This window comes from Aotus nancymaae, unplaced genomic scaffold (genome assembly GCF_030222135.1).
Source record: "Aotus nancymaae isolate 86718 unplaced genomic scaffold, 86718_ANA_hifiasm-v0.15.2.pri h1tg000067l, whole genome shotgun sequence".
NCBI classification, from domain to species: domain Eukaryota; kingdom Metazoa; phylum Chordata; class Mammalia; order Primates; family Aotidae; genus Aotus; species Aotus nancymaae.
Window position 1 is genome coordinate 11,141,208 of NW_026988482.1, and position 288,358 is coordinate 11,429,565.

Genomic DNA, 288,358 nt, shown 5'->3' on the forward strand with positions numbered 1-288,358 from the left:
GGAGAAATGCCAGTTATGGGTGAAGGGGAGGAAGGCAGCAAATCACACTGCCACGTATGCACCTAAGCAACAACCTTGCATGTTTTTCACATGTACCCCAAAACCTAAAATGCAATAAAAAAAAAAAAAAAAAGAGAAAAAAAAAAAAAAAAAAAAATAGGACTGAATCAAATTGAATAATACAACCCGCATTCAATATATCGCAGAAGAGAGAAGAGGAAGTATGCCACCATACCTCCCTCAGCAGGAAAATAGAAGAGGAGAAAAAGTTTTCTTGATTTTGTAAAATCAAACTTTTAAATTCACATTAATTTATTATTTTATATTTAATATGCCTAGGAGCATGGCGGGGGGAGCAAAAACCCTGGTGCTCTTTTCTCCCTTCTGACCCAAATGACTGCTTCTGGCTCAGACCTGGACACTCTGAGCCGAGTGACCTCAGGTAATCACCTCACTCCACTGCTCTCCATATCCTCATCTGCAAAATGGACATCACAATCCACACCCAGAATACCTCCTGGGTTTCCCAGTGTGAGAACATGTTTTGTGTCATAAGCATTCAAAACAATAATATAGGTGAAAATAAAAGTTTGCAAAGTTTTCATACAAGGGAAGGATAACCACCGAGACCAGTGGTAATTCCTCAAATAACACAGATGAGAAGTACTATTCATTCACATTGGACTGCTCAGCCTAGGCTGACTCAAGCACATTGAGCACTTTGTGAGTATTAGGAAAGACACCCTTTCTGGAAAGATACAGCCCTGCACGTCCATAGATTGGTAAGCAAGTACCATCTCTGGGCAAATAGAATAAGGGATCCCTTCCTCCAGGTGGACAAAGCCCTGTGGCAGGGTTCCAGCCCCCATGTACACTCCCACAGGCATTCCTGCATAACCAAGTTCAACAGACCTGGTTTTAGCTCTGGCTCTGTTCCTCAAATTCTATAACCATGGGATCATCTTTACCATCTCTAAGCCTCAGTTTCTACCCAAAAAGAATGACGAAATTGAATTGTGATTTCTATGCCCTCCTTCAGCTGTAAAAGCAACAAAAATCCTAATGTGCTCTTCTATCCTTCTACACAAGGGATTATGTACCATACAAACTGCAATTTCTAACCTTAACTTTTTTTTTAAGTCATCTGATGACACTCCCTAAATATTTGAATGAAATTATGTATAGTTTGATGTGGAGCAGATTAAAAAGTAAACGCTTTAGTATATACATGATGGTTCAGGTGTAAAGCAACATGGTTAACCTGCAAAACAGGAATAACTACCCATCTATTGAGGCCTTCACCCACTTTCTGTGGCCTGAATATAAGAATCAGTGATGAAGTCCCTGCTTCTCCCCTAGTGCCCATTGCACCCAGGAAGTGGGAACTTTAAGGAGCCAAACAAAGACTGTTTCTTTGTTGATATCTTGTTGCCAGAAAACAGAAATCAGATCCTCACCCAGATCCTCCAATCAGCAAATCCGAGTGCCAATAAGCTCTTCACAGTGGGAGGACAAACAAATAGCAATCTACCTTTACAAAGCTCAAGAACTTTTAGTCCTAAATTTGGGTTTAAGGCTTTAAAAATCAGGTACACACATAAAAAACCCATTAACGACTCTCAAAATGTTAGCAGAAATAAATTTGGCTGTACTGGTCACTATTTCGAACATTAGTTTTGGTTTCTCTTCTTCTTTTTTGTTTTCCTTGCCTTGTATTTTGAGCAGGAGGGATTATCTGTTATAACCAGTTATATCATTTTTCAGAGAAGGAAAGTAAAGTCCAGAAAGGGAAAGAGAGTAGCTCCATGTCACACAGCAGAGCATATTGATATGGCCAGGGGTACAATCCAATGCTCTTTCTACTGTCCCATGATTAAGATGTAACCAGAATGTTCAGTGAAAAAAAAAGATGCCACATACATCACTAAGTCAAATTTTCAATTTCAAAGGATGAATGTTCTTACCACTAACCAAGATTGTCAATGGCAGAAAGTAAATCTTCCCTCCACCGCTGCCCAGCATCAAGACAGGTGACCTCCCACAGGTTAATGGCAAAGCCTCCCCTAGGTTAGAAGAACCTCAGCCCCCATGAGCTATGTCGTTGTAGTGCCTTCCTGAGAACTGGGACCAGAACAAGCATTCTCTGGATCAACGCCCTGTTTTGTCACCATCTCTGTTCTTCAAGAGCAATGCCGCCACTGTTCCTGAGGCCACTGCACCAGCCACACTAGTCATGTCCCAGCGTTGCCCCTAGGTGGTCCCAAAAGCCCCTGTGTAATTACAAAACCATTCTGTGAAGATAAACCAAACATTTGGGAGAAGAAAAATAGATGCCACATATTAAAATAAGGCTCCCTTTATTAAACAAATCAGACACAAGCATGAAACTGTGTGCCAGATAGCAGCAATGAGGAGGGGCCCCCAAATATATGCAGATGACAATTAAAACCAATCAGAAGTTTATTTTTCTTACCTAAGTACAAAACACTTCTTCTCATCAGTGGACACCACTCCCAGGCAACCTGGCAATGGTGGTGGATCCAGGTGGTATTCAAGATTTTCTTCCAAAGTCACTGGGGTGAAAAGCCATTCTACTTCAACCTCTACGTGACCTTCTAAAATGTACAGTTTATAGGGTAGTCCTTTGTGGAGTACTGTGGAGGGTCAATCGAAGCTTCCAGTGTAAGTTTAGTGTCTGGTGAAGACACCAGAGCCAAAAATTCCACCAAGGCCCTGGAAAGACTGGAGGCCCCTCTGTCTCATACAGTGATTACTGTATCATCCATGAAATCTTCTCCTGGACCCTAGGTGATCATTACTCCCGAGATACCTGAGGCAGCGCAGACTCTGCCACAGGCTCCTCAGACCCAAAGCAGAGCTTACTTGGGAGAGTCAGAGCTCATGGCCATTAGCTTCTAAGAGGATGTGGCTGAAAGGCGCAGAGCAAGAAACGGCTTCAGAGACTAAGCACATGTTAATTTTAGAACTGGAGCACACATGACAGTTGTAGTTTCACCAACAAGTTTATTCTCTCTGACCTTTTGGATTTGCAGCAAATTAATTGTGTGTGTGTGTGTGTGTGAGTGTGTGTGTGTGTGTGTGTGTGTTGGGGAGGAGGTGAACTGGGCTTTGATGGATAGATGAAATGATGAAAAACCAGGAAAGAGAGCTGGGCGTGGTGACACGTGCCTGTGGTCCCAGCTCTTTGGGAGGCTTGGAGGATCACTTGAGCCCAAGAGTTTGATTGAGGATGCAGTGTGCTATGATCACACCTGTGAACAGCCACTGCCCTCCATCCTAGACAACATGGTAAAACCATGTGTCGAAGAAAAGAGAGAGAGGGAGAGAGAGACAGAGAGAAAACCCCAAAACTGGAAAGAAAGATCACTAGATTGAGCGATGCAACACAAGCATCCTTAGGAACAGAAGGGAAATCTGACGACTCATATTAACCTGTTAATTTATACCACGGCTCTGTACAAAAATAAAAAAAGGTTCTCATAAGATTAACAATTTAAATAAATATTTGATAGAACATTCTTTCTCATTTTTATAGCTCATCCTTAGGGTTGATATTCAGTTCATGCTTTCCTTGCTGTTCTTCATCCAGGATTGCAATCACTTCATCAGCCTGTATTCGCTCCTGTAAAAAAGGCAATTTACACATTTCTGTTACAAGCATAATAATCAGTCTCATCAGCAGACGCTTCCCAAACACTTCCTAACATCCATCTGGACATGGGTTGATGCTAAATCCAGTTAAGCACTGAACATCTCCTCTTCAACCCCACACTGATGCCTTCTCCTAACATTCCTAGGTCCGAAGCAGTTACTTTCTAAGACTTCTCTCCTGCAAAGAACTACTGTATGTTCAATTGCTTTCCGCCCTTTCTATTTCATGGCCCCATAGACATCTCCAACTCAGTTCAGTGTTGAAGCTGAATTCTCCGTTTTCTCCCCAAGAACCTGCTCTGCTCTTCACATAGGCTCTCTCTCAGTAGAGACCAACACTGCTCACCCATTTGCCTTAAAAGTCTGACCATGGTTTCTTGCATGTGATAAGTCACCTATTCTGTTCTCTCTGCTATCTCTGCTCTTTCTCTTCAATGCACTATTGTCGCCGTAGTTTAGGTCAGGATTTCTCAATTTTGGACTGATTGACATTTTTAGACTGGACAATTCATTGTTGGCAGGGTGGGAGGGTGAGGCTGCCCTGTGCATTGCTGGATGCTCAGTGACATCCCTGGCCTCTCTACCTACTACAAGGAGTCAACAATAACCTCCCGCATCAAGCCCCAGATATTGCCAAAGTCCACTAAAGGGCAAAATTGCTCCTTTTTTTTTGAAACAGAGTCTTACTCTGTCGCCAGGCTGGAGTGCAGTGGCGTGATCTCAGCTCACTGCAGTCTCTGCCTCCCAGGTTCAAGAAATTCTCTTGCCTCAGCCTCCTGAGTAGCTGGGACTACAGGCCTGCGCCACCACATCCAGCTAATTTTCGTACTTTTTGTAGAGATGGGGTTTCACCATGTTGACAAGGATGGTCTTGATCTCTTGACCTCGTGATCTGCCTGCCTTGGCCTTCCAAAGTGCTGGAATTACAGGCATGAGCCACTGCGCCCAGCCTTTTTTTTTTTTTTTTTGAGACGGAGTTTCACTCTTGTTGCCCAGGCTGGAGTGCAGTGGCGCGATCTCGGCTCACTGCAACCCTCGCCTCCCAGGTTCAGGCGATTCTCCTGCCTCAGCCTCCTGCGTAGCTGAGATTCCAAGAACCTGCCACCATGCCCGGCTAATTTTTTTTTGCATTTTTAGTAGAGACGGGTTTTCACCATGTTAACCAGTTTTGTTCTTGAACTCCCGACCTCCGGTGATCCACTCGTCTCGGCCTCCCAAAGTGCTGGGATTACAGAGCCACTGCGCCGGACCAATTGCTCGCTCTTGAGAGCCACTGTTGTAAGCCCTCATCATCTGTTCGTTACTGCTGCAGCCTCCGAATTGCTCTCCCGGATTCACTGCTCACCCTCACATGCTTCTGATGAATCCTACTGGCTTAAATCTGACTATATCTCCTTCCTCCTCACAACTCTTTAATGGGTCGCTACTGCTTGAAGTTTCAGGTCTACTTTTCTTGCTGTACTTACAAGGAGCTGCCTTATACCTTTCTTTCTTCTTATTCATACCTTTCTCTCTTCTTCAGGCTTATTTTGCTTCTCTCCTCACCTTACAGTCCAACTTCTTAACTTACCTCAAGTTCCCTGAATGTAACACTTTGAAAAGAATTCCCTAATCTGATTCTGAAATAAGTGTTTCTCTAGATGTCCCCAGTAGCATGTACATTTTCTTTTATTCCTCATATTAATCCATCAGCAGGTCCAGCTGGTCTACCTCCAAATTGTATCTCAAACCTTCCACATCTTTTCACCTTCTCTGTTACTACTCCAGTCTAAGCCTACATGTTTGCTAATCTTCTGTATCCTGTACCTCTCCAGGATTGGAGGAGGTGTGCGTGTGTTGGAGTAGGGGGACCACAATGACTTCCCACCAGTTACAATAAAATTCACATTTCCTGGCTGGGCACAGTGGTTCATGCCTATAATCCCAGCGCTTTGGGAGGTCGAGACAGGAGGATCAAAAGGTCAGGAGTTTGAGACCAGCCTGGCCAACATGGTGAAACCCCCTCTCTATTAAAAATACAAAAATTAGCTGGGCATGGTGGCGCATGCCTATAGTTCCAGCTACTTGGAAGGCTGAGGCAGGAGAATCCCTTGAACCCAGGATGTGGAGGCTGCAGTGAGCCAAGATCATGCTACTGCACTCCAGCCTGGGCGACAGAGAGAGTCTGAAAAAAACAAAATATTCACATTTCCTAATCGGCCTGTGGGATCTGGCCCCTGGCTCCTCCGTGTCCTCCTGTTACGCTACTCTCCCTCCTGTCTGACATATTCCAGATGCTCCGGCTTTCACTGTTTCTTGGCAAAGACTCCAAACATCTTACCGTCTCTGCCTGGAATACTCTCTTCCAGACATTTACCTTGGTGGATGTCTCATTTTTCAGGTTTCAGCTCTCATGCCATTTGTTTGGAGAAGGCTCACACTTTGCCGCTCCTACCCCTTCACTCTGAAATCAGTTATCTTGTTCCATTTTCCACACATCATCGGTCACTATCTGAAAGTCTCTCAATTATTTAATTTTTTTTGGCAGGGTGGCCTGTTTCTTTCCACTAGAATGTAAGCTCCAGAAGAGCAGGGTGTCTTATCTTCCTGATTACTGCTGTATTTTCAGTGCTCTGAAAAGCCACTGACATTTGGTAAGAGTTCTATTTTCTTTGATGAGTAAATATATAAAGGATGAATCCTTTCTCCGTCTAAAATGCCTCTCCCTAAAGAAATCTTACTGATCTTTTAAAGCTTTTTTCAAATGTCATCTCAAAGAAGTCTTTTCGGAGGATTGCTTTTTTATATCCCTCAAACCATGCATTTGCTTATAAGATACTTAACGAACCACATTTGCCTTGTGGTTTAATTAGTTGGGCCCTTGTATTACCTCTCCAATGTGACTTCAAGCTCCTTGAAAATAGGAATCATATCTTATTAGTGTGCATTCCCCATAGGCAGTCTTTAACACAGCGCCTGGGCACAGTACGTTAAATAAACAATTATTTTATGACTTGAAAACAAAGTCCCTTTCATGCAAGAGCTTGTAATGAAAAATGTTGACAAAAAGACAATGAGGCCGGCCTCAGTAGCTCACACCTGTAATCCCATCACTTTGGGAGGCCCAGGTAGGCCGATCATGAGGTCAGGAGATTGAGACCATCCTGACTAACATGGTGAAACCCCATTTCTACTAAAAATACAAAAATTAGCTGGGCATGATGGTGCATACCCATAGTCCCAGCTACTCGGGAGGCTGAGGCAGGGAAATTGCTTGAACCTGGGAGGCAGAGGTTGCAGTGAGCTGAGATTGTGCCACTGCACTCCAGCCTGGCAACAGAGTGAGACTCCATGTAAAAAAAAAAAAAAAAAAAAGGCAAGTAAAAGGCCAAATATACTAAATAACAGAAAACTAAATTGCTGCCACATCTAAATAAAAAGCCCAATTACTACTTTACAAATATGAAGAAAACAATCTTTTTTTCTTTTTTGAGACAGAGTCTTACTCTGTCACCCAGGTTGGAGTACAGTGGTATGATCTCGGCTCACAGCAACTTCCGCCTCCTGGGTTCAAGCAGTTTTCCTGCCTCAGCTTCCCCAGTAGCTGGGATTACAGGCATGCACCACCATGCTTAGCTAATTTTTATATTTTTAGTAAAGAAGGGGTTTCGCCACGTTGGCCAGGCTGGTCTTGAAACCCTGATCTCAGGCAATCTGCCCACCTCAGCCTCCCCAAGTGCTAGGCCCAGCCGAGGAAAACAATCTTTATGCTTAACAAATTAACACATACAAGCTTTCACATCTATTGACCACAAGAAATTATCGTAATCCTGTCTCTCATAAAGGGAAAGAAATTCAAGAGCTGGAACCAATATATATGAAGCTTCAAACATCCTTGCATCCTTAAGAGAATGTTGCTAAGTACTCCTTGATAACTGAGAACCTTTTTTTTTTTTTTTTTTTTTTTTTTTTGAGACGGAGTTTCACTCGTTACCCAGGCTGGAGTGCAATGGCGCGATCTCGGCTCACCGCAACCTCCGCCTCCTGGGTTCAGGCAATTCTCCTGCCTCAGCCTCCTGAGTAGCTGGGACTACAGGCACGCGCCACCATGCCCAGCTTATTTTTTGTATTAGTAGAGACGGGGTTTCACCATGTTGACCAGGATGGTCTCGATCTCTTGACCTCGTGATCCACCCGCCTCGGCCTCCCAAAGTGCTGGGATTACAGGAACTGAGAACCTTTAAAGTAATTCATAATAAGCATAAGAATCTGCCAGCTCTAATGACTTGCTCATAGGTAGGCATTTTCTGTTCAGGGATTCAATCTGAGAAAAGATGTCTAAGCCAGGGACTCCCAAACTCTGCTGCTGCACATTAGAATCACCTGGAGAGCTTTTAAAACTCATGAAACCCAGATATTAGTAGTTTGTAAAGATCACCAGATGATTGCCACGTGAAGCAAAGAATGTGAATCACAGCCTGGGCTAATTTAGAGGAAGAGGTTCTGGTCATTTCCCACTGTGGCCACTAGATGCCGCTACCTCCTGAAGAGTGGAGAGTTTCTCGTACTTTTCCGTCAGAGGAATGGACATTGGCATTGATGTTTCCTGATTAGAAAGGAGCAAAGAGGGCGGGGCGCGGTGACTCACGCCTGTAATTCCAGCACTTTGGGAGGCCGAGGAGGGTGGATCACGAGGTTAGGGGTTCAAGACCAGCGTAGCCAAGATGGTGAAATCCCGTCTCTACAAAAAATACTAAAATTAGCCGGATGTGGTAGTGGGAGTGTATAATCCGGAGCCTGTAACCCCAGATACTCGGAAGCCTGAGGCAGGAGAATCTCCTGAACTCAGGAGGCGGAGGTTACAGTGAGCTGAGATCGAGCCACTGCACTCTAGCCTGGGCGACAGAATGAGAATCCGTCTGAAAAAAAAAAAAAAAAAAAAAGAAGAGCAAAGAGAACTTACTTAGTGTGAGCTTAACTTTGAGAGAACAATACCTTGGAAGAGAACGTTTGGATTGTGAATGATGAAATAGATTAAATGTCTGCTGAATTGAGTATTAAAATAGTGATGTAATTTTTCAATAATTTATCTTCACTGTCTACCCATTTATGTAGGTTTCTTAGTTTAAAAAAAAAAAAAAAAAAGGTGCTTTGATGGAATGCTGGCATTTTGGAGACGGAAAATACAAAGACATAAAATAATGATCCGGGAAGGCAATTGTTCATTCCCCTCTGAAGTTTTCAGGACTCTGTCTCTGGTCCTTTTGTCAGGGCCAGCCTGCCGGCCGGCCTTCCTTCCTTCCTTTCTTCTTTCTCTCTCTTTTTCTTTCTTCCTTTCTTTCCTTTTCTTTCTTTTCTTTTTCTTGTTTTTTTTTTGAGACAGAGTCTTGCTCTTGTCACTGAGGCTGGAGTACAGTGGCACGATCTCGGCTCACTGCAACCTCCACCTCCTGGGTTCAAGTGATTCTCCTGTCTCAGCCTCCCGAGTAGCTGGGATTACAGGCTCCTGCCACCACGCCTGGCTAATTTTTGTATTTTTAGTAGACACGGGGTTTCACCATGTTGGCCAGGCTGGTCTCAAACTCCTGACCTCAGGTGATCCACCCGCCTCGGCCTCCCAAACTGCTGTGATTATAGGTGGAAGCCACCTCTCCCAGGCAGGGCCATTCTTTCCATGCCTGGTTATCCTCTTCTTTTATAGGTCTGAGCTTATAGAAGTCTTCCTTGATTCCCCACTACAAAACGTACACTGCTGTCTTCTCACGGCCTATTTACTAGTTGATCTGTCCAAGCGCCTTGTAGTCTGAGACCTTGTTCTGTTTACCCTTCTACCCCTAGGGCCTACCCGGCAGAGTTTCCCAGGCAGATAATAACAGGTCTTCTGTACAATAAAAGGTCATAAGAGGTATTTCGTAAAATATATGAAACAATGGCTTAGGGAATGTGGGCAAACACTTTGTGAGTTGGGTTTGATGGTGAAAAGTAGATGAGAAAAAGGCATTATTTTAAAATAGTTTCTGATGAAATTGCATTCAATTTAGGAACCTAAGAAAGAAAACTGGATAGAATGCCATTTGTAAGAATAGGATTTCATAGCTTCATCAATACTTGGGGCGGGAGAAGACTTGGAAGTCACCCAGTGCAGCCTCTGCTACGATGTTTCAGATTCCGTTTCAGCGTTCCATGCCAAGCAGTTGCCTGGGCTTTGACTGGAGCCATCCAATCAGCACTTCCGAGGCAGACAATGCGGCCAAACTCTGGTGACTATTTGAAAGATATTCCTGTGTTGAGCCCAGATTTTCCCTCCAGGGCCTCTAGCCATTGGTCGTAATTCATGCCTCTGCAACTTTGCAAGTAGAGACTATGACATCTGCCCGTGAGCTTCCAAAAGGCTGAGATCATGCTCTCCTCCTAAGTGTCCTCAGCTACTTTGCAAATAACAATATTATTTAAATATTTAATGTACTAATATTAATAATCTTTCAGGTTTCCTTACCCTCTTCTAAATATTTTTCATAAATGATTCAAAACTATTTGCTATGATTTGTAAGGAAACAAATCAGTCTTCTGGGTGACCAATAAAAAGTGATTCCTCGTTGATGCCACAGGGGTTTTTTTGTTTTGTTTTTGAGACAGAGTCTTGCTCTGTTGCCCACGCTGAAGTGCGGTGGTGTGATCTCGGCTCACTGCAAATTACAAGTCCCAGGTTCGAGCGATTGTCCTGCCTCAGCTTCCAGAGTAACTGGGATTACAGGTGCATGCCACCACACCCAGCTAATTTTGTATTTTTAGTAGAGATGGGGTTTTACCATGTTAGTTAGGCTGGTCTTGATCTCCTGACCTCAAGTGATTCACCCACTTCGGCCTCCCAAAATTCTGGGATTACAGGCATGAGCCACTGTGCCCGGCCTCAGAACTTGTTAATAAGCTCAAGACATGTTAGTGGCTATCAGTTATCACTGATGTGGCTATTTCTACAAACAGCTTCACTTATTAGAACATATCTGATTACGAACTGCCTTTATAGCCCCTCTTTTCCCCAGATGAAGCAGTTTAAAGGACTTCTCAGATAAAGCAGTTCATGAAGCAAGCCTAATTGGCTTTCTTGATGGGTGAGAAACTCACCAATTCTCTATAAAGTGGGTCCAGGGTGAACCACAGAGCCACTGCACACCTCTGGCCCTTCGTGACTGCCTTCACCCCATGAGGGTTCTCTCCTCCAGATGAGAAGCTGATCATGCGCCCACATTTTGGTTTTATAGAGGCCTGAGAAAGAAGGCAAAGATTAGACTTTCAATTGCTGTATCGTAAACATTTCCACAAGTCCTATTCCTCTGGCCTATGAGATTATTTCAGTTAAGGACTGAACCGAAGAAGAAAAGGAATCCTGGGATTGAAGATGATGTAAACTGTCTCAATTTTCTCAGCTGTAAAACAAAGTTAAGCTCAAAATAATATATACCTCAGAAAATAAAAAAGTTTTTTCAAGTAAAATGGGCGGTAAAGTCCACATACATAGCAATCGTTCAATACATGCTATGACGATAGTCTGCAAATTCAAAGAAGGTGAAGTTTTTCTCTCATCATTCATTTCCTTAGCACTATCAAAGCATCTGGATACGAGGTAGATGTCCATTCCATACTTGTGGAATTAAAAAAAAAAAAAAAAAGAACAGAATATTTGCAGTGCTGGAAAAGTTCTGTTATTGATCTAGGTAGTGGTTACATGAGTGCATGTTCCTTCTAATTTTTAAATTGTACATTCATAGTGTATGTACTCTTCACAATACAAACATTTTTAAAACTCGAAAGTCATAATTCTGCATGATATTTCATTTCCTTTACACTCTTCTTTCCCAGGGGTTATTTAGGCATTGCTTGAACACCTCTAGTGGTGAGAACCCAACCCCCACTGGAGTGGCCTGTTCGCCATGGCCTTTAAGTGTGTTTAAGATTGGCACGCTCCTTCCAAGCTTGTGCACTGCTCAGGTGGAGCTGTCCACAGTGTTTAGGGAGAAGAGAGCAGTGAGAGAAAAAGGGCAGAAGATCAAACCAGCTGCCTCTTCAAGTTGAGAGAGCTTAAGCAACTGAATAGTAGAGGCTTTGCTTCTGTGTTTAAAGAAGTGTCTCATGTGAGTAGAGTCCATTTTTCTTCCTTGGGAAATACAGAAACTTTATTCATTCCTCAGTATAGCTCAGAAAAGTAAAGTAAAACCAAAAAACAGTGCACTAGCCATTTTACTAGATAAGCACATGGGCTGGTTCTAACTAGCCATTTTCTGAATTGACTTGAGTTGACATATGCCTGTAAATTGTTGGTATCCTTCCGCATAAAATGAGCTTGCTGGTTTTTAATGCTAGCTACAGGAAGAATATTTTAAAATTTCCTAAAGTCCTTGACTGCTACATAACATCGGTACTCCCGGACTGTGTGACTACGTATGGAAAGTCAGAGGTAGTTGGAGGAGTCAGAAAGCCAGAGAGCCAGGTGGGTGCATGTGTGTTTATGTGTGTGTGTGTGTGTGTGTGTGCATTTGTGTCTATGGGAGTCTGCATGTGTTTGTTTATGTGATTTGTGTGCAACTGTTAAGAATAGCAGAAAACAGCAGTCTGTTTCTTGTTACTCTCCTATTCACAATAACTGAAGAGTGATTTGTCTCTGCTGGAACTGCTTTTCCTAAACAACTTTACCAAGGCAGATTTTCTGGTGTACATCTAGATGGCTTACTAGTCAGTGGTATCATCAGTGTCAATCAGATTCTGTTTTTCTGGAGAAGGAATTTGTACATTTCCACATAGAAACAGCAACATAAATGAAATGTAAAATTTATGAAGTAGGATAGAGAAGCCTTCTGATTAAATTGCCTTGGGATGCTGGAGTTTCAGGTTTTCTGGGCTGCCCTTTCCCTGGTGCTGGTCAGGACTCACTCAAACACACGTTTACCAATGCTTCTAAGTGATTACCAGGTCTTGATAACATTTTATAAGACTAAAAAAAGAGTATGGTGACAATTTAGTATTTTCTTTCTTGTGGAATTGAAAGTACCATTAAACATGAATAGCTCTGGGAATGTTTAGGAAAAGAAGCTGTGAAGTGCATGAGGCAGTTGGAATTGATTATAGGTGTGGGTTCACAAGGATCTCTAATCTCATCACATAGGGTATATCATCTGATACATGTCAGGTATTTGGAGGAATAAACAAACTTTAGTGAAACTGTTTCCATGTGTGACATTGTTTCTATAGGAAAAATATGTTATGAAGTTTAGATAAATGATTATAAACACACTTTCGTAACACAGCCCTGTTTATACTGAATTTAATTTTTCATAAACAAATGGAACTCATTAAATTTTATCTTTTTTGAACTTGCACAGAGAAACCAACATCCCTGAATTCCCAAGTCTCACAAATAAATGCTGTATTGAAAATAACCCATATATCTTCCAAGCATACTAAGCATAATTTAAAATATTCCTTTTGCTTTCCGTCTAACTGATGATCGAGTTAGAAAAGCATTTGTGCTGTGATTGTCTTTAATAAAAGTAAAATTTCAGTCACCTTTCAGATAAATATCCAACTTCCAGATTTTTCCAAAGTAAGGGACTCAGAAGACTTTACTCCCTGTGTGGCCTTAAGCTATGCCATCTCTCTGCTCCATTCGTTCCTCCACAGTCAAAGGGAAACTTAAACTAACGTATACCAATTTTTTTGGTTGTTGTTACTGGTACTAGAATAAACCTCCTGTGGGAAAGGGATAAAAACTGGTTTATCTAAAATTTTAGTTATCTACATTATTCCCTAAAAGGTCATTGTATGCATTAATATGAAGTGTAAGTAATTTGAGAAAAATAAATGTTCTCAAATAGGAGCTTTTGGATTAAAAAATTGTTTATCACTCATAAGTGAGTGTTGAACAATGAGAACACATGGACACAGGGAAGGGAGCATCACACACTGGGGCCTGGGGGATTGGGGGCTAAGGGAGGAATAGCAGGAGGTAGGGGGACTGGGGAGGGATAGCATTAGGAGAAATATCTAATGTAGATGACGGGGCAATAGATGCAGCAAGCCACCACCATGGCACATGTATACTTGTGTAAGAAACCTGCACGATCTGCACATGTACCCCAGAACTTAAGGTATAATGATAATATAACATAAAAACAATTGTTTAAATTGGTTTTACTTTTTTCAGGGGAGGTTAGATTCAGTGTTTTTAAAAATAATCATAGATTCTAATTAAAATTGTAGCACTCTCAAAGGAGAATATTATCTGCTTTCACGTCTTTAAAAAGCAGAATTCCAGTTAACTTGACAGTCAGCAGTTAATGAAATAGGCATACCCTGCTTTAAGCATCGAGCATTTCCAAATATGGCCACTAGATGGAGGAGAAGCAAAGAAATATTTTCAACCGCCTGACTTTCAAACTGTGAAGTGCCAGTATTTTCGTACCTCAGTTTCAGAGTTAGCAGAGATCAGAAATCAAATGCTTCCTACACACAAGCTTTCCCAGAGGTGGAAAAAAAAATTCTGGATTATAAATTCCAGACTGTCAATCTTGATTTAATATATCAGATTATGGAGCATTAAACTACTCCCATATTAGTATTTAAGCTTTTTACAAAAAAGTGAGGCATCGTGACCTTTTTAACATACATTATTGTATAAAGTTGCATGAAATTTTTGTTTAGTTATAACAATTTTTCTAGACAATTTTAACCAGAATCCTCATAGGAATCACCTTTAAACCCAGTGATACATACTTTTTGATGTCATCTGCTTATACCACAGTACTGTGTCATGAATGACATACGTGTGCCATGAATGACATCTATGTTTCACTAATAAGAAAAGCATGTAAGCTATGAGGGGGAAAGCATAAAATTCAAGAAAAGTTTTAGAGATAGCTTCTATAATGCCAAAACTTTGAAGTTTATCACATACACGTCCCAACTATTTACATTTTGTATGGTGGAAAGAGATACCTGATAAACTATAATCTAATTACCTTCTCAACTGTAAAATATGTTTCCCTACCATTGTATATGCTCTTTGGCTTAAAGACCAAAGGATGCTAACTATATAGTCTTTAAGTATTAAGTAGGCTTGTTTTCCAAAGGCACAGGTTTGCTTAGGAAGATGATGGTTGAATTGAGCTTTTGATTTACTATTTATTTACATATATTTGTGTGTGTGTGTGTGTGTGTGTGTGTGTGTTTATCAATTTTCAGGTATAGGTTTATTACATACAATCACAATCGTATGTATTTCTATGCACATATATGTATGTGTATACCTACAGGTATATACACACACATGTGTACATACACACATATATGATAATTTTGGAAACTAGATATTTGAAGGCCAATGTTCAGTCCGGGTGTGTAGAACATTTTCAACCAGGTTACTTGAAAGACACCTTGTAGAATCATTTGACTTATTCTATAGAGACTTGTGTGACTTGGAACTGATGTTCTTATGTTTCCATCAAACTACTTGACAAAGAATTACAAGACCTAGGTTTTGGTTCCAAATCTAACACTAACTAGCTAAATGATCATGATGAATGCTTAATATCTAAATTCTTTAATTCATCCATCTCTACAACATACTAGAAGATTTTTATGGATGCCTCTAACAGTTTATGATCCATACATTTACTGGGACTCCCTTAACCTCCTGAAATCTTGAGCTCAGAAGTATTTGAAATCCAACAGTCTTGAAGTCCTTAGAAAAATGGCAATACTGAGCTAAAAAATACTAATAAGAATGCAAGAATAGATTTACTTACAGTCACAGTCTTAGCATCCATCTCAGTGAATATGAACTCTCCTCCTTCAAAGTCATCATTCATATATAGGAGAGCACTATAAGAAGGAAGAAAAAAACCATCGTACTATTATATGCTTACAATAGCGTGGTCATAGAATACCGAAGACTGGTGATGTACTGTCCAGCCTCCGTTCATAAATTGCCTTTGAACTAGTCATTGAAATAATTGGCCCTCCAAACGCTTAAACAGAAGATCATATGGAGTTTGGGTTATACCTCTGAAAAGTTCACTTATTCCACCTTCATTAAAATTGTAATCATATTTCAAAGCTTGTGTCTCATTTCACTTCCTCCCCAAAAAACCTAACTAGTTTTAATTTAGTCTAACCCTCTGAACCTGCGCACCTTATTTACAACTCTCTTCTTCCCTTATATAATAGTAACTCTAAAGGATGTTTGTTTGTTTGTTTTTTCCTCCTTAACTGCCTGGAGAGTTCCCTGTGGCCTAGTCACGCCTTTCAGATAGAGGGTGCTTAACCAATGTTTTGGAATCATGATCACAGCATAGTAACAATGAACACATGCTGACTCTAACTCCTGATTCTTTACACACTGAAATATCTTTCAATAGGTTAGGACATTCTTTTCTCGTGAGTTTCTAGTGTCTTATTTATAAAATGCAGACATCATTCTCCATGGGTGTGAATAAGAGATAAGTGACGTGATAAAGTCCTTATGGGTGCCAAGACCCCATGCCCTTGTATTCTGACTGAAATACACATACCACAAGCAATATGTTCCAGGAGAAACAGGAATTTTTTTTGAAAAACATAAAATTTACTTTTTATATTAAAACAAAATGGACATTTTGTTGAATGGGATGCAAAACATGCATAATCTTTAAGATAAAAGTGAGATGATAATGTCACTTCTTGGTTATGGCAGCTGCATCAGAAGATTACTTGAGAATTTCTGCCTCAGAGAGATGAAAACGATATCAAGCAAAATAGAGCACCTTTCCAGCTTTCACTTTGAAAACTGTTAGGTAAAAGCTTTGTTTTGGCACGGTGGCTCACGCCTGTAATCCCAGCACTTTGGGAGGCCAAGGTGGGTGGATCATGAGGTCAAGAGATCGAGACCATCCTGGTCAACATAGTGAAACCCCGTCTCTACTAAATATACAAAAAAAAAAAAAAATAGCTGGGCATGGTGGCACGTGCCTGTAATCCCAGCTACTCAGGAGGCTGAGGCAGGAGAATTGCCTGAACCCAGGAGGCAGAGGTTGCGGTGAGCCGAGATCATGCCATTGCACTCCAGCCTGGGTAACAAGAGCAAAACTCCGTCTCAAAAAAAAAAAAAAAAAAAAAAAAAAAGCTTTGTTTTGAAGCGAGTTCTAGCTCTACCTGTAGTCTCGAAATGTGTAAGCAGGAGGCTCCTTCCAGCATTCATTGGCCTCTGGATCCAACAGACAGTTGTCAGCATGGATGGGATGACTGAGGTCATTTCTTCTGTCCTGCTGACCTGCCAGAAAAGGGAATAGGGAAGAAGGAGGAATGAAGTGCGGCAACTTCCATCAAAGTAACTGACAAACTGACTGTCTTCTCCCACTCCTGGTGTTCTCTGCAAATGCAGGGATGTGAACAACAGGAAAGAATAGATGAAAGAACCGTGGACAAGTAGTTGAGTCTCTGGTCTGGTTTTGGCATGAACCGGATGTGAAATCTCAAGCAAGTCACACCCGTCTCTTCAGCTGTAAAAGTTCTTTCTGATATAAACATACGTGAAAAAAGTCCATGCATTTCATGGGTTGTATTTCATATGGGGCAGCAAAACACTGAGGATGAAATGAAAATGTAAGAAAAAAAAAAAAAGATTTAATTCAGCTAAAACTTCCCAAGTATAAAAGTCTACTCCTGTGACATCATTCTATTCATCATTCTAGTCTATGCCCTCCCTTATTCAGGCGGCGTAAGAGAAGACATAGAGAAGAAATCAGGATGAGCAGGGACTGAGGTGGTCTCTGTCTTTTTAAGAGCATTTATTTCAATCATCTCTTCATCTTCTATGCTTCCACTTAATGCTGGTAGACATCATGGTGACTATAATTTCCATGTTCCTAATTCCTCAAAATGGAAAACCTGCAGCAGAAAAGCTTTTTTTTTTTTTTTTCCGAGACTTCAGTAATTAGGGAAAATTGATTTGGAAGGGAAAATGTTCAGAATGAGGTCTGGAACTTAAGAAAACCAAAATGAAGAAAAAGAGAGAAAGAGAATAGGAGTTCCTAAGCTCTAGAAATCTAGAGCTCATCTAAAATATGAACTATCATGCTACAGAGCTTTGTTTTGCATTGTTTTATTTCCCATTGTATTGCTGGTAAAAGGGAACCGTTTCAGATTGGAATCTCACCAGACAGGGCTGTTCGGCAGACCATGTGTGTATAGGAAAAATACAGAGTTGAGTTCAGCATAAAATAAGATTCTACAATCTTTCGAGCCTTTTCACTGATGTCATAAAACAGACGGGCGCTCTTCAGTGGGACTCGACCTTCATAACCAGACTGAAAAAAAAGCACATTAGAAACAAATGGCTTCATTGGAGGATGTAAGAAAAACAGGCACTAGATTGCGTTGAGCTAATATAGGATTATCATGTCTGTATTGACTAGTGGGAAGGCTACATGTCTGTGGATTTCATTTAGGACATTGTGCCATTGGAGTAAACTCTTCCCAGTAACAGATGGAAAGCCAAAAGCTGCTTGGTTCGTCTTTTCTTCTATCATAATATGTTCTACCAACCTCTCTAACAACCCTTTCTGCAGTAGAGAATAATTACTTGTTTGAATATGTTTTCACTGTTAGATCATGATCTCTGTAAAAAGAGGGATTGCATCTTTTTAGTCAGGATATGCAAAGTTTGATAAGTTGATGGCTGAATGGAGGAATGACGAAATACAAGGAAGGTTCCATTTCACACTTGCTTCCTTCAACTGTCCTCATAGGTACATATTCTAAACCTTTTTCTTTCCTATATCTGCCACTTACAGAAGTCTTAGGCTGGCACTAAGGAACTCAAAAGAAGTTAAGACTTTACTTTGAGTGCCTTCAGGACAGTTGCGCCTTCAAACTTTTCATTGGGCGTATGGGGTGAAGTTTTTCCTCTGTATCCATCACCAACAATCATGATTCCCTGGAAGCAAATACAAGAAGATACTTCATCAATGATAACCGTGTGTGTAGAGGAAAAATACGGAGTTGAGTTGATTTCATTGGGTCTCTTTTTCTGCTTTGGCTGCCAGAATGCTGAGAACTGTAGTCAACGCTAAGAACTATCCCCATTTTACTGCAGGATGCTGGTATATTTCTTTTAATTAAAAGAGATATCTTTATTTAATCTTCATTCTATATTTTTATTATAAAATACTATCACTTTTTATGGAAATGAAAAGAATGTTAATTATTGATATATTGGTTAATTATTAATTAAAATGAAAGGATTTTTCCAGCAACTTTATATGATAGGCAGGGACCTTGCTAGATAGCTGTTGGTCTAGGAAATATGCCAGTAGTTATTCCAGATCCTACCTGGGAAAACTAAAATAATCCCAACCCAAAGGCTGTGAAAGCTCTTCAGAAATAATTTATGTCTTTCTCCTAAAGAAAGCGCTATCTCAGGTCTTGTTTCCTGGCTCCAGATGAGACCAGGACTAAAGCAGTTCCAGCTTCTTGGTAGGCCAGTGCAGTGAGCGCCCCTCCTTCTCCCCGTCCTCACAGTGGCCACGCTGTAGAGCTCCCGGCACTGCTCTTCCGACAGGACGTTATCCAGGAGAACCCGCTGAGTCCCATTCAGCTGCTCCGAGTTGTAGACGAATGTGATGTTCTCATACAGCAGAGGACCACCTGAAGGGACAGAGCACATTGTCTTCCCTGTTACCTCTGTCCCCGAAAAGGAAGCACAGAACACCAAACAGCTTTCAATGTGCAGTGCAAGTGAGTCAGTTTCCTCATGAATATTTAGAAATGCAAAGACACCCTCCAAATTAGAAAGCTTGATAAACACAGTATAGATTCAGAAGAAAGAGAGATGTTTGACTATCAGGTTTCCTGACAATGTCATAAAAATATGACATTTGTACATTATTTTGGGAGAGACAGAACTATTTTTGCATTTGTTTTTAATGCTGATCCTGAAAAGTTGACTGGGCATCTCATAGGACTCTCTTCTGAGAAAACCCACCCTTCTTCATAGCCCCTCATTCATACCTCTGTCACAACACCACAGATTGCATGTTTGGGCCCCCAGACATGACATCCACACCTCAGTTTCACTGGTGTCTAGAGAATACCTTCACCAGGTAATTCAGGTAGTCACACCCAATTCACTTGACTCCTCCTCAGTCTTCTTCCTATCATGTAACTGACCCTAGGATGTCTTGCTTTTGGAATATTTTTCCTCTGTTCTCTACAGCCAAAATCTTCACATTTCTATTTCCATGTAGGAGGGTTTCCTTTGGGCACTAACTCTCTTCCCAAAGAGAGACTGTAACTTTATACAATTCACCCCATATAGGCTCTTCAGAGGGTGACACTTTTGGGACACATTTTAGGTTGTGAAATTACAAAATCAAGACCTGACAGAATCCTTTTCTCAAAGAGTAGGACTGAAGGACAAAGCCTCTGATAGAGAGGAAATCTTCTGATGTAGCATAGTGCAAACATCTTGAACCAGAAAATCGAACAGAAAAGAAAACACTGCTTCCTACTCTTTATAATACTCCTAAGGGGCCTGATGTGTGCTTGTCCATAGCAACAGGTCAACATAAGAACAGCAGGGGTGGGGGAGACACAACCCCTTGCCACCCCGGGACTAGCGAAGGTCACCAACACATTGGTCTAAAACACCCCTGTTGAAGAAAGAAGAGACAATTGAAATTGATGTCTACTTTATCTCTATAAAACAGATTAGTCAGCTAGGGAAGAACACTCTCTAAATGTTTATTAGTCTAGGTAGGATAAAAGACTCACCACAGCTCATGATTAATGGAATATTAAAAGAATGCAGCAGTGTTTCTCAATCTAGAGTGATGTTCGGTTATCTGTTAAACCAAAAGTTTCCTAAGGAGCTCCAGTGCTGGCAAATTATTTTTACTCTAATTTTACTTCTATATATGCAATCATGAAACTATCTATCCATTAATTATTTTAATAGTTTCACACAGTGCCAAAACCTATTTATAAGACTAAATAAAAGCATAAAACGAACTAAATTCCGATTAACAAATGAAATGGTTAATGTTATTTTTCTGAAAATAAAAAGCTACTTTCCGTATGAATAGTCTACTTACTGATCTAGTCTGCTTTCTTTTGAGTCAGGGTTCCTTATGGTACTGTTGGTGTGTAATTACTATTCCACCACAACTTTTCTCTATTTAAACTACTACACAATCTTATTGTACCATGATTAATTTTGGCCTTTGCATCAGTCCATTTTCATGCTGCTAATAAAGACATACCCAACACTGGGTAATTATAAAGAAAAAGAGGTTTAATGGACTCACAGTTCCACATCTGGGGAGGCCTCACAATCACGGCAGAAGGCAAAGGAGGAGAAAGGCATGTCTTACATGGTGGCAGGCAAGAGAGTTGTGCAGGGGAACTCCCATTTATAAAACCATCAGATCTTGTGAGACTTATACACTACCAGGAGAACAAACCGCCCCCATGATTTAATTATCTCCACCTGGCCCTGCCCTTGACACATGGGATTAGTACAATTCAAGGTGAGATTTGGGTGGGGACACAGCCAAACCACATTAGCTTTCATCTGGTCCTAATACATTATTTATAAGTTCATTGTATTTCATTTATTTCTAGTCTCTAACCATTGAAGTATTATGAATTGGTGTCAATATGACCATAACTGTATCCATTTAACTATGGAATCCCATGACAGCATTTGGTTAGAAGTTGGTCCCTTAGATAACCCCTAATTGCTTCTCTTAATTTTTAAAAATTGTAATCAAAATTTATAAATACGGAATTTTTGGATCCCAAGAATATATCCATAATCCCCCTATTTTGGTATCACATCTTTTAGTTGATTAGAAAAATACGCTTTTCTACAATTCACTATTTCTCAAATTTTGTTGCATTGAAAGTCCTGGGGAAGTACTGGGTTACATAAAATATAAGAGGACATCTCATAACTTTTAATAAATAAACAGGCCTTATTAATGTACTAAGTAGTAATATAATATGCAGCAGTTTTTGGCCTTAATTGAATACAATTATCTCCCTCCCCACGCCACCCCCCAACTTCCTTCTGCACAGAGACTTTACGAAGGGCTGCAATGATCACTGCCTCATGACATTCATACCCCTGCGTAATCTGCTTCCCACAAGTGTGAGTGGAATCTGGAACTTGCTTCTAAGCAGCAGAATATTGTGATAAGATGGCATTTCTGTGACTACGTTACATAAAATTGCAACTTCTGTCTTGCTAATAGACTCAGTCTATTGTCTTCTCTGCTGGCATGCTGTGATGATATACGTGGTGACACTGAAGAAGATCACACGGCAAGGAACTGAGGGTGTCCTCCAGCCAACGATCAACTAGGAACTGAGAGACCATATTCCAACAGTTTTTTAGGAATTGAATTCTGCTATCTAACTTGGAGGAAGATCCTTCCCAGTCAAGCCACGGAAGAGACCTCAGCCCTGGTCAACAACTTGACTGAAACCTGTGAGAGATCCTGAAGCCAAGGACACAGTTATGTTCTCGTCAGACTCTTTCCCCACAGAAACTGTGAGATAATAAACGGATATTTTCATAAGCTACTATTTTTTTGGTTTTTGCAGCAATAAAAAAGCTTTTAAAAAATGTATTTGGTAAGGTCTCACTGTCACTCAGGCTGGAGTGCAATGGTGCCATCAACATGGCTCACTGCAGCCTTGACCTCCTGTGCTCAAGCAATCCTCCCACCTCAGCCTCCCAAGTAGCTGGGACTACAGGCACATGCTACCATGTTTAGCTTTTTTTTGTTTTTTCAGGGTCTTGTTATGTTGCCCAGGCTGGTCTCCAACTACTGGGCTCAAGCCATCCTCCCTCCTTAGCCTCCCAAAGTGCTGGGATTGGAGGCATGAGCCCTCATATCAAGCCAAGTAGTCTTTTAAAAATCCCCCCCAAAATCTTAGCATAGAACACAATTTGGAAAAGGCTGCTCTAATCTGTGTAGCTGATTAAGATTCGTAGTCAAATTGAGATAGGACTTCCCTCAAATATTTGGAAAAGTAAACTGCATATTACATTTCAATTTAGAAGTATAAAAAGAAATGTTCCTTCAACAAGAAAGATAAGATAGATACTTGTATATTCACTAAAAAGCATTTGCTAATATAAAACTCAAACAGAAATAAAAGACAGATGAGGGATTTAGTGAATTAAGTTGGTCTATACTTTGCCAAGTTTTTCTCTTTTTCTATATTGAGGGTGTATTATTTTAAACATAATTAGCTTATTTTCAAAATATGATTTTGAAAGTTAGCAAAACTAAAATATTTAGAAAAATGCCTACCATTCTTAAGCTCTGTTATAAGTATATATTATTATTACTATCATTATTATTGAATTAATAAGCTACACGTGGAATACTGTGTTAAGTTCTGACTAAGACAACTTAATAAACATATAGCATTAAGAGAAGGCTACTGGGATATTGATAATTCTCCTAGCATTCCACAAGTAACATGCAAAGATCAAGTGAAGGGCGTGTGAGACACGGAGTCTTTTGTTTGCTTGTTTTGTTTTGCTTTTTTTTTTTTGAGACAGAATCTCGCCCTGTTGCCCAGCCTGGAGTTCAGTGGTGCGATCTTGGCTCACTGTGATCTCTGCTTCCCAGTTCAAGTGATTCCCCTGCATCAGCCTCCTGAGTAGCTGGGATTACGGGTGCGTGCCACCATTCCTGGCTAATTTTTTGTATTTTAGTAGAGATGGGGTTTCACCATGTTGGCCAGGATGGTCTCGATCTCCTGACCTCATGGTCTGCCCACCTTGGCCTCCCAAAATACTGGGATTATAGGTATGAGCCACTGCATCCGGCCTAGAGTCCTAAATATCTGAATCTTGGGTTCCGGGAGAATCTTCATTAGAAATTGACCTTTCCTGTAGCTAACATCATTATTAATATTACTAAGTATAAAATTTTACAGATATTTCCTACACGTACATTTAACAAAAACAACCAATTACCCATCCACTAACCAAAAGGAAAAAAAAGATAAAAGAAACTCCACCATTCAACAGGCAAGTCAACCAGTCTACACATGACTAGTAGCACACCAGACAGGGGAAAACATTAAAATAAAAATAAAAATCTAGTCCAATAAATTGTGGTTTCTGGGGCCTGATTTGATGGCTTCAGCCAATTCTTAACCACAGCCCAAGAAGATTTAGTCAAACAACTTAATTCTTCTCTCATTCATAAAGTATGTGCCTGGCTCTGATTCTCTGGTTGCAACAAGAAAGGCTCACCTAAGAAAGTACTCCTTTGTACTCACTGTCTGACTCATGGCAAGAAAAATCACTTTATCAGAAATCCGATAATGTCATACAAAGCATGATGGGATGGGCAGGCTAACAAGCCCTTATATGAGTACAGCCTTTTACAAAAAAAAAAAAAAAAAAAAAAAAGGCCGGGCGTGTTGGCTCACACCTGTAATCCTAGCACTTTGGGAGGCGGAGGTAGGCGGATTGCCTGAGCTCAGGAGTTCGAGACCAGCCTGGACAACACGGTGAAATCTCATCTCTACTAAAATTCAAAAAAATTGGCTGAGTGTGGTGGTGTGTGCCTGTAGTCCTAGCTACTCGTGAGGATGAGGCAGGAGAACTGCTTGAAGCCAGCAGGCAGAGGTTGCAGTGAGCAGAGATAGCGCCACTGCATTCTAGCCTGGGCAACAGAGTGAGTGAGACTCTGTCTCTTAAAAAAAAAACGCTTTTCATGTTCACTATCTTAAAACAGTTACTATCCTTTTACAGATAAAAAACACAGGGCCCAGAGAAATTGAGTCACTAGATCTTCATCACTGGAGCACATCAGACTAAGATAATTCCAGAAACTAAGCCTCCTGATTCCAATTTTATTAAACATTGTTTCTACTATCCCTTTACTGACTCTGGAATCATGTCCAGCATCACATTTAAAAATCTGGTGGGTTGGCTGAGCACAGTGGCTCATGCCTGCAATTCCAGCACTTTGGGAGCCCAAAGCGGGTGGATCACCTGAGGTCAGTAGTTCGAGACCAGCCTGACCAACATAGTGAAACCCTATCTCTGCTTTAAAAAAAAAATACAAAAATTAGCCAGGCATGGTGGCATGCACCTGTAATCCCAGCTACTTGGGAGGCTGAGATAGGAGAGTCACTTGAACCCAGGAGGCGGAGGTTGCAGTGAGCTGAGATTGCACCATTGCACTCCAGCCTGGGTGACAGAGTAAGATTCTGTCTTAAATAAAAATATCTGGTGGGTGAAAGGAGAACAAACAAGTGACAAAAATGTTTTTAAGTAAGTTGCCATATTATGCATGTTTCATGGACTGAAGCCACTGTGAGATGTAAGTAGCTCTGGGTCACCCCATCTTAATGCTTAGGAGCTGTCCAGTAGGACTACTACTAAATACTAAATACTGTCAGGCATTCAGAGTAGATGACAATCTCTTTGGGGAAGATGAGAAGAGCTGAAGTATACTTTATTCTGCAACGCATGCCCCCTGACATCACCCTTTAGTCAGATTAAGATAGGAAAGTGTTTTCTGGTTGAGAACTTTGTCTCTATCTCCCACTGTTCTTAATTTATATCCTAATTAGGTATTCGATGACTGGACAATAGGCTTTTTCGTTGTTATATAATAAGAAATATATTGGTATTTATCCCTTGTTTCTGGCATAGAGCTTCTAAACCCCTTGGAATTTCCCAAGGGATAAGAGTGTCCTCTTATGTACAATGAGACCCTTTTAATCACTGTTAAGTTTATGCTGAAGAGGTGACTTAGGGTAGGGCCCCTACAAAGACTCAGAATGGGGCTGGTCACCAGAAAGACCAAGTGATTAGGGAAATTAAACTTTTAGCTCCACCCACAGACCTCTGGGAAAGGAGTCTGGGGCCTGCAGATTAAGCTCTATAAAAACTCTTGAACAACAAGATTTGATGAGCTTCTAGGTGGCTGAGCACGTGGAGATGCTGGGAGGGTGGTAGGGTGGTTTGCCCACGGACGTTATGGAAGCTCCTCCTCCCATCCTCCCATACCTCGCCCTATGTACCTCTTCATCTCGCTGTTCATCTGTATCCTTTATAATAAACCAGTAAACACGACTGTTTCCCTGAGTTCTGCAAGATGCTCTAGCAAGTTAACCTAACCCAAAGTCAGGATCATGAGAACACTGGTTTATAGCTGGTCCATGAGGGGTTGGCCAGAAGTAACAACTTATACTTGCAGTTGGCATCTGAAATGGGGGCAGTCTTGTGGGCTGAGCCCTTAACCTGTGGGATCTGACACTATTTCCAGAGAGACAGTGTCAGAACTGAATTGGATTATTTGACACTCAGTTGCTATCCACTGGAGAATTACTGGTGTGTGTAAGAAAAAGCTCACACACATCTGGCCACAGAAGTATTCTGTATTGAATATGAGAGTACAGTATGTAAACATGTTTTTTTTTTTCCTTCAGACCAGTAGGTTCCCAGAAAACATTCCATCCTAAAATCCACTAGCCACTTCAACCTAGACAATTTCGCAGAAATGGTCGATTTGGGTAGCGCAATCAGTCATGATCATTCTCCATCACATGTAGTTTTCTGTTCTGCTCTTCTATTAACCTTCTAATCAGTTGCTGGACACCAGATTCCCTGGTAGCCAGGAAAAGAAAAATGCTTTGAAATTTGGCAACCGTCCTGGAGTTTCCCAAGCATTTACAGCAATGTGCTGGCTTATTGGCATGAACTTCCTGGGTGATTTCTCAGCTTAAAAAGCAACATGAACTCTGGCTGACCATGAAGCTCTCTGGCATTTGTAAAACAGCTTGGCCTTTGTGGCTACAAACTGAGGTCCAGGTCAGATTAGATGAGCATATTATCCTGTTTACTGCTTCAAACTGACTTGGAAGCTAAGGAAGGAAAGGGATGGGAAATGCGAGAGCTGTAGAGAGCCAGAATTTCTCAAAGCAGAAGAATGTGCTGACGAGGTCTCCTGGGGAAAAAGTACTGTACTTCTTCCCAAAGCAGCATTTTGAAAGCCTCTTCTTATCGTGCAATTACTCAATCAATAGGTGATACATTTTTGGTATCTACACTATTCTATGTTTCATGCAGCAGATGAAGAAATGGGATTTGGGTCAAATGCGTGGGTTCAAATGCCTTTTCAACCTGTTCTGGGCTATGAGACTTTAAAGAAGTCACTAAATCTACCCACATGAGATGCTGTTAGTATTAAAACAGTGTGCAAAAAATAAATTGTGTGCAAATTTCCTGGGAAATCATAAAACATATAGAGATAATAATTGTTAGGAATTACTCCTGCTGTTAGTATTATTATTGCTAATAGTTTTTATTAATATAACAATGGCTCTACTTCGAAACTATTTTTTGGCAACATTCCACCCATGTCTCCACTAATTTTGATCTTACCTAAGTAGGTATATAATGTTCTGCTTGCTTCATCTCTGTGCCTTTGCTCCATTTTTTTAAACCACTAGAATGGTTCCCCCTACATTCATGCATCCTACTAAATTCCGCTTTCTCTAAAGGCCCTGCTCAGATCTATGTGCTTCGAGCATCTCAGATTAACTAACCTAATATACCATGGGGCCTGCCTCCTCTCCAAGTTCCTCTGAACCCACACTACCTAGCACTCACTGACGCTGTAACAGAAGTACGCCATAGGAAATTGCTAAGCCTCTGGTATTCTGAGAATGGTGATGATCATGCAAGATTCCTATGGGAAACAGACAAGGGAGTGAATTTGGAGGCATTTTTTTAAAAACCTATCGTAATAATATAAAAATCTAACACATTCTTGTATTTAAGTCTTGCTTTCAGGCTATTACGCAGTATAATAGCTTAGTCCTTTCATTATTTTCTAGAGGAAGTGGGTTCTTCCTTGAGCTGGATAAGAACTGGTCAAGCCCCAAATTCCCCTTCCCCTCCTTTATAGAGTAAAAGTGTACAGCTACTTACCTTCTCTTAGGTCTCGATCTATCTTGGGTGATAACTTTTTTCCCATTGACAATCCGTGAACTTCTGCTCCCTCTATGTTCACTCCTGAAGGGACCCTGCCCAATCAAAAAATTTTAAATGGAAATTCGTTATTGAATAGCGACATTCAAAGGCAAAGAATACTTTACCCAGGTAGTCTATGATTTTATATTGTATATTTTGTTGTACACAAGTTCACCTGTCTTTTAAAGTCAAATTAAATGTCCCTGCCTCTTTGAAGTTCTCTATTTCCTCAGTGAGTTTGCTTTATTTCACGCCTCTAATTCTTCTTAGCAACCTTAATTACAATTAATTGTATTCATAACTTAATCTCCTTCAGATTAGACTCTAATCTCAACAGAGTAGGAAAATCATTATCATGTGCATCTTTATAATGCTCAGAGTGTCCAATGGGGCCTGGAACATGGAGTGCATTATTGAACAATTGTTGAATTGAAATGAATTATGTCATAATGCAGAAGTTCAAATGTAGTCAAAATAATGACTGTTTTGAGAAAGAAAACACAGGTTTGTCATTTCCAAACACACAAATGATAGCAGGCCGTCCTTTATAAATGTAAAAATTAAACAAATCCAAATGTGTATATACATTCTGGGATCTTTTGCAATAATGTTACGCCACCGAAGGGTTGAGTCCTTGAAGTCTAGTGAAAGATTTCAAGATTGTAAATGAGATCTGGATCTGCCCTTCCCTTGTGATGAGACTCTAAGCAAGTTGCTTGCCTTGTCAGGGGCTGAGTTTCCCAATTTGAAAATGAATAAGCTGGACCATGTGATCTCAAGCAGGTATTTCTAACCTTCTGAGATTCAGTTCTTTAAAAGATGTAAATCGACTTTCGTCATTTTAAACAATGAGCTTTCTTGATTTCTGATTCAGTTAGTGACACTTAATATTTTAGCTTGCAGTATAACATGCTGAACTTCATCATTCCAAGTAAATACAGTAAGGGAATTCATCCGCAAAAAAAAATTACATAGTTATTTCTGTTAATAAATCAAAAGTAGCCAACCTTCTCAGATTTGGAATAATGCCCTTTTTTCTTTTTTTCTGGGAAAAAACATGAGACCCAGAAAACAGAAGATATATTACCTGAGGTTACACAAAAGTGTCAAGAAGAGCTGGAATCTGGATGCAGAGCTCCTAATTCACAGCTTAGAATTATTTTATTATATCTTTTTGCCTATTTCAGAGAGCTACATTTCTCTATGATAGGTTATGACACTAAGTATTTCTCTTCATACAAAGCCCAGTTTGCGTTCTGAATGGACTTACCGATTCTCACCCTGTCGTCCTCCATATCTGATCCAATAATTCTGTTTTGAATTGAGTAAAAAAAATGCAGTAATTTTGTCATTAAAACATTACTTACAGAATTAAGGTAAATAAAATGTGTACAAAACATTCAAAAGACCTATAATTTAGGAAACTTGCACATTATGTAAAGATACAATATATTTTTATTTCAAAGACTAATGATAAGGAAGGCTAAAGTTAGTGGAGATTTGGCAAGGACAACATGAATTACAAATAGATTTTTAAAATAGTACGGAATTAGCCTGGATATACATCCTTTTGTCCAAGAAAGTGACTTAAAATTTGGTGTCAGAAAAACATTTGAAAAATCATTCAGTTCAACTTCTTTAAGTCTTCTGAATAAAACAAACAAACAAAATCCAGCTTAAATAATCATCTGTGTAGGATCATGAAATTAGTAAATAACATATACGAAGGTCTCTTGGGTACCGTAAGTTTTAAAGAATAAGTAAGACCAGATATAAATATTAATATATTAGAAGGTGTTATATTGGAAGTAGTACATTAAAATTAACCCATTTTTTAAAACATGCCTATAAAAACATGATATAATTAAGAAAGAAAGGAAAAAAGCTTGCAAATTGGATATATTAGAAATAATTTTAAAAACATACTAACTTGTATATCATTTGAAGAGCTTACATAGCAACCAATGGATAAATGAATAAAACCCATGCCCAAGTAATTAAAACAAGAGGAAAAATAGTTAATATGTTAAAGGTTTGTTCTTGCTGCTCATCAAAGAATTGCAAGTTAAAACAAAATTATGTATTATTTTACATATATGAATAAAAAAAGTAAATTTAAAATGTTATTTCTTATTGTTGATAAGTTTGTGGTAAAATGGCACTTTTATTCATTACTAGGATTCAAATGCCTGTTTTTTTTTTGTTTTTTTTTTTTTTTGAGACGGAGTCTCGCTCTTGTTACCCAGGCTGGAGTGCAATGGCGCGATCTTGGCTCACCGCAACCTCTGCCTCCTGGGTTCAGGCAATTCTCCTGCCTCAGCCTCCTGAGTAGCTGGGATTACAGGCACGCGCCACCGTGTCCAGCTAATTTTTTTGTATTAGTAGAGACAGGGTTTCACAATGTTGACCAGGATGGTCTCGATCTCTCGACCTCGTGATCCACCCGCCTCGGCCTCCCAAAGTGCTGGGATTACAGGCTTGAGCCACCGCTCCCGGCCTCAAATGCCTGTTTAACCTGTTATGAACTATGAGATTTTAGAGTAGTCGCTAAATCTTCCCACATGACATGCTGTTAATATTAAAATAGTATGCAAATAAAATATTCCAAGGTAATTATTTATTCTCTTAAAATTAATAATAAATAAATGATATCTAAGATAATTCTCTTAGAAAAGCAATTTAGTTTCAAGAAATTTAAAATAATTAGCAGAATAATTCCACTCTTAGGAATTTATTTTAAGGGCATAGTTCAATAGAGAAAAAAATGCTAATGCATTACATATAATTTTAAAATTAGAGATAATTCAAATGTTCAGCAGAAGAGTTCATTTATTTATTGTAAATCAATCTAAAATTCTAAATTCTACCTACTTTTTAGATACTGAAATGTATCTAAAAATACTTTTTAAAGCTACACAAATGTAGAAATTTCTTATGATATCTTCTTAAATACAAATCTCTTTATACCACAGTATATGTTTCTGCAAAAGGTATGTGTTCATTTAAACAATGATTAGAAGACAACATAGAAAAGTGGAGTGAAGTCAGTGGATGGTAGGATTGTGACTGATGATGTTCTTTGTGAAGTCTCGTTAATGTTTAGGTAATATACAAGCATTAAAAGAAAAAATAAAAATACCACATCCACAATTTAGGAAAATAAAACACTCCCAGGGGAAAATGAGTCAAACACAAAATGCTTCTACCCAATAGATTTGCTTTCAACTTTGGACCTCATTCATGTGGAATGACTGATGTGGAAATCTACTAGTCTTTTAAAGTTCATCACGTATATTGAGTAAACATCCCCCATCTCCAATTTTTACCTCAAGGAAAGCATTAGAATCTTAGCTTTTTGAGGTAAATGGCATATATGGGGGTGGGTAATAAAAACATAAAACAAATTCCAAGGAATCATTATTTTAATAAACATTTCCTCTTTCCTCTTACCGGTTCAGCGTATGAAAATCCCAGACCTTCTGCAGCTGATTTTATCAGCTCAGATTCCAGCTTATGACGTTTCACAAACATTGTTAAATCCTAGAGAAAAAGAGGTAAAGAAAGACATTTTTTATTTAAATAATAGATAAGAGATTAAATGTTCAGATGGACATATTTTCATTAAATAGTCACAAATGAGCTGACAGAAATATTCAGAGCTGCAAAACATGTCCCCATCTCAACATGCTTTCACACACTAGCATGTATGAGAAAAAATGTGCTTCTGGCATAAGTGTGAAAGAACTGAGTTCTAGAACCTTTGCTAAATTGTTAGATATCTTTAAGACCAGTGTTATATTTTTATCACCTCCCCTCAGAACACGTGCAGAATCAAGAGTTTCTTCTCAAAACATTGGTCTTACCTCCCTGGCCTCAATGGATACAGGGTCAATGCTATCATCCAACAGACTCTCATAGTAGTCCACATTGTCTAGGACATCCTCATCATCTGGGTGGCACAGAAGGTAGGCTTTGGCACACTCCAGGGCTTTGACATATTCACCAACTGAAAGACAAAGGAGCTACAGCATTAGCGTCAGCCTAGGTCTGTCCAAAGAATTTTAAAGGGAGATCATCAACATGTCTACAGAGGTCAGCATTAAACAGTAATAAGAGGGAAGATAAATTGAGGCTGAGCAGAGAAAGGAGAAGCAGTCACAGATAAAAGGAAGGACATGATTTCAGGTATTCAAAAGTTACTACCTTTGCTCTGCTTTGGTGCTAGTTGTTTTGTGCAAATTACCAAAATTCTACCTGAAGATGTTGACAACTTTTATTATTCAACACAGATTAACAGCAGAATTGTATGAGTTAATTCTGATTTTTGTACTGAGTTTGGGTTAAGTAAACATCCTGAAGATGACCTTTGCAACAGTAATGTACCATTTTGTACATAATGCGTGAGTAATATAAGTGCTTTTCAAATGTTATTTTTCATTGCTGCAGTTTGTGGTAAACTGGTAGTTTAATGCAAAGTTCTTCATAAAGTCCCAGATGCTCTGAAGGAAGCCCCTCAAATCCCTCCCTATACAATTATGGTAAATCCAACAGTAGCAAACTACTAAAAGGAACTAACAAGGATGTTTCCAATATAAACTTTTCATTATAGAAATATTCAGTTATTACAAGAGAAATTTTAAAAGTCTGTATGCTTTGTTTTCAAATAAGTCACAACATTGGACTTCTAATGGAGATTTACAATACATGTATGTGTGTATGTATATATATATGTGTGCATGTATGTATGTGTGTACAAATACATATACATACATATTATATATACTCTGAGATGACTCTGATTTTTAAAACGAATGATAAAAATTAAGCAACTCTTTCATCTCCTTTGATTCACTGTTTATGACTTGAGCACGTGATTCATTCTGTGCCATCAACACCAGGTTAATAAATAATGTTTTGTTTTGGGGAACGAGATTTTGCAAAGTACCTTTTAAACTGAGTTTAAAAATTAAATCTAAAAAAATCATGCAAGATGTCAATCTAGTATAACTTTGAGTAAATTATCAAAGCATTAAATTTTGTACTTTGCCCATTGGTGGTTTCCCCTTCTGCTCTTCTTGTTCTGCAGCTCAGGAGAGAAGAAATGCATAAATTCCCATTGCTTTGATAATAAACTGAAGAAGGCAGAGTACTAAATTACAAAAATGTGATGACTGTAATGACGACCCACAACCCCCCAAGAAGTATTCATGGATGACCCACGCTTTACCTCGATAGTAGGCAAACTGTAGGTAATCATAGTGCAGAGGAAGAAAGTTCTCAATGGGTGAGAGGCGGCCAGGGCGGGTGGCAAGCTCCCTCACACATTCATGCTGACAAACAAGCACCTGCATGTAGTGATCTGGAAGACAAGAGCCAACACATGTGTTCCTCCAGGCTACTGAGTGTCCAAACGTCAACGTCACAGCCACAGTGACACAGAGCATTCCTCACCTCACCACACTCTGAGGGCAAAATCATTCTAATCCTCACTTCCTAACTGTAGAACCTTTCTACAAAGAAAGCAGGTGATTGCCAAGGTATCCTGGTCGGCGATCACTAGAACGACGGGAGATTCCAAATCCTCTAGCTCACAATCTGTTCTCTACGCCTCACTCTTCCCTTCCCATATGCACTTTTAATACCCCACAGTCCACTTGACCCCACCTACACCCAGCTGAATGTCAGTTTCATATTTAACAACTTTGGGGCCTCTCTTTGGATAGCTTAGATGGCTTGAAGTGCCCTGGAATCAGGAATGGAAGTTCAGATGCTAGTAAATGTTAAGGAACAGTTAAGAAAAAGAAACCACGATGGACGTGAAAAACTCAGACTGAGAAGTGAAGCAAAAATGCTCTTTTTCTTTGTTAACATTTTCAAGCCAAACTGTCCTAAAGGACAAATAAAAACTCTTTTTTTTACACCTATTGGTCAGGAACCTATTCTGCCCAGTTATAAATTAGTCTATCGCCTAGACATTGTATATTCTAATACTAGGAACATTGTATATTCTTTACCAGAGACTGGTAAAACAGGAAGAAGGATGAAAACTAAAGAAATTTAAATGAGCCTTTTATTTCCTCTTTCTCTTTTATCTCCTTTTTATTGTTCCTGTTCTTCTTGCTTGAGAGTCCTGAAGTGTTGGGGTTTTCATGCCCCCTTTGGCTCTGGACTCTATCTTATCAAAACCTGAGATGAGGAAACACAAGTGGTGAATGTCCCCAGAAGAAAATGCCTCCCCAGAAGAAAACGTTTTACCTCGACTGATTTTTACGAAGAAGACGATGTACTTTTCCAGGAAGAATGGTTCATTCATGCTGTGCTGAGTGGGTTCTTTTGAGGATGATAATAAAATCATTTGATCTCATAGCTGCACAATTTAATTTACCACAACTGCGTTTTTTTTTTTTTTTCAAAAGGTTCTCTATTTAGTCTGAGTTTGGCTTGGATCTTGATGATTTTGCAGAGAGACCCCAGAACACAACAGGAAGGAAATGTGCATTTTCTGGTGTGGGGGAAAATGTGCCAGTTTCGCATAACTTAACTAACTGAATCATTTACAGCACAGTTAACAGAATCCCTAAAGCCCATTGGTTATTAACCCCAGTCAGGGCATGTGAAGGAAGAATGAGTTCTATTTATTTGATTGGCATGTTAGAAATAAATAACTAGCTGTTTTGTTTCTTAAGAAAACAAAAACAAACAACCTTCAACAGTTTTCTCCTACTCAACTTACCATTTGCATTTCTATTTACCTTCTAATACAGACTCCATTTAATCCCAAGTGACAAGCAAAAGGTAAAGGCAAAAGACACCCATAGAGAACTCAAAATCTGAATGAAAAAATATTTTTCAAAGTGAATATAAATAGCAGCAAAATAGGAGTGACAGAAAGATAGCCTTTAGGGTTTCATAGCAGGGCTACTAATAAAAAAACTGCATTCGGAAGCCATTTGTATTTTTCCCCAACTGTTAATGTCTAACTCTAAAATTCAAATATTCTGACATTCTAATACATTTGCTATTTAAAAAGCCAGTTTTATTCCTAATTTAGGACAATTTTGAACCGGACAATAATTTACATAGTGAGAGCTGTCATATTACCTTTATTAGGTGTATCCCTTGCCTCCTTTCTATCTTAAAAGACATTGTGCAATTAATATGTTTTTAGTAAGTTTGAGTCTTAAAAATTAAAGAACCTGGATTATGAGATCTCTACTCTTTTCCAGCATCCAACATGCTGTGGTGACCTTCAACAAATCACTAAATGCTCATCTGTGGGAAATTGTCAATTTTCCTAAACCAGATCTAGGACATGGGTCAAAATTGTTCAGTGGCCATTGGTGGAAGCAGGTGTAGAGGCCAATGTGGGGGTGAAGTAGGATGCATACCTGCCCCCCACAACCACAACATAGTTAGCTATAATGAAGGAAGAATCTGGCGTTCTCAAATAAAAGATCAAGTGTAGGGAAACAGCAGTTAAAATGTGAACCACACATAAAACTGACATTCCAAAAATTTAGGCAACTGGATCTTGCAGGGATCCAAAAAACTAAAACTTTCAAGAAAATATCCTCTATAATTGAGATTGTTGTATTGAATTTAGATGAACTGAGTCGATTTTGGGTAACTGTGTATGTCACAAATCGGTCATTTGACATATTAATTTTCAGTCTGCTTCCTAGTCTACATTTTGATAGCTATACCCCAATTGTCTCTATAAGAAACCTTAACAATTTATGACCTTCATTCTCATAAACATGGAGTATTTAACCCTTTTAATCACTGCTATGCTATTGATGAACATGTCATCTCATTCATTCATCCATCAACCCATTCATTTAACCAGTATTTACTAAGTATCTACTATTTGCCAGTCACTCTTCTTAGGCCCTGAAGATTGAGCACTAAACAGGACAAAGCTTTAGCCAAGAGATAGTAGAAAACAATGTTTTGAAAATCTGCAAGTGGAAATACACATGGCATATTTAAGGAATCAAAAAGAGAGAGTATGACAGGGAGAGAATGAAATAAATGAAATGGATGAAAACATACACAAGGGCCCAATCATGAACGTTCTTATTAAATAATTAGGTTTTATTCCAAATGGAATGTAAGCCATTGGGGTGTTTAAACCAGGTCTGTGAGCAGAATTTTGTTTTTTAGAGACTGTTTGGTCTGCAACCAGAGCAAAACCAGAACAAGATATGAAGGGCTGCAAGGAGGTAATCACAGTTGCCTTGAGCCAGGGTCATAGCAAAAGGGTTGGAGAGAGTTAGGAAGTGTTAAGTGCTATTAGGAGACAGCATCTATCCACATTTGGTAACGAATCATATGGGAATAGGAACGAAGGAAGATGTTGGATTGAAAGATAACTTCTTGGAATTTGGTTTGAGTTATTAGGTGAGTAGTGCTTTTTCGGAAAACCAAAAGCATTGGAAGTTGAAGAGAGCAAACTGATTTAATTAACTGTCATTTTAGTAAGTAAATGAAGTTGAACATTGCTTTTCATATATGGGTAACTCAGAAAAAAGAAATGTGTCCTCAAAAACTATTTGTGAACAATTTATTATTGAATAAATATCCTTTGCCTACTTTTCAATTATGTAGATTTTAAAAGCATAGATTCTAGAGTCAGAAAAGTCCAAATATGAGTTCCAGCTTCACTCTAATCACATCACTAATCTTTTTCAGATAAAAATTTCTCATTTACAAAAGGGTGAGGAGAGTAAGTAAGAGTTGCTTAAAGCACTAAAAAGAGATAAAAATATGTGAAGTGCTTTGTATGTTACAATTGCTACATATGTATTGGTTATTATTACTACTGATAATAAGTAAATCCTATGAACAATAATAATTTACTTTTTTTGAATTACGAATTCAAATTCTTTGAATTTTTTTGATGAATTGAAAAATTCATTTTGATGAATTCACTCTCTTTAAATATGAAAGATATTAACACTTTGCTTATAAAATATTTTGCAATACTTTCTATGTGTGATTTGTAGATCAGTTTGGTTTATTGTACAAATTTATATTTATAAATCTTAAAGTTTACTTTGTTCTTTATTTTTCTTGTCTTTTGTCATGCTTAGAAGAGCTTTTCTTCTCCTAATATTATAGAAATATTTTCCTTCACTTTCTTATAACAGTTTTATATTTTACACTAATATTGTTGTTACAAACTTATTTTTGTGTAAGGTATACAGCAGAGAACCCTCTTTCCCCTCATAAGCAGTTAACTAGCCAATCTCCCAAATTATTCTATAATGTGTATTACCTACTATTTTAAGTGCCACTTTGTACTATATTAAATTCTTATTAAATAATAAAATATTTTTAAGTAGTTGAAGACAATACAGAAGTGTTCACGCTACATTGTTTATAATAATGAAAAATTTCAATCTCTTTAATACTCGTCAGTAAAGGACTAGTCAATTAAATTATGATGTATTTATATTAAACAGCATTATCCAGCCATTAAATACAATAAGGTGGATCTACATACTTACGTGAGAAGAAGTCCACAACATATTGTTAAGCATAAAATAAAACAACAAAAGTTGAAAAGCAATATATATATATAGTCTTGTCCTATTTTATAAAATGTGAAATAATAACTATAAATAAATACATAAATATATAAGCATCTGAAAAAGTTTGGAAGAGAATCACTAAAATTTTAATTACATAAATTTCTCTACAGGAGATAAGATGGGATAGATACATGAGAGTCTTTTATTTTTTACAATATATTCTTCTATATTGCCGGAATAGTTTTTCACAAATTGCAAGTAGCATTTTTATAATCAAGAAACAAATAAAATGAAAACCTAAGCTTTACCTGCAATAGCTTCATACAGACCAGCCTTATACCCTAAATACTCATACTCTTCAAATCTCTGAGGCCCCTCACATAGGGTTCGGCATTCTGTATCTTCAATGAAATATTCTCTTAAGGCTTGTTCAAAGTGCTTGATAGCCATCTCAAAGTCATCAGCCTCATAATGTTTAACTCCTGCATTGTAACTCTCCTGCAATGAAATAGACAACAAAACAAAAACGCTTACTTTCAAATACAAGGGTCTAGGCTGACTGAGGATCATTTAGGTAGGTGGAGGTACTGGATGCTTGTGCTGCGGAGGGTTTATCTTTATCAAAGGGTTGCCCTGGGAGATAAAGAACAACATTCCTGGTTTCAAATACTTGTAAGTGAGAGGGATCTTACTGAGCAAATAGACTGCTATGGGATCAATTTCATTTTCTTTCTTAGTACATGCAAGACTGTATTTTTGAATTCGTTTGCCTATAGGTAGGACCATGTAATAAGTTCAGGTAAACAGATGTGAGTAGAAGTGTCATCCACTTTTAGAGGAGTTGCCTCTGTGTGTGTGTGTGTGTGTGTGTGTGTGTGTGTTTTAATAGTCTCTAAAATCTTCCCTTATTTTTTTCTGCAACAATAATTTTGGAACCGACATGTTGAGAATGGCGATATCAAAAATTGAAGGAAAATTAAAAAGGCTTTTAACACGTGATTTCAAGTAATGTTTAGTTTACACAAAGAATTATATCACTTTATAAAACCCCAGTTTGAAAAGTATAGGTACAATGGGCAAACCACTGGACTGGGAGCTGGAAAATCATAGTGTAATCCTGAACAATTCACACTGGCCTCACCTCTAGGTATAAAATAAAAGTACTGGAAAGGTTCAGAGAGGATTATAGATAATTATATGAAGGTTCTGGTTTTTATCATATTAGACTGATTTTCTAAGTTGATTTTTATTTTCTCTTAATTTTTAAGAGAAAAAAATTTTAATGTTTTAGTTTTTTTAATTTCAACTTTTAAAATTTTAATGAAAACAAAAAAAAATCTCAATTGTTTCAGGCCTGATCATTGTATCCTGAGAACTTGGAAAGTCTAAAAATGTTACTAAAATTTGAGATATTCATCCATATAAATTTGCTTTGACGCAAATGAAACTTAGGAGCACTTAGCTCCCTGTGGTGAGGGCAGGGGTCCACAGAGCTTACCATGTGTAGTCTGGCTTCTCTGTCCACCAATTGCAATGCTTCAACACCAGCCATTGCTCTGTAATTCTCAATATTCTGCTGCATTTCCATGTGCTCAGGGTTAGCCACGAAAAATGTGTGAGCTGCTTCCACTGCTTTTTCGAGCTGGTTAAGCTAAAGAGAAAAAAAATGACCAAATGAAGGCAAATATTTCTAAATCACACTCAGAGAAATACAACGATCAATCCAAAATCTCTCACAGTTTAAGAGTGAAACCAGCAGCCTAGGTTTTTTTTTTCTCTTTTTCTTTTTTTATTAGACAGGCAATAAAAACAAAAATAGACAAATGATATTATATCAAATTAAAAAACTTCTGCACAGCAAAGAAAGCAATCAGCTGGTGAAGATACAACCTATGGAATGGGAGAAAATACTTGTAAACTATATAGACATATCCAAAGGGGGTTGATATCTAGGATATATAAGATATATAAGAAGCTCAAAAAACTCAATAGTAAGAAAAAAAGATTTAAAAATGGGCACAAGATCTGAAATGACATTCCTCAAAAGAAGATATACAATTTGCCAACAGGTATGTGAAAAAATGCTCCACATCACTAATCACCAGGGAAATGCAAGTAAAACCCACAATGACATACAACTTCATTCCAGTTAGAATGGTTATTAACTAAAAGACAAGGGAGCAGAGAAAAGGGGACTCTTACACATTGTCGGTAGGCATGTAAATTAGCAAGACCATTATGAACAACAGTATGGAGTTTCCTCAAAAAATTAAAAATAGAACTACCACATGGGCCAGCAATCTCACTGCTAGGTATATATCCAAAGGAAATGAAGTCAGTATGTTGAAGCTATATCTGTACTTCCACGTTTATCGTAGCACTATTCACAATAGCCACGACATGAAATCAAGCTAAGTGCCCACCAACAGATGAATGGATAAAGAAAATGTGGTACATATACACAATGGAAATATTATTCATCCATAAAAATTAATAAAATCCCATCATTTGTAGCAACATGGACGAACCTGGAGGATATTATGTTAAGTGAAATAAGCCAGATATTATGTTAAGTGAGATAAGCCAGAAGGACAAATACCACATGATCTCACTCTTACATGGAATCTGAAGCAGTTGATCTCATAGAAGTAGAGAGTAGAATGGTGATTACCAAGGCTGGGAAACATAGAAAAGGGAGAGAGGGGAAGAGGTTGGTCAAAGAGTACAAAGTTACAGTTAAATAAGAAGAATAGTTTCTGATGTTCTATTGCAGAGTAGGATGACAATAGTTAACAATTATATATTGTATATTTCAGAATAGCTAGAAGAAAGTATTTTTAATGATTTCACTGAAATAAATGATAAATGTTATAGGAGGCAGATTTGCTGATTATCCTGATTTAATAATCATACAATAAATACAGGTATGGAAACATCACACTGTACCCATAATTATGTAGACTTACGTGTCAATTAAAAAAGACAAAACTTAAAAAAATTAAAATGATAAATTATTTCAATGCATAAAAGATGCTAAGTACACACATAAAATGCTCTACCACACAGCTTTGAGATATTTAATTCCAAACTTACAATTTTGATTCTCATTAATATTTGATTCTCATTAATAAAAAGGAATTTTTAACAACCACTACACAGACACTGCAAACTGTTTCCTAAACCACCTAATACAATGATCTTCATATAACAATCAATGATACATTTTTAATAAAATGGAATTAATTTACCCCTTTTAACACTTTTTTTTTTGAGATGGAGTCTCTCTCTGTCACCCAGGCTGGAGTGCTATGTTATGATCTCGGTTCACTGCAATCTCTGCCTCCTGGGTTCAAGCCACTCTGCTGCCTCAGCCTCCCGAGTAGCTGGGATTACAGGTGCACACCACCACGCCTGGCTAATTTCTGTATTTTTAGTAGAGATGGGGTTTCACCATGTTGGCCAGAATGGTATTGATCTCCTGACCTCGTGATCCGCCCACCTCACATATTTACATATGATTTAGTATGGGGAATTTCAATAGACAGATCCATTTACATCACATCAGAAAAATAAAACTTCACATTAGTTGTCTTCTTCATGGTGGAATCTAAAATATGCTCAATCCATTTTAAAGTTTGAAGAAATGAAAATTAATCGTACTGAACAATGTAAAATCACAGAATAGCATATAAGATTCAGCTGCATCTGCCTTTGACAATTTTGCCACTCATTAATAACAAGTAAACGTAGTAGACTCACAAGTCCCCAGTCACTGCAGTCTTGTGAAATATAAAGAATCAACTCTTAGCACGAAACATAAACTGCCCTGTTTTAAGACCTGACATTCTTAACTTCATCCAGTAATAGTAAAGCCTTCCCTTTTTAAATGTAATTTGCATATTCTCAGCTACTGACTTTCCCTTCCATTATACCTTGCTTGAAATGAGCTCTTCCTTCCACTTTTACCTTTGTTCTCAATTCCGTGCACCCAGAATTATTTTGATTGTCAAAATCACTAAGTTTGGATTTCATCTTTCTCAATTTTAATTTTCTCAACTTCTTACACATCGATATAGATAAATATAAGTTGCATGCATCTACATAGTAATAACTATATAGGGATAAAAAAAGGTTTGAAATTGTGTGTGAGTTTGCATTTATTGGCCATGTAAACCTGGAAAAAGTTGTTCAAACATTGGTGCTTTAACGTTCCCTAAAGAAAAAATGCTCAGAACATCTACATACCATCATTTACTATGTAAGATTTTGGAAGGATTCAACTATGAAATATACATGAATGTGTTCAGCAATCAGTAGAGCACTAGAAAAAAAATAGCATACAATTTATAAATGCTTTGTTTCAAGGACGTGAATATGCTCCCATTAACAAACAGTAGAGTTTATAGCTCTCATGAACACATAATTTAAGAGGATAATTTAAACAGGTTAGTACTAACATACTCTGATTCTATAGCACTAGACGTTAAATTTGACAGAACACAAATAAATATTTATGTTCTTAATTTTCCTACTTTTATGTTTTGGCTCAAGGTATTCCACTGACTTAGAGAACCTTTGTCCCTCTGTCTTTTCTTACTGAAATATGTCATGTCCTATAAGGCCAAGCTTAAATCCTGCCTTCTCTAAGAGACCCTTACCCATCCAGGTAGCCATAGTTAGGCACCACGGGATAATCTCAACCCTGTTCCTCTATTGGTGCTTATCATTCTGCACTTTATATATGCATTAGTATATTCGCTTCCCCATTAGAGCTTTCTGTGATTATGGATCATATGATTTATTAATCTTTTTATTTTCTACCTACTTTACATATAGATTATATCTAAGATATGTCTTAGAAATGAGGGAAAAAAATTTGTAAGAAGTAAACCTTTTATACATAAGTTAGGTCTATTACATGTGAGTATGTATCATAAATTATAAGGTAGTGGTCCCCAACCTTTTTGGCATCATGGTCCAGTTTGGTGGAAGACAATTTTTCTATGGATGGGGCGCCGGGATAGTTTCAGGATTAAAGTGTTCCACCTCAGATCATCAGGCAAGATTCTCATAAGGAGCACACAACCTAGATCCTTCACATGCACACTTCAAAATAGGTTTGGCGCTCCTATGAGAACCTAAGATCTCCACTAATCTGACAGGAGGTGGAGCTCAGGTGGTAAGGCTCACCTCCTGCTGTGCAGACCCGTTCCTAACAGGCCTGGTACTGGTCCATCCATGGCCCAGGGATTGTGGACCCCTGCTACAAGATACTAAAACTTTGTATGTTTAATAAAAACTCTGAAATCATCATTCATATTGAGAGCTTCCAATGTGGTTATCACAATGAATGTGATTCAGTAGCTCTTGAAAACAGTTAATGTTGACAAACTGGGTCCTTTTCTCAAATTTGATGTTTTGCTTATTTGGTGCCTTCCTCCTTTATAGTCCAGACTTGAACACACTACAATCTATAAAAAAGATTCCATGACTTAAGGCTGAACCATAAAACTTCATGAACTGGCCCTGGCTTTTAAATTATTGTGAACCAGTTTAGGAAACTAGAATTTGCTGCCAGGGTCTATAAAATAAACCACTGTTTTAACAGGAAGCTTGATATCTCTGTCTTCCATTTTAGAAATTAAATACACACATCCAAAGTGGTAAGAAAAGTCCACATAAACATGTGCATGGTATATATAATGTCATATGATTGGATAGAGGTTATTACAAGGCTTTGTCAGTAGTAGGCTTCAGCTAAGGAAGGACCTACCCACTCCTCCAATGAAACAAACCAAGAACACACAGCATTTAAAGGCTCTAAACTGGACTTCCTTTAAGACCTAATTAAAACAAACCACAGGAGCAAGTAACTCTAATATGAGGGCAACTATGCATTAGAAAAATAAATTGCGAAATAAAGAACAATTGAGGAAAGGGGAATAGTCTGACATGAAGATGGCATTGACTTTTTAAGGGAGGCCACTGAAATGTGAGAGATACTGGTAAAAATGTCTTCAAGAAGCCTTGGGTCATTTCATCTCAAGCTATCAAGAACTAAGGCAAACATTTCCTTTTGCCAGCCCAGAAGCATGACTACGTGTCAGCCATGCTGTATGGAAAAAGAAATGAACATTGACTAAATCAACATGCTGACATTCAGAAGTTACACTGTCCTTGAACCTGTGAGTGAATGAGGCTCTTCTGACACAGAAGGAGTTTTCCATAACTGGTAGTAAAGGAGGCATTGCTAAAGCACATATCGACTACTGAAAAATCTCCAGTAGCTATCCATTGACCAGAAAAGAGATTTCAGACACTCCACACCATGACATTCCAGAAACAGAACTCCAGGATTTGGCTCTTATTTTTCTAGCATCAGTTCTTCCTCTCTGCCATTATACAAACGTTTTCCAGAGAAACGGAACTTCTGTAAATTTTATAACTTACCATCCATCTATTGAGGAACACACACACAGGTCCAATTCTCCAGTCATGCCCCAGTTCATTAGTTCACCCATTTACTTATTCAGCAAATACTTATTTAGCACCAACTCTGTATCAGGCACTAATGAGAATACCTACATGGTCAAGATAGACAAAGTTTTGCTTTCTATAATAAATGTTGACATTCTCATAGAAGGGGACAAATCCCAAGTAAATAAATAAGTAATGAAAGTAATTTCAGATTGTGTTAAGCATTATGAAGAAATAATCAACAAAGTTGTGAGCACTGGCTGGAACTGGGGTGGAAGGAGAACTCCTTTAGATAAATTCATCATAGAAGATCTCTGCAATGTAATTTTTGAGCCAAGACCTCAAAGTTGAGAAGCCAGGCATGAACTGAACAAGAGGAAGTGCATTCTAGGCCAAAGAAAGTCAAGTGAAAGGTCCCTGAAGTGGAAAAAGCCTTGATGTGTTTTAAAAGCAACACAGAGATCAAGGAGGAAGATTTTAGAAGTTGGAGAAGGGCAGATCATTTGTATAGGCTATACAAATATCATTTGTATAGGCTAGAGTTTAAATGTAATTCTAAAAGTGCACAAGAAAACAGTGAAGAACTTTAAGGAAGGATATAATAAGATCTGATACACATTTGAAAATGATAATTCAGACTTCTTTGTGGAAGATAGATCTTCCTAGCAGGCAGAAGAGCTCTGCAGTAATCAGGTCACAGATAATGCTTTACTTTGCAAAATAAAGTAGCACAGCTAAGTCAGTTGCCTCTTTTTACTTCCCTTCCCTGGTCCCACTCCCTCCTCTTCCTCTCCATGTTGCTCATCCTTGCTATAACAATGTTTCTCAATTCAGAAGGCAAACATATAGCGCAAAAGGAGACATTTTTAAAATTTCCAAACATTTTATATGAAAAATATACAAGTTCCCTATTTTCTGAGTTAGGATACATAGCTCAAATATTTTGAATATGAAACTAAGAACAGCTTGTAAGGCACATGCAACAAAGAAAAGGGGCTAATATTTCTAAAACACATTAAAACATGGAAAGACCACTGTGTACTTTAAAATAGAATGTTTGGCATCACTTTTTACTCTTCTGAAAGTTTTTTTGTACAATCAGAGTAAAACATCCAGCCTAAAATAACTAATAAAATAACTAATTTACAATTGTTCTCAAACATCAACAATTTTCAATAAATAAATGAATTCTCTTTCTACTTTCATCACCCTAACTTTGGGAATTTATCCATTACATTTTAATGAAGTGCAATAGTTTTTGCCTTGGCTTTTTTACTTAAGTTTCACAACATAGTAACTTTAGAGATTTTTAACTCCCAAGTGACAAGCATGTAAGCTGACACTGAAGGCATCCTATTTCTAAGCCACGGTACCCGTTTTTAGCTCTACCTAGCAGCATAAGCACAACAGCTAAAGAGAAAGGAATTCATCAAATTACAGCATGTATATCATACTAAACAACAAAAGTTCATCCTTTGATGAACCTGCAAGATGTGTGTGTGTCTGTATGTATTCATATACATATATCTATAGATGTCACAAGGCACTTTTGTAGACATATCATTACTTGCTAAAAGTCTCCAAATGTATACGAATTTTTGCCAACTTGAGTTAATTTTTCTTCATAGACCCAAATAAATAAATAAATTTCTTACAATATGAACAACATATAAAAGTAATATTCTTAAAATTTACGAGACATCAAATTTTGAAATAAAATTTGGAAGCAGTTTGTTCAATCTACAGAATTAAACTAAATCCTGTAAATTACAGTCTTTAAATGTAAAGAATCGGCTGTTGAATGAGAATTCAGTCTTATTTTAGGAAATTCCTAAACATTTCTATATAACAGAGTCAGATTTTTGGAGTAAAATAATAGCCATATAGAAAATAACTTTGCATTTTATTTCACAATTACTACTGATATTAACACATCAATGTAACTTGTAAAAAGATCCGTATTTGAAATTATTTTCATAATTCAGTTATAATAAGTTTGTTTCTCTTGACAAATTTATAAAATTAATTTTTGCATCCATTGAGAACTACCTGACATATTGTGTTGCACCTTTTGCCTTGACTACTGGGAAGCTCAGAACTATATTCACTGTCACTTGCAGTAACAATATTATGTTGGGTTACTAATATGTCATACTAAAGCTGACATATATCACTTTTTTCTTTGAGTGTTTCTGTTTCCATTTAAAAAATCTAACTACACAAATAGTTGCTTTAGCAAGGAAATTCAGGGACATAGAAAAGGTACAATCTATTTAAAGTATATACTCCCATAATAAGAGAAATTTTTAGACACTATATCCCTTTTCTACATCTCAAGGCAGAACATTTTAAAATTTCTGGCTTTAAAGAACACATGTTAATTCATAAGTTAGGTGGTCATGCTAATGTAGCAAATGAACTTATCTTTGCATTTATGGAATGTTATTCCAAAATGTAGTTGGTTATAAGTAAATATTTACAGTTTTCAAACTGCAATTTGGTAAGGATTAAATGGGAAATGACATTTCTAAAGAGTAACATTTCCTCTGTGGAGTAAGTTGGAAAGAAAGAATATGCTTTTTCAAAGGGCTTTCTTTTGCCAAACTGCTCATGCTCTTTCCCTCAATTACTTATGGTCCTGATTCTGATTAATAGACTCCTGCTCCTTCTAAACACTCTAGTGAAGTTTTAATCTGATGTTTACATTTTAGTGCTAAACAATGATGGTGAACAGCCACTGCCAAATGAGGATACTCTTATGCGCTCAGTGAAACAACAGATTCCATCAGCTCGCTAGAAGATTTCTTATCTAAATAGAAACCATCTCTCTGGGTAAGGAAAACACGAAAGTGAAGAAACAGAACTTTTAAACATACTATTTCCGATTAGAGACTCTTTAAAATGAAATGCCCTTGATGTTAAAAAAAAAAAAACTCTCTAAGTACTAGCTAAAAATAAGTGTGTGCTTTTAATTGGACAGAATCCCTCAAATAATCTGTGTATTGTCTAACTTCCTACCAAGGGGACAGCCAAAACTTGCATGGCTGCTGGGTAAGAAGGAGAGCACTTTATCTTACTGATGGAACGTAGACAAGTCATCTGTGCCTCGGGTCGAATGAAGTTAGTGTGCGTTTATTGGTACGTTACCGTTGTTTTTGGTTCTAAATGCTAGGACAGGGTAAGACTGAGTAACTGGGCAGGGATCTTAACCTCTGCGGTGTTTATCCAGCACTCTCCCTTGAGGTGTCAGATGATGACTAATGGTTACGGAAAAGCGGTGTTGGCCAAGACCTTGCTGACATTTGCTTCCTGCTACTGTTTTTGGAATCAGCTTAAATCCTCTTCAAAATTTATTCTGAAGGTAGTTGTCATTAATTGCATACTCTAGTTCTGCCAGCATCCCATGACTACTGTGGTAGTCATTACTTTAACATCTAAGGAATCTAGTTCATGTCAGATTTTGAAAAATAAAAAGAGAAATCCAGTGTCTCTCTATGTGAGTACAGAACTCTACACCCCTTATACATGACCCCTGTATTGGTGAGCACAATGTAACTTGTGAGGTTGCTAATGATAAACATGGCATTTGTCATATAATTTGCTTGTTTTATGTAGTTTGCAAAGCATTTTATCATATTAGTAACAAAAATAAGAGAAATAAAAATGGCCATTTATTGTCTGCCCAAGAGGACAGCTTCTAAAAGCTAGATGAGCCGTTACCTCTACTTCAGGACCAGTGCAGAAAGTGGCTGATAATTATTGACAAGGGTACACTATGATACAAACAATAATTTATAGTGCCAAGTCAAAACTCGTCCAGGGACAGAGTTGACCTTAATAAACTTTATGGTACAAAAAAAAAAAATTTTGTTGTGATAACACTTGACTTATATTTTGCCTGGTTTTCATTATGATAAATGGAGAAAAATGTTGTCTTTCCCTAACGACTCAATGAAAAAAAAGTTTTCACTGGCCATCAATTCACTATAGCCAAAAGCCAGCTTTCTAACTGTTCACTACCACAGTTATGACTCTGCAGTCATTAGCAGCCAGATCACATTTTTTCTTCAAACTGTATGTCACAATCATTTGAATTTGTCAATTATGATAGCACAGTGGCAATTAACTATGGGTTTTTGTTTCTAAAAAACCTTTTTGAAAATCAGCAGTGAAATAGCTTAATATAGACCTGGAAATGATTCTTCTGATCTTGAAAATACAAAAAAAAAAAAATTCAAAAATTGGTTGGTGTGTCTGCAACATTGCTTTGTGAAATGACAAAGCATCAGACACAAAATGCTTGTCATAAGTGACTGGGAATCAAAGTATGGGTTTATTTAGTGTTTCTTCTGTAAGTCCTCTGTTTCCTGAGTGGACTGAATGGAGGCATATAGATCAGAGAAAAGAAGTAATCATTTGGGCCCTGGCCTGTTGAAAATTGTAACAATGCTAGGGTAACACTGAAAATAGCTTGGCAAATTTGATGATTTGAGGAGGGTTTTAGGGTTTAGTGAATGTACAGATAAATTCTGTCATTACAATTTCTAACACGTTTGGTCTCCCTTTCATTTTGTGTTTATGAAACAAACTTAACATTCCACTCAAATCACTTTACTGTGAGCAATGCAAGAAAAGCAAACAGGCAAATCTTTTGAATTCCACGTGTACCTTTTTGGTATAAATATGCCATGTTCTTCTGTGAAATATAAACTCTTGCTTTTATAGGGTTGGGAAGATTTACTTCAAAAATTATTTCCAAACACTCATTTCAGCTCATGCAAAGGAATGCATCGTGGCTGCAAGCCAAGGGGAATTTTATTCCAAAGACCCCTCCTGGAGGAATCTTTAAGAAGAGACTAAGGTCTCTGCAGGTACGTAACCCATCAAGCTGAATAATGAGTACTCCCAACCTGGCGGGCCACATGCTCTTACTAAAGAGATGGTTTTGATGATAGAGTTCTTTCATTTCAACGTTTCATAAATTCCTCTGGCATCACACCTGCACTTCTAAAAGTACCCAGCCACAGCCATAACCTTCAGGGTGTACGGTGTATGAAATATCCCTGCTATATATACAGGTTAAATATAAACTCAAACATTTTCTTTGTACCTCAGCCAAAAGACTATATTAGAAAGTTCGTTCTAGTCCACGTCAATTCTAGAGAAAGCTAAAGTTTGGGAGAGATCTACCCGCTGACTAAACATATCGAGTGGCATCAATTCTGTTGCTTTAATGACACTTGCACTGATCTTATAAATACTAACTGCAATTAACTATAGAAGACTAGGGCTGGATAGGCCATTTGTACCATATAGTCCCACTGCCTCATTTTACAGGTGGATAAAGAACCTGCCTAGAATATTAGCAGCAGAAGTAAAGTTAGAAGCTACCTCTTTGATTAAAACGAACGTTCACAAATATACACTTGGGATTTTAGTCACTACTATTTCAACGTAGAGGTGAGTTTGTGCATGTCTTGTTTATGTAACAAGTTTGCTGGTCACTTCTGTCATAGAAAGAACTGTGACAGATGACAAGTGTCTGAGGATACAAAATAAATGTGACGGGATCCTGACCTTGTATTAAATACAGCCCAGATAGGACAAGAAGACATACACAGACTATTAATATCAAAAACTGGGAATTTACAAGCTTATAGGGCAGCCTGAGTAGGTTGCAGACAACACAATGCTGTAAAAATGGAGAGAAATGTGAAGTCGCAGTAACCTGGAAGGTTCAGGAAAGGCCTCATTGAGAAAGGAGGACTGAGGGTCTTGAAAAACAGAAAACGTATAGATGTGTCAGCTGTAGAGTAGTATGATCATGGGGCAGTAGGAATGTCTCAGATATGTTTATGAGATAGTGTTTTGGATAACCTGGCCCATATGGAAGGTTTTGATTCTGGAGTAATGGGAAACAAGGTGGAATAGGATTGGATTATGGGGATCTTTGATACTATGCTGAGGTGTTTTGATTTTTATTCCTCAAAAAGGGGCAACAGATATATATATGTATTATCTATATGTGCATGTTTGCAAATGTAGTCCTGAAAACATCTCTCTCTCATTCCAAAAAGGACTGTGAAAAATAAAAACTAAAATATGATTTAAATTTTATATGTGATGTAAAATTTCACTTATTGGCAGGGAGAACTTCCTTATTGGCAGGGAGAAGAGTGTAAGACTGGAGGCCTGTGAGAAACTTGATTATATCCTTTTAGTTGTGGAAACATTAGCCTCGTTGTTGTAGGACTAACTGGGAGTAAAGAGATACTGGAGAAGAGGTAAAATTTGGGGGAAACCATTGTAATTCTCCTTCTCACATAACAGAGAAGAAGTAAGTTGGTCAAAGGGAAACCCAAAGTTGAATGCATGCTTAAAACTCCAAAACTAAGGCCAGGCATGGTGGCTTATGCTTGTAATCCCAGTACTTTGGGAGGTCGGGGCAGGCAGATCACGAGGTCAGGAGTTCGAGACCAGCCTGACCAACCTGGAGAAACCCCGTCTCTACTAAAAACACAAAAATTAGCCAGGAGTGGTGGTGTGCACCTGTAATCCCAGCTACTCAGGAGGCTGAGGCAAAAGAATTGCTTGAACCCAGGAGGCAGAGGTTGCAGTGAGCTGAGATCGTGCCATTGCACTCCAGCCTGGGTAACAGAGCAAGACTCCCTCTCAAACAAAACAAAACAATAACAACAACAAATATTTCAAAACTAGTTAACTTGGAACATGGTGGTAATTGCAATGGGAATAGTACTATTAGGTGGCTACAAATTTTGGTTGTGGGTTGCAGAAATTTTTCATTTCACTTTGAGCAAGTTTGTGTTTAATGAAAAGGAATCCAAATAAGTACATCTTCTTAGCAGTCAGGAACCTTGACAAGAGATCTGATTGACCAAATATTGAGCAAAGTCTTCACTGAAGACACGCTTGAGGTCTTTTCTCAGAGAGAAAGCCAGAAAGAAGTGTTTCCTAAATGAAGGCAATCAATTATTATAAATAAGTAAGAGCAACCAAGAAGGACAGAAGAAAAATGTTTAGTTTGATATTTACTCAGCCTTTACCTTGCTAAGAACTGTATTGCCCTGGACGTTCATAAGACTGATAAAAACGCTTTCGTAATTAACAAAGAAAGTGGGAGATGAACTATAGTAAGAATTAAACATATTTCTTTAAGATACAGCTTTCAGATTTTTTAATGTACTATTGTAACAGTTAATCTCTGTAAATAGGACATTGTATTTCACACTTTTCAATGTATTTCACATTTTTCAAACTCTTCAAACTAAAGACCTTCTACTCTGCTTCAGAGTGGCTCAAAAACTAAACGGTTTTCTGAGATTCTACTTTGTTGATATATATATATGTATATATATAAATATGAAAATATATATGATACCATATATATGGTAAACTTCAGTAACGTTGATGAAAGAATGACTTTAATTGTAAAATAATGACCTAAGTGATCTGTGAGTCCTGAATGCAGATATTGAAATAGCTCTTCATCTGCTGTGACATCTTCTTCCTTAATATACTTACATGAATAAGATACGTATAGAGAGAAAATGTTCTTCTCAGGGTCACATGGGTCCTGACAGAAGAGCGAAGCCTATTACCTGGTCTTCGAATTCTAAAGTTAATTAATTTTTTTAGTATAGTTCACTATGCCTAAGACTAAGTGGACAATCTCCCTTCTTTAACAGGAAAATTAAATCTACCATTTTTAGTAAGTGCATATAAAAAAATTAGACCCAAAACGTATCCCTCCACAAGTCAGTGGCAGACGTAAGTTTCTCCATGCCACCTGAAATAACGCAAATTAAAGTTGCAAAGTGACTGCTAGTAAGTATAGAACTATAGGATTTTGTTTAAATGAAGAGACTGGCTTGAATTGAACCACGGCCTAGAAAAATCATTTCAAATAGACCGTGAAATCATATTCGGTGGTTAAAAAAACTGAGGGTGTCTGATTTCAGTTTTGCATATCCTGTGGGTTTACATTGGCTCCCTTCGCCTTGAAATGTTCTAGTGCAGCAGAGTGTAGCAGCTGCGTGTTTGGTCTATGCTAAGAAAAGACCGCCACTATGCACTTCCACATATGGAGTCCTGCTTTGTTTGAAGAGCGGACTACAAGCATTATATTTCTAAACGTTCTGAAACTCAGGTTGCTCTACTTCATCTTTCCATTCCACCTGAGCAGTATTTAATGAGGGGCCTGTGCTGAGCACTGCGTAGGTGGAAACAGTGGGGAGAAATCTGAGATACTTCCTGCTTTTTGGTAGTGACTTGCGGGGGGTGGGGGGAGGGTTGGGAAATCAGGCAAAGATCTATAATTCAGGGTTAAGTAACGGCCCTTAAGAGAACTAAAAATACATTCTATAAGGATTCAAAGTAGGAGAAAGAACTTCTGAATAGATGGATCTGGAAAGTCTTCATAGAGATCTTACTACAAATACGGCATCTGTAACAGACCCTGATGGATAGATGAGATTTCAACGGGCAGAGGTGCTGGGAAGGGCATTTCACCATGAGTAAGACACAGAGGAAAAGCATCATCCTTATTTGGGAGTTAGTTTATTGGGAGTACAAGTGTTGTGAGTGGGGTTTGAAATTGCAGAAAATACTAAAATGGTAGTCTGAGGCCAAAGTGGGGTGGGGTTTGAAAGTTAAGCACATATTAGGTTTTATTTTCAGGAGCACATGAGAATTTCAAAGCAATTGAGTGATTTGTAGCTCTTAAAATTTCCTTCCAGAAACATCTCTATCTGAGAGAAGAGAAAGTCTAGGTTGCTCATTTGTTCCAGTTGCGTAGGATGGTCCATGAGAGAGCTGGATTAGATCAGTCTTACTCAGCAACACCTGCCAGCTTACCCTACTCCTTCCAACCAGGTCTCCACCTGGCCCTGAATGCTGAGTGTTATCGAATCGACCCGCATACTCACACTCTAAAAGTTCAGTTGGTAGGGCATCCCAATAAGGTACCACACTTCCACGTTTCACATTTCTGGAAGACTCACTTTCTGTTCATTTAAAATGTTTCATATTTTGAAGACCCCATAGCAAGCCCAATTTTAAGCCAGAGAGAAATTTTAGCCAAATCATTAAAATGAACATAGCCTTCCATCTGACAGTTGCCATCTCTCCTCTTTCTATCCAGAAAACCATGTGGTTTTGTTATGAAATAATATAAGCAGCTTTTGTTCTTTTTCATTTGGAAACACTCCCATGAAGCACTAGAGGAAATCTCATTTGCCTCTACTTGGAGACGGTGAGGCAGAGAGATTCTGTTCCACTTTCATTAATCATTGCTCCTTGCCCCATATGAGTAGAGGAAGTACTGTGGGAAAGGATATATGAGTTGAAACTTATTAAATTTGTGTGTTTAGGAATGGAGGATGCTGAGACCCTACAAAAATAAAGGGAAGATGACTAGGAGCCTAAGTCCCACCCTCCCAACTTCCTGCTTTAACGTAAAAAGAAGCAAATAGCAAATGCCTGGATGCAATTTGCATATTCTCAAAGAGAAGATAGTTGAGTATATGTGCATATACCTAAAATACACAAAAGGCTTCTACTATTTAATTTACAAAGAACATTAACATAAATAATCTTAAGTCATCATCTTGTATAGACTGGGCAGATATTAATATCCCAATTTTGCAAATGAGAAGAATGAAGTTCAGAGAGGCCAATAATAGGAGTTGCTACTATTATTTAACATTTACTATGCCAGAGACCTGAAATAAATGTATTACATATTACCCATGGGTTTTGGGCTAAACAATGTCTCCAAAAATTCATATGTACTAACAACCAGTATTTTAGAATGTGACTGTATTTGGAGACCAAACCTCTAAAAAACAAACTGAGTTAAAATGAGGCCACAAGGGTGGGCCCTAATCCAATCTGGTGGTTTTCTGGTTTGTTGTTTGTTTGTTTTTGAGAAGAGGAGATTAGGACACAGAGACAGACACCAGGGGAATGAGCTCACACAGAGGAAACACAACATAAAGACACAGTAAGAAGGCAACAATTCTGCAAGCCAAGGAGAGAGGCCACAGGAAAAACCCAACCTGACTCCTTGACTTTGGACTTCTAGCTTTCAGAACAGTCAGAAGATAAATGTCTGTTGTTTAAGTTACCCAGTTTGTGGTTTTTGTGATGGCTGCCCTGGCAAACTAACAAATGCTGAAAATAACGAGTTTAACATCAACAAATTCATTTACAATTGAGAAATCTAAAAATAGTAAGTAATTTAATCTGACTTTAAATTCATTTCTATCTTACACCAGGTATCAGGCCCTTAGCTCCATTATATCCTCCCATTACGATCAATGACAGTGCTAGCAACTAAAGTATTTTAACTTTGAATGCAGTGTTCTTTCCACAAAGGTATCAAAAAGTGACCTTGGTAGACTCATTATGACATTAAAACAGAATGGAAAACAAAGTTAAGAAACAACAGAGTTCCTTGGGAAGCTGAGGCGGGCAGATCATGAGGTCAAGAGATTGAGACCATCTTGGCCAACATGGTGAAACCCCATCTCTACCAAAAATATTTAAAAATAGCTGGGAGTGGTGGTGTGCGCCTGTAGTCCCAGCTACCTGGGAGGTTGAGGAAGGAGAATCCCTTGAAGCCGGGAGGTGGAGATTGCAGTGAGCCGAGATCACATCACTGCACTCCAACCTGGTGACTCTGACTCAAAAAAAAAAAAAAAAAAAAAAAAAAAAAGAAAAGAAAAAAAATTTAAAATGCCTGATTTTCTTTATACTTTCTCAGAATAAGACTAAAAAATTCAAGGTAAAGGATTTCTGTAGGCATTCTGGAGTGATACATTTGTTTTTATTTATGGTCCTTAAACCTTCCATTTTGGTTTATCCTAAAAAATAAGTTTGATGAAGACCCTCTTCCTTTAGACATCTCCGTTTATTTTATTGTGAGTAAACAGTTTTCCTAATGCAGAAAACTTCCCAAGTGGAAGATACTTTTCTAATATGGTTTTGATTAGCTGGTAAAGTTGCTGAAAAGTGCTGAAAACCCCAAATACTAGAGCACCAGACAGAAAGAGCTACCTAGGAAATATCATCTTAATTTTGTGAAACAGAATTTTTAAGACTCCAGATAAACTCTGGTCTGACTAAATTGAAAGCAAAATTTCTAACCGGCATAGACTAACTTATAACACCATCCTATGGTAGAATATTTTATGCCCACTGAGAATAATTAGAATGCAAACATGCTCTTGCGACATATCCTCAAATAAAAATAGATTTTCATAATCTGTATTGTATGTATAATATGATTCTACTCATGTAATAATAAATTCGTTAGAAAAATTTTATACACCAGATGTTAATGGTCATAGTATCCAAGTGGAGAAATAAGACTTCATAATTGACAATTTTTCATTTTTCTTGTTTTCTAATTTTAAAAGCAAACATATGTATGGCATATGAAGAAACAGGAATGGAGGTAGAATGAGAAAGTAAGCAAAAGTAGTGCTTAATCATGATTTTCTAAATAAATAAATATCTCAAGCATGAAAGGGCTTCATCTTGAAATAAGGTCAAATTATGCCACTTGTTAATTTAATTTATACAGTTTATATAAGACAAGAGAAATTTCAAAAAGGTGTGTGCTTGTGTGTAGGTAGAGGTATGTGTGTGGGACAGTGGGCATATTTAAACGTACAAAGCAAAACAGCTATAGGAAATTTTCTCGTGAACTCCTGCTCTCCGTAATCTATTTACCACACTGCATCCAGAGCGATATTTCTAAAATGCAAATCTGATCTTATCCCTCTCTGATTTAAGACTTTCAAAGGCTCCCCACTGGTCTAAGGATCGAGTTCAAATTCCTAAACATGACTCACCAGCTCTTGCCTGACTGCTCCTGGTTTACCTGCCCAGACTTAAATCTCATTATTCTCTGCTGTTTTCTAAAATTTGGTCCTGATGAATTTTGTCTCAGTTCCACACAGTCTCCCTTCTGAATCTGCAGTGTTCCTCTTCTCGGAAAATTCTCCTTCCAAATCTTTGCCTGATTATTTCTCACTCATCTCTAGTGGCTAGCTTAAACATCATTTCCTCTGCTATGTGTTCCATGAACAACTAAATCCCATATGATCCCGCCCACCTCTGAACTTCCGCTCATGGTGCCTCTCTTGTAGTGTTATAATCATCCGCTGTTATGTCTGTGTTTCCCCCAGTGGCTCTCTAGGGGCAGAGTTCTGAAGACACTGTTAACCGGTATAAGGAAGATGAAGAGATTTTGTAAGTTAAAATGAAAACTCATTTGTTTAAAAACTGGAACTACTTTCTCTCTTTAAATCTGAAAGTCTGCTCAGCTCATAAAAAGCTGTGCCTCTGATTAATTATCATAGTCCCAGTGACTAAGTCTTCCTGGCACACCTTGGGCTCTCAATAAGAACTGTAAGAAAAGCTGTTCATATAGTTGTTCACTCATCAAACACTGATTGAGAACCCTGGATGGGCTACTATGGGCTAATTACCAATTATGCATGATAGGCACATAGGGAATGGGTGTGTTCTTCAATATATATCGATATTAATATAATAAGAGATTATAGCATTGGGAGGGCCATAGCAAGTAAATAAACATGACAATTATCAGGTAGTGAATCAAGTGCAAAGGAGAATGGTGTGAGAACACATAGAAAGGACACCTAACTCACCACGGGTAGCATTTATGATATCACCAAGTTTTAAAAATTATGGCAGCTGGTGAAAAACTATAGTAGTCTCCTGATAGCTGTTTTTCAAAAGTTTAAACTGGAACTCATAAGTTATTCTTAAGAATTTGTTAATAATGGAAATAAACTAATGATACAGTTGAAGAGCTCTTAGCAAACTTCGATGAACTGAAAGGCATTTACTAAAAAGGCATAAAATTCTGTCAGCTACTGGACGATGATGGGCACATCTGTGGAAGGACAAGTGGATCTGTCTTCCTGCCACATGGGACAGGGCAAGGGTGAGACATGTAAGAAGAGAAAAATAGACAAATAAAAATCTGTAAATTCCGAAGAGAAAACAGATTTTCCTTGTAAATATTTTCCCTTAGGACTTCTAACATCCTTTAGGGAAATGGTGATTTTAACAACCCTGGCTTTGCCTGCTGCTCAGTTTTCAAATATCTTTTCCAGGTCCAGAGGATAAGTGGAATGGCCCTGGCTGCCAAATCCTAAGAGCTTGAAAATCCTCCACGAGAGAAGAAAACCAATTAAAATGTAATTAAATCATCACTTCATCATTTCTGCATATGAAATATTACACTGAGATCAAGAATTTGGTGTGAGTAGAGTATCAGTAAATCTCTACTTTGATATTTTTTTCTTAAATAGGAAGAAAGTATGTGTTATGTTTTCTTGATATTTTTCCAGAGGAAAATTACTCTCTGGGCATTTGACGTCTACTAGGGAGAAAAAAAAACTTTCGGTGGCAAAATATGGACAATAAATAGTTGATTTATGAGAAGTATTTATTGCTTACAGGTGAGGAATTAGGGAATGATTCATGAAGAATGTAGCAGTTGTGCTGATGGTGGAGGAAAAGATGTGATTTGAATATGAGCAGTAGGGCTCAGCCCAGGCTTGTTAAACTAAAAGATTGAATAAAGGAATCAATAACTATTTCGAGTCTTTGTAAAGTTACAGGATTTCTTGTCATTGAAATTTATTTCTCCTATTTTTATGCAAATAATTTTGCCCCTTCTAAGAAAAAAGTAGACAGAAGATCAACAGGTATGGCTACATGAGAAACAGATCATTTAGGAGAGAGAAGTAAGACTCCATGTAAAGGAGCAGACACTTAGGATCAACAGATGGATAGGGTTTGGCAGCTTAAGGTGAAAAGGTTATATTCTAGGTAAAACAATCGTAACTGATGAAAGCAGGTTGCCCAGAAAGTGCAGGCTATGTACTGAGAAAGAAGCTCCAACTGGCTGCATCTGTGGGGAGAAATGGGACATCAGGAAGAGAGATTTCATATTGTGGTTGTATTTGAATGAACGTAGACACTGATCTTGAGCCCACATCATCTATGGCTTCAGTCATAACGAAAAGCTCACTGTCTTCTTTGCCACTCTTGGTGGCCTCGTGGCTTCTCTAATTTCTTGCCCTTATAGAAGCCTCATTATCATTCTGCTCTATCTGACTCTTTCCATGGTCCCCAGCTGGTGTCTTAAGAGCCACAGAAACTTCCTCACTAGACTTGTGAGGAAGGAGGCAGCCTTGTTACAGGGAATGTGTAAGACCAGAAGTCAAGAGAAAGGAATTCTAGTTTTGGCTCTGCTGGCAACCTGCCCATCTGTAAAATGAAGGGTTGGGCCAAATAATTTTATTTTATTATTATTTTTTAATGTTTAGAGACAGAGTCTCACTCTGCCACCGAGGGTGAAGTGCAGTGGCTGGTCATAGCTCACTGCAACCTACAACTCCTGGGTTCAAGTGCTCTCACCTCAGACTCCTGAGTAGCTGGGACTACAGGTGTGCACCATCATGCTTGGCTAATTTTTAAAAATTATTTGCTGACACAGAGCCTCACTATGTTGCCTATGTTTCTGAGATTACAGGCACGAGCCACCGCATCCAGCCCAGGCCACATAATTTTTTTTTTTTTTTGAGACGGAGTTTCGCTTTTATTGCCCAGGCTGGAGTGCAATGGCACAATCTTGGCTCGCCAAAAACTCCGCCTCCCAGGTTCAGACAATTCTCCTGCCTCAGCCTCCCAAGTAGCTGGGATTACAGGCATGTGCCACCATGCCTGGCAAATTTTGTATTTTCAGTAGAGATGGGTTCTCTCCATGTTGGTCAGGCTGGTCTCAAACTCCCGACCTCAGGTGATTCAGCTGCATTGACCTCCCAAAGTGCTGGGATTACAGGTGTGAGCCACTGTGCCTGGCTGGCCGCATGACTTCCAGTTTGCTACGTTTACCTATTTAGTTTCTATACATTCTAGGAATTAAAGGCTTAAATTGTATAATTTCCTTAATCCACTTTAGAAACTAAATTGTGAAAAATGGAAAAGCATGCTTCAGTGTATAACAAGCCTTACTCTGAGCCCCTCTGGTTCTATTTATTCACTGAAGAATAACTGATTCCCAATCCAGGGTTTTCCCTTCATGTCAGTATCAGAGTTCTATGGTGGAAATAGTACTGACCCAGGAGTCTGGCATGAACTGTTTTTGTCTCTCTCAATCATCTTCTTTTGACAAACCTTGACTACTCCTCAAGATAAAATATCTCAAGAGTGGGGCCAGCATTTCTGATTTTCCCAAGCTGATATTGGGAGACTGTGATTTATCTCAGCATCATTGCACTCAGCCTGGAACTGTCTTACAGAGGGCAGAGATTATTTCAATCTTTTGGTTATTCCTTGACTAAGCTAAGGTTGAACCCGTGCCCTTGGAGAGCTGCTTGAGACAAGATCATAACTGCTACACTCTGCCTGGACTGAAGCTCTGTCCAAGGATAGGACTGGAGATAAATGGTCCACTGGAAGCACGCAGTTAGGGGACATTTTGGTGGAGCAATTTGTGTGTATGCATACGTGCTTGTGCATGTGTGTGTGTGCATGTGCATTGCGTGCATGTGTGTGTGAGTTGGAGGCTAGGGGTGCTTACATTCTACTGCCTGCCTATTTCCCTTAAAGTTCTGGCATGAAGGTAGACCTCTGTCAAACGTCATTGCCCTTTAGCTTGCTGTTTTGCCTCTTTATTATCTATGGCTTCCTTATCCTGGAAGGAGAAAAAATCCATAACAAATATCATTGATGGGATTTTCTATTCTTCTGCTTGTTTTGGTACGTGATAGACCCTAATTTATCTTAATTGCCTCATGTATATAATGGGAATAATAATAATTCCTAGTTTTTATTTTATTATTTTTTAATCTGGCATGTGATTTGTGGAAAGAATGTCAATTGTGATCTAAACTGGTTAGAGGAAAAAAAAGAAAATAATGCCAAGTTTGCAAATTAAATATCCAACATATGTTTAACATAGTCTCATTGCTTTTTCCCATTGAATCTGAGACTGAAACCTTCTTAAGAATCATCTGGCCAAAACTCTCTCTTGTGATATTTGGATCTCCTGCAAAGTTCTGTCAGTTGTCCTGTGACTCCTTCTTGCATGAACCCAGCAAGAGGAGATTCACTGCCTTCCAAAACAGCCCATTCCAGCTTTGAACAGCTTTGGCCATTCCAAAGTCCTATACTATGCCTTCTTAGAATTTCTATCAAATTTTCCTCAATCTATTGGTCACAGCCATTCCAAATAGGTCTAAGATCGCCATTCAAGTGTGAGTACACTGAATCAATGTGGTTAATTCAGTGGAAAATGTTGTTCTTCTAAGAAGGTTTTTATCATGAGCTGCCAACATCTCAAATCTAAAGCCAGATAAGCACATGCATATATGCATTGTGGGAGCTACTGCATCGTCTCTGTGTTTCCTTGCATTTGTTCTTGAGTCCCTTTCCAGCTGTCCTGCCAGTCAGGAGAGGTCTCTCTATAGCCTGAAGAATTTTGTTCAGAGAACCAGAGATACACGATACATAAAGCAATGTCATTCCTTTGTTCTTCATAAATCAGCCGTGACTGGGGCAGTGAAATTTTATTTAGCAGTACAAATTTAAGCCACCTCAGCTGCTCTCTCAGGGAAAAAAAAAATACTGTTACTTCTTCAGTTACAAAAGTTTGGGAATCATCCCAAAAAATATTTCAAAAAGAGGTATTATTTTCAGAAGCTAAATAGCATACACATGGATGCAAAAGAACTGTTGACGATATGGAGCCAGTAACAGCATGGTAAATATATTTGACTCCTGACAATAACCAAAACAAGTCCTGAAGACAGCTTGTATAATGGGACATGGATTTAAAAAGAAATTCTCCTCTGGATTTCTCTTTAGCACTTTCACCACCAGCAGTACAGCTATGTGTTTGCCATTGAGCCACACCCCTAAGCCACAATGTATTATGCATGTGCTGAGATGCTGAGTATGGCTGATGTTGCAGCCCTCATTTGTTAGTCTTGGAGAAGGAGGGAAACTTGTTTGTGGATTCACAAGAAAATCTCTACAATCTATTTCCTGAAAGGTTTTTCTCTTTGACTTGAATGATCCTGACTATCCGATTAAAGCGAAATTACTCAGGATATCGGAATGGTGAAAATTGGCCCCAAGAGGGCAGAAAAGTGCTTCAATGGCAGAGAAAGCTTGCTAATGCCATAGACACATACGTCTCAAACACGTAACTGTATACACAGAAATACTAGCCCAAGTACAACAGATCGAGCACATCAATGGAAAAAAAGTGTTTAGATTACCCTTCTCATGAATTGTCAGGTGACTGAAGTCACAGTGACTGATTCTGTCTTTCCTTATGAATTCATCCTCTCATTAGAAAAGGTTTTACAAGCAGTTGGTCAAGAATTATATGAAACTTTGTAAGGAAGTGTTGTTCAACTTGAAAAGATCACTGCTATTTTAACATCTATTTTAACTTATTTTACCCATCATTGTGGTCTACCTTGATAAACTAGTTATTCACATTTGCCACTAGTTCAATCTCCCTTGCATCTGGATGCATATTTTAATAAAATAATAATAAAATCATGGTTATCATGTATTGTGCCACCTTGCTAAGCATTTAAAATTCCTATATTGTGTTTAACCTTTTTAACATAATTATAAAGCATGCATTAATAGTCCTATTTTTACAAATGAGAAAATCATGACTTAGATAAGTAGGCCAGGTATAGTGGCTCCTTCCTGTAATCCCAACACTTTGGGAGGCTGAGGTGGGAGGATCACTTGAGGCCAGCAGTTCAAGACCAGCCTGGGCAACATAGCAACACAACTGTCTCTATAAAAAAATTAAAAATTAGCGGGGCAGGGTGGCATGCACCTGTAATCTTAGCTACTTGGAAGGCTGAGGTCAGAAGATTCCTTGAGCCAGGAATTTGAGGCTGCAATGAGCTATGACTGTGCCACTGTACCTCAGCCTGTGCAACACAGCAAGACCCTGACTCAAAAAAGAAAAAAAAAAAGCTAAGTACGTTTGTAACTCCACTACTTAATGCTGCAGTTAAAGTTAGATATAGGCATAAGAGGGAATGAACCATAAGTGGTTGTTGTTATATTTATGCATGCATCAGTTAATACTATTGTACTCCTTTCTAAATTATTCACTATTTTAGGGCAGAACAAATATTTCTATCTTTCCTTATAATAGAGTCATCAGCAAACTTCTTACACAGTAATGGTCCAAGGTATTACGGAAATACCTGCAGAAATCTGTGTGTCCCTGTGACAGGTATAGGAAGAAGTGACTGGATCCTACACCACTTATCCTTCTCCAAAACACATATGAACATGGTTTGACCAAGGCCTCCCTTGAGAAAGCCAAGAAAATTGCCACTTATTTCAATAACTGGGAGGATTCAGTGCAGTCACTTTTTTGACTTGGCATTTAAGGAAGGGCTAGTTAGACAAACAGAAGTGAGGAAAACCCAAAGGAGTGCAGCCCTCCCAGTTTCTGTGAACACAGACTCCTCTCAGGCAATGGAGATTAATGATGCTGATGTTATTTTTAACCACATTTCCCCTGGAGTGAATGCCATTTTTTATGCCAAAAAATAAGGTATTTCTTTCCATTCCAAAAGTACAGCGTGAAAACATTATATTCAGAATACCTGAGAAAGTTTAAACTTAGTTTTCAGAACCAAAAAATTGTCAAAATATTCAATAGCATTTGTTCAGTGACATTTATTTATTCTTACATGAGACTGTCCCTTTATCTCTATATCCATCGATATCTGAGTGCTCACTATCATTTCTATTACCATCGATTTTTTCACTTTTTAATAGTAAGATGACTGATAACTTGGGTCTGTCTTTCATTTTTGAAACTTCAGCAAGCCATTCCATTGCCCTCCTTCTTTCAAAAACCTCATTCATAAAATAGCTATGATGATCCCTGCTTGGGTTGTCTCAAGAAATTGCTGTGAGGAGCAAAAGGAAAAAATCCATGTGACATTACTTAGAAATTAAAAAACAAAACATATACTCACAAATCCACAATTGATGTTTCTGTAATTATTTCTATTTAAGTATGTCTTGTCTCCATGCTGATGACAAGGAACTGCCATATGCTTCATGTTATCTCAAGAGCTTGACAGGCAGTCAGAGGATATAAATGACAATGATGAGAATGAAATTTAATATACCTTGCCCCATGAACACAATTCTGCCAGTAGTCATGATCGTTGCCAGCAGGAGGGGGCACAAGCCTGAAGACTTTGATTAGGAAGGTTCATTGTTGGTCTACTTCTGAAATACGGTGAAGAGCTATCAAATTAGTTCAAAGTTTCTTCCACTATGTGTGGTGGCTGCCACCTTCAGAAAGACTAAAGCCTCCAACACCAGGTTTCTGGTAAAACAGAGTTTGTGTTTCAGGAAACCTACATCAGATATCTGAACAACACTGGATATGAAATCAGGAATAAGTCTTAGCACACAAATGTGTGATCTTGGTAATGTAAAAGTCAAAGGATTTAGAAAAAAGGAAAATAAATTAGAATTTTGCTTTTGGGAAAGAGTGGAAGAATTGTCGTAACAGCCAAGATCGCCTTCTCTTTTCCATCTTAAACCAAATATGTTTTTCTTTTTTTTAAAAAAGTTAACCAGCTTGCTGGATTCCCAAATATAGTATTAATATCAGTGGCAACTTCAAAGAAGCCACGATGAGTGCTTTAAGGACTTTTCCTCATAGCACCTTTTTTTGGCTCAATAGGTCTGACCTCCAGGTCTCATCTTGAAAGTCAGAGCTTTCCCCTTTCATGAAAGCCTCTTATGTCTCATCAGTGCCAGATACACAGCAAAGTTAAATAGGGTCACCGTTTAGTGTGGGTCTCTAGAGTGAAGCCCATCCAGGGGTGTGGCGATTTTTCCTGTGCATGGTCTGGCTGGGCGGCTACTAAACACACGTTGATTACTTTAAGCCTGTTGAAGTGCTTGGAGCCTAACTGGCCTTTTTGAAAGGATTCCTAAGGAGTCATTTTCCAAGAAGGAGTGGACTCTGTCAAAAATGTGAAACAAAAAGAAAGCAATGTCTACAAACTCCCTGTTAAAATACTGGGGTAAAAAACTAAATGGTTATGAAGCTGCAGAAACTTTTAAGCATACTTTAGTCCAAATCCTTCAGTTTTGTAAAAGGAGAAACTGAGACTCAAAAAGGCAAAATAATGTTTTCAAAGTCCCTTGGAAAATCTCAGACCCCGGGACCCTAAGTAACCATCTTTGCCTTACACCAGGCTAGAGTCCTCCAGACGTTTATTCTAAATAACGCCCAACTACAGCCATTTGGAAACGAATATTTACACAATAGCTACTATGAATTGTTTGCAATAATCAGAGATTTGGTTTGAAAAATTAATAACAAAAAGTACTTGAGAGGTTCCAGAGATTTCACAGCCTTTATGCAGATGTTTTACTCTGGTGGAGAAAGAAGCACCATCGGGAAGAACATATGTGGTTCCCTTTCTTATACATCAATGTAGCTCATTAAAATAATAATTAACCCTTGTCTCTGCTTATTTTTTGTCATTTCCTTAAGTCTGAAAAAGTAAAATTCAATTATTAAAACTATTTCCATTTGTTTTTAAAGTCTTTGTTTTTTTTCTTTTATAACAAATAGATTTTCAACAATGTTATAATGTATAAATTTTAGCCAAATATAATTTTTCTTTTATAATTTCCTTTTGTAAAAAAGTAACTTTCTGTTCTTTCCAAATATTTCATCTCCAAATTATGTAAACTATTTCACATTCAGTTTTAAAATATAAAATCCATACTTCTGGCTTAAATTGGACATATTTGTAATATTCATACCAACAGATGCCTATCCAGCTGGCTGTACATCTGCCTACCCATCCATCATTCATCCATCCATCCATCCATCCTTTCATCCTTTCATCCATCCATCCATCTTCCCAATTATTCATTTTTTTTCAATAAATCTTTAGTAAGTGCCTTTCATATGCCAGGCAGAGTGCTAGGTACTGGTGACCTATGTGTGTAAAATATAAGCATCTCTGACCTTGGGGATCTACTCCAGTGTACTAGATTTGTAAATCCTGGATTTTGTTAGACAAATAACTATGTACAATATTATATGATAGTGTGTTCCTATAATGTAACTGACATTACAGGACAGTTCTTAAAAGCTGTAAATGATACTTCATTGCCTATTCATTCAACAAATATTTACTAAATATATATCATGTGCCAATCACTATTTTAGGAACACATTGATAAAAATAATGTTCTTCTAGTAATGCACAATGACATTAGCCTCTAAAGGGTATTGAGGGTATCTTCGTTACAAATGTCTGTCTAACCAGACTTCTCCCAATAACTGAGACACAAATTTTACCATAGGTTTCTTTTGCTCATAAAAAACATTAAATAGCATCTCCCAACTAACATTCCATATAATAAACAGTAAATACTTAAAATTTACATAGGCAACATTTGTGATTTTAGCTCTCTGGGAATGAGGAAAAGCTTTTAAAAAGTAGTAGATTTGTAGTTTAACTAAGGCACAAATGAGCCCCTTAGGGGTGGGGTGTGCATTCAAGAAAATAAATCCAGCCAGGGGACCAAAATGCTCAGCTCAAAGTGGCTTTGCTTTTCTAAACTCATGGTAACTAATGCATTGTTTCTTTATGAACTATTAATAAGGAAGTGAAAGTCTCCTTTAGGTAGTTTATACAGAATAAACTTGAATATACATTTTTATTTAACATATTATCCTCGAAAAAGCATTATTTGTTAGCCAAATGCACATATACAAACTTCTCTATTTGCAAGTTGGCAATTTAGAAGGTCTCTAAATAGATCAAAACCCCAAATGCCTTTAGAGGCCAGGCAGATAATATCAGTAATCAAGTGGGTACTTTATAAAACCATTAGGCAGTGGTTATCAAACTTTGTTATGCCTCAGAATCACCTAGGGGTCGTAATAAAACATATTGCTGGTCCCTTCCTCTGAAGTTTCTGATCACGTCTGATATCAGGAAGAAATAAAATATTTCTAACAAGTTCCCAGTTGAAGCTGGTTCTGCTGATCCCAGGACTACACTAGAAGTCCACTATAAGAAATGGTGGAACTCATGACAAATTAAATAGCCTTACTCAATTGCCATTTTGGGCAGGTGTTTTGATTTGTATAGAGATGATGAGTGTATTTATAAAGGAAAGAGGCTGAATTGACTCAGAGTTTAGCATGGCTGCAGAAGCCTCAGTATTACAAAGGCAACATGATGTCCAGAGAGCTCTGTCACCAATACCACTTCTTTTTATGTATCCACTACACATTGCTGGTGAGATACAAAGTGAATTATTCAACTGTTATGGTCCCATTTCATCATCAGTAAAATATAAACATATTTGCTTTAGAGGAGAGATTACAACATTAAACAAAATAAGGACATGATGCATGGTGTCCCTGCAGTTTTTTTTAATGCAGGGGCCCTGCTTGGTATAATATAAACTAAGTGTATAAATAATTATTCCTAAATTTTAATATCTTTCATAGTATACATGGTGCACATAGTATACAGACAATATATAAATGTTAGAAAATAATGTAATATGTAAGTCTTATTCTTTAAAACAGATGGATTGGCCAGGTGCAGCAGCTCACACCTGTAATCCTAGCACTTTGGGAGATTGAGGCAGGTAGATCATGAGGTCAGGAGTTCAAGACCAGCCTGTCCAACATGGTGAAACCCTGTCTTTACTATTAGTGAAAATACAAATATTAGCTGGGCATGGTGGTGCAGCTTGTAATCCCAGCTACTTGTGTGGCTGAGACAGGAAAATCACTTGAACCAGGGAGGCAGAGGTTGCAGTAAGCCAAGATCCTGCTACTGGGTAGCAGAGTGAGGCTCTGCCTCAAAAAAAAAAGAGAAAAAAAAATGTGTTTTTTAAATAGCTGGATTCCAACAGTCTGACTTGACTTTCCTCTTTCATATGCATTGATAGAGCTCTCGGTAAATGTGACCGATGCCTTCTGTCTGCTTTGGGTAGCTCTATGAGTTGTTACACCTGCAATGTTGTGAACATGTAGCAGAAGAAAACTCTATTTTCCCAAATATAAAAGAAAGACTGAGAAGATAAAAAGAGGATTTCAAGCAAATAATGTGAGAGAAAACACACAGAATTCTATTTTTCTTAAAGACAATGTTAATATTGGAGTCATTTCAATTTACACATGGTCATAAATGGAAACCCTTCTCCACCCTAACAGTAACATAAATATGGCAAGTGTTTCTGTCCTTGATACCCAGAGGAAAATCCAGTCAAAAACAGACTGACTTATCAAAAGACAAAAACAAAACAAAACAAAAAAACCCTTTAAAAAGAATCTTAAAGGAACCATACAATTGGCATTCTAACAAGTCCTTGATATATGGTGTCATATTTAGCTCTTAAAATAGACCTATAAATATGTAAAGCCTACAAAATGCAGGCTTCCTGCCTTAATGAATCATTTCCTCATCTTTCATTTCACCCACAGTCACTACTAGAACTTTGTTTTTTCTTTTTGCCTCTAACATGATGTTTCTCCAGGAATAATTTCCCTCAGAGACCATTGCTTTTCATCCTTTGTAAGCCAAAAGTCCATAAAGTTTGTATCTTTTATTTTTCTCTTCTGTAGGCTAAAAAACAAAACTGCTTTATCCCTCAATTTTTTCACATTCTTAATATTTTAGTCATTAATAAGTAGCATGGTGAGTTAGTCAAGACTGTATAGGCTAAAACTACACTGGCTGGATTTTAATTCTAACCTGGTAATTTACTAGCTTTGTTTTCTTGGACCACTAATTAACCTCTCTGTGCCTCATTTTCCCCAAGTATAAAGAAGAGATAATAATGATGTTCACCTGTGAGGGTTATGATGAGGATGATGTAAATTGTAATTGTCTTTTGCATATAAGTGTTTGGTAAAGCAATTATCATTATGTCTCATTTACATCTTCTTCTCTTTATATTACAGCTCCAAAATAGAGGAAAGTCAAATAGAAGTATGGAAAAAATAATAAAATGAATTCAAGAGATATTTGTGGAAACTGATTCATTTACAAATGGACTAACACATAATAAATCTCATTTGGGAATCTTAGCAGTAACCAACAATTCTTCCAACAAGAATCAAAATTATCTGTAAATTAAGAGCAGAATCCCAACCATGTATCAAAAAATTTTTTTCTGAAAAGCTAATTCTAGAAATTCACTACTGAATTTGTAGTACACTTTTTAAGGCGAAAATAATACGTATTTGTCTTTAGTAAGGGAAAGTACCTTTTAGAGTTGCTAGCTTTATTTTGATTTGATTTTTTGTTTTTATTAACCATTATTTCTCAGGCTCCTGAAAACATTTTCTTTCATCTGGGGAGGTTCTGCCAGCCAGTTTACAAAACTTGCAGCATTTCATTTTTTTAAATGAAATTTAACAGAATTTTGTTTCAGCTTTTACATGATATGTATGAACTTGAATAAATTCATCCCTTTCTTTTAGCCTCTTTACTTAAAAGTCAAATTTTGGGGAATTCCTGGAATTTCTCACAGTATTGTGTCAGAGGTGTTTGAACCAGAGCAACTCCATTTGAGTAGTGGTTGGGTAAAATGAGCCTGAGACGCACTGGGCTGCATTCCAAGTCACAGGATGAGACAGGAAATTAGCACAAGATACAGGTCATAAAGACCTTGCTGACAAAACAGTTTGCAGTTAAAAAAGTCAGCTAAAACCCACCAAATCCAAGATGGCGATGAGAATGACCTCTGTTCATCCTGGCTGCTACACTCCCAGCAGCGCCATGACAGTTTACAAATGCCGTGGCAACATCAGGGGAACATGAATAATCCATCCCTTGTTTAGTATATCATCAAGAAATAACCATAAAAATGGGCAACCAGCAGCAGTCAGGCTACTCTGTCTGTGGAGTAGCTATTCTTTTAATCCTTCACTTTCCTAATAACTTTGCTTTCACTTTGCTCTACGCACTCACTTTGAATTCTTTCTTCTCAGAGACCTAAGAACCCTCTTCTGGGGTCTGGATCCAGACCTCTTTCTGGTAATATAAAGATTCAAATCAATAAGAAGGGTTTCATAAACTGAACATATCATACAGGTATTAGTTGTTCTAATATCCAGATCTGGTTTCTCAATCCATGAAATGTGTAATGTTTATAAAAACTCAATGAATATTTGCTGGGTATTTGAAGCTATAAAATGAAAAAGGATAAGCTAGGAGAAAATACTTACATTTTATTTAAAACATAAGTGCCTTCTATGATACAAACCAAGCACTGTTTTAGGTGATTTAGAAACAGTCACTCATTTAATACACATAACAATTTTATAAGGTAAGTACTACTATCATTCTCATTTACATCTGACAAAACTGAGTCAGTGAGAAGTACCACTAACTTCCCCACACAAACAGGTGGAAATAACAGACAATGTAATGCAAACACAGGCAGTTGGCTCTGAGGCCTGTGATTTCAAACTGTGAAACCTAACTAAATCTCCACCACTTAGCTAGGGAGAGAGAAACCACCAAACAGATAATGCTATACTATGAAGCAAAGACGATGTAAACACGTCTTGTGGCATTTTGTCTCTGTGTTCTATCTATAAGGGCAAGAAAAGGGTTTCATAGCCAGCTAATTCCATCACCATGGAAAATACAGTAACCCATTCTTAACCCATGTGAGGGAGAGTGGTTGGGTACCTGAAAAGTACTGGAATAAAATAATTAACTCTGAGGAAGTATGACCTTATAATGAAACATCAGGATATAGACAAAGGGGTCATTAATTAAAATATAAAAGCACTTGTACGTATTTGTTGTATTTTTACTAAAATAGATATTTAGATATAGGTTGATGCAAAAGTAATTGTGGTTTTTAACCCTTTTTTTTTTTATCTTCTATTTCATATAACATGGGATTTTGCTGGAACCTTTTTTTTTTTTATTAAGTAATGGCAAAAACTGCAATTACTTTTGTACCAACCTATAGATCTGTAACCTATAGATACATTTAGTGTTTAGTGACTCTTAAGTGGGTAATGAATTCATAAAATATTATTTTCCATCATCATTGCCTGCTCAGGATTTCCCTCCGCTGCTCTTCCCACCCAGTGCTGGTACATGTGTTTTGCACACAGGAGATCCCTCTGTGTTGGGTCTGAGCATTCACTTCCTCTCTGGCTTCATGGAATACATTTTAAGACCAGGCTGCCACTACCTCCTCTGCTCATACTATTCCTTGAGCCCTCTGCACTCTATTCCTTGGCCTTTTAAGGTGCTTTCCTATTCCTGTCAGTTAGTTCCCTCTATTTCCACACATTTCCAGAAGAATGATAATTCTCACAATTGCCATGATATAGAAGCAAAATTTCACAGTACTATGCCAATAAGAGACACATAATAAATATGACTCTCATATTGAAAGGGAAAAATTACCATATTTAGCAAGAGAAATAGCAAAGCCATTCTCAACTGGGGAATAATTTTTTGGCTGGCTTCTCCCCCAGCATAGTGAAGAGAAAATACACATTACTGATATTCCCCTCAAGCCTTACTCTTGCAGAGCACACAGGTTTAGAGGCTTAGTGAATGTTGGGACTGGGAGAAACAGAGAAACATGTGTTTGAAGAGGTATTCCAGCCAAACCCTGGAGACCAGACATCCTCCATCTTTTCTGTTGACACACAATTAGAGAGGAAGTTGCCAGATATTTCCATGCCTGAGGGGCTCTCTCAGTGCCACAGATCAGAAGCCACAACTTAAACCAACGATCCTTTTGATCACAAGTGCCATGGTTTAATCTTCATAGAGCCCTGCATAGGATTTGGCATTCATCGAATGCTGTCAAAATTAATTAAAATTCTGTGCTTCTTAGAAGGGAGACACTCTATGTTATATAATGATTTTATTATTTTAATAATTGTTTGACCTTTCTCTTAGTCTCCTCAGAAAGTTCATTACAAATCATACCTCTGCTGAATGATAAAGGAAAAGAATGATATGTTTGTACTTGGGCTACACAGTCCAGGGAGAGAGGTGTGAAGGAAGCCAGGAGGAATTTCCAGGAAGCTGAGGTAGAGATAGAAAGCCTGAACTTACTACTAACTCAAAAACTCATTTACATAACTTAAAAAAATTTTTTTCTCTGATTATTGCCAAATTCTAGTGTTCCAGCCTGAGTTTCTTAAGACAATATTTGATTATCTCTTCAGAGTTAGAGTGGGAGTGGTTAGTATTTATTAAATGTCCATTGTGAGTTTGGAGTTCTCAATACCTGAATAGAAGCTGATTATCCAAGCAGCTTAGAACCACTGATTCAATCCACCATGAAGTACTTACATCAAAGGTGAAATTCTTATTTAATCTCAGTCTCCTATTGGTAATTACAATGCAGATTTTAGGAAATCAGAGAAATCTGGGCATTTTTAAAAGTAACCAAACTGTTACCCATATCTATTCTTAAATATTGTCGTCTTGACAATTTCATTTGGTGACAACTGTTTATTCACATGCCAAGTTTTGGTCTGTCACAACTGATTATCCTCTAGAAATGTCAATAGGCAATAGCAAATTGGTGACTTTCCTTTTTTTTTTTTTTCCTTTTTTAATTAAAGTATCTGACCAATGCATTTGATGTAATTTCTGACTCAAAAAACATACTTTATAATTAAATATTAGAGACATCTTTATCCATATTGTTATTTAACCCTGTTCTGGAAATTCTGACCAATAAACAAGATGTCCAAAAGCTACAGAAAAGTAGAAGACAAAATATGTTATTATTTGAGGAAACAAAGATAATTTGCTGGCCAGGCATGTTGGCTCACTCTTGTAATCCCAGCACTTTGGGAGGCCAAGGCAGGTGGATCACCTGAGGTCAGGAGTTTGAGACCAGCCTGGCCAACATAGTGAAACCCAATCTCTATTAAAACTACAAAAAATTAGAAGGGCATTGTGGTGGGCACCTGTAATATCAGCTACTCTGATGGCTGAGGCAGGAGAATCGCTTGAACCTGGGAGGGAGAGGTTGCAGTGAGCCGAGATCGGGCCACTGTACTCCAGCCTGGGCAACAAGAGCTAAACTCCATCTCAATAAAAAAAAAAAAAAGAAAAAGAAAAAGAAAAAATGAAAAAGAAAAAGAGATAATTTGCTGAACTATTAGACTTAGTAAGAGTTTAAATAGCTGTATAAAAATATATAATTACACACAGTTTAGTTTTTCTATATTCCTTTAAAAATAAATTTAAATATATAATGAGAAAAGATAACATCTGTATATTCCATACACAAAACCTGAACACATGATCTTTATAAGCAATGTGTTGTAGCTACATGAAAAAAAACCCATAAAATTTCACAGAGATACGAAAGATTAAAATATTAGAAAAACACAATGAGATTTTGGCTGGGATGGTGGTGCATATCTGTAATCCCAGCAGTTTGGGAGGTTAAGGTTAGTGGCTTGAGCCCAGGAGTTCAAGATGAGCCTGGGCAACATGGAGAAACCTATCAAAAAAAAAAAAAGCAAAAATTAGCTTGGTGTGGTGGCATGCACCTGTAGCCCCAGCTCATCTGGAGGCTGAGGTGGGAGACCTCTCACCTGAGCCCAGGGAGATCAAGGCTGCAGTGAGCTGTAATTGTGCCACTTCACTCCAGCCTGATCAACAGAGTGAGACCCTGTCTCAAATAAATGAGTGAGTAAATAAATAAATAAATAAATAATAAAAACAATGAGATTTTACTGGAAGTTGGTAAAATGATTCTGATGTTTGAATGGAAAAATAAAAAGACAAGAAGAGGTAAATTTTTGAAAATTAAAAGTAATGAAAGTAAACATGCTATGATAAATTACAATAATTAAAATAATCTGTTAGAGAAAATTGGAGAAAATAATCAGTGGAACAAATTAGCCCTCAAAGAGATCTTAGACTATAAAGGAACTCAATATAGGAAAAATTGAGGCAATGTCAATTAATGAGAATAATATATAAAATCAATAAATGATGTTAGAAAAATTGGTTAATCATTTGGGAAATATCGCTTTGATCTTAGCCTCATACCTTGCTAAAAATAAACTATAGATGTATTAAGAGTATGTACTATAATTCTTAGTGAATGCTTTTTCAAGTTATATATATATTTTTAAAGACTAAGGTAATATACATGTGAGTATTTCTGACACTTTGTTAAGGATGGATTTCCTATATTGAGAAGTGATGGAAGACAGCACAATAAAATAAACTGCAAGTGAATTACAATACTAAATGCTCTAAAACGACAAACAACATGACTAAAATAGATGAAGATAGTTCCAATTTATAGATGAAGGAATTTCTCATATTTAAAAGTGATGGATGATATAACCAAAAAATATCATCCAACATGCATATACATAAAGTGAAGAAAAACTGAAACCAAAATAAACTCTTGTGTACATCAAATGACATTATCATGTTAGAAAAAATATTTTTAAAGAAATGTAGTTCAGGCATGGTGGCTCACGCCTGTAATCCCAGCACTTTGGGAGGCTAAGACAGGCAGATCACCTAAGGTCAGGAGTCCGAGGCCAGTCTGGACAACATGGTGAAACTCTGTCTCTACTAAAAATACAAAACCTAGCCGGGCATGGTGTCAAACGCCTGTAATCCCAGCTACTGAGGAGGCTGAGGCAGGAGAATCACTTGAATCCAGGAGGCAGAGGTTGTGGTGAGCCAAGATCACATCACTGCACTCCAGCTTCAGCAACAGAGCAGGACTCTGTGTCCAAAAAAAAAAAAAAAAAAAGTAATTTATGTTAATATCTTAATATACAGATCTTTTCTAACTTCTAAGGAAAATCACCAGAAGTCGAAGAGATGCACTCAGATAAACTTACCAAAAAAAAATGCAGATTGGTAAAAAAAATTGAAAATGTAAGCTAAGATTTGTGACACACATATTTCAAATGACTCAGCTAGAAATAATTGATCAGAATTCAATGTACCAAAGTCAGGTCAGACAAGTATAGACCAAAAAACTGTCACAGAGTAGAGGAGACTAACAAGACAACAATGAAGGACAATGTGGGATCCAGGGTGAACTTTATCATTTTTGAGTTTATTTCATAACATTCAATAAGTGCCTACTAAGTGCTAGACCTAGTGCTATACCTCATAAAGCAAGAATGAGTGAGACAAGATCCCTGTCTTATCAGAGTAACAAGGCATTTAACTGGCATGAGCTGAAACTCCAAAAATGCATGTTCAATATGATGGAGGATATGCTTCCTTCCACATCCTATTCTGATGTAGTTTTTATAAATTATGTGTTACCTCTACAATTCTAGAAATGTTTATTGTAGTACTGCCTGGTCTACATTGTTTATTTTCAACAGAGAAATATATATTTTTTTCAAATCACTATATTTCTGTAAGTGTGTTGTCAAAATGCTGATTCATTCACTCAAGCATAAAATTTACTATATGGATTGCCTTAAGGGCCTGAGTATTTTCTAAATTCCATGTCCTAAATCAACATGTGAAGATTTCAGATGCACAGTTTCTGTGATTTAGGAAATTCAGAGTAAAAAAATCCGTGTTAAAGTTTTGATAACATCACAAAAAGAAGGAGGGAGAGAAGAATGAGGAAGAGGAAAAGGACAGAAAGAAGAAAAGAAGAAACATAGGCAAGCAGGTTGGCTCACAACACATGAAAGTAAACTTTGGACAAAGACTCAAAAGCCATGAGAACATTTACAGGTACATTTAGAGCTTTAGATTTTTGTAAGATTCGAATTTGAAGCTTTATTCTTTCCTCTGATCCTCCTAGAAAATTTGTCTCCAATAAAATTAAACTGTCACCCTATGATGGAATCACCAAGATAGAGTGTCTAAGTTTTGGCTTTTTTGTAGGTGTGATTTAACTCAGCAGTCTCCAAACTTTTGGGGGTTAGGGACTGGTTTCGTGGAAGACAATTTTTCCATGCACCACAGTGGGGATTGTGAGTGGGTAGGGTAGAGAAGTGGTTTTGGGATGATTCTTGTGCATTATATTTATCTTGTACTTTATTTCTATTAATATTACATTGCAATATATAATGAAATAATTATGCAACTCACCATAATGTAGAATTAGTGGGAGCCCTGAGCTTGTTTTTGAAACTAGACAGTCCCATATGGGGATGACGGGAGACAGTGACAGATCCTCAGGCATTACAGTCCCTAAGGAGCAAGCAACCTAGATCCTCCACACGCAAAGTTCACAATAGGACTCGCACTCCTATGAAAATCTAATGACGCTGCTGATCTGACAGAAGGCAGAGCTTAGGCAGTAATGCAAGCAACGGAGAGCAGCTGTAAATACAGTCGCTTCTTACCTGCCACTCTCCTCCAGCGGTACAACCCAGTTCCTAATGGGCCACGAACTTGTACTGGTCCGTGGCCTGGGGGCTGGGGACTCTTGATTTAACTGAGTTATTAATATTGTGGTGTATTCTCTTTTCAAAATAACCAGAATATAAATCTTTATTAAAATTAACATTGGAAATTTAGAAAAATGTAGAGAGAAGTCTGTGAAAGAAAATAAAATATCTAGAACCAATTGGGTACTTTTCTTATACTCCTTGAGAGCAAATTATCTATTATTTTAAACATTTTTGTCATTTATAACTGCAAAAAGAAAACATGATTTTTTCGTTTCACTAGTTAATCTCACGTTTAGTACATGTCTATTGCTTTATGAGCTCAGCATCCATTCTGTATTGTTTGGCAGTAGCATTTCAAACTTCATGTGCAAACCATACCTCCTTCAGTCCATTTGGATGTGGCTGGTCCTATAAACTTGGCTGTAAAGGTCCTCTCCTCCCCCACACAAAAAATCTATTCTTATCAAGTTATCTGTACCTGGTTTTGCTGCCCTTTAATCCTGTGATTTAAGCTATTTGCAAGAGACTGCTGAAGACTTTCTGGTCTAAAATCCCAGGTTATTGTTTATTTTTCCCACCAAAAGTGAATCATATTCATATCCTATTGTCCAGGGTGAAGATGTTCTCTTTTCAACAATTTTGTTATTTTATCGCCAAGTATTTAATAAACAGAAATTTGCATACAATGGTTTTCTTGACAACTAGGGAAGCTTATATTTTCTGCTTTTAGATATATACTTTCCTAACATGGGTTTTGCTACAATTTCAAGCTCATGTTACAGAATACTTTCTTAAACAGAACACAATTCAGTCAGAACACAATGTTATAAATAAAGATTTAATGTACTACCCTATTGTGGCAAGATAAGACTCAACAGGATATAAAAAATCTAAGAATATGTATAGACCTCTTTTATAAATAATCCTGTCCAAAGGGCTGGATAAAGGGATAGTTGAAATACTTCATCACGTATCAATAATTATGCCTCATAAACTCAGTCGAAAGTCAGATTTAGTAATGGGAGAGACACTTAAAAAAGATGACAGCTGGACATGCACTTTTGGTGGCAGGACTTTCTGTAGGCATATTCGGTATAATCTTTAAGTGGTAGAATTTGAACCATTATTTGTCTCAGAATTTGGACTTTGAGTTTCACAGAATAATTCAGAAGTTTCTACAGTATTGCACAATTTCAGACATGTAAAAAACATGGGAAAGTAATCACATACTCTCCATGTGATTTTGGCAACCCATATAAAATATTTGAAAACAGTGTGCGGTTCACATAGGAGACCACCAAGCAGGCTTTGTGTGAGCAATGAGGCCGTTTTATTTTGCAGCTGGGTGCAAGTGGGCCAAGTCAGAAAAAGGAGTTAGGCAAGGTGAGTAGGAAAGGGGACTGGTTATACAGATTGGGGCAAACATTTAGTTCAAGAGGGTAATCTATTTTAGGAAGGGGAAGCGTGTCACTGGATGCATGGTCACAAGGGTAGGGGTCAATTATTACAAACAGGCATGATCATAAGGGTGAGGGTTATTGGTTGTAAGCAGAGGGGAGGGTGACGGAAATTACCTAGTTGCCAGGGCAGGGGTCTTGAGAAACCTAATGTCTGAGGGGGAAATTTTTGCAAGGCTGAGCAGAACAATGATTGAAGGTTACAGGGGGATTGCAATCAGTTGAGGCAGGAACTAGTGGTGTCACTTCTGTTTGTGGCCATCTGGTTACTTCAGCTTTCTGGCTCCTGGAGACCATCGGGAGGGTCACCAAGGCTATAATGGCCAGGCTTGAACTTGGAGGCCTGACATTCCCATCTTCTTATATACGTATAAAGAATAACATTAGAGACAGGAGTAGGGGTGATGTTTCTCAAGGCTTCTTTGAGTGTGACAGGGGGCTGCGTGGAAATCTAAAAGAAAAGTCTGTGATTTTTCGAAGTTTAGTAAGTGTTTGGTTAAGTCCTTGGTTTAGGGTGCCACTTTGTGTATTCAACAGGGTGCCAGTTTGCATATTTTTGATATTGAAATTGTCCTAATAGGATGAATTTTCTAAAAATAGCCTTTAAACATAATAGCTTTAATGTGGGTGGTGATGAAGCCTTGGGCCAAGGTTGGAGGGGAGTGGTCCCAGAAGACTTGGATTGAAAGGGATATGCATGGGTTCCAGAGAGGTGTCACGCTGCATCTTGACGTTAGCCCGGCATTGCTTGGAATTCATTAGCGATGGGTTGGTGTTTCTGGTTGATTCTAGAAGGGTGAAGGCTGTGAAACAGGACTGGGGATAAGACAGGCAAATGAATGGGGAGGGTTGGCAAGGTGTCTTGTCTTAGCCTTGGTGACCCTCACTGAGTGGCTGAGATTACAGGCATGGACCACAACACCTGGATAATTTTTGTATTTTTTATGAGAGACAAGGTTTCACCATATTCGTCTGGCTGGTCTTGTACCCCTGAGTTCAAGTGATCGGCTCGCCTAGTCATCCCACAGTGCTGGAATTACAGGTGTGAGCCACCATGCCTGCCCTCAAATGTCTATTTTTTTAATTTCAACTTTTTTTTTGTTTTAATTGCTTCCTTGGCGACTAGGAATAGTTCATAAAACAAAAGATTTTATATCAGAAGACCAGTGTCTAAATGTTGGCTCCCATATTATTTGCTGCATAACTTTATGAAAATATTTTAACTTCTATGATCCATTCTATTTAATAAGTATTAGAGGATACTTGATACCCAAGCTGCCTCAATGTATTTGAGAATTGAGTTAGTCTATATAAAATCCTATTCAAATGTTGTGTGAATATATAGCTTATTAAAGAGATATTTAAAAGTTTCAAATTCTTAAAGATTAAACAGTCTTAAATCCGTAACTTTTTCTTCTCTTATAAACCCTTGATTCAATTTCTCAGGGCATCCTCTTTGTCACTCTCTTGTAATCTACCAACTATGATGTATATAGCAATTCTCTGTCACCCATGAATAATCTTATGAGCTTTATTTTTTACTTTTGCTGTTTTATTGATACTGTTATCATGCCCTTTGCCTTAATTTACACTAAAAGACAGCAGGATGGGAGTATTGCACTCAAAATTATTTAGTAACTCAAAATTATCCGCATTTAAACAAAAGGCAAAAGGCTAAATACCTTCTGTTGGTCTGTAGGCCACCTGGGGGATTTGAAGCAAACCCAGATCTTATATTACAATGTCTTTTTAGAGTTTTTCCTTCAACATGTGCTTCTAATTAGCAGTAATATTTGGAGTGGGGGCAGGGGACAAAGGGTACACACAGGTTATGTTCTCAGTTCTTAAGTTACTTCGTTTAAATTCTATGCAGTAAGCTGTAGCAGTGTCCCTGGAAACTACTCATTAGTTGGTTTAATATTTCCTACCAGTTATTTTATTCAATTGCAAGCATTGTCTCTACTTCTGCATTATTTGGCTTCCCATTTTTCCATATTCAGAATGAAATTTTCTTCTAAAAGTCCCAGTTGCCAACACCATCTCCTTCCCACTTCTGTTCTCTAAAATGAAGTCACAGTTTGTCTCTTTTTTTAGTAACCACGTGACTCTTCCTTTTCTTTCAGACTTTCTCATTTTTCAGTTAGACTCTAATTTCTCATTTGAGAATTTTGCTCTTAACTAATGATGCATTCCACACATTTCTTGTGTCTCCAAAGGAACAGTAAATCATACATACAGACTACATACTTGTTTGAATAAATACAACAGTATTAAAAGCCCATCAAAAGGAAGTACAAGGGAGTGATCAAATTATTTTACACCTTGGAATTTTGTGCAAATGACCATGCCGTAACAATTGATAAATCTAAACTGGTATATCACTTTATAGTTGACTAGCTTCATCCCACAGATATGATAATTTCATGCTTAACATAATCTTGTGAGATCATTCTTTTACATCTCCATTTTAAAAACAATTAACATTGAATCTTAAAGGAATTGTGACTTGCTTAAGATTGCATGATGGCAAGACAGAAATTAAAACTCATAATCTAATGCCAAATCACATTCATTTCCACTTTTCTATTTCTTCCTCAATCTCACTCACTCAGTCTACCTTTGGCTTTAATTCAAAGGAAACAGAATTAGTTCCCCCAAGTTTCCTCTGTAGGATCTGACAAAGACCAAGGACACCCTTTGCTCTGCTCCTGAGCAATGATCCCTCCTCCTCCACTGTGATGTAAACCAGGCAGCAGCCATGGTATGTTAGATACTTACAATGATTCATTTAACAACAAAGGCCTCTAAAGGCATGGAAAAACTGAATCATCATTCTTTGAGAAACTATGTTGGCAATGTTGGAAAGATTTTTAAAAATATATTTACGTAGTAATAGAATAAAATTTTCAGCTAACACAAAAAAAGTATCATGGATTGGCAGATGCAGAAGCTCAAATAATAGTAATAATTTTTATGTCTGCAAATATTTTATGGCTTATTCTGGCCAATCATGTAGCCCATCTCATTTGACACATAGGAGTGAAGGGAGTATCTGCCCATTTCATATATAGAAACATTGTGGTTGGATAACTTGAGATCATACAGCTGGAAAGGAGAGCATTAAGGTGTATAATTTATGCCTTTTCAACTTAATTCTAGAGTTGAAAGCAAATTATAAGTAAAAATATATATTAATGATTCTTAACATCACTGTATCATTACTTTTAGAATCTAGTATAAGCTCTAGATTTCTCCCCAGAAAGATGTGCCACATCCACACAATTTTATGGGCTTCATAGACCCCTAGGCTTCAAGAAAAATATGGACCCTAGGGAAGAATCACTGCTTTGGATAGAGTCTGCAGAAAAAATTAAGATACTGTGGCTCAGATTTCAGCAAATAGTTTGACTTCGTTACCTGTATCAATTCTTCTTCCTTGATGTCAGCACCTCAATCTGTCACATCTATTCCCCTGATTAGCATGATTCAGTTTTCTTTATACAATTACTGATCAGCATGATTTTAAAGGTCATTTTAAATTACTGACACATATTAGTAATTTGAGATATGAATGTTGATGATTATATGGCAAGACATTTCAATAAAGTCAATTTATAAGCAATTTAACTAAGGATATTGTGTCTAAAATATTTTTTGCATCTCTGTGTCATATATTGCAGACAGTCAATATTTGTTAAGTAAAAATAGTTTCTTTAAAATGAAACAATGGAATATTTCTATAGCAATGGAAGTACCACAGATGTGTTCATATAATAATATTGATAAGCCATTACCAACATTTATTTTTGTAATAAAGCCACTCTCCTGACTAAGTTGAAACTTCTCCACTGATCTCAAAGATCTCCAAGATCTAATGACAAGCTAATCCACACTGGTGATGAAAACTATCTCTTTAGAAAATCAGCAAAAATAAAACTGAATTAGAAGTTGGTATTGAGATATAGCTAAATCCAAGAGAAAATTAGATCAAACTGCTTTTGATTCTCACTCATACTGTTTCACAAAATGCTCATCTACTGTCCCTAACAACACTGGAAGTCAAGAACTGTCAGGAGCCGAGACTGCACCACTGCACTCCAGCCTGGGCGACAGACGAGACTATTCCAAAAAGAAAAAGAAAAATTCTGTCACAAACAAGGAAACCTGATTGGCTGCAAGCTTCCTGGAGGCTGTGAGTGAGCAACGTGATGAGATGAACAGCACTTTTGGCACTAGAACTGCTGTGGCCTGTCAGCCTCCTGAGCATATATTCTACCTCCAAACATCAGATACAGCCCTACATTATCTCGGTCACCCCAGGTGTCCTCCTAGATATCAACAAGAAAAACTAACTGCAGAATGAAAAAACAAAAAGTGAAAACCCAACCAGGAGTAGGAAAAAAGTCACGTAAAATAAAAGCTGATGACTTTTCAGTTCCCTTTCTGTCTAAAGCTCCAGGGATGAAATAAGGATAGAAACTGGCATTATAGCTAAAAGAAAGTTGGTCCTCTAGGATGCATTAATCACTGAAGCCAGAGATGGAAACGACTGCATAGACCATTTATTTCGTCCTCAAGACAAGCCAGAAATATACCTTATAGTTTCCTTCCTGAAGTACATACAGTATTTATCATACGCTGAATGAAACCATATGCCACAGTAATTCACATTTATGGACAAGATAGAGGTTAAAAGTTTTCAACAATAAACTGGAGTTAGTATGCTTCATGAAATCCTATTCTTACATTTTGTGTTTAAGAATTGAGCACTATAAGGAAGGAAAAGTTTAGGGGCCATATGGTTGTTGAGTTCTCCACTAATAGTAGCATCCCACAGAATCCCCCAAACATAACTACCAGCCATAGTTAAACAGCAGTTCATGTTTAAATGAAAGCACGTATTCAATTTTAATAAGAATGGGTCTCTACCTTGGTACAATGCTTAGCTTCTCAGTTTGCAAAATTTAATGCATCTAATTCTGATATGATAACTTCATGAGATACAGTATGTTGTCTTTGCAGATGAGAAAGCAGGCCCCAGAGATACTAAATTACGAGCTAAGAGTTTTATATATTGTTAATGGCAAAACCATTGACCCTTTTATTTAAAAATATGCGTTAAGCACATAGCATGGGGTAACAAGTACACTGATAACCAGGGATATAAAGGTAGGGAAAACAAGCTTGCCTTCCCGGCATTCAACGTCTAACAGGGAGCATGAAAGAAATACCCATAAACTCTAAAGTAATATGGACTATGATAAATCCCTCCAAAGGCTTCCACAATGGCATAAGGACTCACAGGAGGGAGAAATCAATATGAGATTATTTGGGTTGATTTTCTACTAATCAGGAGATCAGTAAGGGTAGAAAATGGGACTTATTGATTCTTGTTTCCCCAGTGAGCCTAGAACACTCTGTAGGTGTTCAGAGTATTGATGGAAAAGAATGAATAATGAATGCATTAAGCTTTCTGTTCCCTGTGTTTACTTTGTATGATATTCATTCCTAAAATGATCACTTTGCACTCTTAAGAATAAGGAACAGAACAAAAACTCACAGGAATATGAAGAAATGAGAGCAGCGACTATAGTTGTATTAGATATTTCTTAAATAGATATTTATCCTTTCAATCCTTTTATAGGTAGTTATTCAAGATGTGTGTCTTCATGTGCTTAGTAATTGGCACCACACACACAAAAACCCTGTCTTACACTTTATCAAATTGATATCCAGGAGACCATCAGTTACAGAACAAATACACATTTGGCTGCATAGATTTCAGGGAAGATTTGAAAAATCTGGGATGAAGATATTTGTAAAGCACTACCAGACATTTAAACAGTTTTTATTGGGTCTATAAAACATTGTGTGTTACTCATTTAGTCCATCAACTTGGTGTGTACACAGGGGTTACCTGAGGTTTGTAAGGGAGAATGCCAACTAATGGTTACTGAATCCACCACCTGCAGAATAACTTTGGAAAATCGGCTTGTGCCACCAGAGTCAAGACTCAAGAATATCATCTTTTCATAAGACATGGAATCTGATCTAACTGGTCATCTAAGGGCACCAGATATATGACTAAAAAAGTTCATATTCATCACCTAATGAAGGCAATGCTTTTATGTTCACTACCACAAACGTAGACAGTAGTGTTTTTCCAGGAATGACGAGAATACTGCTTGAAGTCATTTACATGTTTTGATTTGTTGGCTTCACACAAAGTATCCCTGACTTAAGACAAACTGCATTATTGCCTGTGGAAAGTTACTGGACTAGTAGACAGATTGGATACATTTCTGTTATTAACTCTATGCAAAAAATGAGCTGATTAAATGCAATCCATTCAACAAATATTTAATTTATGAATATGACGTATCAGCTACTACAAAGCTAGTACACATAGTACCAGTTAATTTCCATATGATGATGTGTGTGACCTTCAAGAAGGCACTAAAGGCCTGGTGCAGTGGTACACAGCTGTAAACACAACACTTTGGGAAGGTGAGGCACGCAGATCACTTGAGCTCAGGAGTTAAAGATCAACCTGGGCAACATGGTGAAATCCTGTGTCTACGAAAACAAAAACAAACAAACTAATATATATATATATATATATAAACAAACAAACTAATATGTGTATATATATATTAGCTAGCCATGGTGGCACACACATGTAGTCCCAGCTACTCAGGAGGCTGAGGTAGGGGGATCATTTGAGCCCAGGAGCCAAGATCATGCCATTGCACTCCATCCTGGGCAACAAAGTGAGACTCTGTCAAAAACAAAAAAAAAGGCACTAAAATTTGTGTTTACGTAAGTTCTTCATTTTTTATTTTCATATCCTGTTTCTTTTTAGCATATTAAGAGCACATTGTTGAAAGGAGGGTGGCAGTGAAGAGAAGAAAACTTTACTGCCTACTCAGCAAAATGTTTAAATTCTTAGTCCAATAAGGAGAGCCTGAGAGGTTCACAGCTGGCTCTGCTTACTGCAATTACAGAATGCAAAGTAGTACTTCAGTCGGAGCCTGCTTAAAAGTTTCCATGCCTGACCTGCAAATGCTTACGGAGAATAATAGCTACTTTACAACTGGAAAGGTCTCAAAGACCTAGATCAATAGCACAGCTGGTCTAGTCATTGTTGCCTCTCTACTAACATGTTAAAACCTAAATTGGCTAATTTCTCCCAATTACTTTTATATAGTTTTTTATGTTCCCAAGTACCAGGAGAGAGACACTCTGCTTTTCAACTTTTTACACAAGAACAATTTTTAATTTTTAAGTGAAAAACGATGCTGTAAATAGAGCTTGAAAATTCATGGTCATGGGAAGTTCAATTTTTAAAAATTTTTCAACATATAGAAAAGCAGATAAAGAAAGTGAAAAGGAAGTAGTCACTTAACCCATTTTGTTTATTTTTCTTACCTAGTTTGTTTTCAGTTTAGAACAGCATGTGCATACAAAAAACACATTCCCCAGGCAGCAATTCTTTATTCTTAATTATTAAAGTCTGTAAGTGCCTAAAGCAATGCCTTTTGGTAATTAGCGACTTTAAAACTGGCCTCTATTGTCTGAATGCAGTGGTGGAGGAGTGGAAGAGGGGTAGAAGAAAATTATTTGTCTTGGTTAAGACCTATCCTGAGTAGGATCTTCTGATGTATAACTAACCTAATAGACATGAATAGGAAGTAGAGATTCTGAACTGTATTAGGGGCTGAGGGTTCTAGCCATATTTGATGTTTTTTGTTTAACTTATCCAGTCCACAAAGTTTGTAGCAAGTAACCATGAAATTGACAGCAGAAAGTGTATAGTATTAGGAATCTGAGGACATGGTTCCGAAAATTTTTACTTGTTTACTCTGTGTGTCCTTGGTGTCAAGATATCCTAAGAATTTCATTGTTTTTGTAAGATTGTGCGTGTGTGTGTGTGTGTGTGTGTGTGTGTGTATACGTATGTATGTATGTACACAGAATTTGGTCATCTATCTCACAGGCATATTGTGGAATATGTCAAAGTATATCAGAATATACTTTGAACTTTAAAGCTGTATAGCAATGTAAGATGTTATTATATTTTTAATAAAAGATTTTCAAAATCAATGTAGAATCTTCCTTCAGAACAACCTTATGAATAAGAATACAGTATGTTCTACTTTGCATCATTTCCAGTCCCTAAAGTAAACCTTTTGGCCTGAATTCAAAGGAATGGTTCCTATTTTAAATTGGCATAGTTACTATTCCCTTTTAGGGGTAAGTGGGATTCCAGCATCCTGATCGTTCTTAGAAACAAGAGGCAGGAGAAGGCAGTGAAAATTTATCCCCAGAGCACCACAATTTGGAGAAAACTGTTGAGACCTTAACATTTGTTTTTTCACTCATAAAATAATACTTAGGTAGAAAGCCAGACTAGAAACAAAGGCTAGTCAATTTTAATGCTGAAAATGAAGGCAGATAGAAGGCAGATTTTTTTTTTCATTTGAAATGTAATCATTAGAGATCGACATTAATTTTTCCTCCTAAAATAACCTCCAGTAGTAGAACAGGGTACCATACATGGCCTATGAGCAAAGGGTTCTGAGAGAGTAAGTATAGGGAAGTGCTTGACAATGTAAGAAATGAAACAATTCCAAAATCACTTTTATAATTATCAACAAATAATAGAAGTGTGTGTGTTCATGTGCACATGCTAAGATGGAACATTATATACATTTATCTTATTTCTAATTATACTAAGATCTCATATAAGGCTTATTATGTGCCTTTATGAAAATTCAGATATTTTTCATCCTCTAAGAGCCAAAGCAACAAATCAAAATTAAGGAACTAGAGTTGCTAACCTCCAGGAAGCCATGTAGAGCCTACTGATGAATGGAGATGATGAGGCTGCAGAGTGATGAGTAGAAAGAGTGCTGGCTTCCTATGGGTAATTCACAACAATCAGCTTCTTATTCTCCTTAAACTTGTACTTTACGCAGGTGGAAACAAGAACAGCAGAGTGAAGGTCACCCGTGAGGACTTGGTACAATTTCATTACATGGTAATTTCCTATTCATCTTTATCCCCCCCCTAGCTTTATTGAGGTATAACTGATAAACAAGAATTGTATACAGTTAAGGTATACAATTTAATGTTTAAAAATAGGTATATAATAAAATAGTCACTACACTCAAACTAACACATCCATCACTTTATTTCATAGTTACCTTTATCCAACCCTTATATTGTTGCTGATATCAACCAAGTCTTTAGATATCATAATTAGGAACAATAATGAGAGTAGGAATTATGAACACTGAGCCAACATGTTCCACAAGTCCACAGCTGTGTCTCCCAGAGTCAGATGGAGGATTCTCAGGGCAGCAGACTCTGACAGTGCAGCTCAGGAGGATTTTTCTAGCAAATCTGCCTTAAGATCATGCTTTTGTTACTGAAATAGGAGTTTTATAGTCTTATTTGGATGAATTCCAGGGAGACGTAAAAAAAAAAAAAAAAAAAAAAAAACAGAATTGTATTGCTTTCTTAAACTTCCAAGGTAGTCATAAACACTTTACAAATAAGTATAAAATAGAAGAGAGATTTTTATATTTTACTTCACTTTTAGTTAGCATATCACACATCTCTTAAAATATATGCAGGGTCAAACAAGTATTTCTCTAAAATAAAAACAAAACGAAAGCACAAATAAGAGAATGAATAGGCGCCCAACTCCATCTCCAGGATATTTTGAAAATCATTAGCCAATACTTTAGCACTTGTTAGGAGCAGATGTTATTTCCCAGATGCCCACTGCCTTCTCACCACTTTGCATAATCCTAACACATGACACATTAGTTTCAGATAAGCCAGATGCCAAATGAGAGGTATTTTACAGTACAGAGAAATCAGAACGGTGGAGTAATACAGAAACTTTTAGCCAAGGCACATTCTCTGGACTCTCAATCCTTTGCAGCTGCCACACCTCTTGCTAGAATGCAGTTCACACAGAAAACAGTTCTGACATCTGCCTCCCTTGTGGTCCCAATAAGAATTCTCAACATTGATATATGTTGTTCCGCTCAGGACTGGAGCATGAGAATCCTCGCCAGGGACACTTGATTAATTCTGTAAAAGCATATATTTATCAATAGACTATATAATAACAACTTCCAAAGATAAGAGTGTAAGGAAACTTGCAATAAAAATGTATATAGCCAGAAAAGATAATGGTACAAGCTAGGACAAAAACTATCACATATGAAGGAGTGACTGATTGTACCTGGAAAGTGAATTGGGATGACTCTATTTATTCCATGAGTATGAGGTAAACCCTGACTAAATGTCAGGTAAGGCTACTGTCACCATGATTTAGCAGAGGGGATAAAAAGAGTATCCGTTCTCAACAATAGGAATAAAGGGAAGATATGCAATAACTAAAAAAAGCCTGTTAAATCACTAAGATTAATATAGATACAACTTTTCACTAAAAGTTAAAACTGGGTGGTAGGATACAGCAATTTGGGGAGGAGGAGAATCCTTTAGCTAGGGTAGCAAGAAAGATCTCTGAATAAATACTTAATAACAATTGAGCTATGAACTCAATGAAATGTCCAAGAGAAAATACTTTGAGGAAGATGTTTAAGGCAAAGAGAAAAGCAAGTGCAAAAGCTCTATAAGGAAGACCTTTGGCATCTCGGAGGAAAAGAAAAACATGCTAGATTTTATGGGACCTAATAAAATTAGGGAAGGCTTAACAAGCAGGTAAGGCCCAGATAATCTAAGGCATTGTAGGCCAATGTGAAAAGCTTGGATTTATTTTGAAATGATGAGAAAATTAATGCAATGGGGTGTACACTTAGACATAAGCTTCATGGGAGTTAAGATCTCTAAACTTTCTTTTCCCTCAAGAAGAATAAATAGGGCTCTTCATAGGAGGTTGGTCAGGGTGATGGGAAAAATTGTAGGAAAGAGTCAAACCTTCTTGGAAAGCCAGAAGGTTTTGCAAAAGCTCTGGGAAAGGGTGATGGCTGAAGGCAGTCTAATCCTCTTACCTTGAGCTAACAGCAAAGAACAGTTAACAAGGGAATGTGGAGGAGTTTATCTAAATAGCTTGTTTACTTATGGTATCCTAAAACTGACCTTTAATCATTTGGATTTGGGTGTAGGACTGCTCTCTACTTGGGGGGTTGACAATGTTTATTACCCACAAATTATATTTGCTCCAAGCCTGTGTCATTAAATCTGTACTAAATAAATCTGGGTGTCTCCAGCTTATTGGGGCTGCAGCTGCACTCTCATCAATGGTGCTAAGCCATGAGTTCCCTAGCCACACTAACAAGGCAAGCATGTGCCTGCATAATTTTCTCATTCATCGCTCAGCCAGAGTCTGTGGGACAGACTCAGCAGCTCTTGTTATAAGAAGACACATCGAAAAAAATTCCAATTTTCTTCTTTCCATTAATCTGCATTCCTGTTTGCTGCCTTTTATTCCTTTTTCCTTCCCCCTGAACAAATCCTTCATATATCCTAGTTCTAAGTATACTAGAAAGAGAGAGAGACATAGACAGAGAGAGAGAGAGAGAACAAGAACCAGCTACAGAACTGTGATGTGTCAATTTAACTAGACTACAGTCCTCAAACACTAAATATAAGTGTTCCTGTGGAGATATTTTTATAAATATGAGTAAAGTCCATAACGAGTTGACTTTAAGTAAGACAGAGTATTTTAGATAATCTTGGTGGGCCTGATTCAATCAGTTTAAAGGCCTTAATAATAGATTTGAAACATCTTAGGAAAATAATTTCTTTTTTCCCGAAAAAAAGAGAAATTCCTCCTGTAGCAGAAGCCTCAGCTCATGGTTAAGAGTTCAAACCTGTCCTTCCTGATGCCTGCCCTAAGGATTTCAGGCTTGCCAAGCCAGCCTCTGCAATTATGTATGCTGTTTCCTTGTAGTCTATCTCTTATGATGTATCTGGTTCTATTTTTCTGGTTGAATCCTAACTAAACAAGATATCACACCTCTTTTGAATAAATATCTTAACACTAACTTATGCCAAACACCAAAGGGGTAAAGATAAAAATAATTCTTTTATTTCTGTGATCCATACAATATGGATTCAATTATGTGGAAGATGAAAGGAATAACAGTCTACTCAGGCATAACACTGCCAAATTCCATTGTTCTGGCCAAATGAAGTAATGGTAGGTGATGACGAAGAGAGGAGCAGAGTTAGAGAGCCCTCATCCATTTTGGATGTGTGGGCTACTGTAGCCTTGGATGGTCTTGCGAGAATAGCTTGTCATAGTGGCCAGTAACGTAAAAAATAAACAATTCAACACTATAACCTCACAGGTAAGAATTTACCTTTAAGAAACAATCAGATATGAATTCAAAAACTGATGTAAATGGATTTTTCTCAATAAAATTTGTAATTGAATCACAGAGAATTAAACTAACTAAATGCCCAACATCAATGTGAATTAAAGAAATTTACAGTAATTTATGTAATTAAACCCTATAAGCCATTCTACTTGGTTTGTAGAAGACCTCAAATACTCAGATAACCAAGACAAAAATTGACAAATAGAATTACATTAAGCTACAAAGCTTCTGCATAGCAAAGGAGACAATCAACAAAACAAAAAGATAACCTACAAAATGGGAGAAATATTTTCAAACTATTTATCCATGAGGAATTAATAACCAGAATAGATAAGAAACTCAACTCAATAGCAAAAAAGAAAAATAATCTGATCTAAAAATGGGCAAAAGATCGGAATAGACATTTCTCAAAAGAAGACATTAAAATTGCTAACATGTAAATGAAAAGATACTCAACATCACTAATCATCAGAGAAATGCAAATCAAAACCCCAGTGAGATATCATTTCATCCCAGTTAAAATGGTTATTATCCAGAAGACTGAAAATAGCAAATGCTGACCTGACAATGATGTTGGTGGAGATATAAATTAGTGCAAGTGCAGCCACTATGGAAACCAATATGCAAACAGTATGGAGTGTCCTCAAAAAGACAGAAATAGAACTACCATAAGATCTAGCATGAACTACCATCAGTTCTAGCTGAGTATATACCCAAGAGAATGGAAATTAGTGTACTAAAGAGATATCTGTGCTCTCATGTTTATTGTAGGAGTATTCATGATAGCTAAGATATGAAATCAACCTAAGTGACCATCAATGAACATGAGAGTACAGATATCTAAACACAAGAATTGCTGTAAATGACGGGGTTGTATTCTTTCTTATGGCTGAATAATATTCCTTTGTGTATACAAACCATGTTTTCTGTGAAGAAACATTTGCAGCAACATGGGTGGAACTGGAGGGCAAATAAACCAGGCACCAAAAGACAAATATTGCATGTTCTCACTCTTATGTAGGTGCTAAAAAGTTGATCTTCTGGAGGTAGTGAATACTCTCTGGTGGCTACCAGAGGTTTGAAAGGGTAGCGGGAGAGGTGAGAATGAAGAGGCACTGGTTAAGGGGTATAAAAATACAGTTACATAGAAAAAAATAAGTGCCACTATTCAATAGCACAGTAGGGAGACTACAGTTAACAATAATTTATTTATTTATTGCAAAAATAGCTAGAAGGTAAGATTTGGAAAGTTCTCAACACAAAGAAATGCTTTCACCCTTGTTTTATCCTTTTTTATGTATACAGGTCTGTCTTCTAATTTCCCGTATTTAAGAGCAGTGCTTGTCACAATGATTACCTGGAGGTACCTCAGAGGTGCCTCTAGGACTGCTGAATACAGAAAAGGAGCAGAATCATCAACATAAATATCTTCATTTCTTGTTATTTTTTCTTCTCTTTTTCATTCAAGATATTTCATTTTAAAAATAGCTTCTGCTAACTTAAAAATGGTTTGAGCCAAGCATGGTGGCTGACACTTGTAATCTCAGCACTTTGGGAGGCTGAGGCGGGCAGATGACTTGAGGTCAGGTGTTCTAGACCAGCCTGGCCAAAACAGTGAAACCCTGTCTCTACTAAAAATACAAAAATTAGCTGGACGTGGTGGCAGGTGCTTGTAATCCCAGCTACTTAGAAGGCTGAGGCAGGAGAATCACTTGAACCCAGGAGGCAGAGGTTGCAGAGAGCTAAGATCACACCGCAGCACTCCAGCCTAGGTAACAGAGTGAGACCATCTAAAAAAAAAAAAAAGTTTTAAAAATAACTACACTAGATTTTGCTTTATTTTACTAGACAATTTTTGTACCTGGTAGGCTATTGATGGACTATGACATTAATAATTAAGTATATTAAAAAACAAAAACATAAAGCTAAAATGTGAGCTTAATATCATTGGCTATAAAAATTAAGCTTGCTCTCTTTGTCCTCTTTCAAAGCTATTACTTTCCATGACTTTGCATAACTGCATTGACATATATAATATTTACATATCTACAATATTCTCCTGGAGAAGATGATCGGAATTGAAGCCTTTTAACTTTTGGGTGGACTACAGGGACAAGAGCAGGAGATCAGCTACATACCCTGGAAGCAATGTTTCTTCTAGGTCAGTATCATATCATTTACCAGTTAAAAAAAATAAAAACTAAAAATAAATAAAAGTTCTATAACAGAGACAGGAAAAGAACTCTCCTTGCTGTCTCCTGTCCACATGTCCTTTTAGCCTTAACACCTTCCAGAGGAAGGAGAAAAATAGCTTTGCAGGTGTGTGTAAATGTGTGTAGTTAGCATTTCAAGAACAAAAACCGGCTGCCTGTCACAGCTGTGTTGGAATTTGCTTCAGATTCTGCCTTAAATTACAGAAGATGTGAGTAAGGGCACGTCCATGACTCAGTCCTCAACCCTTGCCAAAGTAGTAGTTTTCTAGATATAAAACCACAGGGAAAGAAAAATAGAAAGTCAGAAAAGAGAAGAGGAAGAAAAACTGCACGTTCATAAATCTTGCACAAACCTGAATCTCGAAGGTGTGATAAAAAGATCAGAACCGAGGAGTGTTTAGGAAAGAGAAACACACATAAGTGAGGCAGTACCTAACATTTCAATGGACACATTTTTTTTCAGTCATATTAATTAAGTTCTGTGCATGGTGCTTGCACATAAATAAGACCAGATGCTTACATTGTAGCTCAATCATTACCCTGTATTTGCTCACATCCCCTCTTGTACCACTTTCAGTAAATTGGCTTTTTGCCTAAATGGCAAAGGAGGAAAGGGAAAAGAAGAAGAAAGAGAAAAAGAAAAGTTCTGGGGCTTTAGCCTTATTCTCCTGTTGATGAGTCGTTGTTGATATGTGACAAATAAATTTTGCTCTCATGACATCTCTATGGAAAGTTAAGAACTGTAGTTTTCTTGAGGCAGTTGAAATTCTTAAAGGAATTTTATTCATCATACTATTAATTTATCAGCCCTCACTCTTACAAAATTGTCACCTATATATAAATAAGACTTAAAACCCACCCTCTGCCACATAGACACACACAAACACACACACACAGATGTATGTGTGTGAATTTCTAAAAAAATGTTTTAATACATATGGAGAAAATAGTTTCATGGAATCGAAGTCATCTGGTTTACCTCCTTTAAGTGCATTTCCCAATGTGTGTTCTGAAGTATACTTGTTCCATTATATGTGAAAAATTGGAGAGTTTAAATAAGTTGGGAAATGCTGGGTTACACAAAGGTAAACAGATTTCTTTAGTGTGAAACTTTCAGAGTCTCTAACATGCTCATACACAATGTAAATATTCAAGAATTCAACATACTCTATAACATCTCTCAAAGCTAGTTGACCCAGAAACTTGGAAAATATCTTATGAGGGTAGTAATTTGCAGGCCATGCAGTGAAAAATGCTAATATAAATCAGTCCAAAGTGTTCATCCAGTCTTTGGTTAACTTTTCCCTATGTGAACAAAATTGGTACTTTCCAAAAGAATTCATTCTGTCCTACAAAAGATCTAAGTCAAAAAGTCAAAACGAGATTTCTTTATTACACTGAACCATAATCTATTTCTCTGTAACTTCCACTATTTCAGTATTTCTCTTTTTTTTTTTTTTAGTGCAATGGCACAATCTCTGTTCACTGTAACTTCCACCTCCCAAGTTCAAGTCATTTTCCTGCTTTGGTCTCCTGAGTAGCTGGGATTACAGGCACCAACACACCCAGCTAATATTTGTATTGTTAGTAGAGACGGGGTTTCACCATGTTGCTCAGGTTGGTCTTGAACTCCTGACTTCGTGATCCACCCTCCTTGGCCTCCCAAAGTGCTAGGATTATAGGCATGAGCCACTGCCTGGCCCCACTATTGCTCTTGATTTTGCACTTTGGAAGAACAAAAACAAGAGTAATGCAATTCCTTTCCTCTGCTATACCTTTTTAGATATTTGAAAGCAACAATCATATTCTCACAAACTCTTTCATTTTGCAAGAAAACATATCTCTAGTTCTTAAATGAGTATGTCAGATTAATTCTCTCTACTTGTCAACATTGTATTTAAGATGTGGGGCTTCAAAATGATCACAGAAATGTAGAACTCTAGAAGCATCTGTGCTTCTATAGATGTAGATTTAGATGTCAGGTTTTGGTTCTTTTTTTTGAAGGCATGTCTCATCATTGATTCCAATTAATTTACTAAAACCTTTGAGTCCTCATAAAAATTGTGGCTAAGTCAATTCTTTACAGTTCCATATCTATATGATTGTTTGTGTATATATGAGTGTTTTGAGGAATACTAGGAAAACACTAGTCCATTAGATTTCATTTACCCTTCATGACAGAGACTGCGCCTTATGATAAAATTGGTCATCTTTTCTCAGTTACCTTCTCTTATGAAGTTATCATATCTCAGCTTCATGCAAAATTTATTACATTAAGAGAATGAAGAGTATTAGCCTGAAACTTACTACCAGTACTAGTGACTCCTTCCAGCTTAACACCAATTCATTACTGATACCAGGTAAATTATTTTACAAACCCGCATAATACCAACAATAACACATTTATCTTGCTGGTCATGCATATCATAATATAAATGTTATTGTCAAATGCCTTCTGAAATTAGGATATTAATCTGTAGCAATTTCCTAATCTGTAAAATCAAGCAGCCCAGTCATAGCTATAGGTAGCACAGTTCTTGTTAATTCACCATCTGTGGCATCAATCATAGTATCATCAGGTAATTTAATATGTTAGAATAAATAATGTGGAAACAGGACAATGCTAATGCCATCTGGCGTGGGTACAGCTTAGGATTTGAAGGAAGTAGGCTATTAATAGCTGGGAGATTACTTTGGATGAGGAGAGAGTGAGGAGGCAACTGAAGAAAAATTCACTATTGTCAAGATGGTGGACAACCAGTACAAAACATTTTTTTCTTCTCTATAAAAAATGGAAACAGAAAAAAATGACAGAATTTTATGATATTAAGATAACGTCATTTAATCTTTGGTCAAACAATGCAATTTAATATGAGAGGGGTAAAAATTTGCTCAACTTTTCATAATACCAGATGCCACAGTTGAAAAACATACAGAGACAGATCCTGGGCATTTAGTAGCTGTAATAAGAAGATCTTGCTTAAAGAATAGCCGATTTTTTATAAAATAAGCTATAGCTTATTTTCTTTTAAAAATTAAAAAGAGAAAAGGAAATTTGCCATTTGGCAAATTCAAGTGTCTTATAACCAATCTTCAAAATCCCCAACAATTTAATTGGAACACACACAAAAAAAAATAGAAACCTGAAATACTTGTTTATCATCTTTAAGAACAAACATTACTTTCAAATCACTTTCCCTCTCCAACATCTAATCTGCCAGGTTTCAGCCCACAGTGAATTCTTGCAGCTGGATTAGGATCCCCCAAGAAAGGGCGTTCAAAACAAAAATGCTGAGGGAGGCCTTTCAGCCAAGGGAGGCATCTCAGCTGTGGAGGAGGATGGAAAATTTCTAAGCACAAGGACTTCCCCTCTCAGGCCTGGAAATGCCATTTGAAAGGCTTCTTCACCCATCTGTTCTATTCACAGTTGCCGAGGAGTCAGACCTTCTAAAAACAACAAAACTACATTCTACAAAATAGTCCTTGAGGAAACACAGTGTATCTTTCCCAGTGACAAATATCCTCAAAAACAAAGAAAAAAATGGAGAGATAGAATAAACAAATCAATTTTTAACAAAATTTTACTTTAAGTTTTGGGATACATGCAGAATGTGCAGGTTTGTTACATAGGTATGCATGTGCCATGGTGGTTTGTTGCACCTATCAACCTGTCATCCAGGTTTTAAGCCCCACATGAATTAGGTATTTGTCCTAATGCTCTCCCTCTCCTTGTCCCCCACCCACCAACAGGCCTTGTTGTGTGATGTTCCCCTCCCTGTGTCCATGTGTTCTCATTGTTCAGCGCCCACTTATGTGTGACAACATGTGGTGTTTAGTTTTCTGTTCCCGTGTTAGTTTGTTGAGAATGATGGCTTCCAGTTTCACCTGTGTCCCCTTGCAAAGGACATGGACACTTATTTTAAAATACATTTTAAATACATTTTAAAAGAAATGAACTACACTACAGAGTAATAATTTTAGCTCACGTTAATTGAGACCTTTCTCCATGCTTAGCACTGTTCCCTATGAATTAAGTAATATTATATCCCTAATTTATACAAATGTGAATTGAGGATAGAAAGGTTACTACCTTGTCTAAGAACATATTGCTGTGTGTTTATGTGTATATAAGTATATATATGTGTGTGTGTATACATGTGTATATATATATACACATACATATATATCTCCATATATATATATCTATATATGTATCTTTACTGAGGTTTAATTGATGACCAATAAACTGTACACATAAAATAATATAGTTTGATGAATTTTGTCATATGCCTTTCCCTATGAACACACACAACAATCAAGATAATAAATATATCCAATGTTCCTAAAAGTTTCCGTGTGCTACTTTCTAAGTCATCTTTCTTCCTTAGTTCATACTGAGACAACCGTTGATCTGCTTTCTATCCTATAGGTTAGCTTAAATCTTTATAAAACTTCATATGAAAATAAAAATACAGTATATACTTTTTTATCTGGCTTCTTTCACTCAGCAAAACTACTTCAAGATTCCATCATGTTGTGGCACATATCAATGGCTGAGTCCTTTGAACTGTTGAGGAGTATTCCATTTTAGGACAATATCACAATTTGTTTTGTTGTATTTTGTTGAGCGCCATTTGTTCCCAGTTTTTAGCTATTACAAATGAATTTGCTAAAAACATTAAGATACAAGTCTTTAATTTCTCTAATGATATTAAGCATTTTTAATGTATTTATTTATTATCCACATATCATGTTTGGTAAAGTGTCTATTTAAATATTTTTGGTTGTAAAATTGAATTTTCTTATTTAATTTTAAGAATTATTTAAATATTCTAGATACATGTCTTTTGTTAGGTATACATTTTACAAATATTTTCTCTCAGTCTATGACTGCCTTTTTATTTTTTTTTAAGTGCCTTTTTGTTTTTTTGTTTTTTTTTTTGAGACAGAGTTCTGTTATTGTCACCCAGGTTGGAGTACAATGGTGTGATCTCAGGTCACTGCAACCTCCGCCTCCTGGGTTCAAGTGATTCTCCTGCCTCAGCCTCCTGAGTAGCTGGGATTACAGGTGCCCACCACCATGACTGGTTAATTTTTGTATTTTTAATAGAGATGGGGTTTCACCAGGTCAGCCAGGCTGGTCTCAAACTCCTGAACTAAGGTGATCCACCTCGTCTAGGTCTCCCAAAGTGCTGAAATTACAGGCATGAGCCACTGTGCCTGGCCAAAAGTGTCTTTTGAAGAATAACCACATTTAATTTTTATGGGGCCCAATTTGTTGATCTATTTATCTTATTGTTCATGTATTTCATTTTCTATTTAAGACATATTGTTCAAATCCAAAGTTACTAAGATTTCCCAGTTTTCTAAAAGAAATTTCAAAATTGTAGCTTCTATACATAGGTCTACAATCTATTGAGTTTGGTTTTTTTTTTTTCATATCAATGTTTCCATCACCATTTACTGAAAAATTCTTTCTCCATTAAACTTCCTTAGTTCCTCAGTTGACCATATATGCAGGGACTTTATCTGGACTGTATTCTAATGTTCTAAGCAACAATACTGCATTATACTCTAAGGCCACTAGTGCAACAGTGAGGTTACTGAATTAACAGTTAATCAGAGCCCTCCACCCCCGCCTATAGTTTAGTTTCTAAATGCCTTATTTATCATCCCTGATCAATTTAGGAAATGAAAGATTCTGCCTTATATAACTATGGTATTCAAAAGAAGATCACAGTCTGAGAAAATTGCGTCTTGAATAATTTGCAAGTAAGCTAGCCTTGTCTCCGAGGATCTGGTGAAGCCATCACTCATGACACAGACTGATAAGAGAGCCGACACCAGTAGGGACATCCAGCATTGTTGTATCTTTGGAATATGGTGGGGGGAAAAAAGATCATAGAATCTCAGCATTGGGAGAGATACTACTGGGCCTGTAGTTCAGCTGTTTGATACTAGGATTGTTTTTTATCATGGAAAATACCTTTGCTCAGTCATCAAGCTTTGATTGGACCTCTTCAGAGAGGCCAATATCACTCCCTCCACTACCCCAGGCAGCTCATTTATCTATGGAGAGTCCTAACTGCTTTAAAGATTGTTCTCACATTGTGCAATTTCTAAGATTCTGAATCTTTCACGCATTCATCCACATATTGTATCCCTTCATGGATTCCAGCTACCTGGGTATCAGGCATGTAAAAATACTCTTAGGCACTGTCCCAATCTTCCCATCTCACTCCACTCAGTATCATGAGTAGAAACTAAGGGAACTAAGCTTACTACCTGCCTCTTCCTTACATTATAGAATTGTATGCCCCCTACCATCTCATCTTGTTCTCCATCTTTAAAAACTCTCTTTTTTCAATATCCCTCTTAAATGGATAGGCCCCAAATAGACACAATTCTCCAAGAATCTATCATCTATGAGAAGCACATTGTGAAAGTCAAATTCCACGTTCATTAGGCCTCCCAATTCCTTTTCCTTCCTTCAGTAGTTGAAGTGGGCTGCCCATCTTTCTTGTTCTCTGAGCAACAGGTCTCTCTCAAAGAGAAGACTCCCCCATCTTTCCAAATAGAAACAGGGAAGTGTGGCCAGGTGCAGTGGCTCACGCCTGTAATCCCAGCACTTTGGAAGGTCGAGGCAGGTGGATCACTAGGTCAGGAGTTCAAGACCAGCCCGGCCAAGATACTGAAACCCTGTCTCTACTCAAAATACAAAAATTAGCTGGGCATGGTGGTGGGTGCCTATAATCCCAGCTACCAGAGGCTGAGGCAGGGAATTGCTTGAACCCAGGAGGCGGAGGTTGTAGTGAGCTGAGATCGCACCACAGCACTTCACCCTGGACAACAGAATGAGACTCTGTCTCAAGAAAAAAAAAAAAAAAGAGAGAAAGGAAAGTGTAACATGGGCATCAGATATTAAGGAGACCACTGACCCCTGTGCCCACAATCAACTTTTAATAGGCCATTTTGCAGTTGGGAATAATTACAAGGTGCACATAATATAGAGTCTCACATTCAGTAGTCTCCTTATTACTTATCCAAGTCGGTTTCCATTTGGATAAAAACTTCTTTTTTTTCTTTTTTTTTTTGAGATGGAGTCTCACTATATCGCCAGGTTGGAGTACAGTGGTGAGATCTCAGCTCACTGCAACCTCGCCTCCCAGGTTCAAGCAATTCTCCTGTCTCAACCTCCAGAATAGCTGGGACTACAGGTGCCCACTACCATGTCCAGCAAATCTCTTGTATTTTTAGTAGAGACATGGTTTCACGATGTTGACCAGTATGGTCTCTATCTCTTGACCTTGTGATCCAACCACCTCAGCCTCCCAGAGTGCTGAGATCAAGTCGTGAGCCACCACACCCAGGCTGGATAAAAACTTCTAAAAATTTCCCACATTGATTTTTTTCTACCAAAAGGTGACATTATATTTAATTTTAAAACTCAGTTTGAAAAATTGAAATTCATATTAGTGCATTCTCAATTTTACCCCTTTTACTTAAAAAATAATCAGCATAACAAAAAACTTCTAAAGCCATTATAACAAGAATCTTTAACTATATTAAACAAAATGTGAAAAAATAATTTGGAATGAAACTCTATGCAGAGTGCTATTTTTTTTCCTTTCTCTAGTTTTGCTGAATACCAGAAAGTCCAGTACTTAGAAATGTAAGGTATCTAGTAATTACATTTCAAGAGTCAGGCAATGGACATAGTTACATTTTACAAAACGATCATATTCTCTTGAAGGAAGTCAAAGATTATTATGTCAGCCTTGAGGCAAGAACAAACAAAATAGATTCAGGATCCCAAAAAAGAATACGGAATACAATATCATTCTCAATTTTACTCTCCTGGCTCTTCTGATTTATATTTTTAGTGGATAATAAAAGTAAGCATTTATAGCAATTCCATGGAATGCAGCTCTAAAGAGAGCCTCTTTTTCCTTCTTGGCACGTACTATGCTTTATAATTGGGATTTACTTGTGTGTTTACTTGTACTATGGACTGTTTGTGTGCACCCAAAATTCATATGTTGAAGCCCTAACTTCAATGTGGCTGTATTAGGAGACAGGGATGCTAAGGAAGTACTTAAGGTCAAATGAGGTCATTAGGGTGGGGTCTTTTAGGATGGGGCTGTGATATGATAGGATTAGTAGTATCCTTATAGGAAGAGACGCTTCTCTGTCTCTCTTTGCCTGTTACGGAAAGTCCATGTGAGAGACATAGTGAGAAGATGGCCATCTTTAAGGCAGGAAGATAGCCTCACCAGAAACTAAATTAGCTGGAACCTTGATTCCAGACTTTTAACTTCTAGAACTGTGAAAAACATAAATGTCTGTTGTTTACGTCACCCAGACTGTGGTATTTGTCCTGGCAGCTCAAGCTAATACAACTTGTTCAGTGGCTGTCCCCCTGATTGAGCCCATAGGCCGTTCCCCTGAGGGCAGTTACTGCCTTCATTTGGTTCACCATTATATTCCCAAGTACTCAACACAGGGTTCACATAACAAGGGCTCAGTAAACATTCAAGGAAACATATGTAGTTTTAAACTAGATTGTTCTCAAATGAATTTTGGAAACCCTTTAAATATTTTCAGTGCATTCAGAATGTTTGATACTTGGACTCTTTCTGAAAAGCCAACTTTACAGGGAACATAATTTCAAGAAGTCATGACGATAATCTGAATTGATCCATTCATCACCAGTCAAACTACGATTAAGCTTCTGGGAACCTGGATAGCTCAGTCAGAAATGATGGAGACTTTTTCTCAGCTGCAGGTGACTGGAATGTCTTTAACATGCCAGTAGTCTATTTCTATAAATGCAAAGAACTGGACTAGAAAAGCACACGCAGCTGCTCTGGGCCTCCCCACATCCTCTGCCAAGGGAATGTCCTCAAATCCACACTCTACCCAGACTCTGCTGTGTTTTACAAAGGATACACTTCCCAAGCCTCAACTGTTCAAACAGACCCTCCCCCTTCACCATAGACTAGAAACATGCTTTTGGAAAATGTGACCTCATTCCAGGGTAACTTGGGTTCATTTATAGCAGAGAGGACCAACGAAACGGCTGCCAACCTTTCAGACATGGGAGGAGGGGAAGGGGGAACTGGAGCAGAAGGAGATGGACTTGCAAAGGGGATGTCTGTACTACCTACAAATCAACTTGAAAAATGTAGCAGGCCTAACGTTAAGTATCTTCTTACCCGGGTGCTTTTTACATAATGATGGATAGTTTAGAGTCTTGCTACTTAAAACTGTGACTCTTAGACCAGAAGCAAAAAGAACTTGTGAGAAATGCGAATCTCAAACTAGATCAGACCTACTGAATTAAAACTGCATTTTCACAAAATCCCCAGCTGATTTGTATGGACAGGAAAGTCTGAGAAGCACAGCTTTTCATTGTTAGGAGTAAGAACCATGGAAGACTAAGTTCCAGGGGTATATCTGAACCCTACTGGTTCTGATTCCTAATCACGTCTGGAATGAATTTCTGTGCTCCTTCTCATAACTGTTTTCTATGGTCTACCTTCCACCAGAGATATTCCTTTCCCTGGATCCCTGGCAACCCACATCACTCCTCCATCTCAAGCAAGAAATCCTTTGAGAGTTTCCTATAGATTTCTATTTGGGATAATGGTGTGGACGCTGAGGGGAAAGGAAAACAGGATCCTCCTGCAGAAAGAAGGGTAGGGCAAACACATGATGTGGTTAGACCTTTGTTTTAGACAGCTTTGCATTCATCTATATTTCAATAAAAGCCCAAATTTCAGCTACTAAGAGCATTTTTTCATCGAAACATGTGAGTGAAAGGAAAGAGGAGGGAATAGGTAATGTCTTCAGCAGAAGGAATCTATTTTCAGAGTGTAAGGAAGATGAGTGAGGGTTTCTTCTTGAGTTTCTCTTCTTTCTTCCCCCTCTTTTTCAGTCACTCCCAAAACTAAGTGCATAGTTGACCTTCAACTTGAAGAAGCCATTAATAAGAAAAAAATTCTGGTTCTATTTGTGGAAGATGGAAATATTAGAGACAGAGAAACAACTGGGGCAGATCAAAAACAGGATTGAAAGGACCTTTTCCGCACCGAAAAAAAGAGTGTAAGGAAGAGCATGGAAAATTTCAATATCCCCTCAGTCATATTCCTCAACATATATCCCTCAGGGGCTAGCAAAATGCTTGTACATAGATTTTAATCCATATCTATTAATTGGCTTGTTGAATTCCTAGTTCTTTTTCAATAAGATGGGCGAAAACTACCCTCTCTTGTGTAAGCAGAATTTATCAAGTTTCCTAGAGATCAGTTTATTCACCTCACAGTGAAGATGCCAGGTACTGATGGCACCCATCCCTGCCCCCAAGGAATAAAAGTATGCCCTAAAACAAGGCAAAAACTATGGGAGCCATAGGAACTACGATGGGTTAAACTCCTGAAGTTTCAAACGTGGGTCAAAGTTATAAAATGGAATGGGGAGTAAATGGTCCCAGGAATGCCAGAAGCAACTTGGTAACAGAGTGGGAGTGAGGACACGTCCGGGAATGGAAAGGGTGAAATGTTATATCGACTTAAAAGGGTAAAAAGACATAATTGCCTTGACAGCTTCAACATTACTGGCAGCTGTGGGTAGCTTTGCTGATGCAGACAGCAAGTTATAGGGAGGATGTAAAACAGTCAGCAAAATTTAACCGTCGCTTGAGCTACTGCTGTTATTTTAACCCTGTACAAAAGGTTGCAGTGTTCTGTCCCTGATAATAAAAGGATGCTGGGAAAAGACCAGAGAAGGCGCACACACAAAGGAAACTCACTAAACAAAGGCCAGATTTAGTTCAGGGAAAAACAACTCATTTTTGCTGAAGAGACTTTACAGTGACACACAATGGTTTCCTTCTTGCCCTGCTATCCTTTTATCTTAGTGGATTGGGGAGGGAGGGTATTCTTATTAGCTACCAATATTGCACAATTAAAGCTCTGCTTTGATAATGCCCTTTCTCGATCATTTTCTGATACCCAGGACTTCATTAGGACAAAGACTGGGCTACACAGAGGATGCAGGCTCAGACAGGCAGTCCCTGCTTCATGGAAATTTGCAAGGCTGCAGTAGCTTCCTACCCAACACTTCTATAACCCTGTGGCCATTCCCCTATTTACCCCAACCTGTGCCATAATAACTGTAATGATCTATCTTCATGTCTGTCTCTTCTCTACTGATGGTGAGTTCCTTGAGTAGCAGGTCTATGTTTTAATAGCTGATCGAGAATGTAGGTGCTCAGGATGTGTTTGGCAACTGTATTCCAGAAAGATAGTCTCATGAGTAGGAAACTCCCAGCACAGCTGCACCAAGATGTATCAAAAGCACAAAATCGTCGTACAACACTGGAGCGTGGAAAATTGGAAAGGTCACTGGTTTTAGTCATGGGGATCCTTTTCCTTCCTGCATCTCCAGCCATAGTGTCATGCTGAAAGAAGCAAAGACCAAGGGAATGAGAAAGCCCTGAACTACCAGAATTGGAAAAAGTGACATTTTCCTATTTGTCATTATCCTTACTTCACTGCTCTCCTCCACCTCCAGCATCATTCACCTTCACTGCCTCTGCCACCCACCCCTCCAACACTTGCCACCAGTTCCCACTAATGTTGGCCTCCTCATCCTGGTAGCATCTTTAGGATAAGAAAGAAACACTGAATGCTGGCTGGGGACAAAAACAAACATATTCTTGACCTTTTTTTTAGCCTCCTGCAAGAACCCTAACCACTCTCCACAGTGTCTTCTTGTTCACAAGTCTAACTAACTTCTTGTTTTTTACACTTTGGAAATGAGATTCTTGCTCATAATCTGAGATTCTGCAAAGTCACAGGGCGTCATATGAATGAAGTAAGTTACACTGGGAAACTCTAATGGGTATAGTTCCAGTTTTAGGAGAAGAGATAGGAAATTTTCCCAGGTATTTCACTTTCACCAACATGAATAACTTTTTTCTAAAAATGGCTTTATCTAAGAAACTTAATTAAGAATTTAGAACATTTTAATGAGAACATTTTTCTTAAGACTAATCCAATGCCTGGAAAATACCCAGGTTTTCTAACAAATAGCTGAAAACATTTGTCCTGAAGCAGATGAAGCACCCAATTTGTTGAAATTCACTGCTTTGGAGGTTCCTAAAATGCCTGGATGTCAAGGGAAAAGGTAGTGATTATAGAAAAATACAATATTTGCCACTACTAATGAAGTATTTGGCTAAATCCTAATGCAAAGCATCTATTCTGAAACTGGGCTGGAGATTTGTAAGGAAGCTTACAAGGCATTTAGCATCCAAGTCCACCAACTTTCTGGAGGTTACAAGTGAACAGAAAATCTGTTTAAGTTCACATATTCATTTTCTGGGAATTGGAAGAATGATGGATGCCAAGTCAGACTTAAGAGAAAAAAAATTGATATTTTAAATAGTCAGTGACTCCTGGAAGTAGTTTCCTCTCAATTCCTCTAATTCTAACTTTATATTTTTCAATAGTTATCATTGCTTTCAGTCAAGCACTCTGTTTTTATGTAAGTGGATGATGCACTGTATCTTAGTCACAATGGCCTGATTTAGCCTATGATCTCTATTTACTCGAACGACGTTTATCTCCAAGGGAAAAACAAAGATTTCACATCAAACTATAATTTGGTGCTCTCTTGTTCCACTGTCCCATAATTGGATGAAGAGGCTTAAAAGAACTTCTGAGAATAAAAAATTGATTATAAATCAAAATCTATGTACTAACATGCTGAAAATACGGGGAAGGGGAGTATAGGAATGGCAGGAATCATTACGTGGTTTGTTTTATTTTGATTACCTTTATGGAACACTAAGAGCCTACTTTATTTTTTATTACATTTTATTTGTACAAATTTATGGGGTACACGTACAATTTTTTTATGTGTAGACTGCTGAGTGCTGAAGTCAGGGCTTTTAGGCTAGTCCATCACTCAGATAACGTGCACTACGCTCATCTACCAATTTCTCATCTTGCTTCATTCTTCATTGAAGGGCTCTAGGACATTCCATTGTTTCTGACTATAGAGGAATATACAAGGTAAGATTGAGCTGGAATTAAAAACAAAACTAAAACACCTTCTTCCTCCTCTTCTTTCTCCTTACTTGCCCCACAATTGCCTGAGAATCCCTCCTTCACTTTTTTCCCCTGGACCTTAGGAGAGCATTTAAATAATGTTCTGTGTTTGAGAATTCACTCCATAGGAATCCCAATGGAGAGAAAACTGACATTCATAAAAACACACATTCCATTGAAAGATGGATGCCAGGAGCTATAGGTGGATTTTATTTAGTGCGATATGGTTCTGTTTCAAATGCAAACCCTCATATGAAGGTGAAAGTGATAAAAATGACTCAAAGAAGGGTCCAGAATTACAAATACTGGCAGCTAGATGACAGGAAAGTAGGTTCAACCACAAACTTCAAAGTTAAAAACAGGTTACCCAGTGTGTGTTTACCAAAGCCTCCTACTGCTGCAAAGGCTTAAATCGTACTAAACCTTTTAGAGTTCACTTCCACCATGTCCTGTAGATGATTTCTTACTCTTCATTCACCTGCCAGTATCCTGCTAAGGATGCTCATATCCTTTAGTCTTGCCTCCTTCTAATTCATTAGGCAAACTGGTGTCAGATACCATGTACTGTCCTAAGAAGTCTTTAAGGGCTTCTGATTGCCTTCAAAAGAAAGAGATTATGATGGAACAGAAAGAACAGAGGCTAGGATCCACACAAACCTGAATTTAAATCCTAGTGGATTACTAAATGACTTTGAGAAAGTTACTCAATCTGTTCAGGCTTTTGTTTTTTCCTCAGCATAACACAAAACACAACTACTATTTGTGTTTGTGAGAATTACATGAGAAAAGTATATCAAATGCCTGGCATATATTAGGCACTTAATAAATGGTAGTTGGGTTTTCTTTCTCCTCAAAGTCCTCCGTGATATGCTAACTTACTTTTCCAACCTCAGCTTACCTCTACCCTTCAACAGGCAAAAATCAAAGAGAATTAAATTCTTTCCTCTAAAATTCTCCCCTAGCCTTCTTAATCCTTTATCACAGTCATTTTATATCTATTGTGTTCATATGCCATCCATCCTTTAAAATTAAACTGTAATACTATCTCTTTGCTCTCAAACCCTTCCTTATTTGCTTCATCTCTAATCTTTTCCCCTGCAGCCATGGATCCTTATAATTATCTGACTTTCGTCGCCTCCTAATTCTGTGCTCTATATCATCAACTAATGGATATGACAAATCCCCTCCTAACACAATTCTTGATGCAAGCATCATTTATTTAATTATCTAGTCTCCAAGTTCCTTGCACAGAATAGCCCCATCGAACAAATTCAAATTGAATAAATAAATAATTTCTCACTCTTAAGAACTAGCTCTAAAAACTAAAACAGTGGCCATACATTACCCACTGCTCTATCACTAAATGTAGAATATTCACACTTGTAAGTTGTGGACTTCATAGGTGTCCAGTGAATACTTACTGATTAATAATAAGCCTAGCACTATTATTAAGTGTAAGCATTGCATTTTGAAGTCAACCCAGACTTCTTTGTTGGAATCCCAGCTTTCCTTCTAACTAGTGATATAACCTTGGGCAAGTTACTCAGTCTCTCTGTGGCGTGGTTTTATCGTCTGTAAAATGGAGTTAATGATAGTATCTTGCATTGATGAAAGAACTTTATCACCCACCTATACGATCTCACATTTACAAACGCCATACCCTAACCACCACCAAGAACTTGAACAGGAAACAAGAGCCTGACATAATGAACTGGTGGGAAAAGAATACCAGAGCGGGATAATATCAGAATTGGGAGCAAGAGTGTGGAGCAGGCAGTAGTTGAGAAGCCATGAGAAAATTCTATTGAATACTTTTGTTTGTGATTAGCGCTAAGCTTTCATTATTAAGACTTTGATCATTCAGAGAAGTTATATAAAGCTATTCTTCTATTAAGTCCGTGTATTTGGGCCCAAACCATATACCCCAACAAGTGGCCCCTGAGATGTTTTAGTTTAAATTTAGGAGTTCTACTTTTACAAATGGCTTCATAATCTATGAAAATGGTGCCATGGGATGAGTGCAACTACTGGCAAACGATAAGCTGCTTCCAGTTAGTTAGTGCTGGATAGTCTGCAGATAGCTAGTGCTGGATAGTCTGCAGATAGCAAGTGCTGTGGATTATTAAAATGTAATCAGTAATCTGATATGAAGAAACAGTATTAATCATTTCCATGGCTGAGCACAGCATCCTACTTGTCAGCATTCCACAGGCAAAAGCAAATATTCTTGGGAAAAAGGCATCGTGCTAAAGTTTTGCTCTGGTCAATACATTTGGCTACTGCATTACAGACAGTACTAACGGTTCTCTTTAAATAGGACAACCACATCAGACACTGCTTAGTACAAAAGTTATTTTTAAAAATCATAACTGCAGTTGGTTTCAGACTTTCATGCTTTTTAAGTTTAAAGGCTTCCCTTTGCATGATTAACGTGTTATTAAATACCAGTTATGTGCTTTGTTAGAGACTCAAATAACAGTGCTCCAATACAGTTTCCACCCGTGATGTTCTTTGACACATATAAATGTGACAGTCTCCTCACACCCATTGTGGTGGTGGTTGTAATCACAATATTTATTCTTGGAGGGAATGAAGCCTGTATGGAGACCATTAGAGACTTCTGAGCTGCCTCTGGAACTTAAGCTGCTCTCTCAGGATATGCAGAAAAAGGATTGGGAGGAGAGAGGCAGAGGCTTTAAAAAGAGCAGCCATTATCTTACTTTCTGCAAGAAATGAATTTGAGGGGCCTCCTTGCTCTTTTCACCATGAGTTAGATTTGAGAATGTTTATACTTAACTACATATCTATGTAAGCATTTAAATTTTTCTTTCTCTTTTTTTTTTTTTTTTTTTTTTTTTTTTTGAGACAGGGTCTTGCTCTGTTACCCAGGCTAGAGAATAGTAGGGCAATCATAGCTCACTGTAGTCTTGACCTCCCAGGATCAAGTGATCCTCCTGCCTCCACCTCCCAAGTAACTGTGACTACAGGCACACACCACCACACCTAACTTTTTAAAATTTTCAGTAGATGTTGCCCAGGATGTACTCCTGTTGCTCAGGTCTTGAACTTCTGAGCTCAAGTGATTCTCCCACTTTGGCCTCCTAAAGTGCTGGGATTATAGATGTGAGTCATTTCATCCAAACAGAATAAATATTCTTAATAAAAAAATTTTTGGCTACACTTGGGTAATTTCGTTTCTGATCCTTCCTAGAGAGTGAGTCAACAAACAGGGCTGTCCTGGAAGGGCTAGACTGATAGCTGCTTAGTAAATCTCATCAATGTATGACTCTTCTAAATCTGAAGTTTACAGGTTTAAGCAAGGGGATATTGTGTAACTTAAGATATATTTAATTAACATCTGATGTATATTGCCAGTCTTTATGCATTCACATATATGTTTACCTATTTAGCCTATTTTTATTGAGACAATGGTATGCTGAATACTCTGATAGGCACCAGGGACAAGTGGAGAGCAAAAATTGGTATACCCCAGGCTTCACTGAAGTCACAGTCTAAATGTACATATTTATAATAACAAAGATGTCCATATTTGAAAAACATAAAATTTGAGTCATTCCATATAGTTTTGAAAATCCCTCCTAAGTTAATATGGTATCTTAAGCATTTTCCTGGCAGAAGGAAGTAACGGGACATATCAGAGTCTATAAGGTAAGCTTTCTTGTTTTGTGTCAGCCGGTGTTCTGATATACAACAAAATAAAAATGTAAAGCAGGTTTGCTAGGCGCAAACAGTAGACGGTAGGGGCTGTTCAGCTAATTCCACCTTCTAGGTAAAGCCTGTTATTGTGTAAAGAGTTTGGGATCTTGGTTTCTGGTAGGGTAGCTCTCCATAATTGGAGGACTCACTGCCTAAAAACTCCTTGTTCCAGAAGGCATGATGAACAAGGTCTCCAGGAGAGCACTGTCTCCACTGAAACACTGAGTCTCCCCAAGGCAATGACAGCATTTCAGAGTCTGGTTGTTCACCAAACTTGCTTCCCTGTCATCCTGGGCAAAAAGTGAGACAATGTTGTCCAGTCATTTTGCATTCATGTGGCCACAAGACTGAGTTATAAATCAGAATATGGTTGCAGGTGCTGCATGCCATTCCAAAGCCTGGCCCACAAAAACCTTCCATGGAACCCATGACCCTCCCTCTCTTCCCTTGTCTATCAACTGGCTGTCCAATGTCAATACCCAGGAGGATTTTGAAGCCATTTGTTGAAGATGTCAGAGGAAGAGAACTCCTCCCCATCACCCAACACCTCTTCGACTTTATATGAGAAATAAACTTTTATTGTTTTAACCCACTGAGATTTAGGAGTTTCTCTTTTACAATAGTCAGTGTTATATTAATCAGTAAAGACACAGAGATTTTTTTTTTTCAGTACCTGCTCCTATAGAATTACTTTCTAACTGAAGACTCTCGCTAACCAAAGTCTTAGTCAATACAGGATTCAAAAAAATATTGTTTGACTTATTTTGTCATTTCCTAAATTATATGAAATGTCCCACAACTATCTGGTCATCATATCTGCCTCTGTTATCAAGATATAAGTAAGCCATTCTGGGCTATTGCAATAATAGCCTCCTCTTTGGTCTTTCATCAATCTGCCCTCCAACAATCTATCATTTATAAAAGTTAATAAAACACTTTTTGATGTGGGCATTTAAGATATAAACTTTCTCCTTAGCCCCACCTTTCCTGTATCCCAGAGATTTTGATAGGTTGTGTCACTATTGTCATTCAGGTGGAAGAATTTTTTAATTTCCGTCTTGATTTCATTGTTGGCCCAGTGATCATTCAGAAGCATGTTATTTAATTTCCATGTATTTGTGTGGTTTTGAAGGATCCTTTTGGCATTGATTTTCAGTTTTATTCCACTATAATCTGAGATAGTACTTGATATAATTTCAATATGGAACCAATCCAAATGCTCATCAATCAACAAGTGGATTAAAAAAACTGTGGTATATACGTACAATGGAACACTACTCAGACGTAAAAAGGCATGAATTCATGGCATTCACAGCCACCTGTATGGGTTTGGAGACTATTATTCTAAGTGAAGTAACTCAGGAATGGAAAACAAAACATTGTATGTTCTCATTCATAAGTGGGAGCTAAGTTATGAGGATGCAAAGGCATAAGAATGACACAATCGATTGCTGGCAAGATGCCCGAATAGGAACAGCTCCAGTGTGCAGCTCCCAGTGCAATCGACTCAGAAGGCAGGTGATTTCTGCATTTCCAACTGAGGTATCTGGCTCATCTCACTGGGACTGGCTGGAAAGTGGGTGCAGCCCAAGGAGGGCAAGCTGAAGTAGGGTGGGGTGTTGCCTCACCTGGGAAGCACAAGGAGTTGAAGAACTCCCTGACCTAGCCAAGGGAAGCCATTAGGGTCTGTACCCTGCACTCCAGCCCGGATACTGCACTCTTCCTGTGGTCTTTGCAACCCACAGACCAGGAGATTCTTTTAGGTACCTACACCACCACCAGTGCCCTATGTTTCCAGCACAAAACTGGGCGACCATTTAGGCAGACACTGAGCTAGCCACAATAGTTTTTTGTCATACCCCAGTGGCACCTGAAATGCCAGTGACACAGAAACGTTTAATGCCCTGGAAAAGAAGCTGAAGACAGGGAGCCAAGTGGTTTGGCTCAGCAAGTCCCACCACCATGGGAACTAGCTAGCTAAGATCCACTGGCTTAAAATTCTCGCAGCCAGAACAGCAGTCTGAGCTCGACCTGGGATGCATGAGCTTGGTTGGGGGAGGGACATATGACATTGCTGAGGCTGGAGTAGGAGGTTTTAACCTTACAGTGTAAACAAAGCCACTGGGAAGTTCAAACTGAGCGGAGCCTACCACAGCTCAACAAGGCCACTCCAGGCAGGCTGTCTAACTAGATTTCCTCCTCTCTGGGCAGGGCAACTCTGAAAAAAGGCAGCAGCCAGTCAGGGACTTATAAATAAAGCCCTCACCTTCCTGGGATAGAGCACCTGGGAAAATGGGCGGTTGTAGGCACAGCTTCGGAAGACTTAAACATCCCTGCCTGGCAGCTCTGAAGAGAGCAGTGGATCTCCCAGTACAATTTTGAGCCCTGATAAGGGACAGACTGGCTCCTCAAGTGGATCCCTGACCCCTGTGTATCCTGACTGGGAAACACCTCCCAGTAGGGGCCGACAGATACCTCATACAGGAGAGCTTTGGCTGGCATCTGGTGGGTACCCTTCTGAGATGAAGCTAATATAGGAAGGAACAGGCAGCAATATTTGCTGTTCTGCAGCCTCCCCCAGTGATACCCAGGCAAGCAGGGTCTGGAGCAGACCTCCAGCAAACTCCAGCAGACCTGCAGCAGAGGGCCTGACTGTCAGAAGGAAAACTAACAAACAGAAGGGAATAATTTCAACATCAACAAAAAAGATGTCCACTCAGAGACCCCAACCAAAGGTTACTGACTTCAGAAACCAAAGGTAGATAAATCCACGAAGATGGGGAGAAACCAGGCAAAAAGGCTGAAAATTCCAAAACCCAAATTGCCTCTTCTCCTCCAAGGGATCACAACTCCTAGTCAGCAAGGGAACAAAACTGGACAGAGAATGAGTTTGACAAATTGACAGAATCAGGCTTCAGAAGGTGGGTAATAATAAATTCCTTCAAGCTAAAGGAGCATGTTCTGATCCAATGCAAGGAAGTTAAGAACCTTGAAAAAAGGTTAGATGAATTGCTAACTAGAATAACCAGTTTAGAGAAGAACACAAATGGCCTGATGGAGCTGAAAAACACAGCACAAGAACTTCATGAAGCATATACAAGTATCAATAGCTGAATCAATCAAACAGAAGAAAAGGTATCAGAGATTGAAGATCAACTCAATGAAATAAAGTTAGAAGACAAGATTAGAGCAAAAAGAGTGAAAAGAAATGAACAAAGCCTCTAAGAAATATGAGATTACATCAAAAGACCAAATCTACACTTGATCAGTGTACCTGAAAGTGACGAGGAGAATGGAACCAAATTGGAAAACACTCTTCAGGATATTATCCAGGAGAACTTCCTCAACCTAGGAAGGCAGGCTAATATTCAAATTTAGGAAATACAGAGAATATCACAAAGATACTCCTGGAGAAGAGCAACCCCAAGACACATAATCATCAGATTCACCAAGGTTGAAATGAAGGAAAAAATGCCCAGGGCAGCCAGAAAGAGAGGTTGGATTACCCACAAAGCAAAGCCCATCAGACTAACAGGGGATCTCTCAGCAGAAACACTATAAGCCAGAAGAGAGTAGGGGCCAATATTCAGCATTCTTAAAGAAAAAAATTTGCAGCCCAGAATTTCATATCCAGCCAAACTAAGCCTCATAAGCGAAGGAGAAATAAAAACCTTTACAGACAAGCAAATGTTGAGAGATTTGTCACCACCAGGCCTGTCTTACAAAAGCACCTGAAGGAAGCACTAAACAAGAAAAAGAACAACTGGTACCAGCCACTGCCAAAACATACCAAATTGTAAAGACCATGGTGCTATGAAGAAACCGCCTCAACTAAAGGGCAAAATAACCAGCTAGCATCATAATGGCAGGATAAAATGCAGACATAACAATATTATCCTTAAATGTAAATGTGCTAAATGTCCCAATTAAAAGACACAAACTGGCAAATTGGACAAAGAATCAAAACTCATCGGAGTGCTGTATTCAGGAGACCCATCTCACATGAAAATGCACATATAGGTTCAAAATAAAGGGATGGAGGAATATTTACCAAGAAAATAGAAAGCAAAAAAAAAAAAAAATCAGGGGTTGCAATTCTAGTCTCTGATAAAACAGATTTTAAACCAACAAAGATCAACAGACACAAAGAAGGGCATTACATAATGGTAAAGGGATCAATGCAACAAGAAGAGCTAACTATCCTAAATATGTATGTACCCAATACTGTAGCACCCAGGTTCATAAAGTAAGTTCCTAGAGACCTACAAAGAGATTTAGACTCCCACACAGTAATAGTGGGAGATTTTAACAACACACTGTCAATATTAGACAGATCAACGAGACAGGAAATTAACGAGGATATCCAGGACTTGAACTCAGATCTGGGCCAAGTAGACCTAATAGATATCTACAGAACTCTCCACCCCAAATCAGTACCACATTGCACTTATTCTAAAATTGACCACATAATTGGAAGTAAAACACTCCTCAGCAAATGCAAAAGAATGGAAATCATAACAAACAGTCTCTCAGATCACAGTACAATCGAATTCAGGATTAAGAAACTCACTCAAAACCACATAGCTACATGGAAACTGAACAATCTGCTCCTGAATGACTACTGAATAAACAACAAAATGAAGGCAGAAATAAAGATGTCCTTTTAAACCAATGAGAATGAAGGCACAATGTACCAGACTCTCTGGAACACATTTAAAGCATTGTGTAGAGGGAATTTTGTAGCACTAAATACCCATAAGAGAAAGCAGGAAAGATCCAAAATTGGCATCCTAACATCACAATTAAAAGAACTAGAGAAGCAAGAGCTAACAAATTCAAAAGCTAGCAGAAGACAAGAAATAACTAAGATCAGAGAAGAACTGAAGTAGATAGAGACACAAAAAAAAACCCTTCAAAAAAAAAAAAAATCAATGAATCCAGGAGCTGGTTTTTAGAAAAGATCAACAAAATAGATAGACCACTAGCCAGACTAAAGAGAGAAGAATCAAACAGATGCAATAAAAAATGATAAAGGGGATATCACCACCAATCCCACAGAAATACAAACTACCAGCAGAGAATACTATAAACACCTCTACACAAATAAACCAGAAAATATTGAAGAAATGGATAAATTCCTCAACACTTAACGCCCTCCCAAGACTATACCAGGAAGAAGTCAAATCCCTGAATAGACCAATAACAATGTCTGAAATTGAGGCATCAATTAATAGCCTGCCAACCAAAAAAGTCCAGGACTAGGTGGTTTCACAGCCAAATTCTACCAGATACACAAAGAGGAGTTGGTACCATTTCTTCTGAAACTATTCCAAACAATACAAAAAGAGGGAATCCTCCCTAACTCATTTCATGAGGCCAACATCATCCTGATACCAAAACCTGGTAGAGACACAACAACAAAAAAAAGAACATTTCAGGCCAATATCCCTGATTAACACAGATGTGAAAATCCTCAATAAAATACTGACAAACTGAATCCAGCAGCACATCAAAAAGCTTTTATCCACCACGATCAAGTCAGCTTCATCCCTGGGATGCAAGGCTGGTTCAACATATGCAAATCAATAAATGTAATCCATCACATAAACAGAATCAAAGACAAAAACCACATGATTATCTCAATAGATACAGAGACGGCCTTCAACGAAATTCAACAGCCCTTCATGCTAAAAACTCTCAATAAACTAGGTACTGATGAAACATATCTGAGAATAATAAGAGCTATTTATGACGAACCCACAGCCAATATCATACTGAATGGGCAAAAACTGGAAGCATTCCCTTTGAAAATCGGCATAAAACAAGGATGCCCTCTCTCACCACTCTTACTCAATATAGTATTGGAAGTTCTGGCCAGGGCAATCTGGCAAGAGAAAGAAATAACGAATATTTAATAGGAAAAGAGAAAGTCAACTTGTCTCTATTTGCGGACGATATAATTGTATATTTAGAAGACCCCATTGTCTTAGCCCAAAATCTCCTCAAGCTGATAAGCAACTTCAGCAAAGTCTTAGGATGCAAAATCGATGTGCAAAAATCATAAGCATGCCTATACACCAATAAAAGACAAACAGAGAGTCAAATCATGAGTGAAATCCCATTTACAATAGCTACAAAGAATAAAATACCTAGCAATACAACTTACAAGGGATGTGAAGGACCTCTTCAAGGAGAACTACGAACCACTCCTCACAGAAATAAGATAGCACACAAACAAATGGAAAAACATTCCATGCTCATGGTTAGGAAGAATCAATATCATGAAAATGGCCATATTGCCCAAAGTCATTTACAGATTCAATGCTATCCCCATCAAGCTACCATTGACTTTCTTCACAGAATTGTGGGGGAGAAAAGTACTTTAAATTTCATATGGAACCAAAAAAGAACCCACATAGCCAAGACAAATCTAAACAAAAGAACAAAGCTGGAGGTGTCATGCTACCTGACTTCAAATTATACTACAAGGCTACAATCGAAACAGCACGGTGCTGGTACCAAAAAAAGATATATAGATCAATGGAACAGAACATAGGCCTCAGAAATGCTGACACACATCTACAACCATCTGATCTTTGACAAACCTGAAAAAAACAAGCAATGGAGAAAGGATTTCCTATTTAATAAATGGTGTTGGGAAAACTGGCTAGCTAAATGCAGAAAACTGAAACTGGACCCCTTCCTTACACCTTATAGAAAAATTAACTCAAGATGGATTAAAGACTTAACTGTAAGACTCAAAACCACAAAAAACACCTAGAAGAAAACCTAGGCAATACCATTCAGGACATAGGCATGGGCAAAGACTTCATGACTAAAACACCAAAAGTAATGGCAACAAAAGCCAAAATTGACGAGAGGGATCTAATTAAACTAAAGAGCTTCTGCACAGCAAAAGAAACTATCATCAGAGTGAACAGGCAACCTACACAATGGGAGAAAAATTTTTGCAATCTATCCATCTGACAAAGGGCTAATATCCAGAATCTACAAAGAGCTTAAACAAACTTACAAGACAAAAACAAATAACTCCATCAAAAAGTGAGTGAAGGATATGAACTTCTCGAAGGGACATTTATGTAGCCAACAAGCATATGAAAAAAAGCACATCATCACTTGTCATCAGAGAAATGCAAATCAAAACCACAACAAAATACCATCTCACATCAGTTAGAATGGTGATCATTAAAAAGTCTGAAGACAACAGATGCTGGAGAGGATGTGGGAAAATAGGAATGCTCTTACACTGTTGGTGGGAGTGTAAATTAATTCAACCATTGTGGAAGTCAGTGTGGTGATTCCTCAAGGATCTAGAACCAGAACTACCATTTGACCCAGCAATCCCAATACTGGGTATATACCTAAAGGAGTATAAATCGTTCCATTATAAAGACACACGCACATGCATGTTTACTGTGGCACTTTTTACAGTAGAAAACATTTGGAACCAACCCAAATACCCATTGATGATAAACTGAATAAAGAAAATGTGGCACACATACACCATGGAATACTATGCAGCCATAAAAAAGGATGAGTTCATATCCTTCGTAGGGACATGGATGAAGCTGGAAACCATCATTCTCAGCCAACTAACACAACAACAGAAAACCAAACACTGCATGTTGTCATTCATAATTGGGAGCTGAATGGTGAGAACACATGGACACAGGGAGGGGACCATCACACACCCAGGGCCTGTCAGGGTTGTCGGGGGTAGGGGAGGGATAGCATTAGGAGTAATACCTAATGTAGATGACGGGGTGATGGATGCAGCAAACCACCATGGCACGTGTATACCTATGTAACAAACCTGCACATTCTGCACATGTGCCCCAGAACTGAAAGTATATGTATATACTTTATAGATATACTTTATATTTATATATTTATGTAATATATTTATATAAAGAAAAAAAATATATATATATATGCAGTAAAAGACCTGAAGTCCTTTGAAGCCTGTGGCAAGTGCCAGTAGGAAAGTCAAGTAGAAACCCCTAAGTGTTTGGCATTAAGCCATGAAAGTAATTTTTTCTTCTAAGTTTTCTTTTGACATGTAACTGTGTTTCTTTTGAGACTCCTGATTATGGAATACCAGGTGCCCCTGCTATCTGAGTTGCCCGTTATAAACGGGGTGTTATCTGAACCATCAGGCCAAATGACACCTAATTGTCAAATAGCAGTGTCGTGCATAGTGTGTATTTCCAATTGCTGCTTACCAAATTAGCACAAATACAATGGCCTAAAACAACACAAATCTATTATCTCACATTTTCCAAAGCCAGAAGTCTGGCTTGACATGGCTGGGTTCTCTACTTGGAGTGTCACAGGGCTGATATCAAGGCATTAGCTGGGTTGAGTTCTTGTCTGGAGGCCTTGGGGGAAAATTTCCTTCCAAGCACATTCTTTTTAGCAAAGTTCAATACTTTGCATTTGTAGAACGGGGTTTTATGCTTGTTAGCTGTCAGCCAGGGGCCATTCTCACCTTCTAGATGCCACCATATTCCTTGCAAAATGACCTCTATCTTCAAGCCAGCAATAAAGAATTCCTCTGTAGTTGAAGGCCTCTAATACTTTGTATCTCTCTTGCTTCGATATTGTGACCTGCCTGAGAAAATCTGCTTTGGAACAGATTATGTAATTAGATAAGCCCCACTCAGATAATCTTCCCTTCCTAAAGTCAACTGTGCCATAAGACATAACTTAGTCACAGAAATAAAATCTATCATGCTCACAGTACCAGGGGTTATGCAGGGTGTGTATACCAATAGGAAATCTTAGGGGCTGTATTACTTTTCATTTGCTGCAGTAAAAAAGTATCACACAGTGGCTTGAAACAACACAAACTTATTCTGTTAACAGTTTTTGAGGTGAGAAGTCTGAAATAAATCTTACTAAGCTAAAAAGAAAAAAAAAAGAATGACACAATAAGGTTTGGGGACTTGGAAGAAAGGATGGGAAGTGGGTAAGGGATAAAATTGGGTTCAGTGTATACTGCTCAGGTGATGGGTGGACCAAAATCTCACAAATCACCACTAAAGAACTTATCCATGTAACCAAACACCACCTGTTCCCCAATAACATATGGAAATAAAATTTTTTTAAAAAAAGAATGCAACATTAAAATGTTTATAAAACAAATCTGAAAGTGAAATCCCTCTACTTAAAATAATTTGGGACTTACTATCTATAGTCCAAATTTCTTAATATGTCATCCGTCCACAATCTGACTCCAACCTGGAGCTCTAGCCCTGCCTATTCATAGCTCCCTGAAGAAGTCAGAGAGCCTCTCATCTGTGCTTTTGCTCATGTTGTTCCTCCTGCCTAGAATGCCTTCTCCTTCCATCTTTCGGATATAGCTCAAATGTCACTTCCTGGGTAAAGCCTTTGACAGTTGCTGGATGAACAATAATTCTCTCCACTATATTCACAAATAGTTCATTCTTTTTAAATTTTTTTTTTTTTTTTGTAGATATGGGGTCTTGTTATGTTGTCCAGGCTGGACTTAAAAACTCTTGGGCTCAAGCGATCCTCCTGCCTTGGCCTCCCAAAGTGCTGGGATTACAGTGTGAGCCATCACACTCAGCCCTATTCTTACATTTACCTATTACTTGTGTATTTTTGTAGGTGCCTCTACTATCAGATTCATAACTTTTTGCAGACATGATTTGAGTCTAATCCATCTTTCAGACGCAAGGCATTCAAGAAATATTTACTAAATAAAAAGTGAAGAAAGAGAAACGGGAAAGAGGAAGTCGGAGGAATATGAATTATCAAGTAGTCTTTCTGTACCTAGGAACTTGAGCTCCATGTTCCTTCCATAGAAGCAAAGAGACAAATCCTTGCGTGACCTCCATACCCCTTTTACTAATTATTTCCCTCATTTACCCAAAACAAAATAAAACAAAGAATTTAAAATAAAACTAAAAAAATAAAATAAAAATAAAACAAAAACTCAAAAACTCCCTATGACAAATTCTTAGACAAATGCTACCATTCTATGTTATCTCAATTTCTCTGGAATTTTTCTGTTGGGTACCTAGTGATTCTGTGTCACTCTCTGGTACTTAATTTACATATGGTGCTGGCACACTTACCTACAAAGCATATACCTTTGATTCTTCTTCTCTGCTTAAGTGTCTGTTAAAATGTCTTAAAATTATTTATAAAAACTTTCTTGGGGACAGAATAGTTTCTATACTCTTAAGTATATAAAAATTATTCATATCTGGAATCCAATAAAAAGATGAAATATTACATTTTATTATTTATGTAATAAATCCAACTACAAGCTATGTGCATCTCAATATTTAAGCTGAAAATGAATTCGAAAAGAAGACAAGAAAAATTATACACAGTTATAGCTATTTAAATATAAAAATTAGGCTTCATCCACAAATAGCATGAGTTAAACTTTTCATACGATAACAATAAAACATACATATTTGGATTTTAAGTCAAACTCATGCTTAAAATGTTACACAATTTCTTCTCAAATCAAGAAAGTTTAAGATGAATGGGATAGTACAATCTCATGTCTGAATTACATTGCATATAAAAACTTTCTAAGAAACATCTTATAAAGCACTTATAAATAATTTTCTCAAAACATTTAAAAAGAATACATTGTTACCAAACATTTGAAAGGACCTTCAAAAGAAAATCAATCTGGTTGAATTTCAACAATAATTAAAACAAAAATCAATAGCTAAGTAACAAGTACTGAAAAGAAGGTTGGGAAATCTACCTTGTCCCATCCTCTGAAATATTACTAGATTCCAGACACCTTAACCTTGACAGTCACTTTCTAAGTGGCCAGGCAGTCTGGTCACATGAGGGTGTACTCAGCCCCCTGGACACATATAGATGTGGTGGGAACATCTTTTTCTCCCACACCCTTTTTCTCCCACAAAAGTTGCTGGGTGTTAAAAATGCCAGATTTGGGGCCAGGCGCAGTGGCTCACGCATGTAATCCCAGCACTTGGATCTCCTGAGGTCGGGAGTTCAAGACCAGCCTAACCAACATGGAGAAACCCTATCTCTACAAAAAATACAAAATTAGCCGGGAATGGTGGCTCATGCCTGTAATCCCAGCTACTCCGGAGGCCAAGACAGAAGAATTGCTTGAACCCAGGAGGCAGAGGTTGCGGTGAGCCGAGATCACACCACTGCAACCTGGGCAACAAGAGCAAAACTCTGTCCCCTCCACCAAAAAAAAAGAAAGAAAGAAAGAAAGGAAAGAAAAATGCTAGATTTGGTAAATTAGGCTTACTCTAAACCCTTAGTGATAACACAACTGAACAGTACTAAGGAGCTGGCAAAAACACAGAGAGTAAGTCTATGTAGGAGATTCATTTTCTTTGAAAAACTACTGCTTGGTCAGTTCATTCCTGGATGAAGATGGATGAGTAGACAGAGCTGTTTCACAGAAGCTGAAGTTGTGATTTCCTGAGTGAAAAGGCTTATCACTTCAAAGAGTCACTGATTTTTCTCGGTAGAACGACAGCTATTTGCTGATCTACATAATGTGTTTTCTTCTTTGGCAATAATTTTCAGCTTCCCTACATATAGATGCTTTTGCACCAATGTACAATTTATGAGACTTTTACAAAAATTGCAAATACAAAAAAGAGAACAATCACATTTAGTCTCCTATTATAACCAACTAAACTTTTACTATAGATACCATCCTATGTTCAGCGATATGCTGAAAAACCATGGAAAAAAATGTTATGAGTGAAGTCAGTATTTTCATAGGAGGTACCTTAGTTCATTCTAACAGAAATTCTATTTTCTAGTATAGTAATCCAAGATACACTCACCTATCTGTGCATTTCACATGGTAAAGTTCAATAAATATTTAGGTAATTAAGGATTAAATATCCATAGGTTCAGCTCCAGAGTGTCCTCTGAATAAACTATGCCAAGAAGAAAAAGTCTACGATGATGCAGTCTTCTCTACTGAGACATTGCTAAGACTTGAGTTTCTAATAAAATGATATTGCTACCTTCAAGATGAGGCCTAGTTAACTTACCAATCCTACTAAGTAGGCATCTTTTGACATTTCATTGATTTCAGGACTAGAAAAAATTGAAGGTTCACAGTCCCTAGAAATCTTTTCCTAGTCTCAGAGGAAATCTTATATATTTGATGGGCTGTTTTAAACTTCTCCCACAAAAAAATCTCCTCTTCATGTCCCCTCCAGCCAAATAAAACTTCTCTCTAAAATTTATAGCATGTTTACCTCTCCTTCTTTTCCCAGTCCTCCTTTTCTCCATTTCTCTGTGTTAAAATTCTACTCATCTCTTCAGCAACCAAGATGCTGAAGCACACAAACTTTCAGAGGATCAGTAGAAGAACCAACGAATAAGTAGAGAGAAAACGTCCAGTTAAATAGAAGAAAATCTAGCAAGGTTGGGGAAAATGTCCAGAGAAGAAAGGGTTCCAAGATGCAAGGTCATGAGAGTGAAATAGTGCTAAGAGGCCAAGAAAGCGGATGGCTGATAAGGGACCACTGACTCTAGCAAGCGGTAGACAACCGGAAACATTTATGAGTGACATTTCAGAGCAGTGGTGTAGATGGAAATCAATTAGCGTTGATTGTGGAGAAAATTGGAGGTAAATCCTGCAGGCAGGTAAAGCCAGACAATTTTTTTTAAGTTATGATAACAGAGAAATAAGGTGAAAGTGGTTTACTTGTTTTAAGATGGGTGCATTAAGGTTGTGCTGGTGGCAATCACATGGTGGCTACGGATGAGCTGATGACACAGGGAAACAGAAAGGAAGAATAATTCCAAGCATGAAGTCCTTATGAAGGCTACAGGAAACAGGTCAGATCCAGGGATCTAGTCAAAAATGTTGAACTTGTATTGATCTTACATAGAGATTTATTATTGATGTTATTATTATTATTACTATTGAGAGAGAAAGAGAAGCAAATTCTGGCTAAGTGCATTGGAGGAATTGGTGGTGGGAGGATAGGATTATCCACATCTTATCTATCTTGTTTTCTTAGAAGTCATAGTGCATAGGAAGATGTGGAAGGGGTTCTAGTAAGCATCAGGTTCAACTTTCTTGCCTTGCATTTGGGGTAACTGAGTCATAGGAGTAAGTTCCTGAAGTCATAAAAATGTGGAAGTGTCCTTCATATGGGTATCCAGGGACATTTAGCCATGCAGCTTTCTCATCTTTCCAAGCATTATAGTAATAGTGCTGTAATCAAGAGCACACTGTCCAAGGAGGGAGGGGTCACAGGTACATCAAAGAGGCAGCAACTTATAAGATAACAAATCTTGACTATCATGTAGCCAATACCCCTTCTCACACTAAAATCCTTATTACTAACAATCCATATTAACAGCCAGTGTTCTCAAAAAAGCTATCTTTAGTTAAACAACACATTGTCTGCCTGAAATGGGAATTTCCATTACCTCAAACTTGCCTCAAATTCCAGACCCTCGCTACAGCTTCAATTTTCATGCTTACTCATTGCTCTCACTTCATTAACTCCTGTTAATTGAGAAAAAATGTTGTTCTTTTAGCTGACCCAACCAGAACATCATAATCATATTACATGTAGGCTGCACACAGTCTTTCTAAATGACTTAAAAGCAGAATAAATTAAATCACAAAAAAACAATTTATTAGAACAATTTTAATGAGTAAAATAATTTTGGCTTTTATTCTGAATTATAAAACCATTTTTCCACTGGCTTCTAAGATATCCATCAAATCTGAAGTATCTAATTTCCTCAATAAATACCAACACATTACAGGATGACATAATTGCACTGAAATGGATAAACTCAGCAAATCCCCGTGACATTGACTTTAGCGATTATGGTTTGTTTCAGACACTCAGATAGTATCCAAATATTTGCTAGGTAGATTTGTTGAAGTAAATACCCTTCAAAGGGCCTACATTAATTTTGAAATGTCTTAATACAAGCCACAATAAATAGACTTTTCAATGCCAGTCCCTAAAAAGAATCTGTCACCTAGAATAAATATTGAATTAAAACTTAAAATATTCAATAAGTTCTTTCCTAGCAAATGAGTTAAATCTACTTGTAGTTCTAGGAGCATGTAAATCCAATCAGCATCTACACTAATCCTGAATTACATTAATCAATGAGCAAATGTTTGTTAATAGCCACTAGAAATTGTATTAGAATTAAAAATAAGACAATTAATTTTGTTCCAAATTATTCCAATAAAAAATTTAAAAGCATGATTATGCTGTTTTACTCCTTTCCATTCAAGGAAAGATCATAGTCGCCAACTTACTCATGGGTTTTCCTAGGCACATACATACTGAAATCAAAGAGAAAAAGTCACAAATGTTAAAAGAGTCATTTGAGAAAGGACTTTATTTTTAGTATCTAGGATTCACTTTAAATGAGTTCTGGTAAGTCTGTTGATCTCAGCTCTGAGTATAGGTGATGAACAGTTGAAAGAACAATGATGAGCTGGGAAGAGTACATGTATTCCTATCTGTAAAACAAATCTAATACAGCAATGAGAAAAACTCTTCAATAAAATGGACAAAGGGCACGAACAATGAGCAAGAACACATTTACAAATTTTTATATTGATAATAAAAATGCATATTAAGACAAGATGAGGTTTTAATCCATCACATTTTAAGTCTCTTTTATTTAAAGTATAATTTAAAGAATTGGCAGTGGCTCTAGGAATCAGAGAATCTCGTCCACTGCTGCTGAGAGTATTAAGTGGTACCAACTTTCTAAAGGATGATTTGGCAATATAGATCAAATATATTAAAGTGTGTTTGCTATTTAATCTAGCAATTCTACTCCTAAGAATGTTCTTAAAAATTATAAGAAACTAATATTTAGATACAACAGTGAGCATCAGGCAATATTTATTAGTGCAAAACTGTAAACAAATAACTAAATCAGTATTTATTAAATAGATGCCAATGTGTTCATATAACAGTTATATCATAGTTATTTAAAAAATTTATAAGTATCATTTTATAAAGTTTTAATTAATACAAGTAACTAAACATGAACAATATAATTCAAATTTATGTTTAAATTTATATGTACCTGTGGCATACATGCATTTCAACTGTTACACTCAAAAATGTTATCAATGGTTAGTTCTGGATGATGATGTTGAATATTGAATATTTCTGAGACTTATCATCTCTACTTTGCTTCTCTATATTTTGCAAATTATCTAAAATGAACATATATTATTCCAGAAAAAGTAAATATCATTCTTAAACCACATTCTAACAGTCTAATATCTGAATTACTATCTCCTGTACCATTTTAACTGCATTCACATCACTTTAAAAATCACAAAAACAGTCACGTGATATAAATAGAGGTAATATAAACCATAGTTTGTCACCAATGTGGTGAAAATAATTATTATCAGAATTTGGCACTAAAGAACAGACACATCTAATTTGGAATTTTAAAGAGTCTTCATTAAATGGATGCTCACTTCGCGATTTATAATCTACGTACTTTTCTGTATGTGTTATACTTCCACTAAAAAGATTAAAAGTAACTTCAGCCTGTTATTTTTTAGATTCATAGCAATGCTGGCAGGAAACCCACAGGTCATTTACTCCAGCCTCTCATCCCATTTCTTCAGTTTGGCGATGGCTTGAGTATCATTCCAGTGCTGCACAACTCTGATAAAAGCCCTCTTCCTCAAAATGAACCATAAACAATCTGCTTGTTTTCAACTTCCAGGCGATTCTGAGCTAATCAGTTACAGGCATATCTGAGCGTAGACGGTAAGAGGATCATTAACCACCAAGGCCTAGAGCGCATCCTGTCATTTGGCCTGGGAACTATGGCGACCACAGCAGCTCTGGTGGGCACGATTGAAGGTCACTGACAGCAGTGTGTCCAGAAACTGCAGTGTGGTCAAGGAACATTGGACAAGTATAAACAGTAGAGCCAGAATTTCTAAGGCTCAGTTATGGCAAATTCAGTTTCATTTCAAAGCCAGTGGTGTATGTATATGCCCAATAAATGTATCCTTTTAAAGGAAGAGATGTTTGCAATAATGGAAATGGTTCAAGATCAACCCAGGACTTTTGTTCTTTTTATACCAAGGCCGTACCTCAAACAAGCTACAAATAAGACTGGTGAATTACGTCTGCAGCTGTATGAACATTGCCTGATTGTTTAAAGTGATAAACAAAACTTAACAAAAAGTGCTTTTGGAGACAGTTCACTTTTTTGAGGAAGGACCAGCTATTGAAGCATATCATGAAGGAAATCATTTGTCATCAGATTAAGAAATACTCTTGCATCAGTAAAAGACAGGACACTTAAACTATAAGTTAGGACAATTATTTTTACCTTTGAGCCTTCATGGGAAAGCTCTATGACTCTAAATTATTTGATCTTGTGATGTTTCAGTTTCTGAATTAGTAAAGTGTGATGAGGTAACTTAATCTTAAGATCCTATTTATTCCAATAATTGTGAATTTAAATCCAAAATACTATGATTCTTGACCAGGCGCGGTGGCTCACGTCTGTAATCCCAGAATTTTGGGAGGCTGAAGTGGGTGGATCACTTGAGATCAGGAGTTCAAGACCAGCCTGACCAACATGATGAAACCTGGTCTCTACTAAAAATACAAAAAATTAGCCAGGCACAGTGGTGCACACCTGTAATCCCAGCTACTTCAGAGGCTGAGGCAGGAGAATCGCTTGAACCCAGGAGGCAAAGGTTGCAGTGAGCCAAGATCACACCACTGTACTCCAGCCTGAGTGACAAAGTGAGACTCTGTTTCAAAATAAATAAAATAAAATATTATAATTTTAAAGGTATAATTTCACACTAAAAGCTTCATTGTAAAAAAAAAAAATCTCCTAATTTATGATAACACAATGTAATTCCTATATTTATTACAGACCCAATCCCATCTCATTATAACCAGAGGGGAAAAAAGTAAAAAGAGAGGGAGGGATGCATGTACAACTCAATGTAAATCTTACATCTTCTTAACCAATCTATCTTTCGATTTTCAACAATTTGCTTTATGTCTTTTCTTTCACTTCCTATGCATACTCTAAGTTTTCTTTAATAGATTATAAAAATAAAATTAAGAAAGGAAAGCTCTGAAAGCACTAGAGAAGAAAATAAGCATAGATAATCAAATACATGGTCAATGTGTACATTTCAGCCTATGATTACTTCCTTTTGAATCCTCTTCCCTTAGTCAGAGGGGACTTGCTCTCTAACTTTGCACTATGCTGCTCTCAATCCACTCGGAAGAACATCTGACAAACAGCACCTCCCTCAGCTATCATTCATCTACTCCACTCTGACTTTTTAGCAAGCAATGGGAGTGATGCTATGACTAATACAGAGGTAAAACAGAGATTCTGTTCTCAAGGAGTTCATAACCTAGTAGTGGAGAAAAGACTAGGATATGAAACAAATAACAACCATGCAAAGTAGAAAAGAGTAAGTGCAGCCGAGCACAGTGGCTGATGCCTGTAATTCTAGCACTTTGGGAGGCTGAGGCTGATGGATCACCTGAGGTCAGGAGTTTGAGACCAGCCTGCCCAACATGGTGAAATCCTATCTCTACTAAAAATACAAAAACATTAGTCAAGTGTAGTAGTAGGGGCATGTAATCCCAGCTACTCAGGAGGCTGAGACAGGAGAACCAGTTGAACCCAGGAGGTGGAGATTGCAGTGAGCCAGTATCACACCATTGCACTCCAGCCTGGGCGATAAAGAAAATTCCATCAAAAAAAAAAAAAAAGTATGAAAAGAAAAAAAGAGAGAGAAAGGAAAGGAAGGAAGGAAAGGAAGGAAAGGAGGGAAGAAAGGAAAGAAGGAGGGAGGGAGGGAGGGAAGAAAAGAAAAGAAAAGAAAGAGAAAGAAGGAAGGAAGGAAGGAAAGAAGAATAAGTGCACCAAGATAGGTACACATAAAATCTCATGGAATTTCTGAGAAGGGAAAGCTTCCTGGTAAACTGTAGGGGTTAGAGAAAACTTCCCAAAATACAGGGCATTTGCAGAAGTGCCTTGAAAAAAGGGTAGGAGTTGGACATGTGGAGATTAACAGAAAGAAACATCAAGAAAGAGAGAAGTGAAAGAGACATTACTGGTATGCATTAGGGTACCTGAAAAGGATTAGTGAGAGAACAGGCTGAAAGATAGGTTGGGTTGGATCCTGAAAGCCTTGAATTTCAGAGGAGGACAGTCATACTCTGTGTCCTACAGAGAGATTGTATTTTAGAGGAATAATTTAATTTTTACTTTATAAATGTACAGTTAAAATTCCCAAAACTAAAACATTTTTTCTTGCAGATGTATCAACTACCTTTCAGAAAAATCCTCCATGGAAATTTGAGCACGTCTTTGTCTTGTTCTCCTCATAGTAACACAAATGGTCATTCTGCAAGGTATTAGACCTGAATTGGGGACAGATTTCATTTCATCTATCAGTTCATGTATCTTGGACAGATTTGGGTTTGTTTCTTCCTGGGCTGAACCTTCAATGTCAGCAGTGGTGATTTCCAGCCGTATTAAGATATGAAAAATAAGAAAACACCAAACACACATGTGCACATGCACACACACACACACACACACACACACACACACAAAGAAAGAAACAATTCAAGACAAGTGTCCTTAATTTTGAGGTATTTATGTGCTTTGGCAGGAGCACACTCTGCATTTTGAGGGCCAAGTGCTCCCTGCTTCCTGGAATCTTGACAAGAAAGAGAATGTGTTTGACCATAAACTATCAAAAGCCGGAACATTCCCTGAAGTTCTTTTCTGGCTGTAGGAAATGGAACACTGGGCAACTCTTCAGTACAGTGCAGTGCTACCTTAATCATGGAAAGACGAGGCAGCTATTACTATAGTTGCAGCAAAGTGAGAATGTCTGCTCGCTCATCCACGTATCCACCTCCCTACGTCCATCTTATGATCTTAGCATTCATGTACTTTAGAATTAATATAAGCAGATCTAGGTTGTTGACATTTGTCTGTGGCCCCAGAACCAAATAAAGCTGAATATTTTATAAAGTATTATAACCCACACTTCTAGCCTCATTCATCTGAGAAAAAGGAAATTTCTACAGAAAGATGACATGTTCACACCCACGTGGCTGCTTGGTGGAAACAGAGATTAGTAATGAGTTCTTCCAAGTCCAGGTAAGGACACACCACAGCCTTCTCTTGTAAACAGTGTAAAATGTCTAGACTTTAACTCAGTAATGATGATTCATTTTATCAATAATTTTGACTACCTCAAAGTAAGTCTGATGACAAGCAAGTTAAAACTCCTCTGGCTCAGTGTTTTGTAGGAATGAGTTTACAACACAGTACCATCTGCATCAGGGTGTTACTAAAAATTTTTAAACATTGCATATCTACTGCTGAGTCTTTCATCAGGCATTTGCATATGAAAAGGAAAAACAAAAAAGAGGTAGAAAAACTTTCCTAACTGTTTTTAGCTTCAGTTGATTCTGACTTAATCCTACTGGCATGCATGATTCAATGGTTTATGTCAAACACAAATTCCAGCCCAGTGCCCTCCATCCGACATGTTCTCATTCCTGAGCCTGACAGCAGACCTGGTGTCCTAGCAACACTGAACATTTTCTCTGCCTAGTCATCTGTAGCAATTGGTTCTTTTTCATGGTTGTGCTCTTGTCTTCAGTCCAGACAAACCAAAAACTTTCCCTGTAATCAAAGGGGTCTGACGTCTAAAGTCAGATCTGGAAAATCAGATGAAATTGAATTTATTTTCTTCCTTCCTAGGTCTCCCTCTCCCTTTCTCTCTCTTCTTCTTTCTCTTTTTCACACACAAGCATTTGTATGCACATGTACACATACACACACACATACACAAACCAGCAAAAGAATGGGCTGAAGTCTGTCTTGGAGATGGGAATACTATTTGGTATAAAAAGTGTGGAATTGTTCTAATCTACTGAAGAAATCAGACATGTCTCAGTGCCTCTTAGGTTACCTCATCATGTAAAAGGGAGATTATAAATACTCACCTCAAAGTATTATTGTGAGACTCAAAAGATACAATGAATGATGAAGGGTTTTGTAACAGTAATGGCTACATAGATTAATACAGTTATTACATTAACTGCATTAATTTTAACAATAAGCAGAGGAGATGTTTTTAGACATATATTTAGGAAGAGATACAACTGTGCAAGCCTGTAAAGAAGTCACTACTCACTTAAGAACAAAGCTCTTATCAAGATATAAGTGGAATTGATCCTCTTTTATCATCCAAATTTCAACTTGTACCAGAGCCTTCCTGAGACCCACAGAGAGTACTGATTGCAGCTGATGAGGGATATAAGACCAGAGAAAGCAACATATCATTAAAATGAATAATTTTTGCATGACCCAAAACTGTTCCAGTTGGCCCAAGGAAATTAATCAAGAGCCCTTCCTGTTGCTTTCGACATAGTTCAAGAGATCAAAGTATTGATGGGTAGTAGCAAGTCTAAATCCTCTTCATCACCCTTCTTAAGGAATGATGGAGTATAACTAAAATTTGGAAGTAGATGAGGTGGAGGGATTCCTAAGAGGGAGTGAGACTTATTCAGCACTCAAAGACCCTGGACTGTAATCTCCACTAATCCAAAACTTATGTCTGTTTGTTTGTATCATTGTTTATTTATTGTATCTTCAGTGCTTAGGACAGGGCCTAGCATTTTATAACCACCTGATAAACATTTGTTGGAAAATGGGACAAATTCAGGAGTCAGGGCTATGAAATTGGTCATTTTAGCAGTTTTTGTTGCATTTATGATGAATTTGATTAAAACTTAAAGGATTACTATTAAATGAGAAAATACATGTCAATCATGTAGCACTTAATAGGATTTCAATACATGAAAGCTGGTGTTTTATCTTCTACTATTACCAAATTCAACCATCACTCGTTACTACCTACTAAAGGCAACTGATTAGAGGGAATTGTGTATGTGGAACTTTCTAATCAAGCAAAAGAGACCAACAAGATATAATAGCCCCATGAGACAAGGGAGATACACTATGACCCAATGGCATATGTATTCACAGACTGGAAAAGGATCCAGAAATGTAATGTTATTATCCTCATTCTTAATTTCATAGATAAGAAAAAAATAGTCTCAGTTCCCTCAGCTCTAACTCTAGACCCAAACTTTTTATTTGTTTTTTATTTATTCTTTATAGGATCATCATTCTCTTCCTTCCCAATAAGAGTTTGTTATTCCAGGGAATAGCAAAGAAATCAGTGTGTATGCCCTAATGTTCTTAGTTAAGGGTGGAAGAATGGTCAGACAGCTTCCTTGAACCCTTGACTGGGAAGTTCGGGAGGGTGAAAGGATGGTTTACATGAGACTGTATGCACAGTGGTTGACAGCACAGGCTCTGGAGTCCACCTACTCCAATACTAGCTCAGTCACTTATTGGCTATGTGACCTCTGACATCAACTCTCTATGACTTAATAATCCATATTTGAGCTGGGCATGGTGGCTCACACTTGTAATCCTAGCACTTTGGGAGGCTGAGGCAGGTGGATCACCTAAGGTCAGGAGTTGAAGACCAACCTGGCCAACATGGTGAAACCCTGTCTCTACTAAAAGTACAAAAATTAGCTAGGCATGGTGATGTGTACCTGTAATCCTAGTTAACTGGGAGGTTGAGGCAAGAGAATCACTTGAACCTGGGAGGCAGAGGTGGCAGTAAGCCAGGATCACACCACTGCACTCCAGTCTGGGTAACACAGCAAGACCCTGTCTCAAAAAAAAAAAAAAAAAAAATCCATATTTGTAAAACTGGGGACATAATGGTACCTACTACAAAGAAGTATTGTGAGAATTGAGTTAGTATATGTAAGCACAGATGAATGATACATCAATTTAAATTTTATTGTTAGTAAGTTATGATTTGGCAGAATCATTTTAGATACATGCCAAAAGCTCATAGAACCTCATTTTCTTAATACCTGATATTTATGAATTGAAAGTCCACTGACATTCCAAAGATACAGAGAGACACTGCCCAGTGTGCATCACCCTTTCCACCTTCTCAACAGAGTGCCTACCAACACCACACATGGGGATAGCAACTGCTCTACAGGAGTGCATTTGACACTGAACCTCCTCTTTCTTAATTCACTGATTTCAGGCTGTATATTGCAGTGGTGAGAGCCTTAACTTCAAAGCACACAGAACTGACTTTAAATATTGGCTATCATTTACTAACTGTAACCTAGGCAGTTAACCTGTCAGTGCCCAGTTTTCTCATCTATAAAAGGGGGCAGGAGAGTATTAATAGCAATTTCAGACATTTGTGATACATCATTTAAATAACATAATATACAAAAAGTCATGAGGACAGTGCTTGTACAGTAAAACTACTCAATGAATCATTGCTATTATAATAGAGTAGGAAAAGGCAAGTTATATATTTCCCTTCTAGTAAAGACATAAAAAATAGTATAATTCAAAGGCATACATGGGTAAGGAAAGTAGCTGTACAATCCTGAAAATCAGTTCAGAGGTGGCATAAGGGCCTGACAGGCAAAAGGAAGAGCAGGGACAGAATCACAGATACGTGTGTGAGCATGATGCATTCAGGCAAACCCAGTATTTTGATTGGATTTGGATAACAAGGTATGGGCGTAGCAGTGAACACTGAGGCTGCAGAGTAAGCAAGGCTTTATTGTGTGGAGGACCTTGAGTGCCACGTTAAGAGTTTTGGTCTGGATCTCCCTGTTCTCACATGGTCACACAACATCTGATCTTACTGGCAAAGCTGGGAGAGAATAAGAGTTGAGCATTTTTTCTAACCTCCACTGTAGATGGTATCTGTAAATTTGAAAGGCAGATCATAAAAACATAGCAAACAGAAGAAAAAAATATGGCAACATCTGTAGTGGAGAAATAACAAAGAATGAAATAAAAATAATGACGTTCCCATCTGTTGAATTTACAGAAACCCTCCAGAACCTCATAATTAAATAAAAAGAAATATGCTGGTGTTTCTTTCAGTCACAGACAATAATTTACTTCAAAAGAAGCTCAGAGCTTAGCGCACCATGTTTATGTGACCAGCTCTGGCTGGTAGTCACGGTCAGAATATCTAATGCTTACAGATACTCCAAGCAAACACTGGGCTGTTCTCTTCAGCAGTGTCTCCATCTGTATAATAGAAAAAGCAGAAATAGTTCTGTCTTTTACATCGAGCTAAAGAAATTATCAAAATGATGAATATGTATCAATCTATAAACACTAAAGATTTTATGTGTTCTGTGATATTTATTATTATTGTTAGTTTGTGTGTACAAGGTAGTTTGACACGTAGAAGGAAATAAAATAGAGATTATAGTATTATGCACGTAAATAGATAGAAGCCTTTGAGACTTTCTTATCTGAATTTACTTTTCTTACTTTGGTATATTATTAAGTGCAAAAAAAAAAAAAAAAATAGCTTCATGTTACCATCAACCCCAAAGTAAGTGGATTATTTTTTAAAAGACTTTCTAATTTGAATAGTCTGTATGTAGTGTATCTTTACAACACTAAAATTGAATATAAATGGAAAGAAAAATGAATGATTTGGGAAAAAACAGAAAGGGGCTTTAAACTTTTTCAAGAAAATGAGTCTGATTTCTAAAAGTGGACTACCATCTAGTGTCAGCACTTTCTCCTCTTCGGGCCTGAGAGACAAAGTAACAAGTGAACAAGTGACAAGTGACTATTGTTCTAGTCTAGAGAGGCACTACGGTACAGATGCCAGCATTTTTCTATGCCAGCCCTACATATGATTGTTTTGCATTGCATTAACTTCCTCGAAACCTTTGAACGATGAATTTAACTGCTTCCATTTTAGACTATAAACTGAGTTATAATATGAAATGCAGACAAGTTAAAGAGTCAATCATAATCATAGGGCTGGGGCTGTAGAATTACATCCAGCCACTCATGCTAGCAAAATTACAATTTATGAAGTACAAAAATGTGCTGAGCAGCTAAGGCTTTCTGAGATATCAGACTTAAGGCATTCAGGTGTACATGTTAAATACGGTTAAAACATTGGCCTTAGCTCATGGCTGGGTGCAGTGGCTCAAGCCTGTAATCTCATCACTTTAGGATGCCAGGGCAGACAGATCACTTAAGTTCAGGAGTTCTTGACCAGTCTGGCTAGCAGGGTGAAACTCAAAGACCGGGATTCCATAATGCAGAGGATCATGAAACTTATCTGCATTCACTTAAGGTCATCAAATTCTCAAAACCAAGCAGCTCATATGGTGTCCAGGTCTTTCTCTTACAATAAAATTAATTTTCTAAAGTTTTGAAAACACAATTATGAAAATAATTTGCCTTTTTTGCCTCTTTAGGCTAACTTATCCAAGAAGACATGGTCTGAAAAACACAAAACATCTTATTTTATGGGAAAGACCTGGAGAAGGGATGGGACACTCACAGTGAATTTCTAACAAAGGGGAAACACCACAGCCATCAGAAGTGTTGGGGAAGAAGTTGTTCCTTATCCACATCAAAGAAGGAAAACCCACACCCTTTCTATTTTGGATAAAAGACTCAACTCCTGCTGTGTTCTTTTTGGCTAGAAACTACAGCTTATATAAATCTCCTAAAGACTAGAAAAAAAATCTGCATGTATAAAAAGGATCAAACTATTTTCAAAGGATTTTTAACTGGTAATCTTTTAGCTGGGGAGAAATGAGGGGGTAGAAATTACATCTGTCATCAAAGGATCCACCCTTCTGAAAATGTGTAATTGTGGTGTATCCCGCCCCATTGCAGGCATAAAGGCGGCTCTAAATACAAGTTCTTTCTAAAATTAACCGAGTATAAGAATTCCCTAGTCACCTGTAGATATTTCATCCATTCTAAAATCATACATGGCCTCTCAGAGACATTTCAGATTAACATCAAACCTTTTTTCCCCTCCACTTTGCCAACTGCACCTGAGAGCCACCCTCAGCAACATAAGACAACAGAACCCTCCCTTTTGGCTCCCAATGGGGCTGTAGCTGTGTGTTCAGACGCCGTAATGTTTGTTTAAAAGTGAATGAACAATAACCACAAGCTTGATTGGATTTTTAAATGGGTACGTGAATGTTTTCATTACAGTCACTTTTTTTTTAGCTTAAGAGTCTATTTAATGTACTTTATTCTCATTTCATTTTTTAAAAAGGTCATCAAATCAAAACATTTTTTTTTTTTTTTTTTTTTTTTGAGGCGGAGTTTCGCTCTTGTTACCCAGGCTGGAGTGCAATGGCGCGATCTCGGCTCACCGCAACCTCCGCCTCCTGGGTTCAGGCAATTCTCCTGCCTCAGCCTCCTGAGTAGCTGGGATTACAGGCACGCGCCACCGTGCCCAGCTAATTTTTTATATTAGTAGAGACGGGGTTTCACCATGTTGACCGGAATGGTCTTGATCTCTTGACCTTGTGATCCACCCGCCTCGGCCTCCCAAAGTGCTGGGATTACAGGCTTGAGCCACCGCGCCCGGCTAAAACATATTTCTTAAAGCAACTTGGATTCTCAATAAGAAGACGATTCGAATGATGGCATATTCCCTCAGTGATTAGGCAAGGTCAAGCAGCTTTAAAAAGCCGAGAAAGGATTTGAATCTACATATGAAGTGGGATTTAAATGAGCTGATTATGCATATTGCATATAGAGTGAGAATTTCCTGAACGATTTCTCACCATTCACTTCCTTTACACTGCACCAAAACCTCTTCAACATGTTTGCAACTAACAACCTTCAGAATAGGAAGATAACATTAATAGGTGGTCTTTGCTAAAGAAGAAAATAAAAATAGCAATTATTCTGATGATTTCACAAACTTTTGCCATCATTTTAAATAGCACACTAATAGCATTATTTTACATCTTTTTTTTCAGAAAGTTGTATTAATTTTCTCCATCTCTTGGCTAGAAGACATACCTTTAGTCTTAGCTCATATTACTTCCAAGACCTAAAAGCACATTTAAAAGGTAAGTGTGGAGATTGTAAAAGCTATGATGCTGCAGACCTAATAATAAATTAATAATCACAGGTGCTGAATCTAAAATTGTTATTCTGACAAGTGGTTTTGCATTTTTAAAACCTTATCAATATTAAATGGAGAATAAAATATAATTGTATAAAAATAAATGAACTCAGCAAAATGCCTTTATTCCATATGTTTATTTCTCCTGTAATGAGGCGATATGAAACAATGCAAATATACAATTTAGGGTTAACACAGACCTTGGTACAACTTTTCTGAATTGAGGTTTTTTTAGCCACAGTCTCTACAACCTGTGCAATAGATTTAATACCTCTCTCAGTAGGAGTTTTCTGGCGTTAAGACAGTATGTACAAAGCTCTAGCACTGTATCTAAGGGGATTCCTTTCACCCAGATTTTGCTGATAAGAAAAAGAAAAAAAAAGAAAGAAAACTAACTATAAAGCTTTCAGATAAAAAAAGAAATTAGATGGCGTTAATCTCAAATACGGAATTACAGAGTATGTGCTGCCTGGACCTAAGGTTCTTTTATTGAGGAGTAGACATTAGATTATTCTTGTTTTGCTTCTGGTGAAACTCTCATCCCAGACACAAAAACCAAAGCACAGAGAAAAATCATGACTTTTGCTTGGGGTCATGATAAATCAGGGAGAGAAGAAGGAGCTAGAACCAAGTGTTTTTTCTGTTGTACAACATTACCTCTAATATTGCAGTCATTCGTGATGTCTGCTGTTTTTATTGAGACTTTTTAGTGTAACTGTGATGTTAATTAAGAAGGTCAAAATGATGACATTTCTGTTTATTGATATAGACATACTCCAAGATAGCTTACCCTTGATTAAAAGTCTCTGGATACATGTGATTAAATATATAAACTTCTGAATGGAGAGTAGAAATGTTGCCAAAGCAGGAAAATGATCAATTTCCCAATTGCTTGACGTGTGCCTGTGCAAATCATTTAACCATTTGCGGCTCCACACAATCTGATTGGTTAATATGCTCCTTCCTTGTATATAAATAAACCTTTAAAATTGTTGTTCTTACTGGAACTGACTACACAATTTTCCTTTTTGTAGCTTATTTTTCATGCTCAATAACAATTACTTCTAATCCTTTGTTTAAGACAGATTAGAATATCTAGAGAGAGAACATACTAATATTTATGTACAAAAGTGACTTTTGAATTATTGGCATATTTAATATATTTATTAATTCTCCCTCTATTCATTAACATAGATCACAAAATTATTGGCATTATTTTACTTTGTTGATAATATTCTCTTTACCTTACTTGGGTCTGAAACCTAAAAATCCAACCTTGTATATATCCCTAGTGATTTTACAAAATTAATAATACATAATGGTGTAATTCTTGAATTTTTAGAGTAACACTTTTCACTGGACAGGTAAAGAGAGATGGAAATAGTCCATTGGGTGCAACAAAATTTACTAAAAAGATTTAAATAAAGATGATTCTTCATCACCAAAACTGCCCTCACTAAATTCTCCCCCAAACTCATTACTTTGCTTGATGGCATCATTTAGCTACCCCATGACCCAAGCAACAAATGTTGAGGTCATGTTGAACTACTCATCCCCACGATTCAAACTACATCTGTTTGATTCTAATCTTCCTAATACATCTTGGACTCATTGTCTTCTTTTATTCCCCAAAGTCACTGTCCTATTTTAGAACCTTATTGTCTCTCACTTGGAGTCTCTTAAGGGCTATCACTGAAGACCCTCTAACTGCATGACAAAGAAGACTGACACCTCTAGAAAGAAACAGATACTTAAAAAGGAGAGTACCACAGAATGAGGCATCTGCTTCTCTGGGTGTTTCCTGGGAATGGTTGCTGACCTGCAGATGCCCAGCTCATCTCTCTAATTCCCAACCTAGAGCAGTTCTCCTGAATCCCTTACCTTCCATATAGCTGAATAAGAATCAGAACTCCTGCTTGCACAGAAGAAACCTCAGAATTAATTAGATCGTGGACTACGAAGTCCTGAGGTCCTGTGGTAAGGTTTCAGTATACAGATTTCTCAATTTCAAAAATGGTTCGAACTAGGAAAATAATGAATCCAAATTCTTCTCCATTAAAGGTCAAGCGGGCCCAACATACCTCTGTTAATGCTAGCCCAGGGACTGAACCAGACCAGGATCCAAAGGACACCATGAAGATCCGAAAGAAACATACCCTCTGCTCCCAAGTTGTCACACAAAGCCTCTCAAATATCCAGGCATTGTCTTGGAAAGGGGCATTGAGAAGAGAGAAGAAATCTGAAAGCCAAGTATTTTCCCCAAAAGATTGAGCCATTCAAAACAAACAAAATAGAAGGGGACTGATTGGCAATTTAAAGTTCTTCTCTATAGCCCAGTCTAAGTAAGATGGGAACTCGTGAGGAAGACTGGATCTGCTGTGGAGCATAAGCTTTAACTTATTTATACATAAGAGTAGTAGTAATTAAATCTATAATCCCCTTATGAAAATCCATGCTATTTCCTCCACTTCGAAAATCCAACAAACTCCTACTCATCTCCCTAGACTAAATTAAGCTAACTTTACAAATACTACCAGGAAGAACAAATTCTTACACTGAATATTTTATAACGCACTGAATTTAACTCTATAAGAAAACTTTTCAAACTCTATCACTGCTGTTCATACATCTGTATCATCTGCTTTAATAAAATACCATCAAGAAAAGTCAACGTCATCCATTAATTCAGCTCTTCTTTATAAATTAAATATCTAAATGCATTGCAGGAAGTCAGTATTTGAAAATAATAGATCAGTATTTCTAAATTCAGATCTATAAAATTCCATAATGATCCCAATTTTTGTGGGTTTTTGTTAGTTTTGTTTCCAGTAATAATTCTTGGGTAGGAGATGAGAGGGAAGAAAATAAGCAAAAGCGGAAGAAGGAAGACTTAAAGACAAAAATTGCTCTGGCTCGCTGTAAGTTAAAGGCAGAGCTGATCATCTACACTTTCACAGCTAACTAATCGCAAGGATGCCTTACTATATTTCACACATTAACAAATATTGGAAATAAAGGCATTGGTAGAAGTGTTCAACAATCCTGAAAGTGATTGCTTTCTGCCCTCTCAACACATGAGTTCTATTGTGCAAGTTTTCTTATCAAAACTTAATGTGCTAGTTTTCAATTTGGCTTTACTCAAGATAAGAGTGACAAAGACCAAACATAAAATTCCTTATGGAACACATGGAAATAATCTTTATTTCAACAGATCTAAAGTCTCACTGATGATAATGATAATCATAAAATTTAAAGTTGTTTTTAAAGGAGTTCTTGCTTAGGTCCTTAAAATGAACACATCATCTAAAAAAACTAAATCCCTAAAATATTATTTCCTCAGAATATTATTATGCCTAATATATCCAGATAAGCATGCTATGGAGTCATTCCCTTGGGAATACTAAGTGAAAAACCTTAACTGGACACATTCTTAGATGTCTAGGGAGAGAAGGCGGATTATTCATTAAGCTTAATGGTTCTATATTTCTTTGTTAATTTGGAAACTGGTAAACGCAAACAAGGTAAGCCTGTGCTCCTTTTTACAACTCTGATGTGTAAAGAAAACATATAGATCTCTCTTGTGTTTAGGTTGTCACCAAAATTAGTCATAGTTGGGAAGGGAAGGATAAAATTTGACTCTGCTGTCATTTCCCTGCTCTTGAATGGTACTGGATAACCGAATTATTAGTGTCAAAATTAACAGAACATTGATCAGAAGGAGGCCGTATGTGTATAGGTTTTTCTTCCCAGAATAATAGCTACCAGTTTGTGAGAATGTCAAAGATTGAAAAGAAGGACGCTTGTACTTGATTTTCTCATTTTTTTAAATAAGAAAATTAATGAGATTCTTATTAAAATGAAGACATTTATATAGCATGTTTACATATACTACAGCCATGAAAACAGTTCCTCTAATACTTGGAGATGTTCGTAAATGAACAAACTTCCTCTACCTATGAAATACGCCGTGTCTGACCCCTACCTATAGCACACTTCAACTCTCTCACACTTACACCACCCTACGTACTGAAAGTACATGAAAAACAGAGGGAACAAGAAATAGACCCAGTTTTGTTAGAGGTCTTCACCGTGGCCCCTGTGGTGTCCCCAAGCAGATATTGAGAGCTCCACACTGAAACCACATTCTCTAGCCCTTTATCTTATCTCCTAGGGCCAGCACTCATGCCAATTGACTAAGGAAATTTCCAAATGAGTGAATCAGTTGTTGAAAATTCATTGTTAAATCAGATGTTGAACTTTCACTGAAAATTACAAATTAGTTGTTTGAAACAAGGGTAACAGAGGATGGACGTACATGTCCAGAGACCAGATCATTAAAAATCCCTTAATGTCTTCTTCCTTGTTACCTTCTGTTTCTTCCCTCCCAAGAAGAACGGACTGGATGGATGTTCTATCCTGACCCAAGAGGGTAGTCACACATACTTACCTTACGCCTCATTCTCCACCTGCCCTCTTTCTGTATTTTGTCAGTAAAGGGATATGGCATTTATAGGAATAAGTCAAGGGCATTTGAGACATGGGCAAGTATGTCAGAAACTTGGAGAAAAGTGCTGGTTGTCATGTGGGACTTTCCAAACCCATGGAGTTGTAATAATATGGGCAGGACAAGATGGGTGTTCAATTTGTGGGGCCTGTTTAAAAAGACTTGAATACCACAAAGCTACCACCCTAGTGCAATTGGGGTTTTTGATACCATATTTAGCTAGTAATGCCTGATACCACATCACATTTTAGTCACAGAGTGAAGAAATGATGAATGGGGACGTTTGTTGGGGAGGCTTTCTGGGTCTGGCAGAGTCTCAGTGGTCAGTGAGGTAAAGAACTTGTGGTCTGGTGTCTGTGTCATGAAGTATTTGAAAGACTGAAGTCAATGAATCTTCTCTGTAGGTAGATTTATCTAGGGCTTGGTGTGTCAGCCTTCAGAATTGCTCCTTCCTCTGTGCCCCAACAGAGTCTTTTCATTTCTCATTATGCATCAGGCCAAACATGCTTCTTAACTAAATAAACATGGCTACATCCTCAAAGATTGGAAATTTCTTTAGAAGATATCATTTGTTTTTATTTTTTTCCATTTCTCCTTTTCCTTCTGGAGTATACCAGATCAAAGGCACTAAAAAATATGCTGAGTAAAATGCTTACTGAAAACAAAATATTAATCTGTACAGAAAGGTAAATAAACATTTTCCTCACAGTTCTCATTAAGCATATTTTAGACTCAAATAATATTTGCCACCTATTACCTGAGAAAACAAACTGTAAACCAAGTAGAATTCTTCACCAAGCACTTAAAGACTACCGAGGCTTTATACATATTATTCCTTTTACTTGGAGAGCCCTACCCTGTTTCCTCTGTGTGGAATGTTTTACTCCTTGGCAAGGCATAACTTCAACGTCAATTTCTCACAGAAGTTTTCCTTCATTCACTCCGTTACCTACTCCCTCATCAGTACTATCACAGCCTTCTCATATACTATTTTTTTTAAATTCTGCCTGCTGTCTCTCAAAACTACGAACGAATAAGGTATGTCTGTGCTTCTTTCTACACTGCCAACACAGGTATTCAGTTATTTGGAATATAATGCTTGTTCTATAAATAAAATCAATATCAAAGCTAGTTTTTTATTGTGCAAGTGAAGAGGAATATCAGCCACAAAAAATCAAAAGGCAAGTAATCCAAAAATTATGTGCTGGCTTTTACTATTTGGATTTGTGGAGACAATTTTACCTTCGAGATCGTGTTTGCCAAGGTACAGCATCAAGTTCAAATTTGCTGAATGCTTTCTGGTCTGATATAAAGCACTCAGATTGATGGAAGTGGTTCTAAGAGTCATGATTGCCATATGGAAACACGAAGTGGACACATTTGTCACCTTAATAGTAACTTATTTTAATGAATACATACTCTCAACCTCACACTTCTGCATAATTCATAGTTAACAAAATAATATCATAGTATGTCCCAGACTATTCCCCAGTATTAGTAAGAAAAGGAAGGAAGTGTTACCACAACATAGATTTAGCACACGTGACAATTTAGGTTAAAAAATGATACATCTTAATGTCTGCAAATGGCTATTTGTTATTATACATATAATAGAAATAGAAAATTGTCTTTAAAAATACCAATCAATAAAAGTTTCAAAGGAAGATGGCACAAACCAGATCCCTAACAAATAGACTACCTGATAATTCTAAAAAGAATGATGGCAAATGGGGCTTTTTAAAGAGTACATAGGCTGGCAGAGGAAAACAGTATTTTGACAGTACCAAAGTGAAGAGTTGTTGGAAATGCCATATTTGTTTCTTATGTTTTGACATTCTCTGGGAAGTAGGAAAGGTTACATACAAAGAGGCTAAGACATTAAAAAAAACACTATAGAAAGGGAAGAGAGAGCATAACCTGATGAATTGAAATAGAAACCACCTGGAACCAGGTTTTACTAATGTGCATTAAAGAAGCGGGCCCATGTTTTACATTAAAAAATGTTTTCCAGCCAGGTGCCGTGACTCACACTTGTAATCCCAGCACTTTGGGAGGCTAAGGAGGGTAGATCACCTGGGGTCAGGAGTTTGAGACCAGCCTGCCCAACATGGTGAAAGCCTATCTCCACTAAAAATACAAAAATTAGCTGGGAGTGGTGGTGGACGCCTGTAGTCCCAGCTACTTGGGAAGCTCAGGTAGGAGAATATCTTAAACCTGGGAGGCAGAGGTTGCAGTGAGCCGAGATCATACCACTGTACTCCAGTCTGGGCGACAGAGTGAAACTCCACAAAAAAAAAAAAAAAAAAAAAATCCAGTTGGTCTTAGCAACTCTATATTTCTATCAAAGGAGAAATACTTCAGCTGAAATAGTATACAAGGGCCGTGTATTCAGGGCAAGTAGTTTATACTAAAATAACCCCAATGCCATGAGTCACTTCCTCACCAACTCTGTCAATCTTTGGTTTGTTGAAAAGCAAAACCCTCCAAGAAGACAGTTGCTTAGGAAAATAGCTGGTGCGTAAGGCAAGGAACAAAGTCTAGAAAATACTCTCATGAAGAGCTACATCTTATTTACGTAGCTATCTTTAAAAATAAGGAAAAGTGCAAGGGACTTATGGCATTTTTCCAAAGGTAGAGTGCTGTTCTAGTTATCCAGCATTAGAGAGCTTACAGCTGCCTTATTAAGAGGATTATTCTTTCGAGAAGCCAGGATCTGAACTCTTTTTAGTCTACTGGTATGTGCCCTTTTATTTGAAAGCTCATTCATTTCAAGCAGTAAATTTTTCTATTTTATTTAAGGCAATTAAGCAAAAATAATTAGACCTTTAAAAGGACAAAGAGGAACAGAAGTGGCAAGGGAAAATAATATCCATTCTTCCTATTCTGCATCCACTCCTGTATGTCTTATTTTTGCTGACAGAATCACAATCCATCAGTCACCCAGGCTCTAAATCTCCGAGTCAATTCTGATTTCCCTCCTTTACTTTCTAATCCCCAGAAAATGATACAAACACCTATTAGTTTCACCTGCTTAGTGTCTCATACATGTAACCTCTCTTCTCGTAGCCCAATACACCACCCTGAATTCCTCCCTTTATTAGAGCTTTCCTTAGTAGTGTAGGAGACAAAATCATGAAAAGGATGAAGAGATAGAGTTTGAGAAGTAAAAACAATTCTGACATAAATTCTAAGAAAAAATATTAAGCAACAACAATAGAAAATTGATAAACAACTCTAAAACCCTACCTATGATCATGAAGTGCCAACATGCAGTCGACGGCAGAGATACAGCTCTGTGTCATTTGTCTGTATTGCTCAGTGAACAGTGGATGAGTGCTGTAAAGCTTGACATGACAGAAAGTTGAGGAAAAGAATGATCATCAATCATTATTGCAATGCAAATGGCCCTGTGCTTCTATACAAATGCATAGCTAAAGAGGTTGGCTGTGGGCTCAGGGTTGGTCTGGAGAGAAAGGGAAAGAGGAGCAAAGGCCATCGAGGAAAGTTCTGAGATGCTGCATAGCTAGCGAGGGTGAAATCAGATAAAGAAATCTGACAAATTAAAGAAAAATTATTAAGCAGTGCCCTCATGGTTGTTGAATTCATAGGCATTGGTAGCTGGAGAGTGGACAAAAATGAAGCACCGTGATGAAACCACAAGCTAGAAGCTGAAGTCTTCAGAGGTTTCTAGGATGGAGAACAGAGAGAGTAAATGGCACTGCTGAAAATGTGACTGAGTGGAATAAATAAAAAGTGATTGCTACTATTTACAGTGTTTGTTTGATTTGTTTTGGGTTTTGTTTAACATTGTTGTCAAAAAGATTTGCAGTAGATATACTGAAAACAATTAATATGCTGGTGGCTTTTTGGGTAAGTTTTATAAAATTCACCACATTAATCGTTAATGAAAACTGTATTAAAATCAAAGATTAAATGCTGTAAGTTTAAATAGTTCACTGAAAACTTCTCATGAAGTCATTTAGTTTTCATTTTACATGATAAAAATTTCACATCCTTTTTCCATTATCAACTTGGCTTCCAAGAAGAAAAAAGTGGTGCTATGTAGTATACACTAAAATAATTTTGAATAATTCTAAGAATTCCACAAACATCAATACAGAGCAATAGCTGATATACTGTAAAACTGGAATTGAGAATGTGTTGCTCTGTAAAATTAACATCTGCTCTATTGACTGAAAATATGGAGCTATACACATTACAACGACACTAATCAGTTATCCAATACTGATACTATTTCTTCCACCCAGGAAAGCAAAATCTTGGACCATATCCTCATGACAGCATCCAAGTGACAAGCAGGAAATTCCAAGCTTTAAGTTATAGTTTCTATTTAGCTTTCTTTAGTATTGCAACTAGCCTTGGGATTCTTGCAGAAGGCATTACTTTGAAAAGTTTTCTTCCATTTCTCTTACATATCTAATGTCCTTGAATTCTATGACCATGGTTGCTTATGGCAACCAGAACCATTCTAGACAGACTTGTTCTGATTTATGAAACAGTGAACCAAATTTTGCAGCCAAGTAAAACAGCCCACTGATTCAAATTTTCCCTACAGTTTCCACAGAACCCAGGCACAGTTCCACAACCATTGGGACAATGGTGGCCTTGGAAAGCCTGACTCAAGGTCATATCCTTGATGTAACAACTTGGTTGTGCCTGAGTACAACATATCAGCAAAAGTGGGGTACTGGGTCTCTCTGACATTCTGTCCAACCCAAACAGGAATTGATAAACCTGAGATAATAAAAAATATATATAGTACTTTATAACTTGCAAAGCACTTAACACAGCCCATATAAAGAAACATCCTTCTGATAATCCTATAAAGGAAGAGGACCACTTTTCTTCACTAGAAGACAAAAGCAATGAGACTCGGAGGTGTAAATGATTAGTTCAAAGTCAGACAGCTCGAAAAGGAATGACGAGAATAATTATTCAGATTTTTTGAACAGTCATCCATGATTATGTCACTGTATCAAGACAATTCTGCCATAGCCAAGCCAAATATAATCAATATCAGAAGTTTGAAAACTTAGTAAAATAGAGCTAGTATTTCCCAAAATAAGATACATTAGTTTTAACAGCGAAGTTAAAATGTGCTTTATGCTTGTGTTTTGCCAGGCATATCTAAGCCCTTTATATGCATTAGCTTATTTAATTACCGTAACATTTTTAGAAGTTGTCATCGTACGGACATGAAAACTGGGAATACTTATTATTATGCTCATTTTACAGAAGACAAACCAGAGTCTTGCAGACATTAAACACTTAACCCAAATTTACACACCTATACATAGGAACTTGAAGTTGACCTGTGTCTCAAAGACAAATTGTCTCAAAAATCTAAAAAGACATAAAGAATTATCATCTCAAAATGTTAAGCGATGAACCTATATCTACACCAAAAAGAGTTATGCAACGTTCAACATTTTGCTTACAATTCGGCAATGTAAGCAAACAAAAAATATCATCAAAAAGTTTCTGAGGAGACTTTAAGTGCAAGTTTCTCTTGGGTTCCACAGTGAGCAACGATAAGAGAGAGCTAAGTCCACGAAGATATGTCAATTTAAGGGGAGACTGAAAACACCAACAACTTGTAATTCTAACTCATTACAACTCAAGAGAAAGGCAAATAAATACAGCAGAAAAGGCAACAACAACAAAAACCCACGTTTAATTGTCAACCATCTCTTTTGATGCCCTGTCTTAGATTCTGAAAATCACGTAGTCCTTTACCTGATTAGAGAAAGAAATACAACACTGCACATCAGTGTGTGTGCACACAGAGCACAAACAGAATGTTTATAAACAATGCAAACATATGCCAAGAACCCGACAAATAGACCTACGTCCATACAACGGCCATTTCCTTTAAGTACAATAATGGACAACTGGAAATATTATTCAGTGAAACGGTTTGCATTTGTATTCCTGCCGAAATCTTATGTTGAACTGGAGAAGGGGTCAAGTGGACGGTGATTAGATCATGGGGGCTGACTCCCCCCTTGTTGTTCTCATGATAGTGAGTGAATTCTCACAAGATTCGATGGTTTAAAAGTGTGTGCCACTCCCTCCTTCACTCTTTCTCTCTCCTACTTTGCTATGGTAACATGTGCTGGCTTCCCATTTGCCTTCACTATGATTGCAAGTTTCCTGAGGCCTCCCAGCCATGCTTCCTGTGGACAATTGTGTCAATTATACCTCTTTTCTTCATAAATGACCCCGTCTCAGGTAGCAGTGTGAAAATGAACTAACACATTCAGGATGTTTAAGAAAGAAAGAAAAGAATGTAGTTTTCACTTCAGATGAAAAGAGTTTTTGAGTAATCCCACATTCAGCCATTGTGTTAGCATCTGGCTGGAAATAGTATTCTCACAACCATCTTCTCCCATGACTATTACAGATCAATGAGCACAACACCCAGCAAGGCCAAAAGGTCTCCATATATTAGAGTGGGGTGAATTACTAAATTATAATCTCTTCAGCTTGGAAATACCACCTATCAGAAAAGATTAAGACAGCATCATGAAAAGATATCTTTTTATGAAAAGATAAAAGCAGCATCAAGAGAGATGAGAGCCTTGATATAGAAATTTATTAGTGTTTGTAGCTTTGTGTCTACAAATAACTTAAAATCTGAAGAGACAGCAACTGTGACATTTTGGCAATAGCACTGGCCTTGGAGTCAGGAAACTTATCTACTGAGTCACAGCTCTGTCACACTCTCAGTGTCTGACTGGACAAGCCCTTAAAACTCAGATTTCTCATAGAGCTCTGATGAGGAAGGGAAGAAATGTGTGCTAAAGTACTTCACAAGTTTCAGAGCATGATACAAACATGAGAGGTGGTTATCTTCATTCTCACTGTAATTCTCACCATTCAAAAGCAAGGAGAGTCAATCTGAAACTGACTGTTGGAACATATCCTGCAAGTACTGACTCTCACAGATGGCTTCATTACTTAAAGTCAAACAAACAAACAAACAAACAATCAAAAAAAACCTGCCATGATTTTCCCAATACTGATTCTTCCCATATATTTGAAGATCAGAAATAATGTTGCTGGTTCCTCATATATAGTTCAATAAAGATCAATAAGAGACTGACTTATACCCACAAACAGATATGGACTAAAAAATAAAACAAAATAAAATCTATTATTACACCTGTTATAATATAAAAACAATGAGACCCCCACACACTGTGCTCTGGGGCCAATTCTGACCTCCCTCACGGGTTCATGTTCCCCTTCTTTCTTTCTGCCTCATGTAACATATCTACAAGTCTTAGTTGAAAACCTAATTTGTATTGTTGTTGGGATTTCCCACAACAATAAAATTGTTTTATTGTTGCTGGATTGCTACATAATCTTTGGGAGTGGATATTATCACAAGAATTCAAAACAAGATCTGCAAATATTCTAACCACTGGCCTTATCAAACGACTCCTAATGTGTTGTTTTAAGCAGCAGCTTCCATCCCCTACTCCCCACCCGCCCCAAGATAAAGGCATGCATGGGTTTCTGGAATGTATTAAAGGAGGTCAGAGGCCTTAAACGTTTCAAGGCCCCAAAAAACCCTCTACATGTGCTCTCTGTATCTGCACTACCCATGTCTGATTTATGTAAGCTCAATAGCATTCGGAAAAATACTTTAGGTCACATTAAGTTTCATGGCTAGTATGGGTATTGTCATTGTTAAAGTAAAAATAAGCAATTAATGTGGTGAAAAATAAAAAGAAACACTTTATTAATATATAATTTTTTTAAATGAAACAATTTTTAAGCTATGCAAATTCTCATGAGACATAACTTTACATTCGTGTAGAATGTAAACATTACATTTGTATACATTATATTTGTATAGAGCTTGAACATTTCAAAATACTTTCCTTAGTCCTTATTGCCAACTTGTTCTGTAATCAATATTAGTAGCCCCCATCTTACAGAAAGAGAAACTAAGTTTCAAAAACATTTAAAACTCTTTCAGGGATCTGTGGAATCGCTCTAATTGTTTTATAATCAGATTGTGTACAATTTAGGTTCTAAATGACAATAGATTAGAATTAATCGCATGCTACAAAATTAAAAATTAAGAGATGAGGTCTGAAAGTGACAACTGTCACAATTTTCCTTAGTTGACATGAGACAGGATAATAAATGATAGCCCATTGGAAAAATGATAATAATAATATCAATAACAATTATTATTTACTAGTGCTTACCATAAGCTGTTACTATTCTAAGTGACTAACTTGTATTCACTAATGAAATTGTCACAATGCCACTGTCATTTGCCCCTCCTTTCCAGATGAGAAAACAAAGGCAAAAGAGACTCTAAAACTTGCCCAGGGGCCGGGCGCGGTGGCTCATGCCTATAATCCCAGCACTTTGGGAGGCCAAGGCGGGTGGATTACGAGGTCAAGAGATTGAGACCATCCTGGTCAACAAGGTGAAACCCCGTCTTTACTAAAAAATACAAAAATTAGCTGGGCATGGTGGCGCACGCCTGTAGTCCCAGCTACTCAGGAGGCTGAGGCAGGAGAATTGCTTGAACCCAGGAAGCCGAGGTTGTGGTGAGCTGAGATCACGCCATTGCACTCCAGCCTGGGTAACAAGAGCAAAACTCTGTCTCAAAAAAAAAAAAAAAAAAAAAAACTTGCCCAAAATAATAATTAAAAAAAAACCCACAGTGTCTCATTTATTTCTCTAGTACAGTGTTTTTCAAAATATATTGATCATTCGTAATTTATTACATGGACCACCAACAGCTTCAGACTTAAAAATGATTTCATTCAGGTGTATTTCACAGAATTAAAATCCAAGTTTAACTACGATTTTCAAAGCAATTCCATTATATTCTTAATAATTGTTATATTCTTAAGGTCATACAAGCTCTTCAATGGATTCTCCCAGGCATTTTCTATCATGTACTATTTAGTTGTCAAGGTGTATTTAATCTGGCTTACTTAATATCGTTGATACAATGTTGTTTACTTTTATTAAATTTGCAGTTTTATTACTATTGCTATATTTTGCTATAACTCTGTTTTTTTAAGAAAAAGGATTCTTTCATGATTTACTGAAGCCTAATAGTAGATATAAAAATAACAGATACTAGACCTAAAAGTAACTAATGAAAACATTTTGTAAAGTTTCACTTCTTGCAGCAAAAATACTTACATTAAATATTATTGCCAAGAAGCTTGTAAAAAATGCCTGAGTATGAACAATAAATTATGATTGGAAAGAAGAATAAACTTCTGGCAAAATGTCATTTTCAAATGACATTGCAGCGTGTCACATAATACAATACACACAATGGAGAAAGACAATTACTATCACATGTTTAGATACAACAGATATTTCTTTAGTGTTGGACAAACATGAGTGAAAAATCACATCTGGACAACTGGAATGTGTAGAAAAGTGTGGAATAACTTCGTTTCTTTATATTTTTATAAAAGTTTTATCAGTAGAAATTTCTTGTTTCTTTATCACATAGCAAAAAAGATCTGTTGCTCTGGTTTAATTCACAATATCATGTAAATCAGAAGATGGATGTGCTGAAGCAACGTTGGGTGAAATAAAGAATGATACACAATTGACCTTTTTTGTGCAGCAAAAAAGCACATTTCTAATAAGAAGTCTTACCTGAATGACAATCCATAAACTGCTTTATTCATAGAAAACTGTTAGTACTAACAATATGTATCTTGATCTTTTTTTAGCATTATGGAAAATAAGGAAAATTGTGAAGAAATTTGAATGCCAACCATTGGTTTACATCATTTCAGAGTGGCATCTGCGGAACTGTGTGGCAGGTACAATACTTTTCCCAAAACTAAAGAGGAAGAGAAACTGAAGCTAATTGTGGAATTGAGGGATGAGACCACAATATTTCTTCAGAATACTGATGCTGCTATAAAAGACTTCTGGACAGGAGCAGTGGCTCACGTCTGTAATCTCAGCACTTTGGGAGGCCAAGACGGGCAGATAACCTGAGGTCAGGAGTTTGAGACCAGCCTGGCCAACATGGCGAAACTCCACCTCTACTAAAAGTGAAAAAATTTGCCGGGTGTGGTGGTGGGTGCCTGTAATCCCAGCTACTTGGGAGGCTGAGGTGGGCGAATCACTTGAACCCAGGAGGCAGAGGTTGCAGTGAGCCAAGATCATGCCTTTGCACTCCAGCCTGGGCCACAAAAGCAAAACTCTGTCTCAAAAAAAAAAGATTGCATAGGGCTTGCCAAGCTCACTTTCCTCTGGAATATTTTATATTACCTAAGCTTATTATCTTAATGTCTAAATGTTACCATATGTAGTGCTGAGGATAAGACACTAAGATTTATTAAGACCAAAATGAGGAGTGGACAACTACTGACAGTTTCATAGTTTAGTAGTGTTTAATAAATTTGTTTATCAGAGGAAACAGTCTGCCAACTATTAAAATATATCAAAAGCTGGCAGAGACTTCCAAGATTATATATTACAATCACCGCATTTTATAAAAGAAGACAATGAGGCCAAGAAAAGGTTCACTATTATAAAGCCCTACAGAGTTAGTGACATGATTAAAAAAACCACACTTTCTAAATTCCTTACTCTACTACAGTTTCCAAGATGTTCCACCCAATTTCTCACTTTATTCTCAAATTGACCTATGAAGTTGGTATCATCATGAAAGAGCTGTCTTTACAAAACTACGATCAAGTGCAGAAAATGGTATTTTCGAAGTATGTAAGTACAGGCATACCTCTCTGGATTATGCTTCATTGTATTGCACTTTCCAGATATTGTTTCTCACAAATTGAAGGCTTGTGGCGACCCTGTATCAGGTAAGTCTTTTGGTGCCACTTTTTCAACAGCATGTGTTCGCCCATGTCTCAATGTTACATTTTGGTAATTCTCACAATATTTTAAACTTTTTCATTGTTATTATTACTGTTATGATGATCTGTGATAAGTGATCTTGGATGTTACTATTTGGTTTGAGCCCCACAAACCATGCCCAATAAGATGGCAAACTTAATCGAAAAACGTTGTGTGTGTTCTGACTGCCTCATCAACCACCACTCACCTGTCTCTCTCCCTCTCCTCAGGCCTCCCTATTCCCTGAGACACAATACTGAAATTAGACCAATTAATAATTCCACAACAGCTCTAAGTCTTCCAGTTAAGTGAAGAGTCACATGCCTCTCAGTTTAAATCCAAAACTAAAAATGATTAAGTTTACTGAGGAAGACACATCAAAAGCCAAAATAGAATAAAAGCTAGGTTTCTTGCACTGGTTCACCAAATTGTGAATGCAAAAAAAAAAAAGTTGTTGAAAGGAATTAAAAGTGCTACTCCAGTGAACACATGAATGACAAGAAAGTGAAACAGCCTTATGGCTGAAATGGAGATAGCTTTCATGGTCGGGATGGAAAATGAAATCAGCCACCACATTCCTTAAAACCAAAGCCTAATTCAGGGTAAGAGTCTAACTCTCTCCAATTCTGTGAAGGCTGCGAGAGCTGAGGAAGCTGCAGAAAAAAAGTCTGAAGCAAGTAGAAGTTGGTTCCTGAGATCTAAAAACAGAAGCTGTCTTCATTCATAACATGAAAGTGCTAATGTGGCAGCTGCAAGTTATCCAGAAGATGTAACTAAAATAATTAATAAAGATGGCTGCACTAAACAACAAATTTTCATTGTAGATAAAACATCTCCTTGGAAGAAGACGTCACATAGGACTTTCTTAGCAAGAGAAAATAAGTTAATGACTGATGTTAAAGCGTCAAAGGAAAGGCTGGCTCTCCTGTTCGAGCTAATGCAGCTGGTGATTTTAACTTGAAGGCAATGTTGATTTACCACCCCCCAAATCCTAGAGCCCTTAAGAATTGTGCTAAATCTACTACGCCTGTGCTCTATAAATAGAATAACAAAGCCTGGATGACGGCATATCTGTTTTACAGCATGGTTTACTGAGTATTTTAAGCCCACTGTTATCTGCTCAGAATTAAAGATTCCTCTCAAAATATTACTGCTAATTGACGATGCACCTAGTCACCCAAGAGTTCCGATGGAGACGAACAAAGAGATGAATGTCGTTTTCATGCTTACTAACATAGCATCCATTACTCCGGTAGACAAGGAGTAATTTTGATTTTCAAGTCTTATTATTTAAGAAATACACTTTGTAAGGTTATGACTGCCATAGATTGCGATTCCTCTGGTGGATCTGGGCGAAGTAAACTGAAAACTTTCTGGAAAGGATTTACCATTGTAGATGTCATTAATAGCATTCGTGATTCATAAGGAGAAGGTCCAAATAGCAACATTAAAAGGAATTTGGAAGAAGTTGATTCCAACTCTCATGAATGATTTCGAGGAATTCAAGATTTCAGTGGAGAAAGTAACTGAAGTGTGGTAGAAATAGCAAGTGAACTAAAATAAGAAGTGGAGCCTGAAGATGTTATTTAATAGCTGAAATCTCAGAATAAAACTAGAACAGATAAAAAGTTGCTTCTTATGGGTGAGCAAAAAAAAGTGGTTTCTTCATGTGGAAATTACTCCCGGTGAAGAGTAAGTGAATATTGTTGAAATGACAACAAAAGATTCAGAATATTACATAAGCTTACTTGATAAAGCAGTGGCAAGGTTTGAGAGGATTGACCACTTTGAAGAAGTTCACTGTGAGTAAAATGCTACCACGCAGCATAGTACTCTATAGAGAAAGTGTTCATAAAAGGAAGAGTTAATTAATGGGTCAAACTTTATTGGTTTTGTTGTTTTGTTTTGTTTTGAAATGCTGTAGCCACTCTAACTTACACTAACCGCCACCCTGATCAGTCAGCAGCCACCAACATTGAGATAAGACCATCCACCAGCAAAAAGATTATATCTTGCTGAAGGCTCAGATACTTTTTAGCAATAAAGTATTTTTTTTAATTAAGGTATGTACATTGTTTTTTAGACATAATGTTATTGCACACTTACTAGACTATATTATAATTAAATATAAATTTCATATGCATTGGGAAAGCAAAAAATAAAAATTGTGAGGCTTGCTTTATGGCAATGGTCTGGACCCAAACCTGCAATATTTTCAAGGTATGTTAGTTTTCTAAATACCTATGTGAAAAATCATATGGACAAGCCTATGTCCTAGGAGAACTGACAATCCAAATTCAACAGGCATGATTTTCTATCAAGCGCAAGGCTCAAACAGTACTATCAGCCATATGTGAATGCTTAGGTCAAAGATTCACACATAATAATCTGGAATTTAGGAGGTACTGATCATGAAACTATCATATTTAATGGGACAATGGGTTACAGAAAAAAATCATTATTTAGAAATTTTTTCTTCCTATTCCAAACTCTGAGTAAATTGATTTTTCATAAATAACATACTGGTAAACCTTTGCTGACTATCCTATTGGGAAAGTGGACCAGGATGATCAAATACGTACTTATTTATGAAGAGTTAAATCACAGTGTTCTGGAGGAGCCTCGTCTATGGACCTAGAAACAAGTGAAAAGGCAGGCTGGTGGCAAGGCTGAAAGAGCACTGGGACTTTCCCATACCTCTACAGCAGAGGGAGGAAGGAATACTCAACAACTTGACATGAACTACAGCACAATCTGGTTCACCTACTCACGGTTGATTTAGTGGTGGTGACAAGTTGACTTAGACATTTTTATTCAATATTAGAAAGGTTTTTCAGTAGCTTTTTTTTTTTTTTTTGAGATGAACTCTTGCTCTGTCATGCAGGCTGGGGTGCAGTGATGTGATCTCAGCTCACTGCAAACTCCGCCTCCTGGGTTCAAGCAATTCTCACGTCTCAGCCTCCCAAGTGGCTGGGATTACAGGCGTGCACCACCATGCCTGGCTAATTTTTGTATTTTTAGTAAAGATGGGGTTTCACCACGTTGGCCAGGCTGGTCTCGAACTCGTGACCTCAAGTGATCCACCGGCCTTGGCTTCCCAAAGTGCTGGGATCACAGAGGTAAGCCCCCGTGCCCGGCCTTCAGTAGCTTTTTGTGGTAAAGTATTGGTAACAAAACTCTGCTAGAGATCTGAACTCATATCCATTCCAAATTGTATTCATCATCATCATCATTCAAAGACCATTTAGAAAGCATGCTCTCTCTAAAGGATTAAGCATAGTACAGAAATATTTGTTATAATATTTAGTCTACTCCAGCCAAACAGTATGGGGCAAAAACCATGGCTCAATTCACGTTTACGTCATCAGCTGGTCCAAGAGAGAGCATGGGCTTCCACCCATTCCTCTCCACTCCAGTGGTGGTAGCAGGGCACTCCTCCCCCTCCCAACTAGAGAGTGACGGAAGAATTTCAAGGAGGAGGGAGCTGGATAAAGGGATTCTTTAAATGTTATTTTAAAACATTTAATTTTTGAATACCCTTTAAATATCTTTAATAGTATAAATGTTTGAGAAATGAACTACAGTGTCGAATACCACCAAGTTTAAAGATTGGCCTCTAGATAGTACGTAAAGGAAGCAAATCAGAATAGGATTGCAAAACCTCTATAAATGAAATTTCTTCTACATCGTATATCACAATATATTTGCTCAGAGAAGCATACCCACTTTCAATTCATAAGCATGGATGTTCTGATCAGTTGTAATAAATTTAATTTAAACCCCCCAGTGGTACTATGTAACGACAACTAAATCCATCTCAGATATTATCTCATGAAGATATGAGTCAGAAATCAGAGGACTGATGCCAATCATGCATGTGGATATTATTACTGCTAAATATCCCATGCATGTGTGTTCCAGCATGTGTGTTTTAAGGCCCTGGGACAGTTTTTTCTCTTTTATTTTTTGCATTAAGTCATTATTTATAGGGAGTATGCTGGCAATCATGGCCTAAAATACATTAACTAGAATTCAAAAGCAAGATAGAAAACTATATGACTTTTTTGATGAAAAAGACTTTAATGATCACTTCTGTGGGTATAAGACAAATTTTCATTTCACAGAATCATAGGGCCTTATAGGCTTTGCATTGGAAAATACTTTAAATCTCATTTATTTCATCATCACCCTGGTGCTAGCACCTTAAATACAACCTCCACATTAGGTATTTGTCTGACTCACATTTGAATACCTTCCAGGGATTCCTGTGAGATCTCAGAATAGCTGCTAGTGTTAGGAAAGTCTTTCATATTTGAGCCAAGATCTTGTTCTCTATAACTTCTGTTACTTGGTCCTAGTGCTTCAATTCCTCAGTGCCATAAATATCAGAAATAATTGACTCAAATGATAATCTTCTTTAAACCTCCAAGAGGAGATTTTTTTTGTTGTTGCCTGTCTTTTCTTCATTAGCTTACTCACTCTGTATATCAACTGTTTCTCATATATGGTTTTGAGTCTTTTGTCTATCTTCTTTGTTTTTCCTGAAGATGGCCTAGTTTATTCTGTCCTCTTAAAGTACCATTACATTAACTATTTGTGTAACTTCCTTTAAAGTTTTACTTTAAAGTGATTCACTGCCCCCAGGTGAAGACCAGCATCAGATACACTGGAAGTAATTCCTTTCCTGTAACCTTTTAAACTACGTTATGTCCATTGCATTTTACATCCATTATTTTATGATCCCATCAATTTTCTGTTTCCTCAGGTAGACTGTTGGCTTGCTGTACCAATCCACTAAAGTATTTTAGCAACTCAAACTGGCAGATGTAGAGAGCTCTTATAAAGCAACTAGCCCAATGCTGCCCTAGTCCAAACGGAAACCCCAAGGACTAGAGAAAACCATTTATGACAGAACTGGGGGTAGAATCTAAATTCCTTGATTCCTAGACTAACAACCCTCTACTTTTTTCTGAGCTACTCTCCCATTTACCTGACTGCTAAACAAAAAGCAGTTTCATTTTGGTGTCTATGATGAAGAAATGTTTGTTGATTCTCAAACCTAATCGTCTCCCATGGGTACATGAATTAGGGTAGGAAGGAGGGGTAAAGAGGTTTAAACTTCCCAAGATGTGTTTGTCTGTGGGAAGAGATTTTATCTATTAATATGAAACAGAGAAGGTTTGGAATGTGTTTGAACAGAGTCCATTTAAAAAAAAATACGAAGGAGAGGACACAATCTCAAGAAAATTGTGAAATCAGAGAATGGGAGATTTAGCGGGGAGGAAAGCAAAGAACATTTCTCAACATAGCAAACAAACAGCCTCTAATTTCCCTTAAGAGGATAATTTTTGTTTTATCCTGATGATGAAGAAGCTGGTAAGTCTGTGCTGCAATGCACAGAGTATTGAATGTAAAGCCAGTAACAGATTGAATAGGTCAAGCACCTGTTTCGTATGTCCCCTAGTATTCTGTACCTGTCACAGATATAACTATTTTCTCCTCTTATCATATTTGTTTAAATAGTCTTCTGCCCTTCATCTTTCCTTAGAAATTTACCACCTGCCTAGAAGCTATGAGGCAAGGAAGAATCTTTTTTTTTTTTTTTTACTTATCACAAGTACCTTGTAAAATAGGTATGATTATCTCCATTTTCCTGATAGGAAATTCTAATTCATGTAGACAACTTTCATACAGTGTCAAATAACTGATGTAAGTCAGAACTGTTTTTACTTTTTTTGACGATATATCTGTTTGATGTCAAAACTCAAACTATAAGAAGTGAATGAAAACTCAGGATTTGTGATCAGAAAAATCTGGATTCAGTTTCTGATTCTGTTACTTACCAGCAGTGTAATCTCAGACATATTATTTGATCTTTTAGGCTTCAGTATCCCTATTGCAAAATGAAGAATATACTAGAGTTTATATCTTAGGGTTATTGAAAGAATTTGATGAGAAAATTTACATAAAGCTTTTAGCATAATACCTGGTACATAGTAATAGTCAATAAATAATATCCATCATCACTAATAACTATAGTCATAAAACATAACTGCCTTCAAAACTAAGATCGAGTGTTTGATTTCAGTGCCTTTTTTTTTTTTTTGAGATGGAGTTTCGCTCTTGTTACCCAGGCTAGAGTGCAATGGCACGATCTTGGCTCACCGCAACCTCTGCCTCCCGGGTTCAGGCAATTCTCCTGCCTCAGCCTCCCGAGTAGCTGGGACTACAAGCGCGCGCCACCATGCCCAGCTAATTTTTGTATTTTTAGTAGAGACAGGGTTTCACCATGTTGACCAGGATGGTCTCGATCTGTTGACCTCGTGATCCACCCGCCTCGGCCTCCCAAAGTGCTGGGATTACAGGCGTGAGCCACCGCGCCCGGCCGATTTCAGTGACTTTTTAAGTCTGTTAAAGGAAACGTCATTTTGCTATTTCAGGTTTCTTTATAATCTGTTTTGTAAACAAAATGTATCAAGAAGAGAATATAATATGGTCTTCAAAGTCTGACTAAATTTTTTTATATGAGTACTTACTTTAGTCTGGTTCTTCCTGCACATACACAAAACATTTTCTTTATTAATTTAGTGAATTTCTTGATGTATATTTAGATAGATAGATAGATATAGATAGATAGACAGACAGACATTTATACCTATTGAGGCAAAAAATAATTCAACATATTATTTTGATGCAGTAGGGAAATTCTTTGACCTGTGTTTCAGCTGTGTGACATAATACAAGGTTTTCTTCCTGTTTCGCTTTCATAGTATTTTTATGTAAATGATTTAGTCTATGAATAGAGATTTTAATTTCTCCATTTTCTCACTCTTAATTTTATGTATCCTATGCCTCATACGTGACTTTTACAAATATTTCCTCATTTTGCCCTTTCATCAACCCTATGTTGGTAATTTTTATTATTACCTTTTCACAGAGATAGAAATTGAGACACAAAGAGGGTAAACAATTTGGAAAATTGTAAAAGGGAAAGTTGAGCTTCATCTAGGATTTTTAAAGGAACCTGAAATGGCAAAATGACATTTCCCTTATCAAACTTAAAAAATCTTTAAAGCTACAATTCACTAACACTTAGCTTTGAGGTAATAGATTTTATAACTATTAGTAAACTTCCCTAAAAGGCATTGTTTCATATACTATACATATATTTCTTCCAAGCCTCAGAATAGTACACATTCTTTTAAAAACTATGATTAGTCAGATTTATTCTTAAAACTGCCTGTACTATTGATTAAATTAATTCTCCAAATATTTCACTGTCTCTGTTTCCCATAGCATTTTTTGTTTTTTATTCCTTTTTTTGTATCTAAACGTTGAAAATTACCAGCATTTTATTTTTATTTCTTTATTGTTTTATAGACAGGGTTCTCACTATATGACACAGGCTGTTCTCGAACTCCTGGACTCAAGCAATCTTCCCACCTCAACCTCCAAAAGTGTTGGGATTTGTAGGCATTAGGCACTGTGCCCAGCCTAAAAATTTACTAGTATTTTTATAATGGCATGTTTCATACACCATATTTTGGCATGTTTCATACACTCTAGCCAGGGTCTTGCTCTTGTCACCCTGGCTAGAGTGCAGTGGTACAATCATGGCTCACTGCAGCCTCAAACTCCTGGGTTCAAGTGATCCTCCCACCTCAGCTTCCCAAAGCACTGAGATAACCGGTGTGAGCCACTACACCTGGCCCATAAATCTTTAATTTTTATTTTCCATATTTAATTTCACTGTTTTGATGCAAAACATCTCTGAATTGCCACTACATAATCGTATAGGAGTGTCTCTGTTTATTATGTTAATTAGTATTATAGCTATATATACATTTTTTTTTTCAGTGGACTGTGAGTTACTTGAAGATAGGAGGAGTGTCTTACTCATCTTCATATCTCCAGGGCCTTAAGAAAGGTTATATCTAAAAGGCCTCAATAATTTTTGTAATTGCTGATTGGGAAAACAGTTTAATATAATGAAAGCTAATAGCTAACATTTTTTATTTGGGATCTTTCTCTTTTGTTTGTTTTTGCTTTTTTTAGAGGGGAATTATATCATTTGGTAAATATTCAGTGTTGCGCATGTTGGAATCTCTACCCAGAGGAATTATTTTCTTCTCTTTCCTGAAGAAGCTGATTAGCTCTGCTTTTCTGGGCTTTAGCAAGGCAGAAGTGTCTCAATAGGATATGGCCTTATGGCAATACAGAGTAGACAAAAGACCAACATCAGCTTCTGAATTATTAGTTTTACAACGGAGACGGATATCAAAGTGTGAAACATCCTAGCTTTGTTTTGTGAAACTTTTTTCATGCCTGAGACCTTTGGACTTCAATCTGATTGCTCCTGGCTTTCCTTTACTTCAATTTTGTTCACTATCTCTTCATCCTCTTCCTCTATTTCTATATCACCCTTTGGCTCCCTCCTCCCCTCCCTCTTTCTTTCACTGTCTCTCTGTCATTTTTTCTTTCACCTGACCTTCTCTTATTTCCCCCACTTCCCAGGCTTCTGTGAGTTGGCATTTTTGTTTTGAGTCAAGCTGCTTCCTAAAAATACATGTGACACAGAGTTTATCCAAAGAAAACTTAAGGGTTGCAGTGGATTATTTTTAAATAATTGGGTTTGGAAACTTTACAAGTTGAATGAGAAATATAGCAATTCTGGAATTTGAAATTCACAACTAAGATATGTTAGTTTGTATTGTTAAAGCAACCTGTCTCATCATGTTAGGACAATAAGTAGGAAAGAGTATCTGATCTTTTTTAAAGCTGAACTACTGCAGCTGTGGAGAACCAGATATGCAATATGAGCCTAGTGCTTTGATTCTTGAAGAGAGAAGCTCTATTTCCAATGGATTTCCCCTCTAAAAGATATCTAGCTGCAGTCAAACTTGTTTATAAATATTACAATTCATCAGTGGGCAAACTGTCATCTAGTATATATTGTCAAAAACTTAAATTGTATTTATCTAACCTTGATGTCCAGTCATCTTAAATACGGCTAAATGTTTAAATCAGTGTTTTTCTATCTGGGGCAATTTTGACCACCAAGTGACACTTTGCAATATATGGAGACATTTTTTTTTGTTATTACAGCTTGGAGAGGGGTGGAATGTGTTACTACTGATATAACAGGTAAAGGCCAGGAATGTTGCTGGCCATCCTAAAATGCACAGGACAGCTTGCCGCAACAAAGAATTATTCATCCCAGAGTATCAATTAGCCAAGGTTGAGAAGTTCTGACTGAAATGCTTATTGGCCTGAAAACCTGCAAACTCCACTGTTTAACTGAGCCTTTGGTAATCCTGTAGAAACAATGATTGACTGTGAAAGTCTATGTCCCTGGTGGCATTCATAAATGGCATATATTAGAATCATATGCTGATTGCTGATCCTGGATTTCATATAAAAATATTATTTTAAAATAGCACATGTTTCAGTAGAGAGATAATTTCCATGGTCTACTGGATTACTCTTTGATACTATAATTTGAGCTCATTTAAAAACAGCCAAATCTGGTTTTAAGGTAATTCTCTATGTCTGGAGTCTTAATTGTGTGTCAATTTCTCTATGCAAATCTATTGATTTTGGCAGACTTACAAATTTAGCATGCAAGCAAGAAGAATTTGGCTCAAATTTCCTGTGCTTCCAGATTTATTAACGGTTTCTTGTTTTGTATTCATTTATTTTATTACATATTTTGCTTTTATCAACTCCTTTCCAGAATCCCAGTATAATTAAACAACAATCTCCACAAGTTTTCTGTTATGTGCACAAAAACTGAATCTATTATTTCTAGCTAATGAATTCCAGCAGGATCATTCTGATAGTCCTGCACTTCTAAAAATTTTGACATTTTGGATCTCCCCCTTTCTGGCTCCTATTCCTTTACTTCCCTTCCAAAGAAGATCCTTTGCCTCATTCATTTTCATTAAGCTAACTGGGAAACAGCATTGACTCAGGTTCTTATTTCTGAGTTTTTCCCAGAAGTAGGCAGAATAGTGGGTGCAAGAAATAACATTGCATAAGAAGATTGCGGATGTTATTTCAGGGTCTCTTTCAATTAGCAAATAATGCAGGGGGCATGCTATCTGTTTCGTTTTAACTTTGTTAAGCTTGTGTTGTCAATGGCAATTTCACAGAAGTGGAGGTCAGGTTTCTTAGAATCTAATTCTGGTCCTTCTCTTAGGTTGCTATAAAACTGAGATCACTCAATTCTCTTTTGGCCTTTATTTTTCATCTGCAAAATGGGTTGCCTGGAATACTAATGTTCCATTAACGTGGCAGGGTTTAGCTGCAGAAAGGGTGATAAAGGGTTGGGAAAAAAGAATGCCATTTAAAAAAATTCAATCAGAGGGACTCTATGTTAATATACTTTATATAGAAATGACACTGTATCTTTCATCTCTGTATTCAAAATCCCTATCTGGAAACTAGTATTGGCCCCTCTAGAATAAACCAATTTTAAACATCACTTCCTCCATGAAACCAATTTCTGGTCTTCCTATTCCTCACTTGAATGTGACTCTTTCTGTGTTATAAACTTTCAAAGAGCATGAAATTTTGTAACGTATCCCAGGTCATCTAATTTGACTCTTTACCTGATGCATGAATTCTCGCCATAAACAATATTCATGACAGCCTCATGTCAGAATCACAGCTCTAGAGGAACCTAAATAATTAAGCTGGTCCAGCCTTCAATTCACAGGAATTCATGGAAGATGCTCAGAGAGAGAAAAGAAACTTGTTGAAATCGTTAATGTCCCTAGGGTTAAGTCACTTTATCATTAACGGAATAATGAGAAGTGCAATAAAAATAATCCTACAACTTGCATTGTGGTTGACAGTTTTCCCCATGGGTCTTGTATTCTAATTATGTGCCTTCTGAAATCCTCTATATTAGATGTGAGCCCACTGATGGGAGGATTCCTATTCTAGTGTGGATCTTACAAGTACTGATCAATGGCAATGTCACAGGGGTTGCAGGGAGTTTGGGTTCTTGGATTTTAATCCTGGATCTTCCATCTGATTGTATTTACTTTGATCTACTCAATTCTCTTCTGAGCTTTATATTCCCATGCATAAAATGAAATGGTTGGAGTACTAATGTTCCATGAATGTGATAGGGGGACAGTGGCAGAAAGATAGAGAGTTGGTGGGGAACATCTTCCTCCGACCCATACCCAGATCTTTCACAACACACATGAAAACAGTATCAAAAAGTAGAGATACCTATGACTGTTTATCAGATTAAATGAGAGGCTCAATGCCTTTTATTTTACTACAGCCAGAAACTTGACCTTAGGTCTACCAATATTTTCTCTTCCCCTATTTTCTCCTCTGCTCTGTTCTTTTCAGATGTACTTTCATTGTGTAGACCACTAATAGGACAATGTAGGGGTAGGGCCAAGGAAAAAGAGAGAAATAAGTCATGGAAACAATATAGCACAGTAGAGCAGAAAGGAGTGTGGTCAAGAGAAATAGCTACTTTCAACAACAGTCTGCAGTCCTCTTCGGTGCTCAAATCAGAAAAGCACACATATGACACTAGGAATACCGCTCAGAAGCTGACACCAAATAATTTTTTGCAAGACATGTAGGCCATTTGGCAAATGATGACAGGGTCTGGTGGAAAATACACAGCTAGGAAGTCAGGCAGCAGGAAAGGAGGGATGAATTAAAAGACAGAAAAAGAATTATAGAAGCAAGCTGAATGGAAAAAAAAAAAGGAAAAATTATTTTTCCTAATGAGGAATGCAACATTTTCCACCAGACAACTGCAACTCTTGGCTGAATAACTTATGTATCATGTGAATGAAAGTACAGGATGGAGAGGGCAGTCCAGGAAGCCGTGTCTTATGTCCACTTTGTCTCTGAAGGTAATGGGTTTACCACAGGTCTCAAGTGCACCACTGATTCACCAGACTACCCCTCAAGGAGGTAGCCATGACTGTGACATAGAGGCTGGAAAGAGCAGGGGACTGGAAGTCAGAATACCTACATTCTGGACAAAGCTCCATTTGCTGACCCTTCTTGATTTGTTGTAGAATCTGTGAGACCAGTGTCATCATGTGTTAAGTGGCAGGGATAGGTTTTTTCATGATCTTTGAAGGCCTTTCAAGCAACAGCATTTTGATAATTTAAATAACTACCACTTCCACCCTTGTTAGATTATGTTTCTTGAACAAAATAGTTATCCCTCCCTCCCCCATTTCTGTGTCACTGCCCCAAAGCAGTTATTTGACTTGAAGGTGTTCTTTTTGAGCCTCTTCCATCTCTAAAATCTGTGATTTGAAGAAATCCACAGTTTATTAAATTTCTTAGCAATACAAAAGAACAGTTATTATATCAAATCTAATAAGTCTTCATTTTAGGTGAATCTATCCACCTTTCAAAATTTGTCAAGTCTCACCTATGAGCAAGCTGACATTTTATCAAACATTTCCAAGAGAATTTTACAGCTACACTTTGGGAGTTTATAAATGAGCAAATCATATTAGTAACAGAATCCATTTGATTCTGACAGACAAGGTCTATGAAGAAAGGGAAACACTGGTTTATTAATTTCCTTTATTAAAGCCTAGGAAGGAATCCCTGATTAACCAGGCTGATTAACCATGGGAGAATCCTTGCAAGCAGCTGCTGCCGTCATCTGATTACCTTCTAAGCCTCTGTGGCACTCACCACTTATAAAGGCAATGGATGACTGGTAAGGAGCTGACCAGGCTTTCAAACATGGAACAATCTCAACAAGGAACAATTGTGATTCTAATTCCTTAGCACACAGGACCTAAAAACTATCTAGACGAATAATCTCTCAGGTTTTCTTCCTAAGGAGTGAGACCTAAGGATGATGAGCTGTACATTTTGATGATTTAAGCACAGAAGAGTGTTCAGTTGTTAAACAGAGGGGAGAAAAGCTTCATCTTTTGAGGAAATAACCATTAGAACAATTTCATAACTGTGATTTCAATAATATATGAAATCAACCTCCTATTTGAAATAATTTGCAGATAAAATATACATGTTCTACAAGTAGGTAAAAATAATATAAATGCAAGATTCACGAAGGCATTTTTATTCTAAACTAATAAGATCTATGTGATGCACTTGTCTGGGTTTTCAATTTCTTTTTAATGCACTCATTCTAGAAAGAGAAGGCAGTTGATAAAACAGAGTAAGAGTGAGGAAATTCCTAGAGTTTACTTCACCCCCACACCCCCTCTATGCACCCCACCAGCCCCTGGCCAGGAACCACTAATCTAGTAGATTTAGAATTGCTTAATGTAATTGTGTTTCTTTATTTTTCCCGTTCTCTTTAATTCTAAGAAGAAAAATAAAGGTCAAATGGAAAAACCAACAACCCAGAAACAAAATAAGCAGGGGCAAGCTTGTTTGGAGTAGAAAAATGAATAAATAAACAGCACTAGTTTCTTTTCTTTTGTTTTTTTTAAAAGGCTGGGAAAAGTGGGAGAAAAAAACAGACACTGTCAAACCATTTCTGATTATAAAGGACACAGATAAGAAAGAAAAATGTCCCTCATGTTTGTTTAAATTCCAGAAATGTACATGAAACAGGTACAATATGTCAAGGGTATTTTGAAGTACAGTTTTAAGTAATAAGAACTAAAGAAGTAGAAGTGGGGTGTGGAAGGGGATGAAAGTTTGCAATATTAGCCAGAACTTGTAAGGAGAAAATAGGGAAAAGTCAGGTAGTCAATAGTCCTATAACTTCCTCTCCCAACTCACCAGCCAGAAAGCCAAACAACTTAAGTGAGAAAACCTCCTGCTACCATGCAGAAATCTTTCTCAACAACATTCATATGCATAGAACCGAGTTATTATTCATTCAACAAACATACACTGAACATCTACTTCTACCAGCCCCCATTTTAGATATTTGGAGGGAAAATGATTGCCGATGACCCAACTTGGACCTACTGAGCCTTTATCTCTAATTTTAAATCACATTTGAATGCCCCTGATAGTTAAGAATAATCATCCATTTGGTAATCATCCCAATCTGGGAACCTCTACTTCAGAAGATGCAAGAATCACTAAGACAGTTCTTGATTTCAAGGAGCTCACATAAGTAACAGCAAATATATCAATCTTTCCAAAACAAGGTTAAAAATGAAAAACGAAGGGAGAGGAACAAATTTGTTGCTGTGGGAATTCAGAAAAGGGAGAAATGGTGTACTTCTGGGAGTTGTGGAAGGAGTGAAGGAAGGACTCACAGAAATAAGTCTATTTATGAGTTAGGATAGTTACAATTTGAACATGTAGAAAAGGAGGAGGAAAGATCTGCTATTTTAACTAATAATAAGAAGAAATATATTTGCAATGCTTACTGAGAATCAGGCCCTATTCTGGGCTCTTTACATCACTCATCTCTTAAACTTAACCTGAAACAAACAGGTAGGCTCCATAATTTCCCCATTTTGAGATCGGAGAGCTAAAGCTAAAAAATCTTACATTATTTGCTGACAGTCACACAGATAGAGATAGGGAAAACTAAAAGCTAATCCCATATCTATCCTATTCTAAAGCCTCTACACCTCCCAAGAAAGAATAAACAAGGCCAAGAGATGCAGAAGTGTCAGGCATAAGACAAAAGTGCTCATTGTTCCCTTTGGCTGGAGGGTGGCAGAGTTGGGGAAGATAGGGCTGGGAAGGTTGAGAGGGAGCCAGGCTGTGGATGCTGTGGCAAACTGTTTGAGCTTTATATGGTAGCAACGGGAAGGCCACTGAAGGTTTCCGAGAAGAGAATGAAATGAGAAAAGCTGTGTCTTATGTCTTAGGCTATGAATCATGGGTTATATCAAACAATCTTAAATGATAAAAATAAAAAGTTTGAAGAGTCTCACCCTGCCTTTAAACAAAAAAGTATGGCTAGGAGCCAGGTGAAACTACTGCCTCATAGCTGTCTAGGCAAATTCCCAACATGCCAGGCCTTGAGAAAGAGTCTACTGAGCAAGGCTTATGAAAAATGCAGTGAGTGTCTGTTGCCCTACAAGACAAGGACATACTCATACCTGGAGCTGTCCAAATCTGGCATAAGGATAGCCCTGGGGTATGCAGCATTCTCTGGGACCTGATGTGAAACCACAGGCCAGTGGCTACAGGATAGCTATGGGAATCAGTTACTGGAAGAATCCGGACTTCTGACTCCCAGCACTGTGCTCATTTCAACAGATCATTTAGTATGCCACTAACTATATGACACTGAGCTTTACATTTCTGTTAAACATTTAGAAACATCACTTTCCTCATCTGTGAACCAAGAAGTTGAACTCAGAGGGTCTCATATTTCATGATTCTTCATCCTTCTTCCCCTCCAACACATCAGTACAAGGAATCTGCTTTCATCAGTGGCCCACTCAGCAGGATTTGGGGGCGAAGCAACATCTCCTGAGAGCTTCTGTAGTTGGTAAATCTCTTAGCAGAGAATAATTGTACTTTCCTAGCTTTGTGAAGAGTTTCAGTCCTCCCTCACTGAATTTGATCTGGCCCAGGATTATTCTTTTAAGTGCAAACTGGATCACTAATGTCAAAAGCAATTCAACAATACAGGGTGCCATGACCATATCCAGTCACATGTAGGCAGTTCCTCATCCTAACATCAGGGAATTAATGCCCTAGAATCCAGACCTGTCAGAGTTCAAGGACATTCTTTTATTATTTGAGAGGTTTTTTTTTTTTTCAGTCTTAAACGATGGTGTGTTTGCGTATTCATAAGTGAAATTCCAAGGAAGCCAAGCAAAGTCTAAAAGGGGGCAGGGGAGAAAAAAAACATGATGCATTTTTAGATGTTCACAAACTCCAACTTCCAAAAATGAATTTCCAAAGGGATAAAAGTATTTTCTTCTTAAGAGATTGTCAATTACATAGACCCAAGAAACTGTCAGAGAAGAGAAGTAGGGAGAAGATGCAAGACTTGTTCTGCTCTCAGAGATACTGCTGGTAGAACCGAAATGAACACATGAAGCCACATACCTTTGAAAGAACTTCTTAAACTTCATTAATTCATCAGACAACACCCAGTAATTCACTCACAGAGTGTGACTCGTTCCTGTAACCAATTCACCACAAAAATGTGAGGTATGTTAAACCTAGGGCTTCACCTTCTTTGACCTCCAACCAGGGAACAGGAAGGGAAATGACTGACAAATGCTCACATTAACCGGCAAGCAGGGAAACTTACATATTGAGAGTTACCTCTTGGATATTTATTTTTATAGGACTGACCATGAATATGTATTCTTTCTCCAGATATGAGAAAGGAAAATATGTCCAAAATTTGTGGCAGAATTAACAGCAGGACTGCTAACCTTACATCTGAGACTCCTGGGAGGACCAAGCTATGGGACCACCCATGTTCTGCTTTGGGAACCAGCTTATGATAGCTTCACTGTCAGACACTCAAGGTCTGGTGTTGACTGACTTCACCAGAAACTGTGTAAATCACTTAGAAGAAATCAGAGTTATACATCACACATGCCTTAGCAAATCCATCAGGAGGCACAAGTAAGTAGAAGACAAGTCCTGGAGAGGATTCAGGTCTCCTCCTCATTTCTTGACCAGTGTACTAGTCCAGTGAACTCCAACAGCTTTCACCACAATACACAGGAAGTCAAGATTTAGACTTAGTTGAAATGTCATGAATTCCACCAACAGTTGCCAGTCTGAGAGAACCTTAGCACATGTGAGGTCAGGGATCTTGTGAGATGAGCTGCAAAGGTATTTGGATATTTGAACATGGTATGTACTTTCATCTCCTTAGAAATGCAGCCTAGTCGGGCCAGGCACGGTGGCTCAAGCCTGTAATCCCAGCACTTTGGGAGGCCAAGGCGAACGGATCACGAGATCAAGAGATCGAGACCATACTGGCCAAATGGTGAAACCCCATCTCTACTGAAAATACAAAAATTAGCTGGGCATAGTGACGCGCACTTATAGTCCCAGCTACTCAGGAAGCTGAGGCTGGAGAACCACTTGAACTCAGGAGGCAGAGGTTGCAGTGAGCCGATATCTGGCCATTGCACCATTGCACTGCAGCCTGGGCAACAGAGCAAAACTCCAATTCAAAAATAAATAAATAAATGAATAAATAGAAAGAAAAAATAAATGCAGCTTGGTCCCTTGGCTAGCATGACCAAGCACCCCCAAAGTTTCCACTTTTCCAATAGCTGTAGAAGAGACATTGATATGTTAACATAGAAAACCGGAAAGAAGGCTTAAGAGTGTAAATTTGAAGCAAAATTGGGTGAGTGGCAGTGGAGGTTGAAGAACTCATTCAAATTCCCTTTACTGAAGCATCCAGAGAGGTCTTCAATGTTATGGATATCAAAAATACGTCAATATGCACAGTATACCTCCTGACACTAATTTAGGCAAGTTAGGTCTACAAAAATAAAGCTCGAAGTAGAGGACTGATGTCCAGTAACCCAGTCCAATGCATCCCACCAGAAACTGAAAGCCTGCTATCAAACAAGAAAAAGTCCACACTTAGGGTGGATACTCTTACTGAGACTGCCTCAAACAGCTTCACCTCCTCCAAGCAAACCTTCTCTTTAACCCTTGATCTTTACTCTTTTGTAGGTGAAGGAGAGAAGAGAGAAAAAAAAATTTGTTTTAGAACAGGTATATTTTTACTTCACTATTTTGAAGACACTTTCTTTTGAAATTCAGAGAAAATTTGCAGACTACAGTCTATTAAAGATGAGGGAGAGGAGATTAGAGAAATGGGAAATGAGCGGAGAGAAGAGAACTTGTACGAGACGCAGCTTTGTCAAATCCTCGTGAATTAGTGCTGAATTAGGTCATCTAACATCATCTTACCAGTACAGTCCTCTTTTTGAGAGAGAAGTTGGCTCTGAGAAAGAGGGAAAAAGACTTGTCCAAGTTAATTAGTTGTTGGGTACAGAGATAGGGCCACCAGATATCTAGATTCACAAACATGAGTCACATATTTAAGGAGACCCAAAGTGAAAGACTGAACAGAGCATGGGAAGATGACGGGGTGGGGGTGGGGGGCAGCAGGGAGGGCTCAAGCGGGCATCTGCGAGCCGCAGGGGGCTTTGGAGTGGAGGAGCGCTCTGTGGGTACCTTGATGTAGGCCCGCTGCAGGTAGTTGTAGGGAACTCTGCGCTGGAAGTCGCTGCGCACATCCTCGCTGACGCGGTGACGGGATGCAGGTCCCCCGAGGCGCTGGGTCTCACAGCTGCGGTAACAGCGCGCTCGCTCCAACAAGGAGCGGAAAAAACGGCAGCTCGGCCCCGGGGCCCGCGCCGGGGGGCGCCAGCGGGTGGCGCACGGCGCAGCGGCGGGCACAGCGCGTGCGGATTTCCCGCAGGCGCCGGTGGCTGCGCAGCGCCGCTTCCAAGTCGCGCACGGCTTGCTCGTAGTCCCCGCGGTAGTAGGCGGCCGCGCCGCTGGCGTAGAGCAGGTCGAAGGGCTGCAGAGGCCCGGGCTCCCGCTCCGGCTCCCGGCGTGCGCTGTCCGGGGGGCCGCCCCACAGTGGCGGCGGCAGTAGCAGCGACAGCAGCAGCAGCCCCGGCGGCGGCGCCCAGATGCGCTCCCGCATCCTCCGCCTCAGAGAGGCGCTGCACCGCCAAGCGGAGAGGGCTTCGCGGCGCCTCGCGTCCGGGTCGCCTCTCCCACCGCCGCTCGGGGAAGCGCGCCGACCCTCCGCGATCTGGCTGCCCCGCGAGCCCCAGGTGACTGCCGGCGCTCCGCGGACTGAGAGGCGGAGGCCGTGCCTGGCCAGACGCTCTTAAAGGGACGCCCACAGCTCACACGCTCCTCCTGCTGCCTCGAGAGCCGCTCTCCCCGGCTCCCTGCTGCGGCGGCGCTGCCAGGGGCGGCACACTCCAGCGCCAGCCAGAGAGCTAGCGCCGCTTGAGGCCAGCCGGGGACGAGGAGCTGTACACGTGGGCTCCTTCTAGTCGCAGAAGGGGGTCGTGTTAGTCTTTTTTTTTTTTTTTTTTTTTAATATAAAGATGGATTTTCACCATGATGGAGGCTGGTCTTGAACTCCTGACCTCAGGTGATCCACCCACCTCGGCCTCCCAAAGTGCTAGGATTACAGGCGTGAGCCAGCGCGGCCGATGTGTTAGTCTTCTTTTTGGAAATAAAGAAAATCCAGCTTAGCAAGGTTAGGGCCGCAATCATATTCTGGAATATGTGTATGACCTCGCAGTTTGCAGGATGCTTCACCTTCTACTGAAGCCTGGAACGCCACCTCAGACTGTGAATAAACCATCGAGGCGGCCGGGCGGGGGCTCACTCCTGTAATCCCAGCACTTTGGGAGACCGAGGCGGGTGGGGGGGATTACCTGAGGTCAGGAGTTCGAGACCAGCCTAGCCAATATGGTAAAACCCCGTCTCTACTAAAAATACAAAAAATAAGCCCGGCTTGGTGACAGACGCCTGTAGTCCCAGCTCCTCAGGAGACTGAGGCAGTGAGCTGAGATCCCGCCATCCTGGGCAACAGGAGGGAAACTTCGTCTCAAAATTGTAACAAACAACAACAACAACAAGAAACGTAACATGGCCGGGCGTGGTGGCTTACGCCTATAATCTCAGCACTTTGGGGGGCCAAGGTGGGAGGATTACGAGGTCAGGAGTTCAAGACCAGCCTGGCCAATATGGTGAAACCCCCTCTCTATTAAAGATGCAAAAAATTAGCTGGGTGTGGTGGCACATGCCTGTAATCCCAGGTACTCAGGAGGCTGAGGCAGGAGAATTTGTTGAACCCAGGAGGCGGAGGTTGCAGTGAGAAGAGATTGCGCCATCACACTCCAGCCTGGTCGACGGGGCAGGACTCTGTCTCAGGAAACAACAACAACAACAACACACACAACAACATCAACAATAACAAAACGTAGAGGCCGTGTGTATACCTATGAAATAAACCTGCACATTCTGCACCTGTATCCCAGAACTTGAAGTTAAAAAAAAAGAATAAATAGAAAAGAAAGTCAGAGGCCCTGTAGGCCAGGTGCTACGGTTTGGTAAGATAAGTGATTTGCCCAAATGCATAGAGCTGAGAAGTGGGGAAGGACAGACTCAACCTGGGGCCTTTGGAATCAAGGCTTACTGCTCCTTCTCTTGGGGAAGGTCTCTCCCTTGCCTTATCATCCCACTTTGTGTAGATGTTTGTCGGTGCATTGGATCAGGGCGCTGGGCCAGCAGAAGAACAGTATATAGCCTGCCTTTCCTGTGCAGCCTGTGGTATTACAGGGCCCAGAGAACCTCTGGAGGCAGGAGGAGCTGTACTCGCATTCTGCCTCTATCCGTTTACCAGGTGTGTGACCTTGGCAACTGAGGGCCTCAGTTCCCTCATCTCTTAAACAGCCAAATGCCTAACACGTGAAATGCTATTCAGAAATAAATTCTTCTTGTGGCCAAGTGCGGTGGCTTACCCCTGCAATCCCATCACTTTGGGAGGTGGAGGCAGGTGGATCACCTGAGGTCAGGAGTTGGAGACCAGCCTGGCCAATATGGCGAAACCCTGTCTCAAAATACAAAAATTAGTGAGGTGTGGTGGCACACGCCTGTAGTCCCAGCTACTTAGGAGGCTGAGGCAGGAGAATTCCTTGAACCCGGGAGATGGAGGTTGCAGTGAGCTGAGATCCTGCCACTGCACTCCAGCCTGGGTGACAGAGTGAGACTCCGTCTCAAAAAAAAAAGAAGAAGAAAAGAAAGAAGAAGGAGGAGGAAGGAGAGGAGAGGAGAGAAGGGGAGAGGGAAAGTGAGAAAGAGAAAGGAAAGAAAGAAAGAAGAAAGAAAGAAAAGGAAGAGGAAAAGAAAAAGAAAGAAAAAGGAAGGGAGGGAGGGAGGGAGGGACAGGAAGGAAAGAAGGAAGAAAGAGAGAAAGAAAGAAAGAGAAAGAAAAAGAGCGAAAAATTCTTAAAGTAAGACTTGAACAAAGAGGCAATTTAGTAAATACCTTACCTTCAGGAATTAAGCAATGTGCATCAACCTAGGAATGGGAAAGCTGACAGAAATGGTTGCCAGATTCCAAATGACTAGCTGGAGGCTTCCCATTTTTCCCCTTCTCCTCTGTCACAAATACATTCTTAGCCAAGGTGCTCCCCTCTTTCAAGTTCCTTGGCTACACACTCTCACAAGGATGCGTGCAAGAGTATGTGTTGGACTCTGGATCCCAGCCTGCCTCCTGGAGGCATTTCTGTGGTCTTCTAGTGCCTGTGAGGATCTCATTAGTCTTCCAGTCCCTGCAATGGTGAGTAGAGGGACAGGCAATGGGAAAAAGACACACGCATGTATCTAGTTGCTATGATTTCTTCAAAGAACACTTTTGTGTGGAATCACCACTATGCTGAGGGGCTTGGCAGAGATTCATGCTCATTCCTTCATTCATTTTGTTAGATTTGACCACTCAGGCCATGAACAGCCCTGGCTGTGTAATTCCAAGAGACACTGATGAATCATGCTCTTATTTTTTTTTTCCCACCAAACGTTACTAACTTGACTGACATTGCTGATGAAAAGCTCCAGTTTGGAGCTAAATGTATACTGAATGCCTTGGATACTCACTGTTCCAGAATTAGCACTTAGGTCATCTGCCCAGACTTTTTCTCTAGAGATTGTCTCTGTTTTCAGATAAAAATTCTGGAGTCCAGTCCAGGGTAATCAGTCCACTGGTGGAAGATTTGAAGCACGTTAGGATAGGAACTCCTGCTGTGGGACTGAGGGCAAAGTGCCAGGATGCCTTGCTATATTTTATCTCTACATTTGGTGACATTTCTACATCACTTAATATATTTCAATTAAATTAACATTTTCCTGTTTTTTTTGAGACGGAGTTTCGCTCGTTACCCAGGCTGGAGTGCAATGGCGTGATCTCGGCTCACCGCAACCTCCGCCTCCTGGGTTCAAGCAATTCTCCTGCCTCAGCCTCCCGAGTAGCTGGGACTACAGGCTGCGCCACCATGTCCAGCTAATTTTTTGTATTTTTAGTAGAGACAGGGTTTCACCATGTTGACCAGGATGGTCTCGATCTCTTGACCTCGTGATCCACCCGCCTCGGCCTCCCAAAGTGCTGGGATTACAGCCGTGAGCCACCGCGCCCGGCCCCTAAATTAACACTTTCTGATGCTACTTTCAAAGTAAATAAATATTTTGGGTGAAAGAGAAGATGAATAAATTAGGATTCTTATCTCTGGGAAGCTCACAGTGTTACATAGGAATCAAATTTGGTGTATATGATGTACAGAGCTATCATACAAGGTAGAATGTGGTATATGTTAGATTAGATTGAAAGTGCTATGGGAACACAGAGGTTGCAAAGATAGCTTCTCGCTGGAAGGATCTAGAAAGACTTAGGGAAAGAATTGGCATTAGCACAGGGTCAATAGCCTATAGGTTGCAACCACATCCTACTGATTCCCAAATTGGCCAGATCTTTCAAGCCTTTTGCATGTCCTACTACTGTATTTCTTTCTTTTTTTTTTTTTTTTTTGTTTTTTGAGATGGAGTCTCGCTCTGTCGCCCAGGCTGGACTGCAGTAGTATGATCTCAGCTCACTGCAACCTCCACCTCCCAGGTTCAAGCAATTCTCCTGCCTCAGCCTCCCCAGTAGCTGGGACTACAGGCATGAGCCACCACACCCAGCTAATTTTTGTATTTTTAGCAGAGACGAGGTTTCACCATATGGGTCAGACTGGTCTTGAACTCCTGACCTCATGATCCGCCCGCCTCAGCCTCCCAAAGTGCTGGGATTACAGGCATGAGCCACTGCTCCTGGCAATACTACCTTATTTCTTATGTCTTACTACAAGTAGTATCTTACCTACAATGTCTGCCTGACTTGTGAGAAACTGTTAATTGACAAGTCAAATTTACTTAAACATTAGAATCACCTAAGAAGTTGAAGTATTATCTGGTTCCTGCTCTGAAAGATTCTGATTTATTGGTCTGGGATATAACCTGAGCCCTGGAATTTTTAGAAGTTTCCCAGGTGATTATAATATGAAGTGAAAGTTGAGAACCACAGGTCTACAGTTAAATGCCACGGCCCAAAAAACAAGTCTATGAGTTGGGGTTCCCGGTGCTGTGTAGGATTTATGAGTAGGTAGGGTTTTGGGAATAGGTAGGGTTTTGTGTAATCCCCCATATATTCCGTCCCAAGAAAACCAATCTGATCTGCTTTTTAAGGCTGGATTAGGACAAAAAGTTCAAGACCATATGGTAATAAGAGGCATGCAGTGCAGAGAAGCTGATTGCAGGTCATGCTCTCCCAGTGGTACTTTGTGTTGGAAGAGACAGTCATCCATGAGTCTCTTATACTCCTGAACTTCTTGCAGAGTGTGCCAAGAATGTACTTTTTCTTACATAATTAACTGACTTCCATCTCAGAGTTCTGGATTCACTAAATCTGGGGTGAAGCTTTCAAATTTGCATTTCTAATTTGTTCCTTGATGATGTGCTGGCCATACTTTATTATCCGATTCCTTATAAACGATGGTTCTAAAACTTTGTTGTGTTGTTAAAAAGCTAATAAAATCACGGAGACCCTGGATTTTTTGAACTAGAATCAAGTCTGGGCCTTGATGTTTTTACCCGTTTCTCAGGGGATGCAGATATTAACCAAAGTTTAAGAATCACAGCTTCAGTTAGAGCAGCGGTTCTCAATTGGGACTGATTGTATTCCCCAGAAGACATTTGACAGTATCTGGAGGTATTTTTGGTTGTCAGACCTGGGAGGTGCTAGGTGGCCACATTCATATTGTTGGTGTCTAGTGGGTAGAATCAGGCATGGTGTTGACCATCCTGCAATACACAAGACAGCTACCTACAAGAAATAATTATTCAGTCTAATGTGTCAGCGGTGCCAAACTTGAGGGATACAGCATAGTTTGAGCACTGCAAGGGGCTCATCTCATTCTCTTAATTTAAAAAAAGAGGATACTTAGACCCACAGGTCACTTAGATAGGCAGTAGCAGGAGTACAATGCTTAATTTTATATGGCAAAATATAAAACATATATGCTAGATGTCATGGAGCATTGAGTGATAGTGTTTTTGTGAATTTCTTTTTAAAAAGAGAAAGAAAAAAAGCACATGACAGTAAGAAAGAAATATGATTTGAGAAAAGATGATATTGGAACATAAAATGTTGACATTTCTACTAAGATAGGTATGAACTGGGAGCCTGAAATTTTGCTTTTGTTCGCATTCTTTACAAATTCAAAGAATAGCCAGAGTACAACAGAATCTATCCAAAAACTTTAAAAGGGATTTAGTCACTTCCCTTGTTATTATATTTGGAATGAGTCTTAACAGAGCTTGAATTTCCTTTTGACTTCTGTTTATAAGTCAACAGCATCATTGCACCATCTTGCTTTAGGGAGCCATTAGCAGGAAGGAATTCAGAAGAGATTTTTAAGTGCTTCTTATTTTCTCCAAATCAGCTTAGTTTTTTAAAACCAACTTTTCTCCATTCTACTGAATATTTTTGGAACAATCAAAGTGTACTCGGACTTCAGCAGTAGACTTAACACTCTCTAAAAGCAAATCTGATATTAGTTTATTTTGATCACGTGTAACCAGGGCTCTTGCTTGCCCCAAACATCTTTGATTCCTTTGAAATGAAAGGAATAATTCTCACTGTGCAACAACCCAACTTGTGTTCAGCTGCTGTTGATGCTGGCGACAAGGGAGTTGTTTTGGAGACATTTTTTTCTTACTCAAATAGAATCATCTGAAGACTATTTTTCTCCAAATAAGTTAGTGTGAAAGGCAAGCCACCAACAATCTGTCAACATAAAAGAGTGAGAGAGAAGACCCTCCCTGGAGGAATAGATTTTTTTTAGACAAATTAATATTTAACTTTCATTTAAAATCAAACAGGAGCTGCCACATTCCAGGACTGTCTGTTCCTTTCCAATTTCCTTAATAGCTCCATCCCTGTGCTTACCTTAATTCCCAATTGAGCTTTAAAATTCCAAATCAAACAAAACATGCAAACACTCTGTCCTCACACTCATGTTATGGAGACATTCTAACCTCATTCCTTGGAAGACTCACATTTAGGTGAACAGCAACAACAAAGAAATGAAATAAATAATGCTGGCCGGGCACAGTGGCTCATGCCTGTAATCCCAGCACTTTGGGAGCCGAGGTAGGCAGATCACCTGAGGTCAGGAGTTCGAGACCAGCTTGGCCAACATGGTGAAACACCATTTCTACTAAAAATACAAAGATTAGCCAGGCGTGGTGGTACGCACCTGCGACTCAGGAGGCTGAGGCAGGAGAATCACTTGAAACGGGGAGGCAGAAGTTGCAGTGAGCTGAGATCATGCCACTGCACTTCAGCCTGGGTGACAAGATTGAAACTCTGTCTCAAAATAATAATAATAATAATAATAATAATAATAATGCTAAGTATTCCCCAAATAGTCGAAGCTAAAAACACAATTCAGATTGAAATCCAGAGTATTGGGTATATCCTACGTGTTCAGTATTATACCAATTATTTTCACAAACATTAAGTCACATGACTTTCAAGTGTCCCTTCAAGTAAGGCATTTGTACTGTAATGCTACTGTTGAAATAACTCAGGCTTATAGAAGAGAAATGACTTGCCTATTGCCATAGTTTGTAAGTGACGGCACCAGGACTAAAGTCTGTTTAGTGCTTTTCTCACTGCTTCCTTCTAGGCCTAAAATATCTTTATAGCTTCTGTCAAAATTCTGCCTTGGTTTAACTTATACAGACCACATTTTTGCTTTGACCACCAACTTTGTTTTATATTCATCATTCAGCTAGAGTCCCAGACTCATAAACTATTTTGCAAAATAAATGTAGACAAGGTGTGTCTGTGTGTGTGTGTGTGTGTGTAAAGCCATATGTATTAGACAGAAGCTGAATACAACTTTGAACTCAACTTGACAGATGATGTAATATGTATAGGAACACTCATGACAATAGAAGTAAATGGGTCTTAATTCATTTCTACACAAGAGATTCCAGAACACTGTTCACGAATGCAAAGAAAAACCTTATGTATCAGAAATTCTGGAGGAGAAGAATATTATGTATGCATGGGGTGATCTGTCATCCTGAGATAACATTTATGCCCTCCCTGTCCCTGAGACCTTCTTCCGTTTCCATCCCCGCACTCTTCCTCACAAGGGTTCCCTGACACCGCATTTCAGAAACTTCCCTGTTGCAGGCTCTAGGAACTATAGACTGAGTCGGGCTCTAGACATTCTGTAGTTCCAGGAGGCTTTGTCCCACAGCAAAGTAAAACCCACTGTTCTCCTACTGGCCTACTCTACCTTGGAACATTTGTTTAGAAATGGAACGCTTATATTTTCCTGTTTAGGTATATTAGAGTTGATAATGAATGACTTATCTTTTCCCAACTTCAAATTTGGAATCACTTGAGATAAACACCCAAATATTACTTTTATTGCTGAATAAAAGCAGTTGGGAAGAACATGGGTTTTAATCTTTAGTAAATGGTCTTTTTACTTCTTCAGGCAACCACACCCTGAAATCAAACTTACCTGCCTCCTCTTAGGCCAAGCTAGACAAGTATGAAGTATTACTCCAGAAATTTCCTAATTGAAACATTTAAGAAAAATGAGGGTCTCCTTCAACCTTCTACTTATCTCAATAAAATAATTATCACCCTATTCCCTCTGAAATGGGTCCCTTGCCTTACTCCTGGCTGTAACTGAAATTGTTTTTAAACCTAAGTCCCTTTCCCAGCTGTTTGACATCAGTAACGCTATTCACCTGCCTGGACCAGCGCCTAACTCTTGCTATCAAACTTGGGTATGAGCTTCATCTCTCTGGTATGACATCTTCCTGTCTCTCTTTAAAGCCACCCAAATACTGTTACCCAGGCTGGAGTGCAGTGGTGCAATCTCAGCTCATTGCAACCTCCGCCTTCTGGGTTCAAGGGATTCTCCTGTCTCAGCTTCGCGACTAACTGGCATTACAGGCTCACGCCACCATGCCTGGCTAATTTTTTGTATTTTTAGTAGAGACGAGGTTTCACTGTGTTCCCAGACTGGTCTTGAACTCCTGAGCTCAGACAATCCACCCGCCTTGGCCTCCCAAGTGCTAGGATTACAGGCGTGAGTCACCGCACCCAGCCTGGACATCTGCATTTCATCTTGTTGCTTGCTGCCTATATATTCCTAAGTCTGGTCCACTAAAGTGCTCTGACCAGTTGCTAGGAACTTCCGTCTGGATCTGGCCTGCCCTGCTTCTGACAGGGCCCCCGAGCTGACCTGGTGCACTGAGGCGTGTTCTAGCTACAACAGAGCTATTGATGTGCTTATCTCCCTGGCCTCAGCTTCATAGGAAAAGGATGGAGACACACAGTTCAATTGTGAATCATATCTTGTTCTCATTTTCAGAAAAATGTAGGGTGCTGCGGTTTTCACATTTTGTTGGGGATCCAGATGGAAAGCCAAATATAAAAAGCGCAGGAAGAAATACAAAGGTATTAGTTGACTGATAGAAAATGTACATTAAGTTCCCTCCTAGCATTCAACTTTCATCTTTGTTCAGGTTCAACTAGTACTAACTGAGGATTCTAAACTGGACACATTTTTGTGATTTTATTTGATCCTTTGGGTTTAGAGATAGGGAGAATTTAAGGGATATAATACTATACAAACTTTACAAATGAAGACGTTTGTAAAGATACCGGCTGGGAGCAGTGGCTCATGCCTATAATCCCAACACTTTGGGAGGCCAAGGTGGGTGAATCACGAGGTCAGGAGTTCAAGACCAGCCTGGCCAATATGGTGAAACCCCATTTCTACTAAAAATACAAAAATTAGCTGGATGTGGTGGCATGCGCCTGTAGTCTCAGCTGCTCAGGAGACTGAGGCAGGAGAATCTCTTGAACCTGGGAGGTGGAGGTTGCAGTAAGCCGAGATCATGCCACTGCACTCCATCCTGGGTGACACAGCAAGACTCCATCTCAAAATATTTATTTGTCTTTACTGCCTAATTTATAGTTTTTTTGTGGATTTTTAAAAGAATACTTTTTTTTATGTCCACAGAAAAAAATAATTAGGCAGTAGAGAGTTCAATCTGAATCCAGAGCTTACTTTCCTGGAGATGTCTTCCTTCTCTTATTAGGACCTCCAGACAGGGATTCCTTTAAGCACCTACACAAAGGAGGCTTTGTTCTAGTCAATTTCTTCAGACTTCTGGTAGCCTCCAAACTCATTGTCAGGTAGGATCACAGAGAAATTAAAGAGCCGAATACTAGGACAGTAAAACCTTAGCTACTAACACCCCTGAATTCTACTGCTGGGTTTCCACCACTAATGATTCTAGGCTGCTTTGCCCACCCTCATCACCATTTCCCTCTTTTCAAACCTTCCTCAAGAACATCTACATTATGAATCACGTAACCTGTGGTACCCTGCATGCTGGTACCAAGTTTTTCCCACCTGGTCTTGCATCCCTGCTTCTCTGAATAGCATATAGATGTGCTTCTCCCAGGACTGTTGAGCCCCCTCTTCTGTTCTCTTCTTTAATGCCTGATGGGCACTAGCAGCCCACCCCAGCCAGAGGGAGGACAAGACCTCTCCAAGTCTCAAAAAGATGCACAGTCTTTCCTTACCTCTGGCCTCAGAAATCTCAGCATCTCATTGATTAGCAACCTTCTCTGTGGCAAATATAAGTTAAGTCCTTTGAATGTTAAAAAAAAAAATGTAATGTATAATGTTTCTACTTTAAATATATATAAAACATCAGTACCTCAAAACATGATTTGTGATCACAGAGATTAACAAGTCATATGATTTACTATCAAGTATGGATTAAAAGGTAATTAGATATAGAGTCAACTTTATATATATATATATATATATATATATTTTTTTCCTCCCATATATATGGGAGGAAAAAAAGGCTCAGATGAAAAAGAACAGCTGTGCTCTATTTTTTAATAAAGAAAAGTGTCTCAAATTCACTCTGTAGAAATTTAAAACTGCTTGGTGTTTTAGTGATCAAAATAAAATTATCAAAGCTAAAATACCAAATAGATATGTCACTAAACTGATTATTTTGTTCCTCATAATATTTTTAAAAAATACATTCAAAAGAAAACATTGGCAGAACCCATAAAACTCACCAATGTGACTTCTGGAGAAATCTTCACTCAGCATACCTGAGTATTTCATATTCTGACTTCACTACTCATCTTGGCTACTCTGAAAGTAGATTCCAGCTTCCTGATTACCTCACCAGCCTGTCTATGGTTTCTTTAACCAGGCTGTCCCCCACACCAATCCAGTCCTGCTGTGTTTACTTCCAAATTACCTCTCAGTACCAGTACCTGCCCATATGCAGATTGCCCATATGGAAATTGTATTTGAAGAGATAAACTAGTGATCATCATCCTCGTAACCTCTTGGGAAAGAAGAGATCTATTTGATGTCAACATTGTGTCTACAGTCTAGCAAATAACATTTTGTTGAGTGAACAAAATAAATTTACATTCCAAAAGAGATGTGCTCATAAAATTACCCTGTATAGAAAATTAGATTATCTTGGATCCAGTCTGGTTCTTCTGTTAACTAGATCTGATATCTTAGGCAAGTCCCTTTCTGAGCTTCTTTTACCTCCATCAGTAATGGAAAATGTGAAACTAGACCTCTGAAGTGCCTTCTAGCTCTCAATATTCTCTAATTCTTCAATTCAAAATATATGATTTTTATCACATTCTTAAAGATCCCCAAAGCATTGCTCCCCTTCTTCCTACATCTATCTCTGGGATAAAGTTAAACTTTGGTTCCCAAGCAAATTTCAAAGCTCCCTCTGGGGTCATTAAAAGTCTCAGTTTATTCAGAGCTTGTTGGTTTTGCCTAGAAATCTCTGCTTGACTCAGCCAGTAGAGCAAGAGACTGCTGTTATTGTTTTGAGCCAGCCTGTAGCATAGTAACAATTCTAGGCACTGCAGAGTTGATCCATATGCCCAGCTCCCTGGGGAACCTCCTTACTTCGGTCTTTTCAGCATGTGTGTTTGCCTTCTATCTTTCTGCCTTTATCCATAGGAAAGAAGAAACATGAAGATAATCCAGGACTGAGGGAAAATAATGAGTAGAAGTGTAGCTACTCTGTTCTACCATTTCATATGATAAATGGAAAAGCTAAGTCCCAGGTGCAGTGATGAAGCTCACCTAAAATAATAACAAATGATTGGCTAAACCAATATCTTAACTCCTCTATTCCACTGGATTGAACCCCTTACCACTGTGTTCCTTGGAGAAATTCAGAGTGTAAGTAGTAAACTAACTGAGCCAGTTTACTTCTGAAGGAGGGAGATAGTTTATATTTTAAAATAAACATATTTAACTCTAAACCAGTTTCAAACTGTCAATCACTACTTTTGAGATACTATAAAAATAAACATATGTATGCTTAAAATCTTTTCAGATGACTTCTTACTTTCAATGATGCAAGTTGTATAAATAAAATCTCCATTTTTGTTCCCACTTCAGTCCTAATATACCCATGAGAAAACATGGGCCACTAACTCGACATTCTACTTCTGGAAGCCTGCCAGCCCTCAGGTTCTACCACATAAAATGTAATTATAAGTTGATTTGTTAAAATAAGTTTGAAATAAATTGCAGTTAATTTTCTCCAAAGTAGACACTTCGGTGTGACATATGCTGATCTCACTGATGATATCAATTTTTTGGAAAGGACTTGCAGAGAAATTTCTTATGTTATTTTATAACCAAACTGATTGTTTTTCTTTGTTTACCAAAGAAGAGTCTTTTTTTACTCATTTTCCAAAATCAACTCCAGGCAACATTTAGATGTTTCCTGAATTCAAGTACGCTTCAAAAGATAAAGAATCACCCTTATTAAAAATAATAGTAACTGAAGCCAATCTTCTAAACATCCAGAGGCCTTTCTTTTGATTCACGAATAACCATTTCATATATAATAATAGTCACTGATTTTTGAAAGAGAATATTACTTTAATTTCTGTAGCCCTTAATCATTTTCAAAGTCCTTCCACATGTGCAAAATGATAGTGATACAGCTGTTGTCTCACCAGCTGGTCTGGTCTTCTGGGCATTTCCTATACAAAGGCTTTGGGTTGTGTTGCAAAGCAGGAGAAATTCAAAATCTTGCTTGCACCCTGGGACTGCTTTTAGTAAATCAAAAACAATATGCTTACCTATACCTTGAAACTCTATACTTCAAAATAATGTGCTCCTCAAATTTCCATCATTATTGGAAACTTCAGCCAGTAGGAAAACAATTTTATTAAAGCAACAACACATTTATCTTTCTAGAGACATTCTCTGCACTCCAGAGTTTGGCCACACTTTGAGAAATAAACTTAATAATATGAATCCCAAATAATTGGAATATATGAAAGAATTGATATTAAATGTCTTTACTTCTCTATTTTTTCCTTATTTCACTGAACTCTGCATCTGAAAGACTGCCAGACCTCAGATTCTGTTACACAGAATTTGAAATTCCACAGGGATCTGCTTCTCTATTATTGCAAGGTAACAGAAAAAAAAAAAAAACAGTTGAAATAGATTACCCTTGTATTACAATTGCTACCTCATGTTCATTGGCAAAACTTATGACCCGTCTCTTGAGAGATTATGCTGTGATTGACTAAGGCTTTCTGATAAGAACATTAAAATTCAGAGATAAAATTTTTATTTATTCATTTTTCTTTAGTGGCATTCCTTGTAAGAGGGCCTTGGTCTGACATTTTAAGAATAGAACAATGTGGCCAGATTATGTATTTATTCATAATCTCTGTCTTTTTTTTCCCGTGATTAGAGATTGAAACTCAGATTTTCCTGATAATGAAACAAGACTATGACCTCAGGACATGCTTTATCCCAAATCCCACAATGAATCTAGAACTAAATTAGTGAATGAGGCTCAGTGACCAGCTTTCCAATAGTGGTTAGGCAAATCACAGAATCTCCTGCTATCATACTTACCCAAACTTCCTGCTACCTTCCCTTTCCCCTACAACCACCCACTGACTTACATTCAAAAAGAAAGTGGAAGAGCTCACCATGAGCAGGGAAATTATACAGAGATAAGCTTGAACAATTAGGTTCATTGGATACTCCAGGCTGAGAGAATCTTTTAAGTTCATCTAGTCCAGATTCCTTGAGGCCTAGATTAGAAAGTGATTAGCATACAATATTAGAGTGATTGGTGGCCAAATTAGAAAAAAAAAATCATGTTTTTGTAGATAAAGCTCATTTTCTTTTTAAGAGTGATCATATCAAGATTGAGGTTAAAACTTCCTTGCTGATTTAACTAAAATCATAGTTAAACTGCATGTAGGATCCTTAGATGTTCTTTAGAGTCTCTGAGGCTTTTTGGAACCCCCGCTCCCACTTCAGCCAAAGCTCTTTGATTATGTTTGCATATGATATATTAGAAAAATAATAAGATATTGCTACTTCAAACTTTGAAAAACTCTGGCTTCAAAAATGTCACACATCCAGCCAATATACCCCATGAAGTTCAGGCAAGGTCTGTGAAGAAGACGTTGCTGAGGATAAAGAAAACATACAAGATTTATCGAGGGCTCAAAGTTGAAAACATCAATATTGTTCAACTGCACAAGAGTTTAGAAGTTGCTTTTGCTTTTACTTTCCATTGCATTTGTGGTGTGTTTTTCTCCATTTCCATGGAGAAGAATATTCTCATTTACCTCTAGGCTATAGGTCAAGATGACCAAGAAAACAAACCAAGCAACTCTGATCCAGCAGCAGAGTATCAAGATGGATCTAAACACAATGAGGATTCGGTGAGGGCTCAGGGATAGACTCTGAACAATAATGTTAAATCCAAGAGGCAAGTTGAAGAAACTTGGAAAAACAAAGGCAGAACCATTGATCAGTCAAAAAATTAATCTTGGAATGCTAGAGAAATGAGACAGTGTCTTCATTTTCATCTCCTCCCCTTAATCTCATCTATTATTTTTTAGTCTTTCCCATATCACTAAATCTGTCAACAAACACCTAGTTGCTCAAACAACAACAAAAAACCTTAAAATTTTCTTGACATCTATTTTTCCTCATACTCAATAGCAAATCCCTCAGCCTTGTCCATTGAAAATTTTAAAACTATCTCACTAAAGCAATTTCTTTCCTTCTAATCTAGGCCACTACTCCAGAACAAAACCAAACTCTCTCACTTGGTAAACTGCAATAGCTTCTTACCAGTCTCCAGATTCCATTCTTGTCCCTTGCAACTTTTTCTCCATCCAACAAACAAAAATCTCAATTAATAAAAAGGTAATGGAACTAATAGATAATTATAATAGTTTGCAGGATCCAAAGTTAGTATACAAAAGTCAGTTGCTTTTCTATACACTAGCAATGAACAAGAGGACTTGAAATTAAAAACAAAATGCCATTTACATTAGCAGTCCCAAAAGCAAAATACTTAGGTATAAATCTAACTAACTATGCATAAAATCTATATGAAAAAAGCTATAAAACTCTGTTGAAGGAAATCAAAGAAGAACTAAATAATAGAGTGATGGTCAATGTTCATGGATAAGAAGACTGAATATTGCCAAAATGTCAGTTCTTCCCATTTTGATCTACAGATTAAAAGCAATCCCAATAAAACTTCCAGCAAGTTGTTTTGTGAATATCAACAAACTGATTCAAAAATTTATATAAACAGATGAAAGACCCACGACAACTAACAAAATATTAAAGAAGAAGAATAAAGTTGAAGGACTATATCACTACTGAATATCAATATTTACTGTATAGGTACAGTAATCAAGACTGTGTGGTACAGGTAAAAGAACAGACAAATAAATAAATGGAACAGAATAAAGAGCCCAGAAATAGACCTATATAAATATAGTGAATTCATCTTTGACAATGGAGCAAAGGCAGTATAATGGAGAACAGATTATTTTCAACAAATGGTGCTTGAATAACTGGACAATCATATGCAAAAGATAAAAATAAATCTAGACACAGACTTTACAGCCTTCACAAAAGTTAACTAAAAACAGATTTCACCTAAATGTAAAATGCAGAACTATAAAACTTTAAGAAGATAACACAGCAGAAAATCCAAATGACCTTGAGCTTAGTGATAACTTTTTCAGTACAACACCAACAGTAGAATTCATGAAAACAAGTATTAATAAACTTAACTTTATTAAAATTAAACTTTTCTTCTCTGTGAAAGGCACTTTCAAGAGAGCAAAAAGATAAGCCACACTGGGAGAAAATACCTTCAAAAGACATATCTTGTGAAGAATTGCTATCCAAAATACACTTAAAAAAAAAAAAAAATGTAATGGCCGGGCACGTTGACTCATGCCTATAATTCCAGCAGTTTGGGAGGTCGATGCGGGAGAATCACCTGAGGTCAGGAGTTCGAGACCAGCCTGGCCAACATGGTGAAATCCTGTCTCTACTAAAAATGTAAAAATTAGCCAGGCATGCTGGGGTGTGCCTGTAATCCTAGCTGCTCAGAGACTGAGGCAGGAGAATGTCTTGAACCTAAGAGGTGGAGCTGAGATTATACCACTGAACTCCAGCCTGGGTGACAGAGCAAGATCCATTAAAAAAAACAAAACAAAACCTAAAAAACTTAAAATTCAACAACAAGAAAACAACCCGATTTAAAAAATGGTCCAAAGACCTTGACAGACATCTCACCAAAGATGGTGTACAGATAGCAAATAAGCATTTGTATCTTTTGAAAATATTTTCTCCCAATGTGGCTTATCTTTTTATTCTCTTGAAAGCACCTTTCACAGAGAAGACAAGTTTAATCTTAATAAAGTAAGTTTATAAATTTTTTTTCATGAATTGTACCATTGGTGTTGTATTGAAAGATACTCCATGTCATATGTCATCAAAGAAATGCAAACTTCAACAATGAGATACCACTACACACCTATTAGAATGATGAAAATCCAGAACACTGACAATACTAAATACTGCCAAAGAAGGGGAGCAACAGGAACACTAATTCATTACTAGTAGGAGTGCAAAACTGTACAGCTGCTTTGGACAAAATCTGGCAATTTATGACAGAACAAACCATACCCTTATCATGTGACTCAATCAGCAATGATTTTTGACCTTTTGATCAGAGTTTCAATTTTTATTATTATCCATACTTAGCTGAATCAAATCAATGTAAAACATAAAGTATAATTTGAATTTGTAAGATAAACAAGTATGTATAAATGATGATGAATTGTAAGGATTTTACATATGTAAATATTGTATATTTCCGTTTTCACATTTTTAATTAAACATTATTTTTCTATCAAATTGATTATAAATCAAAGCTGATGAAGGCTGTGGTTCACATTCATACCAATATAGCCCAAAATTGAATTCCAAAGATCCTCTAAAATAGCTCCACTTGTAATAGGGAAAGCTGAAATATAAATTGCTCCCTTTTATAAAAAATATACTAGATAAAATCTCAATAGAATCTAAGTTAAATCTAAAATATTTAGTTATAAAGGAATAGGAACAAAATGAAAGTCACTACTTAATCTGTAAATGGGGAAATAACTTCTGAACATAAAAGCGAATGAATAAATTACAAAATAGGAGACTTTAAGACTTTACTACATAGACAATTTTCAAATGTTAAAATTAAATATAAATGATAAACTTTAAAAGTATCAAAACACATATTATGAAGTAATATTATCATTAATATAAAGAATTCTGACAAATTAATAAGATGAATGCTTCAATTGAGAAAGAAACAAAGGGATAATAGGGATTCTAAATGAAAACAATACAAATGAATGTTAGACATTAAAATTTTGAAATATTCCTATTTTTGCTTATCAAATTGGTAAAATCTAAAAATTATACTGCCTGAAAATTCTATGAATCATCATTCTCATCTACTCTGGGAAGGAATATAAATTGGCATGGATTCACAATCCCTCATCCACACTTCTAAAGTTCAAAGGTTTTTTCATTGCTCATTTGCTACTAAACACTGACTTGAATTCATATGATGCTACTCATAGTTTTTATTGAATCTACTTTATGAGACTATCAATATATTTTGCTAAGGAAAGGATTTCCCTAGACTCCAAATAGGATGTTACTTCATAGGTGTTAAAGGCAACACATTACCTTTCTAAAATCCAAAAGTTAGAGATCCTCAGGATCTTAATCTAAGAAAAAATAATAGCATATAGTTGATTTCATTTCTGCATTAATTCACTTAGGATAATGGCCTCAAGCTGTATCCATGTTGATGCAAAGAAGATAGTTTTGTTCTTTTTTATGGCTGCATAGTATTCCATAGTATATATGTGCCACATTTTCTTTATCCAATCCACTGTTGATGGGCACCTAGGTTGATTTCATGTTTTTGGTATTGTGAATAGTGCTGCAATGTACATACGAGTGCATGTGTCTTTTTGGTAAAATAATTTGTTTTCTTTTGGATATATACTGGTAATGGGATTGTTAGATTGAATGGAATTCTGAGTTCTTTCAGAAATCTTCAACACGCTTTCCACGGTGGCTGAGTTAATTTATATTCCCATCAACAATATATAAGCATTCCCTTTTCTCCACAGCCTTGCCAACATCTGTTGTTTTTGAGTGCCTAATAATAGTCATTCTGACTGTGAGATGCTATCTCATTGTAGTTTTGATTTGTGAGAAAATACTTTTCATTTGCCAATTGTTGACTCAGGGTATTTGTTATTCTTTGTCATTTATCATAAGGGAATGTATAAAGAACTTGAACATAGTTTAAAACTCAAGATTAAAAGTTACAATATGATAGAATATTATTACATAATATTTATGAAGCTTTTTTGCAGTTTGTATACCACTAGAACATCTGTTTTCTAATTTGTTCTTTATGTGTGTGTATGTGTTTCTGGGTTTATAAAAATGGAGTTAAAAAAACACAAATGCATACGAAGAATAATGCATTTCTGAGTTCTCACAACCAGTATTAATGTCTATTAACATTTTTTTTTAAAGAAACACCTTCTGCTTAAATTGAAGTCTTCCATGACTTACTTCCACCTTTCACATTCACACATATATCTTATATATATATATGTTTATATGAATACACACATATATCCCTATGAACAAATATATAGATTCTTTTGTATTGTGTGTGTGACAGGTATTTTAAATTGTATATAACTTTTATCATATGTATTGTTTTTCCCCTAATTTTTGTATTCAACACTATATTCTAACTTTTATCCATGTTGGGAAGAAATACACACACACACACACACACACACACACACTTTTCATTTATTGTGTAAACTACAAAATTTTCGTGTCATTTGTTCTTCAGAATAACCCTCCCACACCCACTTTACAGATATTAATTGAGTCACCAGGATCTATACAAGAGACTTAACTAGAATTATTGTGAACTTAGTTAGGTGTCTGATTTTTTTTTTTTTTTTTTAGATAGAAAAGCCAGGTTTACAGAAACATGGAAATTCATCATTGATTATCAATTTTGGTTGTCCTGGAGAACATTTAGAGATTTGTATATTTTTAAGGGATGAGTTAGAAATGATGGCTTTAGATTTTATTAGCATAATTTATATGTGAAGCTTATGACATAAATGAAATATAACTGCATATATGTTTCCCACCATCCTCCAAATTTTCATCAGTGGAGCAAGTCCCCAGGAGTGCTGGATGACAACCCACTGGCCCTGTGGCTTCAATTCTTAGGTTATGGTCTTCTGGTGACTTTAAGTGTAAACACAGACTAAATTTGAAAACTGTAATGCCCTGTGCAAGACACCAGACAAAATGCTGGGCCTGATGTATCAGCTAATTGTTTCCCTGGTGGAGTTTGGGGCCACTTCAGACTGGAGGCCTTGAATGAGTCAAGGGGTGAGCTAAAAAGGGGCAAGGTTTCCTCTCTTTGCTCCCTCCCCACTTGCTTTTTCACCCTCTCACTAGTTGTGTCCAGGTTTTATTCTCTGTAGGAATCTGAGTAGGAAAAGAAGGAAAGACAAAAGGATAGGACATTTCATACTTGGTGGGTGGTTTGCTGATCTAAGGACCTGAAAGATGAGTAAAGGTGCTGCCCCTAAGTGGGCTGGCAGATAACAGCCAGATTTTTCTCGTAGTAAAGCTTTTGTGACTTCTGTGGAGATTCCATCCCAGGTTTCTCTCTTAAATCACCTGAAGCCTCCGTTTCAGGTGGCTGTTTGTAATTCCTTTATCAGCACCTGGCTATCAGCAGTTACATGTCAAGTGCTTTTTCACTGAGGTCTCCTTGCCCCTCTAGGCAACACCATCAGACGGGAGCAAGAGGGTCCTTTGTTGGCTTTCTCTCCCGTGACCTTTATTTGACTTTGGAAAGCCTCAGGTACCTTACTTATGTGAGGTGACCAGATTCCAATGCAGAAGACCTCTCCAGGCTCTATCACCACAGCCAGGTCTGCTTTACCCTTCAGATTTCCTAATTAAACTTGAAAAGGCTTTCTCAGAAGTGAGGCAAGCAAAGTGCTTTATATCTCCCGATTACCAGAAGCAAATTTCTGAGCTCTTTCAGTTATTTCCTTGAAACCCCTCTTGCCATATTTAAAGTGAGAGATTGACAGCCTTCCACCATAAATGAGTAGGGTGGAGATTTAGAGTGTAACAACATATTTCCAAAGAGAAATCTCTGCAAATCCCCTGACCATATCCTCTTACAGACTAGGCATCATTTTATGTATAAAACTGCATTGATGGGAAAGGGTTTGATTTTTACTTGGGTAACTGATGTGTATTTTATCAGACCATTAGTCAAAAATGAGGTAGGAAAAATATCATCCTAATTTTCTGTGTTACCCGACCAAGTGTCACAGGGAAAATGTTTTAATGACTCTGCAATGTCCCAACACTTAAAATGAGGATTAAGTGAGGTAGTAATACTTACAACCATCTGAATTAATAATAATTAATAATAATTAATTAATAATAATAAATTAATTATTAATTCAGATGGTTGTTGTGAGTATTAAGTGAATTAAAACAGTAGAGGCTGAACACATGTCTGGCTTGTCATAGAACTCAGTTGTATTGAGTTGTCTTTCAAAATTCAACTCAACTCACATTTTCCTAATTAGCTTTTCTTAATTTGTCCTTTCAGTGTTAAGCATGCTCTCCTCAGTGTTCTCAAAGAATCCCAGGTGAGTTCTTTTTTGTTTTTCAAATTTATATATCAGATTACTACAAATTGGTGTGTATGTGTCTGTCTTCCTTTTCAACCTCTCAAGCCAGGGACTTTCACCTATTTGTTTCTCAAGCATTTATCATGTTTGAGGAGTGAACAAATGGGCAGGTCTGATCAGATGGCTAGACACTCAAGAACAGATAAATCAATTTCCTTGAGAGTGTCCATAAGGTTGAGGCAGAAGAATCACTTGAAACTGGGTGGCGGAGGTTTAAGTGAACCGAGATCACACCACTGCACTCCAGCCTGGGCGACAGAGTGAGACTCCATTTCAAAAAAAGAAGTGTCCATAGATGGTCAACTTTGCTGAGGTAGATGAATGAATGAGTAAAGGCTGAGAGCAAACAAATCTCTGAAAGCTTTCAAAAAGCACAGAAATATGCACAGTTTACACATAGCTGTGCCAATATTTTCCTATTAAAGCCATAAGTATTTGTAACAAAAACAAACTAAGAAAGCATTGGATTCTGCTAGATGTTTAATGATACTGGGCTGTGTTCAGAAAGAAAAGCAAATATCTTTATAATTATTCCATTTGAGTAATTTACTGAAGGAATATCATTCTAAAAAAATGATGGCCAATGGCTTCTTACTCCTTGTAGATAACTCTAGCTGTTCATCATTCTTTTAGGCCTCAAAGAGAAAAAAATAGAGATTCATAACTGATCAAATTAGCTAGAAGATGAAACTGTTGAGTATTAACACTGAAAAGTGCAGTAAAATTAGAAATAATTCTTACTTATATAAAGTTAAATATAGTATTACATTATTTTTTCTTTTAATTTGTATGTTGTAGTAAATACATTCTTTAAAAATAATATGATGATGATTGGGACTAAAAGGCAACAAGCAGAAAGAAAATTGATTTTGTTGCCATTTAAAGACTGTTAAGTCATTTTTCAAATTGAAACTTTCTATAGTTATAGAAGTTAGCAGATGAAAATCTTTAGGAATCAGCAAGAGAAAATAATAATGAAGTTTTTTGCTTCTTTGCTTTCCCCCTTAAAGCCAAAATCTTCCATTTGTTTAGTTACATAAAATCTGAAGCATTGGGAATATTTTTTTTGAGCCATTAAAAATAAAATTACCTTAGCCCTCAATAATTCTCCATGGGTTTTTCTGTGTAGGATAGTTTCAGCAACAGATGCGGAAATTATGCTGGACCTTTGAATATGCCACCATTTTCCTTCCTACTTCAGTCCTAGTAAGATAAGCTACCCTGAAAAGTTTAGTTGGCGCTATGGGGAATGAAGACCTGGATTTGACTTATTCTTCCTTCAATGTGCTATTGAACTTTGGGCAAGTTATTCAATCTCGGCTTTAGTTATAAAATGGTAACTTTGTTTAGCTATTGGTAAGTTGGAAATGAGTACATTTACTTTCTAGGGTTATTTTGAATCTTAACAAAGTCAACTTTTATTAAACGCCTTAGAAATTTCTACATGCCCTATTTTTTCTTGCAAAGAACAGAAACTATTTTAAAAAAAGGGATACTATTTTATATAAAGGGTAATACTCTTCATGGTTGGGTTGAAGGGGGTCAGAACTCTCTTCTGTTCTCAACTTGGGACGTACTAATGTAGTTTAGTCCAGCTCAGAGTGAATTTGCCCTTAATTCAACAGGTAAAACCACACTTATTTTGGTCTATAAAAACTTGAAGCATAGAGAATATATTTAATTCATTTACAGTTTGGCTAGATGTTTGACTCTGAATTATATGCAGAACAATGTTCCTCTTTATACAAAAGCAGCTTTTTCTAAAGACTCAGCAGCTGGCCAAGATACTGAGTCACTTCCATTGAACACAGCTCTGGGCACTTGAATGGTTCTTGTCAAGGTCCACAGACCCTGCTGGTGTATATGACACAGGCCATCAGCGGTCCCCTTTAAAGGATGGCGTCCATAAGGCATCCTCGCTCCCTTTTTGCTTTTCTGACCCATCTTCCTTAGGCTTTCTTCTTCAAAACTCTTGTTCAGTTTCTTGTCCTTCATGGGCTTAATGACTAATCAGAAAGAATTTAATGGCCCAATCACATGGAACTCCATGACTTAGCAACATAAAATATACTTTATACCCTCATTCAATGTATGTGGATCAAATTCTTAGAAACACAACTGCTGCTCTTTTCTAGCTGGAGAAAAGGGAGAGTTATTTACTTTCTTCTTGATACATGATCAGTTGGCAACTAGGCTTCTTGGTAAAGGAGCAAATTCCCAAAACACAACAGTTTCCCTGCCTTATGACACCACCAGCACTTGCCTGGATTTCTGAGTTGGGAAATAAGGTACTACACTCAGGCCTCACAGAGAATAGAGCTGGAATGCCAGGTATGGAAGAGTTTAACTCTCAGAGGCCACACCATTTTTTTCATTGCTTCTTCCCTATGCATAATTTTGCTCTATTTCCCTCTCTTGCTATCCAGCTTCCTCTGCATAGTCATCCTGCTCTTAATCCAGTATGACTGTGATCCCTTGATATACATCATGATTTCTTAAGTCTGGCACCTACCTTCAACTAGTGACACTCTCTGGGTCTCTTAGAGAGGCAATTAGCTTGGACCAGATTAGTGGTTCTATCTATTTCCCACTCCCTGAAAATTCCATTAAGATAAATTATTGGTCACCAAAATAATTTTTTGATAAAGCAAATCAGAGTTTATTCCTTGTGGTAATAAGGGAGTATAATGTCTTGACCATCTTAGTAGCATCTTATAAGAGTCTGATGGATTTCAGGGATGAATTTGAGGATTTGGAGGTCATGTTAAGTGAGTCTTTCAATGCTGACACCAACTTTGGATTGGACAAGTTAGTGAAAGAAGTTTAGGGCTGGTCAACACAAGAAAGTGAGAGTTTCTCAGAGTCTTAAAGAGTAAATAGTCTTTTGATGAGCCTACTAAAGTGACCTATTGTCCTATGAAGGGATAAGGGGAGCTAGAGGAGTAGTCTCTTGTTCAGATGAATGGTTTTTGGAGGAAGTTCTTAAAATAGACAATAAAGCCAGTTGGAACTTCTTCCTGGGCTAGAGTTAATTTAGTCAGTGAGCTATATGTTTTAGATAGTTTCTTTCCTCAATTCACAATCCCATCTCTTATTAGAATCACATGGCAGAGGGAGGGCACATACTGTGATTCATCCCATTTCAGGACATCAAATTTTTATCTTGAGGAGAGGTGCTTGGCAATTGGTAATTTTTTTTTTTTTTTTGAGATGGAGTCTTGCTCTGTCGCCCAGGCTGGAGTGCAGTTGTGCGATCTCAGCTCACTACAACCTCTGCCTCCTGGGTTCAAGCAATTCTCCTACCTCAGCCTCCCCAGTAGCTGGGATTACATGTGTGCACCACCACATCCAGCTAATTTTTGTATTTTTAGTAGAGACGGAGTTTCACCATATTGGGCAGGGTGGTCTCAAACTCCTGACCTTGTGATCCACCTGCCTCAGCCTCCCAAAGTGCTGGGATTACAGGCATGAGCCACTGAGCCTAGCTAGCCATTGGTAAATTTTTATAAAGCTTCCCAGGTGATTCTAATGTTCAGCCAGGGCAGCAAACCAATGGCCTAGATCAACATTTAAAGTCAGGCTGCATAACCCAGTGCTTTTTGTGAGCATCTGATCAGTTATCCATCTATAATGGTGGTGGTGAGGGTCAGGTAAGACATGTAATATATAAGATCACTCCTTCTTGGGACTGTGGGAGTGGCAGGAAACTGAAAACATGTCTATTATAGGTATTCATTGTCTCTACGGAGCGCCCGGTCTGGGATGAATCACAGTTATGTACACTCCACCCGCATTTTTAATACAGGTGTTAAAAGGCCAACACCCTTGGAAATCATAGGGGTTTAAACTGCCAGTACGTGAGTACTCTGTGTAAAGCTTGTGTAGGCTGGATACACCAGGTGCCATGGCTGCTGCTGATGACTAGAAGTGGGTGGAGGCAGCAAAGGGAATCTTGTTGTTCCTGGGCCATGGTCCAGAGGCTCCGAAGAACAGACAGTGAATAGATTATGAATCAGCTAATTGGTGTGGCAGTGTCAAATTATGGTCAGGAAAAGGCTGTTGGAAATATCAGGGAAAAGCAGAAGTGGGAGAAGGCTAGAGGTCTGTTGGTGCAGGAAAAGGGATAGGCAGGAATTTAAACCAGTATACTCCAGTGTTCTTGGTTGGGGAGGGCAAGCCCGGTAGGAACTGAAAGTGAGGCCCTAGGAGAACACAAAAAATAATCTTGCCACATATTATCAGAAAAAAAACAAGGCTCCAGTATAGGTATAGCTGTTGGTCATGTTTTGGTCTTAGGCTACGTGAAAAAAGTAGAACTGTGAGTTCTATGTTTAAAGACCAACCATAACAAGCAGAGAATTCAGGATTAGTAGCATATAGGACGTGGAGACAACCTCCCAGTGTTTTCCCCTATGACAACGAGACAAAAAGGAAAATGAAAATTAAGTCAGGCAGGGCAGGCAGGGCAGGCAGGGCAGGCAGGGCACGGTGGCTCACGCCTGTAATCTTAGCACTTTGGAAGGCTGAGGTGGGCAGATCATTGGAGGTCAGGAGTTTGAGACCAACCTGGGCAACATGGTGAAACCCTGTCTCTACTAAAAAATACAAAAATTGAGCCATGTGTGGTGGCAGACACCTGCAATCTCAAACTTGGGAGGCTGAGGCAGGAGAATTGCTTGAACCCAGGAGGCAGAGGTTGCCATGAGCCTAGATGGCTCCATTGCACTCCAGCCTGGGCCACAGAGGGAGAATCCATCTCAGAAAAAAAAAAAAAAAAAGTTAAGTCAAATGAAAAAGACATACCTAGAGAAACATTGTTCTCAAGTAAGAATCTAATAGAACCAAATCCATGGATTTAGTACTTATGGGCTAGGAGGAAAATTAGAACTAAAGCTGAGTGGCCATAGATTGATCCTCCCCCACCAAATTATGCAAATACTAGTGTGTCAGGATTATAGAGACACAACTATTTAATATAATGCCAGTTTATAAAATCCCCTTGAAGAGGAATATGGCCTCATTTACTAAATCAGAAAATCCCAGCAATTTCACTTCTAGATATAACTTCTAGATAAATTTTACATGTGTACATAAGAAGGTATTTACAAGTATGCTTATTGAAATGGTGATTGGAAACCAAAAAGTTAGAAATAGTCATATTAGTTACAGAATAACTAAATTTATTGTGTTTTATTTGTACAAGGGAATACCGTATGTCAATTAAATAAAGTTTTAGACTATGGTGTTTGCGGCATTTTTATCATACGGTAGATTCCATCCATTCACTATACTTTTCTAACTGAGTTGTCCTACATGCAAGTACATGTTTTTAATGTTGTCTGTCTTCTGTGCTGTTCCTGTAAGTTTGCTATTAAAATACGTTAAACTATAAAAAAAAGAATTGACATTTATAGATAGTAAGTGAAAAAGCAAGTCAAAAAAGGATACATTCAGTATGGCAACATTTATATATACACATACACAAATATATAGAAGAGTAGCTGGGTGTCATGGCTGCGTGTCAAACCTGTATTTCCTAATATTTGGGAGAACTACTTGAGACCGGGAGTTTAATGCTGTGGTGTGTTATGATCATGCCAGTGAATAGCCACTGCACTCCAGCCAGGGCAACGTAGCATAACCTTTTCTCTAAAAAATAGTATAGCAATATAATTCATTTATTGGTATGTGCATATATTTAGAAAAGGAATAAAAATATAGATTGCATATGTGCAAATCAATAAGAACAATTTCCTCTGAAAAGGGAATTGGGGTTTGGGATGGTATCACACATTATGTATAATATTTTATTTATTTATTTTTTCTCTTTACTGCTAACTAGAATAACCAGTTTAAATATTTTATTTTTAAAAACATGAAGTACATTTGTTATAATATTTTCATTGATAATTTCAATACGGTAGGCTTGTAGGTGTTGTTTATATTTTTGCCAGTCTTTTTTTTTTTTTTTGAGATGGAGTTTTGCTCTTGTTACCTAGGCTGGAGTGCAATGGTGTGATCTTGGCTCACCGCAACCTCTGCCTCCTGGGTTCAGGCAATTCTCCTGCCTCAGCCTCCTGAGTAGCTGGGATTACAGGCACACGCCGCCGTGCCCAGCTAATTTTTTGTATTTTTAGTAGAGACGGGGTTTCACCATGTTGACCAGGATGGTCTCGATCTCTTGACCTCGTGATCCACCCTCCTTGGCCTCTCATTTGCCGGTCTTAAACCAACCAAAAGTAAATATACGAACACGAACAGAAAAAAAAAAATCACATGGTGCTCTTCACAATATTTAATAAATAGTAAAATAAAATTTATCTAATGCTGTACAGGGTACTAACGATGTCAAGAATAACATTTAGCCCATGCTTCCAAGGAGCACTAACAATGTCAAGAATAACATTTAGCCCATGCTTCCAAAGAGCATCCAATATCTAAAGACACACACACACACACACATGCAATTACAAGACTAGGTATAAACTTTTATGAAAACACATATGAGGAAGATACTATTTTTTGTTAGAAAAGGGAAGTCAAGAAAAACCACAAAGCAGAAAAACATTTTAGATTGGCCACTCAGAAAGAGTAGGATATTCTGGAATGGGGAACAGCACGAATAAAGGCATAGAGATATAAAACAAATAGATTTTTAAAATAACACCACCAAGTATTGTGTGATTGGATTATAAATTTGGTATGGATTATAAAGGTAAATCATAGAAAATAGACCTGGAAATTGGGGATAGTTAATAAAGGGCCTAGAATGTTATATTAAGGAGTTTGGGGTACAGATGTACATCTCAGTAAGATAATGCTGTTGCTAATGTAGAGGATAGATTGAATTGATGTGAGTCTGGAGGAAGGAATACAATAATCTAGGTAAGAGAGACCCATCATTCATTACTAGATGATGGTCAATATCTAGTGAGTCACTTCTGTATCATCTACTACAAATATAGTCTCAACATTTCAGAAATGAACTGAATGATTAGCCTGATGGTGACTGGTGGCAACCCCAGAGAAAAGCTAATATTAGCCTCAAAACGATCAGAAAAGTTGAGTACAAAACTGCTCTTTACTCAATAGAGAAAGCTTTCTGTTGACCATCTATTACTTATTATAAAGAATAAATATATAATCAACTCTCTCTAGGCAAAGAAGGTTTATTTGTTTGTGAAGCAAAACCAGCTTTCTTGAATGGTTGTACTGTAAACAAGAGCCCTTTTTAACTACATGCTTAAGAGTCTGGTGAACCTGCCAAAGGGTGGGTCACCTTGGCTGGAGTAATAATGCAGACTGGCTCCTCCACAGGAAAATTAGGGATTTGCAATAAACCACCAAAGACCCTGAAAGCATTTGTCTGAGTGACCTACATACTTGCTGGAGTGACGTTCTGGATGGAGACAGAGTTTTTTCTTTGCTCTCATTTTCACCTCACTCTCCCTACCCTGTAGAGATAACATTGCTCTGAATATCAGAGGACTTTGAGTTAGACTTGTTTTACCTTTTCATCCCATAAGATATTTAGAAAGTTGCTCACCTCTCAGGATTGCAGGGCCCTCATCTGAGAGTAATTTTTTTTTTTTTTTAAATTTCTCTCATCTGACTGCATCTTGACCTTGGAGCAGAGAATATGATAACTACATTATCAGTAGTTTTATTCAGCGTGCTGATTTAGTGGTCATTCAAATCCTTTCCACTAACTTGTGCAAAGGAAGCACAATTCTGAAAACGTGTGTCTGAAAAACATGCCTATTTATCTTCTAGCCTTTCAGGGGAATAATGATCTAAACGAGGCCACTAAGCCTCAGAGTCTCAGGGAAAAAGCATTAGTTCAAGGCCCAATTAGATAGAGATGAGTGGAGATCAGCTGACCCCAAAGATCTGAGATCTTGAGTCCTAGTGACTCTCCCTGGCTTTTTCTTCACTGCTCAGGCCAGAGTCTTCCTGTAGAATTCCTTCAGGGACATATTAGGTGCTTGGCTACTACCTTGGACTGTTTTTATGGTTCTTGTTCCGTTTCTAATATCTGGTCCAAGCAGGTAATCTTCTCTCATTTGATGATGTTGGAGGCCTTACCCATCTCACATCTCAGAGGTTTGTGAGTGAATTCAAAGTAAGATCTGTGCTTCTCTTTAAATAAATAATTTGGAACACATAATGTAAAGGTCCTTTCAAGATCCACATTCTCACTCTTGCCAAGGGCTTTCAGCTCTATGCTTGGGAGATGGAAAGCAATGTGGAAAATGTTGATAAAGATCTTTTATTAACTGTGAAACCAGGGCTGAATTATTTACTTTACAGGATCTTCGATTTATTTGTAACTAAAATCAGAGACAAAATACTCACTTATAAAATTGTAATGATCATCACTTGAAGGATAAAATTTCTGTAAGAGCTTTTGAAGTAAAGGAGATGTTCAATACACAGTAGTTCATGTCACTATGCTACTCAAGATAATCAACCGAGAAAAAGGGCTATTGCATTTTAGTATTAATAGCAACTTCAAATTTCAAAACTGAATTTTTGTAAGTCATTGTTTTTTCAGTTTTCTTTTGAAGACAAGGAATAACATTGTTATGAATAGGTTGTAGTAGGTGGGAATGGCGTAGAAGTGGGAAGTGGGATGGTGAGAATACTTTCTTATTTACTGATCTCCTCATCTGACTACACCATGACGGACTGCTGTCATGCATCACAGACTTATGCTTTGTACCTTTCTCTTTCCATTAATCTCCTTTATGAAAAGATAACTTTGTTATTACTCTGTGTTCACACCCAAGTAGCCAAACATGAATGAAGAAAAACATGGGCTCACTTTAAACTTACAACTCACTTTAGATTTATAACACAAACCTCAGATGTGACCTCAGGGCTAGTAAGCAATTCGCTTAGGTCTCATGATTTAATATGTTCTACTCTCTTTGGTCATCTATTTCATACTTTTTCCCATATCTGAAAACCTTGCTTACCTGCTCACTGATAGCATAGGATTTTGTTTTACGTATTCTCCTGAAAAAAAAATAGAAATGATTAGAACAGAGTTTTGTCATCTTCCCTCCAACAAACTGTAGCTGAGCTATATCGGAATTCATATTCTGCACTGTACTTTCTGTTAATCTGATGAGCTATATCCCTTTTCCTAATTAAGATCATAATTTTCACCTGTGTTCTGAAATCTACTTCTTGTCCAGGCTCGAACTTATGCGTGTAACCCTAGAACTTTGAGATGCCAAGGCGGGTAGATCACCTGAGGTCAGGAGTTTGAGACCAGCCTGGCCAACATAGTGAAACCCCATCTCTACTAAAAATACAAAAATTAACTAGATGTGATGATATGTGCCAGTAGTCCCAGCTACTCAGGAGGCTAGGGCAGGAGAATCGCTTAAACCCTGGAGGCAGAGGTTGTAGTTAGCTGAGATCCTGCTACAGCACTCCAGCCTGGGTGACAGAGTGAGATTCTGTCTCAAAAAAAAGAGAAAGAAATCTACTTCTTCTTATCTTCTCAAGGACTTTATTCTTACATCATAAATGTTATACTTTCTCTAAAATAATTTCTATCAATGTAAACCTGCTGTAATATAGTTTACCTTTAAAAAGCCTTTATGGATTTGATGTTTTCTGCTCTTCAGAAAGTAGTCTATATTCTACCTTCACCCTTTTCCTCCTGTTAACTACAAACACACTCTAATCAGGAATCCTTTCCACTCCACACTGACTCTACTTACCAAAGTTACCGACAAACCTCATGAACCACATCCAGTCATCAGTTCTCAGTCTTTATATTATTTAACTTAGAAGCAGCATCACCACGGTGGATTATTCATCAGAATGGATTATTCCTGCTCTCATATATTTCCTGGTTTTTTTGTTTGTTTGTTTGCTTTCTGTTTTTTGGATTTTTGTCTGTTTGTTTTGTTTTCAATGCCTTGTCAGTTAGGCAAAAGATTCTAAGTTCATAAGGGGCATCATTTCATAGCCACTTTACATGTAAATTTCCATAGAGAAAGATCTTCCTGAAAAAAATTATTGATGTGGCTTTTTTTGTGGGTAAGCAGTGATATCCAATCTGTTTCCTGAAAAATAAACAACATTTAAGAGAGTTGGACCAGGTGTGGTGGCTCACTGTAATCCCAGTACTTTGGGAGGCCAAGGTGGGTGGATCATTTGAGGTCAGGAGTTTGAGATCAGCCTGGCCAATAAAGTGAAACCCTGTTGCTACTAAAAATTAGCTGAGCGTGGTGGTTCACACCTGTAATCCCAGCTACTCAGGAGGCTGAGGTACAAGAATTGCTTGAACCTGGGAGGTGGAGGTTGCAGGGAGCGGAGATCATGCCACTACTCCAGCCTGGGGTCAGCAAGACTTTGTCTTAAAAAAAAAATTGAGAGAGCGCTACTGAGGAAAACACCACCAGCTTTTATTTATTTGTTTATTTATTCATTTATTTATTTATTTTTTAGAGGGTTTCTCACTCTGTTGCTCAGGCTGGAGTGCAGTGGTGCCATCTTGGCTCACTACAACCTCCACCTCTTGGATTCAAGTGATTCTCCTGCCTCAGCCTCCCGAGTAGCTGAGACTACAGGCATGAGCCACCATGCCCAGCTAATTTTTGTATTTTTAGTAAAGACAGGGTTTCACCATGTTGGCCAGGCTGGTCTTGAACTCCTGACCTCAAGTAATCTGCCCGCCATGGCCTCCCAAAGTGCTGGGATTACAGGTGGGAGCTACTGCGCCTGGCCTATTAAATATTAACTTACACAATCACAAGGTCCCACAATAGGCTGTCTGCAAGCTTGAGGAGCCAGGAAGGCCAGTCCAAGTCCCCAAATTGAAGATCTTGGAGTCCGGTGTTCGAGGGCAGGAAGCATCCAGCATGGGAGAAAGATGCAGGCTGGGAACCTACCCCAATCTTGTCTTCTGACGTTTTTCTACCTGCTTTATATTCAGTGGAAGCTGATTAAATGATGCCTACCAGATTAAGGACAGATTTGCCTTCCTCAGCCGACTGACTCAAAGGTTAATCTCTTTTGGCAACAGGCACACAGACAGGCTCAGGATTAATAGCCTGTATCCTTCAATCCAATCAAGTTGACACTATGTATTAACCATCACAGGTCCATTTGGTCTATAGTGCAGATTAAGCCTGGTGTTTCTTTGCTGATTTTCTTTCCTGCAGATTATCTGTTCAAGGCTGAAAGTGGGATGTTAAAGTCTCCAGCTATTATTGCATTGGGGTAAATCTCTCTTTAGCTCTAATAATATTTGCCTTATACATCTGTATGCTCTGGTGTTGCATGCATATATATTTATAATTGTTATATCCTGTGGCTAAGTTGACCCCTTTGTTATTATATAATAATCTTCTTTTTTTTAATAGTTTTTTGTTTTTACATCTGTTTTATCTGATAAATGTATAGCTACTCCAGCTTTTTTTATTTTTATTTGCATGGAATATCTTTTTCCATCTCTTTATATTTAGTCTATGTGTGTCTTTATAGGTGGAGAGTGTTTCTTGTAGGCCACAGATTATTATTCTTTAAATCCATTCAGCCATTCTACGCCTTTTGAATGGAGAGTTTATTCCATTTACATTCAATGTTATTATTATTAAGCACCCCTGCTATTTTGTTATTTTTCTTACTGTTTCGTGGCCTTTTCTTCCTTCATTCTTTTCTTCCTGTCTTCTTTTTAGTGAAGATGATTTTCTTGGTAGGTTTGTTTTAATGTCTTGCTTTTTATTTTCTGTGTGTTTGTTGTATGTATTTTTATTTGAGTTTATCATGAGGCTTGCAAATAATACCTTATAACTCATTATTTTAAAATGATGAAAACCTCGCACTGATTACATAAACAAACTAACTAGCAAACACTGAAAGAGAAAACTAATAAAAACACTACACTTTAAAAATATGGATTGCTTCACATAATTGCATGTTATTCTTCCACAGGGGCCATGGTAATCATCTCTGTATAATTCTACTTTCACTATATGTGCTGCCAAAGTAAACACGTAACTATTTATGTAAATAAATTAAATTCTGCAATCAAAAGACATAGGGTGGCTGAATGGATTAAATAACAATATACAACAATATAATACCTACAAGAGACTCACTTTAGCCTCAAGGAAACACACATCCTGAAAGTGAAGGGATGGGATAAGATATTCCACACAAATGGCAACCGAAAGAGAGCTGTACTTGTATTAGACAAAACAGACTTTCAGTCAAAACAGATGAAGAAGGTCACTTTATAATGATAAAGAGGTCAATTCATCAAGAGCATATAACTATTGTAAACATGCGTGCATCCAACTTCAGAGCACCTAAATATATAAAGCAAATATTAATAGAACTTAAGGGAGAAGTAGATAGCAACACAATATTAGAGGACTTCAGCACCCCACTGTCAACAATGGATAAGTTATCCACTCGGAAAATCAGCAAGGAAACAACAGACTTGAATAACACAATAGATCAAATGGACCTAACTGACAAGAACAAAACATTACATCCAATAGCAGCAGAGTAAACATTCTTCTCAAGTTTACATGGAACATTCTCCAGGATAGATAATATGTTAGGCCACAAAACAAGTCTTAACAAATTTAAGAAGACTGAAATTATATCAAGTATCTTTTCCAACCGCAATGTTACGAAACTAAAAATCAATAACAGGAAGAACTTTGGAAAATTAAAACATGTGGAAATTAAACATACTCCTGAATAACCAAATTACTTCTTCTGGTCAGAAAAGAAATCAAAAGACAAATGAAAATGGACACACAACACATCAAAACTTATGGAATGCAGCAATAAGCTTTATTCCCTATGGAGTAGATTTACAGTGAAAAATGCCTGCATCAAAAAAAGGAAGGAAGGGAGGGAGGAAGGGAGGGAGGGAAAAGAGGAAGAAAGGAAAGAAGGAAGGAAGAAGAAGGAAGAAAGGAAGGAAGGAAGAAGGCAGGAAGGTGGGAAGGGAGGGAGGGAGGGAAAGAAAAAAGAGAAAGAAGAAAGAAAGAAAGAAAAAATAACCTTGCTTGACACTTCAAGAAACTAGAAAAATAGGGAAAATATAAATCTAAATTTGACAAGAAGAAGGAAGTAAAAATTAGAGCAGAAATAAATGAAACAGAGATTAGAAAAACAATTTAGTCTCCAGGAACACTTGGGCTGGTGGACAGTGAGGGTGTTAATTACAATTTGGATATAAAACCATTTTCCTAGCCCACCTTAGAGAAGACTGTTGCCACACTAGTTGGAATGGTTCCAATAGCCTACCTTGCAAGACACTTCAGATTCAAAGAATTTCCTTTGTAAACACAACAAGGGAGCTGTCACAGTTTTCCATTTAGATCGATAACTTTAAGTTCTTACCATGGAAAATTCAGAGAAGACAGAAGTGGTTCTCTTTGCTTGTGGTTCCTTTAATTCTATCACCAATATGCACCTCAGGTTGTTTGAGCTGGTCAAGGATTACATGAATGGAATAGGAAGATACGAGTTGTCAGAGGCATACTCTCCTGTTGGCGATGCATACGAGAAGAAAGGACTCATTGCTGCCCATCACCAGGTCATCATGGCAGAAGCTGCCACCAAGAATTCCAGATGGGGTGGAATTGATACATAAGAAAGTCTTCAGAAGGAGTGGATAGAGACTGTCAAGGTGCTAAGACACTATCAAAAGAAACGGAAGGCCAGTAACTATAATCCCCAGAAGAACTCACCTACACTAGAAAGGCCTGGATGGAAGAGGAAGTGGACTGCACAAAGGCAAGATTCTGGTCAAAAGGAATCCCCTGAAGCCAAAAATGAAAGGTGCGCCAAAGGTCCATTTGCTTTGTGGGGGTAGATTTATTGGAGTCCTTTGGCATTCCTAATTTGTGGAAGAGTGAAGATATCATGCAAATTGTGACAGATTATGGGCTCATATGTATTACTTGGTATGTATTACAATGGAAAATTCAGATTCAACTGGAAATGAAGCTCAGAAACTTATCTATGAATCTGATGTTGTGGAAACACCAGAGAAACATTGAATGAATGGATGACTGATGACATCTCATTCACAAAAATCTGGAGAGCCCTCAGAAGGGGCCAGAGCATTCACTAGTTGGCACCAGATCTTGTCCAATAATACATTTGTTCAGCTCCAAGAGTGAAGACAGGAAGGTTGGGGTCAGCCTGCTCCTTTGCAGAGAAACACTGCAGAAACTAAGGCATAGGAATTCTACAGCATGATGTTTTGGAATTCCCTTTTGGGGATTTGAAGCAATCTGGGTGTTAATAATCGGGGAAAGAAACTGTGATCCTGTTGCATAAAATAAAGCTTAAAAGTTTAGTAAAAATCAGTAGTAAGTTAAAATCAGGAACTTTTTTTCTTTTCATTAGAAGTTGCCAAGATGAATGTGTATCATAATTTTTTTTTAGAATGTACAAATCTCTTTATCTTTAAAACAAGAGATTAGAAGCACACTAAGAACAGAAGAATTTTCAGTGAAACTAGCTACAAATAAGTAAAAAAGTACATCCTAAATGCTAACACATAAGAAGCAAAGCATGAAAAGCAAAAGTTCATTTAAAATTCTAACTTTGGTAGTGAAGGGAATTAACATTTTACGGATGCCTGATGCTTGGTAATCAGCAGCCAGGGTAGACAAATGAAGGAACTCTTACAGTGGTGATCTTGTAAAATGCACCATTGATAAAACATCTCCAGTTATGCAAATAATGATTGTGAATTTGCATGGCAGACACATTGCACCAATAGTTAGCTTTCTGTGGTACACATCAGAATGGCCGACTAAACTTTGGCAAGACCTATCTGCCTGGAGCTCCACCTTTGGAGGTAGGGAGTGAGGTCCAAACCCTTGTATGTTTAGAAAGGTGTGCAGGTGTTTCTGATGCCCACCAGAGGTAGAGAGCTGCTGCCTTACATGTTATAGACACTCACTTAGCCTTGTTATAAATCATGTTAGAACACTGGCCGTTGCTACCTCTTTTCCTTCAGGAACAGCTTCAGAGACAACGTCATGCTGCCTTGAAATGAGACAACCACAGAGAGCAAGGGGTCTCATTCAAGGAATTTATACGTCTAAATGCTCTCAGTCTTTATTGATAGCTTAATCAAAAGATCTGAGTGGGGCACAGTGGCACACACTCTGTAATCCCATCTACTTGGGAGGCTGTGGCAGGAGGGTCTCCTGAGCCCAGGACTTTGAGACCAGCCTGGGAGAAACAGGGAGAGCTCATCTTAAAAAACAAACAAACAAACAAACAAAAAAACCCCCAAAACTCTGCAGTTTCTGAAGAGCCCTGCCGTTTCTGTTCCAGCCCACTGTGAATTTGCCATTTGTGAATTTAAGCAGAAAAGGGGTCTATTTTCTTATACTTTTTCTCTTCTTGTTCTTTTGTATGAAGTCTAATCAAAAGTACTATTCTCAAATAATTATTCGTAGCTTTACGATAAAAACTGGTTAAAATTTTGTGGAAGTTCTACCAATTGGTGAAACAAAAGACCAAAAATAGCTTTTTATAAAATAGTTTTAGGGTTTGTAAGAATAGTCCTGTGATAGAAACAGGACGGACGTTAAATTCCTAATGAAAATAGAATAATCAGCTTTTTTGTAATTTCTATTTCATACCTACACCACCCCAGATGAAGGGTTTGCAACTGCAGAAGACAAAACATACTTAGAATTGTGCAATTGCATTGTCAGATCTGAATGTACGGTTTAAAAAAGGAAGATGTTAAATAAGGTTAAGCAAATATATGTGCTATAGCTCCCAGCTTATTCTTACTAAAGCCATAGGGTCAACTTTCAAAGACAGGGAAGGGGGAGAGTCTCACACCTGGCAAGTTTCTGTAACCATCTGCTGAGTGAATGAAAGACTGGAATCTCAAATCCTAAAGATGTGAGTCATTTTTTTCCTCCTTCGCTTTTTGGAGTTTAAGAGTTGAAGCAGCCCTGAAAAATAACGATTGAGCAAGATGAAACTATCACAACTGAGCTTTAATTTCTTCTGGGCAACTTCCAGCTCATCTGAAACTTCTCTCATACTGTTATGCCTTCCTGCTGAGAAACACCCAGGCCCTGCTCATCAGTGACACTATTGACTGCAGGACCTCACTGGATCAGGCATGTGCAGACCTTTGCAGGAGACCTGATAATGGTAAAATGGAGCAAAATCGTTATACAAAGAACAAGTTGCTTGGCTTTTTCTCCCAGTTCTGAGGATGCTGCGGATGCTGCCACGTAATAGTATAATTTTGAGTGTCCTCCAGAAGAGAACTTCCCCTTTGAATAATGGAAATAAGAACAATGAACTTCACAGGAGAATAAATATTAACAACTGTTGTGACTTTAAGGAAGAAGAAAATAAGCCATTGTTTATTCCCTACTGTGTCATTTCTAGAATTTGCCTTTGTAATGTGAATTTAGAGAAAATATGTGATGCTGATATTGTGTTTTGTTTGTTTGATGCTGGGGGCTTTGTATACTTCATTCCATATGTTGTGATAATTTGAATGCAACAAACAAACCTGCAGGAAAAGTCCTTTATTGGCGTCTTCAAAAAAATTTTAAAAAATCAACAAAACTGGATTTTTTTTTTGAAGTAAAAAAAATTACCAAAACTTTAGTTAGACTAATCAAGAAAGAAGAGAGAAGCCTCGAATAATGAAACTGAAAATGAAAGAGAAGATATTACAACTGATAGCTCAGAAATACAAGGGATCGTAAGTGACTATTGTGAACAATTTACTCCTAGTTTCTAGAGAGCAAAGTAGCAGTTGTGTCTTTATTAGCTACGACTAAATGTTCAATTACCCCATAGGGTAATATACTTGAAAGAAGGATCATTGTGTGTTAATTGTTCTTGGCCAGAATATCAGGTGATGGAGAATAGTAATATCATCTTAAGGGAGTTGACAGCAGTAAGAAAAAAATATTGACAAATGTTATTAATGTAACATTATAATTTTTGATATTACTACTATTTATAGTTACAATGGATGTCATTTTAAAATGTTTTTATCTCTATACCTGAAGCAGTTTATGTATTTTGGAAAGCAGAATACCATGCTTAGAAGTTGATAATGCAAAGTTAGTCACTTATTAGCTGAGTGACATCTGATGAGTAGGTTAACCTCATTGTGCCTCAGATTTCTCATGTGTAAAGGTGAAAATAATAACAGTGGCTTTATCTATTGGAGATAATGTGAAGTTTTATGGAGTTAATACCAATAAAAATCTTAATAAAAGTTAATACCAATATGCAAGTGTGCCTAGCATATAGTAAATGTTACATATACATTAGTTCTAATTGTTTGCAGAGAGAACGTTAATTAGTCTTCTGGTCTTAGCTCTGTTACTCTCTGATTATGTGTGATCTTGGGCAATATATTCTGATCTCTGAGCAGCCTCCATTTTCTCCTGTAATATGTGCATAATATTTCTTTATAATTTTTTAATGAGAGAATATAAAAGTATATGTTAAAAAAACAAAATTCCACATCATTTAAAAATGAATTTATTGCATAGTATAAAAAGAATATGTGATCTCCAGTTCCATCTATGTGGTTTCATATAACTGGATCTCATTCTTTTCTATGGCTGAATAGTACTCCATCATGTATATACAACACATTTCCCTTATCCACTCATTTGTTGATGGACATTTAGGTTGCTTCCAAATCTTGACTATTGTAAACAGTGCTGCAACAAACATAAGAAAGCAGATATCTCTTTGATATACTGATACTGATTTCCTTTGAGTATATATATGTGTGTGTGTGTGTGTGTGTGTGTGTATACATATATATATATATATATGCCAGCAGTGGGATTGCTAGATTGTATTTATGTTAAGTAAAATAAGCCAGGCACAGAAAGGCAAACACTGCATGTTGTCACTTATTTGTAGGAGCTAAAAGTCAAAAGAATTAAACTCATGGACATAGAGAGTGGAAGGATGATTATCAGAGGCTGGGAAGGGTAGTAGGAGGGTGTGGGGGTGGTGGGAATGGTTAATGAGTACAGAAAAAATAGAAAGCATGAATAAGATCTAGTATTTGACAGCACAACAGGGGGACTATAATCATTAATAACTTAATTGTACATTTTTAAAGAGTGTAATTGGATTGTAAATCAAAGGAAAAATGCTTGAGGGGATGGATGTCGCATTCTCCATGCAGTGCTTATTTCACATGGCACACCTGTATCAAAACATCTCACGTACCCCATAAATATATACATCTACTATGTACCCACAAAAATAAAAAAAATTAAAAAGAATGTGTGAAAAATACAGAGAACAACAACAAAAAGGACCCTTTAACATATAGAGAACAGGCCAAAGATGATACAGTCTTGATTGATAGTTTGAGATAATTTTATTCCTTTCCACCAACCATTTTTTGCTTCCTTCCTTCTTTCTTTCCTCTCTTCCTTCTGCCCTCCCTCCCTTCTTTCTCTCTTTCTTTTTCTCTTCGTCAGTATATTCAATAATTTATCACACATATGCTGAGAAACTATACTTTAACAGGCCCAGTGCTAACTACAAAGCCATTCTCCGCCCGTGGGAGAGTTCAGGTAGAGAGTAAAGAACCAGTCACACTGAACATCCATGGATGAATGTGTAACACAGATTTACCCTTCAGGTTTGACGTTCCACAAACTAGTGACCTCAGGATACTTTAGCTTTGAAAAAACACAAATTTCTAGACCCCACTTTGGAATTTTGAAAATGAGGGAAGGGAATGCTGAGAGAAACAGTCTGTATTTTCTAACATTTCACCAAAGAATTGTGACGCAGCAAGTCCACAGACATTACCCAGTTTGAAAATGTATTAAAATACCTTATAGTTCATTCCAACATAAATATATACTTAATCATTTTGAAAGCTAATTTTATATAAAACAAAAAATAGTGTCATTATTGCTTTCTTAATTTCAGCATGTGGGTATTGTGATATAGGTCTCCTTCATGATTTTCCAAATAGAATGTCATCACTCAAAATGTAGCAATACTAATCACAATAGTAGAAAAAGAAACACATTCCAACACATTCTATACATAGATCGAGAATTTTTGTCCAGTGATATCGATCACCTTGTTCCATAAATCTAAATTTGAGATAAATCCTCTTTTTTCGCTTAGGTGGTTTTGTTTCATTTTTATTCCAAGTATGAATTAGTCTGAACTGTTAATAATGAAAGAAAGAGTTGAAGAAATATAACTTGATTAGCCTAAACTCATTCCAACTATGAAAAAGAGCATGCAGTCAGCCTGTGAGCAATGCTGAGTAACATCATCATTACTAACAAAAATTAACCATTTTTAGATATTCTAATCTTGGGATTCAAGGTCTAAAATATTAAAAAATAAAGGAATAAAACTGTTTTTTAAAAAAATTTTAAGCATTGATGGCTTTTTTTTTTTTTTTTTTTTTTTTTTGAGATGCAGTCTCACTGTGTTTCCCAGGCCGGAGTGTAGTGGCACGATCTTGGCTCACTGCAACCTCTCCCTCCCAGGTTCAAGTGATTCTCCTGCCTCAGCCTCCCAAGTAGCTGGGATTACAGGCACCTGCCACCGCACCTGGCCAATCTTTTTGTAGTTTTAGCAGAGACGAGGTTTCACCATCTTGGCCAGGCTGGTCTCGAAATCCTGGGATTACAGGCGTGAGCCACCGCACCCGGCCACACTGCTGGCTCTCTAATGGCTCAAAGGTCAGTCATTTGCTTATGTAGTGTAAAAATGAGGATTAAATGTTATCTCTTTTAGAACCAGAAAACAGGATTACATTGGAACACAGATTGTTGGAAATGAGGCATTTTTGATGTATCTGTTTAATTCCCTCATTCAACATATGTCTAACCTGTATCTGCAGTGGTAAATGGTCAAGTAACATTGGTAGAAATGGAGCTGTGGTTTGTCTTCCAAATTCAAATCTAGTGATTTCTCTGTTAAATAATATCTAGGCCAACTGGAAATCTACACAATATTTCTAGTCGTGATTATTTTCTACAAGTTTCAGAGCAAGTACCAAAAATGTATAAATATTTACCATTTCTTTTTCATTTCTTGAATACTGAAGCATGTGAGTATCTTGGTCTATTATATTTAGTCAAGAATATCCTTCCACTATTTCTGCATTAAACATTAATGAGTAAATTCCTTTGGAAATTTGGCATTTCTTCCTGAAGTAGAATTAGGAAACGTTTTCTCCTAAAACAACTGGAAACAGCATGGGTTCTATTTACTGCTTCACATCAAAGCCAGGGTTCCAATTCCTTTCTGATTTTGTCTGAACAAGCTCAAATTAGCTACTACATGACTAGCCCAGACAGCCTTTCATAATCAAAATTGGTTGGCAAATGGCAAGAACTTTGGCTAAAACTACATTTTCCTGTGCTGTTATTAATTGTCTGGCTTAGAGGGAACTGAGAGTTGTACACTTGCTCCTTTTCTAACGAAGTTTCTTAAAATCATAAAATGGTAGAGTATACTAGAAGTAGAGTTTACTAGAACAAAAAAAGGCTCTCTGAGGATCAATTTCATCCTGTTTCTGTGGAAATAACTAGATTTTGGCTGCATTTTTCCACAATCTGTGAGATACCAATACTTTTGGAAAAATAAAATAATGAGTTATTAGATTAAAAGATACTAAAAATTAAACCCCGTTTTAGTAAACTCAGCAGAAATAAAATTACTCTGTCAGAATGCTGTGAAAGGTTTTTAAATATTTGCTCTCACTTTCTATACTCATTTAATCTCACGTTAGTAACAAAAATTTTCAAAACTGGCATCATTCTGTGGGTCACATGTTGAATAGTAGTAATACAGTTAGTTTTCCTCATTTAATATATGATGTCTCTGAGACTCCTGAGGACTAATGGCTCTCAAAATCACAGAGATAAAAGCTGGCAGAAATAGGGCTTGATTTCCAATGCATAGGGCAAAGTACTTTGTAGTAGAGAGGGCTGCCTCATCTACTAACTCTTAGTGAAGATGTAATGAGATCTTAGAAGACTTAAATTCAGGCACCTGTGCAAGTCACTGCCAGAGTTCAAATTGTTTTCACTCTTGCATAGATTATAAAACATGTAAGTGTTGGGTTCCTGGATGCTTCTCTCAGAAACTTTGACAGATAAAAAAATTACTTTGAGTATTTTGAATATAAATTTCACACTTCTATTTAAAAATTAGAAGCATTGACCGGGTACAGTGGCTCACGCCTATAATCCCAGCACTTTGGGAGGCCGAGGTGGGCAGATCACCTGAGGTCTTGGGTTCAAGACCAGCCTGACTAACATGGAAAAACCCTGTCTCTATTGAAAATACAAAATTAGCCAGGCGTGATGGCACATGCCTGTAATCCCAGCTACTTGGGAGGCTGAGGCAGGAGAATCCCTTGAACCTGGGAGGCGGAGGTTGCATTCCATCATGCCGTTGCATTCCATCCTGGGCAACAGGAGCAAAACTCCATCTCAAAACAAACAAGCAAATAAATAAATAAAACTAGAAGCATTAACTTTGTTAAATAATTACCTTGGATGGCTGTATAATCATTTTAAAATTTGACTTTACTTGGGGATTCAAAGCACAGCAAGTCCATGTGATTTATGCATTTCTTTCTTTTTTCTTTCTTTCTTTTTTTTTTTTTTTTTGAGATGGAGTCTCTGTTGCCCAGGCTGGAGTGCAGTGGCACAATCTTGGCTCACTGCAAACTCTGCCTCATGGGTTCAAGAGATTTTTCTGCTTCAGTCTAGAACACACCACCATGCCCGGCTGATTTTTGTATTTTTTGTAGAGACAGGGTTTTGCCATGTTGGCCAGGCTGGTCTTGAACTCCTGACCTCAGGTGACCCACCCACCTTGGCCTCCTAAAGTGCTAGGATTATAGGCATGAGCAACTGTGCCCATCACTTTCTCTTAAAGAAAATTTCTGGATACAGACTGATATTCAAACTGACAGCATTAGTTTTGCCTTTCTAATTAAATCTTCCCTGGGAAATAGACTAACTGACACTGTTGATTTTTATAAATGTCATTAAATACTCAGAAGATTTTTGAAAAATGAAACAGCTCCACAGATAAGTCTGCATGCTGAAAATCTCTAAACTCTTAGATTACCCAGTCAAGCTCTAGTTCTCATCTTGATCTGCATGTTACTGATTGTTAAATTAGAAGAATTAAGTTAATAATATTATATACATTCCAACATATACTTATAAAAGCACACATACTGTATTTAGTCAGTTTCTAAATTAGCAATATGTTGATATATTAATGAGCTAAATGTTAGTTTTCGAGTAGTGTATTTCTAACTTACCTTGTAATTTCCCATAGGAAAAAAATTCTATAAATAATTTCAAAGTACCCATGCTATTATAAATAGACATATTTCATATATATGATACCTGAACTGTAACACATAGAGCATGACAGCAATTAGCAGCATGCTTAGCGTTGTGTTAATTTTTACGATGTGCACAGAACTCCAGGAAAGCGACAGTAAGCCTAACTCATTCTTAATTGAACCAAGGACTACTTTACCCCAATGGCCAATACCTTTCTGTTAAAGTAGAATGAATTCTCTTTTAGTTCTATAACAATGACAACTCCTATCACTTTGAAGACTGTAGAGGGCAAACAGATGGACATCTTAGGCACACTAGGCCTTGGACCAATTAGTTGTAGTCATTTAGTAATTATTCAAAGGCCTGTTAATCCCAAAGTCTGTGCTCTTGTCACTAGAAACACCAGAAAAACAATTTTTTATAGTTGAGTTGATAAGGAATAATTTCAATCATTTATCTTCTTTCAGTAATTTCAAATACACAGTAGTCAATAAGAAGTATAATAAATAGTGGCCCATTGGGAAAAGTCAAGATAGTGGACACTAAGAACCTGATCAAGAGTTTAAAGAAACCAACAAATGTAGAATCAAAAACTTCCATAAAACATTTTAGTCGATTAGCCTATTTCATTGATTTTGCAAGGACTTTATTATTGTTGCCTCTCCTGCAATATAAGAAAGGGTCTATAGAATGGCATCAACTTTTCAGCCGACCAATGAAGATTTACCATAGAGCTAATGAAAGTAAATTTCTCCAGACTCTTCCTAAGGCCTGGGAGGATTTCTTTTGCAACCATGTGATCTTATGTTGTTATCAAGCTTACAAAATATTCTTATCATTTCAACGTCCTTTTTGTTACTCTTCTATTAATGAGGTGGGGCCTTGGAGTGGCCATAGGGAAAACAAGTTGGGAACACACTTAGTTTGTGTTCACTGCAATATGTTTATGTGGCTTGAATTTACCGAAGATAAAAGTATTTGAGTGCTATACACAAGTAGCAATGAGCATGCAGATCTAGCACACAGAAATTTGTCTCTACTATGATCGCCACTAAAAGGAATCAGGGCTTTTTGGACTTATGGATGGCACCAGGGTTGAGGCAGATATAAAGTAAGCATGCTGAACAACTTGTTCAACAAGAACATAAACAGGTACAAAGACTCAGGAGCCAGTTTAAAGGGGCTCCCAATGGCCATGCATGAGACAATTTAATGACTGAAAAATTAAATACAGTAATGTATTATAAATCATTGAATGAATAGAAATTTATGAATCCACATGGTAATGAATAAACTAGTAAGTAACTAGAGGAAAAAAAGCACACACAATAATAAAGCAAATGAATTAAAATATTAGCTATAGGTAAATCTGGGTAAGGGTCTATGCAGTTATTCTTTTATTGTGTTTATTTTTAGAAACTTTCTGTAAGTTTGAGGCTATTTTTAAATTAAAAGTTGTTTTTTTAAGTAAGTTATTACTAATCTGGGCAGGAATGATTTTCAGGAATATGCCTATGGCCACTGTGTCCACTCATCCAGCAAAGTAGCTTCAAGATGCAGAGCCAGAGGTCATAGTGTAATAAGAATGAATCCTGTGTGACCCAGCACACAAAATATAGGCTAATGGAAAGAAAAACATGGTTTCAAATGCATTGATTTGGAAGATAATGTGCAGGAAATTTTTTGAACTATCAAATGTAACAACTGACATTTAATTTCTTATTAGCTCCTAATCCATAGGAAGATCTCTCCTTATGGAAATACAATTGGTATTGCAGAGTATGCAATTATAAACATAATCTTTGTTTCAAAATTTGGGTAGAAACTATGCAAAATAGAATGTATTTTGATATCTGTGTTTGGTGGGGTCAAACGCAAAGTAATGCTGTAATAGTACATCTGTGAGGGAGTATTTATATTTTATATATCCCAACATATGGGATCATCTCTGCACATATCTGCTTTTACGTTGCCCTGACAATTCTGAAGCTTTCAGATAAAACAGCATGCAAAATTGCTTTTGACACAGTGAAATGGTCTGAAGAAAAAGTGTTTCTACATTTTCTATCAATGATTCAATTCATGTAATATAGTTATTACTTGATCATATAATTAGGTAACCCAATACACCATGTCAGACAATTTCAAAAGCATTTGAATTGCTTTTGTCTATGACATATTGAATAGTGAGTTATAAAGTTGAAAGAAACTCTTTTAAACTCAATAATGAAAAAACTTTGCTCAATCATGCTAGAGCAAATATTGAATTATCCTTATAGTGCATGTAGAATACAATACCAAACATTATTGTCTTATGAAGAGAGTCAAACTGTATGGAACCAAAAGTATAGAAAAAAAGATTATAGAGGTATATCAGATAGTTAAGTAATAAGAAATCTTATGTAATTTTCTGGATTTTTTTTTTTTTACATTTGTGGTGTTTGTCGGCTTTAAAAAAGTTGGCCAGGCATGATAATCCTAGCACTTTAGGAGGCTGGAGTTGGAAGGTCACTTGAATACCGGAGTTTGATGACAGCCTGGGCAATGTAGTAAACTTATCTACAAAAAATAAATAAAATTATCTGGATATGGTGGTGTACATCTGTAGTCCAAGCTATTTGGGAGGCTGAGGTGGGAGGATTGCTTGAGCTTGGGAGTTTGAGGCTATTGGAAGCCAAGATTGCACCACTATACCCTAGCCTAGGTGACAGAAAGAGGCTCTATCTCAAAATAAATAAATAAATATTTGGTAACTAGCAATTATTTCCTGATTCTAATAAATATTATTGTTTTCCTCTATCAGCAGTCATATCTAATTGTTACTCTTTTGGTAATATTGACAGTCATTAATGATCAATGCCAAGGTCCTTTTATTTATTAGAGGGTGCAAAATTGAAAGATTTTAATTCTATTATGCCTTAATATTTACAAATACTTCCATGAAGAAAAATTTCCCTCTAGCTATGGTTATGCAATAGTATACTTTTCAAAGGAAAGTATGAGGGGCAATGAAGCCCGTTTCATAATGATAAAGGGTTCAGTTAATCAAGAGGACATAACAATGCTACTAATTTATACACTTAACAGAGTTTCAAAAAGAAAGTAACTAAAAAATACTGATATAAATGCAAGTAGAAATAGACAAACTCACAATTAGCTGCAAATTTTAATAACCCTCTCAATAATTGATCAAACAAGTAGACAGAAAATCAGTGACTCTACCAAAGACTTGAACAATTGTAATAACCAACTTGAACTAACTGACGTTTCTATAACGCTGTACTTAATGAGGACAGAATGCACATTTATAAGTGTACACAGAAAATTTACCAAAGATATACCATATTCTATGCCATAAAACAAGTCTCAATAAATTTTAAAGGACTTAATCATACAATGTATCTGACCACGGTGGACTTAAATTAGATATTAATCAGTGACAGATACTTGAAAAAATCCTTCATGTTTGGAAACTAAATGATACACTTCTGAATAGGCTATGAGTCAGAAGAAATTTCAAAAGGTAAATGAGAAAGTATTTTGTGGCCGTCTGGTTACTTCCGACTTTTTGGCTCCTGGGGACCAGTCAGTGATGTACGTGGGGGTCACCAAGGCTATAATGGCCAGGCTTGGACTTGGAGGCCTGACACCCTTATAGCATCTTTATCTTCTTTCTTTAGCATGTCAAGTATCTTAGTTCTCAAGAAAAATAAATATATGTAATTGGAATGTCACATCATTATACCTTTGTTTTATTCCATATTATACATTGTACTGTCTCAGAAAGCCATACCAACACTATCACTGATATTATGATAATTGAAATACTAAAAAAATTTAGTATGTTATTTCTTTATCTCTTCTAGGTAATGCAGTAAATTTGTTCTCTCCTTGGAAAAATTAAAACACCCAAATTTTTCTGACCTTAAGTAAAATGTAAGGTTTAAGCTGACACTCATGTGGTATAAGAAAGATAATAGACTTTGTAATTAGACACACTGTGTTTGAATTCCTGCACTACCACTTCTAAGTTTTTGCATTTCAGCAAGATCATTTATCTCTTGAAACTCTGTTTTCTTCATCTGTGGAATGGAGATAATCTCTACATTTCATAACTAACTGTTAAGTTTTTTTTTTTTTTTTTGAGATGGAGTCTCACTCTGTTGCCCAGGCTGGAGTGCAGTGGTGTGATCTTGGCTCACTGCAACCTCTGCTTCCTGGATTCAAGTGATTCTCCTGCCTCAGCCTCCTGGGTAGCTGTGACTACAGGCGCCTGCCACCACGTCCATCTAAGTTTTGTATTTTTAGTAGAGATGGGGTTTCCCCATATTGGCCAGGCTGGTCTCGAACTCCTGACCTTGATGTGATCCACCCACCTCAGCTTCCCAAAGTGCTGGGATTACAGGCATGAGTCACCTTGCCCAGCCCATAACTGTTAAGTATTAACATGTGTATATTATACTTAAAGTGCCTAGCATATGGTAAGCACTCAATAAATAAAAGTTATTGTATCTGAAGGAAATATAAACATAGAAGTGATGGCCCTAGATCACTCTGGATATGTTACTTAGAAGTATCTTTCACATCCCTACTCTGCAATATGGCTATAAATGTATACAGGAATGACTCAGGTGAACATTTATTTTTCTTAGTATATGTTGGCACACATGATTATATCAGAAACCCTGAAAACTTTCACATACATTTATTCTCTAAATGCTGTCAGTGAATCAGTAAGGTATTAATATTTTCTTTTACATATGAAGAAATTAGCTCAGAGTTAAAGTGGCTTTGAGGCCACACACCCTATGAGTAGTGACCAACATCATGACTTTGGAATTATAACTCAGTGCTGTTTATTGTCTCCGACACATGCAGCTCTAGATTGCAATGAAGCATGTATGTAACCAAGGCATTACACAGATGAAGCAGTGCAAATGGTAGGAGCCTGTCTGATTTCCCTTTAGAAGTTCTAGTACTACTGCTCTCTTCCTGTTTATTTTCTCCAGAGCACACATTCTGAGGCCAAGACAATGTGTTTACTGAGGGAATTTATTGGGGACACATTCGGGAACATTTCAATAGAGAGGTTTGGCCAAGAGGTGCTGGTGTATTTTCCATGTGATACATTTTTCAGCTGAAGATGTAGTTGGAGGATTATCTCCAAGCAGTTGCTGCTTGTTAAACTGTTTCATTTTCTTCATTTGAAAGGCTTGTGGAATTAAGTTGTGATCCACTTGTAGTGGAAAACAGAGTAGAGGAAAACAAACCACTAGAAATGGGATACAGACTAGAGAAAAACACACTTTATTGTCTTAGTCAAGGATGCCATTGGCTGGAAGAAGACTTAAATGAGTTGCTGTCTGCCAGACCACAGCATGTGGCAGACAAATAGAAAACAATGAGGTCATGCAGAAGTAGCTTATTATCCCTGAACACAAAAATAGAAGCCTGACAAGCCAGCTTGGTGTTAAAAAGCACCGGACTGGCAGTCAAGACACGTGGGTTCCAGTCCTCATGTTAGTGGCAACTTGATGTATGGTTTTAGTCAATTCCTCCTGTTTTGGGCCTCAGTTTCCCTTCTTATGAAGAAATAATGAAGGAATAAGGTTAGATAATACCTATGGCCTTTCCTAGTGTGGCAGTCAATCAATACATATTTATTTAGCACCCACTATGTGCCAGGCATTATATTATATCCTGCGAAAACATGAGTAAACAAAACAGACTTCATGCCTGCCTTCATTTCAACATGAAGAAATAGCCAACAAATTGATTTATTGGGCCTTCATAGGGCCTCAGTTATCATCTGAGGAGTAAGAACACTCCAGGAGTTATTTTGCTATGCCTGAAAGGGGATATATATTTGTATTAAAATTGCAACTTTACTGCCATTCTCTACCTTATGCTCTCATTACTTCTTGCTGGAATGGTAACAGTCACCTCTTCACCAGTCTCCTTGTTCCCATTGTCAGTCTTCATGTAACCATGCAAATTGCTATCAGAAATTGCTATCAGTGTTTCCGGAAACTGTCAATATCATTCTCCTTTTCAAAAATCTTATTTTCCCTGGGACACACAAAAGTACGTACAAATTTCTTAAGATGAAATTCAAAGGCTTTCGTGGTCAGCCTGAAATTCCCTCTCTTATTTTCATCCATTACATGTATACCTGTATTAGTCTATGCTTTGATGTTGTTGTTGTTCTTTCTTTTGAGACAGAGTCTTGCTCTGTTGCCCAGGCTGGAGTACAGTAGTGTGATCTTGGCTCACTGCAGTCTCCAGCTCCTGGATTCAAGAGATTCTTGTGTGTCACCTTTCTGAGTACCTAAGATTGCAGGTGAATACCATCACGTCAGGCTAATTTTTGCATTTTTAGTAGAAATGAAGTTTTGCCATGTTGGCCAGGCTAGTCTCAAACTCCTGGTCTGAAGCGATCTGCCCTCCTCAGCCTCCCAAGGTGCTGGGATTACAGGTGTGAGCCACCACACCCAGCCTAGTTTATGTTTTAAAGGAGGCAGGCTACTTATCTCAATAGCTATAATCCATATCACAGTCTGAGTTGCCAGTGTCCATTTCTGTCTCTACACCAAGAGCTCTTGGAGAACAGAGTTGGCTTCTTATATATCTCTGAGTCCTGGTGTGTAAACCTGCACTTGGTGGCACAGTAGGCACTCTAAGTATTTGTGGAATTGATTGATTGCCCTTTTAGCAGGATCTCTACCTACCTGTTTTGTCTCTCACACTACAAGATCTCAATAAATAACTGCTGATTGCTGTCTGAAATAGTGCTACTGGGAGTTATGACTTTGAACTGCTAGCATTGGCTTTACCTAGGAACTTGTTAAAAATGCAGATTCTTGAGACTTGATCTAAGATTTTCTTTTCTTTTCTTTTCTTTTCTTTTTTTATGGCAGGGTCTTGCTCTGTCACTCAGGCTGGAGAACTGGAGTGCAGTGGTGCCATCACAGCTCACTGTAACCTCAACCCCCAGGCTCAAGCAATCCTCCTGCCTCAGCCTCCCAGGTAGCAAGGACTACCAGATGCACACCACAACACTCAGCTAATTATTTTATTATTTTACTTTTGAGATGGAGTTTCGCTTTTGTTGCCCAGGCTGGAATGCAATGGTCTGGTTATGACTCACTGCAACGCCCACCTCCCAGGTTCAAGTGATTCTCCTGCCTCAGCCTCCTGAGTAGCTGGGATTACAGGCATGTACCACCACACTCAGCTAATTTTGTATTTTTAGTAGAGACAGGGTTTCACCATGTTGGTCAGGTTGGTGTTGAACTTGTGACCTCAGGTGATCCACCTACCTCAGTCTCCCAAAGTGCTGGGATTACAGGAGTGAACCACCATGCCCAGCCTAATTATTTTATTTTTTATAGAGATAGGGGTCTAGCTATGTTGCCCAGGATGCCAGGTATCTTCGAGAGTGGGAACTAGGAAATCTCCAAAATTCTCCAGAATTCTTATGCATGCTAAAGTTTGAGAAGCTCATTTCTAAACCATTACCAGGAACTAACTTATAGATTCTGGGAAGATGCTGATTCATATCTTAATTAATAAAAATGTGGTTATTTAACCAGTGCCAAAATACCAAGGCTGGGGATTCCACTAGTTGGTAGAATCTTAAGACATAGCCAAGATGCAGCCTGAGTATCGGCAAAGGTGGGGCCAAAGCCAATAATTTGTTTAGAGTTGCTTATGACAGCTCCAACTGTAGTGTTCTGCTCCACTCCCAATGAAAAATAGCAAAAATGAACACTTGCTAAGTTCACACAATATAATGAAACTCCCCTGTAGTATAGTACTGATGTGTGTGTTAGACAAGGGCTAGGGAGGTGTTAATACGTTAAGCCTCACAAAAAATATAATTTTAATTTATAGGGACCTTCATAATATCAACCCTTTATTCACTAATTATATAATTTATATTTTCACTAATATTTATTGAGAGTCAGTGGTGTGTAATTTTTATGCCAACTATTGTGGAGTTACACAAATAAGTAAAAGGCACAGTATTCACAGTTAAATTTCTGACAGTATAATGGAGGTAACACACAATGAATACGCCATTTTAAAACAATGCCATTTGTGTTAACTCGGAGTAAATATCAGCTGTCAACCAGCCCAGCAGATGAACACTCACCCAGTTTAGAGGGCTCAGAGAGGCTTCCTGGAAAAATCAGTATGTTAACTGAGGCCAGTACATCAGTAGGACTTATTTAGGGGATTGGTTCAAGGAGAAGAAATGAAGTGGGGAATAGGGTAAAAGGATGTTGCAAGTAAGAGATATTACATTTATATAAGCCAGGAAACAGGGTGAGAATAGCAACAAGGTGCCTTCATGGGATTGTAGGATGGAACACAGAGTACAAAACGGAGTGAAGAGAAATGAGGGTGGTGAGATACAGGGCCAAATTGTGAAAGTCTCCGAAACCACAATAAAGTCTTCTAAACCATATTCGTCCTGAAGAAGGAATGAAGGAGATTAGAGTGGGTGGATGGCAATCAGCCGAAAAGAACGGAAAGGTTTTAAAGCAGTGAAATAGCTACAGTCTATTTCTGCGCTAGAAATAGTCTGGCGGCAACGTGTGTAACGTTGGAATGGGACAAGACTGCAGGCAGGGAGGCCACGTAGAAGCATGTTGACTTGAACGAAGTTGCAATGGAGACGGAAGAGAGGTGGACTCAAGAGGGTAATTACTGAGAAGCAACAGGCTTGATGGTATACTGGTTGTGGAATGGGAAAACTAATCTAAGGTGGTACCTAGGTTCAGCCTTGGGTAAAACAGAGCGTATGGGTTCACTGAGATAGGGAATTCAAGAGCTGTAGCGCAGCGGGGAGCCAGGGCTGGAGGGAACGGAAGTTTTGAGACGGTGGTGATGAAGTGACCTGCTTTAACCCCAGAGTGAGAGCACTTTTGAAAGCTGTAAGCCTGTTGCTCTTCAAAAGCACACTGTGTGCCGTGTGCGGTGGCTCACGCCTATAATACTAGCATTTTGGGAGGCTGAGGTAGGCAGAACACTTGAGGTCAGGAGTTCAAAAGCAACCTGGCCAATATGGTGAAACCCCATCTCTACTAAAAATACAAAAAAATTAGCCGTACGTGGTAGCCGGTGCCTGTAATCCCAGCTACTTGGGAGGCTGAGGCAGGAGAATCACTTGAACGTGGGAGGCAGAAGTTGCAGTGAGCCAAGATTGCGCCACTGCACTCCAGCCTGGGCGACAGGGTGAGACTCTGTCTCAAAAACAAAACAAAACAAACAAACAAGAAAAAGCACACTGTGAGACTACCAGTTCTCCTCTGAATTTCCTCATGATATTTCTGAATGAATATGCTCCATCGCACAGCACAAGGGCGTGCTAGGCACTCTGGATTGGCTTAGCAATAATATCGCTTTTTGTCCCACTATCCAGTTCAGTGAGCCAAAGAAAAGATCTAAGACCGAAGACTTTGCTCTTGTGTTGCTCTATAATCTGCATTTTAATTTTTTAGTTTGTGAAGTGGGACAAATATTAACTTATTTTTCACAGCTGACCTAAAAACTTTTTAGTTAAAATAAATTAAAAATATAAAACATCAAATTCAACTTTTATATTTTAATATTTATTTTATATTTTTCATATAAAATATAAAAAATGAATTTGATTATAAATGCCTAACAGCAAACTTGCACAACTTATTTTTTTAAAAAATCCTAATCTACAAAACTTAATCATTCTGTAACAGTTTTGAAGCGACAAGCCCTGAATTTTACTTATTGTTTGTTTGTTGTGTAGTTATATTTTTTGATATAGGATCTTGCCCTATCATCCGGGCTGGAGTGCAGTGGTGCAATCACAACTCACTACAGCCTCGAGCTCCTAGGCTTAAGCATCCCTCCTACCTCAGCTTCCCAAGCAGCTGGGTCTATAGGCACATGACATGCCATCTAGCTAATTAAAAAAAAAAATGTAGAGATTCAGTCTTGCTCTGTTGCCCAGGTTGGTCTCAAACTCCTGGGCTCAAGCAATCCTCCTATCTCGGCCTCTCAAAGTGTTAGCATTACAGGTGTGTTGGGATGGTAAACACACAATTTACAAAAATTCAGGGGCTGGGCACTGTGGCCGGCCCCTGAATTTTTGTAAATTGTGTGTTTACCATCCCATCCCAAACTCAGGGAGAATATAATATTTCTTCTACGTATTTAAAAGCAGGTAATATGTTAACCTAAGAAGTCTTTGCTTTGGGATTAGAAACGCAAAACACTTTTCATACATTGCTGCTGCGTATCTAAGCTTTTGGCCACTGGTTCTATATAACTCTTCTGTTTCATATTCTGTTGTTCTACTTTGATTTGAAGATGATGTATTGGAGGAAAAAAGAAATCCCATGATTTGTTTCAGAGAGTTGAAACTTGAGTCCTGGTTTTGTTATTGCCTAGCTGGGTGACCCCTGGGCAAGCTTCTGTGTTGTTTATACCTCAACTACTTCATCTGGGCCTATAAAAGTGTTCCCTTCAGACACTCTTGATTCATAATTACTTTCTCAGGATCATCACTGGCATTCAGCTTTGTCCTGTGCTACATCAGTGCAACCTCCTCAGTCTCACATTTTTGTCCTAGTAACATCTCTGCTTTTCTTGACTGCTTTTTCCTCCGCCCCCTCATGCACACACAGGCTGTTTGGTTGGATAATTGCAAGTAAAAATGGTAAATTCTGGAAAATCCTAAGATATTTCTAAATTGAACCTAATTTATTTTCCTCTTTCTGTACCCTAGAAATATTATTACATCTGCTAAATAACTTTCTGGAGCCCAACTTCAAATCAAGCATCTTGGAAACAGCAGAAATATTTAAACTGCTTCTGAATTAGTTGTGAAAATAAAAAGACCTAATATATAGGTATTTATAAAGGCTTTATTGATACTGCCAGTTGCTATAGAGTTTCCCAAATATATTGGCTCTTGCTTCAGTATAAAGCAATGAATAGTGATAATTTACAATGAGATGAATTGACTACTAAATTTATTAAATTCAGCAGGAACGTCTCCCTCTGGATTTAAGACCTACTACCATGCAGCTCAAACTCTCTCATTAGTTCCATCTTCCATTAAACCCCAAGGCCCCGTCAGATAGTATGGATTATGTGCTTCATTTGAATATGACTTTGCATTCACATTTCATATCTATACTGATTTTGATTCTTTGACTTGGTGGAATAATAGCCTGGTTATTAATAAGAGTCTACCTTTGCACAGTCATCTCCATGGTCTTTACAATAGCTAATTCCCATTTTGCAAAAGAAAAGAAATAAAAATTCAGGAAAGAATGCCACATTGCTAGAAAGTTACAGATATGAGATTAAAAACTAGGTTTCAAAGCTTCACCATGGCCATATTGCCTCTCCTGGTATGACTGAAATTCAAAGAAAAGTACTTTTAATAAATGCAGTCATATATTATGTTGTTTAATAAATTATATATTAACAAATGTATATATATTCTGACCCAATATGTCAATAGTGCTGAGGTTGAGAAATATTGGTCTACAGTGAAGTCACAGCAAACTTTTGAACTAGCATTCTAAGCACTGGTCTTTGAAATTGCTAGCAATACTATGTAATTTGCTGATGAAAGAAAGGGCTGACTTACTTCACAAAGTGCTTTAATTGCTCCAAATTTTAGTAGAATTGTGACAAATTTGCTGGTGAGATTTGAGGTTGAATTTTTTAGAGTTACATAGATTCTCAACTTTAGTCTAGAACAGCAGTCTCAAACAGATCCAGGCACCCTTGGAGGATCCTGAAACACTTTTAAGGAGTGTTAAAAATTAAAACATTTTTGCAATAATGTTATAATGCTGTTTCACTCTTATTTTCTTATGAGATTAGAACGAAGTTTTCCAGAGTCGACATGATTTGCAATATTGCAGCAAATTAAATTCAGAAGCCAGTATGAGCATCCAGCTGCTTTCTATTAAGCCAGACATAAAAGAGATTTGCAAAAATGTATAACAATGTCACTCTTCCCACAATTTTTTTATTTTATAAGAATATGGTTATCTTTCGGCCGGGCGCGGTGGCTCATGTCTGTAGTTCCAAAATTCTGGGAGGCCAAGGCAGGTGGATTACATGAGGTCAGGAGTTAAAAATCAGCCTGACCAATCAACATGGTGAAAACCTGTTTCTACTGAAAATACAAAAACTTAGCTGGGTGTGGTGATGTGCACCTATAATTCCAGTCACGCAGGAGGCTGAAGCAGGAGAATCGCTTGAATCCAGAAGGCAGAGGTTGCAGTAAACTGAGATCGTGCCACTGTACTCCAGCCTGGGTGACAGAGCGAGAGTTGATTTAAAAAAAAAAAAAAAAGTTTTTTTTTTAAATAAATACATTATTTATGTTAACATACAATGGTTTATTAAAAATAAACATAAATAAATAATTTGGAAAGTCCCCAGTTTTTATTTCTAGTATAGGAAATAGCAATAGACATAACCCACAAAAGCACTCTGGAATAAACAAAAGCACTTTGGAATCCTCAATATTTTAAAGAGTGTAAGGAGGTCAAGAGACCAAAAAGTTTGAGAATAGTTATTATAGTGCAGTGCTTCTTAAAGTTTAATATGTATATTAAATTTCTGCATATGTATAGTATGCTAAACCATATGCTGATTCTCTAAATGTGATGATTTATTTTACATCAACTTGACTAGCCCACGGGGGTGCCCAGATATTTGATCAAACATTATTTTGGTGTGTCCATGAGGGCTTTTGAATGAGATTAACATTTGAGTAATTGAACTGAATAAAGCAGGTTGCCCTCTCTAATGTGAATGGAGCACATTCAATCAGTTGAAGGCCTCAATAGAACAAAAAAGCTGAACCTTTTATGAGTAGGAGTGAATTTCCTCCTGCCTGACTGTCTTGAGCTGGCATATCAATTTATTTATTCCTTTGAACTAAAGAAGCATCTTGGGTCTTGAGCCTAGAGGCCTTCACACTGAAACTACACCATTTGCTCTCTTGGGTCTCCAGCTTGCTGAGAGTATACTTTGGGACTTGTCAGACTCCATAATTTTGTGAGCCAATTCTTTGGAGAACCCTGACTAATCCAGTACTTCTGGGGTGGTGCCTAAGATTCTTCATTCTCTCTACCTTCCAGGTGATCTTGGTCCATGGACCACATTTCTAGGAGCAAAGGTCAGAGCATCAACATAACCTGGGATTTTATTACAAATACAGAATCTCAGACCCTGAGTTCAGACCCACTGAATCAGAATCTTCATCTTAACAAGATTCTTAGCTGGCCCATTTGCACACAAAAGTTTAAGAAGCGCTATTCTAGAGTAGTAGTAATCAATCCTGAGTATGGAGTAGAATCGCCTGAACAGCATTAAAAAACAAACAAACAGATGATGTCTAGACTCCACTCCAATTAAATCAGAATCTCAAAGAATAGAGCCTGGATGGGTTATAAAAGCTGCACAGATGACATTAATGTGCAGTCATGAATGAAAACTATTGGTCAAAAATAGACTGAAGGCCAACAATGACAGTCTTTGAGGCGCTTAATGAAAGAAAGTTCATTACTGAGATACTAGGATGGAAGTCAAAGGTCTCAAATAAATATAGTGTTTCTGGAAATAGAATCAATAGTTAACCAAGCAGCCAAACCCTGAGGAAAAGGCCAAAGGAAATATAACACCACTATGTATTAGAAAAAACTGTGCAATTTCTTATATGTTTGATATCTTCTTCCTGGAGTGGGGACTTAGCTTTGAGTGCTAACTGAAAATTCTAAGTCTAGGGTTCTTAAGTTGTTATGTGCTGCACTGTACAAGTAGACCTGCAAAAATGGAAGTGTTTTTAGTGATTATCTAGTTCAAGCACTTCATTTATAGGCGGAGAAACTCAGGCTCAGAGAGGGTGATTCACTCACAATAGCAGGCAGCCTAATTTAGTAGCAGCAACAGATCTGAGTTAACTCACAGACCTTGTGTTTCCCCTGGAGTCGTCCCTTTGTTCCCATAACAAGTTATACACTTCCATCAGCACTGCCGGCAGCCTGTAAGTACACCGATCACAATGCCTCCATTGAAACTTTGCTCACTGTTCATTGACTAGTATATACATTATGAATTTATTTATTTATTTATTTATAATTGTTTTCCTAGTCATTTATTCGGCAACTGTTTATGGAGCCTCCACCACATGGCACCAGGAAACTAGTATACATGATTGAAAGTAGTTATTTCATCACATTGCCATTATTTGTAGAATTATCTACTAGATTTCAGGTCCCCTGATTTCCACTTCAGTGTTCATTTAACTGCATGTCTTACTGTCTTCCTTGGCACATGAAGATGACTGAAAAAATTGAACTACTCACCCAACTGGGCAAGTAGGACTAGGACCTAGATTTCTGGACCCATTATATCATACTCTCTACAAATGAACTGTGGCTTTAAGAGCAAAAATTGATGCTGGAAATAATTAGTAACTGAAAGCTCCTCCCAGCTTTTCCTCCTTTCTCTGAAAATAGAAAAATTTAGAAGAGAGAGAGGGATTATGAGAGAAAAAGGAAAGAAAAGAAAAGGCACACTGTTTGATGTACTGTATGTTGAAGGGTTTTGGAAAAATTTATAATGTGTTCTGTACTCAGAGAAAAAATTTTTCAAGAGGACATTCATACAGTTTCTTCCAAGAGTCTGCATCCTGTTATACTCTGGAAGAAGTGACCTCATAGTGTTTGTATTTGTCTCTCTCACAAAACCTCTTTTATAGTATTAATGCATGTGCAGATTTAGGATATGTAATACATGAGGCTCTGACTTGGGCAGGTCATTCAGAGAACATGCTGCTACTTTCACAATGGCATCATCTTGTTTTATAGTGGCAGAGGGGGTGGGCGGAGGACAGACGGCTAGGAGAAAGTTCTATGCCAAGTCACTTGGAAAATATATGCCACAAGCAATTGAGGGAACCTAATAAAATGGAAGAATATTAAACAGCCATACATGTTACTAGTCTCAGAAGAATTAACAGTTATCACTATAATCCCTTACAGCTTATTAGCATTACAGTAGTCCCCTCTTACCTGTGGTTTTGCTTTCCATGGGTTCAGTTACCCACAGCTCAGAAATAATAAATAAAAAATTATAGAAGTAAACAATTCATAAGTTTAAAATTGCAAGCTGTTCTGAGTAGCATGACAAAACCTCACACCATCCCACCCAGGGTGTGAGTCATCCTTTTGTCAAGGATATCCATGCTGTGTGTGCTACACACTCACTAGTCACTTAGCCGTTTTGATTATCAGATTGTCACAGTGTCAAGTGTTTGTATTCAAATAACCCTAATTTTACTTAATGATGGCTCCAAAGCGCAAGAGTAGCATGCTGGCATATCATCATAATTGTTCCATTTTATTACTATTGTTTTTACCTAGTTTATAAATTAAATTCTATCATAGGTCTGTATGTATAGGGAAAAACAATATATGTAGATTTGGTGTTGAGGTTTCAGGCACCCACTGGGGGTTCTGGAACATGTCTGCTGTGGATAAGCGGGGCTACTATCTAAGGTGATTGTATGTATACTACTTCATTTGTACATCAAGTTTACAGTTTATAGAGCGATCATCCATGGAAGATCTTGATTGTTTCTTACAGTATCCATGTGAGTTATGCAGGACCAGTATTATCCCAAATTTATAAGTGAGAAAATGGAGGCTTTGAAAGAAATAAAAATTGTAATTAAATTTTACATAGAATAGGGCATTAAAAGCTCATATATATATATATGAATTCCTTTGACTTCTACTGAAAATCCTCGTAGCAAAATAATGTATTTTAATCTCATTTTACACATAAGGACGTCAATAGACAGAGAGATTAAATAACAAAGCAGATTTCACAGCAAATAAGTGGCAGAGGAAGAAGTTAGATCCAGATTATCTGACTCCTTATAAAATGCTCTTTTCATTACATAAAATCACCTTTTTATAGAGTGCAGCCTTTGGAGTCGGCCAGATTTTGATCTAAAACTTGGCTCTTACACGGGGGACTGTAGGTAAAGTCTGAGAAACCACTTAGCCTCACTGCAACAATTTTCTCGGTGGTAAAATAGGTAAAGTAATTCCTACCTGAAGGAGTGACCTAATGTTTGTATAATACAGTGTTTAGCATAGCGCTTGACACACTCGAAAGGACCCAGTGACTGTTATTGTAATCCATTTTATCTCCGATCCTTATTAGTACACAGACCTATTAGAAAATGACATTTGTTTTTCTAGTTGAAGCTGTAGACTTCTATTGGAACAGTGCAGAAAGATCTGCACTAATCCCCGGAATAGATGCAAAGATTTGAAGTGCCATCGCTGTCATCTTCCTCTTTCATGTCTCCTGGAACCCATACAATGCAAGCCCTCTGCTTTCCAGCCTCCTTAGCCAGCTGTAGGAGTCAGTGAACAGAATAAAGTGAAAAGTACACTCAAAGGGAAAACAAACTGGGGCTCTGTCAGAACATATGGTTGAAATTCCAGAGCCGAGGACCCCACACCAAGAGACTCCTTCCTGCCCTGCATCTGGGGCATCTCAGCTAGCCTCAGCTGTCTCTGCTGTACCTCTAAGACATTAACCACCCAATTATTAAGGCAGTTTTAAGACCAAAATCAGCCCTTGAGATAAGGAATAATGAAAGTATGTAACTATGAGCCCATGTCACTTAGTTGTTAAACACATTGCTAATTCTGCTACGAGATAGATATTACTATTATAGGTAATACTTCTCCAGCCTTTCCCCACTCTTATATGTTGAGGCAGGATGGTTTTAGTAACCTGGCTCCAACCTGAGCTTTGCAACCTCAGGATCTAACATTCCCTTACATACACCTTACAGCCCACTTTTCCCAAAATATTTTGAGTCCTTCAAATACACCTTGCCTCTCACATTTTAATACTTTTGCACTTTTTTTTGAGACAAAATCTCACTCTTGTCACCCAGGCTGGGGTTCAGTGGAGCAATCTCGCCTCTCTGCAACCTCTGCCTCCTGGTTCAAGCAATCCTCCTGCCTGAGCCTCCCTAGTAGCTGGGATTACAGGCACTTGCCACCATGCCCAGCTAATCTTTTATATTTTTAGTTGAGACAGGGTTTCACCATTTTCGCCAGGCTGGTCTCAAACTCCTGACCTCAAGTGATCTGCCCACCTCAGCCTCTTAAAGTGCTGGGATCACAGGTGTGAGCCATCGCGCTCAGTCCACATTGTTCTTTTTATCAAGAATTCTTCTTTATTTCTCGATCTGTGTTTGCAGGGTGAGTCTGTTCTTCTTAAAGATGTAGGCCAGGCAACTCTTTTAAGAAATGACTCCTGCTTGCTCCTATTCTTGAGAAGTTGTCTGAAGTAACCTTGGTAATTATCTCTTTTGTCTCACCTCCTCTTTTATGGCCTTTAAATGCTGTATTTATATTTGATATTCAGTCTCTGATCTCGCTAAGAGTATTTTTTTCTTCCAGGCACCCAGTAAGGATTTAATGTTTTTTTTTTTAAGGCAGTAAAGAGATTAGGAGTTTTTGAAACTTAAATGTTTTTATGTGCTGGTCACCTTTGACTGCCTTGGACCTCCAGTACTACTGTGATTTTTGCCCTCATTCACAATTTAAAAAAAATGCTAAATTTTAGTTAAAGATGATCATAAAGTAATACTTTTTCTTTTTCTGATCCAGGTTATTGGAGTATAATTCTTTCCTCATGTTTCTGAAAGTTTGGAATTTTAAAATCGAAAAGGTTGAGATTCAAATATCAACATCCTTCTACACTGTATTAATACAAGCTTTCCGAAATTCTGTTTCAGATTGTTGTAATACCTACCTGTGTGTGAGTTGGCATGAGAACAGACAATATCTGTAATGACATCTAGCCCAAGGTCACTGCTAAATAAATATAAAATATTGTGAGTTTATTCAGACTTTATGGACAATGCAAGATGCACCCAATGCCCTGAATTTGAATCCCAGCATTGCTTATTATTATGAGACCTAAATCACTTTAAATCTCCCATTACTCATCTGGAATATAAGGGTGATAATATTAATACCTACTATTCAGCCTTTTTATAACAAGTACGTAGTAAGAAATGGGCTAGCACGGCCTGGAAAATAGGATATGCTCAATAAGCAATTAATTGAATGAATGACTTACATTTCTAAATTAAATTATTTCTATTTTTTTACTCTCACAAATTTCAGTTTCAGTTGAAACTAAAAATTATTCAAAACATGACATGTATTTTATCAGCTCATTCAAAATCAATGAAAGATCAATAATACATTGATTATTTTAAAATTAAAAAGTTAGCATTTGAAGACAATGTCAATTCTCAAGTCAATAAACTCCTTCTGCAATATTTTTACAAACATCTTTTTATCAGTTGCCACATTTTTTCTGAAATAATCTAAAGGAGAAGCTGGCTAAATAAGCAGAGAACATTTCAAATAAAAGATCAATACAATTGCAAGAAAAAAATATTTTAAATGAACAGATGTAATTGTTTCTTAGTAAACTCTATTTTTATGTATCAAAAATGCAAGTTTTAACATATTACCTGAGGACATACAGTTTAGAAATAAACTTAAACACAAATAAATAAATACTTTGGGGTAAAAAACACCTAATGAAATATCTGAGTACTCAATGAATGCAAGGGATAAATACTTATTAAACACAGGTCCCAGTGATACACAACAGAGTGGGACCAGTTAGATTCCACCCTTTGACTGTTAAGGAGAGAGGCCCAATTTCTTATGCGTATCCCAAATTTGCCCTTCAATTAACTGCTATCGCATTTCTTTCTTGCTTGCCTGTTAGTGCCCCCAGAGTCTGAAAGGCCAGGGTGGATGAAATGTGTTGCATATGTGTGGCACAACTCTGGCCACCCCAGAGAGCTCTTTCTAAGTCTCCAGCTGATGTTTAACATGAGAATAAAACATTAACAGATGCTGTGTCTTAACTTTGCCTGCTGTCTTACTGTCTTCTCTGGTGTGTCCCTGTTGGCCAATGATCATCTAACTTCAACTTTGGAAAGCTTTCTGGTAGAGTCCAGGGAGGTGAGGGGGGGGTGAGGGGGCGGGGGAAAGAATGGGAGGGAGAGAGGGGGATTAGAAATAGGAAACAGAAATAGAGAAGAGATAAAGAAGGGGAGAAAGAATGGGAAAGGGAGCGAGAAAGAAAACTCTCTGGGGTTGTGCTGAGAATTAAGACAATTGGAATGCAGTTCCACTGCAGCCACTAATTTGCTGTGAAAAATTGAGCAAGTTACTATTCTCTGTGCCTCAGTTTTCTGCTCTATAAAATGAAACCAGGGAATTAGATGGCCTCAAATCCTTTCTAGGGCTAACATAGTGGTGTGCAGTGCTTAAAAGGCAGTCTTTACGATTTATCCTGCACAGTTACCACCTTACCAACACAATAAAACCTCTCGTAATAAGACTAATCTGGGCATTTAAGATGTTTTACTATTGCCATCAATAATATGGAGAAAGAAACTAATAACAAGCTTGCTATCTGCCGTATATTTTCATATAGTTCAGCTTTTACATGATGACAGATCTAGAAAGTAGTCTATCTCCATTTAAGGAAAGGTAAAATTAAGTTCACAGGTAAATAACTTGACTAGGATCAGAATGTTAATTAGCAAATTTGGGATTTGATTCTTTCAATTCATTTATTCATTTCTTCAATAGATGTTGCTGAGCACCATGCCAGGTATGCCTTGAGGAGAACAGATAGAGTGGGGAGCAAAGTATTTCAAAGATCATATTTCTTCTTCTACTACACTGAAGATATATTCCTGCCAGAATTTCTTGAGAATGTCAAGAAATCAGATAATTTAAATTTTCTAAAATACATCAAATATTTGGAAAAAGAGAACCCCAATTCTCTATTATAATAGTTTTGTAATATTTAGGCTCTAAGTCTGCCAATTTTATATTTCAAATGTGAACTTCATTGTGAGAAAAAGTGAATTTTATTAATCTCTTCTCTATACAAACAAAGCATACATATAGTTTTCTCTCCCCCTTTTTTTAAGGGGATAACATTAATACCTTACAATTTTTACTACAAAATGGTGGAGTATAAATAGCATTTTTGGAAAATTAATTCTTTCATGTAAAAGGCAAACAAAAGGCTAATATTATTAAAAGATTAGTAAAGTTATTAAAATGAACAATTAGAGAACATTAAGATAGACAGTTTACCATATGTGCATCCTATTACTGAGTACATTCTACGCATGGTACGTTAAGCCAGGTACAATGGAGATTAAAAAGCTCATAAGAAACCAGATCATACCAAAAGACTTGGCTAGTTCCCTTGACTTCTTTCAAGATTGCTACTACCATCGAGAATGATAATTCATGTTTATTGTGTTCTTAGTATTTGCCTGATACTGTGTTAAGTGCTTGAGAGTATTATAATATTTATCCCGATAACTCTGTCATGTAGACATTATCATAAATTCGTTTCATAAATGCGTAAGTCTGAGAACTAGAGATGCAAAGTTACTTGCATAAAGAAAGAAAAAATATGGCAAAGCAGATATTCGAAGCCAGATTTTTCTGAGTTCAAAGTGAATGCTCTCAACATCTAATTTAATACCTCATTTTGAGATTTCAATTCTATGTAATTAACAGAAAGATTATATTGTTAATATAACGCACCTTATTTTACTTTTTATTGTGCTTCACTTTATTGTGTTTAGCAGATGATGCTTTTGTTTCCCACAAATTGAAAGTCTGTGGCAATCAAACACCAAGCAAGTCTACTTGTTTGTATACATATACATATACATATATATATCTCAGTAGACAATTGGAATATATTTATATGTTTATTATATATATATTTTATATATATGCACATATATATATATATATATATTTTTTTTTTTTTTGAGAAGGAATCTCGCTCTTGTCACCCAGACTGGAGTGCAGGGGCACGATCTTGACTCACCGCAACCTCCACCTCCTGGGTTCAGGCAATACGTTTTCAAACTTTTTAATTATTATTACATCTGTTATGGTATCAATCCTCCATTACATTAGGCAAGATAGTCTGAGAAATTCTAGCATATTTCTTTTTTCTTCTTTCAACTTTTTTGAGTGCGTCCCGCCATATAAAATACATTTTTATCGCAACCCAGTATACATATAGATGCATATCGGGAAACAGTATCTCACAGGAAGAATATTTTTGCGCTTATGATATTATTGAACTCTGACATTTTACTACCATATTATATTTTATTATACTGCTGGATGCAATGAACTAAATTGATTTCACAACCCAGTAATAGACCATAACTTACTGTTTCAAAAGTATTGGCTGGAAAGGCATTAAGGGGGGAAAGTGCTGACAATTTTGTGCCCTAGAGGAAGAGAAGGACTCAGGTAATGTACAAGCCATGTTAGTTGATTGTTAAAAACACGAGGTTTGGGCCGGGTGCGGTAGCTCATGCCTATAATTTCTGCACTTTGGGAGGCTGAGGTGGGTGAATTACCTGAGGTAAGGAGTTCAAGACCAGCCTGGCCGTCTCTACTAAACATACAAAAATTAGCCAGGTGTGGTGGCCCACACCTGTAATCCCAGCTACTTGGTAGACTGAGGCAGGAGAATCACTTGAACCCGGGAGGCAGAGGTTGCAGTGAGCCACGATTACACCACTGCACTTCGGCCTGGGTGATAAGAGTGAAACTTCATCTCAAAAAAAAAAGAGAGAGAGAGAGAGATTTGACATAAAAAGGAACGAGATGATGTTCTTTGCAGGGACATAGATAGAGCTGGAAGTCTTTATCCTCAGCAAACTCACCCCGAAACAGAAAACCAAACACTGCATATTCTCATTTAAACGTGAGAGCTGAACGATGAGAGCACATGGACACAAGGAAGGGAACAACACACAGTGGGGCCTGTTGGGGATGGGAGTGGGGGAAGGGAGAGCATCACGAAAAACAGCTAATGCATACTGGGCTTAATACCTAGGTGATGGGTTGATAGGTGCAGAAAACCATCATGGCACACGTTTACCTATGTAACAAACCTGCACATCCTGCACATGCAACTTTAAATAAATAAATACATAAGGCTCTAGAATGAAATTAAGTTTAGGGCCATGAATATAGTTTGGCAGATACGAGCACAGACGTAATGTTTGACATCGGAGTAGATAAGTTTTTTAAAGAGAGAAAAACAAAAAGAATAAAGTAAAGCAGAAGATGAAAAATTGAACTCTACTAAGTACCTACAGTTCTGCAGTGGAGTAAGGAAGAGGAATTAGAGAAAGCACACTATATATATAGTATTCATATATATATATGAATCAAGAATTTCATAAAGTGTCATTTATGATAATCATTTTTAGAGTCAGAAATATTTGTCTTATTTTATATTTAAGTTTTTTATTTTTTAAGATCAATACTATTGTCAGTATGCTGGTTCATTGTGGACCATAAAATAATTTTTTCTTCTCCATGAGCAAGATGTGATCAGTTTCTTATCTAAAATTGTTCCTTTCAGTCCAGGAAAGATGGCTTATTCTGCCATCTTGTGGTCTGTTTTGTTATATTATCACTGTACATTGACAAGTAATGGGTTAAAAGAAAACCAAACCAAAATTTACCCGAAGATACATTTTAATTATACAACATGCTAAGTGTATACTGGAGGCCGGGCAGCAGAGCCAGGAAAATAAAAATCTGAGGTATATCCTCCACTTAAGGTTGATATTGGGCATCCATTTGAAATATTCCTTCTCATAAAGTTGTAGGAAAAAAATCATAAATTAAGTAGGAATAAGCCTAACATGAAATGAACAAGATATTTATGAGGAAAATTGTAGAACCCTGCTAAGGAACATAGAATAATGAAGAGCTATATTGTAATTATTAAAAGAGGCTTTATTATTATAATATGTATACACCTCCCAAAGTAAGCTACAAGTCCAAAAATATCACAGGCAAAACCCCCAAAGAATATTGTTTGTATATTTGAACCTTATAACTTGGTATTAGAGTTCAAATGAAAGAGAAAATGTGAAACAATAACGAAATAAAAATGAAAAAGAAACAGGAGAAGAAAAAGGGCTGGCTTAAGGTATAAAATGGACCATAAAATAAGTCACTAAAAGACACAAAATATGCAAAAGTGAACAAGTAGGCCAAGTGAATAGCATACAGAGTCCAGAAACAAACTCATTAAAGGTATTGACACTCAGCTAATGATTAAGATGACATTTAAAATTGGTGGGGGAAAAAAGAGAGCAAGTATTTCATGAATGGTGTTTTAAAACTTTACTATGCATTAGGAAAAAATAGAGCTATTTTCAACTTTTAACTATACATCAATATGAATTTCTTATGCTTAGAGAGATAAATGTGAAAAAACAGTGTATGTAAGTGTGACATGGTTGGCTGTGTCACCACCCAAATCTCATCTTCAATTATAGCTTCTGTAATTCCCAAGTGTTGTGGGTGGGAACCGGTGGGAGATAATTGAATCATGGGGGCGGTTCCCCCATACTGTTCTCATGGTACTGAATAAGTCCCACGAGATCTGATCGTTTTATAAGAGGAAACCCCTTTTGCTTGGCTCTCATCTCTCCTTGTCTGCTACCATATAAGATGTGCCTTTCACTTTCCACCATGATTGTGAGGTCTCCCCAGCCATGTGGAACTGTGAGTCCAATAAACCTCTTTTTTCTTTGTAAATTGCCCAGTCTTGGGTATGTCATTATCAGCAGCATGAGAACGGACTAACACATTAAATTGGTACTGGTAGACTGGAGTGCTGCTGTAAAGTTACCCAAAAATGTGGAAGTGACTTTGAAACGAGGTAACAAGCAGGGGTTGGAACAGTTGGGAGGGTTCAGAAGAAGACAGAAAAAGGTGGGAATGTTTGGAACTTCCTGGAAACCGGTTGAATGACTTTGACCAAAATGCTGATAATAATATGGATGATGAAATTCAGGCTGAGGTGGTCTCAGATGAGATGAGGAATTTCTTGGGAACTGGAGAAAAGGTGACTCTTTTAGCAAAGAGACTGGTGGCATTTAACCACTGCCCTAGAGATCTGGGGAACTTAGAAATTGAGGCAGATGATTTAGGGTATCTGACAGAAGAAATTTTTAAGCAGCAAACCACTCAAGAGGTGACTTGGTTGTTACAGCGTTCATTCAGTTTTAAAAGGGAAACAGCATAAAAGTTTGGAAAATTTGCAGCCTGATGATGTGATAGATAAGAAAAACTCATTTTCTGAGGAAAAATACAAGCTAGCTGCATAAATTTGCATAAGTAATCAGGAGACAAATGTTAATCTCTAAGACAATGGGGAAAATATCTCCAGGGCATGTTAGAGACCTTTGTAGTAGCCCCTCCCATCACACGTCTGGAGGCCTATGAGGGAAAAATGATTTCCTAGGCCTGGTCCAGGACCGCCCTGATCTGTGCAGCCTAGAGACTTGGTGTCATGTGTCCAACCACTTTAGCCATGACTAAAAGTGGTCAACGTACAGCTAGGGCCATGGCTTCAGAGGCTTTAAGGCCCAGGCATTGGCAGCTTCCAGGAGGTGTTGGGCCTGTGGGTGCACAGAAGTAAAAAATTGAGGTTTGGAAAGCTTTTCCTATATTTCATGGGATGTATGGAAAGGCCTGTATGTCCAGGAAGGTTTGCTGCAGGGTTGGGGTGCTCATAGAGAACCTCTGCTAGGGCAGTGTGAAAGGGAAATGTGGGGTTGAAGCTGCCACACAGAGTCCCTACTGGAACACTGCCTGGTGGAGCTATGAGAAGAGGGCCACCGTCCTCCAGACCCCAGAATGGTAGATCCACTGACAGCTTGCACCATGTGCCTGGAAAAGCCGCAGACACACAACACCAGCCCATGAAAGCAGCTGGGAGGGTGACTGTACCCTTCAAAGCCACAGGGTCAGAGCTGCCAAGAGCATGCGAACCCATCTCTTGCATTAGCGTGACCTGGATGTGAGACCTGGAGTCAAAGGAGGTAATTCTGGAGCTTTAAGATTTGACTGCACCATTGGAATTTAGACTTGCATGGGGCTTTTGCCCCTTCATTTTGGCCAATTTCTGTTGTTTGGAATGACCGTATTTATCCAATGCCTATATCCCCATTGTATTTAGGGAGTAACTAACTTGCTTTTGATTGTACAGGCTCATGGGTGGAAGGAACTTGCCTTGTCTCAGATAAGACTTTGGACTCTGGACATCTGAGTTAATGTTGAAGTGAGTCAAGCCTTTGAGGGATTTTGGGAAGGGATGATTGGTTTCGAAATGTGAGGAGATTTGTGAAGGGCGAGGGGTGGAATGATGTGGTTTGGCTGTGTCCCCACCCAAATCTCGTCTTGAATTATAGTCTCCATAATTCCCATGTGTTGTAGGAGGGTCCCGGTTGGGGTAATTAAATCATAGGGACAGTTTCCCCCATACTGTTCTCATGGCAGTGAATATGTCTCATGAGATCTGATGGTTTTATTAGGGGAAACCCCTTTCACTTGGCTCTCATTCTCTTATTGTCTGCCACCACCATGTAAATTGTGCCTTTTGCCTTCTGCCATGATTGTGTGGCCTCCGCAGCCATGTGGCACTATGATTCCATTAAACGCTTTTTTCTTTATAAATTACCCCAGTCTTGGGTATGTCTTTATCAGCAGCATGAGAAGAGACTAATACAAAGTGTTAAGGAGAAGTTGCAGGATAACTTTTATAACCATATGGTTGGAAAGCCTAAGCAAAACACAGCCCTAGAGCCATAAAGAAAAGGTTTAACACACTTAGCTACATACAAATTTCTAATTCTCTGTGATAAAAGACACCATATACAAAGTTAAACAACAAATGACAGACTGCAAATGACATTCAGAATATAAAAGTGGCTCTATACATCAATAAGGAAACAAATCAATAGAAAAGGGGAAAATCGTTTTGACTGTGGTTCACTGAAGAAGTACAAATGGCTCCAAAACTGGTAAAAAGATACTCAACCTTAATACCGATAAGAAATGCAGATTCAAATTAAAATAAGGTATTTATTTGTTTTTAAAGTTGGTAATATTAGGAGTGTATGATACTATGGGAAAATAGGCGCCCTCAAATACTCTTGTAGAGTAATGAATTGGTGAAGCATTTTTGGAAGGCAGTTTGACAGAAGCTACACAATTTTTAAATGGACTTATTTTTGACATAGCAATTCTTCTTCTGGAATCAATCCTAAGGAAATAGTCACATATGTGCACAAAGATATATGTTCATTGTTTCCGTTATTTTTAATAATAGTGAAAAATGGAAAATACATTTAAGTAAAATAACTTTCTTCACTTGGTTTCCAAAACAATACTTTCCTGACTTTCTTGCTTCTTCAATGGCCACTCGTACTGAGTCTCTATTCTTGGTTCCTGTTCGTCTTTCCCACCTTCGATTACAGTTCCCCAAGGCTCAGTTCTTATATCTTTATCTATAATTACTCCTTGGTGGCATCCTTTGGTCTCTCGGTTCTGTGACTCAGCGTTCACTATTCACCACTTGACTCTATGCTGATGACACCCCAGTTGACATTTCTTTCTCAAACTCTTCCTCTAACCTCCAAACTCATACATCTACCTACCTGTTTGACATCTGCTTTTCTATACCTAATATTTATCTCAAACTGTACTTGAAAAACAAACTTTTGATCCTCTCTTCCAAATCCGTTCCTACCTTAATCTGCTGGATCTCAGCCAATAGACACTTCATCATCCCAGTGGCCCAGGCCAAAATTCTAGATGTCATATTTGAAATTTCTTTCTCTCATGTCCTCCATCAAATTTGTCAGCAATTTGTACAGCCCAATTATTGGCTGTGCTTTCAAGATATGTGAAGAATCCAATCATCTCTCACCTCCATTCTTGCTACTGTGGTCTGAACTACCAACATTACTTACCTGAATGGCTGAAACAACCTCTTAACTGGTTTCTTAATTTCCACCCTTATTCTCTATGGTTTTAGTAGAGTAGACATGGTCACCTGCACTCTTTCAAATCCTCAAAGCCTCCAGGCACAGTCTGGACATAAGGCCCATGTTCTTACCTTTCCTCAGCCTGTCTTTTGTCACTCATTACCTCACTTATTTCAAGCTTTTACTCAAACATCACCTTCATATTGAGACTTCCTTGATGACGCTATTAAAAATTACAAGATTCATCACCATCTGACATAGTATATATTTTATGCTTTATACATTTCTGCATTTATTTTCTGTCTCCTCCAATTGAATATTCTTTTGGCCAGGTTTTTTTTATTTGTTTGATTGGTTGGTTTTTGTTTATTATTGTTCATTAATGTACCTTCTATTGTTAAAACAGTTGTTTGGAACACATTAGGTGCTCAGTAAGTATCTGCTTAATGAAAGAATAATATAAGTTCATCACTAGGAGAGTATCATAACACAATGATATTTAAAATTTTGTTCACATATCCCTTGTAAGAGTTTTGTGAAAGTATGACATTTATTTTAATTTCAATGCTATATTGCAAAATGTGTGACTTCTGATGTTTTTAATATTTAAACATGCTTTAAATATATTTTCATCAAAACTTAGATGCTGTAAATTCACTTATTCAATTTATGGAAAATGCCATATAATCTAAAATAGCAAAGATAGTCCTAACTTTGCATCAGACAAATTTGACTTCATTTTCAATTCAAATAAATATGGATTTCAGTGGCAACCATCTCACATCTAATTTCCAAATCTAAGCTATTTATATTGCCCGAGTGAAATAAATGTCACCTCGAAATATGTTAAAACTTTATGTGCCTGGCTCTTCTTGGCCCTTTCTCCCAGGAGCTATGCATTCTCCACTGTCCTTTGATTTGTGCTTTGAAATCTTTTACACCCCAGGCAATTAATTGCCTCATAGGTCATATTAAAGATTGGTGAGAGGTAAGATTTTCATCTGCAATGGTGACTGACTGATTGTAAAAGCAGAAGGAGAAAAGGGGAGCAGTCAGACCAGAGGAGAATTCCCAAGCAAATCCATTTTAAGGAAAAGTAAATTAGAAAGTTGAAGATCTGGAAAGTAATTCCTTGGCAAATTTTTATTCCCGTATCATCCTTGAATATCTAGGAGCAGCTCTGGATACTCAGGCACTCATAACCAATTTAGAAAAAAAATTGGAATTCTATGCAACAAGAATAAAATAAAAGGTATATCTGTATGTAATTATATGAACATTGGTAAGAAATAATAAATAATTTTAATTGACAAAAGCAATGCTTCCTGTTTATCTTTGAAATATGTTTTTAATCTATATGCACTCATATGTCAGTTCATAGAAGTGAAGGCAAGGAGACATAAAAAGCCAGTGATAGTGGGTACCTCCAAGAATAGGTTGGGAGATATGGAATGAGAGATTCATAATTGTCTCAGTTACCTTTTTATATTTAAAGTTATTTTTAAAATGGCATTTATTAGTTAAGAAAAATTAAAATTAAATAAAAATTAACTAAGAAAATATTTGGCAGATTATGATATTGTAGTGTTGATAAAAACTTTTAAAATATTTTTTAGAGCAGTATGCAAACATTACCAATAGCTTTACAAAAGTGAAAATCAGTTGCAAGAAACTCTTACTTTTCCTTTCCTTTTTATACTGGGTATTTTTCTTTTGCTTTTGTTTGATAGTCATTTTATCATGTGCTCTGTTACAGTTCTTTGTGCCTGGTTTGTCTCTCTCACTGCTCCTTAAAGGAATACATCTTTTTCCAATTTTGCAATCCCCATACTTCACATGATGCCTGGGGCACAGTTGTATTACAATGAATTTTTGATGGAATTAATGAATGAATCGATTAATGGGAAAGAATGGCTTGTCCCCTGTTTCTTCTTTGTCTCATTGATTTAACAAATAAATTTTGTTTTATTTTGTTGCTTAATGTTCTCTTCTATAGTTATTGGATAGTACGTTCTAGACATTTTAACACATTTACAGACATTATCTCACTTTTCTTCCCTATTTTGTGGTGAAGAACCATGAATTAAAACTAGACTCAGCTTACACATGGGGAACTAGAAGTCCACATAGACAAAAAGCGTATTTCTAAATTCACAGTCATAGACCCTATAAGCATTAGATTATAATTATTTATCTAGCAGCATTAAGACCCATAAATAACTTTAATAGTTAGCCAACAGCTTTTCTAATAGTGCTTCTAATGTGCTGTTTGAAATTTAAAAGGTGTTTAAAAACAAAGACTGAGATTTGTTGTTTCTTCTTTGCTTTAGAAGGTATTTAAACAAGCCTTTAGCTAGTTCTTAAAATATTGTAATAACATACCAGAGAGAGAGTCACCTCAACTGATATATTTATCAAAGAGAAAAGCAGAAGTGTAATTTTTGTGATATGGGCACATGCTTATGCGTATGTATTTATCACAGTGAAAACAAAGTGGAAATTTACAAAAGCAGAACATTTTTCTTTGTGTTTGAGTTCTGTAGTAATTTTGGTGTTGAACATCATTAATACCAGCAGTAATACAATAGCAACGAAGCAAGATAACAAAGCCAAGCAGGAAAATAGAGGCGATTTCACCAGCATTTGCCATGCTCCTTCAGGGATATGGAACTTTTGCTGAAGAGAAGCAGCAGAGTCATTTCTGAACTATAAATATTACAAAGCATTGTATGGTGGCCAGGGTCAGGACAACCTCATAGGTCTCTAGGCGAGGCTGTATTTGCCACACTTATTTCAGTCTTAAGTACACAGAAATATCATATTTTCTTTGTTCCTTTTTTTTTTTTTTTTTTTGAGATGGAGTCTTGCTCTGTCACGAGGCTGGAGTGCAGTGGCATGATCTCGGCTCACTGCAACCTCCACCTCCCAGGTTCAAGTGACTCTCCTGCATCAGCCTCCTGAGTAGCTGGGACTACAGGCGTGCACCACCATGCCTGGCTAGTTTTTTGTATTTTAGTAGAGACTGGGTTTCACCATGTTGGCCAGGATGGTCTCGATCTTCTGACCTTGTGATTCACCCACCTCGGCCTCCCAAAGTGCTGGGATTACAGGTGTGAGCCACCAGGCCAGCCAATATCTTATTTTCAAAGACAGAACTGAATAGAAAGTAAGACTATTATACTCCGGGTAACATACAGATACCCTAGACCAACAAGTGTAGTTCATTTCAATAACATTTTTACAGATTTTTAATATTTTTTGAAGACTATATTGCCCAATGGAAACATAGTAATTAACTCCAAGTTTTCTAGAAATATTTTCTGCTACACCCAAATGAGCCAGAAGTTAGAAAATATTAAAAATAAGCTTCAGCTTCAGATTAATTTATGAGAATACTGTTTTTCCAGTAATCAATTGTAGAGGAGAATGAATCTAGGTAAATACACTCACGTGATATACATTTTAATGCCAGACCTAGGAATCTCACAAAAAAGAAAGAGAAAGCAGAATCTCACAAAAAAGAAAGAGAAAGCAGAAAATAAAACAAAGAATAATAAAATGCAAATGACAAGAAACACCTCACTGGAACTAGAAAAATATTATTCAGCATAAAGTAGGCAAACAGTTACTGAGGTGCTCATGTATATCTTTGGAGATCAGTGATGTAACATGACATATCAGTGCAATGGAAGATACAGCAATATAATCACCTCAAATTTTGCGAAAGGATATGCAGTGGTGCAATCTCAGCTCACTGCAACTTCTGCCGCCCGGGTTCAAGTGATTCCCCTGTCTCAGCCTCCCAAGTAGCTGGGATTAGAGGTGCGCACCACCATGCCCAGCTAATGTTTTTGTGTTTTTTTGTAGTTTTTTTTTTTGTATTTTAGTAGAGACAGGGTTTCATCATGTTGGCCAGGATGGTCTCAATCTCCTAACCTCGTGATCCACCCACCTCGGCCTCCCAAAGTGCTGGGATTACAGGCGTGAGCCACTGTGCCCGGCCCAAATGTAATCTTATTTCTGATAAAATATTTTAGGAAGCTAGAAATATAAGAGTTGTTATTTTGTTTTAAGATTGCAGATAGATAATATAATAAAATATCTTCCCATCAATACTAACCCCACTAATTTGAATGCAAAAATTCTTAACCACACTCAAAAACATGAGAACTCTATGCAAATAAGAATTGGAGAGGCATTTTTAAAATAGTAAAGCAAAGTAAACGCCACAGCAAAGCCTGCTTCGTTACTATCATAAATCTGAAACTGGAGCTGCATTGCTTAGAAACAAATTCTGAGGCTTCCTTGCCCTGTAAACAAATCTAAAGCTAAGCTACCTTCAAGGCTGGTGTTGGTGCTATTATCACGTCACTAAGGGAAATTCCCATCATAAGGTGGGAAAATAAGACTTCCTCTGCAAACAACTAAGAAACATAAATAATTAGGTAATACCAAATCTTTCCAGAGGCACGATAAACTCAAACATAAAAAGAACTTATGGCCAAGAAAGTTGAGATAATAACGCAAGGTAAAAAATTAAATATTGAAACATTTCATAATCTCAAAGCATCAAAGGAAGTAACTTCTTCCAATAAACAAGAACTACACATTATAAAAAAAATAGTTATGATAAACTAAGAATTCCAAACAATGTTTTAATGTACCTTTATTTCAAAAAGTTCAATGGGAGGACTAAAAACATACTAGAAAACTGAGCTGAGAAATTTCCCTGACATAGTCCCAAAATATGGAAAATATTAGGGAAAAGCTAAAAGGCAGTATGTCCAGTCTGCTAAGATTCAGCTAAAAGAAGCCCCAGAAAAAAAAAAAAAAGAAAAAATGGAGAGACTAAAGGGGAAAGATATTTAGAGAAAGACATGGTCAAGAATTTTCCAAAAGCAAAAAAAATGACTTTATGCCAACAGTGGGGTTTTCTAGATATAAAATCATGAATCATGTAATCTGTAAACTGAGGTAATTTGACTTTCTTCCTATTTGGATGCCCTTTATTTCTTTCTCTTACTTGGTTGCTCTGGATAGGACTTCCAATACCATGTTGAATAGAAGTGGTGAGAGAGAGCCACCTTGTGTCATGACAGTTTTCAAGGGGAATGCTTACGGTTTTTGCCCATTTAGTATAATGTTGGCCATGAGTTTATCATAGAGAGCTCTTATTATTTTGAGGTGCCTTCCTTCAATACCTAGTTCATTGAGGATTTTTTTTTTTTAACATGAAGGGATGTTAAATTTTATCAAAAGCCTTTTTCTCATCTATTGAGATAATCGTGCTTTTTGTCTTTAGTTCTGTTTATGTGATGAATCACATTTATTAATCTTTTTATGTTGAACTAACCTTGCATCCCGAAAATGAAACCTACTTTATCATGGTGGATTAGCTTTTGATGTGCTGCTGGATTCAGATTGCAAGTATTTCATTGAGAATTTTTTCATCACTGTTTATCAGGGATATTGGCCTACAGATTTCTTATTTTGTGTGTCTCTGCCAGGTTTTGTATCAAGATGATGCTAGCCTTTTAGAAAGAGTTGTGGAGAACTCCCTTCTCCTCAGTATTTTGGAATGATATCAGCTGTTCTTTGTACATCTGGTAGAATTCAGCTGTGAATTTGTCAGGTCCTGTGTTTTTGTTGTTGTTGTTTTGTTTTGTTTTTGTTTTTGATTGGTAAGCTATTTGTTACTGATTCAATTTCAGAGCTCATTATTGGTATGTTCAGGGAATCAATTTCTTCCTGGCGCCATCTTGGGAGGGTGCATGTGTCCAGGAATGTATCCATCTCTTCTGAGTTTTCTGGATGAGTGTGTGTAGAGGCGTATGTGGTAGTTTCTTATGGTTGTTTTTATTTCTGTGAAGTCAGTAGTAGTATTCTCTTCAGCATTTTTAATTGTGTTTATTTGTATCATCTCTTTTTTCTTCTTAATTAGTCTAACTGGTAGCCTATCTATTTTATTATTTTTTTTTCAAAAAGACCAACTTCTGGATTTGTTGATCTTTTGAATGGCTTTTTGTGTCTTGATTTCCTTCAGTTCAGCTCTGATTTTTGTTATTTCTTGTCTTCTTCTAGCTTTGGAGTTGATTTGTTCTTGAATCTCTAATTCTTTTAGTTGTGTAGTTAGGTTGTTAATTCGAGGTCTTTCTAACTTTTTGATGTAGGCATTCAGTGCTATGATTTTTTCTCTTAAGAATGCCTTAGCAGTGTCCCAGAGATTCCAGTATGTATATTTATTTCTCCTGATTGCTCTGGATAGGACTTTCAATGTGGATGTTCTTTTACTTCCAAAGCTGGAGGAATCATGTATCTTTATTCTTATTTTCAAAAAACTTTTTTTTTTGAGACAGAGTTTTGCTCTTGTTACCCAGGCTGGAGTGCAATGGCGCGATCTCGGCTCACCGCAACCTCCGCCTCCTGGGTTCAGGCAATTCTCCCGCCTCAGCCTCCTGAGTAGCTGGGATTACAGGCACGCGCCACCATGCCCAGCTAATTTTTTGTATTTTTAATAGAGACGGGGTTTCACCATGTTGACCAGGATGGTCTCGATCTCTTGACCTCGTGATCCACCCGCCTCGGCCTCCCAAAGTGCTGGGATTACAGGCGTGAGCCACCACGCCCGGCCCCAAAAAACTTATTTACTTCTTCTTTAAGTTCATTATTTACCCATATGTCATTCAGGAGCATGTCGTTTGATTTATATTTTATTGTGCTGTGATCTGAGAGTGTGTTTGGTATAATTTCAGTTCTTTTACATTTGTTGAGGATTGTTTTATGTCCAATTATGTGGTTTATTTTAGAGTATTTGCCATGTGACAATGAGAAGAATGTATATTTTGTTGTTTTTGGTTGAAGAATTATGTAAAGATATTAAGTCCATTTGATCCAATGCTGAGTTTAGGTCTTAAATCTTTGTTAATTTTCTGCCTCAATGATCTGTCTAATACTGTCAGTGGAGTGTCGAAGTCTCCCATAATTATTGTGTAGGAGTCTATGTTTCTTTGTAGGTCTCTTAGAACTTGCTTTATGAATCTGGGTGCTGCTGTGTTGGGTGCATATGCACTTAAAATAGTTAGATCTTGTTGAATTCAACCCTTTACCATTATGTAATACACTTCCTTCTCTTTTTTGATATTTGTTGATTTGAAATCTGTTCTGTTCTTTTCCTGAAATTAGGATTTCAACCCAGGATTCTTTCTGTTTTCCGTTTGCTTGGTAGATTTTTCTCTCTCTCTTTATTTTGAGCCTATGAGTGTCATTATGTGTGATATGGGTCTCCTGAAGGACATCTTATCATTGGGTCTTGCATTTTCATCCAGCTTGCCACTCTGTGCCTTTTAACTGGGGCATTTAGCTTGTTTACATTCAAGTAAACATAGTGTTGATATGTATGGATTTGATCCTGTTATTGTGCTGTTAGTTGGTTATTATGTTGGTCTGTTTGCGTGGTTGTTTTACAGCAGTGACACTGGTTTGTGTGTTGAAGTAGTTTTTTTTTCTTTTTATTAGCTGGTAGCAGTCTTTCCTTTCTGTAGGTAGTGCTCCCTTCAAGATCTCTTGAAATGCAAGACATCTGCCTAAGTCTGGTGGTAATAAAATCCCTCAACATTTTCTTTTCTGAAAATAGTCTTATTTCTCCTTCACTTAGCTTAATTTGGCTTGATATGAAATCTAAGCTAAAGGGTTTTTTTCTTTAAAATTATTGAATATAGGCCCTCAATCTCTTCTGACTTGTAGGGTTTCAGCTGAAAGGTCCACTCTTAGCCTGATGGGGATCCCTTTGTAGGTGACTTACCCTTTCTCTCTAGCTTCCTTTAATACTCTTTCTTTCATTTTGACCTTGGAAAGTCTGACAATTATGTGTCTTGGAAATGCTCATGTGTTGGTTCTTGCAGGAATTGTCTATTTTTTCTGAATTTGACTATTGGCCTCTCTAGCAAGGTTGGGGAAGTTTTAATGGATTATATCCTAAAATATATATTCCAAGTGATTTGCTTTCTCCTGTTCCCTTTCAGGGATGCCAGTGATTCACAGATGTGGCCTCTACATAATCCTATACTTGGAGGTTCTGTTCCTTTTAAAAATTCTTTTTTATTTATTTTTGTCTGACTGTCTCATTTCAGAGACCCAGTCTTCAAGTTCTGAGATTCTTTCTTCAGCTTGGCTTATTCTGCTGTTAATAGTTTTGATTGCATTGTGAAATTTTTGTATTGTGTTGTTCAGCTCTGTTAGACCCTTTAGGTTATTTTTTATACTGACTATTTTGTCCTTCAGCTACTGTATCATTTTATTGTGATTCTTATTTTCCTTGGATTGTGTTTTGTCATCCTCCTGAATGTCAGTGATCTTTGTTCCTATCCATATTCTAAATTCTATTTCCGTTATTCCAACCAGTTTGTCCTGGTTAGGAACTCTTGTTGGAGAAGTGGTGCTGTTGTTTGGAGGTCGTATGATACTCTGCCCATTTCAGTTACCAGAGTTCTTACGTTGGTTCTTTCTCATCTCTGTGTGTGGGTGTTCCTTTCACTGCAGTGTAGACTGAGTCCACTCAATAGACTTCCTGTCTGGATGTTTCGACTGGGCCAAGGCTTCGTGTAGGGTCTTTATTTGAAGCTGCCTTCTTGTCTCTGGTTTCAGTGGGGGCTATGTTAGTGAGGTATTTTGGCATTGAAGCTTCAGGGTATGAGCCAGCAGTTGACACTTAGGCTTACTGGTCAGTTGGTAGACTCTTGCTTGGTTGTATGGCTCTCCTATGTTTCCTCACAGTTGTAGCTGTGTTCCCTCCCAGTGCTCCATACTTGGGGGTTCCTCTGCCCCTTGAGTGCTGGCACTAGTTCATGACTTGGCACCCTTGGGCTGCCCACAGAGTTTATGTTCCTTCCTTGGCTTAGAGGCAGCAGAGTAAAAAAAATCTTAGTAGTGACTGTAGCCAAAGATTGTTTGCTTGACTTCTGAGGGCTCCACCCCAGAGAGATTCAGGTCAGCAATCACTCAGTGCAGCCAGCACTGAGTCAAGAAAGGTTTGTGCTGTGGGCTCAAGCCAGAATGGCAGAGTAGTGAGTTTTATCGAGAAGTGTGGCCTGTGAGCTATTCCTGCTCAGACCCTGGGATTCATCCTCTTTCCTAGGGGTATGTACAGGAGTCTAATCTACTTTGCCAGAGCTGCAGCTATTTTTGCTGGAAAGCCCAAGTGTCTAAAGCTCCAGGGTCTCCACACATGACTGGGTGGCTGCTCTACTGAGACTCCAAGTAGCTCCGTCTGTCAGCCTGAAGACGGAAGGCCCTGGTGGAGTGGTGCACAAGGAGACCTCCTGATTGGAGCACTGCAAAGATCTGAGAGAGAAGCATGGTTTCCTGGTTGCTTATTTACACACCGCTTCCCTGGGCAGGGGAAGATTTCCCAGCTTTGTGCTGCTCCAAGGTGCGCCATTGTCTTATCTTGCTTTCCTTCATTCTCTGTGGGTCAAGTTGCTTTCTCGATTAATCCCAATACAAGTACCCGGATGTTTCAGTTGAAGGTGTTGCATTGACTCGTCCTTTCTGTTCCTCTGAGTGAGAGCCACACACACTAGCTGCTTCCAATCGGCCATCTTGGCCACTCCCCCTAAATTATTAACATGCATTAATTTGTTTGTTTTTATACAGACTCTATTTGAAAATATATTTTACACATTAAGAAACAGAATTCATAAATCTAAGTAGGTTATCTGAAGTTGTGCAGTTCAGAAATGAAAGAACCGATGTTCGAGCCCTAGTGTTTCTTACTACAGAATCCATGCTCTTAACTCTCTACAGATATGGCCATCAAAATGTTAACTGTGATGATTTCCTATTGCTCATTCTTTTCGATGGCTTTTTACTTCCTCTTGTTTTAGCATTCTGTATTTTCAAATTTTAATTTAAGAAGCATGTAGCAATTGTTAAATATAAGCAAAATAAGAGACTAAAAACATTATGTCTGAAAAGCTGCAAAATGTTATGTCCAGCTAACTAAGAAGATCTGAACTAAGTATTTGATGTAAATGTAAAATTGTGGGGCAAAGTTATGTGGTGCTTGAGCAAAAGAGTGGTCCCTTTGGCCTAGATCCTTTGCATCCTGGCTCAGAACTTATCCTACTCTTTGCATAAGCCCAGATCTACTTCTGTCACACCCTCAGACTATATTGTTTTAGCACTGCATTCTACTTAGTTTATATCAATATTGCATTATGTTGCTGTAATATATGTTCCCTGGTAGGAATCTTAAAATTCAGTTGTGTTTGAACTTTACTGAATTTATTCCTTCATGAATTTATTCATTCATTCATTGGCAGTTACTCAATTCAATTCATTAATCTAAAAACAATTATTTGGGTTTTAACCGTGTTCAGTGGTTATGCTAGGCAGTGTGTATTTTTGTACGCATAGTTAGTTGATTATACCCCTTCTCATTCCAATGAAAATTAGAGACAGAAAAAAAAAGAAAAGAAAAGAAAAGAAATATGTGACACTTGTTCTCAAGTAGAACACAGTATGGATATAAACTTAATAATTATCATATATAAATATTAAAAGGACCTTAAGGATGTACAACTGAAATGTGTTGGGCATGCAGAATAAAAAAAAAAAAGAGCACATCTTACATCTTGGCTCTGAAAATCAAAGAAACACTGATGGAAGGGATGTAACTTACCTGAGCCTTGATGTGTCATCATAATTTTTAGAGGCCGAAATGCCAGGAAAACATTTCAGGCATTCTTATGCAGTACTAAGGGGATTGATTCTTGAACTGCAAATCCTTCAGCTCTATGTTAATGTGATCCCTGAACCTCAGCCACTGATTTGCATTCAAATTAGTCTGAGGTCCTTCTTTCTGTCTTGGTTTTGACATCGATCCAATTGAGGGGAGAGCAATGCTTTAATTCTGCCCTATTAGAAGGATTAACTAATAAAAATGGCTTCATAAGATTTATATTCTATGAAAGACATTATTTGGTTGTAAATGTTTATGGTTATTGTCTATTTTCAGCCCAGCTAATCGACTTAAGGACAAGAGTCACATATTTCAGCATAGCTGAAAATAGACTCCAAAGTAATCATGGCAAAATTGGATTTTAATATGACCCGTAGAGTGTGTGCTGTGTGGTCTTGTTAAATTTTTATTACCATGTCTTAAGTATACAGGGCTTAATGTAGCTCTTAAAAATAAAATCAGTAGTAATTTTAATAGAACTCCAATATTTACAAGCTAAGTAGTTCATCTCATTATTCAGAGCAGAGTGGAATACATTTTCATGGAATAATATAGTTTTCTCAGCTTTACTCCACTGCCTGACCTGTCACTTAGAAACCAACTGCCACTTTTAAGGCCTCAACGAAAAAGAATGTGAACGATAATCTTTCCACCAATAGATGGAGCCACATGAACACAGTTTTTAAATAATCTGCTGAGTTACTTAATCTCAAATCAGCACTCAGATACATCTTCTGGTTTTGTCTGTCCTTCCTTCCTTCCTTCCCTCCTTTCTTCCTTCCTCTCTTCCTTCTTCCTTATTTCCTTCCTTCTTTTTTCTTCCTTTTCTTCTTTCCTTTTTCTTTTTCCCTTTCTTTCTCTTTCTTCTCTCTTCTTTCTCAAGAAGACAATTTCTCTCTACTATTTTTTGTTATTTCTTGTTTTCTTTCATTGTTTCCTTTCTCTTTTGTTCATTCTTTTTCTTTTTTCCTTTCAAATAATTAAAAAATTATATAAATATATGTTCTTTTAATACCAAATTGTCAGAATCAGAATTTTATATTTTAAGGTGTTTTTGGTGATGTTCTAGTCTGGTCCCTTCTGCATGTGTTACTAGGACCAAAGTCTTCAGGATTTCAGAGTTCATCAAAAATCTTGCACTAGGTATATAGCTGGAACTTTGAAAAAAATTTATTTTTCTTTCTTTTTTACAAAATAAGTCTGCTGCTTTCTGCCCCATCAAGAGAGTGTTTTTCTCTCCCTAATAAGTATACTAAACATCATAGCACTATTCCTCCATGCTAATTATCTCACAAGCTGCTCACCTTTCCTTGAATAAAAAATAATAATTTGAGGGCAGGGTGATAATGATAGTAACTCAATTATTTGCTCAACAAATACTTTTTAAGCACATCCATGGTACCAGCAATTTATGCTGGGCATTTGTCTCTAACAGCTTTTTCTTCTATCAGCTATTAAAGTAGCAGTAACGTAAGAGCTGATACCACTGAGAAATGTGGTAGGAACAAATGGTAGCTAAGGAAATTAGAGAAAATAAAAAGAAATCTGCATACTTAGACTAAAAAGACGGAGGGAATTGAAAATGGCCTTTGTCATTTAAGCTGTCTAGACTTTAGGCCTCCAATATCACTTAAGTCTTGGCCTTAATTACCCGAAATGTGTCACTTTAGTTCCCTAGAGAAATCAGAATCTTTAGATCTCTAAACACAAAAAAAAGAAAAATTCCTGAACTGATGTCCTGAGGGTTCATATTGCAAAATGCAAAATAATTTGTGGCAAATGATTGGGGAAGTAGAGCACATTGTCTTTGTTCTTGAGGAACATAAGACTAAAGTGAAGTTGGAACCAGCACCATTGGAAAGACATAAGAACACAAAGATTGTCATGGAAACACAGCACACATCCTTATCCATCGCGTACACATCCACACACGTTGCGGTTGCCCTGAGATAGACTCAATTTATACACTGAAGTTAAATGCCTTTATGGAAGGTTAGTTATGGGAGGTGATCAGCAGCGTTCAGGAAAAAAAGGGCTCAACTCAATGACAGCAAAGACTAATGAATTTGAATGGAAAAGTCCAATGAGTTTGATGGGCAGGTTCTGTGCAAAAGTAAAGAGCCACAGGTCAGCTATAGCGACAAATCAGCGGCTCATTTACCATGAAGGTGAATAATGTTTCTAGTCAGTGTATAGAATATGAGTTGGGACAACATGAGACAAATGTTTTGAAAAAAGTAAATGAAGGTAAGAGGAACTAATGTTTTATAATGACTTAAGTAGCAATTTGGAATCCTACAAAAAAGTACTTTCCTTTTACATTTTATTACAGAATTTGTAAAACCTACACAAAGGTGAAAGAATATAATGAACCTCTCTGTGCCTATTACTTACCTTTTGATAAATTTCCATAGTTCACCAAATATTTGAATGGGTATTATTGCCACTAAATAAAGGAATTATTTAACCTTCTGATATGTAATTGAACAGATTGTCAGACAGGAATCATTTGAAAGGTTCGTTTTTAAGCCAGGATGGATGTAAACTTTCCAGGTAAGTCAGATCACTTCTGTTTTCAAATTGTCTCCCCGCAGATTGGAAACAGGAACATAGTGAGAGTCAGGTTTTTGATATGAATGTCTTGCCAAAGGAGCTGACAGGAAGTAGTAAAGCACCCACTGTACAGTTCCTCTCAGTGGCGCAGACAGAAATATCATTTAATTATAACTAAAGAAACCATATATTTCCAACAGTAATGGCTGGCTTGTAAGCATGTTTCATATACTGAAAATGGAAATAGAACTCTACCAGACGGTGTGCTGGATATTTGACCCATGCTATTTACTTACATCTCACAAAACCCACTGAAAGAAACTATTGTTTTCCCATATTATGTGCAAGTTAACTGAGGAATAGATCTGTAAATTCACTTATTCTTGCCACACAACCAGTAGTAGTAGATCTAGGACTGCAACCAGTTCAGTCTGATTTCTGAGTGTGTTTGTTTCTCCACATAACCAGGAAACTAGAGAGAAAAACCAGGTCTTACTCTACATCATGCTGCCCGTGGACCCAAAGTCAGAATGACTTCTAGGAGTGATTAAATGGACCATGCCAAGCAGTTTAGAGTGTTCTGATATTCAGAAGATGAATATGCAGTGTAGGTAGGAAATTATCTTCTTCATCAAGAAGGTGGACTGGGACACAATTAGAAGTCTGTGTCGTTTTACTTCACCACTTAATGTGCTTCTTTATGTTTTATCTTTGGTTTGTATTTTCTAATTTTCTAATAAGATGTCAACTTGGTGGTGAAAATGAATTTGTCCACACATCAATCAACATAGAACAGGGCTCAAAAAAGTGGTCCTACATAGTGATGGAAGCAGTTCCCAGACAGGTAGACCTAGTGAACTAAACAGGTTCAACCAGGAGCAAGCTAAGGGATGGGGAGTGAGGACAGCTAAGCCTGTGGCTCCATTCTCAGATGGTCTTTTCCTCGGTAGGTCTTCCTTCACATTCTCTATTATGAGGACGGCTTCCTCGTGGACTCCAAACAGCTCCAAACAGGAAACCTGGGTTCCTCAAAATGTGATTTGCTTACAAGTGGTGATATACACGATTTTACATGTACGTGGATAAATTGAAAATAGTATGGATATTGTGTTGGAAAACACATAAAACACATCTGAGCAAGATATTAATTGTAAAATAAGGATAAATTGGGAGACAAGGAAAGAAATGATGGGGATGTGAGTATAGAAAGATGGAGAATGAGACTAGAAAAGCTAATACCACAATGTAGCAGGCCACAAGTGAGTGGCATTTCATAGAACTTCCTCAATATGTAAGTGAAATATTTGAGGTCTGGAGAAGGCAATTACCCAGGATCGCACAGGAAATTAGTCACAGAGCAATGACTGGAACTTGGGGCTTTTGCTTCATAATCTAGTGACTTTTAAAAAAATTCAACGTCTTCCTTTTCCTGACAAAAGAAATATTTTGTTACCTGTAGGTAATGTTGTACACTTTCAACATTATTCAAATCTTTATTTATATATTGTCATTTTCAATTTGTTTCAGAAAAAAATTTGTCTGGAAGATGTTCAAAATTTTCATTTCATTTGAAAGAGTGCATGAATAGGTCCAAATGATTGCAATCAGTTTTAAAAAATAGTTAATGTAATTAAAGTAAAATATTTTTGAAAGGAAAATGGTGAGGTTTTGACAGAGAGACAATGCTGTTTAATGATGAGAGTAAAATGTCACAGGAACTCGGTTTGAATCCTGGTCCTCTCCAATCCACAGAAAGACATTAAACAACATACTTAGATTCTTGGGGTCTTGGTTTCTATAACACTGGGACACGAATAACCTTCTTGTGAGATGTATATCCATATTACAGATAATAAAATTACCACTGCTGACACTCCTTAGTTATTCAACATGTGGCAGCTATTGTTATGTGTGTGATAGGGGCTCGTTGATAGTAGGAAAGAGGAGAGAAAAGCTATGGGATGATCTCAAGGCCAAGAACAGGAAGCATCTGATGTGGTACCAGCAGAAAGTGAATAAGTAGGATGATATGGGTGAGTTTGGGTTTTCAGAATCACTTCCAGAGGAGGTGGGAGGTATTTGTGTTCTCCTTACATCCTGATTCTGATTCTGATTCTCAAAAATGAATCATGTTTATTCTTTTGGGGTACTGACTTAACATTTCTGCAGAATACTGAGAATTTAAAAGGAAATTTCTTAGGTCAAAACCTAAATCCTGTATCTGATTTTCATGAAACTAGTGTGGACAGCTTTTAGTGAACATTTTCAGCATCTGGATTATATATTATTTCAGCATATCCTAGAACTTTTATGTTTTTCATATTTAGAAAATCACTTTTTAATAGTATTGTTTCCATGCATCTATATTTCTTTGCATAGCAGAACATAGAAATGCAAATTGCTTTTCAGGGGAGTAAATACATTTATGACTGATGCTACAAGCAGACTCCTCTCATTTAATGTACATTATTCTTAAATGAGTACAAATACCTTCTTTACATAGGTACAGTTCTTGGGAGTTTGCAGAATAATTTCACACATATTTCATTCACTTTTCATAACAATACTGTGATTTCGGTACTAATATTCTCATTTTCTAGATGAGACAACAAAAGCTCAGAGTTTAAGTGGTTTGGGGTAACATGGCTAACAAGTAGTCAGTCGATCCAGGTAATCTGACTCCAAATTAAATATACTCTTTACTCTGTATCTTTTTTTTTTTATTTCGATCATTCAATGTAAAATGAAACCAAAACATGTTTCGTCCTGCCCACAAGGAATTTCCAATTTCATTGTTCGTGGAAAACACACACACACAGACACAAGCACAGTCAAGTGAAACATGAACAGAGAAATAGATTGAGATCACTATGAGTGGAAGTGGTCAGGAACATATTGTAACATATTGTAGAGTACGGAAGAAGAAAGGTAAGAGTATTTTTAGAGAGTAGAAAACCAGCTGCCCATTTTGGATGATTGTAATAATCAAGTTGTCCTCCGCCTCCTGGCTGTAACTCTCATCTGTAAACATTCCAAAAGGAATAGGACATTGAATTCTTGGCTGGAAATGAAACAAACAAATGAATCATCTAAAAATTCAGGGTTGGAGTAGGTTTTCATCTGATTAGAATGAGAGATATGTACGTTAATGGGCTCCCTGCTGACGGAGTACCCCACGGTAACTGAATCTGGGATATCTGCCACATTTTACATTATTCTACTGGCAGCCTCACTCATGACCAGTTTGAGAAACCAAACCATAACTTTCTTTGAGCCATTATGGAAAGCATGGTGGAGGAGGAGACAAAGACAAGGGCACTGAATTAGAATTTAGAACTGGATTTTGTCTTTGTGTTGTAGCAGCTGGATGAGTATACCTTGGAGCAACTGACTTCAATTCCCCACATTCCAGTTTCATAACATGTAAAATGGGACTAATGATACCTGCCTAGCCTACCTCTCTTTTTCAAAAAATGAACGAAGACCCATATGTGAAAATACTCTGAAAAAAAAAATTATTAAATATATAAAACATTACACAGATGTACAATATACCTGATATATTTTTCATGATATATGATTTCCAAGGGATCCTTCTTATAAAATCCCCTTCCTGTATAAAGAAAATGTGACACATATATACCATGCAATACTGTGCAGCCATAAAAAAAGGATGAGTTTATGTCCTTTGCAGGAACATGAATGAAGCTGAAAACCATCATTCTCAGCAAACTAACACAGGAACCGCATGTCCTCACTTACAAGTGGGAGATGAACATGAGAACACATAGAAACAGGGAGGGAGGAACATCACACACTGGGGCCTGTCTGGGGTTGGGGGCTAGGGTATTGATAACATTAAGAAAAATATCTAATACAGATGACGAGTTGATGGGTGCAGCAAACCACCCTGGCACGTGTATACCTATGTAATGAACCTGCACGTTCTGCACATGTATCCCAGAACCTAAAGTATAATAATAAAAATAAGAAGCTCTATGACTGAATAAAAATTATTACAATTCAAAAAAACCCTTCTATTCTCTCTTGCAATTAAGTAAGCAACCCCTTTAAAAATATTTTTGCCTTAGCATGATTCCCAAATTTCTGATATATACAGAGATAACTGTGGAAGTATTATATGCAGAAACTTGTGAAAAAGAGTCATTTTCTTCAAAGCCCACTCTTCTATGAAATTGTTGGTTGTTGTTTTTAGTAGGGCTCACTATGTTAGGTGAGCATGAGCATTCTTACCAGCTATATGGGTTAAGGTGGAGGGGTTAGGGTAGAAGTCAGTGAAGGAGGTGGAAAATGAAAACATAAAGGCTAAAGAATATTGTTCCCTGAAAACCTGTTAAAATAAGCAAATAATAACCAATTCTGTGTGACATTTTACTCTCTATCATCATCATCATGCTATTCAAAACATGCTTTGTGCATGGGCCACCATTGGGAGCTTGTTAGAAGTCCACATTCCCAGCCCCTGCTCCAGACCTACCAAATTACAGTCAGTATTTTAAAAAAAAAATTATGTAATTTATATGCCTAGCCTATTCAAGTTTGAGATTCGCTGGCTTATGAGGTACATCCAGCTACATAATGCCATTTACTTCTTAAGTCTATTTTATTAAAAACAGTATTGTTAATACCTTGCCCTCACAAGGCCAATTGTGGTAGCTGAGGGATTTAAATTAGACTTTCTGCCAGGTGTGGTGGCTCACACCTATAATACCAGGACTTTGGGAGGCCAAAGTGGGCAGATACTTGAGGTCAGGAGTTCGAGACCAACCTGTCCAACATGGTGAAACCCCATCTCTACTGAAAATATAAAAATTATCTGGGTGTGGTGGCATGTGCCTGTAATCCCAGCTACTCAGGAGGCTGAGGCACGAGAATGACTTGGACCTAAGAGGCAGAGGTTGCAGTGAGCCGAGTGAGATTGTACCACTGCACTCCAGCCTGGGTGACAGAGCGAGTCTCTGTCAAAAACCAAAACCAAAACAACAAACAAATCAAACAAACAAAAAAGTAGACTTTCTGATTCTAAAGCCTAGGCTTCCCCCGCTAGAGATGTCTTCTGTTTCATACATCTCTCTTGGATACTAGATATGAGGATTACCCTGAAACTAGATGTGACCTCCAGTAATCCCTTCAGGCTTTAAGATCCACTGATTTATTTAATATGCCCTACTCATATAACCCTATCTCATGATGCAGAAAAAAGCCTCCGAAGCAGAGGAAGAACTGCTTCCTTTTCTGGGACATTCAGACGCTTTGGGTTTGTGCCAAGACGTCAGGAGAAGTTCCCATTTTATATTCTTCTTCTTTTGCTTGGATGATTGAGGACCTTAAATGATGTCAGACTTTCTGAGGGCTTTCTGTGAATTCATTCTTGGCTGATCTCATCATCAGAATGCCACTATTATAGGGTACCACCCCTGGAATTGCTCAAACCCAGCAGCTGACTAGACTTCTTTAGGGTGCCTCAAGGCAGCCACTTGAAGGGCCACTGGAGCAGAGTCTATTTCTGTTCTTCGGTACAGGCCTGACTCACTTGCTTACTACAAGCACTTGAAATATACTGCTGGGTGTCCTTCAGCTTTCTCTTTCTTAACAGATTCCCAACCTTATCACAGAAAATATGTTTGTGATAGCAGTAAACAGGAAGTGGCTGACAAAACTGTATCATCAGTGATTTCTTACAGCTGAGAACTGTGGAGTTAACCACACCCCACTTTTTTTTTTTTGACATGGAGTCTTGCTCTGTTGCCCAGGCTATAGTGCAGTGGTGCCATCTCAGCTCACTGCAACCTCTGCCTCCCGGGTTCAAGCAATTCTTCTGCCTCAGCCTCCCGAGTAGCTGGGATTACAGGCCCCCACCACTGCGACCGGCTAATTTCTGTATTTTTAGTAGAGACGGGGTTTCATCATCTTGGCCAGGCTGGTCTCAAACTCCTGACCTTGTGATCCATCCACCTCAGCTTCCCAAAGTTCTGGGATTACAGGTGTGAGCCACTGCACCCGGCAGCCGCACCCCACTTAATGTAAAATACATACTGTATATGGGCAAAAACAAAACAAAACAAAATACAACCCAAAAAATGAAAAATTCAAAGAATAATAAAAGTACTGTGATTATGTCCTGAAGCTTTCTGGTATATCAGATGTGCCAGCCTCAGTTTTATCTGGCGGTGAGGCTCGTATCACGTCCCTTAAAATCCTTCTGAGTGAGCTCAGTTGGCTTTCCAGATGGAGACCAATGGCCCTAGAATATCTCACCTCCTTTCTGTCTATCCCAAGGATGTAGCACAGAAGACTTTAAGGTAAAATACATATGGACATCCTCAATGAGTAGATAGACTCAGTCACTCCTAAAATGAGAACAAGTCCCCAGATGCTTGTTTCTGTTTAGTGCATTATGGTGAGAAACATCATTTTATTGCCCCCTAAGTCTTTCTAGGCATCCCTGGAGCCCCAACCACCTTATAAAAGGCATTTAACTGTTGCACTATTATTCTTTCTATCTACAGATGCCCACAGATCTTTGCTTATGGGATTCTTTCAGCCTGAATGTTCTTCATAAACTCTGCCTTTCTAAATCCCAGGAACCTTTCAATGCAATTCTTCTCCGAAGCCTTACTAAAATTAAATCTAACACCAGTTTATAGCTTACATGTTTCCTAGAGCACCTGGATGTTCTGCCTGTTTTAGAGTTTTTTATGTGTCATTGTGAGCCTCTCTTACTGGGCACATATCAATCTGTTTTACTAGTTTATGTTTTATTTGTTTGTATGATTTTATAAGCTCTTACAATACCAATATATTACACATTCTAAAACAGATGGATGCAATAATAAATCGCCATTTGACTGGGGAATGTTTCTCTTAAAGTTAAGGAAAAAGTGTCAGGCCTTGCTCCTCCAAAAATGTCAGGTGGATCGCCTGAGGTCAGGAGTTCGAGACCACTTCTCCAGTGTGGAGTAGACAAGCCATGGTTAAAACCCTCAAACTCTGTGTTCCTTTGAGGTTGTCCCTGTATCCAGGGGGTATAGCCAAACCAGTAGAACTTGCTCTCTGGCCTCCATGAAAAGAGTTCTTCACTTCAAAAGTAGTTCCACCCTTCCTCATTTCACAAAACCTAATGCTTTGCTATAATGCTACAATACAACACAGACATGTGTAGTAGACTCCAAGAAGGGTTTTTTTTATCTTTAAGAAATTAGTATTTGTGACACAAGTGCTAAAATATTATGAAAATTAAAGAATGGATAGTTGTATAAATCTCATTTTATCTGTGTCTGTATTTTAAGTTTTTCTCTACACTGCTACACAGAAAAAAATATTTCAAACAATTCTGACAAAAACTAGTAATTATTTCATGACTGGAACTGTAACAGGGAAGATTGCTTGAAAGGACAGGTCCTAAAAAACATGTAAAGATTCCATAAAGGATTCTGAAGGGGCAGAAATAGCGTATTTAAAAGGGAGATAAAAGAGGGGAACATCACACACTGGGGCCTGTCAGGGAGTAGTGGGCTAGGGGAGGGATTACATTGGGAGAAATACCTAATGTAGATGGCGGGTTGATGGGTGCAGCAAACCACCATGGCACATGTATACTTATGTAACAAACCTGCATGTTCTGCACATGTATACCAGCTCTTAAAGTATAATTAAAAAATAAAAAAAGAGAAGTAAAGAAAATTAGAAAGACGAGCTTGAAATGACAAAATATTGTAGTGAGGCTAAAGGCAAGACTACTTTGAGGACTACAGAATCACATATAATACTTCACAAAACAAAAGGGCTTTTGCAATAGTCATATTCAAAGACACTCTAAAGACCTAAGTACTTTGGGAGACCGAGGCAGGTGGATCCTGAGATCAGGAGTTCTAGAGCAGCCTGGCCAATATGGTGAAATCTCATCTCTACTAAAAGTACAAAAAATTAGCTGGGCATGGTGGCGTGCACCTGTAGTCCCAGCTGTTTGGAAGGCTGAGGCAGGAGAATTGCTTGAACCCGGGAGGCAGAGGTTGCAGTGAGCCGAGATCGCGCTACTGTACTCCAAGCCTGGGCAATAGAGCAAGACTCTGTTTCAAAAAACCAAAGCCCTAACTAAATTTGGGAGGTCAAGGCAGGCCGATCTCTTGAGGTCAGGAGTTCGAGACCAGCCTGGTCAACATGGTGAAACCCCATCTCTACTAAAAATCCAAAAAATCGTTCTACTATAAGGACACATGCACACGAATGTTCATAGCAGCACAGTTTACAATAGCAAAGACCTGGAACCAACCCAAATGCCCATCGATGATAGACTGGACAGGAAAAATGTGGCACATATACACCATGGAATATTATGCAGCCATTAAAAACGAGGAGTTCGCGTCCTTTGTAGGGACATGGATGAACCTGGAAACCATCATTCTCAGCAAACTGACACAAGAACACAAAATCAAACACCACATGTTCTCACTCATAGGCGGGTGTTGAACAAGGAGAACACATGGACACAGGGAGGGGAGCACTATACATGGGGGTCTGTTGTTGGGGAGTGGGGGGGACAGCGGGGGGGTGGGGAATTGGGGAGGGATAGCATGGGGAGAAATGCCAGATATGGGTGAAGGGGAGGAAGGCAGCAAATCACACTGCCACATGTGCACCTAAGCAACAACCTTGCATGTTTTTCACATGTACCCCAAAACCTAAAATGCAATTAAAAAAAAAAAAAAAAATCCAAAAAATTAGCTGAGCATGCTGGCGCTTGCCAGTAATCCCAGCTACTCAGGTGGCTGAGGCACGAGAATTGCTTGAATCTGGGAGGCGGAGGTTGCAGTGAGCCAAGATGGCACCATTGCACTCCAGCCCCAACTAATTCTAAGGTGATGATGGTCTCTGCTTGAGGTGCATATTGTTAAGAGAAAATGGATATGTTCTCTTTGGTTTCCTTTTCAATACATGTTTTAAGACCAGCCAGACTTGTGAAAATCTAGACTTTGTATATTTGTCTCCACAGGGAAAGGAGGAATAAATTTTTAGCAATTAAATACATAAGTAGAAACTAGAAAGATGCAAATTACGAATCGATATAAAGAACACTTTCTAGCTTTCTTTAGTATTACACCCTTTTATGGCAGTTGACATTTTGGAAGTTATTGTCTGCTCCATCTTTTTTGTTTGTTTTAATAGAATGTTTAACACTCATTTTGTGTTTGTCATCTTTGCTCATGATGAGATTCAGGCTATAGATTCTCGGCTAGAATGCAGCATATGTGATACTGAGTTTATCTTCACACATACGGCGACACATTATGTCCAACTTTCTGTCATAGGTGATGTTAAATTTGGTCTTATGGTAATGATGTTGTTGATTTCTCCACTGTATAATTACTGTTTATGTTTTCTCCCTTGTAACTAATCAGCAGTCAGTAGGGAGACACTTTAAGACTATGCAAATATCCTGTTTCTTGTCAAAATTTTCCCCTAGATTTAGCCCTTATTCAGGATTCTTGCCTGAGCTAATCTTTACCATGATGGCTGTAAAATCTTGTTTCATGTAATGCTCATTATACAGAATTTGGAATATATAGAAACTTAAAATGCATAAAGGAAAATATCTAGAAGAAACTTCTCAACCTATTATATAAATAAATGTATGTGAAGCAATTTTCATGTATTCCTTCTCTTTCTTCTCATGAATGTGTACATAATCAGAATCATATATTTTGTGATTTGATTGTGCAACATTGGCACTTACTACACTTACCAGTTCACCTTTGTTATTCCATTGTAAGCAAGGGATCCATTTCTTATTGATCAATTAATTAATCTATTTTAAAATGGAATCTTAAATATTAATTTTGATGATTTATAATTTCTTATTGTTCTTACTTATTTTGGTGCTAAATATTGTTTTATGTTTGACCATTGGGAGTTCCTTCAGCTTGGCTGCTGTGTACCTCTAACATGCAAGATCTTTCTTCATTTCTCCTTTCCTTTTTCTTCCCTCTCTTTTTGTCTCTTTTTCTTTGTTTCTTTCTCATTTTCTCTCTCTTCTTCCTTTCTAGAACTTTAATAATTTTGACGTAATAAGATGTTCCAGACTCATCTCTCACACTGATACTGTCCTAGCCCTGAAATCAGCCACGTGTCTTAGTAGCTCTGGTTTAATTTAGTGGGAAATTGTATTAGTAATCAATATCTGGACACTAACTATGTTCATTGCTATGGAGTAGGATCCACTATGGCCAGTGCTGTCTTATCAGGGCTGAACATGGAATGAAAACAAAAAGAATATTCCACAAGGTCAGAAGCAGGATAACATCACTTGATATAAGCTATTTGTTAGGAGACAGAATTTTCAGAGTGAAAATGAGGCTATTCTGGCAGATAAAACTTATAAAAATTGATGTGATAAGCCAAATGTGTAACTGTGTGTCTCAAAGTTTTAACAGTGTTTCAAACTCCAGTCTAGGTGATCTATGTGCTATTGTAGAGAGGCAATGTGAAAACATAATTGTAATTTTAGTAAGCAGAAACCTAAGTGATTACTTGTCATGCTTAGAGAGACTCTGTGAATTGAAGAGTGTGGCAGTATTATCTAGATCAGCAGTCTCCAACTTCTTTGATTGTACATCCTAGAAGTAAAAATTTTAAATATGCTTCTGAGGTACAATACTACGATTCATCAAAAGAGGTCACAATTACTATTATTAAATAGAACGAAGCTTTGTAAAGTAAAAGGTCAAGTATTAATTGCCTTTAACATACATGTATATCCTAATCACTGAAAGATAAGGTATACATAATATTTTCATTTTATATTTGCTTAGTATTTAAATTTCTTCTATTAAATAAAATGTATAGGGGGCCATTGATTTGAAATGAGCTGCTGCACCAGGCCAACAGACCCAACTGGGGTCACTCATGCTGAAGTTTCGCATCACCAAACTGAAACTAAGTTGTCTATCAGACCTTCTGAGAAATCAGGAGAGGAAGAGGGAGATAATAGCAAAATCCCCAAACAGGCCAGTTTTAGCCAGCATGATCTTTTAAAAGTCTCCTTTGTTTATCTTTTACAAAAAAAAAAAAAAAAAAAAAAAACAAAACTTTAAAATGACCAACTCACTTTTTGTATTCTGTTTTTGCTTTCCCCAGCCCTTTTCTGGCTTTAAAAGCAACTTCCTCTGCTCAGCTCATCAAAACAGAAATTCTATTTTATGGAATGAAGTGTTGCTTGATCTTACATTTGCAAATAAAGCCAATTAAGATCTTTAAACTAAATTTGTTGTAACTTTGTTTTTGACACTTTTTAAACATGATGGTTCCATACTATCACCAGCTAATATCTCAAGACACATTGTACACTTTGGGCAATGTCTACTACTAAAAATAGTGAAAGTTAATGTATCAAGTTTATGTATCAAGTTCTCCACTATCTATGATCCTATATATTTTTTTGGCTTGTCAGTTATGATTAGATGATGTAGGGCCGGGTGCAGTGGCTCATGCCTGTAATCCCAGCATTTTGGGAGGCTGAGACGGATGGATCACGGAGTCAAGAGATCGAGACCATCCTGGTCAACATAGTGAAACCCCGTCTTTACTAAAAATACAAAAAATTAGCTGGGCATGGTGGCGCGTGCCTGTAATCCCAGCTACTCAGGAGGCTGAGGCAGTAGAATTGCCTGAACCCAGGAGGCGGAGGTTGCGGTGAGCCGAGATCGCGCCATTGCACTCCAGCCTGGGTAACAAGAGCGAAACTCCATCTCAAAAAAAAAAAAAAAAATAGATGATGCAAGAGAAAATAAATAATTTTCTTTCTGCTCTTTACAGTTCTTAGTTGGAATGAACCCTTGTAACAAAAGAGAGATTAACAAGAGAAAAACGTACAGAAGTTTAATAACATCTATATCTCATGTATACTTAGGAGCTCCCAGAGAAATGAGTAAATCTCAAAGAAATGCCTTTGAGTTCAGGGTTAGGTATTATCTCCAAGTGAAACAAAGAAAGAATGATGTGGCAGAAGGCCAGTTATGAGGAGGCATCTAGGAAAAGTAAGGTAAACAGAAAAGGAATTTTTAAGATAGTAGGTAGAATTAGGTGTATTTAAATCTAAAGGTATATTTAAGTTGGTGCCACCTCTATTAATACAAGAGTATCTAGTGAGTTAGAGTCATCTTTCTCTTTCTGGTAGAGAGGGAGACACCTTTACAAATGGAGATTTTTTCATAGATTTAATTTTTTGTTATATCTACTCATGTTTTCAGAAGAAAAACATGAGTGTCTGCAGTCTCTCAAAATAATCTTTATGTCAAACAGGCATATTTTGAAGTGGAATATTATAGTTTCCTATTATCATATTTTAAGGGAGCATATATTTGGTCTTCCATAATCATAAATATTTCCCTATTATAAGGTGCCTGATGAAGATCTACTTTTGTTAGAAGTGTTTATGCTACTGCTGTCACCTGTGTTTTTCATTTTGTTTTTAATCAAATTTAAGATGGCATTGATAAAAAAACACATCATTCTTTTATGTACACTAAAAAAGAAAAGTGTTGCTAATTAAATATAAGATTACACTATAAGAAGAATTCTGATTTTAGAGATATTAAAATATGAGAAAAAGTCTTAGAGTTGATAAATTATAACTATTAATTGTTTTGCAAGAACCTTAACCCAGTTAAGGAGTTACATGGATTACATTATTGAAGTGAATAATGTAAAAGTTACAACAAATTTAGTTTAAAGGTTCAAGTGAATAATGTAACCATGTATCTCCTTAACTGGGTTTATTTAGACACATATTAAAAATGAATGAATTAGGGTATTATTGTTCCTCTACAGGTTGCAGAATTTTCATTTTTTCCCCTAAAGACATCTTCAATAACTCATGGAAAACATGAAGTCTGGATCTAACATACAGGCCTACTGAAGATATCTGTGTTCGTTTGTTCTTGTGTCACTATAAAGAGATACCACACACTTTCCAGGAAAGTGGCAGATAGATAGGAGACAGGACTAATGTGCAGCTCCCACTTGGATGGAAAGAACAGCATATGGAGATTCACATTGTAAACTTTTGCTCCAACCACCACCATAGGAACATACCAGGAAAACCTAAAGAATTCAGAGCCTTTGAAAGAAGAAGCTTGCTGCTGCAACCCCTGAGACAGCTGAAGAACTGTGAGTTCCTAAAGCGTGAGGTGGAGAAAAGTCTATCTCTGAACACATATCCCCACCAGGAAACCTGAAAATCCAGATCACAAGAGAGTATTTAACCTTGCCTAGAGCTGAAATGAATTTAGGGAGCCAACTGAAATATAAAAGTGGGAGAAGCAGTAGGAAGAACCCTATAGGCACTCGTGGTCCTCAGCTTGAGCCCTGGAAAGCCATTCCTGGCCTTGGCTCACAGGGATCCTTGAAGAATGGAAGGCAACCAGTGAAAATGGGGAGGAGCCACAGGGTGAAAGAAGCTCCTAGCTGAACTTTGTAATAATTTTGAATGAGCACAAATTTTCCTGAGCAGAATTGGGGCAGGGCAGGGTGGGTAATGGAAGGGCAGATATGAGCATAGAAACTACAGTTGATGATGGTGTGGGCAGGTTGGGAGGCATGAGACCTCAGAGCCCTGCTTGCTTTCCCAGCAGGAAGGCTTGTAGCCTGGGACAAGATCTCAGTCCCGCTCACCTGCTAGCTGGATATAAACTCAGTACTGTTGTGGTGGCATGGCAGGAGTGAGACTGGCCTTGCTGGCTGCATGCGAGCTGGATGAGATCTGTTACTGCTGGCTTTCCCCTGCTTCTCTGGAGACCTGTATGACACTGCAGAAGCAGCCACAATCCCCCTGGGAACATAACTCCATTGGCCTGAGAGGCATTCCCCCATCCTCCACAGTGGCTGCAGCAAGCCCCACCTAAGGAGAGTCTGGGCTCAGACCCACCCAACCCTGACCTACCTGATGGTTTTTCTCTACCTGCCATGGTAGTTGAAGACAGAAGACATAAACTCTTGGGACCTCTATGGCCCTGCCCATTGTATGAAAAATCTGAGTACTTATCCTGGCCAATGTACGGCAAGATTATATCCCCTTTCTACTACCACTGTAGCTGGTGCTCTCTTGTAAGTGCCACCTCCTGGCTGGAAGCCAAGCAACTGAAACCATTACAGCAACTCATAAAAGAACAACCTTGCTCCAAATGAGAAAACAAAAGCTAATTCCACTGCCTATAATACTCTGGCTTACCAGAGGACCTGAGTTTGTCCACATGACAACTTCACTGCTAGCATAATCAGTATTCAAGAAAACCAGTGCACGAAACTACTACCAAGGACTCCCACAGAGTCCCCTTCACTCCCCTGCCATGGTGTTGGTATCCATGGCTGTGAGACCAGAAGATGAATCACATCACAGGACTCTGCATATATTCCCCAGCACCAGCCCAGAGCTCAGCAGCCCTGCTGGGTGGCTAGACTGAGAAGGGCAATAAAATCACTGCAGTCTGGCTTTAAGGAAACCTCATTCCTAGAGGAAGGACGAGAGCACCACATTAAAGGATAACCCTGTGGGAAAAAAGAATTGGAATGGCAGTCCTTGAGCTCCAGATCTTTCCATTGAAACAGAGAAGAAGAAGAAACCAGAAAAGTAATTCTGATAACATGACAAAACAAGGTTCTATAACAAGTCCAAAAGATTACACTAGCTCTCAAGCAATGGATCCAAACCAAGAATAAATATCTGAACTGCCAGATAAAGAATTCAGAAGGTTGATTATTAAGCTGCTCTCAAGGAGACACCAGAGAAAGGTGAAAAACAACTAAAAACAAAAATAAAAACATATTATGGATGAAAAATTCTCCAGAGGAATAGGTGTCTTAAAGAAAAACAGTCAGAACTTCTGGAAATGAAAGACACACTTTTAGAAATGCAAAATACACTGGAAAGTTTCAACAACAGAATTGAACAAGTAGAAGAAAGAGAACTTCAGAGCTCAAAGGCAAGACTTTTGAGTTAACCCAATTCAGCAAAACCAAAAATATATATAATTAAAAAATGAATAAAGCCTCCAAGAAATTTGAGATTATGGTAAATTACCAAATATGAGAAAAATAGGTATTCCTAAAGAAGAGAAATCTAAAAGTTGGAAAACTTATTTGAAATAATTGAGGAAAACTTCCCTGATTTTGCTGGATATCTAGACATCCAAATACATCTTCCACCAGGTCCCTCCCACACACTTTGGAATTATGGGAGCTACAAGATGAGATTTGGGTGGGGACACAGCCAAACTATATCATTCTGCCCCTGACCCCTCCCAATTCTCATATCTTCACACTTAAAAGCAATTATGCCTTCCTAACAGTCTCCTGAAGTCTGAACTCATTTCAGAATTCACTCAAAAGTCCAGTCCAAAGTCTCATCTACCTTCTGCCCATAAGCCTGTAAAATCAAGAGTTAGTTACTTCCTAGATACAATGGGAATACAGGCATTGGTTAAATACAGCCCTTCCAAATGAGAGACATTGACCAAAACAAAGCCTTCATGCAAGGCCAAAATCTAGCAGGGCAGTCAAATCTTAAAGCTCCAAAATGATCTCCTATAACTCCAGGTCTCACATCCAGGTCACACTGATGCAAGAGGTGGGTTCCCATGGTCTTGGGCAGCTCTGCCTTTGTGGCTTTGCAGGGTACAGCCTCCCTCTCAGCTGCTTCCATGGGCTGACATTGAGGATCTGTGGCTTTTCCAGGCACATGATGAAGTTGTCAGTGTGTCTATCATTCTGGGTTCTGGAAGATGGTGACTCTCTCTTCACAGCTCCACTAGGCAGTGCCCCAGTAGGGACTCTGTGTGGGGTCTCCAACCCCATATTTTTCTAATACACTGCCCTAGCAGAGGTATTTCATGAGAGCCCCACCTCTGCAGCAAACTTCTGCCTGGACATCAAGGTGTTTCCATGCATTCTCTGAAATGTAGGCAGAGGTTCTCAAACTTTGATTCTCGACTTCTGTGCACTCATAGTCTCAACACCCCATGGAAGCTGCCAAGGCTTGAGACATCCACCCTCTGAACCCACGGCCTCAGCTCTACATTGGTCCCTTTCTGCCATGGCTGGAGTGGCTGGGATGCTGGGCACCAAGTCTCTAGGCCGCACACAGCACAGGGACCCTGGTCCAGCTCATAAAACCACTTTTTCCTCCTAAGCATACAGGCCTGTCATGGAAGGGGCTGCCACAAAGGTCTCTGACACAGCCTGGAGACATTTTCCCCATTGTCTTTGTGATTAACATTTGGTTCTTCATTACTCATTACTGCAAGTTTCTGCAGCTAGTTTGAATTTCTTCTCAGAAAACAGGTTTTTTTTTCTATTGCATTGTCAGACTGAAAATTTTTCGAACTTTTATGCTTTGTTTCCCTTTTGAAACTAAATGCTTTTAACAGCACCCAAGTCACCTCTTGAATGCTTTGCTGCTTAGAAATTTTTTCCACCAGATAGTCTAATCATCTCTCTCAAGTTCAAAGTTCCACAAATCTCTAGGGCAGGGGAAAAATGCCAAATTCTCTTTGCTACAACATAACAAGAGTCACCTATGCTCCAGTTCTCAACAAGTTCCTCATTTCCATTTGAGACCAACTCAGCCTGGATTTCATTGTTCATATCATTATCAACGTTTTGGTCAAAGCCATTTAACAAGTATCTAGGGAGTTCCAAACTTTTCCACATTTTCCTGCCTTCTGAACCCTCCAACCTGCTCCACCCTACACCTGTTACCCAGTTCCAAAGTCACTTCCACATTTTCCAGTATCTTTTCAGCAGCACCCTACTCTACTGGTACCAATTTACTATATTAGTTTGTTTTCCATTGCTGATAAAGACATACTTGAGACTGGGCAATTTACAAAAGAAAGAGGTTTATTGAATTTACAGTTCTACATGGCTGGGGAGGCCTCACAATCATGGTGTAAGGCAAGGAAGGGCAAGTCACATCTTCTGTAATTGGCAGCAGGCAAAGTGGGGTTGTGCAGGGAATCTCCCATTTTTAAAACCATCAGATCTCATGAGACTCATTTATTATCACGAGAATGGCATGGGAAAGACATGCCCCCATAATTCAGTCATTTCTCACCAGGTCCCTCCCACAACACGTGATGATTATGGGAGCAACAAAATCGATTTGGATGGGGACACAGAGTCAAACCATATCAACTACTTAAAGATTTTTAAAATTTCATTTGGGGTATTAATTACCTCCTGATGATTAGGGAAGATGAGGACTTTCCTAATACTTAGCTGACCTTTACTCCTTGTAAAGGTGATGTGACCTTGGCTCCACATCACCCCTTTACAGCATATGATCTCTCCATCTGCCCAGTACAGATGTATCACAAGGGTGTTGAGATCTATGTTCAGTTCTTACACTGTAATAACTGTGTACCTTTCGTATAGATTATGATTAGTTTTTCCTTTCCTATACAACTTGTTACTTTTTCCTAGAATTAATAATTGCCTTTTTCTCTTAGGAGAATTAATACTTACCTTTCTCTCTTTGGGAAATTAACAATTGTCTTTTTTTCCTAAGAATTTATTATTCATTTGCCATCACATTTTAAGTACTATATATTTCTCCTCAATGTGGTCAAACACATTACATTGTCTACCAATTTCATTTTCTTGAAAATGTCTCCTGGAGCTTTCTTTTTTTTTTTTTTTTTTTTTTTTTTTAGTTAATACCTTTTTTCATAAGTTATTGGGGTACCGGTTGTATTTGGCTATATGAGTAAGTTCTTTAGTGGTGATTTGTGAGACTTTGGTGCACCCATCACCCAAACAGTATGCAGTGCACCATATTTGTAGTCTTTTTTTTTTTGCATTTTAGGTTTTGGGGTACATGTGAAGAACATGCAAGATTGTTACGTAGGTGCATACATGGCAGTGTGATTTGCTGCCTTCCTCCCCTTCACCTTTATCTGGCATTTCTCCCCATGCTATCTCTCCCCAACTCCCCACCCCCCGCTGTCCCTCCCCTATTTCCTCCCAACAGACCCCAGTGTGTAGTGCTCCCCTCCCTGTGTCCATGTGTTCTCATTGTTCAACACTCGCCTATGAGTGAGAACATGCGGTGTTTGATTTTGTGTTCTTGTGTCAGTTTGCTGAGAATGATAGTTTCCAGGTTCATCCATGTCCCTACAAAGGATGCGAACTTACCGTTTTTGATGGCTGCATAATATTCCATGGTGTATATGTGCCACATTTTCCCTGTCCAGTCTATCATTAATGGGCATTTGGGTTGGATATTTGTAGTCTTTTATCCCTAGCCCTCCCATTCTTCCCCTTAAGTCCCCACAGTCAATTGCATTATTCTTATGACTTTGCATCCTCATAGTTTAGCTCCCAGATATGAGTAAGAACATATGTTCTTTGGTTTTCCATTGCCGAGTTACTTCACACTTAGAATAATAGTCTCCAATCTTATCTGGTTTGCTGCAAATGCTGTTAACCCATTCCTTTTTATGGCTGAGTACTATTCCATTATATATACTACAGTTTCTTTATCCACTCATTGATTGATGGGTATTTGGGTTGGTTCCACAATTTTGCAATTGTGAATTGTACTGCTAAAAACATGCATGTGCAAGTATCTTTTTTGTAAAATGACTTCTTTTCCTCTGTGTAGATACCCAGTAGTGGGATTGCTGGGTCAAATGGTTGTTCTACTTTTAGTTCTTTAAGGAATCTTTCCACTGTTTTCCATAGTGATTGTACTAGTTTACATTCCCAACAGCAGTATAGAAGTGTTTCCTGATCACCACATCCATGCCAGCATCTGAAGTTTTTGTTTTTGTTTTTTTGGTTATGGCCATTCTTGCAGGAGTAAGGTAGTATAGCATTGTGGTTTTGATTTGCATTTCTCTGGTCATTACTGATGTTGAGCATTTTTTCATATGTTCTTTGGCCATTTGTATATCTTCTTTTGAGAACTGTCTATTCATGTTCTTAGCCCACTTTTAGATGGGATTGTTTGTTTGTTTTTCTTACTTGTTTGTTTGAGTTCATTGTAGATTCTGGATATTGGTCCTTTGTCAGATGTATAGATTTTGAAGATTTGCCCTCACTCTGTGTCTGTTTACTCTGCTGACTGTTCTGTTTTCCATGCAAAAGCTCTTTGGTTTAATTAAGTCCCAACTATTTATCTTTGTTTTTATTCATGATCATGAAATCCTTGCCTAAGCCAATGTCTAGAAGGGCTTTTCCAATATTATCTTCCACAAGTTTTATAGCTTCAGGTTTTAGATTTAAGTCCTTAAGCCATCGTGAATTAATTTTTGTATTAGGTGAAAGATAAGAATCGTTTCATTCTCCTACATGTGGCTTGCCAATTATTCCAGTACAATTTGTTGAAAAGGGTGTCCTTTTCCCACTTTATGTTTTTGTTTGCTTTGTTGAAGATCAGTTGGCTGTAAGTGTTTGAGATTATTTCTGGGTTCTCTATGCTGTTCCATTGATCTATGTGCCTATTTTTATACCAGTAGCATGCTGTTTTGGTGACTATGGCCTTATAATATAGTTTGAAATCAGGTAGTGTGATGATTCCAGATTTGTTCTTTTTGCTTAGTCTTGCTTTGGCTATGCAGGCTCTTTTTTGGTTCCATTTAAATTTTAGAATTGTTTTTTCTAATTCTGTCAAGAATGGTGATGGTATTTTTATAGGGATTGCATTGAATTTGTAAATTGATTTTGGAGGTATGGTCATCTTCACAATACTGATTCTACCCATCCGTGAGCATGGGTTGTGTTTCCATTTGTTTGTATCACCTATTATTTATTTCAGCAGTGTTTTGTAGTTTTCCTTGTACAGGTCTTTCAACTCCTTGGTTAGGTATATTCTTAAGTGTTTTTTTTTTTTTTTTTTTTTTTTAGTTTTTTGCAGCTATTCTAAAATGGATTGAGTTCTTGATTTGATTCTCTACTTGATTGCTGTTGGTGTATAGAAGAGCTACTGATTTGTGTATATTAATCTTGTATCTAGAAACTGCTGATTTTTAAAAAATCAATTCTAGGAGCTTTCTGGAGGAGTCCTGAGGATTTTCAAGGTAAACAATCATGTCACCAGCAAACAGTGACAGTTTTACCTCTTCTTTACCGATTTGGATGCACTTTATCTCTTTCTCTTGTCTGATTGCTCTGGCTAGGACTTCCAGTACTTTGTCGAAGAGGAATGGTGAGAGTGGTCATCCTTGTCTTGTTCCAGTTCTTAGAAGGAATGCTTTCAACTTTTCCCTATTCAGTATTATGTTGGCTGTGGGTTTGTCATAGATGGCTTTTATTACATTGACATTATGTCCCCTGTATGCTGATTTTGCTGAGTTTTAATCATAAAGGGATGCTGGATTTTGTTGAATGCTCTTTCTCCATCTATTGAGATAATCATGTGATTTTTATTTTTAATTTTGTTTATGTGGTGTATCACATTTATTGACTTGTGTATGCTAAACCATCACTGCATCCCTGATATGAAACCCACCTGATCATGGTGGATTATCATTTTGGGATATGTTGTTGGATTTGGTTAGCTAGTATTTTGTTAAGGATTTTAGCATCTATGTTCATCAAGAATATGGGTCCATAGTTTTGTTTTTTGGTTATATCCTTTCTTGGTTTTGGTATTAGGGTGATGCTGGCTTCACAGAATGAATTAGGGAGGATTCCTTCTTTCTCTATCTTGTGGAATAGTGTCAAAAGGATTGGTAGCAATTCTTATTTCAATGTATGGTAGAATTCTGCCTTGAATCCATCTGGTCCTGGATATTTGTTTGTTGGTAATTTTTAAAATGCCATTTAAATCTCGCTACTTGTTATTGGTCTGTTCAGGGTATCTAATTTTTCCTAATTTTAGCTAAGAGGGTTGTATTTTTCCAGGAATGTATCCATCTCTTCTAGGTGTCCTAGTTTTTGTGTGTAAAGGTGTTCATAGTAGCCTTGAATAAACTTTTGTATTTTAATAGTGTCAGTTGTAATATCACCTGTTTTATTTTTTAATGGAATTATTTGGATTTTCTCTCTTCTTTTCTTGGTTAATTTTGCTAATGGTCTATCAATTTGATTTGTCATTTCAAAGAACCAGCTTTTCGTTTCATATATCTTTTGTATTGTTTGTTTGTTGCTTCATTTTCATTTAGTTCTGCTCTAATCTTTGCTATTCTTTTTCTTCTGCTGGGTTTGGGTTTGCTTTGTTCTTGTTTCTGTAGTTCCTTGTGGTGTGACCTTAGAATGACAGTTTGTGATCTTTCAGTCTTTTTGATATGGCCATTTAGAGCTGTGAACTTTCCTCTTAGCACTGCCTTTGCTGTATCCGGGAAGTTTTGATAGGCTGTGTTATTATTGCCATTCAGTTTGAGGAATTTTTAAATTTCCATCTTGATTTCATTTTTGACCCAATGCTCATTCAGGAGCAGTAACTTAATTTCTATGTATTTGCATGGTTTTGAAGGTTTTTTTTTTTTTTTTGAAATTGATTTCTAGTTTTATTCCAGTGTGATCTGTGAGTGCTTGATATAATTTTGATTTTACTAAATTTATTGAGGCTCATTTTATGGCCTATCTTGGAGGAAGTTTCATGTGCTGTTGAATAGAATGTGTTTTCTGTGGTATTTGGATGAAATGTTCTGTATGTATCTAAGTCCATTTGTTCCAAGTTATAGTTTAAATCCATTGTTTCCTTGTTGCCTTTCTGTCTTGATGACCTCTCTCGTGCTGTCAGTGGAATATTGAAGTCCCCCATTATTATTGTGTTGCTATTTATCTCATGTCTCAGGTCTATTAGTAATTGTTTTATAAATTTGGGAGTTCCTTTGTTAGGTGCATATGTATTTAGGATTGTAATATCTTCCTGCTGGACAAGGCCTTTTACCATTTTATAATTTCCCTCTTTGTCTTTTTAAACTACTGTTGCTTTAAAGTCTGTTTTTTCTGATATAAGAATAGCTACCTCTGCTCATTTTTGGTGTCCATTTGCATGAAATGACTTTTTCCATCTCTTTAAGTTTATGTGAGTCCTTATGTGTTAGGTGAGTCTCGTGAAGGCAGCAGATGGTTGGAGAGTTTCTATCCATTCTGCAATTATGTATCTTTTAAGAGAAGCAAATAGGCCATTTACATTCAGTGTTAGTATTGTGATGTGTGGTACCATTGCACTCATCATGCTATTTGTTGCCTGTGTCCTTTGGTTTTTTGTTTTTGTTTTTTAACTTGTATTTTTGTTTTATAGGCCCTGTAAGATTTATGGTTTAAAGAGGTTCTGTTTTGATTTGTTTCAAGATTTAGAGCTCCTTTTAGCAGTTCTTTTAGTGGTGGCTTGGTAGAGGCAAATTCTCTCAGCATTTGTTTGTCTGAAAAAGACTGTCTCTTTCCTTCATATATGATGCTTAGTTTCACTGGGTACAGAATTCTTGACTGATAATTGTCTTGTTTGAGGAGGCTGAAGATAGGGCCCCAATCCCTTCTAGCTTATAAGGTTTCTTATGAGAAATCTGCTGTTAATCTGACAGATTTTCCTTCTTAATTTACCTGGTGCTTCTGTCTCACAACTCTTAAGATTCTTTCCTTTGCCTTAACTTTAAATAACCTGATGACAATATGCCTAGGTGATTATCTTTTTGAGATAAATTTTGCAGGTTTTTGTTGTGCTTCTTGTATTTGGATGTATAGGTCTCTAGTAAGGCTGGACAAGTTTTACTTGATTATTCCCCTAAATATGTTTTCCAACCATAGAATTCTCTTCTTCCTTGGGAACACCAATTATTCTTAGGTTTGGTTGTTTAACATAATCCTAGACTTCTTGGAGGCTTTGTTCATATTTTTATATTCTCTTTTCTTTGTCATTGTTGAATTGGGTTAATTCAAAGATCTTGTTTTTGAGCTCTGAATTTCTTTCTTCTGCTTGTTCAATTCTATTGCTGAGACTTTAAGCAATATATTTTCTTGATATTTCTCTCTCCACTTCTTGTAATGTTTTTTGGATTTTCTTTCACTAGACTTTGCCTTTCTCTGGTGCCTCCCTGATTAGCATAATAACCAACCTCCTGAATTCTTTTTCAGGTAAATCAGGGATTTCTCCTTGGTTTGGATTCATTGCTGGTAAACTAATGTGATATTTTGGGGGTGTTAAAGAGTCTTATTTTGTCATAATACCAGAGTTGGTTTTCTGGGGATTTTTTTTTTGTTGTTGTTGTTCTTTTTTTTTCTCATTCAGGTAGGGGTCAAAAGGGAGGTCTTGGGTTTGTTCCAGGGGGTATTCCCTTGATGTAGTACTCTCCCCCTTTTCCTATGGATATGGCTTTTTATGATCCAAACTGCATTGATTGTTGTCTCTCTTCTGGGTCTAGCCACCCAGCAACCATACCTGGATTCACGCTGGTACCAGGGGTTGTCTGGAGAGTCCTGTGATGTGAACCATCTATGGGTCTCTCAGCTGTGGATACCAGCACCTGTTCCAATGGAGATGGCAGGAGGATGCAATGGACTCAGTGAGGATTCTTAGTTTTGGTGGTTTAATGTTCTGTTTTTGTGCTGGTTGGCCTACTGCTGGGAGGTGGCACTTTCCAGAAAGCTTTAGCTGTGGTAGTATGGAGACAAATCAGCAAGTGAGTGAGACTCTAGAACTCCTTTAATTACAAGCCCTTTGTCTTCAGCTACCAGGGTAGCAGGGAAGGACCATCCAGTGGGGGCAGACACTATGCATGTCTGAGCTCAGATTCTCCTTGGGTGGGTCTTGCTGTGGCTGCTGTGTGGGATGGGGGTGAGGATCCCAGGTCACTGGAGTTGAGTACCTAGGAGGACTTTGGCTGCCTTTGATGAGTCATGCAGGTTGTCAGGGAAGTGGAAAAAAGCCAGCAGTCACAGGCTTCACCCAGCTCCCATGAAAACTGAAGGGACAGTCTTACTCCCACCATGCCCCCCAACACCCCTGAGTGTGTTTCCAGACAATGGGGAGCCAGGCTTGAGAACTTGCCCCAGGCTACCCACCTCCCATCTATAAAAAGGGGCTTGGTTCTTCCTCTGCTTGTGGAGTTTGCATACCAGATTCGTGCCCTCCCCTACATTCTAACCAGGAGGCTTCTTACAAAGTTCAGCTTGAGGTTTCCTTCTCCCAGTGGTGTTTTCCTCCACATCTCTGGCTGCCCTCCCAAAGGATCCCTGTGGTGCCAAGCAGGAATGGTCTGCTTGGGGACCCAGAGAGCTCTCAATGCCTTTCTGCAGCGTTGTCTGTTTTTCCTTCCCTGTATTTCACTCAGCTCTCTAAATTGACTCAGTTCCAGGTAAGGTTGGAACCTCTCCCATAAACACACCTTCAGTTTCTCTAGGGTGTGTGTGTTCAGGAGAGGCTTTTCCTTTCCCACTTCTGCAGTTGCGACACTTATAGAATTTGGAGTGTCTCCCGGGTCCTGCAGGAGCAGTTTGCTTCCTTGAGACCGTCTGAAGCTCCTCTAAAGATTGCTGGTTTGTTCTTGCAGTCTATCTGGAGCTAAAATTCACAATGAGAGACTCCATACACTGCTCTGTTTGTTTAAGCTGGAGCTTCAATGTAGTCCTGTCTCCCAACTGCCATGATGATCTGACTTTCCAGGAGCTTTCTAATGAGTAACTGTACATATCTGGTGAACAGCCCGAACATTTCAATGTTTTTTCTTACAGTTCTTATATTAACCAGGGTTCTCCAGACAGACAAAAACAATAAGCTATTTATGTGTATGTGTGTATATGTGTGTGTCTGTGTGTGTGTGTATGTACATATATATGGCTATTTATATGTGTGTGTATATACATTATAATCTTCCATTGTTAGACATATCTGTAGAGATAGAGATATCTCCCTATTGAAAGGCCTAAAAGAGAAAAGTTTTCTATGTTAATCCAAGCATTATATGAGGTAAGTGAGCTCTAACTCAGTGGTTCTCACTGAGAATTTCTCAGGGTCAGCTGCACATTAGGTTCACGTGGTGCTCTTTAAAAATCTTGGTGTCCCAGCCAAAACCCAGATCAGGGTGGAACTCAGACTTCAAGTCATTCCATGTACAGCTTAGGCTGAATACCAATGCTCTAGCCATAGTGTTATTCAGTAGCTGTCAAAATATATTCCAGGGACCAACAGCATCAGTCTCACCTTGATTTCTCAACCTTGGCATAGTTGCATTTTGGACCGGATAATTCTTTACAGTGGGAAGCTGTCCCGATAGAATGATCAGATAAAATATGGGATCCTAGCTGTATTAGTCAGGGTTCTCTAGAGAGACAGAACTAGTAGGATGTGTGTGTGTGTGTGTGTGTGTGTGTGTATGTGTGTGTGTACATATGTATGTGTTTGTGTGTGTGTGTGTGTATCCTATTAGCTCTGTCCCTCTAGAGAAAGCTGAGGAAAAAGGAGAGCCAGTCTGAGTCCCAAAACTGAAGAACTTGAAGTCTGAAGTTCAAGGGCAGGAAGCATCCAGCATGGGAGAAAGATGTAGGCTGGGAGGTTAAGTCAGTCTAGCCTTTTCACGTTTTTCTACCTGCTTTATATTTGCTGGCAGCTGATTAGATTGCGCTTGCCAAATTAAGGGTGGATCTGCTTTCCCCAGCCTACTGACTCAAACGTTAATCTCTTTTGGCAACACACAGGATCAATACTTTGTATCCTTCAGTCCAATCAAGTTAACACTCAGTATTAACCATCACAAGTCCACCACTTGTCAACTTGAGATTATACATAATCTTCAAATAAAGAAAATAATAAGGTAACAATTACACCTAAGAGTACAACTATCCTTTGCACAACTGGAAACACACCAATCCCCAACCCAAATACTATCAAAGTTCACAATACTTAAATGTTGATATAAAGTCAATAAATTTTATGTCACATGATAAAATAAAAGGAAATAAAATATTTTCTTAGTACAAGCATATACATGCACAAACATATTTTTAGCGAAAGGAGGAGGAAATACTTATGATGATTACAGTCTCCGTTTCTGCAGCTGGTCGTGTGGTCATAGCTGGTATTGATGACTACTTTCTTCTACTATCCATTCTATATTCCCTTTGCCTTCAGCAAGCACCTCAGCAGGTCATGGTTTCTTCCCTCTTGGAGTGACACAAACCTTCATTCCTGAGGGGCCTGGGTCATTTGTAGTCCTGCCTGGATTGGGCTGTTGTAGTTTCCCTTGACTTTACTCACAGGGTATGGTAATACTAAAAGATACCCTAATGGATCTCCTGTATTCCATGCATACTCTTCCTTACCTCCATTGTGGAGTAGTAGACTGATTTAATCTTGATAGTCTGCATCAAACACCTGAGCCAACACTGCAACTCCCTTCTCAGCCTGTTGACTTAAAGGTTGGAGGAGCCCAAGGTGTCCAGGTGGCAATATTAACTTCTAGTTTAATGGAATTGTCATTGTGTCTCCTGATGGCAGCATTCCTCCCTCTGGAACTAACACCTTTAGGCCAGCAGAAGGTAATGTTGTGGGATCAGGAAGCAAAAATTTTGCTAGTGGATCACTAGGGGTGATGGTGAGTGGTGCCACTTTCACTTCCACCCCTTGATTTCTGGACCTGTGAGTCCTGGCTATGAGACAAACAGTACCATGTATCATACCCTGATTCAGAGCATGCATGGCTTTCTGGAGAACATTGTCCCAGTCTTGCAAACTACTGTCACCTAGTTGGCAGTGTAATTATGAGTTCAAAAGGCCATTCCACCATTCCATCAATCCCGCTGCTTCAGGATAATGGGGATTATGGTAACAGGATAATGGGGATTATGGTAAGACAGGTGAATTCCATGAGCGTGAGCCCACTGCCATACTTTTTTAGCCATAAAATGAGTACCGTGGTCAGAGGAAATGCTGTGTGGAATACCATGATGGTGGATAAGGCATTCTGTGAGTCCACAATGGTAGGCTTGGCAGAAGCATTGGCATGCAGGATAGGCAAACCCATTTCCAGTGTAAGTGTCTATTCCAGTGAGGACAAACCTCTGCCTTTTCTGTGTTGGAAAAGATCCAATATAATCAACCTGCCACCATGTAACTGGCTGATCACCCTGAGGAATGGTGTTATATTGAGGGCTCAGTGTTGGTCTCTGCTTCTGCTGGCAAACTGGGCACTCAGCACTGGCCATAGCCAGGTCTGTGCCCTCGATCACATCGGGGTCACCATCTGAGATGTGGTTCCTGCCGCCGCAGAAGTATGACCTGCAGATCCTGACTCAACGATAGATGAATGAATGCACTCTCACAGCATTACAGTGTTTCAAGTGGGCTAGGGCTGGCCATCAGCTGCTTTCAGAGGACAAAATGCAACCAGTTGACCCAGACACTCTGTCTGTCTACACTTTTATTCATAACAGCATAAGTTATAACTGTTTTATTCATAACAGTTCTAAGTTAACACACTTGGGGATAATTAACATGGTTAAGAGAATGGTTTTACGACTGACATGAAAGCTTTAGGTTTCAGGCCCAGAGTAAATGCTATTGCCAAGTAATTCCCCTTTGATCTTCCCCAGAGTCCACCCAGCACAAAATTAACATGAGTAAACAGTTAGACGGGAGACAAATGGGTGTGGGGTGAGGTATTTGATCATCTGCATCTCTCCCTAACTTAATGGACAGGCCAACTGCCTTTGGCCTGCCCCAATAAAACCTTTTGGCCTTCCCAAAGGTTTGAGACTAATCTATAACTTTCCCTAATATATCTCCTTGGGGAAGGATGGGAGAATGATTCACTGCAAAAATTGTTGGTAGTGTAGTGGAGTCTTCCCTCAAGAAGACCTGTCCTTCTCTTCATTCAATGGGTTCTGGGTTTGTACACTGGTTCAAGTCTGGAAATTGATTGAGGGGCTGTGATTCTCTGTTTATATAATTAATCTTTTGTCCATTTGACCTAGAAGATTTCTGCTTGTATAAATTAAGTAGGAATGCAGTAGGCTTCCTATCAATTTCACCTCTAGGAACATGGTGATTAATTAGCCAATGCTAGAGCTCTAAACAAGTCAGACTATTCTGATTGCTGCTTTGCCTCTGCTGTCTATTATGGTAGCTACACCCACCTTGCCTTTGATGGTTGAGTGCTGCCACTTGGTCCCTGCCACCTCAGGATCCCATTGTTCTCATTGTATTTAAACTTTTTAGCTGAGTGACTGTGATCACTTTAGATCTGACATACAAAGAAAAGTAATTACAGTGCTCCTCAAAGACGCAAGTGCTGCCCTCACAAATCTATTTTTGCAAGGCATTGGTTAAGGGTATATCTTCTGGACCCTCCCAGCTGGAATGAGTAGATCTAAAGTGACTAACCCACTCCACCATTCCAGTGTCCCTAAGCTTTTGAATCCCTTCCTCTAATTAAACCAAGGGAGATCAGGTATTTTCAGCTTGCACACAGTGGGCCATCTTTTAATCCATATTTGAGCTAACCAAGCAAATAAACTATTAGAACCTTTTTAAACTCCCCAAGCTGTAATATTAAATGCAGAGTCCCTACTTAGTGGGCCCAAATCAATAAATTCAGCCTGTTCCAACTCTCTGTTCCTTCCACCATTATCCCATATCCTTAATATCCATTCTTATGCCTGGTCTCCAGATTTCTGTTTATATAAATTAGGGAACTCAAACAGTTCTTTGTAAGTGTTGCACACCTCTTCATGCGTCACACTCTGAACCTCACCACTGGGGGCCTGTCAGGACTTTAGTCTAGTTATAGGTCTGGAGGCAAACAGATATGTTAGGGGTGGCTCCTGAGGAGAATCAACATTATTTTTCCTGGTAACTGCCTCAGGGGAGGCCATCACTGTTGCCTCAAGCAGGACAGGGTTTGTCTCCTCAGATAAAGATGGAAAGGCTTATGGCAGCATAGGTAGGGGATGGGATGTTGCCACTGCTGGAGATGGAGAAGCTATTCCTTCTGGCTAAAAAGGTTCATCCAAATTTACAATCTTATTGTTCCTACTCCATCAGGGTGTTCCCATACAATCCCATTCCAAGTTTCAGGGTCCCATTATTTTCCAGTCAATGCTCTCACTTTAACAGTAAACACCTAGTGAGACTGTGCATGCATCTTTCATTGCAGGTCAGCCCCTCGCATAACTGGAGCTTGTGTCTGCTTTTCCACAATTTCAGCTCTTTCTCTACAGTAAGTAAGACTCTCACTCAAGGGAGTCTTAGTAGAAGTGAGGCTCAGTATCTGCCTCTGAAGCTGGGAGACAGAATTCTAAGTCATCATTTTCCTTCATCACTTTGTCCACTGAACTTAGGAGTAACCAACCAACTTCATTATGTTCCTTGGGTCTCCACATATGGTCAAAGGTATTATGTACAGAGTCACTAAATGCCTTACCTCTCACAAATGGTGAATCAGGAGTGTTGAGTGCATTTATTTTACATAACTCTCTAAACAGTTCACATCAAGAACTTTCAGTGTTCTCTATACTTTAGAAATAGAGTCCTTAGCATTTTGGGGTCTAATCTTGTTAAGCAGCCAACTCCAGAAACCCCAAAACCAATGAAAGAACTCCATCCTTAATATTCTGTTCCTCTAGAACCACTCCTGGTACCAAAATCTTTATTAGGGTTCTCTAGAGGGACAGAACTAATAGGATCTATCTATCTATCTATCTATCTCTCTATCTATCTATCATCTATGGTATATATTTTATATCATATATATCATATATCTTATATACCATATTATATATAAAGGGAGTTTATTATTAACTTACATGATCACAAGGTCCCACAATAGGCTGTCTGCAAGCTGAGGAGCAAGGAGAGCCAGTCTGAGTCCCCAAACTGAAGAACTTGTAGTCTAATGTTCGAGGGCAGGAAGCATCCAGCATGGAAGAATGATGTAAGCCAGGAGGCTAAGTCAGTCTCTCCTTTCCACGTTTTTCTGTCTGCTTTACATTTGTTGGCAGCTGATTGGATTGTGCCCACCCAATTAAAGGTAGGTCTGCCTTCCCCAGCCTACTGACTCAAATGTTAATCTCTTTTGACAACACCCTCACAGACACACCTATGATTAATACTTCTTCCTTCAATCCAATCAAATTAACACCTGTCACAACAGCTAAATTTGAATTTCAGATAAAAAATGGATATTTTTCTTTAGCATAAATATAGTATCATGCAGATATGATCGATTGTGTGTCATTCCCAAATCTCATGTTAAAATGTAATCCCTGGCTGGGCACTGTGGTTCACGCCTGTAATCCTAGCACTTTGAGAGGCCAAAGTGGGCAGATCATTTGAGGTCAGGAGTTGAAGACCATCTTGACTAAGATGGTGAACCCTGTCTCTACTAAAAGAAACAAACAAACGAAATTCAAAAAACTTATCTGGGCATCATGGCACACATCTGTAACCCCAGATACTTGGGAGGCTGAGGCTGGAGAATAACTTGAACCCAGGAGGTGGAGGTTGCAGTGAGCTGAGATTACACCACTATACTCCAGCCTGGGTGACGGAGTGAGACTCCATCTAAAATAATAATAATAGTAATAATAATAATCAAAAATAAGATTAAATGTAATCCCCAGTTTGGAGATGAGGCCTAGTGGTAGGGGTTTGGGTCATGAGGAAAGAAAAATCTTTTGTGAATGGCTTGGTGCCCTCCTCCAAGTAAGCAGTGAGTTCTTGCTCTGAGTTCCTGTGAAATCTGGTTGTTTAAAAGGTGGCACCTCCCCACTCTTATCTTGCTCCCTCTCTCACCATGTGATGGTCATGCTTCCCCTTCACCTTCCACTGTGTTTGAAAGCTTTCTGAGACCCTCAACAGAAGCAGATACCAGCACCATGCTTCCTGCACAGCCTGCAGAAACATGAACCAAAACAAACCACTTTTCTTTAAAAATTATCCAGTCTCAGATATTCCTTCATAGGAATATTGCCTATCACACATGCAATATTTGGGACATATTTATATGAAAAAAATTAGTTATTGCTTATCTGAAATTTAAATTTCTGTGTGTCCTGTGTTTTCATTTGCTTAATGTGGTAATGTTAGTCCTAACTGTTTGAGGATATTTAACAGCATGCTTGGACCTCTATCCACTAGATGCCAGTACTAACCCCACACCCTAGTGGTGACAATTTAAAATGTCTCCAGATACTGTCAAATGTCCCCTGGGAGGCAAAATCTCCCTTGGACAAATGCAAAGCATGGAGCACCACCTCAAACCTCCTGAATCAGAAACTGAATAGGGAGGGATTTAGCAATCTGTGCTTTCACAAGTCTTACAGCTGTTCTGATGCAACTACAGTTAGAGAATGAATTGGTCTTATCTATTTCTCAGGCAAGTGTATCCCAGAGAATATAAATTAGTATTGCTTAGTGTAGAGACCCATGGATTATCTATACCAGAATCACTATTGTTGTATATTAAAGTAACATCTAAGGGTGCACCCTGGAACTTCTTAGTCAAAATTTCTAAGGGGATGAAGAAGATAAGAGTGTAGTGGAAAACAATGATCCAGGGTTCTTCTTTTATTTTTTAAGTAAACAAACATACCCTAGTGATTCTTGTGTTCACAGATATTTGAATACCACTGACTGGTATGGACTCCTCAGACTTTCTTTGTTTATATCACTAATTAGTTTCATGTTTCCAAAGCAAATTTCTGAAAACAAATTGGCTTCTGGTGTATACTTACCTATAGCAATGTTTCTCAGCTCTGGTAACATATTTGAACCACCTAAGGAACTTTAAAAAAATACCAATGCCCAGTTCCCATCCAGAACAATTAAGCCAGAATCACTGAGGGTGGTGTTTTCTGATTCCCAGATGATTCTAATGTGCAACTAGGTTTGGAAAACACTGGCCTATGGAAGAAAATGCATTAGTCTTATCAATTCTAAAATTCCAGTTGGTTTAATGTCTATGTTCCTCATTATACATTTAAAAAATTAGTATTCTGGTTCAAATTTTATACTCTTTTTGTGTCTCTTAAATGCATTCAAGTTCTGGGGGTCCTAAGCCAACTAGTTCTGAGGACCACAGATAAATATCAGATCCTGGAGTACAATTGTGTAATTGGGATATTCTCCTCATTCACACCCCACATACTGGTCTTTCCTTTATTCTCACTACTATCTCTTGTAACTTACTCAAAATTCAACTAATTTTCAGGGCTGCCTTGAATTAATCATTAACATAATAGAGAAATGGCTGCAAACGTCTATCATCACAAGTAGAGGAACTTTGATGTTAACATAATCAGGCCTTTAGGTCTAACTTCCAGCTCATAGGAAATATGGAAGATAGAGAAAAAAATTAAGCAACCATAAGCAAGGATTCAGGCTAATCTATAAGGTGAAAACATTTTATAGAATAATTTGGCTTGTCTCTTTAACAAGTCATTATTATGAAAACAAATAATATACAAAATGAAATAAGGTGTTATGGCATTAAAAGGGAGAATGTTTTAAATTAAAAGAGATTTAAGAGCCATAACAATCACAGGCAATATATGGGCCTTGATTAGATCCCAGGTGAAAAAACTAGCCTAAAAGGAAATAATTGCAGTGTTAGAATTTGAACACAGTTTAGGTATTAGATGATATTAAGGATCCATTTTATATTTTTAGGTGTGATAACAGTATTGTGGTTACACAAGGGAAATATTTTTATTTTAAAATTGCATAACAAGGACAAAACACATTGATATCTGTAATGTACTTCAAACTGCTTTAGTCAAAAAATCGATTATGCAAATATGGCAAAGTATTAACAATTATTCAATCTATGATCATAAGCTCTTGTCACATTGTTTTCTTTTTTTCTTTTGCTTGAAATTTTTAATAGTAAAAAATAGGATAGTAAGAAAAAAATGAAGTGAATATATGGAGGCAGATTATATAGTGGAGAAACCTCTGCAATGGAAATCAAACCACATGAGTCTGGTCTTGGCTCTGAGTCATCCCCGCTCTAGGCCTCAGCTGCCTCCTATACCAAATGAGGGGTTAGAAGAAGGTTGTTCTTGCTGTAAGCCTGTGGTGATTGTCTTTATCCACAATATTATTAGCTCATATTACAGATGAGAAAACTGACATACGGAGATGGTAGACCACTCAGCTGGTGTGCCAGAGCTGGAACCTGAACTAGGAACCCTAGCTCCAGAGCCTGCTCTCTTATGCCATATCCTCACTCAACAATAACAGAACCTGCCAATTCTAACAGCAAAATATTGCCCCCAAGTGTGACTTAGGACATCTCTGGGTGATGGTAAAAGTGCACAAAGACATTGTTTTGCAAATATTTTTTATTGCTAATATTTCAATAATGAATATTTTACCACTTTTTTTTGAAGTTTGTGAGGACTAGAATCCTATAGCCTAAAGTAGGCAAGCCTGATAAATTTCTTTTAAAAAATATTTATTTCAATAGTTTTTAGAGTACAGGTGGGTATCGGTTACATATATAAAAGTTAGGTGGTGATTTCTGAGATTTCAGTGCACCTGTCACCTGAGCATTGCACACTACCAGATATGTAATCTTTTATCCCTCATCCCCCTCCCATTCGTTCCTCCACCCCAGTCCCCGAAGTCCATTATACTGTTTATATGTTTTTGCATCATTTCTTTTTTTTTTTTTTTTTTTTTTTTTTTTTTTTTTTTATTGCATTTTAGGTTTTGGGGTACATGTGAAAAACATGCAAGGTTGTTGCTTAGGTGCATACGTGGCAGTGTGGTTTGCTGCCTTCCTCCCCTTCACCCATATCTGGCATTTCTCCCCATGCTATCCCTCCCCAACTCCCCACCCCCCCGCTGTCCCCCCCACTCCCCCACAACAGACCCCCATGTATAGTGCTCCCCTCCCTGTGTCCATGTGTTCTCCTTGTTCAACACCCGCCTATGAGTGAGAACATGTGGTGTTTGATTTTGTGTTCTTGTGTCAGTTTGCTGAGAATGATGGTTTCCAGGTTCATCCATGTCCCTACAAAGGACGCGAACTCCTCGTTTTTAATGGCTGCATAATATTCCATGGTGTATATGTGCCACATTTTTCCTGTCCAGTCTATCATCGATGGGCATTTGGGTTGGTTCCAGGTCTTTGCTATTGTAAACTGTGCTGCAATGAACATTCGTGTGCATGTGTCCTTATAGTAGAACGATTTATAATCCTTTGGATATATGCCCAGTAATGGGATTGCTGGGTCAAATGGAATTTCTATTTCTAGGTCCTTGAGGAATCGCCACACTGTTTTCCACAATGGTTGAACTAATTTACACTCCCACCAACAGTGTAAAAGTGTTCCTATTTCTCCACATCCTCTCCAGCATCTGTTGTCTCCAGATTTTTTAATGATTGCCATTCTAACTGGTGTGAGATGGTATCTCAATGTAGTTTTGATTTGCATTTCTCTAATGGCCAGTGATGATGAGCATTTTTTCATATGCTTGTTGGCCTCATGTATGTCTTCTTTTGTAAAGTATCTGTTCATGTCCTTCGCCCACTTTTGAATGGGCTTGTTTGTTTTTTTCTTGTAAATCTTTTTTAGCTCGTTGTAAATTCTGGATATCAGCCCTTTGTCAGATGGGTAGGCTGCAAAAATTTTTTCCCATTCTGTTGGTTGCCGATTCACTCTATTGACTGTTTCTTTTGCTGTGCAGAAGCTGTGGAGTTTGATTAGGTCCCATTTGTCTATTTTGGCTTTTGTTGCCAATGCTTTTGGTGTTTTGGTCATGAAGTCCTTGCCTACGCCTATGTCCTGAATGGTTTTGCCTAGGTTTCCTTCTAGTGTTTTTATGGTGTTAGGTCTTATGTTTAAGTCTTTAATCCATCTGGAGTCAATTTTAGTGTAAGGTGTCAGGAAGGGGTCCATTTTCTGCTTTCTGCATATGGCTAGCCAGTTTTCCCAACACCACTTATTGAACAGGGAATCCTTTCCCCATTGCTTGTTTTTATCAGGTTTGTCAAAGATCAGGTGGTTGTAGATATGTTGTGTTGCCTCCGATGCCTCTGTTCTGTTCCATTGGTCTATATCTCTGTTTTGGTACCAGTACCATGCTGTTTTGATTACTGTAGCCTTGTAGTAGAGTTTGATGTCTGGTAGTGTGATGCCTCCTGCTTTGTTCTTTTTGCTTAGAATTGACTTGGCTATGCGGGCTCTCTTTTGGTTCCATATGAAGTTTAAGGTGGTTTTTTCCAGTTCTGTGAAGAAAGTCATTGGTAGCTTGATGGGGATAGCATTGAATCTGTATATTATTTTGGGCAGTATGGCCATTTTCACGATATTAATTCTTCCTAACCATGAACATGGAATGTTTCTCCATCTGTTTGTGTCCTCTCTTATTTCGTTGAGCAGTGATTTGTAGTTCTCCTTGAAGAGGTCCTTTACATTCCTTGTTAGTTGTATTCCTAGGTATTTTATTCTCTTTGTAGCGATTGTGAATGGCAGTTCGTTCTTGATTTGGTTCTCTTTAAGTCTGTTATTGGTGTATAGGAACGCTTGTGATTTTTGCACATTGATTTTGTATCCTGAGACTTTGCTGAAGTTGCTTATCAGTTTCAGGAGCTTTTGGGCTGAGATGAGGGGGTCTTCTAGATATACAATCATGTCGTCTGCAAATAGAGACAATTTGACTTCCTCCTTTCCTAATTGAATACCCTTTATTTCTTTTTCTTGCCTGATTGCTCTGGCTAGAACTTCCAGTACTATATTGAATAGGAGTGGTGAGAGAGGGCATCCTTGTCTAGTGCCAGATTTCAAAGGGAATGCTTCCAGTTTTTGCCCGTTCAGTATGATATTGGCTTTCGGTTTGTCGTAAATAGCTTTTATTATTTTGAGATACGTTCCATCGATACCTAGTTTATTGAGGGTTTTTAGCATAAAGGGCTGTTGAATTTTGTCGAAGGCCTTCTCTGCATCAATTGAGATAATCATGTGGTTTTTGTCTTTGGTTCTGTTTATGTGGTGAATTACATTTATAGACTTGCGTATATTGAACCAGCCTTGCATCCCCGGGATGAATCCTACTTGATCATGGTGGATAAGCTTTTTGATGTGCTGTTGTAATCGGCTTGCCATTATTTTATTGAAGATTTTTGCATCTATGTTCATCATGGATATTGGCCTGTAGTTTTCTTTTCTTGTTGAGTCTCTGCCGGGTTTTGGTATTAGGATGATGTTGGTCTCATAAAATGATTTGGGAAGGATTCCCTCTTTTTGGATTATTTGGAATAGTTTCAGTAGGAATGGTATCAGTTCCTCTTTGTATGTCTGGTAGAATTCGGCTGTGAACCCATCTGGGCCTGGGCTTTTTTTGGGTGGTAGGCTCTTAATTGCTGCCTCGACTTCAGACCTTGTTATTGGTCTATTCAGGGTTTCGACTTCTTCCTGGTTTAGGCTTGGCAGGAGGCAGCTGTCCAGGAATTTATCCATTTCCTCCAGGTTTTCTAATTTATGTGCATAGAGTTGTTTGTAATAATCTCTGATGATGGTTTGAATTTCTGTGGAATCTGTGGTGATATCCCCTTTGTCATTTTTTATTGCATCTATTTGGTTATTCTCTCTTTTCTTTTTTATTAGTCTGGCTAGTGGTCTGTCTATTTTGTTGATCTTTTCAAAAAACCAGCTCCTGGATTTATTGATTTTTTGAAGGGTTTTTCGTGTCTCTATCTCCTTCAATTCTGCTTTGATCTTAGTTATTTCTTGTCTTCTGCTAGGTTTTGAGTTTTTTTGATCTTGCTCCTCTAGCTCTTTCAATTTTGATGATAGGGTGTCAATTTTAGATCTCTCCTTTCTTCTCATGTGGGCACTTATTGCTATATATTTTCCTCTAGAGACTGCTTTAAATGTGTCCCAGAGATTCTGGTATGTGGTGTCTTCATTCTCGTTGGTTTCGAAGAA

General features: G+C 37.9%; 1 protein-coding gene, 1 long non-coding RNA gene, 1 other non-coding gene and 1 pseudogene across 3 annotated transcripts; 2 read left to right on the forward strand and 2 right to left on the reverse strand.

Annotated features, from left to right (window-relative positions):
* Positions 1–2,340: 2,340 nt before the first annotated feature.
* Positions 2,341–168,168, reverse strand: P3H2 (prolyl 3-hydroxylase 2). Its single transcript, XM_021671370.2, is given in 16 exon segments — positions 2,341–3,643; positions 10,777–10,917; positions 15,450–15,525; positions 16,834–16,951; positions 17,837–17,987; positions 18,521–18,616; positions 19,199–19,326; positions 27,653–27,747; positions 28,965–29,005; positions 31,145–31,234; positions 31,558–31,700; positions 32,922–33,053; positions 37,536–37,725; positions 38,726–38,878; positions 167,691–167,846; positions 167,848–168,168. Coding segments are annotated over 16 exon segments (2,124 nt in total). The 3' UTR covers positions 2,341–3,550.
* On the forward strand, positions 35,900–57,778 carry LOC110568390 (uncharacterized). The gene is made up of 5 exons (XR_002478673.2): positions 35,900–36,094; positions 46,416–46,536; positions 48,430–48,575; positions 55,917–55,980; positions 56,874–57,778. It is a non-coding gene; the product is annotated as an uncharacterized LOC110568390 (long non-coding RNA).
* A 32,562-nt stretch (positions 168,169–200,730) lies between the features above and the next one.
* Positions 200,731–200,837, reverse strand: LOC135270904 (U6 spliceosomal RNA). The gene has a single exon (XR_010339058.1). It is a non-coding gene; the product is annotated as a U6 spliceosomal RNA (small nuclear RNA).
* Positions 200,838–202,204: 1,367 nt separating this feature from the next.
* LOC105714857 (nicotinamide/nicotinic acid mononucleotide adenylyltransferase 1-like) lies at positions 202,205–203,051 on the forward strand (annotated as a pseudogene).
* Positions 203,052–288,358: the final 85,307 nt, after the last annotated feature.